The following is a 238,936-nucleotide window of genomic DNA, read 5'->3' on the forward strand; positions in this document are numbered from 1 at the left end:
CTTATCTCCCCCTGGTAACCACTAGCTTGTCGTGCTCTTTGAGTCTGTTTCTTTCTTTTTTTTTTAATATTCACTAGTTTGTTGTGTTTTTTTGCATTCCATATATAATAGTGATATTATACAGTATTTGTCTTTTTCTGTCTGACTTGTTTCACTTAGCACAGATTTTTTTCCCCTTTTCTTTTTATTTATTTATTTTAATTGGTGGCTAATTACTTTACAGTATTGTATTGGTTTTGCCATACATCCACATGAATCCACCACGGGTGTACATGTGTTCCCCATCCTGAACCCCCCTCCCTCCTCCCTCCCTGTACCATCCCTCTGGGTCATCCCAGTGCACCAGCCCCGAGCATTCTGTATCATGCATCAAACCTGGACTGGCAATTCATTTCTTACATGATATTATACATGTTTCAATGCCATTCTCCCAAATCATCCCACCCTCACCCTCTCCCACAGAGTCTAAAATACTGTTCTATACATCTGTGTCTCTTTTGCTGTCTTGCATACAGGGTTATTGTTACCATCTTTCTAAATTCCATATATATGCGTTAGTATACTGTATTGGTGTTTTTCTTTCTGGCTTACTTCACTCTGTATAATAGGCTCCAGTTTCATCCACCTCATTAGAATGGATTCAAATGTATTCTTTTTAATGGCTGAGTAATATTCCATTGTGTATATGTACCACAGCTTTCTTATCCATTCATCTGCTGATGGACATCTAGGTTGCTTCCATGTCCTGCTTATTATAAACAGTGCTTTGATGAACATTGGGGTACACATGTCTCTTTCAGTTCTGGTTTCCTTGATGTGTATGCCCACAGTGGGATAGCACAGATTTTTAAAAAGCATCTGAGGCCTCTTTCTCAGCAGCACCAGCCAGTGTCCCCCTAATGCCATTGCTTCACCTCTTCCGCATCTGTCCTTGCCCTCTTCTGACCTCCTGCCTTTATCCAAGCTCCCTTTCTTCCCTAGTGCTAAAACTAACTAGCTGAGCCTGTTACAACTCTCCCTTTAAAATTAGGCTTTCTTATGGGATTAACAGATAAAAACTACTATACATAAATTAGATAAGCAACAAAGATTTACTGTATAACAGAGAGGACAATATTTAGTATCTTGTAAAAACCTACAATGGAAAATAATCTGAAAAAATTATGCATATATAACTGAATTGCTTTGCTGCACACCTGAAACTAACACAACATTGTAAATCAAACAAAAGTGAAGTAAACGAAAGTCCATCAGTTGCGCCTGACTCTTTGTGACCTCATGGACTATACAGTCCATAATACTGGAGTGGGTTGCCTTTCCCTTCTCCAGGGGATCTTCCCAACCCAGGGATTGAACCCAGGTCTCTAGCATTGCAGGCAGATTCTTTACCAGCTGAGCCACAAGGGAAGCCCTGTAAATCAATCATGCTTCAATTAAAATACTCAGAAGGTCTAATTTTATTTATTTTATTTATCCTTCTGAGGATTTCTCAAGTCCCACGGACCAAAGTTGAATTTAGGGTTATAGTAAAAGATTTTCCCAAGATAACTGAGGATTCTCACAGATTTGTTGAAGAATTCAGTATTGCAATTCAGATTCATCAGCCTAGCTTCTCTGAACTTTGTCAGTTAGTCCACATGCTTGCTGGAGAAGGTCAAGTTCAGAATTGGATGAAAATTGCTAATTGGGAAAGCCGTGAAACAGCTCTAGAATTCCAATTAAGTCAACCACCAACTCTTGTATATGACCAAGCTTGTACCATAGCCAAAAGGTTACATCTTGACATTCTGAGGGCTTTTCTCTAAACTGGTAAATTTAAACAAAATTCAGATATGCACCCAAAAGCCTGATAAATATGTTCAGGATTACTACCGAAGACTCCAGATTGTTTTTAAACAAAATTCTGGACTCCCTATAGACACTGAATCCACCAAAGTGGCCTTTAATTTAATGCTTACAAGTCATTTAAACATCTTAGTCAAAAGAACCCAATAGAATGGGAAGCAATATTTACCTTTGACCTTGTCAATCTAAGCTGACTTGAACTTTGTTTATATGACTGTACTGGTTTTGTCTGCTCAGACAAATACAAATCGCTGCTCCAATTTTCAAAGTTGGTCTCCATTTGTTTTTTATTTTAACAGATGCTAACCGAATTCTCCCTTCTTTATGTTCTTGCCAATGAATGTCCTGAATTGGAATTCATCTGCTTGAAAAAACTCATCTTTTTGAAAATTTTTATCCTACCTCATTTTACCTTTTTATTTAGATTAACACCATTTACTCAGTGGCCTATGTTAAGTTAGTGGTAGGGCCTGAGGAGGGAGCATCAGGACTGGATTTGTCGATGAGCAGCCAGGGTCATCCTTGCACATACCAGAGGTTATGAGACAGTAGCAACCCCTGTTGTCATCAACACCTTAGAGGCAGGAGGCTAGACAAAATAAGCTCTGGATTTTGATCACAGGAGCTCTCTGTGGGGATGCTGCTTTGGTTCGGGGAGGTCGTGGAGATACCGAAACCTGGACAGTCTCACCACTATGTTCCTTTGGGCAGCTGCTACCACCTTGTGCCTCAGGTTGCTGTCTGTGAGGCGAGGCTGGACTAGTCAGTTGCTATAGCTCCTTTCAGCTCGGATGCTGTGGGACTCTGAGTTGGCTCCCTGACTCCGGAGCACGCTGGCGTCACAGATGTTTGGAGCTCAGACAGCAGACCCCTGTGCCAAGAGGAACAAGGAAGTAAAGGAGTGTTTCCAATTCAGTTTTAATCTGGGCTGTTTTGAGAACTGGGTGGGGAATGGGGTGCAAGGTGGGAATGTCACAAGCAGAGAGGAGGTGGCTGTGGGCACAGGCCCCCGGGCCAGGCAGAGGAAATGGAATTGGCAGCATGGTATCCTGGCAGTGGTGGGGGCAAAAGTGGGGGCTTCCCTGGAGAGGGGTCCTGCCAGTCTCCACAGGCCCATAAGAAGCTCCCTCTCCTCTGATAATCAGGTTGGGTCAGAACAGGACCAGGGCCGTGGCCTATGACAGGGAAGATGGAGCGTGGGAGGCTCTGGCCACTCAGTGCTGGCCATCACTCAGCACTCCAGTCAGGGCCTCGCATGCCCCTTCTCCCTAGTGAGGCTCAGAGCAGGTGCCTCCCTGCAAGAATGGCCTCTGCACTCTATCCACCCCTGGAGAACGCCATGTGGCTGTGCAGACCCACAGCCATCCCTTAGCCTTCCTGGGCTAGGACACATGTCTCCTCCTGGCTTGTTCTCCTGGCTTGAACCTGAAACTGTTCTGAAGCCCAGTTCACAGCAGTCTGGTTCTTCTGCCCTCCTGGTTCCTACACCTCTCCTCTCCCCACTGCCCTGCTGTGTTGAGCATCTACCAAATTTTCTGTCTGTGCTGATCGTGCACCTCCCTGACTCATATCTCCTCTTCTTTGCCATCCTTCCCCTTTTTCTCACTTTTCTCCTTCATATGTCTCAAGTCACTAGCTGGCCTTTTGCCCATTGCTAAGATGGCCCACCCATGTTGATTCCTAGGTCCTCAGCAAATTTAGCATTTATGAAAGAGCCACAGTTTCCAAAATCCATAGCTCTAGAGCTGGAAGGTGCTCCATGGGAAGCGACAAAGAGCCTGCTGGTCACATTGGCCCGGCCTATCTTCTCAGCTCAGTAGCCAAGGGTGAAGTCTTGTCAGTGTCCCAGCCTCTGGGGAAATGATTCCTGCTAACCACATCCGTTGGAGGACACCTGATATGTAGACCAAAATGTCAGTTAGTTAACTGATAATATAAAACTCCCAATGTGGCTAAATGCCTGACACCTATTGATTTATTCTCCCTGTTCTGATCTGCTCATCTTCAGTGGGAGCCGTCCCTTTACAAGGATTAGAACACTTGGGTCTTATGACAGGGTGTTTCCTTCATAACTTGTGGGTATCTGAAGACTCAAATTAAGTACCTTGGTGAGAATCAGAATTAGGGGAGAGGGGAGCGTAAGGTTGCATTTCCCAAAGTAGAACACTCTCACAAAAAAGGACTTGTAAAGAAACTGCATTTGGAGAAAACTGAATACTTCACACCCTTCCTGGAAACTCACAGTATGTGTTGACCTATTCCAGGCTGTGAAAAGAACAAGTTTACAATAAATTTTCCAAATTTATTTGACCATGAAACTGTTTCCCCCATACTCCCTATTAATATTTGATGGCTAATGCTGGGCTGTTGCTGGAGATGGTTTCTAGGAAGTAGAAACCTGTCCCCAGGGCCTTTCCCTTCCCATCAGTCGTGTCCAACTCTGTGCGACCCCATCAGGCTACCCCACCCCAATCAGCTTCTTGAGGTATTTATGGGAGTGCTCCCTTGTTCTCCTTATTGACCAGTTTCTGCTGGTAAATTCTTTCTTTATCTGTGTGATTTGCATTGTCAAGGCTCTGACAGCCCTTTTATACCCTGATGATAGCTTGGGAAGCCTTTTTGTGTTTTAGGTGACTTCCATATCAGACACGAGGGGTGAAAGTGCTGTTTAGAAGAACCAGATTGAAAGAATTCAAGGGAAAAAAAAACATAAACGGCACTGAGCTAATAAGGGAGCAGATGTCCTTGAGGGATTTAGCAACACAGACCTGGGCTGAGTTTGAGGATGGGGATACCAAAATCGCCCTGACTGACATAGTGAATAGAATCTGGAGTGTCAGGAGTGATCTTAGAGAGAGGAGTGAAGAGAAGCCTTGGAAAAGGAGAGGAAGCCAGATTCCACGAATAGAAATACAGAATGTCCAGTAAAATTTGAATTTCACATGAACAACAGATAACTTTTGCTATATCCCACGCAGTGCCGGGGACATACTTCTACTGCAGGTTATTTGTCATTCATATGAAATTCAAATTGAACTGAGCATCGTGTGTTTTATCTGACAACTCTGTGGAGCAAGAAGGGGAGACCTGGATGGTTGGGGCGGGGGTGCTGCAGGTCTGCGGCAGGTGACAGGAAGCTGCCTACCCCTCTGTGACAAGCAGCTATTTGCTGCACAGTGAGCCCAGCGGCCTGGAGACCACAGTCAGTGTTCCGGGGTTGGGGGGGTGCTCATGGAGAGTAGGGCATGAGGCCAGGATCAAGGACAGGAAGGCTTTGTCTCACATTTGCGTTGGTACAGGGACAGAGAAAAAAGCACAACTGTTTGGGCAGAGTAGAGCTCCAAAGGCCACCAGGCAGGAAATTGGAGCAGGGCTCAGAGGGTGGGAGGGCTGGCACAAGAGCATCTGCCCCGACCCCCCGCCGCTGAAGGGTTTTCAGTGTCTGGGTGGAGCGCCGAACTCGATGCGGGAGGCACTCAATGCGGGAGGCGTATGTGACTTGATCCAACCTCATCTCTAGACTCCAAGGAGAGGATGGCTCCAGTTGACATTCGGGGCACGTTTATTTGCATATGTACACATGTATGTGTATCTGTGAGTATGATCTTACCTATTACACGTACTTGTTATTAGTCTAACTCTCAGAATTCCAGAGATACCTTGTTGTTATCCTTAAAAGGGACCTCAAAGACCAGGTATTTCTGCACCCTTGTGGTTGACATGAAGAAACTGAGGCCCAGAGTGTGAACTGGCTTGTCCAGAGTCACACAGCTGACCTAGAACTAGAGGCCCCTGCAGTAACCACAGCTCTTTCTGCTATTCTAGGTTCTCTCTCCACATTCATAAGTTAACATCACAGTGCCTCAGTTTCCTCATCTATAAAATGGGGATAGTGATAGTATCTCATGGGATTGTTGTGAGGATTAACTAAAATAATACGTGATTAGACGTGTCCACCACTGTTACCTGCTTTTATTGTCAACAACACCTACGTTGCTTTAGTCCTGTGAAAAGCTAATGCCAAGGCAGGATTCAGTTCAGTTCAGTTCAGTCGCTCAGTCGTGTCCGACTCTTTGCGACCCCATGAATCGCAGCACGCCAGGCCTCCCTGTCCATCACCAACTCCCGGAGTTCACTCGGACTCACGTCCATCGAGTCCGTGATGCCATCCAGCCATCTCATCCTCTATTGTCCTCTTCTCCTCCTGCCCCCAATTCCTCCCAGCATCACAGTCTTTTCCAATGAGTCAACTCTTCGCATGAGGAGGCCAAAGTACTGGAGCTTCAGCTTTAGCATCATTCCTTCCAAAGAAATCCCAGGGTTGATCTCCTTCAGAATGGACTGGTTGGACCTCCTTGCAGTCTAAGGGACTCTCAAGAGTCTTCTCCAATACCACAGTTCAAAAGCATCAATTCTTTGGCGCTCAGCCTTCTTCACAGTCCAACTCTCACATCCATACATGACCACAGGAAAAAACATAGCCTTGACTAGACAGATTAGACACGCAAAAGACCAATTGGAGGAAACACCTCTGGAGGAAGGGGAGTATAATAGTTATCTATTACTGCAGATCAGATTAGTCTAATCTTCAGTGGCTTAAAACAATGAGCATGTAGTATTTCACACCATTTCTGAGGGTCAGGAATCTGGAGAGACTTAGCTGGGTGGTTCTGGCTCAGAGCCTCTTGGAAGGTTGAACTTGAACTATCAGCCCTGGCTGTAGTCAGCTGAAGGCTTCCAGGTTCACTCAGGTGGCTATTGCCTGGAAGCCTCAACTCCTCACTGCTCAGGCTAGAGCTGCTCAGTGACATGGCAGCCGGCATCCCCTGGAGTGAGTGATCTGAGAGAGAGACAGGGAGAGAACAACCAAGACAGAAACTCCAGAGCCTTTTATTGCCTTATCTCACCAATGACCTACTTGTGCTATATTCTGCTGGTCACACAGCCCGACCCTGGTACAGCGTGGGAAGGGACTGTGTTTCCTAGAGTCCTGGGAGGTGGGGATCACCGGGTGCTATCTTGGTGACTGGCCACCACCGGCAGGGAACCAGAGTGGGTGAGAACAGCCTTCAGACCATAAGGCAGGGAAAGAGGGAAGGAAGGAGGACTGAGTCGGAAGAGTCCTAGGTCACAGAAGGTTCTGATCAGGCCAATAGGGTGTCCTCCAGTCAGTCCCCCATTGGAGAAGCCCCATGCTTGCTGAAATGTGCCTGTGTTACACCCTCACCGTGCTCAGGCATCGGCTGGGTGCAGTCTAGGGCCGGGGGTGGGGGAAGGAATGGCCTCTAGGCAAAGGTGGTGCTGGACACAGAGGGGCAGAAGCTGGGTTGTGAGTCAGTTATGCTCTTGCAGCAGGAGAGCTGAGCAATGCATTTTCATGGCTATCACAAAACCAAAGTAAGAGAAACGGAGGGGACGTGAGAGGTGGTGAGTGGGGGCTGAGGCTGGGGAGCAGCAGTGGCTGGCAGGAACGTTCACCTCTCTCCCCCTGGGAGGGACCACGCACGGGAGGAGGTATGCAGAAAACAAGTGTTGACTCATCCTGGGTGCCCAGAGTGACAACCAGCAATTAAAGAAAACTTGAGAGTAGACAGGAGGGAGGGAACGAAAGATGGCTTCGAGGCTGTACCAGAGGAGGAACCCATGGAGATGGCAGAGTCTTTGAAATGGGGTGGAAGAGGCAGGAACGGGCAGGAAGAAGGGAGAAAGGACGCAGCAAAGACATGGAGTGAGAGCAGGGTGGCAACGAGTATTGGAAATGGGCTGGCTGTCAGGCGCTTCTGTGCCCACGTTCTTGTACCTTGGAGTCACATCACATCCAAGAGGGAGCAACCCCTCCCTAACCTCCCTCTTGGATCTGGGAAGGGGGCACTGGAGGGTGGGAGGCGTGGGAGCAGCTACAGGGCTTGGGGGATGTAGGCAGAGAACGGATGCCTCCTCGAGGGCCCCGCAGAGCACATGAGGAAGCTGCCCTCGGGTCTTCCCTGGTGGTCCAGTGGTTAAGACTCCTACATCTCACATGCCCTAACTTAAGACCCAGCACAGCCAAATTTATAGATAAATATTTTTAAAAGAGAGAGAGAAAGCCTCCCTTAGTTAGGGGTCTGCTCTATGCTCTCCAGGAGAACCCGCTTAACCCTCCCTCATGACAATCCTTGGGAAGAGAATTACTGTCCTATGTCACCCAAGAGGAGACTGAGGCTCAGAGAGGTCTACATGGGTGCTTCCCAAAATGTAGTCCACAAGCTCTTCCCTCTCACCGTGAGGTAAAAACAGGAATTGAGAGGAGGTGTTTGGGAACTTCTACTGACTTCCCTGGTGGCTCAGACAGTAAAGCGTCTGTCTACAATGTGGGAGACCTGGGTTCGATCCCTGGGTCGGGAAGTTCCCTGGAGAAGGAAATGGCAACCCACTCCAGTACTCTTGCCTAAAAAATCCCATGGACGGAGGAGCCTGGTGTCCATGGGGTCGCAAAGAGTCGGACACGACTGAGCAACTTCACTTTCTATAGGCTTCCCTGGTGCTTCAGATGGTAAAGAGTCCACCTGCAATGCGGGAGACTCAGATTCAATCCCTAGGTTGGGAAGATGCCCTGGAGAAGGGAATGGCTAACCATCCAGTGTTCTTGCCTGGAGAACTCCATGGAGCCTGGATGGCTACAGTCCATGGGGTCGCAAAGAGTCAGACATGACTCAGCAACTAACACGTCCACTTTTTTCACATTTTGACTGAGAAGCTGTTTGTTTTTAGATTTTTGCTGAGGTATAGTTGATATACAATGCTGTGTTAGTTTCAAATATACAACAAAGTGATTCAGTTATACATATATATAAATATTTCTTTTTTTTAACATTCTCTTCCATTATAGATTATTACAAGGTAGTGAGTATCTTGTAATTTGTTTCCTGTGCTCTACAGTGGGTCCTTGTTGGTTGTCTATTTCATATACAGTAAATGGCTTCCCAGGTGGCACTAATGGTAAAGAACCCACCTGCCAATGCAGGAGACATAAGAGATGTGGGTTCAATCCCTGGGTCGGGCAGATCCTCTGGAGGAGGGCATGGCAACCCACTCCAGTATTCTTGCCTGGAGAATCCCCATGGACAGAGGAGCCTGGTGGGCTACAGTCCATAGCGTCGCGAAGTCAGACACAACTGAAGTGACTTAGCATGCATGCATATTATACCCCTAGTACTTATTTATATTATAACTGGAAGTTTGTATCTTTTGGCTGCCTTCATTCAATTCCCCTTTTCTCCATCCCTACCCCCACCACTGGTAAACATAAATCTGATCTTTCTTTTATGAGTTTGTTTTGAAGTATAGTTGACCCACAACACTATGTCAGCTCCTAGTGCCCATGTAGCTCAATATTACTTCAAAATAATCATCACTGTAAATCTAGTTGCCATCTGTCAGCATACAAAGATGCTACATTATCATTGATCATATTCCCCATACTTTACATTTCATCCCTGTGATTCACTTAGTTTGTAGCTAGAAATGTGTGCCCCTCAATCTCCCACCCCTGCTTCTCTCATCCCCTCTCCCCCACCCTCTCCTCTGGCAGCCACCCGTTTGTTCTCTGTATTCATGACTCTGTTCTGTTTAGCTATGCTCATTTGTTTTGTTTTTAAGAGTCCACATATAAGTGAAATCATAAAGTATTTGTCTTTCTCTTTCTGACTTATTCCACTTAGTATATAATACCTTCTGGGTCCATCCATGTTGTCACAAATGACAAGATTTCATCCTTTTTATGGCAGAGTAATATTCCACCTCGTGTGTGTGTAGTCATCACGTCTTCTTTACTGATCCATCTGCTGAGGGGCATTCCCTTACTTTCTGCATTTCTACAAGATGCTCTGGTTCATCTTTTGTGTTTCTTCCCTGAGTCCTAGAATTAGTCATTTCTCCAAAGAGCCCAAGCTCCTTTTTATTGGAAGATGTCATTAGAAGCCAAGATCTTGATGCTAGATTTGCCCATTGCTACCACAGTATTTCTCAGCTGAAAGAACATGGAAACACAGGTATATACTGGCCCACATGCATACACATATACAAATATTTTGTATAGAATCACCTGTATCTATATGAAGCTAAACATGAACTTATGCTGACGTTTCCAATGCCAATCCATTTCCGCAGATCAGTCTGTCTTCTTCCTCTGCTCACCTGTAGCCTCCCATTCCTACCTCTCAACCTGGTCGCTGTCATCACTGTTTACTTTATTGCTCAATGCCAGTGTGCATCAGGGTTGTTAACCTGTACCCTCACGGGAAACAACTTGGCATACAATTTGTGTGTGTGTGTGCTAAACTCGTCTGCAGAGTCCCTCACGCCAGCACCGCTTCCTCCACCCCCTTTAGCGAGATCGTTTCACACATCTGTAATACAGTTAGATTGTTTTGCCACATTCTGCTTTCTGTCCTGGGATTCCTGACCTCCTAAATGGCTACTTTTTCATTTGCTCTTTGTGCTGCCAAGTGTGCTGCCGGGTGCTAGGGTCATGTATCCAAACCGTATCACACGAAACAGTCTCACTGCCCTGAAGAACCCCCGGGTTTCAACTACTCAACTCCTGCCCCTCCTTTCCATTCCCCTTAGCAATCACTGATCTTCGCACCACCACTCTAATTGTGCCTTTTGCAGAAAGTATTGTGTAAAAATATTGATGATGGGGACTTCCCTGGTGGCCCAGTGGTTAAGAGTTCACCTGCCAATGCAGGGGATATGTCATTTTGTGCATGCGCTTGGCCCCGTGTGAAAATAAGAAACCTACATCAAAAGAAGACTAGTGATTAACATGAAGGGTAACCTTACCTTCGTCTCCGTGGGCACAGACTGAGGACCATGAGCAGGGTCCCTAGGATGGGCCAGAAGAAGAGCATCTTGAGGCTGAAATGGCTTCTCTGTGGCTCTCTGTGTGGGTAATTCCACCTGAGACCTCTTTCCTGAGTTGAAAGCTGCATCTCTCTCCTGGGCATTTCCCCCGGATATCTTTCAGACACTCCAAATTCACCTCTCCCAAACCAAGCATTGTATCCCAAACCTGCTCTTTTTCTTTTTCTTATTGAGATAAAATTCATCATTTAAACGATTTTAAAGTGTGCAGTTTGGTGGTTTTAGTAGATTTACCGTGTTGTGCAACCATCACCACTAATTCCAAAATGTTCTATCAGCTCCCCAAACAACCCTGTACCCCTTAAGAAGTCGCTCCCCATTCCTCTCTCCCCCAACCCCCAACAATCATTCATTTCTATGGATTTGCTTATTCTCTGGCCATCTCACATAAATGGAACCACTCAATATGGGTCTTCTGTATCTGACTTCTTCCACTTAGCATAAATTTCAAGGTTCAATCACACTGTAGCATGCATCAGCGCTTCATTTCTATCTAGTATTGTTCAGCCACTCAGTCATGTCTGACTCTTTGCGACCCCACGGACTCCAGGACTCCAGGCTTCCCCGTCCTTCACCATCTCCTGGAGTTTGCTCACACTCATGTCTATTGAGTCGATGATGCCATCCAACCATCTCATCCTCTGTCATCCCCTTCTCCTCCTGCCTTCAATCTTGCCCAGAATCAGGGTCTTTTCTAATAAGTTGGTTCTTTGCATCCGGTGGCCAAAGAATTGGAGCTTCAGCATGAGTTCATCCAATGAATATTGAGGGTTGATCTCCTTTAGGCTTGACTGGTTGGATCTCCTTGCAGTCCAAGGGACTCTCAAGAGTCTTCTCGAACACCACAGTTCAAAAGCATCAATTCTTCAGCGCTCAGCTTTCTTTATAGTCCAAATCTCACATCCATATATGACTGCTGGAAAAACCATAGCCTTGACTAGATGGACCTTTATTGGCAAAGTAATGTCTCTACTTTTTAATACACTGTTTAGGTTTGTCATAGCTTTTCTTTCAAGGAGCAAGTGTCTTTTAATTTCATGGCTGCAGTCACTAACCGCAGTGATTTTGGAGCCTAAGAAAATACAGTCTGTCACTGTTTCCATTGCTTCTCCATCTATTTGCCCTGAAGTGATGGACCGGATGCCATGATCTTCATTTTTTGAATGTTGAGCTTTAGGCCAGCTCTTTCATTCTCCTCTTTCACTTTCATCCAGAGGCTCTTTAGTTATTCTTCAATTTCTGCTATAAGAGTGGTGTCATCTGCATATCTGAGGTTATTGATATTTCTCCCGTCAATCTTGATTCCATCTTGTGCTTCATCCAGCCTGGCATTTCGCATAATGTACTCTGCATGTAAGTTAAATAAGCAGGGTAACAATGTACAGCCTTGATATACTCCTTTCCCAACTTTAAACCTGTCTGTTATTCCATGTCTGGTTCTAACTGTTGCTTCTTGATGTGCATACAGGTTTCTCAGGAGAAAGGTAAGGTGGTGAGGTATCCCCATCTCGTTGAGGATTTTCCACAGTTTGTTGTGATCCACATAGTCAAAGGCTTTAGTGTAGTCAATTAAGCAAAAGGAGATGTTTTTCTGGAATTCTCTTGCTTTTTCTATGATCCAGTGGAATTTGGTAATTTGATGTTGGTTTCTCTGCCTTTTCTAAATCCAGCTTGTACATCTGGAAGTTCTCAATTCACATACTGCTGAAGCCTAGCTTGAAGAATTTTGAGTATTATCTTGCTAGCTTGTGAAATGAATGAGTGTAATTGTGTGGTAGTTTGAACATTCTTTGGCATTGCCCTTTTTTGGGATTGAAATGAAAACTGACCTTTTCCAGTCCTGTGGCCACTGCTGAATTTTCCAAATTTGCTGATCTATTTAGTGCAGCACTTTAATAGCATCCTCTTTTAGGATTTGAAATAGCTCAGCTGGAATTCCAATTCCATCACTTCAACTAACTTTGTTCATAGTAATGCTTCCTAAGGCCCGCTTGACTTCACACTCCAGGATGTCTGACTCTAGATGAGTTACCACGCCACTGTAGCTATCCAGGTCATTAAGACCTTTTTTGTATGGTTCTTCTGTGAATTCTTGCCACCTCTTCTTAATCTTTACTGCTTCTGTTAAGTCCTTGCTGTTTCTGTCCTTTATTGTGCCCATCTTTGTATAAAATGTTCCCTTGGTATCTCCAATTTTCTTGAAGAGATCTCTAGTCTTTCCCATTCTATTGTTTCCTCTATTTCTTTGCTTTGATCACTGAGGAAGGCTTTCTTATCTCTTCTTGCTATTCTTTGGAACTCTGCATTCAGTTGTATACGATGCAATTATATATGATGAGACCATTAGAAAGAATGAGATAGCTCCATATGTATTGACTTGGGACAATTTCCACAACGTGGGAAAAAAGCAAGATGTGAAACAGTGTTCTGGGCGATACTGTCCAGGAGAAAGATAACACAAGCCACACACATAATTTTAATTTCTAATAACCACATTAAAAGTAAAAAGAAACAGGTGAAATTAATTTTAACAACATAATTTATTTAACCCAATATATATCTAAAGTAATATCATTTCAACATAATATGAAAAAGTATTAACCAGATAGTTAATGTTTTTTCTCAGACCACCACTCAGTGAAATTCAGATGTGGGTGTGTGCTTAGTCGCTAAATCGTATCCAACTCTTTGTGACCCCGTGGACTATAGCCTATCATTCTCCTCTGTGCTTGGGATTCTCCACGCAAGAATACTGGAGTGGGTTGCCATGCTCTCCTCCAGGGGATCTTCCTGACCCAGGAACTTGCATCTATTTCTCCTGCATTGGCAGGCAAGTTCCTTACCACTACAGCCACCTGGAAAGCCCAAACTCCAGGTGTACTGTATATCTACTGTACTGATACATCTCAGTTGAGTCCAGCCGGGTTTCAAGTCTAGTGGCTGCCATATTGGGCCGTGCAGTGTCCCCTTTGCAGAGTATGTGCGTGGCAAGCACACAGCAGGAAGTGGCTGCACAGCACATCCCAGAGAAGCTCCCTTCCCGTCCTGTCATCCTTCCTCCTTCACTGCTGTACGGGACACTAGTGACTGGCGGACGGGGTTGCCAGATTGGCTGGAGGTCCCTCCTGGCAGTGCCCACTCTAGATCCCTCCCATGCCCCTGCTTAGATTTCTCAAAAGAACAGCCATTCTACAGAGATTCTCCCGTTAACCAGAGACCATGTCTCTCCTGAGAAGAAAACCAGCTCTTCTCATTCCAACCCCATTCTCACCATCCTTTGCACAGCCCCTCTAGATGAACTTGTCCAAAAATCAATCAAGTGATTGGTTGATCAGTCTACCAACATTAAAGCAAGTGCTTCCCTGGTAGCTCAGAGGATAAAGCGTCTGCCTGTAGTGTGGGAGACCTGGGTTCAATCCCTATGTTGGGAAGATCCCCTGGAGAAGGAAATGGCAACCCACTCCAGCACTCTCACCTGGAAAATTCCATGGACAGAGGAGCCTGGTAGGATATAGTCCATGGGGTTGCGAAGAGTCGGACATGACTGAGCGACTTCACTTTTCTTTCTACATGCCAGTTGCTTGCCAGGGGGACATGAGGCAAACCTGGTTCCTGCCCTCCTGGATCTCTCAGTCTAGCAGGAAATATCTCCTCATCTCTCCTCACGCACTCCTTCCTGCTTCTCCCTGGACCTCAGCTCTCTTTCCTGGCACCCATGGGCAGTGACAAGGGGCCGCCCAAATTGCAAACCACATGCCTTTGGTTTAGCTCCCATTTTAGAGGTCCACCTGGCCCTGCTCTTTCTGGGGAGGTTTCTGTGCATTAGTCACTTGGCTCAGAGAGCACAGGACGGCAGAGAGGCTGAAGTCACGAGGAGGACAAGAGGAAGTTTGGCACAGCGAGGACTCAGCTCTGGGTCTCACAGCCCCTGGGCTGCTCTGGAATGATCAAGGCCAGGCTGTTCTAGGGTGAATGCAGAGGCCCCAGCAGGCCTAGCTGAGGCCAGAGCTGCATGTGGGGTCCCATCGTGCACACAGCCAGAGGAGAGAAGGGCTGGCTGCCCTGGGGGGTTCCATCCTGGCTGATGCCTTCCTTCCCTTCAAATCTGTCACAAATCAGCACACTTCCTGCTCAGCAAGATGGCTAAGCCCCCAGACCTGCTTCCTGGGGCCATGCAGGGGCCTCCTCCCTAATCACTTCCCCGTCTACCTGGCTCCCTAACTCCAGTTTGCCCACCACCAGGCACCCAGTCCTGCTGAACAGCCCTGCATAGCGCACTACCCCAGCCTCAGGGTGACCACAGTCACACCTGCCCAGACGTTTCTCAAACCCACAAACAGCAGGCAAGACCACCATTCTCAGTGCACCCTGAACTCAAAGTACACCAAAGTGGGAGGCCACCAACGCTAGCAAAGGAAAGGGTTGCTGGTTTGTGGATGTGCTTTTCTGGCTGGTCAGGGGGCTTGTTTCCCTTCATTTCCTCCTCCTCCTCCTCCACACTCCTGTCATCTCCTTACCAACTCCAGGAAAAGGAAAATCTGGCAGAGTCAAGACTCTGAGTTGATGGAAACTGAAACTGTTAGTCATGTCCAATTCCTTGCCACCCCAGCTGCCACCCCACAGGTGTGTGTGTGTGTGTGTGTGTTGTAGGAGGGGTCCTTGGGGTCAGAGCAGAAAGCCCCTAATGCCCTCAACTCCCAAACAATGACTGACTGTGGCAGGGATGTTAACCCACTCCTGAGAGACGACACAGGCTGCAGGATTCCTCGATGGCTTTGTCGAACTTTCCAAGGGCTACTTGACAGGCGGTAGGTGGGAAGGGGTGGGGGATTGTCCAGGACGCCCCGTTTCACACTCTCCCTTTCTCCTTCACTCGGGTTCAGACTTGCACGGTGGCCTGGAGACTTTCTGAATCTCTAGCTCCTTCCTTATTTTCCCTCACACAATCACTTCCCCAAATAAAGACCTTGGGCGTTTGATCCCAGCCCTTGGCGATGGCTTCTTGGGGGATCTGGGACTTCCGCAACGGGGCTGTGCATTTTCTCATACAACCCCAGGTGCAGCTGAACCCAACTCACTGAAGAGGTCGACCGCGATGCCACCAGCAGGGGGCGTAGGCGCACAGAGAGCCAGTGCCCCTCCGCCCTCCTCTTCCACCAGGCCCAGGGAGCTCCTGGTTGAGAACTTGCCCCCGTGTGGGCCCCTCCGTGACTTGTCAGCTCCCACTTGTACCTGCCGAACGGTTGTTCTTCAAAGTCTTACTTAAGGTCAACTGAATTCCAAGTGAAGGGCATGGCATCCCAGCCGTACACTGCAGCGCTCTCTGCTCTTCTGGGACGAAGGCATGGAGGGAGGAGGGACTGGCAGGGACACTCTGGCACCTCCTGGATCTGGACCTGCTGGTGTCTCTGGGGGTCTGTTTGTGGTGTATGGGACAGACAGCCACATGGGGTGCTGGAAGAGGGTCTGGGTCGTGGTTGTGTCTGCACACCCAAGCTTTGAAGGCGCAGAGCAGTTCAGGGGGTTCCCTGGGGAACCTGGGCTTTGGTGACAAGCAGACTTGGGTTCAATCTTGCCTGCTCCCCAGTTACCAGTTGTGTAAACATGGACAAACTACTTAACGTCTCTGAGCTTGATTTTCTTAGCTTGCTGCTGCTGCTGCTGCTGCTGCTAAGTCACTTCAGTCGTGTCCGACTCTGTGCAACCACATAGACGGCAGCCCACCAGGCTCCCCCGTCCCTGGGATTCCCCAGGCAAGAACACTGGAGTGGGGTGGCATTTCCTTAGGAGAGGGAATAACACACTAACTTCCTAAGCTTACTGGGAGGGGTGGATGAGTAACATACATGGCAAAGTTGGGGTTTTCTCTAGGGCCTCCAGCTCCAGGGGTTCTCAGTAGGGATCGTAATGACCCCTACAGGACAGTTTGGGAAGTGCTGAGGTGTTTTCAGTGGTCACTGTACCAGAGACCCCTGAGGTAGAAGGCAAGGGGCCAGGGATTTACCCTACACGGTACAGTAACACAGTGAGGAAATGTCCCTGTTCTGTATGTGGCAAAAGAGGGGTTTTCGCATGATATTAAAACATATTGGATTTTCCAGGAATGCAACTACTGGATGAATTGAGGGAGTATTATTTCTTTTGTTTGGCACTTTACCAAGAACTGTTCACTGATTTAGAAAACCTCACCACTGACAGCACTGCCAATTGGGGTCTTTGAGCAGGCATGAGGTATTAAAACCTATGTGTCAGTGCCCGTTTGTAATCACATCACATGTCTCAATGATGTATTCTGACTCTGTGCACATACATGCCCTGTGGACCGTGCTCAGCTACAGCTTGGGATTCCAGCGGGTCTGAGGCCAGCGTGTCTCACAAGCCCTCAAGAGAGGGCTTGCTGTAAGGTCCTGGTGCAGTCATGCCGAACAGTGACATGCTTCATTATAAATCATAAATTCCACTTCCTCTTTTGTATGATGGTCAGGGCATTCATTGTCTCAGGTTAAGCTTCACAGGAAACACCCTGAGAGGAATAGTTCCATGCAGGTGGTTACCTGAGATGTGTTCTTGGAATTCCCTGTGAGGGGTGGGAAAGGCAGGCTTGGGCAGAGGACCTGAGCTGGGAAGTCAATCATAGCAGAGGGCTCAGTGGGTCCCTCAGGAAGCTCAAGGTCTGGATGGCCCTTCAGAGAGGTCTCAAATTGATGCAGGGAGCTGGGCTTTCACTCTGACCCTGAAGGATTTGAACCACTGTCTGTGCATCCTTGCATTCATTCACCCATTCAGGTAGTCATTAAATTCTTACTGAGTCCCTGAATTCACTCTGGGTAGGGTTCTTTCCCTCTGAGACACCCCCTCTACCAGGTCTCCCAGTATCCAGACCCTCACTGACTCGTTCTTGGAAGAGATGTGCAGAGACTGTGACCAAGGAATCTGCAGGTCAAGGAGGGGAGTGGAGGGGTGGGTCTCAAGCAGGAGGCCCTATGGTCCCTCCACAGTAGCCTTGTCCTAGCCTCCAAGTAGGAGAGAGCGTCCCTCCCAATCCAGCAATCTCTTCTGCACCTGATTCTCCAGTTTATCCAGCCTGAAAAATTAGACTCAGCCATTTGCGCCAAAGTGCTTTACATTCTTTTTCTCATCAAGTCCTTACAACCACCTTAACATTTATGTTTTATGATGCCCATTTTATGGATGAAGAAACAGAGGTTCAGACAGTCTAAATATTTCACCGTGGCCAGTAGAGGACGGAACTCTGGGTTCCAGAGCTCGTGCCCTTTGCACAGCAGCGTGCAGCCTGCCAGAAGCCCCCTAGGAGGGTCAGAAGGACTCTCCAGACTGGAGAAGAAGAGGTGAAGGGAAGGCACAGGAAATATCTTCTGGCCCACGTACCTGTCTGGTACCTGTCCTGTTCTGAGAACAAAGCTGAGCAGACTCAGAGGCATGGCTGAGCATCCCCCAGCGGCAGGGTGATGCTACTGTAATCTAGGGTCCACCCTGGCACACCTCTGAGAGGAAAAAGGTATGCCACTAGCAATACACAGAGGCAAGGGGTATAAACAGGGATGTGCCAGAGGTCCTGGGATGGCCACCCTGCTCAGTGCAGGCGGAGGGCAGCAGAAGTACTCTCTAGAGGATTGTCCAGGGTGGCCAGGATGCACAGACTCAGGTGGACTGTGGACATCAGGCAAAGTTCTGAGCAGTCACGTGGTTGATTCAGGTGACTCTGACTCTCATCTCGGCTGCATTCTCGGGACCCAGGTTGGCAACCAAGGGGGGTGTTTATGTAACAGGAAGCTATGTGGGTGCTGGGATCACCAGATCTGAACCTGGATTCCAGTGCCCTTGCTTTCCTGTGGCTTTAGGAAAATTACCTAACCTTTCTGAGACTCACTTTCCTTGTCTGTAAAATGGGACTAAGAAATTCCAGTTTATGGGGTAACTGTATTATATAAGCTAAGGCCAATGAAAGTGCTTAGTAGGTGCTCGATGAAGATAGGGTTTGTCTTTGAGGTGGGGTTGATCTGTGGGTGGGACTGGGGTCATCAAGGTGACATTAACTGTCAAAGCCAATTTTTCTTGGCTGGGGTAAATCCCTGATTGGCTGGTGCTTTTCTCCTGTGAGCATACACTCAGGAGCACTAGCCTGGGAGGCAGATCCCAGTCCTAGGCTGAGGTCTGCTGTTGGAGACTCTGGGAAATAAAGGGTGGCAGGTGGATGGGGAAGAAAACCAGAACCTGAAGTTCCATCAAACCAGCATGGAATTTTCCTTTTGTTTCCCTTTGGCATCTCCGGGCTTGGAGTATGACAGCTGACCTGGAGCTGTGGTCAGAAAGAGCTCCCAAGAAGCTCTCTACTACTGGTCGAAGGAGAAGAAAGGGGACTCCTGTGGATTAGAGTGAGTGGGGGACATGTACATTTTCTGTGGCTTTTTCACTCTCTTCCACCCCAGTTCCCCAGCAAACCTATAGCAGCAGTGGCAACAACTGGACAGGTACCTAAACTCCAGGGGAGAGAACGCTTCTCCCTGACCAGGGGCTCTGGCCTCCAGAGTGGGGGACCCACACTGCTTTCTCCAGTCCTTCTGTATTCTCTGTCTGCATGGTCAGAGGCAGTTGCCATCATGTGAAGTGTTAGGTAGGGCAGGGAAATTAAAGCCCTGGCTTTAGCCAGAGAACCTGGAAGGAAGGCCCCTGGGAACCAGAAAGTGCCGAGGAGTTGGTGAGGAGGGGAGGCTCCAGAAATCAACCCTGTAAAATTGTAGAGGAACTCCTGGGCTCATATGCAAACTACATATGCCTGGATCTTTCCCTAAACAGCACACCAAAGGAAATAAACAGTCTGCCACCCAGGTCCCAAACTGCCCCCGAGGTAAGGCTCACATGGTCAGATCTGAGTAGCATTACAAAGCACCAGCAAAGTCTTGAAAACTGAAGTGACGTTGGAATCGCAGCTCACAAGGCAAGTAGGAATTTCTAATTGTATATCAGTTGCCTGTTCAAACAAACAAAACCAACATCCTCCATAAGTATTAAATAAAAGTAGAGTCTCACAACATATTATCAAAACAAAAAGTTCACTGGATGGCCCCAACATGATGAATGGGCTACAGGCAACCCAAGGGCTCCTTGGTTTAAGAGACTAGGGATGGGTGGAGCAGTAAGGCCAGCACCAAAGAAGTGGCTTTGGCCCCAGAACCCTTAGTTCTGCTGCTCTGAGGTCTACATGTGTCTAAATCTGCCCAGTTCTTCCTAGACCAGCCACCCTAGCTCCCCACTCAGAACCTGGCTCTGCTGGCCCTCCCCCTCACTATCATATTTGCTTAACCAACTCCTCAATGAGCCCCCTCCAGTATAAGCTGCCTGTGGGAAGGGACTGGTGGTTTCTCTCTCTCTTTGCAGTGTTCTGCACACGGCAGGAGGCATGGAAGGAGGACTCACCTGCAACTAAGGCTGGAGAGATGGGGAAGCAAAAGTGGACAAGTAATTGATCACACAGCTGAAAGCCCTGAGGTGTGACTCCCTCACAGTAGCTCACTTCCATTTCAAGAGGGGGAAACGGATGCTCCTGAGACGTTCAAAGACAGGGACAAGGCTGCATGTGAGAAGCAGAGCTGGGATTCGAATTAGGGCTTCTGCTTATAACCTGGGGCCCTTTAGATGGAGAAGAAAGAGGGACAAGGGAGAGGAGCACAGACGGCAGCTGTGGGCAGAATTAAAGCAACTGTCTTCTCCTCCCAGGATTGGAACACTGTCTAACAGGGGCAGGGGATAAGGACCCTCTTCCAACCCTCCTCTACAGTCCATGAAACTCAGGACCAGGGAAGGCCTGGGACTTGCCTAAGGTCATACAACCAGTGGCAGAGACACTTGCTCTCCTGAACTTTCTATATTTCTGGAGAATTCAGTACTATACGGCTTCTATAAATTTCACTAATGAGTACAGGTCAAGAAAAGAAAGGTGCCTATATTTAGATATCCTTAATAAATAATTTGCTGAAGTAACATAATAGGTAATTATTACTTTTTAAAGGAATGCATCAGATGAAATGCAAAGCACTGGGAGGAGTTGGTTAAATAGTAATAGATTTAGCACAACTAGCTTGGACAGTAAGAATTATAGAAGAAAAGTGGGAACTACTTCTATATCAACCAAAGGGGAATGATTAAAAATATTTGGCACATGTACTCAGTGAAATATGTTTATGAATCTATGATGAAGTGAAGTGAATACAGTAAAAGCCAGAAAAACAAAAACACCATCAAGATGTTTAGTACTGGTTGTATTCAAGTGTCAGGCTACAAATGAGCTGAAGATTCTGTTTCCCTAGGTTCCAGAAATTCTGTAATGAAAGCATTCTTTCAGCAAAGGAAGAAAATGTTTGTTTTTTTTTTTAAGTGGGGAGGAAGCCACTATTTTGTTTTAGCAGGAGGATGATAGCTGGAACAATAGCTTATTTGACTTTGAGCAACTTCCATGCCTGGTAACCCATTTCTGCTTTGCTCATAATCAATATCTCTAGCTCCTAGTACAGTGCCTGATACACAAGAAGCATGCAGGAAATATTAGTTGGTGAGGAAATGACTGGATGGATGGATAGATGGATGAAGGACATATTTGGAAATATTTTACACTTGAAACTTAACACAATGAAAGCAAATAGGAAATCCAGTTGACAAGCTCTCCTGGAGCACAGAAGAAGAGCAAGATTCAGGTCTGCTCTCTGGAACTTAAAACCTAATCACTAGGGACTTCCCCGGTTGTCCCATGGCTAAGACTATACACTCCCATCGCAGGTAGCCTGGTCAGGGAACGATCCTGCAGCCCACTACTAAAGATCATCCAACAGCTAAGACCCAGCACAGCCAAATAAAAACATCAATAATAAAAAAAAATTTTTTTTTAATTTAAAACCTAATCACAGAGACAGAAGCATCCCTTGAGGCCCCTTGTCCAGCGTTTCCTCTGGTCTCTCCCCTGCCTCCCCACACCCCTGTCCAGCCACCATTTTTTACCACATGAGTTCTTCTGTGAGTTCACGTCTTTATTTCTCCTGACTTTCCTCTCCTGTGCTTGGCAACTGCTCATCCTTCAAGGTCCACACATTTCTTCAATTGTTTGATTGTGGTGCTAGGGCTTCTTGTCTCTGTCACATCAGAACTCTGGGCTCCATCTCCCTTCATTTACTGTGAGCCCTTAAGAGCCTGGTAACCACTCCAGAGGGCAGCTCACGCAGATAGGACCCCTGCGAATGAACCATAGGGGTGGGGCTGCGGCCATGGGCGTGCAGAAGAGGCAGCCTGGGCTGGGGGGGCCTGGAAGGACTTGGGGGAGGCAGCACGTCTGGAGGGGTGGCTGCCATCAGCTGGACTACAAGACATCTGCACACAGGGGCAGTGCCAGCCTGGCAGGGATGGCAAGAGTAACAGGCAAGGGGCTGGCTGCTCCTCCAGAAAGGGAGGATAAAGACACTCGAGAAAAGGAAGAGTCAGGACAGAAGGTGCTGGTGTGTGTGTGTGTAGGGAGAGCCAGGCCCACCTCATGTGCTTGGAGACAGGAGAAGGCAGAAAGCAGGATTCAGGTGGGAGAGGAGGTCAAGCAATAGGGCAGGTCAGACAGCAGAAAAGCAACAAACCAGTTAAAAAACGGATGACCAGCAGGCACAGGAAAAGATGCTCAGCGTCACTGATGCAAATCAAAACCACCTAGTCCTCATTAAGATGGCTACTATTTTAATAAATAAATAAATTTTGTTATGTGTATTTTACCACAGTAAAAAAAATTGGGGGGAATTCCTTGGCTGTCCAGTGGTTAGGACTCTGCTTTCACTGCCAAGGGCCGGGTTCAATCCCTGGTCAGGGAACTAAGATCCCACAGCCGTGTGGCATGGACAAAAGAAAAACCTTTATAACAGAAAACAGTTTAACAGAAAGCCATTTTCCAATAGAACAGAAGTAAAAAAAAAAAAGCCAGCTATAATCCTATCACGAAGAAGTAGTCAATTTTAATATTAATCGAATATCAATTGCACATTCTTTTAAGGATGGTTTGATAGGCTGTGTTGTACCCTGTTCTTTGGAGGAAATAAAATATGCTCAACCAATCCCTTATTATTGAACATTTTGATGGCCTCCAATTGTCAACTATTATAAATGATGTTATGATGAAATTCCTTGTATATATTTTTTAAATGAATGGTCTATTCAGAGAAGGGAGGCATTCGAATGGGTGATGGGTCATGGGGAGAGCAGGGCGGGGAGCACCGTCCATGCTGGGAGAGGACCAAGGGCTGGGGAGCCAGCAGGGCCACTCCGCTCTTTGGCGTGAGAGCGGAGCTTGCCTTACTTCAAGCCTTCAGAAGGCTGAGCATGTCCAAGGATCCCTTAGAAGTGTTGCTAGAAAGGAGATTCCGATTCAGGAGGTCAGGGTGGGCCCAGGCTCTGCATTTCTAGCAGGCTCCCAGGTGAAGCTGACACTGCTGGACCTACCGTGTGCCACCCTTGAAGTAGCAAGGATGAGGACACCCTTAGGATAAAGGGTGAACACACAGGGTACAGCCTGTAGTAATGGAGATATTTCCCTCAGCATTCGGGTTGTAAAAACTCCACCTGATCTCCATTTCATAAAGACCTGCAGGAGAAGGGGATTCTGTGCACATGACGCCAGAGCCAAAGAGGGGGAATGCACCCCAGAGGTGGCCTCAGGAACAAAGTCAGAAACCTCCAAGGGACAGCTGCAGAAAGGATAGCCGGACCCGTGGGAATGTCCCCGCCTGCAAAGTGCGTGGATTTCTGTTTAGCTTTTAATCGTGGAACGGTTCATTCACTCTCTGAAGTAGACGAGCCCTCTTATTCCAACACTAAGTTATACAATTATCAAGTCATGGCCCATTTCTCCAACCATCTGGACCATTCTCAACAGATTACCTCATTCAGAAATATTTTAAAACAAAGCTCCAAAATAGAAATCCTTTCTTTTAAAGCATATAAGCTTTTTTCCTACAATTCAAAAAGATATATGCACCCCTCTGTTCATAGCAGCACTATTAACCATAGCTAAGACATGGAAACAAACTAAATGTCCATCTACAGATGAGTGGATAAAGATGTGATATATATACACAGAGGAATAAGAAAGGACACATAAAAAAGAATGAAATAATGCCATTTGTAGAAACGTGGAGGAAGCAGAGGTTATCATACTAAGTAAGTCAGAAAAAGAAAGACAACCATATAATATCACTTATATGTGGAATCGAAAATCGGACACAAATGAACCTCTCTATGAAACAGAAACAGAGCCACAGACCCAGAGAACAGACTTGGGGTTGCCCAGGGGGAGGAAGCAAATGGGAGTTTGAGGTTAGCAGATGCAAACTATTGTGCATAAAATGGATAAACAGCAAGGTTCTACTGTACAGTGCAGAAAACGATGCTCAGTATCCTGGGATAAAGCATACTGAAAAGAACAGGAGAAAGAATGTATAGATACATATGTATAGCTGAATCACTTTGCTGTGCAGCAGAAATTAAGACATTGTAAATCAACTGTACTTCAATTTAAAAAGAAATGAAAAAACATATTTTGTTTTAATAAGGGGAACAAATCTTTCTGAAAAGCCATTTAGCAATATCTGTTAAAATAATTTGTTACAAAATGAAAATGTTAGCAAAATAATGTGTTAATAGAGAATGTCTATTTTCCATTTCCACAGAATGCAAAATATGCAGTGTTTAAATATCCTGTGAGAAGCTGCATTTAAAGATGCGGAAAACTGGTGGCGTCAAATGGCAGGTAAAAAACGTCAGGTACGTAAGAATATAAGCCAGATAACCTTATTTTTATAAAACCACAATGCAGACATATATATGCACAGAAAAAAAATATCAAAATTTCAAGTGGTTCTGGGTAATTTTAATTTTCTCATTGTGCTTTTCTGAATGTTTCAATTCAACAGTAAGTACATATACAATCATAAAAACTGTTAAAAAATACAGTGATGGAAGAGATCATAGGCAAAATATTCCCTGATATAAATCATACCAGTGTTTTCTTAGGTCACTCTTCCACGGCAATAGAAATAAAAACAAAAATAAACAAATGGGACCTAATCAAATCTTCAAGCTTTTGCGAAGGAAAAAAGGAAATCATAAACAAAACAAAAGGACAACCTACAGAATGGAAGAAAACATTTGCTATCTAACAAGGGCTTAATTTCCAAAATATACAAGCAACTCATGTAACTCAACAGCAACAAAAAAAACCCAGTTGAAAAATGGGCAGTAGATCTAAATAGACATTACTCCAAAGAAAATACACAGATCACCAACAGGCACATGAAAAGATGTTCATAATCACTATTATTCAGTTCAGTTCAGCTCAGTTGCTCAGTCCTGTCTGACTCTTTGCGACCCCATGAATTGCAGCACGCCAGGCCTCCCTGTCCATCACCAACTTCGGAGTTCACTCAGACTCATGTCCATCGAGTCAGTGATGCCATCCAGCCATCTCATCCTCGGTCGTCCCCTTCTCCTCCTGCCCCCAATCCCTCCCAGCATCAAAGCCTTTTCCAATGAGTCAACTTCACTATTATTAGGGAAATGCAAATCAAAACTACAATGAGGTATCACCTCACATCCATCAGAATGGTCATCATTAAGTTTACATATAACTAAATGCAAGACAGGATGTGAAGAAAAGGGAACCTTCTTACATTGTTGGTGGGAATTTAAGTTGGTATAGTCACTATTTAGAACAGAATGGAGGTTCCTTAGAAAACTAAAAATAGAATTACCATATGATCCAACAGTACCACTCCTGGGCATATATCTGAGCAAAACTAAAATTCAAAAAGATAGTTATCCCCTTGTGTTCATAGCAACACTATTCTCAATAGCCAAGACATGGAAACAAGCTAAATGTCCGACAGCAGACTGGATAAAGCAGATGTGGTACATATATACAATGGAATACCACCCAGCCACAAAAATAGAATGAAATAATGCCATTTGCAGCAACATGGGTGCAACTAGAGATGATCATACTACGTGAAGTATGTCGGAAAGAGAAAGACAAATACCATATGATATCACTTATATGTGGAATCTAAAATATGGCACAGATGAACCTCTCTACAAAAACAAAACAGATTCACAGACATAGAGAAGAGGCTTGTGGCTGCCAAGGCGGGTGGAGGATGGGGGAAGGATGAACTGGGAGTTTGGGATTAGCAGGTACACACTATTATGAATAAACAACAAGGTCCTACTTAACACAGGGGACTCTATGCAATATCCTGGGGTAAATCATAATGGAAAAAATATTTTAAAATATAAATAAAAAAGAATGGATGTATATGTAAAACTGAGACACTTTGCTGTACAGCGGAAATTAATACAACATTGTAAATCAACTACCCTTCAATAAAAAATAGATACAGTGGTGGTGTGGGCTTCCCAAAGGGCACCTGTGTCCTCCCAGGACTTTTTCTTCAGCCCACAGCTTCCTCCCAGTTAGCCCAGAGTTTCCTAGGTTAGGGGTGAGCTCCTTCAAAGCCTCCCACTCAGTTCCTCTGCTTGGCATTAAATCCTAGCCGGCCCCTGTTTGGCTCCAGATGATGGGTGAACCTGTTTCTTCCCCAGTAGCTTCCCTGGAATGGCCCTTTAAGCACCCATGGGCCTGGGCCTGGAGTTTTGGGACTTGTTTGTTGAGCAATGATTTCACATGATCCCTTCATCTGACATTTGGCCCAAGAGACCGCAGTGTCACATGTTGCCAATAGGTGGTGCTGCCTAACACAAAAGCACTCTTGTCCAGGCGTTCTGAAGATGGGTTTCAGAGCTTATGATGTAAAACTAATAATTGCTTGCGAGGTTGTGCAGACACAGCATTGCCATGTAAGGGCACGAGGACGACTCTACCACCTACCACGACCACTGCCATCACTGCACAAGAACAGCCACTTCAATACCAACGTAGGAAGACGAAAATCTCAGGATACAGACAATCACTGTAGCGGAGTAGCACATTTTGAGAAAAAGTTGTTTGGTTCTTATTCTTAACATTGCACCTCAGGCCAGTGAAAACTTGACCCTAGACCAGCACAGGCCCCGGACTGGCCTTCAGAACCCCTGTTCTAGCCAAGGATTTAAGGAATTGGTGGCCTCTTCATTTTCCAAGTTCAAATTTCTGTAAAAGTCAATTTGCTTCAAGAACACCTTTATTTTCCTAGTGTGCAGTGAGACACGACGCACTAGACTTTTGCTCCACTCATGGCCACAGTGAAGCGGCAAGTCACTTTAAAGCAGAGCCATCCCTCTCTTTTTAAAAAATTGTATTGAAATAAAGTACATTTACAATGCTGTATTTTATTTCTGCTGTAGAGCAAAATGACTCAATTATACATCAAGGTGAAGTTGCTCAGTCGTGTCCGACTCTTTGCGACCCCGTGGACTGTAGCCTACCAGGCTTCTCTGTCCATGGGATTTTCCAGGCAATAGTACTGGAGTGGACTGCCATTTCCTTCTCCAGGAGATCTTCCAGACCCAGGGATCGAACCCGGGTCCCCTGCATTGTAGACAGACGCTTTACCGTCTGAGCCACCATATATTATAATTTTTAAGCATTTTTGACGTGGACTATTTTTAAAGTTTTTATTGAATTTGTTACAATATAGTTTCTATTGTCTATGTTTTGGTTTTATTTCATTTTTTGGCTTTGAGGCATGTGGGATCTTAGTTCCCCGGGAAAGGATCGAGTCCATCCCCCCTGCAGGGAAGGTGACGTCCTAACCAGTGGACCAACAGAGAAGTCCCCATATACACATTTTCATACTCTTTTCCATTATGGTTTATCACAGGTTATTAGATACAGTTCCCTGTGCTATACAGTAGGACCTTGTGGTTATCCCATGTCTCTTAAAGACACAGGTCTGACCACATTATTCCTCTGCCCCCTCCCTCTGTCTGTTAGAGGACTCAGCATTTCACACCAGTGTCTTCAGTTTCCAGCCCTAGGATCCACTCACTAGGATCACACAATGAAAGTCACTTTCAACCCACCCCAGAAAGTTAACAAAAGGAGGAGTGCTAGCCTTGCCAACTGTTGTTCTCAGGGCAAGCCAGTTTGCATCCCCATAGGATATGAGTGCTGTTTCCCACACCTACCATGCTGTCCTGTCCCCTCACCTTCCTGGCGCTTACCTATTCCTCCCCATCAGGTCAGCACAATGTCTTCCTCCAGGGAGCCACCTCCTCTCTCATTCCAAGGCATGTAGCATGTAATGAGTACGCATAGTCTTGCTGCAATGCCACAGTCCCCCTGGGCACAGACTATGTCTCTTTAACTTGTATCCCCTCTTCAAGGCTTGACACAAAGAAGGTATCCAGTGATTCCTCACCGATTTACTGATGCTCCGTATTGGCAAACTTGGGTCAGCTCTTTCAGTATCTTTCCTTAAGATCTTTTCAATAAACCCAAGAGATGCTGGCAGAAGCTGGCAGCCTGACCAGAAACGAGAAAAATGGCAGGAAAACCTAGAATTCAGGGAGCTGTGTCTCTGGCAAGAAAAGTACATTGGTTCTCCTGACCCCCTGAGGAAACTCCGGATGCTTTGGTATCCCCCTTATAAAATATAATTCTGAAATGTATTAGCTCTGCCATCATTCACCAAAAAACTTTTTTTTTTTTAAGAAGTGAAGTTGCTCAGTTGCGTGTAACTCTTTGTAATCTCATGGACTGTAGTTTACCAGGCTCCTCCGTCCATGGAATTTTCCAGGCAAGAGTACTGGAGTGGGGTGCCATTTTCTTCTCCAAAAAATGACATTTTTTAATGGAGCTAAAAGTGCCCATGATCTGTAACTAGAAGTGACTTGCTAGCAAAAAACAAATTGTTTCCAGATAAGAGGGTAGGTGAAAGAAGAGATTTGTACACTTAAGAGTTGTTCAGTGTATAATGCAAGCTATCAATAGGCAGGAATATGAAGAAACAAAATGTGTTATGATTATAGTTTACCGGGTAATTCCCATGGCCAGTCACCTAGCAAAGTGTTTCACCTACCTGACTTCACTTAATCCTCACAACCGTTCTATAAAGTGGGAATTACACTCTCCCCCAGTTTAGACTCAGAAAAGTTGTCATTTTTCCAAGATTCAACAACTGAGAATGAAATCCAGGTCTAGCAGCAAGGCCCAAATACTTTTTCCTTTCCTATGACAACACGCTTTTTCCTGGTGTGCAGCAGTCTGTGGGGTCAGAGAGTCAGACATGACTAAGCAACTGAACTGACCTGATAATATATTTGATTAATTTCTTTAAATTGCAGCTAAATATAATTTAATTCCTGCCTTTGTGAATAGCATACTCAGAAAACATTTGCGTCCGAAGGCTAAAGATCTCCTAGGGGGCCTACTCCACAGCCAACCTGGAGCCCCAGACACTAAGGAGGACAACTCAGGAACATCTTGAATTGCCTATTTTTAATAAACCCAAGCCATCAGCTTACTTTATGACTTACCTCTTTTCCTTAAGTTCAGATGATAATATGATAAAGCTCAAAGGGTACACTTCTTCTTTCACTAAATTCCTTAAAACCAGTAAGAAACAGATTAATAATCTAATTTTTAATGGGTCAAAGCTATTAATAAGTAGCTCATAGAAAAGAGATATAAATGGCCCCACTTAGAGGAGTGCATTTTAAAACACACCATTTTCCACGTGTCAGACTGTCTAAAGTCAGAAAGCTCTGATAACACACGGAAAGCTCTCACACACTGGTGACTGTGACACTGGGAAGACCCTCCTCTGTGGGGAGAAAGCAGGCAGGATTCCTCAGGAGCTGTGTACTCTGGTGCAGGAGCACCGCTTCTAGGAACTCATCCTTCAGACTGCCTTGCGAGTGACGAATAACCCACATTCACCGTTTTTTGCTGCAATGACTGTAACTGTTGAGGACTGGGAACAACCAAATAGCTCACCATCCAAAAGGGCCTGGTTAAACAGAGAATGGTTCAGCTGCATCCACGCAGCCCTAGAGAATAGTTCAGCCACATCCACGCAGCCCTAGACAAGCCTGGGGAAGCTCTTTCAGTATGGCTAAGGAGCTCTTCACAACACCAAGTGAAAAAAACAAGAAACCTGGGAAACTGAGGATGAAGGCAGCCTCGGGAAGAGGGGAGGTGGCAGCTGGGGTGGGAAATCTCACCGTATATGCCTTAGTATCTTCTGCATTTTGAACCAAGTGAATTATTAGCTATCCAGAAAATTAAAATGCTTATACATATTGAGGCCTTCCATGCTTAAACAAACAAAAGGGCTTCCCAGATAGTGCTGGTGGTAAAGAACCCGCCTGCCAATGCAGGAGATACAAGAAACACGAGTTTGATCCCTGGGTCGGGAAGATCCCCTGGAGAAAACGACATGGCAACCCACTCCAATATTTTTTTTTTTTTTTCAGTATTCTTGTCCAGAGAATCCCATGGATAGAGGAGCTTGGTGGGCTATAGTCCATAGGGTTGCAAAGAGTCAGGTATGACTAAAGTGACTTAGCATGTGCCAAAAAAATTTCTGGCTTAGGTCCAGCTAATTGAGTTACTTTACTCTGTCCCACAGTATATCCTGCCTCACAGAACTCCAGAGATAAAACTTAAGGGACACTGAATTAGGTGGGTCCTGTCCTCAGCCAGCCCAGGAAAGGGAGAGACTCCTTAGGGTCAAAGAGGCCTGTACTTCCTCTTCTTCATCAACAGATGGCGCTACAGGGCCTGCTGCCTGGGATAGACGGCAGTAGCTTGGGGAGCCCTGGAACCTCAGGCAGCTGACAAAAGAAACAGGCAGACACAAATAAGTAACATAAAATAGAAACTAACTTTATTTCTCTGGAAGAAGCAGATATTCATAGCTGGGGCAGCAACTTTGGCGACAGACTGGTGGGAAAACACGGAACAGCAGAGGGGAAGAGCTGGGTCAAAGAGGAAGCACTGGTGTCCCTCCAGGGCAGCTGCCCCCTTGGTCTCCTTCCAATCCTGGGCCCTGGGGCCCTGGTCCCTGCCAGGGAATGAACTGGCACCCCAGCTCTGCTACCTGAGCCACCTCAAGCTATTTTCAGGCACAAGATCCTAAGACCGGCCAAGTCCCATAATACGTGCATGGTGAGGCCACATTCTGTTCGACAGGGCTCCCTGGAAAGGGCCTAGCCCTGTGAAGGGCCCCCACCCACTCCCTGGTCCACCTCTCTGTATGGCCAACACATCCTCCTGGCCCAAGGTCAAGTCTGGCTTTCCCGCCGGCAAGGCCTGGCCACACCCTTTAGCCACAGGCTCCACCAGGGACTAAAGCCCAGAGGCAGGTCAGCTGCAGGGCCTGCTGAGGCCGACCCCAGCCTGCCTTCAAGAGGCTCCCTCCTGCACCTTGGCTGGGGCACCACGGGCTCTAGAGCTGCAGGGGCAGCACTGGGGGAGCGAGGGACAGGCAGGGCGGGGGTCCCAGCTCCCTGCTGCCGTGGCCTCACTCTGCCACTGGGGGTCGTGGGTGCAGCAGGTCCTCCAGGCCTGGCAGGGAGTCTCCCCGGCCCCCTCAAGACGGACAAGCTTAAGTGATTCCTTCAGGGCAGATCCTCTGGCTCTTCAGGCATCTCAGCGCCTAAAGGATGGGAAACAATCAGAAAGCCTTCCATCAGAAGGGGTCAGTGCAAGAGGATGGAAGGTCCAGGGTGAGCAGGTACGAGAAGGCCTCTTGGTGCTGGCCAAAGGAGTTGAAAATGGGTGGTTCTAGGCAATAACATTGGAATTTATCATTCTGTATGCCTTCTTTAATAAGCTAACTGTGTATCAATAACTGATGCAAATGAGTAAGAATAACCACAAGGTAACGGTTAACATTCAGTGATGGACAGCGTCCTGTATGACAGAGGCATCCCTCATTAATTCTTCTAAAAATTTCTATAAGGTTGGAACTAACACTGATACACATGTTACAGATGAGTACCCTGAGAGATCAGGAAAGGAGCATAAGTTGACACCATATGTGAACAGGGCGCTGGGCTCCAATCAGGCTGTCCTGCCAGGGGACTCTTGACACCCCACACCCCGCCAGCACTTCCTCCCAGGGTAGAAGTTCACTTTTGACTCAATAAAACTTTCATTGGTATTTACACTCTACATCAAGTTTGCTATTAATATACATCTATATATTAATGTCAGATTACATATACATTTTTTATAGGAAAAGTAATGGATTTTTTTTATTAGACATTCCTTTAAAAAGGCATTAAAACTTTAGGTGTTATTTTAAACACAAATAGGAAATGAGGAGGTAAGAAGTATTTGTTTAAATTATTGGATCCTAAACTGCTGCTCGCTAGAGCCTGATTAGGAAGCAAGCCCCCTACAACCAGAGTGGCTCCGATTCCTCTCACTCATTAGTTCATCTGAACACAGAAGCTATGAAGTCAAGACAAATGTGCTTAAGAGAAACTGTTTTCCTCGAGAACTGCCTGTCTTGTGGGACTGGGACCCCCTCCCTTCTCCTGGCCTGGGGCCCTGTGTCTGGCCGTGCAATGTTGGCTACTCCCAGGGTGGCTGCTCTAGGAAGCCCGGGGACAGGAAGATGGCAGATGCAGGGTTTGCTCACTTGTGGTGGGCAGGGCCACAGGAGCCCAGCAGGTGGCAGCCGGCCTGTTCCAGGTTCCAGTCGAACATCTCCAACACGTTGTGGCACTCGCCTCGTGGCCGCAGACCCAGACCAAAGAGCTGCTCCACCTGGGGAGCAGAGGGTGCTGCCATGGGACACACTGGGGCGGAGAGGCGCTGGACCAGGGCAGGGCGCTGGACCAGGGCGGGGCAGAGGAAGGGGGTGGGGGTAGGGAGGGAGAGAGTGGGAGGAGAGCCGCAGAACAGTCCTCAGGGTCCCTGAAAGCCAGAGTGGGCAGGAGGTGATGGTACCTTCAGATACTGGGCAGCCCTCTGCACGCTCCAGCTGTGGCTCTGCAGGGCCGCCTGGCACTCCTCTGTGGTCACCCCATGCACCATGGCCTGCAGCTGGGCACACCACCCCCACCCGTCAGCACCACTCGGGCCCCTTCCTCTGGGTCCCTTGGGCCCCCACCCCTTCTCACCCTGCAGCCAGGCCCACTACTCACCATCTGGATCTTGTCTGCAGGCCGCCCAGCCTCTGGCCCGTCCCCGGGGTAGCCCCTCTGTGGCAGCCGAGCAGTGGCCCTCAGGGTGGATGGCCGGGCCCCTGGGTTGCTGTTGTTGCTGGAGAAGTTGGCCTTGGGGTCTGGGGCAGCCTGGGGCATTGGTCGAACAGTGGCAGTGGGGGCGGCTGGGGCTGGGGTGCTGGGAGGGGGCAGCAGCAGGGGCACAGGCAGGGGGTCTGGATCTTTGGGGCTCTGGGCCTCATGCAGGAAGCGCTGGTAGCGCTCCAGGTAGGGCGGCCGCTCGGGCAGCAGGTAGTAGTGGGTGCTGCTGACCTTCTTCCCATCTCGGACGATGGGCAAGATGCAGGGGCCGGCCCGTGGGCCAGGCGCCTGGATCACCTGGGGTGTGGCATACTTGGGGTCTGAGGCAAAGCTCTGGGTGGTGGGCATGGTCTTCCCAGGTGAGCTGGAGAGCCGGGGTGGCAGTGGGGAGCTGCCAGGTGGCACCAGGGGGCTGGGAGTCCTGGAGCCTTGTGGAGACAGGGGCTCCCGGGGAGGCACCCGGGGAGGGGAGGCAGGTCCGGGCCACCGGCCCATCTCCTCCTCGCCTAGGGGGGCTGGAGACAGCTCGCCACGCGAGCGCATGGGCCTCGGGGGGATAGGCACCCGGGGGGGCACCTGGGGCTTGTCGTCACCCCCGGGGCTGGGCGAGGGGACCAGAGAGCCAGCCGGGACCTGCAGCTGCCGCATGCATTCCTGCTGCAGCGCCTGGAAGATCTCTGCAGTTTGGGCTGAGTTGGGTGGCTTGCCCCCACCCTGGGGTGGGAGGAACAGGTTGTCCTCCAGCGGGGGGAGGAGCCTCGCCGGCTCAGGCACAAAGGCGTAGTTGGTCTCGCCCTGGCTGGGCTCAGCAGAGACCCCGGCGCCCACTAGGGTGTTGTTGATGGAGCAGACCTCGAAGTCATCCTCATCCTGGGCCACGTCGTCGTAGGCGGGAGGCGGGGGCAGCGGGCGTGCATCCCAGTCCACCACAGGCGTGGGATGCAGGGGCCGGGGCAGGGCCCGTGTAGGGCTCTGCGGCGGGGTCTTGTCCAGCAAGGAACAGGCGTCCATGGCCAGCTGCGCCAGTGATGGGGCACAGGGCTGTGGGGCTGGCACAACAGGCTCCTCGCCGAAGTCGATGAGCGTGACCTCGCCGCCACTGCGGCCAGCCTTGGTGCCTGGCACCCGGGCTGAGGGCTTCGCGAGCCACAGCCCACGGGGCAGTCCTGGCTTTCGCAGGCCCAGCCTCTTGAAGTCGCTGGACAGGGGGTCCTGGTCCTCACTCACGGGGTCGTAGGTTGGTTCTGTGATGGAAGGGAGAACCCCAACAGGGAGGCAGCGTCAGGCAGGTGGATGGGGAAGACAATCAAGTATCTCTACCAGCTCCCAATTCCCCGGAAGGGCAGCCCTCAGGCACCAGAATTCTCCGTGCACACAGACCCTTTCCAAACAGGAGGGGAGAACCTGCTCTGGGGGCTGGCAGCCCAGGTCAGTGAGCCCCTGCCTCCACTGCAGCTAGAACAAGCAATACCCCACATCTGCCCGCTTCTGATACCCTCCCCTTTGACGCAAGACCCCAAATCCCTGTGGGCCCTGGTTAGCAATCCCTACCCCGTTACAGCACACCATTAGTGCAGGCAGGGGCTATGGGCCATCTCCCACCGTCAAGGGCGACAAGAGTCATCCTTAGAGAGGACAGGGCTCCCAACAAATTGGCACGAGGGCCCAGACACAGCTTCTGTAGGTCCCGCAGGAAGTGAGGCAGGGCTGCACAACGGTGGGCAGAGGCAGGGGTGGGCACCAGGATCACACTCTTATTCCAGAAGCCCGGGCTTTTGGGGAGTGGGGGGAGAGGCAGGCATGCTGGGCCAGGTCAGTCGCAGAAGCTCACAGCACACGCCCACCTCCCCTCCCACCCAGCCAGCCGGCCAGGGCTCTGTACCTTCCAGAAGAAGAGGAGTGAAAGGAGAGAGGGGGCGGGGGCGGGGGCCAAGGCACCGGGAGCAGCCCCACTTACTCTGAGTGAAGATGGCAGGCTGAGGAGGGCGAGGTGGAGGCTCCCCTGCAAGAAAGGCCATGCGGAGAGTAGAGGGACAGAGCAGGAGAGGAGGACAGGGGCGGGGAGACAGAGCCAGAGGGGAGGGCAGAATGCGGGGAGAGAGAGAGAGAAAGTGAATGGGGGAGTGAACACACACACCCAGCGGTGATGGGAAGCAATGGGGCGGCGGGACGGGAAAACTGTGTTCCGGCCCCACAGGCCCAGGATCCGGGAGATGGATGAGGCTCCCGGCCAAGGTGGAGCCAGGGGGGTGGCTTTGGCTCAGGAGAGGAGAGCAGGATTAGGGGGCAGTGAGGAGAGCCAGGATCTGAGCATGGTGGGGGGGAGGAGGGGGAGGAGGAAAGCGGAGAGGGCAGGCCAGCGCTGGCCAGACTGACGATGCCCACCTCGGCGGATACCACTGCCTCTCACTGCCCGCCCCACGCCCCGCCAGAGCCAGGGACACAGCTGTCCCCTGCAGCCCTGACCCAACTGGCTCAGGGTGGCCCGAGGAGGCAGCGCCTCTTGCTCGGTAGCTGATGAGCTAGGGGACTACGGGTGTGGGGGCCCTTACTTTTCACCCTGCCCAGATGCTGGGTGGGTCTGGATGCGCTCAGTTCCACGCTCAGCAGGTCAGGAGGGTCCATAGGGTTTCCCAGATACAGTCTGTGGGGAGAAAAGTGGGTCAGAGATGGGGGCAGGTAGGGTGGTGGCAGAGAGGGCACCCTGGGGAGTTGCTGGGCCTGTGCCCTGGCCTCAGGCAGAGGACAGAAGAGTCCTGTCCAAGCCCCTGGCAGAAGTGGGTCTGGAGCACAGGACTTCTGCCTCCCAGGAGCTCCCTTCCAAAGATCCAGCAGTGACCAGGGGAGGGTGCCGTGGAGAGGGGTCAGAGGAAGAACTCCTGAGCGTAGGCTGAAAAGCCTAGGATTGTATGGGCTCCAAGTACTCCCTAAAAGGGTAGAGCTGGCCCTCTGCAACACCCGCGGCACCCCCACCCCCGCTCAGCAGCCACCTGCTGCCACTCTCTTCTCCGCTGCCAGGCCACACTGCCACGGCCGCCTCCTGCAGGGGGTCTGCAACCCAAGCTCTCTCAGGCCCTCCCAGGCTCTTGCGAGGCGAGAGCCCTGGCACCCTCCCAGGGCTCAGCATCCTGGTGTGCAGAGCAGGGGGTGAAGGGCAGGTTGAACCTCACCCCTTGGGACGAGGCCTGTCAGAAGGTGGAGGAGAAAGCACTGCTCGGAAGCCCAGTGGGGCTGGCACAGAGGCTTGGTGGCCCAGTAGGAGGAGCTCCAGGTGGCTCCCTGGGGCGGGGCCCTCAGGAAGTGACTAATCTTCCTGTGTGTCTTCCCCAGAAGCCCCTAGATGACCTCATCCTTTCGCTTAAAGGAAGCTGAACCCCCTCCCAGGTACAGAGTAACCAGGGCGAGGCAGGGTGAGGAGGGGCAGAGGGCTTCGAGCTGCTGCCTAAATTCCCTTGGAGTGTCCCTGCAGGGAGTTTTTCTGCACCTTGCCTCTCAGGCCTGAGCCAGCAGCTCCCATCTCCAGGACATGGGTGCTTCCAGCAGGAGAAAGGAAACTGCCACCAAGTACTGGGGATCAGGAGATGCTTCCTACCAACTGCTTCTAAAGGCTACTTCCAAGACCATTTTCCTAAGGTCGGTTTGCAGAGGCAACTTAAGAGGTGCAGGCCCTAGAGGCCCTTCCACCAAAGGAAGACTTGGTCCAACCTCTGAAGCTGCAACCTCAGTCCTGCCTGCAAGGAAAGGCCTAGGACAGGAGACCCTTGGCCCAGGGCTGCAATGGAGACGCTGGAGGCCTGGAGAGCCTGCGTGCCCAGGGAAGGGCTGCTGGCCCTGGAGCCCCCACGTGGAGCCCCACCAGTACTCACTCATCGATCTTGTCAGGGAAGCCCCAGCAGTGGCGGGGGTCGCTGTCGCCATGCCCCGTGTGGATGAAGCTGTTCTGCAGCGGCTGGCTGATGTCCTGGGCCGAAAGGCCAGCCACGGAGGTCACCACGTTGCGAGGGAAGGGCCCTACGCACAGCGTCCGCGTGTTCTGCCCACGCCACCAGTAATTCTCAGCCCTGCCCAACAGAGGTGACGTGGTGAACACCAGGATGTGGTGGAAGGCCCCAAGGACGGGACCCTTTTCATACCAAGCTCTCTGCACCATGGTATCTGACCATCTCAGCGGAAAGGAGTACCAGGGCAAGGGCCCCAGGATCAGAGCAGCCCGCCAGCAGCACCCCAGGATCTGCCACTCACCCAGCACAGGGCCTGGCATTAGCACAGAGCCTTACCCTAAGCGACTCAGATGGGTCAGACAGCTTTTCCTCCAGTTTAGAAATAAGGAAACACATTCAAACAAGTGACACAACTTGCCTACAGTTACCAAACAGAGTGCAGCAGATCCAGGATTCAAACCCAGTTGTCAGTCTGTGAAGCCAGCACTCTTCTCACCATACCACCTCACCTCCCTTCTCCCCTGGCAAGGCCTAAGCCCATGTCCGCCCCTGGCCACCCAATTTCACGCTTCAACCTGGTTCCAAGAGCTCTAAGCTGCAGGGGCCCAAAGGAGCACCACGGCCTTAGTGTTGGGCTTGGGGCCAAGCCCTCCAACCATATCCCTCCTGCAGGCAGGTAGTCCTTCAAAAGTTTGAAAGTACCTGGGGCAACCCAAGGTTTATGTATTTCCAGTGCCTTCCACCACTTCCTGCCAAGACTGTGGGACCCCCGCTCTCAGCCCCACCTCTTGCCTTAAACAAGAGGTCTAGGAGGGACCCCAGCCTCTCAGTGTGGCTGGACTGTGGGACCACCAGCCCCTCACTCTGACCTCAGACAGACTCTGTTGGCACAGCCTAGGTCCAGGCCTGGGGTCGGGGGTGGGAGCCGGGCCAGGTGGGCAGGAAAGAACAAAGCGCCCTCTTGGATCCTTCGAAAGCCAAAGAGTCAATAGCCCTGAGGCTCTTGCACCTGCCGCTGAGATCGCTCACACTGGGGAGAGGCCCAGATTTCGGGCAATGGCAGAGGTGATGAGGGCCTCCTGCAGCTGTGGGGGGGGTCCGTGTGGCACCGAGCTGTGTCCCTTCACTGTCAGCGCCCCACCCATACATCACCTGTCCATACCAGGGGCGCAGAGCAAGCTTTCCTCCAATCTGCAGCCCGATCGGGGGGCTGGGGGAGGTGGAGGCAGGAAGGAGGCAGTGAGGCCCATTGAGCACATCGATCTAGGGGGAGCCAGGAGGTGCAAGGGGAGGGCTGAGGGCCCAGTCTCCTTGCCAGCAAGGCTGCTTGCCCAGCCACCACAGACACAGCAACCCTGTGATTACCGCCCTGCCTCTCGGGGGTGAGGGCAGGAAGGGAAGGAAGAAGAGAGGACAACACCCGGGAAGGGACAGAGCCCATCCAAAAATAGCTGGGCCATTCCAAGGAGAGGAGCACTTCCCCTCCCCACCCCACCTCCAGGCTGGCTGAGGCCAAAGAGGCAGAGGGGGGAGGGCCTGGCACCCGGCCCCCGATGCTGCCCTCCCCCCAATACCCACAGGCCCCCAGGTCTCACGGGCCCCTCCACGGGACGTCTCAGACACCAAACCCAGCAGCTGGATGCTGGATTCTGCCCTGCACGCCTCTCCAGAGATGCTCACTAACTGAGTTGGAGAAGCAGTGCAGAGTGGAACAGACTCATATGCAAGGCCAGGCTTACACGGGAATCACGACCACTCGGGTGGGCAGGTGGGCACTCCCTCCACTCCTTTCCTTTTGCTAACACAGCCCCTCACATGGATGCCTCCTCTGGACCCACTTCTGAGAGGGGAGAGCAGAACTGGGCCTACCTTCCTTGTTACCTGTATGGCCAAGGCGAGAGCCAGGCCTAGAAGGAAGGGATCCTTTGTCACTGCTGGGAGTCCTGATACCAAGTCTCAAAAAAAGGCTTTGCTACAGGGTGGGGGCTGAGGAGAGTGCAGAGTAGGTATAGGAAACATACTTGGGAACCACATCCTAAGCACGGGAGCAGCATCCTCCCAGGGAGAGTCAAATATAACTCCCGAGGTGGCCAATGCTACGTCCCACTGTCCCCAGTCCCCTCCCCTGCCCTCCAAGGCTCAGTGGGATGGAGACACCATCAGCCCAGGAGAACCAGGTCAGCCTTTCCCACCCAGACTGCTCTGGCCACACCTCCCTTCAGCCCAGAGTCTCCATGGCAACGGGAGGGCACAGTCCCTGAAGCAGACCAGCATCTCCAGCAGGATGGCCTCAGAGCATCCTGGGACAGGCTAGATGTGAAACAGCAGCCAGGAACTGGGACTTGGGTTAGGAACCACTGAAGGCTGCCCCAGTCCTACTGGGGACCAGTCCCTGGAAACCTCAGTCCCAGCCTAGGTAGCCTAGAAATGGCTGGCAAACGTGGCCTAAACAGTGCTCAAAACACCACCTGAGCGCTTCTCTCCGGGTGATCCTGGCAGCCCCTGGCCTTGAGGGACAACACAGCCTTTGCTTCCTCCTCCCTCGCCTACCAGAGGAAGCAGAGGCCCCAGGCACCAGCCAGGCCAAGGACCAGCACAATGGATTTCAAAACCTCTGTTCCCCCATACCTCTGTTCCCCTTCTCTGGCTGGTGGAGACAGAACATCAGAGTTCTGTCAGCCATCCTAGCCTCCAAAAGACCCACTGGAGAAGAGCGGTCTTCATCCGTCCCTCTAGGTCTAGACAGAGCCTCGTGAGGTGGCCTCACAGAACATCTGGTGTCCTTCTCTGTCCACTGACTGATACCTCGAGAAGCATTGAGTCTAAAGAACTGGTCAGAGTCAGGGGCAAGGGTGCTCCCAGACTGTGGCTAGGAGATAGTATTGCCAAGAAGGAATCCAAGTCTAACAGAAAAGCACAGATGTGAGAGAACTGAGAACCAGGCTGCTGGAGGAGGAGAACATGGAACAGACTGAGACACACACACACACAAACCCAGACCCAAGGGACACTCACAGACAGACAGCCCATCCACCCGGACACAGAGAGAGAGAGCCAGGCAAACACACGCACTCGGGACCCGAGGACCCAAAGGGACACCCACAGACAGACAGCCTGTCCACCTGGAGACAGAGTGAGACAGAGCCAGGCAAACACACGCACCCGGGACCCGAGGACCCAAAGGGACACCCACAGACAGACAGCCCGTCCAAGCAGAGACAGAGCCAGGCAAACACAGGTACTCGGGACCCGAGGACCCAAGGGGACACTCACAGACAGAGAGCCCACCCAACCAGAGACGCGGAGACAGAGCCAGGCAAACACACACACTCGGGACCCGAGGACCCAAGGGGACACCCACAGACAGACAGCCCGTCCACCAAGAAACAGAACCAGGCAAACACACGCACTCGGGACCCGACGACCCAAAGGGACGCCCACAAACAGACAGCCCATCCACCCGGACACAGAGAGACAGAGCCAGGTAAACACACGCAGTCAGGACCAAGGAAACGAGGCGGCAGCTCAAGCCCTGGTACCGCGGACACAGGGCCCACTCCCCAAGCCTCACCGGCTCAACTCCCACCTCCTGCCCTCAACTCCCACCTCCTGAGCGGCTCCAGGGTGGTCAAAGAGCCCAAGGAGGCCACACCGACAGGCAGCAGCAGAGCCAGCAGCCGGGACAGGACGGAAGGGTGGGGTGGGGCGGGGCGGGGGTGGGGCCCGCCCACTGGGGCCTCCGAAGAGGAGCGGCTCCCCGGAGCCTCCTGTCCCCCACCTCGCTCCAGGGGTGACCCTGGGTGCCAGCTCCAGAGACACATGCCCCAGTACACACCAAGTCCCTGAGTTACCTCCTGGGGAACGCTGGGCCCTGGTACATGGGCCCTCACTGAGAGCAAGGGCCTTGGGGAAGTAAAGGCCTGGGGTCCACAGGGCAGAGGAGGGTGCAGGCCCAGGGTTCTGGCATCTGGAGGAGGGAACGGCTGCAGGCTCAGACTCCGGCCCAAGGTCCTGCCTGCGCCTCCAGGAGGGCCCTCACCCTCATCTTCCTATTTCCAGAGCCCAGACTGCCAAGCCGGAATGCTGACCTGGAGGGAAGATGCTGGGGGCCACAGGGGTACAGGTCACGCTCCTCCACAGACAGCCTGGGCTATGCGGCCTGTGTCATCAGTCTGACTCAGACCTAGAAGCACTCCCTTCTCAACAAACACCCATGAGGAACAAAGTTTCTCCAAAGGCCCCAAACCCCAAACGTGAAGTCCAGGTCTAGAAAGTGCTCCGTGGGAAGCCCCTGCCCCCATCCCTGCCCAGCTCTGAGTCAGAGGAGCTGGGGCGTGGGGTGTGGGGTCCAAGGGATTTCCTCGCCTGCTCCTCCACACTCAGCCCCCACCCCAAAGGCACCTCTAGCCGGCCCCACCTCAGTCAGTTCCTCAGACATCCCAGGGATCAGATAACAGAGGGTGGGGTGAGCGGTGGGTGGGGCCTCCTCCAAGGCAGGCCCACTTGAACTTCAGGGTAGGGGGGTTGGGGGGCCTGCAAGTAGAAGATGTGACTCAGGGGATGCCGCCTGCGGGCGGACACGTGCTGCCAGGGGTGAGGGGGAGGGAGGAAAGAGACCCTGCGAGGACAGCTGGGGACAAAAGGCCCAGCAGAGGATGAGAGGAGCCCTCAGAGGGAGCTATGGGCTCAGCGGAGGGCAGAGGCTGCCAGGAAGAGGTGGGGCTGCTCTGGACTACTGCAGGGTGCCCAGGTGAGAGTCCAGAGTCCTTATCCTGGCAGGAGGGGAAGAGGAGGGTGGGAGAGGGTAAAAAGGAGCCCCCGAGTCCCCAGTTGGGCCCTATGCCCTGATGCTCCTTCCTACCCACAGTGGCAGCATGGCCCTGACTCACAGAGCCACAGCTGAAGCCCAGTGGGCAAAGGGTGAAGGAGGCTCCAGGTAGGGAAAGCCCTTTGTATGCCTCGGCACCTGCATACTTCACTCCTCACACTCAGGAGGGGACCCAAGCCTGCCCTCCATCTCGCTGCAGGAGCCGGGGTGTTGCCACAAGAGCCTGAGGGGTAGAGGGGCTCTAGGGGCCCCGGATGCCTCCTGCCTGAGTCCTTTAAGGCAGTGGGATGCAGACCCCACGCTCCCTACCTCCCCTCGATGACGGTGATGACGTCATTCATCTGGATGTGCAGCTTGTCAGGTTCTTCGAAGTCCTGAAGGGCCCGCATGTCGGTGGGCTGAGCCTGGGGGAGACACAGGTCACTGCCCGCCCCTGGCTGACCTCTGCTTACATACCCCCACCCTCGTGGGCACACTTGCCTCACCTCCAGCAGAAAGTCCCGCAGAGCCACAAAGGTGGGTCTGTCCTCGGGCTTGTGAGCCCAGCACTGGACCATGACATTGTAGATGTCCTGGGGGCAGTCCTCGGGCCGGGGCAGACGCTCCCCCTCCTTGTCAATCTTATGCAGGATCTGGGGGTTGCAGGGCAGTTTAAGGACAAGCAGAACACCCGGCTCTTCACCCCCATCTTCTCTGTCCCCCAGTCATGGAACCACTAGAACCATAGTCTGCCATGCCTGTACCGCGAAGAAGACCTGTGCCTGATCCCCAGGCCTCAGACCCTGACTCCCAGGTCTGTGGGCTCCAAAGAGAGGGCCGTGGCAGAGGAGGGTGGCGAGCAAGCCAGGCTGGTCCGCTCCTCACCACTGGGGCCATGCTCCCCACTCAGCTCTCTGAGGGGTTCGGGCAGACACAGGGCATTGGACACAGTGATTCCAACAGGTGAGAGCCAGTTCCAACTGGGCCAGGCAGAGAGCCAGGGATCAAATCAACCCCCGGCCACCCAGTGGGGAGCACCACCCCAGCCCCCTCACCTGACTGCCATTGAGGCCAATCCAGGGCTCCTGGCCGTAGGTGAACATCTCCCACAGCGTGACCCCAAACATCCAGGTGTCACTGGCGTGGGAGAAGGTACGTGTCTTCAGGCTCTCTGGGGCACACCTGGCAGAGACAGGGGTCAAGCAGACGGTCTCTCAGAGAACCCTTGCCCCTGCAGCAGCCCCAGTGGACCCCAAATGCTCCTGTACAAGCATGCTGTTGCCCTGAGGGCCCAGGCACACAGCAGGCACTGGGGGCAGAGTGTGCACAGGGCAGGCCTTCTAGACTACGGGGTGCATAGTCGTGGGCCCAACTGTCTCTGCCCAGGTCTTTCGTCCACACGCAGCCTGGAGCAGGAAGAGGGGGGCATTCCCACAGGGAAGCAGGGCAAGGAGGAGGGTCAGAGGCTCCAGAAGGGGCAAAAGGGGGGCGGGGATAAGATCCCAGGCTGTTTTCTAATTGTGGTGGGAGGATGACAATTTCCAGATTTGGGGCAGGATCCTAGGATTCAGGCCATTTCAGCAGGAAGGTGTGGGTGGGAAATCTGGACAGGGTCTGAAGAAGAACCAAAAAGGGTGGGAAGAGGCACAGTGGTGTCCCCAGATGTCCCCACACGCCCTCCGGGGCGAGGAAGAAACAGGCCACTGCAGTTGAGCCAGCAAAGGGTAAGCACTCCAGAGTGTACCCGAAGTAAGGAGTGCCCTCGGGGGAGAATCAGAGATGTCTTGTGGGACTGGAGAGCTGGCCCAGCCATTCAACGGGGCGCGGGTGGGGAGGGTGGGGGGGTGGGGATGGGAGGGAGGGACCCAGGTAAATGATGATCTCTAAGACCCACATTCCTCATCTATGAAATGGTAATAACAATAGTCTGCTCACTTCATAGGGTTGTTTTAAGAGGGCTGCATAAAAAAGTGACCTTATAATTTACCAGGGTGCCTGACTATGAAAGGAGGTGCTATTAATTACTCAAGGACACTAGGCAGGATCCAGGATGTGTGATCATCCTCAATACAAGGTCAGTAATTAATTAGGGTGACCATTTATCCTGGATTAGAGGGGTTTTCTGGCAAGCAGAACTGGACCGACTCCTCCCACCCCAAAGCAAGGAGACCCCGCTCCTCCGGGCACCTCTGATATCAGAGGCCCATGATGGTCTCAGCACAGGGTAAGCTCAAGAAGGGGCCAGGGCAGGGCCAGATACCAGCCCAGTGTGCAGGTGACCATTTCTCATCAGTCTACAAGGCCCTGCCTGGAACACACCAGCCAGTCTCTGCCTGGCTGACTTCTCATATTTCAGGAGCTAAAAACTGGGTCTTCCCAAAAGCCTTCCCGCATCCCCACAGCACTTAGCCCTGTGTGTTCCAGCACCTGCTACAGGGGCCCTCAAGCATTTATGGATGGACAAGTGAACGGATGGGCACACGAGAAGGGAAGCCAGGCCCAGAAGACATAATGCCTAGTGGAGGTACAGAAGGCCCTGGAAGCTCCGAGGCCTTGGTGTATAGGGACTAGGGCATGGCGGGGTCCAGGACCTGGGAGCCAGCAGCGCCTGCCCCTCACCAGGCAAAGGGCACCTTGCGATGTTCCTGCATGACGTAGTGGTCGTCATTCTGGGGCAGTGCTCGCATCAGCCCGAAGTCCCCAATCTTGACCAGGTCGCGGGTGGCCAACAGCAGATTTCGGGCGGCCAGGTCCCGGTGAATGAAGCGCTTGGCCTCCAGGTAGCCCATGCCCTCAGCCACCTGCACAGCGTAGCGGCTCAGGGTACCCAGCAGGAAGTGGCCCTGGTGCTTGCGTAGCCGGTCCAACAATGATCCCAGAGGTGCCAGCTCTGTCACCTGAGGCCACGGGGGAGGAGGGAAGGAGGCATAAGCATGGCCGAGCCCTGCCCTTCCCCTGAAGGCCTGCCACTGCCATGCTCCTTCCTCACCTGTCCTCCAGGGACCTCGCCCTCCAGGGAACATGGGAAAATGAGGCTCAGAGAAGCCACCCAAAGGGGCTCAGGTTAGCAATGCCAAAAGCTAAACTCTGGGGCCAGGCCCACCCATAGGCACAACTCTTCGCCAGAGGACACAAGCAGAACCCGGAGAGGGAAGAGAGGTCTGGCTGTGCAGTCAGCAGGGCAGGCCTGGGAACCCCTCTGCCTCATGGGGGGACCAAAGCAGGGCCTTTGTCGGGAAGGAGTGACCGCAGCACTAGCAGGAGGGGAGGGGGGCTGGGGGCCCAAGACCACAGGCCCCTCCCTGTCCCCAGCCCCCTTCTGCCCACGGTATGCACCATCTTCATCGGCGGTGTGAGCACCACCCCGTAGAGGCGAATGAGGTTTCGGTGGTCAAGCGAGTGCATGGCGTTGACCTCCCGGATGAAGTCGTCCATGGCCTCCGGCTGGCTCAGCACATCAGGCTTCAGGCACTTCACAGCCACGCTCACCTAGCCAGAACAGGGGATTGCAGGGAGTCAGGACAGACCCCAGTCCCAACCCACTGGGCCAGCTTGCTCCTCCTCCGCCTCAGGTCTGCCCACCTGGGTGAGCCCATCCCAGGTGCCTGTGGCCTGGCAGGGGGAGGGCAGCTGGCTGACGTCCAAAGGCCACGAGCTGGGCCTCCCCTTCGTGAGGGAATGCCCAGGTTAAGTAGCAACCGTAAGGAAAGAGATGACTGGTATGATGATAGGATATTAATATTGTAAAGAAAAATGTTTTAAAATGCTTTAAATATAATGCCATAAAACTAAGCTATGGTGACAGGAGTCAGACTAGTGGCTTTTCTCTTGAAGGAAGAGCACGCCCAGCGGAAGAGGCGTGCAGGAGCCTCCTGGGGCGAGAGAGACGTCCCATACCATGACCTGGGCAGTAATCACGCGGGCCCACGTGTACGTGAAAATTCACTGAGCTGTACGCTCAAAAACTGCGTGCTTTATTGCACACGTACTATCTATCCCTCTGGGGAAATTTTTAAAGATACAATACTAAGACAAACGGGCAAGAGTTAAAAAGCTGTGTTTGAAATTTGTATCTTGAAGAAATTCAACAGAATGCCTGAGGGGGAAAACAGGTGGAAACACTAACTCGGCTTCCTCTGAGTGGTGGGAAACAGATATTTTTTAATTTTAATTTTTAAAAGACTTTCCAAACTTTTATGATAAGTAAAACAGTTTTATAACTGAAAAAGAAACCCATGTGTTGAGTAAACCCTGAGCATGGACTCCAGGGCGAGCCACTCTGGACCTGTGCCCAGCCCCCTTCACATCCGAGTGGAGAGGACCGATCCACCTTGGAGGGCAGAGCAGGGCCTCTACCCCTCCGCCATACCCCTGAGGACCCAGGGAACTCACCGTCTTCCCCGAGGGGGCGTCCCACTCGCCCCTGCGCACCACGCCAAAGGAGCCATCTCCCAGCTTCTCGAAGAGATGCAGGTCCTTCTCCCCAATGAGGCAGGTGAGACTTTGCAGGGACCCCTCCCCAGCAGAGGCCCCCGGGGTGGGCGAGGTCTTCCGGAAGGTGCTCTGAGAGTGATGAGGGGGGAACTCAGCCTCCAGCCGCTTTCCACTGAACACCTGTTTGAAGGCAGTCAGGGGCCAGATGGAGGCCTGAGGTCCCAGGGCCAGTCATTCCATCCTGCCCCACTTGGTCCTCAGTGAGGCCTCCACACAGGTACTGGCTTTGCCAAACTTCCAGGAGGCAGCCTGGCTGGAGGCCCATGTCCCCTCCTGACCACACCACCAAATGGGAGCCCATGGCCTCAGTGTGGCCTCAGGATATGTGCCAGAAATGGACTACAGGAGTGTAGCCCGCGGCTGCTGTGGCTCCACACCCAGCTGTGGGGTCAGAGACAGCCCAAAGCCACTCAGGCAGCCCCCTCTACCCCACCTGTCCCTCTCTGCACCCCTGCCCAGCACAGACTCCAGCCCCTCACCCAAGCAGATGGGCTTTAGCCTCAGGGGCCCTTACAAACACCTCCCGTCCATTTTTAGCCCTGGCCCCTTCTCTGGGTTGCCCATTTGGCGCTGTCTGTCTCCACCCTCCCCAGGGAGTCGGCTGCCCTTCATCCTGCCAGGAGAGAGGATAATTTGAGCCTGGGGTTGGACCGTGAGAGAGAGAGAGAGAGAGAGAGAGAGAGAGAGAGAGAGAGAGAGAGAGAGAGAGAGAGAGAGAGAGAGTGTGTGTGTGTGTGTGTGTGTGTGTGTGTGTAATGGGGTGGGGGGGGAGTGGGGAGAAGGGGTGAAGATGAAGCAAGGCCTTGCTAGGGAAGGGCCTGGGAAGACAGCTGGGCTTCTGGAGAGAGGCCCAGAGCTGAGAGCTCAGAAAGAAGGAAAGTTGGAGGGACTCTGTAGCCTGAGCTTGGGAGGGAAGGGGCCAAAGGTCAGGGAACAGGAGGGAAGCCCTGAGGGTCAGAGCAGCTCTGTCAGTTTGACATGGCCACTCTACCAGGGCATGCAAAGCCCTTGAGGTGGCACACTCTGCTCAGCTGGGCACCTGCCCCCAAGGCTGGCAGAGTCTTGTGTACAGGGTGAAGGGGTCTCCAATCTGAGGGCCTCTTCTGACCACTGCTCCATCTCTCCTCCCAGCAACTGGAATCTCTTCCATTTGCAAGCCATGTTCAGCTGACAAGGCCCTTCACAGCTTTCTTCTCAAGGGATCCTCCCCAAGGCTCTGAGGTGAGCTGGGCAGTGTGGCTGGCACTGTTTTACTGACCACGTCTCAAATCTGGAGAGGTCAACTGACCGGCCCAGGGACCTCCAGTGAGTCGGAGGTAGATCCAAGACCCCTGAGACCTGCACACCACACAACTCTTCTCTCCTGCCTTCACCGCCCCAACACACTTATCCTTCCTGAAAACCTGGGCAAGGGACCAGGATAGTGTCCCCAGAAAAGGCCACAGGATCCCAAGAGACAGCCCCTTTGCCAGATCACAGCCAGGAAATCTCTGCTGCCCAATCCCAGGTCCAGCTGTTTGGTACTGCCCACCCCCCACCCAACCCTGAGGCCAGAAGTGGGGTGGGAAGGCCGGGCTGGTTCATTTCCTCTCGCATTGTCTTCCAGACAATGGGCAAAGTTCCACTGAGTCAGACCTGGGACTCACCACTCCACAGACCCAAATTAGAGCAAGGGGGGTGGGGGAGGCCTTGGGGAAGGAAGCTGTCGGGGAGGCCAGTAGACCAGAGAAACCCTCCACAGACTAGGAAGGTGGGGGAGGAGGGAAGCAAAGCCATCCTGGGTCCAGACAGTCCCACCGCCCCATACTGGACACTGGCCCCAACACAGCACAAGGGCTCAAGTTACAGAGCACTTGTCAACAAGCGCCTGTTCCATGCCCGGCACCACGGCCCAGCAGGAGGACGTGGAGCCAAGGCTGCACACAGGCCACTCAGCACCGTCTCCAGCGGAGACAGACACTTAGCCAGGCAGCTCTGCAAGTACCCTGCCTGATAAGACCCCGGAGGGGGAGGTCTGTACAAAGTGTGAGATTATACCACAGGGACGGGGGAAGGCTCCCAGGTGACGTCAGAGGCGCCCCGATGAACTCCCCCTCCCGCCTCCTTCCCTGTCCACCCACCTTGCTCATCCAGGACTTGCGTTTGCACATGGCCTTCCTCCTCTTCACGGCCTCCCACAGACGTCGCTGGCCTGCGGGGCAAGGGGGAAGGGGAACCCATGCTGTTAAGGTGCTCATATCCCTACAGAGGCTGCTTCCTCAGTCCTCCTGGGGGGAGGACACTGCGCAGTACAGCGACGCCAAGGGAACAAGCCATCCCCACCAACCAGGGGCCAGCCACCATTAACCAGATGGGCGCTGCATCCCACTTCCAGGCAGTTCTTGTCCAAGTGGATGGAGGTGTTTAACCACCAAAATTCAACAGTAGTACTCTTATGTCAACTCTCTAAACTGAACAGTAGTACTCTTATGTCAACTCTCAAGCAAAAATAGTTAAGTCAAGGTAATGGACAGAATTTCTTCAATTTTGAGTTTTTCTCCCATAAAACTGTATTATGTTACTGGCATTAACTGTCAGTTCTCTAGGCTACAAGCAGCGTAAATCAGTATTTAAATTCTCACATTATCACTTATTTAGCTATTTTAGGCTGAATGCACTAAAAAGTTGCTAATGAAACAAAAAACACCATGACTTCCAGAAGCTACAGTCAGTACTTTTAGGCTAAACACATGGGGCGGGTTGGGGAAGTTAGCCTATAGAACAGATCTTTGTAGGAGAGACGAGAGAAAGGGAAAGATCAGGAGAAAGGCAGCAATCCATCTGAGGGTTTTTATCTTTCCTTCTCCATCAACCTCCAGACACTAGCCCTCCCGGTGTTAAGCACAGACTCAATTCTACATTTACAAATGAGGAGGAGACGGAAGAAATACAGCCTAGATATGTCTGCACAAACAAAACTCAGTGTGTGTTAATCCTGAGTAGCTGGAAATTTAAGTCAGACTCCTCCAACTGCAATTCACCTTCACCACTGCACATTCTTCGTGCACAGCGTCTACTGATACCCCTCGGCCCCACCTGGGGAGGTAGGGGGGCGGATCTTGGACAGGCAGTGAGAGCTCTCAGCTCTGCCGCTCCACGGAACAAAGCAGGGAGGCCTCTTCCACGAGGCTGGCAGTTCTAAGGACAAACAAGGTAACTAACTGGTCCATGGGGTGACGATGGGCGAGGCTAACACCCCCCACCTACCGGGCCGGCCCATGCCAATCTTTTCCAGGTCCTCGTTCTTGACATACTCAAAGTGGGACAGGCGGGTGACGTTGAGGTCGTCGCGGAGCCGCAGGAAATACTGCTGGAGCTGCACCTCGGACAGCAGCTCTAGCAGCCAGCCCGTGCCCTCCTCCGGCTGCATGCTGCTGCTCCCCAGCCTCTGTGGGAACAGAAGAGCTGCTTAGGGACTGCAGAAGGAAGGGAGGTAACATGGGGCCCTGCTCCTGCCCTGAGCTTACCCACATCCTACTGTGTGCTGCAGGCAAGGACTCAAACCCCCTTCCTGCTCCCCAGAACAGCTGTACGTCATAAGAGCCTACAGCCATGCCCTGCTTCCTATGGCAACAGGGGTAGAACTGGGGTGCCTGGGACATGGCCCGGGCCCTGAAGTCAGGGTCTTACTCCCCACATCTGTCACCTGTGGTCGAGTGACCTGAGATCAAATTCTGTCCTCTGGTTCCCCACTGGCTCAACTCTCCTGGCATCACAAACTCTGTAAGAATCTGATGAGAATATTGATTGTGTCTCCAGGAAAATACACACATTCTTATTCATAATGTTCTACTTAAAAAAGTTTGGGGGGGGGTGCGGTGTAGTGTCTCTTGAGACCCATCCATGAGCTCTGCAGATCTGAGGGACCCCACAGGGACTAGATGAGCTCTAGCATGTTCCTCCCAATGCCTGACACTGTAGGAGCCTCTCCTCTGGTCCAAAAAACACTCCCCAGGCACCACACAGAACCACAGGAGGTCGGAGGGAAAGAGGGGTGGAGGCCAGGGCGGGCTCGCAGCTGCAGCCCAGGGAGGCAGTGTGGCTCAGCTGCAGTCAACAGTTGTCACAACAGGCTGTGGCCCAGTGGTGTCAAAGCTTTTCAATTTTTAAAAGAAATACTGGAAATCAGAATCTACGTGTGAAATCTCACCATTAGAAAAAGTTTGAGGGACTTTGCCTGTGGTCCAGTGGTAAAGAATCCACCTTCCAAGGCAGGGGTCTCGGGGTCAAACCCTGATCAGGGAACTAAGATCCCACATGCCGTGGGGCAGCTAAGCCATAACTAGAGAGAAGCCTGTGCAGGGCAACAAAAATCCCACGTGCAGCAACTAAGACTCGACATAGCCAAGTAAATATCTTTTAAAATTTTTTGAAAAGGTAATAAAGGTACATGTGAAATACCAAAAGGCACACAGAAGCCATAAAAAAGTCTCATCCCCACCTGTTGCACGGCCACCTCACCCCCTTCCCCAAAGTCAGCTGCGTTAATGACTTTTACCCATTCTTCCAGACTTGGTTTCCCCCCACACACATACTCGCCCATTACCCACACCATTCTGTTCCTTGTTTACACTTGACATTAGATCTTTCTCCTGACTTCTGAACTATGTCAACTAATTCAAGTTTGAAATATACACACGCAAGCACGTGTGTACACTGTGCTGGCCAAACAAAACTACGTGCAGGTCACAGTCAGGCACAGGGCCACCAGGGAGTGGGCTCTGGCCTACACTCCTTGGGGCCCAGAGAATGAGGCCAGTGGCACCCACAAAGCTAGGCAGCTTGACTCATCACACATCAAACCCATCCTGGTCTGAGTAAGACCCTCTCAGAGCTGAGGGCTTGGCCCACCCCTGACCTGCGTTCAATCCCCGCTGAAGAAGACAGGCACCAGGGCAAAGGCCAGCTGCTCCGAGAACCCCTCCTCCCCACTGGGAGGCAGGCTTGTGCCCCCAACTCTCCTCCCAGGTCGCTCTGGGAGAGCAGGCGCTCACAGCCCGGGCCCAGGGCAAGCCTCCTGCCCCCACAATTCCCAGCGGAGCTGCCAGCCCAGTGCCAGGAGCTCAGACTTTCCCAGGCAGCCCTGGGCAGTACAAAGAGCCACGGACAGAAACGAGACGCCCTCAGTTCAAACCCTGGCTCCTCCACCAAGGCGGCGGCCCAGAAGGGGGTTTCCAAGCTGTAAGCCCTAACTGTTCACCCACATGGTTCTCAGGAGGGCTGGGTAGCCCCCTTAGAGAATATGTCTGGCTGTCAATATGTTGGGGACCGCTCGTGGCAGTGAATGGGTAGCTGGGATTCTCATACAGCCCCAAATCCCATACAACTTAATTTATGCAGGTGAAAAACTTAAAATCATCTGAACAGAGAATCAAATTCCATTTTACACACGAACAAGAAAATATTTTTGCAATTTTAATATAGACTGAATTTTCCTAGAATGGAACTGCTGTTTAAACTGAGGAGAAACTGGCCTTTTGCTTTGTTTGGAGCTGAGAAGTTGTCCACCATTTAGAAAGAGGTCACTGCAGACAGCCCATCCTTACTATTTCAAATGTCTCCTCTCAGTCAGCACGTGCCTGACAACATCTTTGCCTCCATGCTGGCTCTTCCTGAGGTCTTAGCATCTGACTGCTTCATAACTGTCCCATTGCACTCACATAGTAGAATATATGAGATGTTACAACTGATTTCCTTTCAGTTTTCCTTTATATTACAGGAGGCATTATGTTGACTGACTACACACATAGGCACGTGCTCCTACACACAGAATAAACAGGTTGTATTTCTATTAATTTTATTTAAGAAAAATAAAAATAACTAACACTTCAACTACAGTTAACCAGATGCTGGGCACAGTTCTAAGCACTTAGCTGATTAACTCACTTATCCTCAACAAAGCCATCCATTACAAACAAGGGGGTATGGACTTAAAGAGAACAGGGCACCACTTCTTTCCAGAAGAAAACGCCAAAGGACCCTTGTGAAAATCACTAACCCAGGCAGTGTCTCTCTGTGGAGTGACCAGAGGAGGCCAGCTTGCGCCTCCATCACCACTACCCGGTCCCTGGAGCAGAGTGATCCCACCCCCTGCATGGCTCAGCCTAAGATGAGGCTGGCCACCAGAGCAGGTGGTCTGAAGACCCCCATCACGTCCTCCCCAGTCCCCAAGTCCCAGTGCTCCAGGCCCTGCAACCCTACGCTCCTGGGGGCAGGAGGCAGCCACTCCTGAGAACAGCTCAAAGAACTGCCCTGTGTGGTCAGGGCTGGGGGAGACCCAGGGGCCCCTCCCCTGAAGAAGTCTCTGAGAAAGCACAGTCTGGCCTGTTCCTTTTTCCTGAAACACCAGCTAACAAATCTCCCTGCTCCCCAACCCTGAGAACAGGGCTGCTCTGCGTGGGGGGGCCTGTGTGGGAAGATGGAAGAGAACACTGGGATCCCGGGGAAAAGAAGAACGCAGCCAGGGTCCCAGCCCTGGCTCTACCCCCCCAGCCCAGGGTGACCCTGGACAAGTCCTCCCCGACACCCCACCACCAGCCCGTGTCTTTGCTTCCCCCAGCACAGCCCAGTCTACACACCGGTGTCTGACACGTGTAGCTCTCGTGGATGGCACACACGCTTCCCACACAACACTTTTCTGACACACTCGTCACCAAGAACGCAGCCGCCGGAGCAGAGAAGCCCTGAGCCCCTGTCGAGCCCGCCCCATGCTGCTCGCCGGCCCGCAGTGCAGGGCTGGCTCTGACGAGCTGATGCAGTCCCGGCTGTCCACTCCCGCCCCCAGCCCCCCACTCACTGTGTACAGTCTCCGCCGGAGTCTGGCTAGAAGAGGGAATGAGAGCTCGAGGCCCGGGAACCGACGAGCTGCTGGCATCTCCACGGAGGCGGACCCACCCTGACCAGGTCACCGGGGCTCTGGCCCGAGAAGTGGGGGGAATGGGGAGCAGTGGTCTCAGCTCCTGAACTGCAGGTACTGCCCAGAAGGGAAGTTAGCCAGAGGTCTGCCCCAGAGGCCCCCCAGAGCCAACACCAGGAGCGGTGAATACAGCAGAAAAATAGGGTGGTCCCCTTTGCTCTACTCTACAGCTGCTTCCACAGCTGGACAGCCTGGCAAGAGCGAGTTAGTTCTTCTCTGGGGTGGCTGTAGCCTGGGTCCTCTGTCCTGTCTCTCTGTCTTCTCTCCAGTGCAGTGGTCACAGCTCAGCCCTACTCCCGGGCTCCCCCACCCAACTGCCCGCCCTCCCTCCGCCTCCCTCCCTCCCCAGCTGAGCAGCTCTGACACTGGCTGAAAAAGGACCTTTCTGAATCACTGCCAAGAAGGCGGCGGGAATGGGGGGACTCTTCCTCCCAGCCGCCCGCGCTGCCCCCCCCACCTCCACATACACAAGGCCCCCTGTCTCTGGCTTCCACCCCAGCCCCCATAGTCACAGACAACTCCTGGGATTTTAGGGTGGGGGACATGTCAATCATGCAGCAATATACAAAGAGGCCCCCATATGTGCTTGTGTGGGGGCTCTGAGGGCTAGTGAGGGGGCCTGGACACCAGAAAGTCAATCCTGGACCTTGCATGCAGATCCTTCAGAGACCCTCCCCCATCTCCCAGCCCCAGCCTTGGCTGGGCGTCTCCTGGCTCAGGCCCTAATGTGGCCCTGTTACCCTGGTGCCCGACGGAAATAGGAGTCTGGCAGCCTGCCAGAGTGGGGCAGTCCAGCCAAGGGTGGGTAGGGGTGGGGGGGACAGTGAGGAATCTCCACCCCCTCCCCTGGGGTTCCCTTGTCTGCTATGCACATCACCCAGGATGCCGCCTCCCCAGACCAGCTGGCCAAGATCCAAAGCCCCCTCAAAAAAAACAAATACGCCCCTAAAACCTGTGATGGCTCACCCCAAAACTATAGGACTCCAGGCTATAAGATGTCTCCTGAACAGCACCTACATACAGAGACACAGCCCCAGCTAGAGGGAACTGCGTCACTCCATCAACCCCCCTGGGCCCCCCACGTTCCTAGAGCTGACAATTGATCTCTCTGGCCCTCCTCAAGGATGCCAGCTGCTCTTACACCCCCCTCACTACAGCCCCCAGACACACCTGACAGCTGCAGGAAGTTCTCTCAGGCTCCCTCAGCCCCCACCCTCAGCCGTGCCCGGGGAGCCCCTGTTTCTTGCACACTGCTCTCTTGTCCCTCTCCAGCTGGCCACCAGTTCTGGGAGCCTGAGCTGGCTGGTGGAATAGGCAGCTGGAGTGAGAGTTTTGGGGAGTCAGCATCCCAGGCTCTTTCTAGGGCCTCTCTCTCAGTGCTTGACCTTCCTGGCAAGGAGGTGCTTGAAGGCACAGACATTTCCTGATCGGACCCAAGGCAGGGGGAGGGGGAATGGGACACCCCCAGCAATCAGTCCCTCTTTCCCATCCCCCTCTCATCCCCCACTACCCAACACTTATGATGCCAGCCAGGTGCAGCCTCTCCTGGGTCCCAGTGAATCACCAGTTATAGAATGGAATCACAGCTAATGGACAAGAGGAGGTCAGGTCGCGGTCACACTAGAGCTAATTTTCCCCTAAACTCTGGCACACAATGCCCACAGCACAGAGAAACCTATTACCTTCCTCCCACCATGCACCACTCTGAAGGAGACCCAGGCACCTGACTTACAGGGGACAATTTAAGCAGGATCACTCCCTCTGTCGAAAGTTGGGGGAACTACTGGATTGGAAGGGCCGAATTAAAAATTACAACCGCCCAGAAAGATGTGTCCCAAACTCACTGGAACCCCAGACCTGATTCTCCCCTTGCAAGTCAGGTAAGAACAAGCCTCAACAACTTGCTCAGCAATCCAGCTGTAGCAGGCTGTGAAGAAAAGCAAAGCGTGGTCAGGGGTCAGAGCTCAGACCAGCTCTGGACCCCTTTCTCCCAGCCTTGGAAAACAGCACCCTTCTTCCCCAGCTTTGTCCTGTCAGTGACTGCCCTCTATTGGCCAAGAGAGAAAGTGCTTGATCTCCAAGGGTAAGGGAGGCAGACCCATAAACACCCTGATCATATTTTCCAAAGCAAACAGGGACATTTGGCTTAATATGCAGATTCATAAAGCCAGTAAGAGGGAATGTCCAGGCACATGGACTCTGTGTCCGGGTAAGACTAAATCCATATCCTGGCAGCACTTCCAGTGCTCCCATGCAGCACTAAGGCAAGCCCAAAGGACAGCTTAATTGGGTCCTAAGGACGCAAGAGACACTGAAGCAGATGTCAGCAACAGGAATTCACCACTACTGACTTTCCCATCCTAACCCACACACAAACACACCACCCTTCTTCACCCGGCCTGCTAGCCCCCAGGATCTGTCCTGGGGCCCAGAAGCAAAGACACCCCTCACTCCTCACAGGCTGCCCTTAGCTCACCAGCAGGAGACGGGGTCCCGGCTATCTGGCTGCCCCTTTACCTGCGGTTCCTCCTCGGCCCCAGTCAGGCGCTGATATGCAGATCTCTCCCCCATGAAATCCAAACTCCCGGCTTTCGGGCCAGAGAGGGGAGCAGAGCCCTCCCGCAGCCCCCCACCGCTCCAGCGCACCGGCAGCGTCACTGCCCTGCGTCCTGAGGGGCCGGGCCTCCGACATCCTTCAGAAGGAGGGCAGGGGCCGTTATAGCGCCTCAGCCAGGGGAAGGCCGGGTCCTCTGCCCCACATGCGCCCCGCATCTGCCACCTGCAGCCCGAGCAGAGCGGGTTGGTTAGCGGCCTCTCCCGCTGTGCCTGCGGCTGCCCTTCCCCCAATCCCGTGCCCAGCCTCCATTCCAAGGAGCCACCTCTCCGCAGAGCAGCGCCACCAGCTGCCTTCCCGCCCCGAGCCAGAGAGCCAGGTGGGGGCCCGCACCTTTACTGACCACAGACCCACAGCTCCCCTCAGCCCCTGGCCGCCTCCAGGACCTCAGAGCCACCGGTCAGGTCCTGGGAATTCAAGGGCCCCCATACTCCATGATAAGGAGGGGAGTCCATCCAAGAGCCCCTATCCTGACTCAACCAGAGACCCCTCCCTCCAGACCTTGGGGCCTGAAACCTCTCCTTCCAGCCCAGCTTCTACCTGGCTGCAAGAATGCGCCCACCTGGCAGGCTCCGCAGTGCACCGCCGGGGCTCCGCACTGCCGCTCCGCACTCCCAGCTAACCTGCCCAGCCCACTCCTCGCCGGCTATGGAAGCCACGCCCCCAGCATCCGCACAGGGAAGGAGACCGCAGGCCACCGCAGCCCCCGCCTCCATCTCCGGCCTTGACTTCTCCCTGCCGCCGTCCCTCCCCGACCCCACCCCAAGACTGTGCTGGCCCAGCGCCAGGGAGCGCAGAGACTTCAGGGCTGGGGAGAGTGCTGGGGCTGACCTCTGTGGCCTCAGAAGAGCGCAAGTACCCACACTTCATGCTGGAGGAGCTGCTCCAACAAGACTCCAACGGGCAGTCTCCCCGGTGCCGCGATGAGGACAGTGCCAATGGAGGAAGGCCCACTGCAGAGGCTCCCTCTCCCTCTAGCCCGGAGGGCCCCAAGGTGCCACATGCACACCCTCTCATTACGATGGCATGTGAAGCATCCACTGACTCCTCAGCACCAGCTATTTAGGGCTGAGCTCAAGGCACCCTCACCCCTTTGGGGACTGGGGCAGAGGAGGAGGCATCAACACACACCACTTCAAGACTGAGGAAAGAGACCCCAAGTGGGCACCAAGTGAGTTCCCATAAGGCTCACTGTCTTCACAAGTTCCTTCTCCACGGTGAAGCATGTTGGTACAGGGGATGACCCTGCCAGGGTACGTGTTGTTAGTCACTCAGTTGTGTCCAACTCTTTGCGACCCCATGGATGGTAGCCCACCAGGCTCCTCTGTCCATGAGATTCTCCAAGCAAAAATACTGGAATGGGTTGCCATTCCCTTCTCCAGGGGATCTTTCTGACCTAGAGATCGAACGGGGTCTCCTGCATTGCAGGCAGATTCTTTACCGCTGAGCCACCAGGGAAGCGACCCTACCAGGCAGGGTGCTTATTCTAGGCAGAAGCTCCTCTGCTCCTACTGCAGGTCTCCAGAGCTCCAGAAGGCAGAAACTGGTTTTGGGAACAGCAGCAGGAACCCAAACTCAGGAGACTGTGGAGAGAGAGAGGTTGAAAAAGATGCCCACGCATCCCTTCTCCAGGTTGGGTAAAGGGTCCGATCTAAACCATTGCCCCTTCCTGCTTTCTCCCTGCCTCTTCCCTTCCTAAATCTCTTGCCTCCTACTGCCATCCTGTTACAAGACATCCACAAGATCCAAACTGCCTCTCGGGTTTGGGGAATCCACCCCACAGGTACACCCCGTGATCAACAACTTGGCCCCTTATCTCCAAAGGGAGCCGATGATGGCCAGGAACCAGCCTGCCTCTGCTGTCCCCTCCCCTCCCCTCCCCCAGGCTCTCCTACAGCATCAGTGGAGTGACAGATCCACACTGAGGAGCAGACGTGACATGTAATTTCCGGCCAGAGGATTTTTCCAAAACAATCTACCGTATTCTCGGGAATATATGCCAACCCCACCTCCAGGCCAGCCCTCTCCCACCTCTGCCTTCCCTCTTCTCCAGGCTCTGGAGGGAAGATAACATATAGGAGAGGAGAAAGAGTGTGTGGGGTGGGCGGGGGGTAGGTTATGGCTCTTCTTCCGACCTGAGGATTATCTTGCCTCCACATGCTAGCCCCACCAAGCCCAGTCAACTTCAACTCACCCCTCTGTGTGCAGGGCCTAAGCTTCTGGACCAGGGCCAGGCTGGTTCCCCGTGGGACTTCATCCCAGAGGAACTGCATCAGGAAACCTCACTCCTTCAGGTCATCCCAGGTCTGAAATCACACTGGTCTGGGAGGAGGCTGGCCACAGGCCAAGGGAGAGAAGAGGGTGATTCAGACACACACCATGGCTGTCCACACCCTCTCCATCTCCAGGACACAGTGACCCACTCCCTTCCAGGGGAGCTTGGCAGCTGAGGTCCTGGGACAGTCAAGGCTGAGGCATATTTGCCAGCACTGCTGGGCGCACAGGCCTTGAGTCTAACTAACCCTGAAGGTTCTTCACCCTTCTCCTTTAACTGCTGGTATTTCCTAAGACTTTGAAACTCTCCCTTCCTTCTCTCTGTACCTGGGGGGTGGCGGTTGGGGGTCACCTCCTCTCCTCCCAGGGCTCCGATTAGCCCCATGTGCATTCCTGAGCTCCTGAAGCTCTAGACCTGTGTTTCCAGACATGTCCAGCTGGCTCTGCCAGGGGGATGCAGGGGTACCACACGTGTCTACACTGCGCTCAGCCTCCTCCACCTCAAACCAAGCATGTGCTCCTGTCTCCGGACTGAAAATGTCATAAGCCAACGCCAGCCACCTAGACTGGAAACCTCACCCTGGGCTCCTTGACCATAACTCCCTACTCCCCCATGGGGCAGACCATAAAATCTGCTCTCTGCCTCCTCATTCTTCTTCCCATCAATCTCACTGGGACAAGAGTTAGAAAGAACCTGAACTGAAATCTTGGTTGTATCACTCTCTAATCATTTGGGCAAATGACAACCTCTAAGCCTCAATTTCCTTATCTGTAAAATGGACATAAACAGTGCCTCCTGCATCAAGTGCAAACTCAGTGAGGTCATGAATAGCACGCTTGGCACAGCATCGGGTACATAGTTCCCTACAGACACACTGTCACCTGAACACAGGTCTGAAGTTCCTTTCCTGCTTACATCCTTCTGTAACTCCTCACTGAGCCAACTACAAGGCCCTTCACAATCCACCTCTCACACATTTGTCCACCTCCACCCCTTTTATCATTGCCTTCAAATGTCTCCATATTCCAACCAAATCAAATAGCCTTTCCTGGCTTAATGTCTTTGCGCTAAGCTTTGCGATTTACTGTCTACATCAAGAACTCCTACACATCCCTCAAGACCCAGCTAAAATATCACTTCCTTTGTAAATTCCTATTTCCTATTCCCAAATGGTTTTTTTTTTTTTTTTACAATGCTTCCTATGTTATCTTGTTAAAATATATTTGAAACCAGAGTGGCATATCACATAATAGCAGACATGGAAAATAGTTAAGAGAATGGAAAAAAATGTTTAATTATCCATCATGTTCTGATCCTTTAAGGGTCACTGTTTCTGTACCACTCTGTATTAATATAAAATTATACCGAGGGAGCCCTACATATGTACCTCTCTTGTGGTTTGTACATTGTAACATAACCATCTGTTTATGTCACCCTCCCTGAAGGAAGAATCTGGCCAGGCACAGGTGGTCAAGAGAGTTCGCTGAAAAGGACCTCAAGCCTTTGTGATGGACCTGTCTATATTCCACTGAGCTGGTGCCACCTTATGTCCAGTGAACATCAGGAATAAGCCTGGTTGCCCTCGTTGGCTCTGGCTTTGCTCCGCTCCCCCCAAACCCCTGCCCTCCGTCATTATTTCTAATCCAGAAAACCAAGTAACTCTGCGGGCTACCAATCTCGTTACACTTACCCCCATCCCAGAACTACTAAGCTATTTTGCTCCCACAGAGCTATTTCAGCCCCGGGGGAGAGCACAGCAGTCCCTCAAGGGAGAGTTTTGACTGAAGACTGCCTTCTCATCAGACTGGACGGAGATGCCGAGGGAGGGAGGGCTGGGGTACAGGATGCCGCAGGGTTGACTGACGGGAAGGAGGTCTGGGTTGTCAGGCATCCCAGCCTCAAAGAGAGAGAAAGGACAGGGACAAGGGAGTGAGAGGGTGGGAAGGCAGGGCGTGGAAGCCGGGGCACACACGCCAGGTCCAGAGACCCTCCTATGCCTCATCTCCTTTGACTCCAACAGAGAAGGAAGTGTAACTTCCAGAAAGCAAAGGGAAGAAGCTGACTAAACAGCACAACACGGGCCCAGGCTGAGCCCAGGGCCTCCCCGTATCTATCAATTCGGGCTTGAACGGATTTTGCAGCTGTTTCATTCTCCCTCAGTTGAAGACTGGTGTGCCAACCATGACACCCGGAGAGAGGACACACAGTCCTGACACATTCCTGAGGAATCCCTCCCCCGCATATAAACACCACCCGCGTGTGTCAGTGGGTGAATTGTGAGCTGTCTAGGGCTCTTGCACACACGCACCACACACGCCTGAGTACCAGGGATGGGATGCAGGGCACTGCAGCAAGCTGCCTCTCAGCACCCTCTGGCCCAAGCATCATCACGGCACCAAGGCCCAGAAGTACAGGCTCCTGGGAAGAGATGAAGGATGAGTCCGGCTCCCAGCAGCCAGCCACTCCCAGAGCTCTTCCAGGGCTGGTCCCGCTCGGGCCTCACCCCACCCCCAGCCCCTCAGCAAGAGCCTAGAGCTGAAGGGGCCCATTGTTGGGGCCTGGAGGTGGGGTGGGGAATAAAGCCAGAGCTGTGAACTGGAGAGCATTTACTCTGAGAGCAGGACTGCTCATCCCCCTGGGACCATGTCCACACCAGAACCCTAGGAACTAGGAATATCCAGCGCAGGGTGGACTGCTGAACTGGGAGAGGAGGAGTCCGAAGGTGGGAGGGAGAGAAATGTCAGGGACTACAAAATATTTTAAGGTAGCTTAAATCCCACCCATTTTAGCCATAAAGAAACTGAGACCCTGAGAGGGAAGGACCATGCCAGGCCTCAGGCGCCTTAGAAGCTGTCGTAGGGAATGGATCCCTACGAGTGAGGGGAGATCAACAGTTCAGAGCAACGGTGATTCCCTTCTAGCCATGAAGGGGCAGCCCGGCCAAGGTCAGGGGCCTGGGAGGAGAACCTGCCTCAGTGGGAGTCACAGCATCCAGGCAACAGGCAGAGACAGAGAACCTAGAGTTCTCACCTCCAGCAGAAGCCTGTGGCTCCCAGAACCTAGAGGTGCTGAAGGAGGGCCCAGACCAAACTTCTCCACACCCGCCTCCTCCAGTCACTCACCGCGTACCCACTATGTGCTCACCCTGCGCTAGGTCTGGGGGAGTGTGACGGAGAAGTCACAACCCGGGTCCTCAAAAAGACACTGTGTGCAAGTTCTTTACTAAAAGCTTTCATTTTTTATTGCCTGAATAACCTTCCCCCTTATTACCCTACATTATCCTGGTTTTACAGATGAGGAAACTGAGGCTCTGGAGACATGACCAGGGTCGTGCAGGGAGTAACAGGTGAACCAGAACTCAGTCCATATACAACCGGACACGAAACAGCTTGGTTGAAGGGCTGGGGCTCATGGAGGGCAGGACTGGAATCCTATTTGTTTATATTTAACTGAATGAATTCATGGATCCTGGGAGGAAGTTTAAAGAGGGGACAGAGGTTTCAGGAAAAGACACAAGGCACACATGCACGTAATTCCACTTCTTCCCAAAACCCTACTGAGGCGGCAACTGTCGAAAGAGACACTTTCTGAACAGCAAAAGTCCCTAAGGACAGGAAGAGGAGTAGAGGAGAAAAACCACAACAAAGCTTCAGCATCCAGAAAGCGGATGAACCAGTGGCTATGGAGAGCCGACCTGAGAAAACCCCCAATCTCAGGGTGAACAGTGCCTGACTGCCCCCCACAGAATCCCCAGAAGACCTGGGAATGAGCAGCCCCAGAAACCTCTAGAAGAAGAACAGGAGACAGAGAGAAGTGCTAAAAATACACAGGATTAGTTAAAAGCTGTTTAAGAAGCAGTAAGACCCCTCTGGACTCCCTCCCCAGTACAAAGCCACTGGGTGGCTGCCCTGGTACCACCCAGCAAAGTCGGGACTTTCCTTCAGAGGTAAACTGCCGGCCCCTGACTGGCACAGCAGGCTTGGCTGAGAGCCGGGTGCCGTGGCCCTAAAAAGGAGAGCACACACAGATGTGGCGATTCTAGTTCCCCTTCTCCCTTCCCTCCAGCAACCAGGAGCCAGGCCTCCATCTCCTACCAGAGGACAGGGGTATCCTTTCCCGGCACCCTGATCAGGCAAGAAAGATACAAAGAAACAAACCCTGGAGCCCCCCTCAAACTGTCCAGCCAGGTCATCACACGAAGAGGCCCGGTCAACAAGACTACCCAGTGCTTGTAGTCAAGAGCAGACGACAAAAAAATTTTCAGACGCCCAAGCAAAGCCTCTAACATAAAAACACGTAAAAAAGAAAGAAAAACACAGAAAAAAAGAGCTGAGAAGAAACAGACTACACAAGAAAATTTCTGACAGAAAATGCTCATTAATATCCTGAGAGAGACAAGACGTTTTATCTTGTCTTCTTATACAAAACAAGAAGAGGATATTATTTTTTTTTAAACAAGGGGAATAAAAAATTACAAACAGGACAGGAGACATAAAAAATTCAACAGACCCATCACCACCTCTCCCAGCAGTCTTGCCCTGGCAGTAGGTGCTTATAAATTTGTTCAACAGATCTATCTGCAAATCTATTTGTTGAATAAATAATTGAGGTACTATTTCAAACTTTAATGCCCATACAGATCACCTGAGGATTCTTGTTAAAATGCAGATTCAGATTCCACAGATATGGGGTAGGGCCTAAGTTCTGCATTTCTAACAAGCTCCCAGTGATAATGTGCTGGTCCTTAGTCTACACTCTGAGAAGCAAGGGTCTCTGCTAAACTCTGGAGCAGTGGTTCTCTGCACTAGCTGTGTATTAAAAAAATCACCTGGTGGGTAGGAAAGTGTCAATGTATGGGTCCCACTCACTGAGATTCTAAACTTGCTCTAAGTGAGATTTAGGTACCATGTCGATAAGTCTCTTCAGATGAATCCAGACTGGGGTTGAGAACTGCTGCTCTGGAGAAAGTCTGTAATTGTGCTAATCATTGGTCCTGGCCAGAACAGTCGTGTTTTCAAATATTCTCCCCCACTGACCCTGACCACTCTCAGAAGGCCCTTCTCATCATGGCCATGAGAACCAGTTTACGGGACTACTTACTATTCCGATGATAATTCTCAACACTAAATCCTATCAATGTCAGTTGATGGAAAAACCATTCTACTAAATTTCTAAGAAATTCATTCTGAAAATTCCTTCCTTAGATTCACAGACTTCTCTTAATTTTTCTAGTTAAAAAAAATCTGAGTCTTAAAATGTTAGCAAATTAAGTCCTTTAAAAAAAAAAGGTGTTTCTTATTTTTAGTGAAATATGGATACTTCCCTAGCCAAAAATCCTAACCCATTCTTCCAATATGTCTATTAAAACTTAAGGTGAATTTAGTAGTTTTTTGTCTATCTCATCCATGCCATGGGATAAAATAACACCAACAGAGATTTTCTGCTATCAAAATTGCTAAAATCACAACAGAAGGGATGGAGGAAAAAGTACAGGGAATTGCCACAATGGAGAGCAAAAGTTCACACCAAAGCTACATAATTAAAGAATATTGGAGATGAAGAAAAGACGCTATAAACTTCTGGGCAAGGGGACAAAACAAGGATTGGGAATGACTCTAGACATCAGTGTTAACTCTGGAACTTAACAGCAACGTTTTTAAGATTCCAGAGCAACTGCCAGCCTGAAAGTGAAAGTCACTCAGTCGTGTCCAACTCTTTGTGACCCCATGGACTGTATGCGACCCCATGGACTATACAGTCCATGGAATTCTTCAGGCCAGAATACTGGAGTGGGTAGCCTTTCCCTTCTCCAGGGGATCTTCCCAACCCAGGTCTCCCAAATTTCAGGCGTATTCTTTACCAGCTGAGCACAAGGGAAGCCCAAGAATACTGGAGTGGGTAGCCTAACCCATCTCCAGCAGATCGTCCCAACTCAGGAATCGAACCGGGGTCTCCTGCATTGCAGGCAGATTCTTTACCAACTGAGCTATCAGGGAAGCCCATTTCCAGCCTAGATCTCTATATTCAGTAATTAAATGACTTGAGTATCAGACTGGCAAGGTCTCAGAATAATCTACCACTCTATCACCCTCCTCTTGGGAAGCTATTGAACGATGTGCTATACCAAACTAGAGAATAAACCAACAAAGGGGAAGATAGGAAATGGGAAACGCAACACAGAAAGGCAGTGATGGAAATGCCCAGGATACTGAAAGGGAGAGCCCAGGAGGACAGCTAAGCATCAGGGATAGAGAGCAATTAATCCATGCTGTCAGAGCACAAGGTCTGAAAGAGACTTCATCAGAAAGGTGAATTTGATAGAATTCTTAAAAGAATTGACATCCTGAGAAATTTAGACAGCTAGTGGAGAGTCTAACTAAAAGGTACATAGCTGCTGCTGCTGCTAAGTCGCTTTAGTCATGTCTGACTCTGTGCGACACCATAGACAGCAGCCCACCAGGCTCCCCCGTCCCTGGGATTCTCCAGGCAAGAACACTGGAGTGGGTTGCCATTTCCTTCTCCAATGCATGAAAGTGAAAAGTGAAAGGGAAGTCCCTCAGTCGTGTCCGACTCTCAGCGACCCCATGGGCTGCAGCCCACCAGGCCCTCCATCCATGGGATTTGCCAGGCAAGAGTACTGGAGTGGGGTGCCATTGCCTTCTCCGGCAAGGTACATAGAAAACTAAGCAGACAAGAAAAGTCAACTCCAGGAAAAACAAAAAAGTGTGCAGGAAAGGAAAAGTCATGGTTCACTACATCATACCATAAACAATGAATAGTACAGACTGATGAAAAATGAGATACATCCAGAGGGGATGGATTGGAAGATGGGAAGAGTAGGGGGTGGTAATGAGAGAATTAAAGTAAAATCCCCATCTTTGGCCAAGACAGAACAATATAGATCAGACTTATCCTCCTGACAGAGACAACAGAAAAATGGACAAAATATACAAAACGGTTTTGAAGACACCGTATATCAAGATACAAAGACCAGTGATACCTAGGAGACAGGAAAAGAGAAGTCAGCCCTATGATTGAGTTTCCAGGCTACCGAACAGGGAACTAAAACCCACAGATTCAAGAAGCTCAGTGACTCAAACACAAGACACAAGAAGAAAACTATATCATTGCACATCATAACCAAATTGCTCAAAGTCAGTGATAACATCTCAAAAAGTAGTTGGGAAAGGCAAGGGAGACATGCTACATACAGGGAACAAAGATGACAACAAATTTCTTGCAGAAAACAATGGCAATGAGAGGACAGAGGCACTGTGTCATTAAAACTAGTGATTTAGAAATCTATTCCACTGAAAATATCATTTTAAAATAAAGACTAAATAAACTGTTTAAATATATAAAAGCTGAAAGAATTAGATACCAGCAGACCTGCACTACAATAAATGTTAAAAGAAATCCTTCAGACAGAAGAAAAATAATACCATATAGAAACGTGTGTGTGAAAGTTGCTGTCATGTTCAACTCTGTGCAAGCCCATGGACTGTTGCCCACCAGGCTCCTCTATCCACGGGATTTCCCAGGAAAGAATACTGGACTAGGCTGACACTTCCTTCTCCAGTATAGAAGCATAGATTTATGCAAAGAAATGAAGAGCACTAGAAATGGCAACTACATGGTTAAATAGTTAACATATTTTTCTTACTGTTCAAAATACTTTAAAAGATAAATTAACTGTTTAAACAAAAATTTTACCATTGCTGCGTGGGGGGTGTCACATGCATAAATAAAATTTCTGATAATAATTGCGTAAAGGAAAGAAAAAGTGAAAATGTACTATTTTATGGTTCTTACATCACTTGAAGGCAGACTATAATAAAGATGTATATCATGAATCCTGCAGACATGGAAAGAAAACTAACCTCATAAAAATAGATGCAAAAAATCTTCACAAATTCTTTAGAAAACAGAATTCAGCAACAAAAAGAATAATCATCCTGACCCAATGGAGCTTGTCTCAGGAATGCAAGATTGATTTAGTATTTGAAAAGAATTAATGCATGACAATTCCACACATTAACTAAAAAAGAAAACCCTATGATCATTTTGATAAACACAGAAAAAGACATTTGACAAAATCCAACATCCATTTCTATGGATTTTCTATTAAAAATCCCAGTAAAATAAGAATAGAAGGGAGCTTCTGCAAACTGATAAAGATCATACATGAAAAACTTAAACTACTCATAATGGTGAAATACTGAACACTCTCCCCTGAAGGTCAGGAACAATATATCCAATCTTCCACTTAATATTATACCAGAGGATTAGCCAGTGCAATCAGGCAAGAAAAAGAAATAACAGACATAAAGATCAGAAAGGAAGAAGTAAAACTGCCTGTGCTAGCAGATGACATGACAGTCTATGTCTAAAATCCAATGGAAGCTACAAAAAAGCTACCGGAACAAGTCTGTTTAGCAGGTGGGAGGATATGAGTATATAATATTCAGAAGTAAAAAACTGGAAATTGAAATTTAAAAAACAACACCATCTTACGCCAACATTGTTGGCAATAGCAAAAGGTCGTAACAATCATTGATTGATGAATAAATGACATGTAATATACTCATACAATGGATGACTATTCAGCCTTAAAAGAAAAAAATTCTGACACATGCTACAACATGGATTAACCTTGAATACATTATGATAAGTCAAAAAAGCCAGTCACAAAAGGACAAATACTGTATGAGGTATTTAGAGTAGTCAAATTCATAGGGACAGAAAGTAGAATGCGATTGCCAGGGGGTGAGGTAGAAAGAGGAATACAGGGGTTGATTAATAGGTACAGAGTTTCAGTTCTGCAAGATAAAAATAAAGTTCTGGAGATGGACGAGAGCAATGGTTGCACAACAACATAAATGTTCCTAACCGTACTGAACTAACACTTGGAAACGGTTAACATGGTAAATTTTCTGTTGCGTATATTTCACCACAGTTAAGGTAGGTACCTTTTTAAACAAAATGCTAAATTCCATTAAAAATGCCATTTATAACAACATCAAAAATATGCAATACTTAAGGATACATATGACAAAAGATTTAAAAGGTTTGTACACTGTAAACTACAAAACATTGGTGAAACTCAAAAATATAAATAAATACTGAGGTACACATTGTGCATGGGTCAGGTTCAATATTCTAAGATATCAATTCTAAGTAAACAGAAATATACATTGTTCATGGGTCAGGTTCAGTATTGCTAAGGTATCAATTCTCCCCAAATTGGTCTATAGAGTCAGTGCAATTCCAGCAGGCTATTTTGTAGAAATTAACAAATGGTTCTAAAATACAAATGTGCAACAAACCCAGAATAACTACAGCAGTTCTGAAAAGGAAGAACAAAGTTCAAGATCTTTCCGTGATTTCAAGACTTACAATAAAATCTAGTGATCAAGATAATGTGGTCCTGGGATAAAGATAGAAAAGTTAGATCAATGGAACAAAACAAAATTCACAATTAGATCTACACATACACAACTGATTTTCAATAAAGGTACAAAGACAACTCCATGGAGAAACAAGTCTATTCAAAAAATTCTGGTGAACAACTGGACCTCCACATGCAAAAAACTGAACAGCCGGCACCATATACTAATCCAAGAATTAAACCCAAATAGACCATAGACCTAAATGTAAAATCTGTAACTATAAAAGTTATAGGAGAAAACCACTGTGCTTTTGGTTAGGCAGAGTTCTTAAGACACCACTAGCAAAATTCATAAGAGAACACATTGGTAAATTGAAGTTCATTAAAATTTAAAACTTTGGCTCTTTGAAAGACAGTTAGGAGAATCAAAATGCAAACCAAAGCCCGGAAGAAAATATTTTCAAATCATATATCCCATAAAAGGCTTGAATCCAGAATACAAAAGAACGCTCAAAACTAAGAATGGAAAAAACCCACACACAATTAAAAAATGGGTAAACAATTTGAACAGACACATCACCAAAGATAAACAGATGGCAAATAAGCACATGAAAAGATGCTCAACATTAGTCATTACATAAACGCAAATTAAAACCAAAATGAGATACCATTACAGACCTATTAGTGTGTCTAAATTTAAAGAGACTGACAAATGCTGACAAAGTAGCAAACTAGAACTTTCATACACAGTTGGTGGGGATGTAAAATGGTACAACCACTGTGGAAAGCAGTCTGGCACTTTGTTAAAAAACGAAATGTACATCTACCATATGCTCCAACTATTCCAGTCCTAAGGATTTATCCAAGAGAAATAAGTGTGTGTCCATACAAATACTTATACAAATGTTCTTAACAGTTTTACTGTAATAACCAAAAACTGAAAACAACCCATCAGGAGGTTAATGGATAAAGAGACTGTGGTATGCATAAAGGAATACTACTCAGCAATAAAAAGGAATAAGCAATTGATACACACAAGAACATGAATGAATTTCAAAATAATTACACTGACTTAAAGAAAGCCAAGCCAAAACAAACAAACAAAAATACTGTATGATTCCATTTACATAAATTTTAGGTAATGTGAACTAATGTGTAGTGACAGAAAGCAGACCACTGTTACCTAGGGAAGGGGGATGGCAAAGGAGGGATAGGATGAATGGATTACCAAAGGTCACAAAAAACTTTGGGGGGGCAGTTTGAAAATAATGGGTATATTCGTTATCTTGATTGTGGTGGTAGTTTTACAGGTATATACAAATGTTAAAACTTATTAAATTATGTTTAAAATATGTTCCAATATGTTCCTCAATAAAGCTGTTATTAAAAATGAAAAACCACTTCATCTTCCAGAATATAACACAGGGCAGGGGAATAATCACGGACTTCAGGGACACAGGAAAAGGTCTGGGAGCACCAACCCCTCCTACCTAATGCCCACTCCCATGGCTCCTAGGAAGGTGGACGCTAGGTTGGCAAAGGGTCTGAGCCCTCTGCACTGAGGACGCTGTTGGGAAAACAGCAGCCCACCTCACAGAGGAGGAAACTGAAGCCCAGAGACATGACCTTGCCTCAGAGGGTTACACAGCTAGTAAACGGTTTAAACCCAGACCTGCCAAAGTCCTCTTTCTCTTCATCTACCACAAATTCAAGAATCAACCTGAAAAAGGGTAAAGGTGTGCGCTTGTGTGTCTGTGTTCAGAACAATTCTCTCCACTGAAGCCAGAGAGCCAGAACCAGTCTGGCCATCCCAAAAGAGCGAGACTCCTTGGACACAGCAGCTGAACTTCCGGTGCCTGAGTGTTTGTGGTGGCAGGATGACAGGCAGGCGTGGGATGAAGCTGACAGTCAAGTCTGGGTTTGCATGGGGAGCAGGCTAACCGGCTCCTCCAGCGGAGTCCCAGCAGCTGCCTGCTGAGGATGCCACCACCACTCCCCATGCCTGACAGAAAAGGACTATCTCCACCCAGTCCGGTTGGGACAGGGGTTCTGGGGGCCAACTGACTCAGAGCCACTCCCTGGGCTGGGGCAGAGATGGGTCTTGGCGATGGTCCTGAGATAGGCAGCAATTTTGTACCCACCTCTGCCTGAGGGCTAGAGAAGCAAGAACCCACACAGTGCCAGGTAAGAGATGAACATCCCTATGAGGATGAGGCCCACAGATGAACCACCAAGTCCCTATGGGGTAGGAATGAACAGCCTGGCACCCAGACCATGAGTCAAAAGGAAGCCAAATTTAGCCCCCACCTCTGCAAGCCCTACCTCTAAGCCGGGCTAGAAGCTGGCCCTGACTGGTACAGAACTCATGATGCCACAGCTCAGCTGCTCATCTGTCCACCTCCTTGGGGCGGGGCTGAGGTCTGGGCCACACAGGATGCCCAGAGTCTAGCGATGCAGATACCCCTCCTCTCCCTCATTTTCAGACTGCGGTCCTGAGAGCCCACACAGAGACAGGGCCTCACCAGTGGCTCTCCAACCTCCTGCCCACTATTTATCCTTGGCTCTGGGCCCTCACTATTAATCAAATGTGACAAGAAGGTGTGGCGGGAGCAGGTCAGGCTCGTGCCCAAGTCACTGGTTGCCACACTCATCTCAGCTCATGTAGCTACAGTTACAAGATAAGGTCCTGTCCTTGCAATGCTGCCCCTTCCCTTTTTTGGAATGTGATTTGAGGACGTGAGGCAGCCTGTGCTGACTGCACCACCCCAGCTAGGGCATGAAGCACCCTACCTCCACCGGTAGTTGGCTGGGGGTGGGGGGGTGGGGGGAGCTGATTACTTCCTCTGCAACCTCACCCTAGGGCTACCACTCTCTTCCTTCTGCCCAGGCCTGGCAGTCACCCAGACAGTCTCACCACCAGTCTAGACTCTAAGGAAATGTCCCATCACTCCAGTTGGCACAAACAGTGCTGGGGGGAGGGGCCCTGCCTTGCCGTTGAAAACTGCACTGCTTGGATCCTCTCCAGGTTTAAACACGGGGAATGAAAAAAAGGCAGTTCGGAGACCACGCTCTCCTGAGATAATTACAGCCCCCTCCTTCCAAACACATCAATTCCAACTGAGAACAGAACTGGGCTTCCTTACCTGCTGCCTTCCACTGGCTCACTGCAGACACTGCTTCTATGATGTCCCAGCTGAGGTGGCACAAAAGGACCCAGCAGGACTCTGCTTGCTACCGGGCAATGGTTTCCAACGCCCCCAGGTTCGCGGTGCTCTTCTGCTCCCCTCTCCCCAAGCCCCTACATTCTGCGCTCACCTCGACCCCGGCCCGGCCCGGCCCTGGTGCTGAGCAGCCAGCCCGTGGGTTACCACCTCCTCCTCCGCCTGCGCCTCCGGATCCTGTGCCCCTCAGGGGGCCCCTCCCCTCCCTGGGACCCCTTCCCGTCCAGGTATGTTTCCTGGACAGCCCGCACCACCTGTCCCTCCTGTACCCCAGGTAGCCAATTCGCTTCCTGCACCCCCAGACGTCCCTCCCCCTCAGGCCCCCGGGGCCCCACTGGCCGGGCCCTCCCCAGCAGTTCGAGTCTCTTGCGACGGGCCGGGACCGCTCCCAGGACCACCGCCTCCCGTCTGAGGTGCCCGCAGCTCTCCCAGTACTGCTCCCCGGAACTTTCGAGCTCTTCTCTGCGCTCCCAAGAGCCCTCCCCGAGCTCGGACAGCTGCTCGGGCTGCTGCAGCAGCCGGCGTGGGCTCCCCTCCCCCCGCTCCTGCACCCCGGTGCGGGCCTCCCCCCGCTCCTGCACTGCGGGGCTGCCTTCCCCTTTCTCCTGGTGCTGCTTGCGGGGCCCCAGCCCCTCCTCCTGCACCACCGGCCAGCCCGCGGAGCCAGTCCACGGCGGCGGGCGCCTCCAGTCCGCGCCGTCCGGCGGCCCCCACACCACCCCCAGGCTGGGCTCGTGGCCCCGGCCACCCCGCTCCTGCACCCCCGGGCCCACCCCGCCCTCCTCCTGCACCGCCGGACCCACGCCCCCCTGCTCCTCCACGCCGAGCTTCAGCCCGCGGAGCTGCTGCGGGCCCCAGCTGAGAACCCCGACCCGCTGCGGCTGCTGCTCCGGCAGCCCTGGGCTGAGCCCGCCGCGCTCTTCCTGCACGACTCCCCGCCTGGGGCCCCCAGCCGGCACTGCCCAACGCACTCGCCTGCCCCCCAGAGGCCGCGCGGTCCCGCCCCTCCAGATGGTGCCGTCCTCGGCGCCCGCTCACACCGCCCCCCGCCCAGCTGCTTCCGCCCCTTCCCCCGGGGGAGGGGGCTACGGGGTAGCGTCCCCTCCCTCTCCGCCCCCAAGCCCGGTCCCGGCTCCCCGCCCTCGCTCCTGGGCGTCGAGGTCCGCCCGCCGGGCGCCGCGCCCAGCGCCGGCCCCCGCAGGTGCTGCGGCCCAGCGCGCCGGCCCGAGAGCCAGGAGCGCCCGCCCTCCCGCCGGAGTTCCTGGAGCCCGCCTGCGCCTGCGCCGCCCCAGGGGGGCGGGGCCCGGCGGGATTGACCCGCCCCTTTAAGGGGCCCTGTCCCACTTACTCCTCCCTCTCCCTCTTCCTTCAAACCGGCTACCACTCCCCCTTCTTCATCCCACCGGACGAGCTGCTTGCGCCTTCTGGTGGAGCCAAAGGGAGAAGACGTGAAGCAGAAGGTAGAAAGTTCACACAGCCGGTGTAGTCAACAGGGCCCAGTGGAGGAGCATTGAAATAGGAGCCTCGAATTCTAAGCAGCAGTTCAGCCGCTCCCCCGACTTACCATGTAGTGTTTAAAAAAAAAAAAATCATCACTTCCCCCTGGCCTCAGTTCCTTCGTATCTGAAATGAAGAGACTGAATTGGGAAGTTTCCAAGGTCCCAATCCAGTGAGTGTTTGACTGCAGAGAGGGAGTCTAATCCTAATCTCTCAGCAGCAGCCCAGAGGCCAAACTGGACCACCTTGACCCTTTCCCTGGGTCTAAGGGGGAGCTGGGCTCAGGCCTATGACACTTCTTGCTAGGGGAGTACAAGCAGAAAGAGCTCCAGGCAAAGGGGGCCTTCCTCCCTCCTCCACTGCTCCCTCTTGGGCCTCCACCTCGAAAGGAGGAGCAAATTCAGAGCTCTTTCTCCCAGTGACCATTCAGCCTGCCTGACCCAGCCCCAGGCAGCCTTGCGGGGGGTGAGGCTTAGAACCCGAAGACTTGCCCTGTTACTGACCGTACTTCATCTGTAAAATGTGTATAGTAATCAAACAACTCCAGACAGAACTGTCTCAAGGATCAGACAGCAGAGAACTCTGTAAAGGTGTCTTCTCTGCGCACCTATTCTCCGGCATTGGGCCCAAAGGCTCTGGTCTGAGGACAGTGGGGCAATGAGAAGGGGTGGGTTCTAGACGGCCATGGGGGCTGGACTGGGTGGATTTGGGTCATGGCGTCTTGCTCTGTGAGGTGAGCAGGACAACTTCCTACTAAATCATTCGCTACCAGTGTCTGTAGGGTTTGCCCTTTGTCATGGAGCCAGGGCCACAGAGCAGGAAGGTGAATGCACCCAACCTGGGCCGAGACAGGGTGTAGGGCATGCAAGATGCCACAGGTGATAGAAATGAGGCTGCACACAATTAAGCAACAGCTGGTAGTAGTGAAGCCAGGATTCAAATCCAGTTTTCTGACTCCCAAGTCTGCTCTGAACCACTAAGACACAACGAAGCAACACCAAACCCAGGAACTTTGGGAAGCATCAGGTCTGACTAGGTTTGGGGGATCAGTAGATGCAAACAACTGATTTGGAGCAAGTTTTTCTGCTGATAAATCAAGCTCAAAATTAAACAAGGCAAGAGGTCAAACCACCTACATAGTGGATGGTCCTGCTGATTCTGTTAGGGGAGCCCAACTCCCCATTCTCCCATCTCCCCTCCATTGCTCTCAGGGGCCAGACCCATGCCTCTGGTGTCCCTAGCTCAGGGTTATCTGGACCGTAGGCTCATCAGGGTTATCTGGACCGTAGGCTCACAGAAAAGAGGCCTCCTGCTCCCCACACCCATCCTACCCAGGCCCAATGCTGGACTGTCCCCACCACCACGTTGAGCAGTGGGGGCTGTGATGGGAATTGTCTCAGAGGATGGCTCCTTCTCTGCATTGTCTGATGACTCTGGTACTAGTAGCCAGGGAGTCTCATCTCCCCCAAGGGGACTGACACCATAATGGAGTAAATGAGACAGGCTAGAAGCACAAGGTTCAGAAGATTCAGGAGGTGGCTGCAGAAATAACCCCAGCCCTCCTATGCGCCTGTGCCAGTCTCTTCCCAGAACTGGAACCTGAAGAGAGCTGCCCACAGCAGAGTGACTCTGCAGGGAGAAGGGCTTGTCAGGTCTAGTTCTAAGCAGAGGTGGCCCGAGCTGCTTGAGGGAGGCTTGTGGCACTGCCCTTAAGAAGGCTTGAGACAGCTGCACACAAGGTAAGCAGGAGGGCAAGGAAGGCAGCCTGTCTCATACCTGTAAGCAGATGCTCAAGAGTGGTGGATGCTGTGGAGTTATTGGGCTGAAGGTTTTTCTTTGGTTCTGTTTTGTGTTTCAAAAGAGAGCAATGTTTTTTAAACTCCTGTTACAACCTAATAGTCGCTGAACTGAATTTAGTGTTTTAATTGGCTTTTTTTTAATGAGAAGACAATAATAGAAAATATCAGAATATAATTTTTTTTGAACTTTTCACTGAGTCATAACATGCATCCAGAGAAATGCAAAGACTTGGGTTTTACAAAGTGTGTATACCCAGGACTGAGATCAAAAAACACCACAATCAGGATTCGTAAGTACCCCCAAATATGTTTTAAAAGAAACTTTGTAATATTAATCTTCAAGCATGCCCTTCATATTCATGATTTACTTTTAACTTTCTGACAACCCTATCCTGCCACCACCCCAACATAAACTCCATAATAACAGAAAGTTTTGCCTGGGAACAGACTGGCACAGGCACCTAGAACAATGTGCCAGGAATACCTACTGAATGGATTAGAGTTCATCACAGATAGCGTAAACAACCAGATAGTGTAACTCTGTGGGGCTTCCCAGGATAGACGCCCCCACCCACCCGCCCCACCATGTCTTCTGCCTGCCTCTTTTCTGTAGAAAAACTTTAGCCTCTTAGGCCCTCGCCAAGTAACAAGAAAAAATAAATTTGATCAGAGAGGTAAGAAAATGCAGAAAGAAAGCATAACAGCCAAGCAAGACGAAACAATAATACTTTAGCCGTTAAACAACGTCAAGAACCTTTTGTTCCTCCTCAAGGGCTATAGATAATATCCCGAGCCATGTCCTTTGAGCTGTTTGGCAGATACTGAAACTCCCACCAGGTGGAATAAGTTAACTGTGTGCTGCCCACAAGCATGTAGACCCCAGACCAATTGGAACCAGCAGGTTGGTGATGTTGACTCCCAATTACATCACCACCAGCCAATCAGAAGAATATCCATGAGCTGGTCATGCATCCTTCAATCTCCCCTCCCTCACTCCATCTTTAAAAGTTTTTCCTGGAATCATCAGGGAATTGGGTCTTTGGAACTCTAGCTGCCTGGACTCATTGCGTGGTGTCCTGCAATGAATGCTGCACTTTTCTTGATCACAAGAAAGTAGATTATCTGTGCGCAAGTGAACGAATCCAAGTTTGCTTCAGTAAGAATAATAGAAGTATTTTTATGATATTTTAATTTCATTATCTACACACGTGTGTGCTGTACATCCTGCTATAAAATGTGTTTCTCTCTGTAGGTCAGAGGCAAAAACTTCTGAAGGCAAGTGCTCTAACTTGAGAAAGTTGGGGAGGCCTGTGGTTCTGGCCAGGGTGATGAGCAAGGATGAAGTGGAACAGTGTGCTGACTTGACCAGTGCTTCTCAAACAGGTTCTTATTCAGCAAGCTGGGAAGGGGATGCTGAGATTCTGTATTTTTTTCAGGCTCCTACACTTGAGTAGTGCCTTGAACCCAGAGATTCTCCATAAGGCTGCAGGTAAGAATCACATGGGAAGGGCTTTTAAAAACTCTGCTGCCTAAGTTCCACCCCAGAACAATTAAATCTGAATCTCTAGGGTGGGGCTCAGCAGCCATTGGTTTTACAAGTTCACCATGTGCAAACAGAAACAGTGGGTGCTGGTTCCCTGGAGTACCTCCAGTGCCTGAGCTGAGGTGCGAGGGAAGTGAGGTGTGGGGTTAGGACAGATATCTGAGCAAACGATGCAGTATGACAAAGGGCAGAGATTTCTTAGTCAGAAATGGACCATCTGCCCCTTAGTGGAGCTTTTAGAGAGGGATTTCTAAAGGAATTATTTGGCATGGGGCTATCTGTTAACCTAGGTCACGTCTTCCCAGGACCGAGAACGGACAGTGCCTTCATCTTATCGAGCAAGTCGGAGCTCTTCAGAGCTGCTCGGGCAGCTGGGCTCACACGCCTCCAAACAGTTCAGACAGTTACTAGAGCAGTGGGAGGAGATTCTGCCAGCTGTTCCCACGTGCCTGCGCCTTCTGCCATGCTAGAGAAAGAGCCAGATGAGCCCAGAGTTTGCAAGCCCTGGATCAACATAGACCATTCAGAATGAAGCGCCATAGTCCTGGGTTCTGACGCCCCCTGGTGGACACTTTGAGTTGAAGTTGGTAACCGACAAACGGACTGCCGCTGCTGCTAAGTCGCTTGGACTAAGGTACACGTTTACTTACTATTCATTTTAATTTTTAACACAATTTTTAAAGGTTACTTTTCACTTAAAATTAAGTTACAAAATATTGGCTATATTCCCCATGTTGTACAATACATCCTTGAGCCTATCTTTACACCCAATACTTGCTACCTCCCACTCCACCACCCCTATATTGCCCCCCCATAACAACTACTTTGTTCTTTGTGTCTGTGAGTCTGCTTTTTTGCTTGTTTTATTCACTAGTTTGTTGTTTAGATTCCACATATAAACAATATCATACTGTATTTATCTTTCTTTTTTAATTAATTTATTTTAATTGGAGGATAATTACAATATTGTGATGGCTTTTGCCATATATCAGCCAACATGTATCAACCACAGGTATACATGTGTTCCCTCACCCTGAACACCCCCTCCCACCTCCCTCCCCACCCTATCCCTCTGGGTTGTCCCAGAGCACTGGCTTTGGGTGCCCTGCTTCATGCATCGAACTTGCACTGGCCATCTGTTTTACATATGGTAATATACACGTTTCAATGCTATTCTCTCAAATCCTCCCTCCCTTGCTTTCTCCCACTGGGTCCGAAAGTCTGTTCTTTACATCTGTGTCCCCGTTGCTGCCCTGCATGTAGGATTGTCATTACTGTCTTTCTAAATTCCATATATTTATGCATTAATATGTGCTATTTGTCTTCCCCTTTCTGACTTATTTCACTCTGTATAATAGGATCCAGTTTCATCCACCTCATTAGGACTGACTCAAATATGTTCCTTTTTATAGGTAAGTAATATTCCATCGTGCATATGTACCACAGCTTTCTTATCCATTTGTCTGCCGATGGGCATCTAGGTTGCTTCCATGTCCTGGCTATTGTAAACACTGCTGCAATGACCATTGGGTACATGTGTCTCTTTCAATTCTGGTTTCCTCTGGGTGTATGCCCAGCAGTGGGATTGTTGGGTCGTATGGCAGTTCTGTTCCCAGTTTTTTAAGGAATCTCCACACTGTTCTCCATAGTGGCTGTACTCGCTTGCATTCCCACCAACAGTATAAGAGGGTTCCCTTTTCTCCACACCCTCTCCAGCGTTTGTTTGTAGATTTTTGATAATAACCATTCTGACCAGCGTGAGATGATACTTCATTATGGTTTTGATTTTCATATGACCAACCTAGATAGCATATTCAAAAGCAGACATATTACTTTGACAACAGAGGTCCATCTAGTCAAGGCTATGGTTTTTCCAGTGGTCATGTATGGATGTGAGAGTTGGACTGTGAAGAAAGCTGAGTGCCGAAGAATTGATGCTTTTGAACTGTGGTGTTGGAGAAGACTCTTGAGAGTCCCTTGGACTGCAAGGAGATCCAACCAGTCCATTCTGAAGGAGATCAGTCCTGAGATTTCTTTGGAGGGAATGATGCTAAAGCTGAAACTCCAGTACTTTGGCCACCTCATGCGAAGAGCTGACTCATTGGAAAAGACTGATGCTGGGAGGGATTGGGGGCAGGAGGAGAAGGGGACGACCGAGGATGAGATGGCTGGATGGCATCACTGACTTGATGGACACGAGTCTGAGTGAACTCCGGGAGATGGTGATGGACAGGGAGGCCTGGCGTGCTGCAATTCATGGGGTCGCAAAGAGTCGGACATGACTGAGCAACTGAACTGAACTGAATAATGAGTGATGTTGAGCATCTTTTCATGTGTTTATTAGCCATCCTTATGTCTTTGAAGGAATGTCTTAGTTCTTTTGCCCACTTTTTGATTGGGTTGTTTTTTACTTCACATAACGCCCTTTAAGTCCATCTACGTTGCACAAATGGCAAAATTTCATTCTTTTTGTGGCTAAGTAGTATTCCATTGTGTGTAGGTACCACATCTTCTTTATCCATTCATCTATTGATGAACATTTAGATTGTTTCACTATATTGGCAATTGTAAAGTGTGTTGCTATGAACATTGGAGTGCATGTATCTTTCAAATAAGTGTTTGGGGTTTTTTTCATACATACCCAGGAGTGGAATTGCTGGGTCATAAAGCAGTTCTATTTTTGTTTTTTTGAGAAACCTCCATACAGTTGTCCACAGTGTTTACATCAATTTACATTCCCATCAGCAGTGTACGGGTTCCCTTTTCTCTATGTTTGCCAACGTGTCTTATTTGTGTTCTTTTTAATGATGGCCATTCTGACAGGTGTGAGGTGCTATTTCATTGTGGTTTTAATTTGCATTTCCCTGATGATTAGCAACAATGATTATCTTTCCATGTGCCTTTCCTCTTTGGAATAATGTCTACTCAGTTCTTCTGCTCACTTTTTAACCAGGTTGTTTTTTTGATGTTGAGTTGTATGAGCTGTTAATAATGTTGGATATTAATCTTATTGGTCATATCATTTGCAAGTATATTCTCCCATTCAGTAGATTGCCTTTTTGTTTTGTTGTTGGTTTTCTTTGATGGGCAAAAACTTCTAAGTTTAAGTAGGTCCCATTTATTTATTTTTGCTTTTATTTCCTTTAGGAGAGAGATCCAAAAAATATATTGTGACTTGTCAAACGGTGTTGTTCTATTTTCCTCTAGGAGTTTTATATTAATAACACCTGGTCTTATATCATTTAGGTATTTAATCCATTTCATATTTATTTTTGTATATGTTGTTGGTCAGCTTGTTTATAGTAAAAAGACAAGTTTCTGGAATATTAGTTTAGTCCTCCAGGACACCTCAATATCAAAGCCCCAAAGGAGGTGATCAGATGGTTAAACCAATAGGAATACTAGTTGGGGAGATCTAGGGCACTTGCATAAGTGTCTGAAGAATGTCTCCAAGATAAGAACAAATTAAGTCTCATCAGTAGCACATCTGAGCTATTGGATGGGTAGGAAAGGATTGTAAAGGTACCCTAAAAGGATAGAATCAAATCTGAGTTTGAGGGAGGAAGCATACATTCTCAGTGGAAGACAGATTTTATGTTAAAGTTAGAAAGGCTCCTAGAGGAACATCAGGCCTAACCCCTGCATTTAGAAGTGGGGAAACTGCGGTCTGAGAGGTATAGCAGATTACCCGAGGACATCCGGCAACTTAAGGGTAGTGACTGGATTAGAATTTCCATGACCTAGATACAAATTCAGGGCTCCTGGTCTACTAATTCCTTTTCCCAAGTCTCTTGCCTCTCTAGCATGTGCATATATACCATACCAAAGCCAGGCTGCTAAAACAGAAGAGAGTGAAATATTTAGTGAGTTCTGGGAATTTACATATAGAAATTAGATATGGGCCAGTTTCTATGTACTCGGTTGGGGGTTATGGAATTAGTTGAGGGGACCAACTGGATATCAAGGAACACTAGGGCTGAATTCTAGCATGGGAACAGGTCAGACCTTCATGCCTCCTTTCTTACCTTCCAGCTTGTACATGCATGAACATACCCTCACATACTTTTTTCCTAAGCACTAGTAGCCTGCATGAATAATAGTCAAACACACTTTGAGCTGACAAGGTTCCTGGTTCTTGGTGTGAGCACTTACAAAGAATACTTTTCAAAGCAGGGAGAATGGGAAACAGTACAGAAAAGAGAAAGGGCTGCAGGAATGATGCTACATCAAAAATGTGTTATATATCTTTAGGTATTAAGGAAGCCTTTTATGTATGAATAAAATATTTTTTTGCCAATTACCTTATAATTTGGTTATGCTTATTTTTTGCCATGCAAGAATTGGTATGAAATCAGGTGGTTTTTTTTCCATGTTACAATTCATATGAAATCATTTTATCAATGTTTTCCCACATGGCATCTCTAATTTTCATTTCACATTACAGTTGATTTACTGTGTTGCTAGTTTCAGGTATATAACAAAGTGATTGTTATACATTAAATCCACTTTCTCAGATTCTTTTCCCTTATAGGTTATTATAGACTATTGAGTGGAGTTCCCTGTGCTCTACAGTAGGTCCTTGTTTTATCTATTTTATATATAGTTGTGTGTGTTAATCCCAAACTCCTAATTTATCCCTCCCCCATCTTTCCCCCATGGATACTGTAAACTTGTTTTCTATGTCTGTGAGTCTGTTTGTTCTGTAAATAAGTTCATTTGTATCCTTTTTTTGATTCCATGTATAAGTGATATCACATATGTCTTTCTGACTTACTTCACTTAGTAAGATAATCTCCAGGTTCATCCATGTTGCTGGCATTCTCTTTCTAATGGGTGAATAATATTCCATTGTGTGTGTGTGTGTGTATATACACACACACACACCACATCTTTATCCATTCATCTGTTGATGGACATGTAGGTTGCTTCCATGTCTTGGCTACTGTAATTAGTGTGGCTGTAAACACTGGGGTGCATAGATAGATAGATAGATAGATATCTTTTTGAATTGTATTGTTTTCCTGGATATATGACTGGGAGTGGAACTGCTGTTTTGTTTTTAAAAGAACCTCTGTAGTAGTCTCCACAGTGGCTGCACCAATTTACATTCCCACCAACAGTCTAGGAGGGTTCCCTTTTCTTCATACCCTCTCCAGCATTTATTATTTGTAGACTTTTTGATGATGACCATTCTGACTGATATGAGGTGATACCCCATTGTTTTGATTTGCACTTCTCTAATAATCAGCGATGTTGACCATCATTTCATGCACCTTTTGGCCATCTGTATATCTTATTCAGAGAAATGTCTATTTAGGTCTTCTGTGCATTTTTTTGATTGGGTTGTTTGTTTGATGATTTTGAGTTGTATGAGTTGTTTGTATATATTTGAAAATTAATCTAAAACAAAAAGACAACCTACAAAATGGGAAAAAATACTTGCAAATGATGTGACCTGTTAGAGTGTTCTTAATGAAAACCAATGACCAAATGGACATCCATATGCAAAAAAATGAATAAACCATATATTCTTTACAAAAATCCTTTATATGGAAAACTATAAAACTCCAAGAAGATAACATAGGGGAAAATCTAGATGGGTTTGGTGATACATGGAAGAAATAACTGATAAACTGGATGTCATTAAAATTAAAAACTTTTGCTCTGCAAAGATACTTTCAAGAGAATAAAAAGACAACCACAAACTGGGGGAAAAATATTTGTAAAACTCATATCTGATAAAGGACTGTTATCTAAAATACACCAAAAGAAAAAAAAATCTTAAAACTCAACAATAAGAGAACAAACAACCTGCTTAAATTAGGAGCAAAAAATCTGGACACTTCACCAAAGACATACACTTGGTAAATAAAACCATGAAAAGATGCTCAACGTCTCAGCATTTGGGATATACAAATTAAAATGAAACACCACTACATACCTACTAGAATGGCCAAAATCCAAAACACTTGACACCACCAAATGCTGCCTAGGATGTGGTGTAACGGGAACTCTCATTCTCTGCTAGTGGGAATGCAAAATGGCACAGTGACTTTGGAAGACATTTTAGAAGTTTCTTACAAAAAGATACTCTTACCATATGATCCAGCAATTGCATTCCTTGGTATTTACCCAAATGAACTGAAAACTCAATGTCCACATAAACACCTGTACATGTCTTTATTCATAATGGCCCAAATTTAGAAGCAACAAAGATGTTCTTTGGTAGGTGAATGGAGAAATAAACTGTTACATCAGACAATGGAATATTATTCAGCACTAAAAATAAACAAGCTATCAAGCTATGAAAAGACAGAGGAAGCTTAAATGCATATTACTAACTGAAATAAGCCAATCTGAAAAAGCTGCATTGAATGAACCGTATGATTCCCTAAGATGTAATGGAAAAACCTGAATGAACTTTTTGGCCAACCCAATACATGCCATTCTGGAAGAGGCAAAACTATGGAAACGCTAAAAATTATCAGTGGTTGCCAGAGGTTACTGGGAAGGGAAGCTGAAGAGGTAGAACAGGATACTAAGGGCAGTAACATTATCCTGTATTGTACTGTAACGGTAAATATATCATTATACATTTGTCCAAACCCATAGAATGTAAACCACCAAGAGTGAATCTTAATGTAAACTATGGACTTTGGAGGATAATGATGTGTCAAGATAGAGTCCCTGATTATAACAAATGTATTTGGTGGGGGTGGGGCACTCTCAGAGTATTGCTAATCAAAGAAACTGGGATGGGGATGGTGTGCAGGCAGGGAGTATATGGGAACTCTGTACTTTCCGCTCAGTTTTACTGGGAACCTAAGTGAAATCTATTAAAACGACAACTCAGTGTTCAAGCATTTTATTAAATCATTTGAGGAATCTCCACATTGTTGCACATACCAGATTGTATACAATTTTAAGGGCATATCACTTGTTCACAAACATACAGCTGAGCAGTAAACTGGCTAATACACTATTTTTAGTAAACTAAAATTTCAACAACATTCCAGAGGATACACAATAAAGGTCATGCAAGTTCTAGAATAGTGAATCATGACAAAGCTCCCTCATTTTATCCTTTTATCTTCAAAATACATGTGACATCTAAAACCGAAAAAATCTGACCAGCTGGTTGGCATTAGTCAGATATCCATTTCTTCCAGGAATATTAAGCCCCTTACCACATAATGACTTGTTTGATTGCAAATAACTTAATCCTAACTACAGAAAAATTTTCTGAAGAAATTTACTGCTGTAAAATGTATACCCGTTATTCATAATATGCCTTGAAGTCACTGAACTTTCATTAAAATGACAAAGCATGATACTCAAACCAGGAATCCCAACTCTGACCTTTTCACTTACACTAAGTATCAGTTCAAGATAAAACACTGGAAGACTGAAACAGACTGAATAGTCAAACAAATCAGTGAGGCTATATTAATCTAGATCTATTTTAATTTACATAAATGACACTAAATTTAAGAATCTTAAGATTACCCTATGAATTTTTTTTTAGGTGACAGTATTGAACTGCCTTAGAACAGCTGATTATCAGGTTTATAATAAAAATGAGTGAGTAGAAAAAAAAGTCCTAACTGATGTGGTCTCAAACTTACTTGTTCATGTCTATGTTTAACTTATAACCACCAAATACTGATGGTTGGGGAGACATGATCAAAGACCTTTTAGCAAACTTTACCTCCCTCAACCCTGCAGTTGCCCCTCCCCCCAAACTCTGGTACAAGTTTCTACTGCTATAAGCTAAAAGGTTAATTCTGGATTCAAACTTGTGTGAACTACGTTTATAGGAGATAACATGCAAATAAGGGGATAAAGTTAAATTCACCTGGAAACAGCAAACATTATAAATGTATGCTACTATCCTGCCTAACAGAAGGCCTGGAGAGACCACAAATATAACAAAACACATTAGGTTTAAAAACAAAGAACCTTGAAGGAAGTAGTTTTATTTTACAGTGGTTGAAGTTAGCCACCAAATGCTAATGACCACAAAATGTTTCTGCAACTAAAACTAAAAGATAGAGAATTATAGGGAGCTGGGAATACATGTTAGATACTAACGATCTTCAAGCTTTGAAGATGTCATTGCATGAAGAAAATTATGGGAAACACTGTTCCCGATAATTATGTACACCCTTAGTGTAACATATGGAGATCACTGTCTCCGATACAGACACTGTGGTAGGCAAAAACTACCATGTTCTTTATACATTATGGAAGACACTGCTCCCGATAATGTGAGTTAGGTTTGTGAAAAGGTACTGGAAATTTTGCAAAATTCAAATTGAAGTTACATCTTAGAGAAATTGAACTGTAAAATTTTGCATGTATGAATACAACCACAGCTTTTAAGTGACATTAATTTATAACTTGGTCACAATTCACTGCATTTAGTAGAACTGCCAGTTTTATCTGGTTAGCTAAATAGAAGTTTAACTTGATTAGCAACCACTAATTAAATTTAATTCTCAAGACTGAGTTTTATAATTTTATTTGGCTTGCGGTTATTTTTTAACACCCTTAAGTGTTGACCACAAGTGCAAAACTTCCAGTATCTGTTGGGTTTTATTAGCAGATGCTGCTTTTATTAAAAAAAAAAAAAAAAAACGACAGTATAACTGTCATAATTATGGAAGGCACTGCTTCCGATAATTATCTTCTATTAAAAAAAAACCCACCATTTATAGTGAACTCTGTCACTGATAAATAAACAATAAATATCTCAGTGCCAAAATGACAGGAAGCTTTTCCAAAAAATTAACACTTTGGCCAAAATTTGGCATTGTGTTCTCTAAAGTCTGATAAATTGAGTTTGAAATTAAACACCTAAAACCTGGTTCTCTTTCAAAATACCTTGGAATAAGTGAAAACAAAAAACTAACAAAGATTTATGGGACAAGGGATAGAGGAAAATAAAATATACTAGGTCTTTGGCTTTCTGGTCTCCTCTTTTCATAGATAATCTTGAGGTTGCCACATTAAGGCCTTACTCCTGTGACAAATAGTTGAACCTCGTTTTATGCAGCTGAAGGCCCTCTATTTCAGACCTCATTGGCAAGAAAACATGTCCCATCTCTTCTGAAAGTGAACTGTTCCACTTTCAGAGGTGGAAACCAGCTAAATCCTTACAGAAGGCAGAGACCCCATGTGGAGAGTAAAGCCTTACAGCCTGGTGTCTGTCTAGCATCAAATGAAGATGGAAGATCACTCTAAGCTACCTTCCTCCTCCAACTCAAAAGATAACCAGCTCACGTCCTTAGGATTTAGACCAACAGTTCACATAACTGGTTCTGACTTTTTCAGAACTATGACAGGAAAGAGGCAGTTACCATTACAAAGCACTAAAAAGTCTAGAGATAATCACAGAAAATATTCTACTGTGAACATTTTAAAAAATTATTCAATTTAACTAGAAATGCAAGTACCTACCCTGTATTAAAAGCTGCTGCCTAAAGACCAACATCTAATAGTACCAAGACTGGGTAGATTTTTAATATTAGTTTTTTAGCCCTACTGAAAATTTAGCATAACCAATATAAGTCTAGAAACCACACTACCCTGATGTTCTCGTATTAAGTTTTGGGTGTCACATTTAAAATTCGTTGTCAATGTCCCAGATGTCTCCAGAGAGGGCATTTGCAGCTCCCTGAATAGTCCAAGTTGCCAGAGCCAACTGGTTTTCCAACAGTGTTTGATTAAAAGCACCATTAAGTTTCTTACGCAGCTTCAAGTGCTCCAGTAAAGCTGACAGAGTGTGAGAGCCAGAGCCCCAGAAGATGTGTCGGAAAGGAAACTCTCTTGGAGACACATAGGGTGAGAGGAGGTGATATTCCACCTACGGAAACAAAACATAGACCTTACACAATGCTACAGCTTTTGCCAGTGAGAAAACGACCTGATATAGTAAAACCACCATCATTCTCACTTGCATGTTTAAATTTCCCTGAATTTTAAGAATGTTGAGAACCAAGCTACTAATCTTCTAATGTTAAAACTGTAAGGAAAGCTGTCAATTCCTTTGTAAACTCTAACTGCACTGGGTTGTTTTTTGTTCCTTTTTTGGTTGGAGCCTCCATACGGAAGTTTCCACTACAATAAAACAGCTAAGGGCTGAATTAAACAGAAATACAGAGAAAATGACAGATGAAAATCATTACTGATCCTTTCTTTAAAATGATTTTAGAGCCTAAAAAAACTAATACTAGGTCAAATGTCTTCTGTATTTTCAGTTTAGATAGTTTATATAGCTTTAGTTTATAGTTTATATAGCTTTAGATCTTTTTTAAAATTTGTGCTGAATTCTAAAGCGGGAAAGGATTCCAGGCGCCTAGAATTATAAAATTTACTTTTTAGAAACACAAGATTTACCAATTAGAAATGAACAAACTGGAATTCCTCTTTTTCTAAGGATTACGTACTTTCATGATACGGTCATTGATTTCCCTCATCACAGATCTGTCTGTTTTCTCAGCATTCTTATAATCCGTAGTTAGTCTAGATGTAGCACGGAAGAAGTCTCCACGAGCAGAATACAGCCACTGCATATTCAGACCCATATCCTGAAACAGAAAGACATGAAAGTCACTATTAGACGTTATATTTCTAAGGGTGTTATTCTACATACCTTTCTAAATTTAGGTGTAGTAACTGAAATGATTCTGATAAAAGGGGGCGAGACTCAAAAACAAGCTCAAGTCAGCAAAAGCTAGATATAAACATATTGTATACAAGGTTCCAGGCTCTATAGGCTAAGTAACGTACTCATATTTAAGCTCAGCAAATAGTACTATTATCCATTCTTACCTCCCAGTTTCTGATCAGTTACAATTAGTTTCAAGTTTCAAGAAAGCCAATCCTTATAATTAAGATTCGGTTATCAGTGATTTACTTTATTTAAGGGATCTGTTGAATTGCCTTCTGGTACTACAAAAGCCACTCATTAATATTAATTTGGTTTTATCAAAACTTTGAATATTCGACAAAAAGGATCAACACTAAATAAATCCACTGGCTACGTTCCTCTCTCCACCCATGTGATCTCTGAAAAGTATTTGTGGCCCAAACTTAAAAGTTCATAGTTGAGATCTTCATATGGTTTACATCCAGCCTCTTTATGGGGTGCTAGGAATACGTGAATGAGAGAATTGTTTCAGATGAATGAGGTAACACTGTTGTAGACTCTTAAACACCTGCTGTGGTCTGTCCTATGTACTGCAGTCTCTGAGCTTCCTCTCAAGTGAATTGTGGATTCTACGCAAAATTATACTTCAGTGCACTTTAAAACATACTTTGGCTACCTGTCCTGTTCCCCAGGAATAGCTAAAGAGTATTCTTCAGACTGTTTGATACTTTGCCAGTAGGAACCTGATTTAATTAGTGCTTACCCTTATGTCTGCTCTGAATAGGTTCATTTCCTTCACAAAACGAAGTATTTCGTCATTATACATCTCATAGTTCAGGTCCAGCTCGACACCATGGGTAAGTTTCATCACAAGCTGACCAGCCACTTCTGCTGCTGCACGTGCCACTCTGTTCAGCTGAGGAACTTCTCCGTTCAATGTCTCATAGGTGTCCATGGGAGTGTCTAAATAAGGGTAATCTGTGTCCTGGGAAACAAAGGTGGGTTATAAGACGAGGAGCTTCACATTCTAGTTTCCCCCATCAAGGTAACAGTAACTATAATTCTTCCTTTGCTTCTAATATATTCCTTCTCCAACTTTATCTCCTATCCACTACTTTCAGAAGATACAGCTTTTGCTTGTTCCTCTGAACCTAACCTACTCCTGGAATGATTTTGCTTTCTCCTAAGCTGTACTGAATCCCTGTTTATCACATCACAGACCCTGAATGGATCTGTAGCCGGAACAGGTTGTATCCTTGTTCTTGTCTCCCTGAGAAGTCTGGCATGAGAGAAGAGGAGAGCATGCCTGAAAAGTACTTTCAATATAAAGTGTTACCTTTAGCCAAAAATTTACCTTCTTTCCCATCATGCATTCATGCTGCCTTTCATCCATTCATGCTACCTTTCTGAGAGACACTCACAAGAACTCTCTACTTTCACTGGACAACTTTGGTAACTATTTCTTCAACTCTACCACTGTCCTTGGTGACAATCTCATTGGCAGTCCTTTGGTTTGACCTCAGTCCTTAACTTTCAGACTGTACATGCTTATCTGTATGTGTCACATATACATCTGTATAGGTATGTATGTTATTTGTATAGGTATTACCTATACCTCTGAACAGCTTAAAAAAAAAAAAAAAAGACTTCTGGAGGTCAACAGAGATCATCCATAAATTTCCTCAACCCTGGGACCTGACACTCAGTTCCTCCTAGGGAACTAAATAGACATCATGACCTAATATTTCAATACCATTCATACAACTGATCTAGCAGAAAGTTAGGGGAAATCCAGCTATGTTAATCTCTAAATCCACACCTTTCATCACTTCCTCACTTTTTCTGTCCTAATCCCAGGCTAAAACACCCAGTGGGAAGAAGTCTAGTAAGGACCTGGCCTCTATTGGGTCAACAATTTGATGCCAAAGTCAGCAGTTTCTACCCTGAACCTCTGTTAAGAACTCTGGTATCTCTTCACACCTTGAAAGAGCCTGCTACAGAGCTAGTTTTTCAACTCCAACACAGAGGCCTTCATTTTCAGTCTGCCTGGATTTCAGTGTCTTCTAATTGGCTCTTGTACCAAGCCAATCTTGGTTTTCCAACAACTTGGTCAGTTCAAAGTTCTGTCCCTTAAAAAGCTCGACTTTTTTTTTTTTTCGTGCTTTTATCTATAATCCCTGCCTAAGAGACTAACTAACATCTCGGGACAAACATCTACAATCATATTTCAACAGGCATCAAGAACAGCATTATCCAGTAGAACTTTGTTTGAAGGAAATATTCTATACTTGCACTCTCCAATAGACAGCCTTGTTATTAAAAGTCATTCTATATAACTGAAGAAGTTTTAGCAAATAAACTCAAATGCTAACTAAGCTGAGATTAAAATTCTATGTTAAGACTGACAATAAGGAAGATTACAGTAACTGCACGTGTATAATTTCTCAATACATACTAAGCATTCTAGGAAACTTGGTCTCAAAACTGACCAAAGAAGATCTAAGATATAGTGCTGTACCATTCTTCAGACTTACCTCACAAAAACAGAAAGAGACTGCTGGGATTCCAGAATACGCAAGGAAAGGGAAAGCAGCATTATCCAAAGAAAGCTTCTTCCTACAAGAAGAGCCAAAAAGTATCTTTAGAAAGTTTTCTAAAGAATAGACTATGCTACATGCACCCCTATCCTACCCTCAAGTAAATTCTTAAACTGAATCTTTCCAGGTACAGGTAAACTCAATGCTAGGTTATGTTTAAACCTCGAATGCCCTGGAGAAGGAAATGGCAACCCACTCCAGTATTCTTGCCTGGAGAATCCCATGGATGGGGGGAGTGCAAAGTCAGACATGACAGAGCGACTTCACTTTCACAGACAGCTTATAGCCATGCCATTTGGAAGCCTCTGAGTTGGTTCTTCTTGCTATGCTTGTGTTTACCACACAGCCTGAGATTAGGTTAGGTCTTCTATAGGAAAAGACTAAGGATCTGGAATACTTCATCTTTGGGGATACTTACTTTTTCATTATAAACTAATAAAAGGGCATCCTGGTTTAAAAAAAAGAAAAACCTTGAATGGACATAGTAGGTGCTATTTATTGAGTGACCCTGCTTTCCTGTTAGCTATTCATTCACCTTTCTCAACTTACACTTTGCTGATCCAGTTGCTGTCCCGATACAGAGACAGCCCAGTAAGTGGATGTTTCACCTGTAAAATAAATTATGATTAAAATGAACCTTTCTGGATTTATTCATTCTGACTAGTCACTAACATTTTTCTCTACAAACATTTATTTAAAACATTAAATTTTTCATTATATCATCTTGAAAAAAATTTCTTTAAACAGTTAAAACAATCCATAATTTCTGAAGTTATTCCTTCTAGGCTTGTGCTGTTAGTTCTTTTAGTTATGAGAAAAAAAGTTTTCCTTTTTAACGTTTTAAAGGGGGCTTCACCCAGTTTTAACAGTGCTTATTAGCCTTTATGTTCTGCCTACTATCTTCTTCCTAGTTTCTTCCTTCCAACACATTTTATACTACTGCCAGCCTAATCTGCAGACACATTACTGCCCTGCTGGGAGACCCTATAGTAACTCCCCAGTTTCCCATGGAATCAAGGTCAAGTTCCCTGACCCTTTTTTGTCTCCAGCTTTAATCACTCCAATATGTTTTTTCCCTGCTCATTCAAAACTATAGTCATTCATATGTCTGTTTTTATTCAATGAGTATTTCATCTGGCTTTCTTATTTAAGTCTCAGGTATGGTCTAAGTTCATTTAATCCATTCTGAAGGAGACGAGCCCTGGGATTTCTTTGGAAGGAATGATGCTAAAGCTGAAACTCCAGTACTTTGGCCACCTCATGCGAAGAGTTGACTCATTGGAAAAGACTCTGATGCTGGGAGGGATTGGGGGCAGGAGGAGAAGGGGACGGCAGAGAATGAGATGGCTGGATGGCATCACTGACTCGATGGACATGAGTCTGAGTGAACTCCGGGAGTTGGTGATGGACAGGGAGGCCTGGTGTGCTGCGATTCATGGGGTCGCAAAGAGTAGGACACGACTGAGCAAGTGAACTGAACTGAACCCATCCTTAACATTCTGACTCTAGACAACTCTCACAGACACCTACAGTTCAATATAAATGTTTGTCATCCTAATATTTTGTCTAACTTTCATTACACTTTCATGATCAAGGATATACTCACATCTTTCATGATTTTCTCAATAAGTGAATACAACAGCGGACTGGCAGAAACTTTGAAATTGGTAGAACCTGCAAAGAGATTAACAGTCAAGCAGTTTGCACACTACTACTTCTACAGCTAAAACTACTTGGCAAACAGGAGGACAATAACCTAGATTGACGGCATATACAACAACTATCCCTCTTTATGAAGTAGACAAAAAGGTGGTTGAGGAGTCAAGCTCTGGAGTGACTGCTAAACACCAAATTTCATTCAACTGAAGCTCTTAGTCCTTGAGTTTGCATATTTAATGTTAAAGATTTGTATTTTTGTAACTTTTTGGCTCACCCATGTTAGGGCGGTCATCTATTAGCTACAGCAAGCTTGTTATATTTAATACATTTTGTTGCAAAGGTAAAACAGCAATAATGACTAATAAAATTTAGTTTAATTGTAACTCCTTCCTTTTTCTTCCCCAAATAGACATTTCATTACTTTCCACTTCATCCACTGGCTACATCTGTATTTTTAGTAACACCAGACTCTTTCAGAAGTTTGATTATCTTATATTTCTATCCATGAAGCCACAATCTAGCAAGTTGTGAATTAGTCTCCAGAAGTACCATTCTATTGGTATGGTTTATTTCCTCCTGGTCCAAAGTAGGTAACTAGTGGTTCTCAAACTTTAGTGCATCATAATCACCCAGAGCACTTGTTTGAACAGTTTGCTGGGTGGTACGGTCCAGATTCTGGTTCAAAAGGTCTAGGGTAGGGCTTGAAATTTTGCATTTCTCACGATCCCAAGTGATCCTGCTGCTGCTGATCTGGGACCACGTAAAGAACCACTGCTCTAGGCAAGGCATTTCACACCCATATAACTTAATGTATTATTTAAGAGAAAGCTATGTCAATCTTTTGATCTGGCTATGTCCAGTGTAGACTGTAAAAAAATAACAAGTACTGCTTTAGAAAGCTTTCTTCAATATTATAAGTAGTTTATAAATTTATCATTAAAAGATACTAAAGAAAAGACACTTACCAACAACAGCTTTATCCAGATTAATATAAGTGAAAGCCTTTAAATGCAATGAGGAAAGGTATCCCTGGAAAAGGAAAAATACGAATGTACTAGTATGTATTGATCCAGTTATCACTGACAGAGCTGTTATTAGGGATTTCTGTTTAAGTTTGGATTTTATTGAAACTAAATATACAAAGGTAAAAAATGATACAACAAATCTAAAAGAGTATGGTTTTTGGAAGATAAGCAATTACAAGTGGGAGGCCCATTCTGGGCATGGATGAGATATAGATAATACCTCTAGCCATTCGGTGGCACCAACAGCTCCAAAGTCTCCACCACTCCAGCTGGCAAAGACAATGCTTCTGCTGGGTTTAAACTGACCTAAGAGACAACAAAAAGTTAGTTCTATCTTGGGAAAGGTTACAAGTTGGTAACTGACTTAAGATGCATCAGAAATTTCAGGTTACAGACTACAGATTCAAAACTATTTCTTTTCCTTTTGAGGCCCCAAGTGAAAAGAACCAAAAGAAGAAATAGAAATAAATGTTAAAAGTAATAGGAGATCATTTGCAAATAAGACCTTAAGTATACAGTAGGGACCAGCTTACTAGACCTCACTCCTACATTCCATTCTTTGAGTCCCATAACTTCCAGACCAAGAGCTATTTGAAATCACAACCAAAGTATCTTCTTTGAAAACGATTTGCCTAGAAGTAACTTAAAATACCAGATTACTTTAAAAACAAATATTTGAGATAGAATTAAAACACACAAATTAAGTTTAGGAAAGAGTGAGTTTTCAGAGAAATTAATGATAGCTCCTTTGGGGCTTTTATGGGCCACTACCCTCCACTCCACTCCTCCCCCTCCCCCGGGTACATCTTTTTCTGCATTAACTTACTTTTGTATATGAGTTAAGCACTGCAACTTGCCCTAGGACCCAAAGATTCAAGACTGTGATGGGGGTTTGCATGTGTGGGTGGGTCGATATAAAAGAGTGGTGAGTACCAAATGACAAAGGCTTGAAAGTGAGCCTTTCTTACATACACATATACTATATAATATACTTACAAATCAAATACAGAATATTTTATTTATTTATAAAGTTATATATTATCATTCTATAATCAAACTATAAAACAGTGCAGAGGTATGACACTGCTTGCTTTCAGACAGATTCCTTAGGGACCATGTTAGATTTGTGGTATCATTCTGGATATGTCAAAGAGAATTTAGGACCCAATACAATGCTTTTCAGTGTCTCAGGGAAACTCATGATTCCCAGTGCGATGAAGACACTGCACAGAAAACTGTTTCAAAGTCAAAGGCAGATACAACAAAAGACAACCTACTTTGTACTTAAGAATTCAGGGTCTAGGGATTCCCTGTTGGCTCAGTGGTAAAGAATCCGCCTGCCAGTGCAGAAGATTCAGGTTCAATCTCTGGTCTAGGAAGCTCCCACATGCCGCAGAGCAGCTAAGCTCGTGTGCTACAACTATTGAGCCTGCGATCTAGTGCCCAGGAGCTGCAACTACTGAGCTCATTTGCTGTGGCTACTGAAGCCCCAAGTCCTAGGGCCTATGCTTTGCAACAAGAGAAGCCACGGCAATAAGAAGTCTACACACTTCAACAAAGAGTAGCCCCCACTTGTCTCAAATAGAGAAAGCCTGTGCAGCAATGAAGACCCAGCACAGCCAAAAATAAATAAATAAAATAAACTTTAAGGAATGTTTATGTAACAAAGGCTTACTTTTAAGCCTTTCTCCCATGGTACTTGCCACTCTTATATCCAGCCACCCACACATACAAACCCCCATCACATTCTTGAATCTTTGGATCCTAGGGCCCAGCACAAGTGAACCATAACAACATAGGCAAAAGTGAGCAAAGCACATTATGACATTTAGAAGCACAGTACATAGATGCTCAAGTTCTCAAAATTTGTACTCTACCTTTTAAGACCATATCGGAAAGTATCCGGGCAAGTGTCAATAGCAGACTTGTTCCTACACTGGACTTTGCAGCTCCAGGACCCCAGGCATCCCTCTGGGCCCCTACTATAATATAGCGATCTTAATTTAAAAAAAAAAAAAAGATAAATTATTCAAACAGCTTTTAAACTGTTTTCTAATAGTGAAGTCTAGAATAAGCACATTAGTAGAAGGGTAAAAAATGTAGTATATGTAGTAAGGGTAAGAGATCCTTACTTCAGATCTGACTTAGGACTCCAGGGATTAAACATTCATATGATAATACTAATCTCTTTTTTCTGCATTACTAATTAAGGTTACTCACTGCCTACTTATTTGTGCTCGCTAACTGTCTAGTAAGCACTGAAGTCCAAGGGCTTTCCTTACCAAATGATATATGACTATTTGATGGCAAACAGATAGAGTGGCAAACTACAGCCTGTGGGCCCATTCATTAATATTGTCCATGGCTGAGTTCATGCTGCAGTGGCAGAGTTGAAGAGTTGCAATGGAGACTGTTTGGCCTACAACATGTCTATCATTTGCTCCCTTAAGAAGAAATTTGCTTACCTCTGGTCTATTTAATAACTTAAAAAGAGATTTCCTAGGCACAATGGTCAGTTCAAGAAGTTCACTTTCTAGGCTGTTATTACCTCCTACTAAAGCTGGCACTTGAACTTTAGTTCACTTTAGGACAGATATGGTTTAGCATTTCAAGAAACTAAGCCCAGTCAGCCCTCCTGCCCTCGCTCCCTCTAGCCACATCTTTAGTGAGGAAAACCAAACAAAAAGTCCCCAAGGATCTTTACCTAGTTCTTCAAAGCCCTTAATAACTCCAAAGACGTTAAAAATTCTTATCTCCTTCAGCACATTGTTCACACTAAGTTTCACATTTTTATCCTGTGATGATACCAGCTTACATGAAGAGTCTGTTCCCCAAGTGCGAGGACAATCTCCTTGCATATTTCTAGAAACAGAAAGTAGAGATCAGAGTTCTGAGTTACTGTTATCTTCCTCTAGGTTTACAAAATCAGTGACTTTCGAGGTTAAGAGGACAAATAGAACACACAAAATTACTCACTAGTGACCAAACACTTGTGTTTACTCTCATCTGTACGCAGTCATTTGAAAATTATGAGTTGCTTCCTAGTTTAATGAATTTTTAAAAAATTGCCTATCCCACCTGATATATGTGTTTCTGCCAGAGAATAGCTATAATTTACATTTTAAATAGACTCCAAGATGGATTAAAAATGAAGTCTTTATCTATAAAGGTGCATTAATACATTCTCATGTTTCCTAACTCTCCACTAACAAGGCAAGTGAAAGTGAAAAGTGAAAGTAAGAGCTGCTCAGTTGTGTCCAACTCCGAGACCCCACGGACTATACATATACAGTCCATGGAACTCTCCAGGACAGAATACTGGAGTGGGTAGCCTTTCCCTTTCCAGAGGATCTTCCCAACCCAGGGATCAAACCCAGGTCTCCCACATTGCAGGCGGATCCTTTACCAGCTAAGTCACAAGGAAAGCCCAACAAGGCAAGTATACATTCTTATTTCAGTTATGAAAGAATACTCTCATGCTCTTATAGTTAGGTTAGATAGCTTCCCCCTTCTGATTCCGCATGTGTTATCCAAATAATGACTGCTCAAAAAGAGCTTACTTACATAAATAAGTCAAAACATTATTAACTCCCCAGTATGTAAGAACAAGATAAAGGGCTGGCTTCACAGATTAGGAAAGGCTTGTAGGTAGTAGGAAGAAGTAGCTGATTCTAAGTTTGGTTTTAGTCAAAAATAATCACCTATTACAAAAACCTCTTAGACACATTATTAATAGTCATATATAAAGTCCTTGCATGTAGATGGCTCTTTATTTGATATCAGTAATCCTGCTAAGTAGAATATACTTCAGCTATACAATTACGTCAAACATCACCAATGTGGTTACAGTAACTTATTCTATGTCACATAGCAAATAAATGCTCACATGAATGTTTGAAAATAGACTAACATCCCCTGCCAATATGAGGGGATATATCCAGATCAAGATAAAAATTAATGACATGTACTCTAACCAGCCTGGCTTCTATTTTTAAACAGAAATACTAGTACCCTAGGGAGGATATCCAGATGGGCTAATTATGACTATAAAGCATCTGGGAAACTGTCATGAGAACTGAGGATATTCAATCTACAGACAAGGAAACAAAGCATTCTGTTGCTAAAAAAGAAAGTCCAGAACTAATGGATATTCCAGGGAATAAGATTTCAGCCCAATACAAATTCTAAAAGATCTTCTCCAATAACTGAATGTTGCCATAGGTAACAAAATGCTTTAACCACAGGAAGTACTCAAGCAGAAGGTATGCCAACAATATTACACAAGAAATTCACTGGGTGGACTGAACAAGGTCTCTTCAAGTTTAATGAATCGAATGCCTATTAAGATCACTTTATAGAGGAAAAATTTCATTTTTACATACATCAAGTTAACAGCTAACCATCCCCCAAAGACCCAACATGTGGAAAATTACAGCCAATTGTTTTAAGATTTTATCAAATCAACAGATTATTATTTCTCCCTAATCATAAAACTTGACCCTGCAAGACGGCTTTCAAATAAGAACTTACTGAAATAGCCTTTCTGCACCGGCTCTGGAAATTGTTTGGACAGGTATGTTTGGCAATCCTGATGACTGAGATGGTGGAAATTGAGTGTGATTAAAAGAAGGGAATCCAGGTGTGTAAGGGTCACCTGTTCCCAGATGAGCCTAGTAAAACAAAAGAGTAATTAGCTCACACATTTATTCAAGAAATCCCTATAAGATTCAAATTCTGTATGAGGCTATAACCTACATTTATAGTCTGAAAGTCTGAGTATATGTACAACTATAATGGCATACGTCAAATTCTTAATTCAAGGTACTATTGGTAAAGTATTTTTAGCAATAAGTAATAATTAGGTTTCAAAGTCATGCAATTCGTCTTCTCACTTACTGCTAAAATTCTCCAAGGGCAAAAAAAGTATTTAAGGAAGGCATAGCTCTATTGCTATTAATGTAGATGGAACCCAGCATCAATCTGTAGAAGCCAGTAACTTATTTAGTCAAGAAATAAAAACTCACATGTCCAAACACTGGAAGATTTGCGTTAACAATGGGAAATTTACTATGGTCCATGTATATCAAGACACCAATTGCATTTAAACTTTCAGCATTTGCCACCTAAAGAAAAACACATAAAGCTCAGAAAATGAAGATCTAATCAACAAAAATTAAAAGAATACATACTGAACATATACTGAAAGACAAAGGGCTACAGCAGACTACACCAATACTTCCAACATTTCAATAGCTAACATGCATAGGAAAAAATACTTGCCTTAAAATTTAACTTTTTTAAAGAAATTAACTGAAATGTTTACAAGATAACTGTCGATTCATTTGTAGTTTTAAGAAATAATAGAGATCCACTGTAAACTTTGCCCAGTTTTCTTTTAGTCAAAGTCTGCAGAACTAACAGCCTGAATACTAACATTGATACCATACAATCTACATATATCATTCAGACTGCCCCAGTTTTACTTGTACTCACTCATGTGTTTGTATGTATTAAGTTCTAAACAATCAATCAAAATACCAAACAACCAGTTTTAACACCACAAAGATTCTTCCAGTTGCCATTTGTTTTCACCCTCAACTTTTGGCAACCACTAATCTCTCTTCCATTTCTAAAATGTTGTCATTTCCAAAAATGTTATATACTCCAAAAGCTAAACATAGAGTTACCATACGACCCAGCAATCTCACTCCTAGGTAGACACACATGATAATCAGAAATATCTATTCACCTAAAACATATAAATGAATGTTTATTGTAGCATTATTCATAAAACCAGCAAGTAGACACAGCCCAAATGTCTGTCAACTGACAAATAAACAAGCAAAATGTGGTATATCCTTACATCAAATACTATTCAGTCAGAAAAAGAAATGAAGTGCTGATTCATGGTACACATGGATGAACCTTGAAAACATTATGCGAAGTGAGAAGAAGCCAATCAAAAGAGGCAAAATATTGTATGATTCTGCTCATATAAAATGTCCAAAAGAGGCAAATCCATAGCAACAGAGTAGATTAGTGATTGCCAGGGACTAGGAGGAGGGAAGAATGGGAAGTAACTGAAAATGGTATAGGGCATCTTTAGGATATAATGAAAATATGCGGGAATTAGATCATGATGGTAGTTGTACAACCTGCGTATATACTAAAAACTGAACAGTATACTTTAAAGAGTAAATTTTATGGTATATGGATTATACATCAATTGAAAAAGTAACAAACACTTCCACACCAATGTGGTTGCACAATAAAGCTTAACTAACTCTTAAAGAGAATTCAAAATATAAATAATAAAAACCCTTCCAAAACAACCACTGTCTTTCCATTCTAAGCCCTTGTATAGGTGACTTTTAATTTTCCTTTTTATAAAACAGTTGTAACTGAATCATATACATTAATATATAGAGAGTGAGAGAGAATGTATGTGTGTATATACACACATAAACCTTGGTTTTATATATATATATAATTGGTTACACAATTTAAATCTCTTTCACTTAAGCATTTCTCATAACTGTATTTTTCCTGGAGAACAATTATTGCAAAGTACTCCAAGTAGATATGCCAGTTTCAGAAGTATCCTATAACTTTAGATAACAGGAACTTATTTGATTTGTAGAGTACTTTAATAAATTATATTATCAGGTATGAGAGTTTACGACTGATGGTTTTCAGAATGTAAGAAAATTAATAATATCATTTAGCTATAAAATGATTTCATATATTTAATACCTCATACTCACCTTTTCAGCAAAAGTGATTTTTCCAGCTCTTACAATCACTAAAGATCCATTCACAGGCATATTTAAATCCTCAAAGTCCTGTTTAGTGCCAAAATTAGCATGGATCAGTTTGCCCTAGGATAAAGACATTAGACTCAGTGAGCATTATGGTATTAGAACAATGACAGAGTCTGCCACCAAATATTTTACAGATCAAACTCAAGAGAGAGAGAAAAAAGAAGGCCAAGGCCTAGAAAAAGTATCAGAGTTCTAAAGTCAGAAGCGGTCAGGGACTTCCCTGGTGGTCCAGTGGCTAAGACTCTGCACTCTCAATGCAGGGGGCCTGGGTTTGATCCCTGACTGGGGAACTAGATCCCACATATCACAACTAAGACCCAGCACAACCAAATACATAAATTTCTTTTTTAAAAAAGTGTTCAGGGTTAACAGGAATGAAGTCAAGATTTCTGGTCTCCAAGAGGAGAGTGAAAAATTTGGCTTAAAGCTCAACATTCAGAAAACGAAGATCATAGCATCTGGTCCCATCACTTTATGGGAAATAGATGGGGAAACAGTGGCCGACTTTATTTTTTGGGGCTCCAAAATCACTGTAGATAGTGATTGCAGCCACAAAATTAAGACGCTTACTCCTTGGAAGAAAGTTATGACCAACCTAGACAGCATATTAAAAGGCAGAGACATCACTTTGTCAACAAAGGTCCGTCTAGTCAAGGCTATGGTTTTTCCAGTGGTCACGTATGGATGTGAGAGTTGGACTGTGAAGAAAGCTGGGGCCGAAGAATTGATGTTTTTGAACTATGGTGTTGGAGAAGACTCTTGAGAGTTCCTTGGACTGCAAGGAGATCCAACTAGTCCATCCTAAACGAGATCAGTCCTGGGTGCTCATTGGAAGGACTGATGTTGAAGATGAAACTCCAATATTTTGGCCACCTGATGTGAAGGGCTGACTCACTGGAAAAGACCCTGATGCTGGGAGAGATTGAGGGCAGGAGGAGAAGGGGACGACAGAGGATGAGATGGTTGGATGGCATCACTGACTCAATGGACATAGGTTTGGGTGGACTCCGGGAGTTGGTGATGGACAGGGATGCCTGGCGTGCTGCAGTTCACACGGTCACAAAGAGTCGGACAGGACTGAGTGACTGAACTAAACTAAATATTCATATCTTTCATTACCTTATGATACCTTTCATTTAATTAACATTGACTGTTTATGTTAATTTACATTGCTTCAGATATTTTCAGGAAACAGAAAGGATAATAAAATATGCTTAAGCAAACCGATATCTATCAATAAAAACACTGTAGACTAGACAAGGCAGAACCAATTACATAATGTTCCTACACTTGAACTGCAGATAACTGAGGACATAAGAATTAACTGAAAGTTGTGATAATAAATCCATCCAAAAGTTGTTTTAGAATAGAATAAACTTGCAGAGATCAACTTTTAGATGTTTATATAAGTTGTCATCATAATAGTCCTAAATTCTATCAGAGTTCAGATGAATAAACTGACATTAACAACCAAATATCTAAACACAGATAGCATTCAGGTGAACCAATCCTCTCCACATTCTTTAACAGAACTACGTACTGAGAGAGTTCATTCTTATGTAGGCTGATAAGGCATCCAGGGCACCCAGGGGGTCTCTTGAGGAGAAGAAAAGGACAAACTTTTTCTACATTCCTTAGTCTTAGTCACATAAAATGTTTTTCCCAGAGCTAATGATTACACAATAAACTGTGGGAAATTCTGAAAGAGACGGGAATACCAGACCACCTGACCAGCCTCTTGAGAAACCTACATGCAGGTCAGGAAGCAACAGTTAGAACTGGACATGGAACAACAGACTGGTTCCAAATAGGAAAAGGAGTATGTCAAGGCTGTATATTGTCACCCTGCTTATTTAACTTCTATGCAGAGTACATCATGAGAAACACTGGGCTGGAAGAAGCACAAGCTGGAATCAAGATTGCTGGGAGAAATATCAATAACCTCAGATATGCAGATGACACCACCCTTATGGCAGAAAGTGAAGAGGAACTAAAAAGCCTCCTGATGAAAGTGAAAGATGAGAGTGAAAAAGTTGGCTTAAAGCTCAACTTCATTGAGAAAATGAAGATCATGGTATCTAGTCCCACCACTTCATGGCAAATAGATGGGGAAACAGTGGAAACAGTGTCAGACTTTATTTGGGGGGGCTTGAAAATCACTGCAGATGGTGACTGCAGCCATGAAATTAAAAGACGCTTACTCCTTGGAAGAAAACTTATGACCAACCTAGACAGCATATTGAAAAGCAGAGACATCATTTTGCCAACGTAGGTCCATCTAGTCAAGGCTGTGGTTCTTCCAGTGGTCATGTATGGATGTGAGAGTTGGACTGTGAAGAAAGCTGAGCACCGAAGAATTGATGCTTTTGAACTGTGGTGTTGAAGATTCTTGAGAGTTCCTTGGACTGCAAGGAGATCCAACCAGTCCATTCTAAAGGAGATCAGTCCTGGGTGTTCTTTGGAAGAAATGATGCTAAAGCTGAAACTCCAGTACTTTGCTCATGCAAAGAGTTGACTCATTGGAAAAGACCCTGATGCTGGGAGGGATTGGGGGCAGGAGAAGGGGACGACAGAGGATGAGATGGCTGGATGGCATCACGGACTCAATGGACTTGAGTCTGAGTGAACTCCGGGAGTTGGTGATGGACAGGGAGGCCTGGCGTGCTGCAATTCATGGGGTCACAAAGAGACGGACAGGACTGCTCTAACTGAACTGAACTGAATGATTACACAACAAAGCTCATCTTGCTCAAGGCTATGTTTTTCCTTAAGCTCTGTATCTCGGTTATCTTGTTATATTAAGACTTATGTTATGAGAATGGGTCAGGTAAGACCTCTCTATTGTTAGTTCTAACCTTGTTAATTTAAGATGCATGTTGTGGGAGTGGGTCTGGTAAACATATATAAGGCCTTGATACCAGCAGCGAGTGCGGACGCTCTGTCCTCTTCTGATGTCTATGTCAGTAGCTTTGTCTGTCCTTTTTTACTGTCATAAAACTTCTGCCACACAAAAGGTCTTGAGTGATCAAGCCTGGTCCCTGGTCCCAAAGCTAAATCTTCTTCAGAGATCAGGAATCCGCCACTGTTCACCGTAAACTATCACTACCTACCTCCAAAACACTGGCTTGTGGGTGGCCAGTTAAAGTGATAGAGCACAGGCAATCAGGAAGACAGAGAATAACCATGAAATTTCATTTGGCTCAGAAGACAGTCTTCAGATAAGACTCTGGCATATAAATATGTGGTTTTTAACCTAAAAAACCTAGATAGATCTAGCTAGCTGTTTTTCAACTTCTATAGTAGTTTGGCCAAAGTTGCCTAAATTTTTAAAGATCAAGCATTAAAGCATCAAACTAACATTAGACTCCAGCCAAGATGGTTATTTATATCTGCCTCCACATAAGGGTGAATCTGATACATGAATTCATTCAGTAAATACCAGCATGTGTCAGGCACTGTCCGAGGCTCTGTGACATAGCAGAAAATGAAACTAACCCCTAGCCCTTTGTGTAGCTTACATTCTAGTGTGGAAACAAGTGAATAATGTCAGGCTCTGTACTTACAGGGTAAGGAGAAGGGACTGGAGGAAGGACATTTTTGATAAGATAATCAAAGAAGAATTCCCTAGGGAGGAAATGCTGGAGAAGAGACTCCAGTGCAATGGGAGGGAAGAAGCCATGCTGATATTTAAGGGAGGAGTGGGACAGACAAAGGGAAAAGCAATCTATAAAGGCCTTGAGGTGGGAGCATGTTTGAGTCAGAGTGTTTGAGGAACAGCAGGGAGGTGAGAGTGGCCACAGCAGAGTGAGTGAAGAGCAGTGCAGTAGAATTACTTAGGGCCTTGCCAACCAAGCTGAGGACTCGGGATTTTAACTGTGGCATAGGAGGGATGAGAACAAAAATATCCCATGACCAGCTACATTTTACAAGTAAACTTATACTAAGAACAGGAAAGACAGTGAGTTTGCGAGCTATTCAACAAGGGAAAAAGTCTCATGCATGGCTTTGCCTTACTCACAGTAACTGTCGCAGCCTTACTATATGCCACGTAACCCTCAGGATTCTCCACTGAGTATGCCTGACTGCCGTCACCACTTGTACTCACTATAGACACCGAGTTTTGAGAACTGCGAGAAAAAAAAAAAGGTTAAGGGAAAATGAAGCGAAGGCGTCTTTGAGAAAAAATTAAATGAATTTAATACATTTAGCATTTGACATGCATTCATTTTGAAGGTCTTTGCTATAATTGGGGCTTCCCTGGTAGCTCAGATGGTAAAAGCGTCTGCCTACAATGTGGGAGACCTGGGTTCAATCCCTAGGTCGGGAAGATGCCCTGGAGAAGGAAATGGCAACCCACTCCAGTATTCTTGCCTAGAAAAATCCCATGGACTGAGGAGCCTAGTAGGCTACAGCCCATGGGGTTGCAAAGAGTCGGACACGACAAATCGACTTCATTTTTGCTATAATTAGGGCTCCCCTGGCGGCTCAGATGGTAATGAGGCCACCTGGAATGCAGGGACCCAGGTTCAATCCCTAGGTCGGGAAGATCCTACCTGGCAAGATAGTAGGAGTGGCTGCCCACTCCAGTATTCTTGCCTGGAGAATTCCATGGACAGAGGAACCTGGTAGGCTACAGTCCATGGGGTCACAAAGAGTCAGACAATAATTAGCACACCTGAGAATAGCTAATTCTATAAAATGAGGTTACCATCTTTCAACATACCTGCCTTTGACCTGAATCTTAACAAAATGTTCATCATGCCAGACTTTGTCGAGTTTATAGTCACGTAATTGACTTTCAATATAAAAAGCCAAACTGCTATCTTTTTGAGATCCAGCCTCACGTGGGACATAAGAATTTTCATTCAGCATCCTGGAGGGGAAAAAACTCACTGTTAAATGAACTAAAGCTTAACTTAAACACTGAACTCAAGTATCAAGCAAGTTGCCTTAAAAGCATAACTCAATAAAACAACTGTGACCCAAAATTCTGGATTAACCAGATAGAGACAAGCTTAGAAGAGGAGGGGGAAAAAGGCATCTATATTTGAAGAAATTAAACCTCTTTATCTACTGTAAAGCCTCATCCCTATATATCTGCTTAGGGTAATTTTAGGGGAATGAGTAGTTTCCATAAGATCTGCTGTAAGCAAAATGAAAGACAGTGTTACTGTTGGTGAATTCAAGACATACAGCTTCAATTTCACTTCTTGAAGCATTCTGAATATCCCAGAAGCAAAACTCCTCTTCATTTTGATATCTCATGACTCTTTGTAAATACATACATCACATTAGTTATATAATCTTTTTTGAGACTATAGCCTCACCCTCACTTTATCCATAATGCCTAGTGTACAGTACACACAAAAATATTCACCAGAAGAAGTATAAAGGCCAAGATTTCTCATTTAAGACCAAAAGAATTATTGTCCCATTGAAACTATTCGGGGTTAACGAAAGGTAAAAGATGAGCAGCCTTTACTCACTCCAACTAAAGAAAGCCTGTGCACGCAGCATTGAAGACCCAGTGCAGCCAAAAAAAGAAAAGTCTAAAGACAGAAACCTAAAGGACACTTCTTAGGGTATGGGTTGAGTAAGAACCAGAAGAAATCAAGAAATACTTGAGACTTGGGCTGTCAGTTAGTCCTGAGCTAGAGGATGAAAAAAGCTGCAGACCCCTTTATGGATAGTGGCAGGACTGTGTGGATCACAATAAACTGTGGAAAACTCTGAAAGAGATGGGAATACCAGACCACCTAACCTGCCTCTTGAGAAATTTATATGCAGGTCAGGAAGCAACAGTTAGAACTGAAAAGGAGTACATCAAGGCTGTATATTGTCACCCTGCTTATTTAACTTCTATGCAGAGTACATCATGAGAAATGCCAGACTGGAAGAAGTACAAGCTGGAATCAAGATTGCCGGGAGAAATATCAATAACCTCACATATGCAGATGACACCACCCTTATGACAGAAAGTGAAGAGGAACTAAAAAGCCTCTTGATGAAAGTGAAAGAGGAGAGCAAAAAAGTTGGCTTAAAGCTCAACATTCAGAAAACGAAGATCATGGCATCTGGTCCCATCACTTCATGGGAAATAGATAGGGAAACAGTAGAAACAGTGTCAGACTTTATTTTGGGGGGCTCCAAAATCACTGCAGATGGTGACTGCAGCCATGAAATTAAAAGACGCTTACTCCTTGGAAGAAAACTTATGACTAACCTAGACAGTATATTCAAAAGCAGACATATTACTTTGCCGACTAAGGTCCGTCTAGTCAAGGCTATGGTTTTTCCAGTGGTCATGTATGGATGCAAGAGTTGGACTGTGAAGAAGGCTGAGCGCTGAAGAACTGATGCTTTTGAACTGTGGTGTTGGAGAAGACTCTTGAGAGTCCCTTGGACTGCAAGGAGATCCAACCAGTCCATTCTGAAGATCAGAGATCAACCCTGGGATTTCTTTGGAAGGAATGATGCTAAAGCTGAAACTCTAGTACTTTGGCCACCTCATGCGAAGAGTTGACTCATTGGAAAGGACTCTGATGCTGGGAGGGATTGGGGGCAGGAGGAGAAGGGGACGACCGAGGATAAGATGGCTGGATGGCATCACGGACTCGATGGACTTGAGTCTGAGTGAACTCCGGGAGATGGTGATGGACAGGGAGGCCTGGTGTGCTGCGATTCATGGGGTCGCAAAGAGTCGGACACACTGAGCGACTGAACTGAGCAGGGCTCAGCATGACTTACAGGGGGATGAGATGGAAAATCAGAGAAGAACAAAGTCTGACAGCAAGCAACAGGCTACAAAGAACCATATGGACAAAAAGCCCAAGAGCCTATGAATTTTCTTTTTTTAAAAAAAAAAAGGCGGGGGGTGGGCGGGGGAGAATCTGCCTGCAATGCGGGAGACCTGAGTTCGATCCCTGGTTTGGGAAGATCCCCTGGAGAAAGGAATGGCTACCCACTCCAGTATTCTTGCCTCGAGAATTCCACAGACAGAGAAGCCTGGTGGGCTACAACCCATGGGGTCGCAAAGAATGGACACAACTGAGCAACTAACACTTTCACTTTGACTACCCTTTAACTGAAAATGTCTTGCCTATTCTAAACAGCTTTTCCTCTAGACTATCACCCTTGTTCTATTCCATGGCACCTAATAGTATTTGTTTAGGCACTGAGGTTGAACTTGTGAAGCAGCTCAGGCTTACTTGATGGCCCCGGTAAAGTCTACTGCATCCAGTCTTTCTGACAGCGCTGATTTGAGGTCTGCCCAGAATATGCGAGGCACTCCAGGGAGCTGCTCTTCGGGTTCGAAAGCTTCTGTCTCCTCTGGGCATGAAGGCTGTGTTCCTGCCTGTTTCCCACAATCACCTTGTGGTTCCACACGTTTACAATAGCCCAAGTAGCCAATCATAAATCCTAAGGATAAAAAGTTTCAGAGCTGAACTCAAAGAATTTCATTTATACTCTGTTCCTGTAAGAACTGTTAATATTTTCAGTTATCCTTTGAAAATGCTGGCATTAATTAAACTATAAGGCATCTGAAAGTAAATAACACATCTCAGCTTTGTCTATTTTAAACCATTCAATCTATTATATAATAATTTCATTTTAAACAGTTAGCTTTTTAAAGCAAAGGTAACTTTTCTTCCCAGAAGCCTTCTGTGAATCCTCAGGTCCAGCATCTATGCTACAAATAACCTGTGCAAATTTCTAGTGTAACATTTGCACATTACCCGGAAATGATTCCTGTGTTGCTCTTCTCCCACCAAGCTAACCTCAAAGGCAGGTGTAAAATCTTAGGCATCACTGTATTCCTAGTATCTTGCACAATGCACTACATAAATGTTCGCTGAGCTGGATAAACAAACTTCCTAGAGTTGATGACAAGGAATTTTTAAAGTTTTGAATGGCTGTTCTTACCAATCAAGAAAAAGATGATTACAGCAATGATCCCGTAGCAGATATATCCATTTAACCTTTTCGGTTTTGTGATACTGGTTTGGTTACCCCTCATGTTACTGTCAACATTTTCTTCTTCATCCACAGCTAATTTCATCTCCACATGACTGTTATCACCATCTACTTGCCGAGCCAGACTAAACCTGGTATATGACAATGGTTCTCCACCAAACTGAGATTTAAAAAAGAAAGAAAGCATTATGAAGGAGAAGAAAGGGAACTGAGACATTTAAAGGAAGCTTGATCAGGTGGTATTGGGCCATTACTATGACTTGCTGTACATTCTCAAGGAAAAAGAAGTTCCCTTTTCAAGCTAGCACACTTCCCTGTGCCCAGTTCTGTCAACAGCAGAAGAGGGCTGGTTCATACACTTGCCTTCATCTCATTCAGCCTTTTCATTCAGAATTTCTGTTATCATGTCTACGGATAGACATTTTGACCAGTGCTTTCTTTAGTTTATCTGAACTACCTGACTATCTCTTCACTATGCCCTGAAACTTCTTACATGATTTTCCATAATTAACTCTACTCAAGACTGAATATAATCTTCCTTTGTGAGATCTATTACACCTCAAGACCACCACTTCAAACATAAATGAGTAACTGATGATAGCTTTGGGTATTTTTTCTTGCTTACTGGGTGAAAAGCATCCTCATATGCTTCAGACTCTTGCAAACTGGTGACAGAGAAATACATCTTAAAATCATACCAAGTTAGAGAATGCTGATCTGGCTTGATCCATCATTTTGAGCTGCAACACAGAAGAGCCTAAACACAAAACAGAGAATTAGTATGATGAGATATCTAACACAGATACCACTGTATTAGACTAGCGAGGACTTTCCATTAAGTATTATATATCAAGTTTACTTTTAAATATATTATCACTTTTCTAGAAAGGATCTTTCACCAAGATAGTTTAACATGACAACTAAATTTAGGGTGATCCTTGATTAGCTACTGAATTGAGGGAGGGATGAGGCGGGTTGAGGACAGCTTGAAGGATATTACTGGGAGAAGTAAGAAATTTGAATACAGACTATATCCTAGACAACAGTATTGTATCAATATTAGATTTAGATACGGTATTGCATTTTTTGGAGGAGTATGTCCTTGCTGGGAGATTAATGCCAACGATTTTAAGGATGAAGTATTGTGATGTCTGTCACTTACTTTCAAATAGCTCACTTTAACTGAATTTACTAGACAAAGAAAAGGGGCAAATACAAAAGACAGTAAACTGGCACCTGGAAAAAAAAAAACAAAACTAACAAAAGTAAAATTAAGCCAAAGACTGGTTATGCCACACAAACATGCCAATAGAAAAGGAGAGAAAACCCAAACCTTCTAATTAAATGAACAATTTCTAACAAATGATTTGATCAATCTTTGATGCAAAAAGAATAGATAAAAGAAAAGCACAGAGTATGCTATTTTACAGATGAAAAGGCCAATTATTTGAGCCCTTAAGCGACTTGTTCAAGGCCGAAAACTGATCACCTAAAAATGAGGTCCAACAGCTGTCTATAAAACTGGTTTTACAGACAGCATGTTCTCATCTCCAGAAATTTAAGAAATTACTTTTAACTTTTTTCAAAGCAAACTATGCCTCTGCCTCTGTAACCAAGAGTCTTAAAAGTTAAAGCACAGGTATTAACTGAAATCTAGATTTTTCTAATTAATTTGGTTTGAGTGCATCGTGATGCTTGAAAATATGTTGAGATGTATAAAAAGACATTTATTTCACACTATTTTAAAGCTTTTCCTCTAAAAGTATACTCATAGCACATTTAACACCCACACAGCAAAAAGCAAGATGTGATATATATGTAGATTGTAAAACAAAGAAACTATACAAACTGGCATTAGAAAAGTCTCCTATCAAACTCTATTAACAACAACAACAAAAAAAAACACACCAATTTTTAATCCTCAGGCTTTAAAGACCAACAATCTGACCCCATCTGGCACAAAAAGCTTATCACTATGACTGCACTCAACTGTATAAACCCAATCACTAGAGCCAGAACTGGAAGGCTCCACCCTGAACACCCTGAACCAATTTTAATCACCCTTTTCTAGGAAAAAACCAGCTTATCAGCTTGATATTCATCTGACTCAGCCACTCCTCAAGGTTTCTAGTTTTAAATGAATTTTAAGACTGACAACACATTCAAATAAGTGATCTAAATAAAAGGTGTAAATAAACAATAAGGAGATTGAGTGCAAGCCTAAAGAAACAGATGTTAATAGTACATGTCATGATTTTGCATAGTTAAAATATAAGTATATTTTTTACTGAGCAAACAGATATACTATTTCTATTTCAATCCCCAGACACAGAATTAAGACTGTAACATTAAAGAAATCAAGTCAGAGGAGGAAAAAAGTATGACCTAGGTAATTCTCATTTTTTTAATTAACTTATTTTTTATTGAACCTCAACTTGAATCAGCCATAGGTATACATATACCCCCTCCGTTTTGAAACTCCGTCCCATCTCCCTTCCCATCCCACCCCTCTAGGTTGATACAGAGCCCCTGTTTGAGTTTCGTGAGCCATACAGCAAATTCCTGTTGGCTATCTATTTTACATATGGTAATGTCAGTTTCCATGTTATTCTTCCCACACATCTCACCCTCTCCCCATGTCTAAGTTATTCTCTATGTCTGTTTCTCCATTGCTGCCCTGTAAATAAGTTCTTCAATACCATTCTTCTACATTCCATATATATGTGTTAGAATACAGTATTTATCTTTCTCTTTCTGATTCACTTCACTCTGTATAATAGGTTCTAGGTTCATTCACCTCATTAGAACTGACTCAAATGCATTCCTTTTTATGGCTAATAATATTCCATTGTGTATATGTACCACAACTTCTGTATCCATTCATCTGTCCATGGACCTCTAGGTTGCTTCCATGTTCTAGCTACTGTAAATGGTGTTGCAATGAACAATGGGACACATGCATCTTTTTCAATTTTGGGAGTGGAATTGTTGGGTCACATTGTGGTTTTATTCCTAGTGTTTTAAGGAATATCCATACTGTCTTCCATAGTGGCTGTATCAATTTACATTCTCACCAACAGGGGAAGAGTGTTCCCTTTTCTCCACACCCTTGGTAATTCTCATTTTAACTCCATCATTTAACCCCACATCTGTGAAGAACACAATTGTATCCACAATTTCATTCTATCTAAAATGATATCCACAAAGGCTCTTCCTAAAGTTTTACCCATAACAAAACTGAGTCATTCTTTCAAAATAATTTCACCCATTAGTAAAGCTTTCTATTTAAAAGAATCCCTTAATGTATTTTCTAACTGCAACAACTATGTGCTCTAAAAGCATGGGAGAAAAACTTTTCATACCAACCTATAAACAAGTAGTTCTGTTACAAGACTACATATATAAGCCAAACAACTTTTACTTAGCTTATTTCAAGATGTCATCATCAGTGCTAACAATCTATTACAAAAGACAACCCAAAAATCACCTTGATTTTTACTTATATTAGCATCTTGTGTATTTTTGGTGTTCTCAATGATAACTGGGAAAAATATTCAGTTTCTCACATTAATGAAAATTCAGGTAAGCAAAATCAGAGCCCCACATGTTTTGAACATGAAATGGAAGGAAGAAATGTTTTAAACTGAGCCTTGGGATAGAAGACAGAGGCAGGCAAAGGTAATAGCTAGACTACAGTCTCAAGCTTCTTTCAAATTCATATCATCTTATTCCTACTTTCTTGATATGTGGCATTAATTTTCTATTTAATTTTTTAATATGGTAGTTATCTTGAGGTCTTATGCTACTTTGGGATGTCTCAAAATCATAGGTCTGTACAAAATATATATAGCTAATGGGATTAGGTACCAAAATACACTTTCACCTACATAGAAAACATATTTAAAGCTACTACTCCACTTTACCTGAAATAAAAATAAGACACGTGTTTTTTAATACTGACAACCCCATTTCAATTTAGAAAACAAGCCAGTTTCAAGTCCTTGGAGCTCACATAAATGAAGTTTCTCTGTCTGCTTCTGAGGCTCTGTTCTAGAGACCTTCACCACCTAATAACTTCACTGCCCTCTACCTTCTCCAGAATGAGACAAAATCCAGCCCCCGCCTGTACCCACTAACATCCTTCCTTTGTTCTTAAAGTCCTACCCATTTCTTCCTGGATCAGCTCAAGGGCCATCTCTATGAAGCCTTCTCTGACTGATTTCTCTATCCCACAAAATTTGATGTGGAATTATGTGGTAATCAACAAAGTAAAGATAACTTTATTGTACATGAGGTTCACGTTTCATATAATTTGGAAATTATATGAAAAGGAATATAATGAAAACCTTGGATGTGGGATCTTCCCATCCTTGCTACTATTTTGGTTTATCCTGAAAACACTGGGCAAAGCTTGGATAGGTAAGAAATTTTAAAAAGTAGAAAAACCTTAACCTTTACCTGGCAGAGCTCCAAGATGTCAAGTAATTGGTTATAGATACCCATTTTCTAAACAGTTTCCCAAGACAGTTATGCATTTGCAGGTGAAAATGAAAAGATTACCGGAACTTTCAAAACTGCATGGCCCTTAGAACACATAACTTGTGTATACCCAGAATGCCTTATAAAGAGATGGCTGGTCAAGGTTTTTACTATTTAAGAGACTAACTTTATGAGCCTAAAATGAAAAAGCAGTGGGAGGAATAAAAGAAAACAAAGCAAAATGTTCATTCTTATTTAGCTTTCTGAGAAAAAGATTGCTCAAGTTGAAGGTCAGGACCACTTGAAGTCCCTGCAGTCTGTGTAGTGGTCATCTGAGAGAGCAGACAGAAGGGGCACACACACAAGAGTTCTAAAAGGCCTCGGAGAGTCATTTTCAAGAGCTTTCAATTGTTGTCTGATTCAAGGTGAACTGGGAGCTTTCTTCATTACAGATAGCTACGTAATCAAAGGACTTCCCTGGTGGCTCAGATGGTAAAGCGTCTGTCTACAATGCGGGAGACCTGGGTTCGATCCCTGGGTTGGGAAGAACCCCTGGAGAAGGAAATGGCAATCCACTCCAGCACTATTGCCTGGACTAAATCCCATGGACAGAGGAGCTTGGTAGGCTACAGTCCATAAGAGTCGGACACGACTGAGCAACTTCACTAACATAATCAAAGGCAAGTAAATACCACTCCTTTTAGGGCAGAGTTAGCTGAGTTGTTCGCTATCCAACAGTCTTCCGCACAGGCTAGTTTCACCACCACCATTACTTAACAAGAACATTCCATCAAAGACAAGTTGAATGGTACTATGCTACATATAGACTTTTGGAAAACATTTCATATCAATGACAAAATTTTTAATTCTGGATTTTGTGTAACATATTGAGTCTATTACAGTCCAAAATTGAGAAAAACAACAACAAAAACAGCCAACCCTAAAGGAAGTCAACCCTGAACGTTCATTGGAAAGACTGACGCTGAAGCTTCAATACTTTGGCCACCCAATGCGAAGAGCCAACTTGGAAAAGACCCTGATGCTGGGAAAGACTGAGGGCAGGAGAAGGGGGTGACAGAGGATGAGATGGTTGGGTGGCATCATCGACTCAATGGACATGGGTTTGCGTAAACTCCAGGAGATGGTGAAGGAAGGACAGGGAAGCCTGGGGTCCTGCAGTCCACAGAGTGGCAAAGAGTCAACATGACTTAGCAACTGTCTGAACAACAATAATCCAAAACTGAGGAAAAAAACCAAAGCAAAACAAACAAAAAACCTGGCAGGACCAGTCAGTACTTTAGGGAGCCTAACCTTAATTTTCAAAGCAGAAAAATCAGGGAGGGACTTCCCTGGCAGTCCAGTGATTAAGATTCTGGGCTTCCACAGCAAGGGACACAGGTTTCAGCCCTGGCCTGGGGAACTAAGATCCCAGTAAAAACAAAACAGAAAACCACTTCTGGAAATCACCTTAAATGTCTTGGTCAATAAGGTCAAATTGCCCAGCTCAGAGGCAACGGAATCAGCATCTAGTATTCCAGACTCCTATCTAAGCCTCAAATAAAGGTATCAGGTACCCAAATACTTCTGTAACAGGATAACTATATCCTTATTCAACCTTCTTACCAGAAAAAGCACCAGCAATCAATTTCCTTGGCATACCCAGTCACCACAATCTAGCCTATGGCAAAATGTTAACCTGGGTCAAGTCACAACTGGCCCACCCACCCCATTACTAGCCTACAAAGCTGTCCACCGCCAACAGTGATACAATAGGCTTCTAAGGCGTTTTATATCATCAAGCACAGCCCTTTGATACCATATCGCTAATTTCCTGAAGGCAAAAGCCGATTCCAATCCAAATAGCTTTTACTTGGCCCCTAGACCATAGCTTTCACAAAGTAGAAGTCTTATTCCTACGGTCTCCCATCTGTTAGAAGAGCCTAGCAATCCGAATACTCGTAAATATGAACACCTAAAGGATTCAGTCGGCTTCTTAGAAAAACTGAGAAACCACACACAAGGCCAACAGGCAGCGCGGAAAGATCAGGTTGTACTGGAGTTCAAATATACGGCTTACAGAAACCCTTGCCTACATGCCCAGGACACAGTCGTAATGCAGTTGAGGACAGCTTTGCCCCTTTCAACAATGAGACCACGGCCCCGGCGGGCCCCGAGGAATCCAAGGGCTACGAGCTCAAGGTCATCTACGCATCCCGACAGCCGTTCCCTGGGAACACTTCCTGAAAGGGCCACGTGCTCCCCGCAGAGTGGCTCAGCGCTGCGGCAGCGTGGCTGACGCCTTGCTCCCGGGCCTGCAGCCTATGGCTGTCCCAAGAGGGCCTGCATCTTCTCAGGGCGAGCTAGTGAGGACAAGGGATCCGGGTGACCTGGGAAGCCGGGAGCAAAATAGCAGGGCGTAGAACGACAGTGGAACACCCCTCATCTCGCCCTCAGGACCCTAACAGAACCTATTCGCAGGGTTGGGGGCCGAGGGGAGGGCACGGGTAAGGGAAAGGTCGGGCAGCCTGTCCCGCAGCGCCGCTGCACCTCGCTTGCACCTGCAGCCTGGCTCCGCTCCCCGCCACAGCCCCTTTCCCGCCGCCACGCGGGCTACGTTCCCGCCCGCCAACCCGGAGGCGCGGCAGCCTCCCGGCGCCGCGCGCGGCTCCCCAAGCTGCTGGACCGCACCGAGGAGGGTCGCACCCAAGCCCGCTCCGAGCAGCCCCTCGCAAGCTGAGGGGAGGGTAGGAGAGTCGGCGGGATTCTCGCAGCCGCGTGTCACTCACAGAGGCGCCTCCCCCGTCCGCTGCTTGCCGGCCCGCCACCAGTCTTTGCCGACACCCTCTGGTGCGATAACCACCCCCAACTTGCAGTTTATAGTTTGGCTCCGCCCCCTTGCGTCACTTCCTATATCACGTACACCTTCAGAGGCGCTCAGGAAAAAGACAGCCTGGGGCTAGGAGTGGGAAGGCAGTCGGATTGGGGGCCCTCCGCTGGAGCGCGGGACGCGAGGTCGGAGGGAAAAGGCGCCAGACTGCAGGTGTAGGAGGGGTTGGGCGAGTGGTGCACTAACTTCCTCCTCGCGTCCTCAGCTGGCGCGCAGCCGTAGCCCTGCCTCCCGGAGCCCGCCGTCTAACCTTGACCGATCTTCTGGCTGTGCAGTGCAAGGTCAAATGGTGTTAGCCTTTACTCCTAAATGCTGGATACCTAAACTGAAATGTTTATTTGAAAGTGTCTGTCGTTGCTGGAATATTAAGTAGGCACTAAAGCCATGTTGTGAATATATGTTTTGCAGCTTCAGAAATAGGATAAGCAAAACAGAATTAAAAGCAAAATGTAACTGTATAGCATAGGGAACTATATTCAATATCTTGTAATAATCTTTAATGGAAAAGAATCGAAGAATATAGATATGTATATATGTAAAACCAAATCACTTCGCTGTACATCTGAAACTCACATAATATTGTAAAGCAACTATATTTTAAAAAGGAAAATGCAAATTTGTATTTCGGATGTACAAAAGCTGCCCATAAATCACTAAGACGGGCATAGAACTTTGCAGAATATTTTAATGCATGAGGGAATGGAAGAGAAAATAGAAACAAGCGATTTATTAGGGTGATAGAACAGAACTTTGATGTTCTTTGTCATTGTTGTTATTATAGGATTGTGCAATGCGTAATAAAATAAAATGGACTGTTATCACTTTCTAAAGTCTTAGCAAACATTCTCACCGTTTCCCTCTCTTTGGTCGGTAATATACAGTGAGCGAGATTAGACAAATAGCCCCTAAGCGAGAAGAGTCTTGGGCCATAAAAAGGGTTACAGATAAGCACTCTCCAGGTCAGAGCCTAGGGGAGACAACAGTCCTCTGTAATGCAAATTTGTTTCCCGGCCTTGAGATTCTGCTCTTCCCCTTACTACCCGCAGGGATGTCTGTGCACCGCCCTTCTCTATACTGCCAAGACCTAAAGTCTCGCTAAGGTAAAGTATTTTAAAATCTCCTATGTAGTAATATCGCTGCACCTTAGTGGATCTGCACAGAAAAAAAGCAAGGAATGTAACAGATTCGTTTTGATGGGGCCAACTTGAAATTCTGACAGCAGGTCGACTGAGTCCCTTCTCCTTCCCAGGCTGGTGGGACTTTAAAAGAAAAGAAACAAGCAATGCTGATATCCAGGTGAAAATCTTATAACCACGTGGAGAAAATTTAATTAGGAGACTGCAGGTCAGGATATAATCTATAAAAATCCAAATTAAAATGTTTACATTGACTAGAAAGTGAAAGTGAAGTTGCTCAGTCGTGTCTGACCCTTAGCGACCCCATGGACTGCAGCCTACCAGGCTCCTAATGAAACCATAAAGAAGACACTAAAAAGCATGTCAATTATATGTTTATTTTCATGCTTTTACTAGTAACAAGGGATACAATGCAATTACATTCCCTTCACTATCCCTTTCTCCCTAGAAGCTCTGCGGGATCTCCCTCCTCTGTAATTTCAAGTAGATCAAAATTAATTTGTCATGCTTCGTTGTGGAACCATACGGAGAGGCAATTCTGCTTTGTCTAATATTCCATACATATGTTCAAAGATTTTACTTTTTTAAATCAGAGTTTTGTCGTTGTTGTTGTTGCCATTTTTGCATAGCATTAGCTCCCACTTCTGGAGACCAATAACTTGGATGTTTGCAATGAAATACGTTTTTGGTAACTTTATTTAAACTATTCATCATAACTGAAATGGATATTATTCAATTTCCAACCTTCCACGGACCTACATAAGACCTAAAATACATGCAGTTCTTCCAAAAGGCACACAAAATTTGTTTTAAAATCATGTATACTAGAAGTTTGCATAAAGGAAATTGGAGACTGGAGAGGGGTGTACAATGTGCTTAAATAATAAACAAGAAAGTAAATAAATAAAAACCCTGGAGATCTGGGGAAAGAGCACAAAAACTGAAGTTAAGCAACTGGAGTTCTCAACTTTCTTGAGCCTGGGTTGTATCAGCTCTTAAATGAGAATAAAAAAATACTTGCTTCACAGATTTTCTGTGTGTTTAAATGAGATAAGGCAGGTGCAGTCTCCTAAAACCACAGTCTACTCTGGCACAGAGAAGATCTTTGGTTGAGTCTGTCTGGGTGGAATAGAGCGGGATCAGGCAGGAAAAGTAACATGGAAGATGTCTTCAGGCCAGACTTAGATGGATGAGACCAGCTTCCTGTGGTGTGTATTAAAAAATCCTACTCTATGTAAATACCTCAGGGAAACCAGTGGTGGAAGAGAGTTACAGGAATCATTAGCTGCAAAATTCTCCCTCCCTCCCTTTTCTTCACCTTGAGATGAAAGCAGGAATCTTCCTATTTTCAGTGAGAGAGGAGTAACAGGAAAAAGTAAAGCAGAGAAATCATTGATGAAGTGACTAGTCCAGAGCTGTCCCAACTGTGCTGCAGAACGATGGGCTTAATGGCGCTCTATGCCTCAGTTTTCCCATTGGCCACATAGAGATAACATGCTTTTATTTCCTTCACCAAGAAAATAACGTTTTTTCCCCCGTAAAAAGTAGGCAAGCTCCTTAAACTACACAGTTATACAAATACGACGTGCTGCTAGTTCAGAGACCAAGCCAAATGAGTAAATGTGGCCTGGAAAATGAAAAGTTCTAAGCAACTAGCAATGATGTTATTTGTCCAGAAAAGGAAAGTTGTCTTTGATAGCTTATGGTGAACAGTGTCAGATTCTTGATCTCTGAAGAAGCAGATTTAGCTTTGGGACCAGGGACCAGGCTTGATCACTCAAAAACTTTTGTGTAGCAGTGTTATAAAAGTATGAAAAGGGACTGAGAAAGCTTCTGACATAGACATCAGAAGGGAGACGGAGAGTGCCCCCTTTGCTAGTCTTAGCAAGGGAATTAAATACTTTTTCATTAATTACTACAATAAATCAAAAGAACATCTCAAGGTTGTAAAAATTTTACCAGACCCACACCCACAATTTATAAGACCCACTCCCACAATCTATCAAAAAAACTGAGTGCCAAAGAATTGATGCTTTTGAACTGTGGTGTTGGAGAAGACTCTTGAGAGTCTCTTGGACTGCAAGGAGATCCAACCTGTCCATCCTAAAGGAAATCAGTCCTGAATATTCATTGGAAGGACTGGTGCTGAAGCTGAAACTCCAATACTTTGGCCACCTGATGGAAAGAACTGACTCATTGGAAAAGACCCTGATACTGGGAAAGATTGAAGGCAGGAGGAGAAAGGGTCAACAGAGGATGAGATGGTTGGATAGCATCACCGACTCAATGGACATGAGTTTGAGTAAACTCTGGGAGCTGGTGACGGACAGGGAGGTCTGGTGTGCTGCAGTCCATAGGGTCACAAAGAGTCTGACACAACTGAGCAACTGAACTAAACTCCCACAATTTACATTTTAAGATGACAGGATTATAGTTAACAACAGAAAGATCTTACCAGACCCACTCCCATAATATACATTCTAAGATATCAGGATTAGTCAGAAGGTTTTCAGGAAGGAGAAACAAGCAGGATACATTGTTGTTATATAATCCTTACTAAGGAATACAGGAAAAAAAGTTTGTCCTTTCCTTCTCTTTGAAAATTCCAGACCCCTATCTCCTCTTTCAGAGCCCCAGACCCCTTTCTCCTCCTTAGGGACCCCAGACTTCTTATCAACCTGCCTAGGGATTGACTCTCTCATCTTCAGTGGCACTTGACTGCTCTGAGTCCAGTCTGTCAATGACTCCGTTATTGATAATGGCTGAGAGGAAAAGGTAATTAATTACCATTTATTGCATTTATACAATAATGCTCATTGAGTAGTATTGTGGGCTTCCCTGGCGGCTCAGATGGTAAAGAATCTGCCTGCAATGTGGGAGAACCGGGTTCGATCCCTGGGTTGGGAAGATCCCCACTCCAGTATTCTTGCCCGGAGAATCCCCATGGACAGAGGAGCCTAGAGGGCTACAGCCCATGGGCTCACAAAGAGTGGGACATGACTCAGTGACTAAGCACAGCACAGAACAGCATTGTGTGTCCAGGAAAGACACGTATAGAGATAGGAAAGGAATCTGTACCCCTGAAAATGCAAACAACATGGCTGGGGAAATAGAATTTATACTTAAAGAACAAATAATAAGCATCCAAATATGAAATACAAGCAAAAATAAAAGTGAATCAAGGTCTGCGACAGCCAACTGCCCAGATCTGAAAAGGAAGGTAAGTCTGTTTATTAAGGCAGACTGTACCTCTCTACTCTTAAATCTTGTTCCAAATTATACGCCCATGCGTGCTCAGTCATGTCTAGCTCTTTGTGACCCCATGGACTCCTCTGTCCATGGGATTCTCCAGACAAGAATACTGGAGTGGGTTGCCATGCCCCCCTCCAGGGGATCTTCCCGGCCCAGGAATCGAACCTGGGTCTCCTATGGCTCCTGCGCTGGCAGGAGGATTCTTTGCCGCTGAGCCACCTGGGAAGCCCATGGATGCTTATTTATTAATACATTCTAGTTAGCTACCTGTTTTTTAATCATCTATTTTGTAATGTAAAAGTACAATCGAATATAAACACTCTCATCTCTAACTCAGGCACAAGTACAAGAGGGAACTTTTGCTACTTGCCCCACAATATCAAAATCAAAACATACACCCATTCCAGGGGATAGAGATCAAGAACCTGGGGGGATTTTAAAATTTAAAAAATAAAAAACTAAAAAAAAAAAAAAAAAAAAAGAACCTGGGGGGAAACCCAAGGAGGATGGGAGAGAGGGACAGCACTGTAATCCAAGCCTCTAAGATGATGCAGGTTGGGAGGGGGAGGTGTTTCGTTTTTAGACAAAGGCATTTAGTGCTTTTCCCCTTACCTTGTTTATGTTATGTATATTTTGTCACAATTTATAAAATACATTAATCTGCCAACTCAGAAACTGAAGATTCAAAATCATTTGCTTTTCTGGGGTCCTCTCTGTGGCCCAAATGTTAAATGAGTTCCCTGACGTCGGCATTTCTCAGACATTTTTGACTGCGCTCCACGGCTCCATGGTAAAAGGTTCACTTGACTGAACAATCCAGTATCGGTTGAGCTCAGTTCAGTCGCTCAGTCGTGTCCGACTCTTTGCGACCCCATGGACTGCAGCCAGTATATATGGGTATATGTATATGTTCACATGAAACAAGTAAAAGTTTCATTAAATAATACCCTTGCTGTGTGCAAAGCAGTCTGGAATTTTCTATTTAATTTTTTAAAATGCTGATTTCAACCTATTAAATTAATCTCTCAGGGAGCTATGACCTGTGTTTGAAAACCACCGTCCTAATCCATCTCCTTTCTCGAAGCATAAATCTTTCTAGCGAACAGGACAAACAACTTGCTCAAAGTTAAACATCAACTTGAAAGGATTCTCCCTGTTATTTTGCCCACTGTTTCAACTTTCTACCATCCTGCACTTGAGCAAATATTGACTGAGGTTTTTTGAGTGGGAAGGCACTGTTAGAGAACACAGATCAAGTCTTTTCAAATGCTTTCAAACACACTTTGGTCAATGATGGCAGAACTCTGCTGGACACACAGTATAGGTCCTCCCAGTAACTACTATAGATGCCATTCCAACCTACATTGGCTCTGCCCACAGCTCCTATTTGACAACCTGTATCCACTTTCTTTACTTTGGAATCCTAAGCTCAGGGCAATCACCTTAGACTAGAATACAAAAATAAAAATGTGGAGTTCTGCACACTGAAACAGGATTGTTCCAGAGAATGAAGGAGGATTGTCAACTAATGTATTTGAGGTTGCTACTATTTTCCACTTTATTTTTCATTTTTTCCCCTTTAAAATGTACTTGAAAACCTTCAGTTTCAAGTCCTAATACTCCTGACTAAATTATTCTGTGCTAAGAGGAAGCTCACGTGGGAGAGCATGGAGCAGGAGCAATCCAGGTTAATATGGTCGAATTTGCCCCTACTTTATAGCAAGTGGTAAAAGTTACTCAGGGCGGGAAAGCAGAATACATAATTAATTTTAACATTAATTAGAAGATTATTTATGCCAATGAATACAGTGCTCTAAGTCAGAGTTTTGAGCAGGATATAAGGTCCTATTGAGCCCTTCTAGTTTCATAACAGAATTTCAAATCTGGAAGGAACTTTAACTCATGTACCATACACAGCCTGTAACAGATGTCCACTAAACATATGGAGATTTCATCTAACAAAATGTCTCTACTTCATCTCATCAAGTGCTTGTGTAGCTTCTACTCAGCCATTCCAATGAGAGCAAATTTATCACTTCCAAAACCTTGATAGGTTTGGGAGAGCCTTGGGAAGTTCAGACTATTAGAAAGTTTTTACCTCGTGAATTCCCTAGTGGTCCAGTGGTTAGGACTCAGCTTTCACTGCCAACTGGGTTTAATTCCTGGTCAGGGAAGACCCTGCAAGCCATGCGGTGTGGCCAAAAAAAAAAGTTTTCACTCACATTATACTGAATTCTCTTTCCCTTCTACTTTTGATAAATTGGTTATTGTTTGAAGACTGCTCTTATGTCCACAGCTATCATCTTTCCTTCGGGCGAAACATCCTGATCCCTTCTAAAGGCCACCACAGGACACGATTCTACGTTTCCCCACTCACTAGTCAGTATTGGAAGCATAGTTTGACCAATCCAGATGGTCAAACAGAAGAATGGAGTGGGACTACCATTCCTCTATTCCAGGCCTTTACAAATGCCATCTGCCAGCCACCTCAGTCCCTGCCTTAACAGCCACTGCACATTGTAACCTCATGCTGAGCTCTCAGCAAGAGTTCAAAGGGGACAGGCGGGGCTTTGGAGCAGAGAAACCTGGGTTCAGAATCTAGTTTTGCATGTACTAGCTAACTGTGCTACTATTCCCTGTTTTTCTCTTTTCCGTGGGTAACATAATATCCACATACTATTGCAGTCTGATAGACTATACACAGACTCTCTTTCCCAGTTTATTGCTACTCTAATTAGCAAATGATGCAGAAGAATCTAGTCTTTGGCTGGGAACATCCTTGATATTATAGCTGAATGACAGATAATGGCTAAGATTTATTAAGCATCTACTGTGTGCTAAAAGACTTCCCTGGTGGCTCAGACGGTAAAGCATCTGCCTACAATGCGGAAGACCCTGCTTCAGTCCCTGGGTGGGGAAGAGCCTCTGGAGAAGGAAATGGCAACCCACTCCAATACTCTTGCCTGGAAAATCCCATGGACAGAGGAGCCTGGTAGGCTCTAGTCCATGGGGGAGCAAAGAGTCAGACATGGCTGAGCGGCTTCACTTCACTTCACTTCAAAGCCAAGCCAGGAGTACATGTGAAGAGAGGTAAACCTAGAAAAACCCTATGGATGTGACAGTTGGACTGTGAAAAAAGCTGAGCACCGAAGAATTAATGCGTTTGAACTGTGGTGTTGGAGAAGACTCTTGAGGGTCCCTTGGACTGCAAGGAGATCTAACCAGTCCATTCTGAAAGAGATCAACCTTGGGATTTCTTTGGAAGGAATGATGCTAAAACTGAAGCTCCAGTACTTTGGCCACCTCATGCAAAGAGTTGACTCATTGGAAAAGACTCTGATGCTGGGAGAGATTGGGGGCAGGAGGAGAAGAGGACGTCAGAGGATGAGATGGCTGGATGGCATCACTGACTCGATGGACGTGAGTCTGAGTGAACTCCGGGAGATGGTGATGGACAGGGAGGCCTGGCGTGCTGCGATTCATGGGGTCGCTAAGAGTTGGACACAACTGAGCGACTAAACTGAACTGAACTGAGTGTGCTAAAAATGATTCTAGTCGTTTATCTCACACAGGGCCCTGAGATCCAGCAGGGCTCTGTGTGACTCCCGGGCACAAAGCTTTTCTGTGTCCCCCGTTTCTGTGATTATCGGAAATAGCCTGCATTCAGCCTCCAAAGGGTCTCCCCTCATGGCTCAGTCGGTGAAGAATCTGCCTGCGATGCAAGAGACCTGGGTTCGATTCCTGGGTCGAGAAGATCCCTGGAGAAGGAAATGGCAACCCACTCCAGTGTTCCTGCCTGGAGAATCCCATGGACAAAGGAGCCTGGCAGGCTACAGTCCATGGGGTTGCAAGAGTCGGACCCAGCGTAGTGACTAAACCACCACCACCACAGCCTCCATGACCTTCCCTGAGTTCCAATGGACAGATTTAAGCAGTTGTTAATTAGGGAAAGGGCTTCCCTTGTAGCTCAGTCAGTAAAAAAATCTGCCTGCAGTGCAGGAAACCAGGGTTCAATTCCCAGGTCAGGAAGATCCCCTAGAGAAGGAAATGGCAACCCACTCCAGTATTCTCGCCGGGAAAATCCTATGAATAGAGGAGCCTGGAAAGGGAGAGAATGTGAGACAAAGGAGAAATGGTCAAGAGAAACAGTAGTCTAGCTTTGGGGCAGAGTCCTGGTTCCCATCAATGGATTGTTGTTGTTCAGTTGCTCAGTTGTGTCTGACTCTTTGCAACCCCACGGACTGTAGCATGCCAGGTTTCCCTGTCCTTCACTATCTCCACACAGGAAGAATAGCTTTGAGCTGTTTTCTAGATACTGAAGTCCCCTCAAGGTGGGAGAAATTAATGATTCCCATAAGCATGTAGGCTCCAGAACAGGCAGTACCTGAAGGTTGATGATGCTGACTCCTACTTATCTCACCACCAACCCATCAAAGAAATCTAAGTACAGGTTTAATAGAATTGCAATGCATTCATATTATCTCTACAAGACAAGCTGATTTACTAAATTCTTAGTATGTGTACTTATCCATGATGAGGAGCTTCCTTTTTTTTTTTTTTTACCATGCTGTGCACATGTGGGATCTTAGATCCCCGTGCGTGCATGTGTATGTACTCAGCCATACACATGTCATGTCTGACTCTTTGTGACCCCCATGGACTGTAGCTCACCAGGCTCCTCTGTTCAAGGGATTTTTCCAGGCAAGAATACTGAAGTGGGTTGCCATTCCCTGCTCCTGGGGATATTCCTGACCCAGGGATTGAATCCAGGTCTCCCACATTGCAGGCGGATTATTTACCATCTAAGCCACCAGAGAAGCCCAAGAATACTGGAGGGGGTTGCCATTCCCTTCTCCAAAGGATCTTCCCGACCCAGGGATCAAACCCACGTCTCCTGTGTCTCCTCCACTGGCAGGATTCTTTACCACTGAGCCACCTGGGAATCCCCCTTAGTTTCCCAACCAGGGATCAAACCCATGTCCCCTGCACTGAAAATGCAGTCTTAACTATTGGACCACCAGGGAAGTCCCATGGAGAGCAACTGAATTAAAATAAATATATTAACTTTGTTTCAAAATATCAATAAATCAGTTTCATCTTCCTCCTTTTGACATCTGTAGTTTCAGTTCAGTTCAGTCGCTCAGTCATGTCCAACTCTTTGCAACCATATGAATCGCAGCATGCCAGGCCTCTCTGTCCATCACCAACTCCCGGAGTTTAGCCAAACTCATGTCCATCGAGTTGGTGATGCCATCCAGCCATCTCATCCTCTGTTGTCCCCTTCTCCTCCTGCCCCCAATCCCTCCCAGCATCAGGGTTCTTTCCAATGAGTCAACTCTTCACATGAGGTGGCCAAAGTACTGGAGTTTCAGCTTTAGCATCAGTCCTTCCAATGAACATCCAGGACTGATTTCCGTACAGGTTGGATCTCCTTGCAGTCCAAGGGACTCTCAAGAGTCTTCTCCAACACCACAGTTCAAAGGCATCAATTCTTCGGCACTCAGCTTCCTTCATAGTCCAACTCTCACATTCATACATGACCACTGGAAAAACCATAGCCTTGACTAGATGGCCCTTTGTTGGCAAAGTAATGTCTCTGCTTTTCAATATGCTATCTAGGTTGGTCATAACTTCTCTTCCAAGGAGTAAGCGTCTTTTAATTTCATGGCTGCAATCACCATCTGCAGTGATTTTGGAGCCCCAAAAAATAAAGTCTGACACTGTTTCCACTGTTTCCCCATCTATTTGCAGTGAAGTGATGGGACCAGATGCCATGATCTTCATTTTCTGAATGTTGAGCTTTAAGCCAACTTTTTCACTCTCGTCTTTCACTTTCATCAAGAGGCTTTTTAGTTCCTCTTCACTTTCTCCCATAAGGGTGGTATCATCTGCATATTTGAGGTTATTGATATTTCTCCTGGCAATCTTGATTCCAACTTGTGCTTCTTCCAGCCCAGCGTTTCTCATGATGTACTCTGCATATAAGTTAAATAAGCAGGGTGACAATATACAGCCTTGACATATTCCTTTTCCTATTTGGAACCACTTTAAATTTGTATCTTAGTTCCCCTTCCTCTATGGTGTTAAATCTGGCATCTTTAAATAGCAACACACAGTTCTGATAAACTCTGTGCAGTATGGCCAAATTTATCATAAGTTGAGGTCTTCAAATAAGGGGGTAAAAAAAGAGGCTGTGAAGTTCTGGGTCGTTGCTAATATAAACGAGAAACATGAATAAATGTGTAAAGAAAACAGTTGCAAACAGATGATTAAATCCAAATCCTAAATCAGCAAATACAGTGTTTGGAAAAATATTGTATCATCAGAAACTTTTTGGTTTCTTCAGCTTAATACATGCAAGTAAACAAATGTTCCCTTGGTTTGGAAAAGGATCCTGCCAAAAGTTTTCTTTCTCATACACGGAAATGTGGTCAAGGAGGAGACTGAGAGTTGGCCTGGCTCCCCTGCTTCACCTCACACAGTCTCCTGAATGGTAGAGAAGCTATGTCCTAGAGCTAAGGCTCCCAGGTGTCAGTCTGAGAACCCTGTTCGCTTACACAGTATCAATTTTAGCCTCCTAACAATTCTGAAAGAGGAGAGTGAAAAAGTTGGCTTAAAGCTCAACATTCAGAAAACAAAGATTGTGGCATCTGGTCCCATCACTACATGGGAAATAGATGGGGAAACAGTAGAAACAGTGTCAGACTTTATTTTAGGGGGCTCCAAAATCACTGCAGATGGTGACTGCAGCCATGAAATTAAAAGACGCTTACTCCTTGGAAGGAAAGTTATGACCAACCTAGACAGCATATTCAAAAGCAGAGACATTACTTTGCCAACAAAGGGCCATCCAGTCCAGGCTATGGCTTTTCCAGTAGTCATGTATAGATGTGAGAGTTGGACTGTGAAGAAAGCTGAGCGCTGAAGAATTGATGCATTTGAACTGTGATGTTGGAGAAAACTCTTGACAGTCATGAACTGCAAGGAGATCTAACCAGTCCATCCTAAAGGAGATGGTGTTCAGCCCTGGGTGTTCTTTGGAAGAACTGATGCTAAAGATGAAACTCCAATACTTTGGCCACCTCATGCGAAGAGTTGACTCATTGGAAAGCACTCTGATGCTGGGAGGGATTGGGGGAAGGAGGACAAGGGGACGACAGAGGATGAGATGGCTGGATGGCATCACCGACTCGATGAACGTGAGTTTGAGTGAACTCCGGGAGTTGGTGATGGACAGGGAGGCCTGGCGTGCTGCGATTCATGGGGTTGCAAAGAGTCAGACACGACTGAGCGACTGACCTGAACTGAACTGAACAATTCTGTCAAGTAGGTACCATATTTATTTTATAGACAAATATGTGAGAGTGCAAAAAACACAGAGTAATTAATATCAAGGGACACAGTTTTTAAATGGCATAGTTTAGCTTCAGATATTTGAGATCTTTGATCTTACAACCACCCTTCACTGCATCTCAGGTACTGAAACACTGAAATACTAACCAGCAGGCAGATGGTTGAAGCCCTGGGCCCAGAGCAGAATGCATACTTCCAAGTTCCAGCCTGGACCTAGTAACCACAGCCATCTTAGGAGGGTTTGAGTCCAGTTTATAGTGGAATTCGATGCTACAGGCACAAAATTAAAGATCCCAACATATAAAGACAAGGTCACACAGATGTGTATAACGGACTTTTGGACTCAGAGGGTGAGGGAGAGGGTGGGATGATTTGGGAGAATGGCATTGTAACAGGTATACTATCATGTAAGAATCGAATCACCAGTCTATGTCGGACGCAGGATATAGCATGCTTGGGGCTGGTGCACGGTGATGACCCAGAGAGATGTTATGGGGAGGGAGGTAGGAGGGGGGTACACCCGTGGTGGATTCATGTCAATGTATGGCAAAACTAATACAGTATTGTAAAGTAAAATAAAAATTTTAAAAATAAATAAATAAATAAATAAAGACAAGGTCACGACATGCAATGTGCCTGGGATAATGATCCTCAAAATGTGTCCTAGAAGTACGCTTGTGCCAAAGTGAAATTTGAAACTTGCTTAACTGATGACATGAAAGCTCACAGCCTCCAACCAGGTAATCAGAAAGCAGCTAATCATGATAAACCATCTCTAAATGTTGTAAGATGACTGCTTCTGAGACTGAATTCAGAGAAGCATTTGAAGAGACCCACTCCTATAATAAAATCCATGCCAGGACTCAAAAGTAGGCAGTAGGAGCCGAGAGCTGTAGAAAGAGAATCCGGAATAGAAGGCAGCCCTGCTGAGCCCAGTGCCCTCCCCATTTCAGGCAGGAGACCTTGGGTCCAGCCTTGAGGGACCCTATGGACAGGAAAGATTCCCTGCGGGTGCTGAGATGAATCAAGCTAAAGTGGATTTTGAGATCCACATGGAGCCTGGATACCAAGGTAAGCTGCCTGTGCTGCACAGCAGGCTCCCATTAGCCATCCATTCTGCACATGGTGCTGCTCTCTCAATTCGTGTCCCATTTCCTTCCCTCACTGTGTCTGCAAGTCCATTCTCTGCGTCTGCATCTGTATTCCTGCCCTGCAAATAGGTTTCATCAGTACATTTTTATAGATTTCGTATAAATGAGTTCATATATGATATTTGTCTTTCTGACTTACTTCACTCTGTAAAACAGGCTCTCGGTTCATCCACCTCACTTCAACTGACTCAAATTTGTTCCTTTTTTACAGCCCAGGGCTTCTTAAACTATGAAGAGCATGAGTGTTCTGGGGTCTGTTAAAATGCAGCTTCTTACTCTAAGCAGGGGCCCATGACTCTGCATTTCTTCTGTTTTTTTAAATTTTTTATTTATTTCTTTAATTTTTGGCCATGCTGGGTCTTCGTCGCTGCACAGGGTTTCCTCTAGTTGCGTGGGACAGGGGCTACACTAGCTGCGAGCAGAGAGCAGCCCCTGTTGCGGTGGCGGCTTCTCTCGCTGCGGAGCACAGGCTCTAGGGCGCTCGGGCTTCAGCGGCTCCAGAGCTCTCGAGTACAGGCTCAACACTTGTGGCACCCAGACTTAGTTGCTCCGAGGCATGTGGGATCTTCCCCACCCAAGGATCAAACCCATGTCTCCTGCTTTGGCAGGCAGACTCTTTCCCACTGAGCCACCAGGGAAGCCCCATGACTCGGCATTTCTAACAAGCTCACTGGTGATGCCAGGCAGCTGGTCTTCCAAGCACACTTGAGTAGGTTTTAGAGGGAGGAGTGTCTCTATTAGCAGTACTCCCACAGAGAGGACACTCTGTGCCAGCTGGCACTGGAGTGGTTTCTGCAGGGCAGCTGCCTTTCTGTGGCTATAGTGGCCTCTTATCCCACCGAGCTTTTCAGTGGACAAGGGCAAAATTACCAGGGCCTTCGCAGCTTAAGTAAACAACCCTGGAGGCCACTCCACTTCTTTGTTGGCAAACCACAAATTCCAAACCACCCACTCATCCCAAGTTATGAGAGGATTTCACCCCCTGAGCAGCCCCTGGACCCTGATGTGAAGATCTGTCCCAGGTGGTAGTTGTCTTGCTCCACACAAATGAAGCAGGCCTTATGAATCAGCATTGTGTCCCCGGGTAGCAGATTACCTAATGACCCTGGGTGAACTGAAAAAAGTATCTCTGAAACTAAATGGAGAAACAACCTGGGTGCTGTGAACTTCACCCAGGACTCTGGTCCGGGAGGACCGGTGTCAGCAGACTCTGCTCCGCAGCTTCTTTCTCTTGAGACCGGGCTAGGGCGGGAACAAGCACCGTTGTTGTTGTTTACTCGCTTAGCCGTGTCCAACTCTTTTTTGACCCCATGGACTGTAGCCCACCAGGCTCCTCTGCCATGGGATTCTCCAGGCAAGAATACTGGAGTGGGTTGCCATTTCCTTCTCCAGGGGATCTTCCTGACTCAGGGATTGAACCCATGTCTCCTGCATTGGCAGGTGGATTCTTTACCACTGAGCCACCAGGGAAGCCTAGAACAAATGTAGACATTTTCAAAGACAAACACCATGACCAATTTTCTCTACCCCTTTCGACGGACGTGAATCTGAGTGAACTCCAGCAGTTGGTGATGGACAGGGAGGTCTGGTGTGCTGCGATTCATGGGGTCGCAAAGAGTCGGACACGACTGAGCAACTGAACTGAACTGAACCCCCACCCTGAACAAACAAACCCACAAAAATTCTTACTGAGGACCTAGAGTTACAGAAAAACCCAAATGAAACTTTTGGCTAACACAATACTAAATTACTATTCTGCCTCCTCCCTCAACCCACTCACACATTCACAGTATATGAAACAGATCACAGAGTCTGCATCTGGAAGGCTAGTTTTGGAGCCAAGTTAAAGGTCGGTTTGAGTGAGGCACCAGCCTTAACCTGTTTCTTTTTCTTTTCTCTGAGTTGGAGAGGGAGTGGCTTCTGGGCAAGGACACTCATGCTTGGAGCTGGGGAGGGTTGGTGCTGGCACAGTGTGGGTGACATGGTTGACTCTTACCCAGGAATGTGCTCTCAAGGTTATCCTACCCCTCCCCTGCCCTTCCCCATACCATGGGGATTGCCCTGACCTGAAGTATCTCTGGCTACCCAGGACCTCCCCTAGAAGCTGAGCTCCAGGTGACCCTCTAGTCCCTCCCCTGAGGCCCTGCCCCTCTTCACAGCGCCTGCAGACACCACTCCAGCCTGTCTGGGTAGCTCTATGTGCTTAGCTCCTGGAAGGCAAGCCCTTGCCCTGACATATTTCTTTCAGCCATTGGGCTGGGTCATGAATGGCCCTACACCAGCCTCCAGCCTGAGTGGCAGAGGGCATCTGCCCTGTACTTGTCTGCATGGCACCAGCTGCCTCTGCCAGAGACACTGCATTATCTCATCCTGTTTCTAAGCCTGAGCTTGCTCTGGGGCTACTGTTCAAGTCCCCTCTCCCTGTCTGAGGGATACCTCTGATGTTGCACATGTTCAGAGAATAGAGAAACTCTGTTCCCATTCTTGTCACCTTATTCACAGTGTAGTGGATGGATCTACCAAGGTTCTATTGTGTGTCAGGCACTATGCTGAACCTGCTGATAAAGAGCTGCCCAGAATGCTTCCCTTGGGTTCTCTCTGATGACTTACTTCCAGAAGCCCACCATTCTACTTCTATAGTATCAGAAGCCTTTGAAACATTGAGAGAAGCTTCCTTGTTTCATACTGAGACACCACTTAAAACAGACAAATGACCAACACGCAGTGCTCATAGAAGCGCTTCACTGTTCTCTACTTTTACGAATTTTTGTAAAAACAAGCTGGGCAACAGATGTGCAAATGCCATGAGTTATCAGAAAGAAGGTAAGTGATGAGCTGAAGGTCAGGTACCCACAGGCTCCCATCTGCACCTCCCTAGTGGGATTCCTTCTGCTCACTATATAAATACCAATTTGTGCTCTCTCTCAGTGCCAGATCTTTACTCCCAGGCTCTTGCTGGACATCCCCATCTGGATGACCGGCTCAAATTCAATCTGTCCCGAAGGGAAGCTGACACTTTTCCCCCACATCTGGTGCTCCTCCCTCCTGTCTGCCCTGCTCCCTGACACTGCGCTTTACAGATTCTGAGGACAGTCTCCCCACAGCCACCTGCTCAACCAATCAATGTTTACTGAACGGAGCTCCTCAGGCATCAGTTTGCTCCTGGGCTCACATGGAACCGCTCATTTATTGGATAACTGCCCCCAACTGACTGCCCTGAGTTAGACGTCATCGCACGGAGAGTGACGGCTTCTCTGCAGAGTACTGGGCTTAGCTCCAGGAGGCAGAGACACGCCTAAATGAACTGCATTTGCCAAAGTACATCAGTGGGTACGTGACTGCACAGAAAATACTGAAAGGGAGACACACCACACTAACAGATAATAAGGGATACTGAGGATGGGGGATACCCGGGAACTCTGTACTAGCGTCACAATTTTCTGTAAACCTAAAGGTGTTCTAAGAATTAGTCTATTTAAAGGGAAAAAAGACGGACTTCCCTGGTGGTCCAGTGGCTAGGACTCGTGCTCCCAGTGCAGGAGGCCTGGGTTTGATCCCTGGTCAAGGAGCTATATCCCGAATGCCACAGCAAAGATCAAGGATCCTGCGTGCTGTGGCTGAGACCCAGCACAGGCAAATAAATAAATAAATATTTAAAATTTTTAAAAACAAAGGGAAAAAAGAGTAGGAAAAAAAATGAAAAGGTAAGTTGTTAAAAGTTCAGGAATTGCAATATAAATGCAAAAGCTGAAACTCAAGGCAAGATGTGGCTCAGTTCAGTTCATTTCAGTCACTCAGTCATGTCTGACTCTTTGTGACCCCGTGGACTGCAGCATGCCAGGCCTCCCTGTCCATCACCAACTCCCAGAGTTTACTCAAACTCATGTCCATTGAGTTGAAGATGTGTCTGGGGAGTCACTAAACAAGAGCGTCTGGGAGTTCAGGGGAGGGAAGACTGTGACCAAGGCTCTTGGGGAGGCTTCTGGAAGAAACAGACCTGGGGAGTCTTGGGCAGGCTGTGAGCACTTTGATATCCCAACGCTGGAGCATGGAAGGTGTTTAAAACTTTGTTCATAGACACAAAGAAGGCAGCCTTGAACCAGACAAGCTGAAGTGGAAATCTCAACTTAAGCTCTCTAAGTATCTTACAGATACTCATCTGTAAGTACCTTAAACTCTCTAAATCTCTATGATCTCTAGTCTTCAAAATGAGAATAATAATGCTCACCTCAAAGGTTTAAGTGAGAAAATGCATGTAAAGGGCTTAGCATAGCATGGGCCCCTCAGAAAGGCTCAAAACATGTTAACTGTTGCATATGCTGTGCCCAAGTCAACACTGTATGGTATCGGTTACATGTGGAATCTACAAAACATGACAAGCTAGCAAATATAATAATAAAAGAAGCAGATTCACAAATACGGAGAACAAACTAGTGGTTACCAGTGGGGAGTAGGGGTAATATAGTGGTAGAGGAGTAAGAAGTACAAACTATTAGATGTCAAATAAGCCCACAAGGATATTTATACAATACAGGGAATATAGTCAATATTTTATAAAAACTATAAGTGGAGTATAACCTTTAAAAATTATGAATCACTACACTGTACACCGATCAGTCCAGCTGTCACTCAGTCGTGTCCAACTCTTTGCAACCCCATGGACTGCAGAACACCAGGCCTCCCTGTCCATCACCAACTCCTGGAGCTTGCTCAAACTCATGTCCATTGAATCAATGATGCCATCCAACCATCTCATCCTCTGTTGTCCCCTTCTCCTCCTACCTTCAATCTTTCCCAGCATCAGGGCCTTTTCCAATGAGTCAACTCTTCGCATGAAGTGGCCAAAGTATTGGAATTTCAGCCTCAGCATCAGTCCTTCCAATGAACACCCAGGACTGATCTCCTTTAGGATGGACTAGTTGGATCTCCTTGCAGTCCAAGGGACTCTCAAGGGTCTTCTCCAACACCACAGTTCAAAACCATCAATTCTTCGGCTCTCAGCTTTCTTTATGGTCCTACTCTCATATCCATACATGACCACTGGAAAAACCATAGCTTTGACTAGACGGACCTTTGTTGGCAAAGGAATGTCTCTGCTTTTTAAAATGCTGTCTAGGTTGGTCATAGCTTTTCTTCCAAGGAGCAAGCGGCTTTTAATTTCATGGCTGCAGTCACCATCTGCAGTGATTTTGGAGTCCAAAAAAAAAAAGTCTGTCACTGTTTCCACTGTTTCCGCATCTATTTGCCATGTACACCTATAATTTATATAATATTGTACAGCAGCTATACTGCAATTTTTTAAAATATGTGAAAATTTGCCATATTGGAATCCACATTTAAACATACTTCAGTTTTGGAAAAACAAAAATCAAAACCAACCAAACAAACATACAAAAACTTCAGGTCAGAATGACTCCTAAACTAAATTATTACCTCCCAGTTTCTTCTCTGTAAGCCTCTCGCTCTCAGCTCCCATTCAGATAAGACTGCATTTGCCCCCCATCTTGACATTATAGGCTGATTTCTTGCATCTTTCTTTCTCTCTGCCTCCTCCATTCAGGCCCATGGGGTTCTCTGCCATGGGGATTGCCCACTTCTGCCATGGACCCCTTTCCTCTTCCACAAATGGGTTCTTACTCTTTTTTGACTCTCCCCATCACTGACGTGGCTTCCTCACTCCATTTCCCCACACTTGTCCTAATACCTGTCAGTTCTTCTGGGTCTTCTTGTAGCCAGCACTCCCAATGCCATATTTATTTGTCCCATCATAGCTCTATCTCAAGGTCCATATTTAATTGGAATTCAAATTTAATAAGAAAAAGACCATCTTGGAGACTTCCATGGTGGTCCAGTGACCAAGAATCCTCCTTCCAATGCAGGGGACATGGGTTCGATCCCTGGTTGGGGAACTAAGATTCCACATGCCATGAGACAGCTAAGCCCATGCATAACAACTACCAAGAACCTGGGCCCTTCAACTAGAGAGAAGCCTGAGGGCTGCAATGAAAGATCCCACATGCTGCAGCAGAGGTCTCACATGCTACAAATAAGACCGGATGCAGCCAAAAACAAACAAACAAACAAATACATACTTTTTTAAAAGAAAAGGACCATCTTATCCTATAACACTTCAACCCAATTACACACATTTCTTACCATAAAAAACAAAATCAAAAGGGAGCAGTAAAGCATATTCTGAGAAATAAAACATCTGTAGTACCCAATGGCATGGTAGCATCTGGTTTACTGGGAGGGGTGCAAAATATATTAATATATGGCCTGAGGTTGACATTATCAGTTTAGCGAAGAAAGAATCCTTTCTCTCTATAACTATTAGCAGAATGAGACCTCCTTGGACATCCGGTGTTTATAAGATTAACCATTGACCAGGAGACTGATAAAATTAATCAAAGGGTCCATATCGCCCTTTTAGGCACTCCCTTACTTTCCTGCAGTTTCCCATGGCCTTGGATCCATCCAAGCAGTAACAGCAAGATTAGCAGAGGGCCATAAATTTAGATCTTGGGTCATTTTAGCTGAAAAGTCCTCTATCATAGTGTATAAGAACCCTCATTCATTGCTAGCGAGTATGCAAAATGGTAGAGCCACTCTGGAAGAGAGGTTGGCAGTTTATCATAAAGTTAAACACAGTTTTATAAAACAACCCAACAATTACACTCCTATGCACTCATTCAGTGAATATGAAAACTTAGGTCCACACAAAAGTCCTCACACAAATGTTTAGAGCAGTTTATTTATAATCTGCCCCCCATAATTGGAAGTAACCACAATAGTCTTCAATAGGTGAATGGATAAATACACTTTGCTACATTCATACGATGAAATACTATTCAGCAATAAAAAAGAATGAGCTGTCAATTCATGCAAGAACATGGAAAATATTGCTAAGTGAAATGCACATTGTTAAGTGAAAGAAGTTGATCTTAAAAGACTACATAATATATGATTCCATTTATATGACATTGTGGACAAAGGCAAAATTATAGAGGCTGAAAATATATCAGTGGTTGCCAGGGGCTTGGGGAGTGGGGAGGACTTAATAAATGAACTACATTTTAGAGCAGTAAAACTATTCTGTGTGATGCGTGACACTGCATTTGTCAAAATCCATTGAACTTTACAGCAAAAAGACTCAATCTTAATGTATACAAATTTTAAAAATTAATTAGTAGGACAGGGAAATCTCAGAGTGGAATACAGACTGTGATTTTTTTTAAGTATTATTAAAATGTACTATATAACCTCGCTTAAGACAGTGGAGGGTAGGTACCGACTTAAGTGACTTTGGAAATGAGTAGAGGCTGTAAGATTAAAGGAAATGTACATAAGCACTGTGCTCTAATTAACAAAGTTGATGCCCACAGGTGTATGGGTTAACAACTCTGAGACCACTATACATGTATACTGTGATTGAACAAATAAGTAAATGGATGGCAGATAGTGGGAGGTAGACCTCTCATTCTTGGAGTGTGAAATGACAGATAAGCGAGAGGGAAGTCTAGAATGAATCAAGCAATACTAGATAGTTGCAGACATCAGTATATATGTCTGCACACACATACACACATATATATGTGTGTGTGTGCTTAGCCTAATGTATTAGATATAATAGATTGTATTAGATATAATAGTAATAATCATGGTGTGTGTATATACACAGATTAGTATACATGTATAAAAAAAGAAAGTCAACAAAGCCAAAGTTGGTCCTTTGAAAAGATTAAGAAAACTGACAAAACTTTAGTTAAACAGACTGAATTTAAAAGAGAAAAAATTCACTGAAAATATGAAAATCAGGAATGAGAGGAAATCATTACCAAACCTGCAGAAACTTTAAAAGACTATAAAGTAAAACTGTGAACAACTGTATGCCAATAATTTAGAAAACATAAGATGAAACTGACAAATTCCTAGAAAGACACAAACTGCTAAAATGGACTCAAGAAGAAACAGAAAATCTACATAAATCTAGTAAAGAGATTTAATTAGTATTTAAAGTTTCCCACAGTTTAAAGCCCAGGCCCAGATTGCTTTACAGGTGAATTTTAACAAATGTTTAAAGAGGAATGAATAAAAATCTTCAACAACTCTTCCAAAACACTAAAGTATAGGGCAAACTTTCCAAATCATTCTGAGTATCTCCCTGATACCAAAGACTTTATCAAAAAAAGAGAGCAATATCTCTTCTGAATACAAATGGGAAAATTCTCAACAAGATACTAACAAACTGAAATCAATAACATATGAAAAGGATTATACACTAGTGATCAAGCAGGATTTATCCCAGAAATTCAAGGTTGGTTTAACATCTGAAAGTCAATTAACATAATATACCACACCAATAGGATAAAAGATGAAAACCACATGATCATCTCAACAGACAGCAGAATAAGCATTTGAAAAACTCCAACATCTTTCATATAAAAACACTCAACAAATGGAAAGGAATTACCTCAACCTGATAAAGAGCAATTTTGCAAGATACCCATAGCTAATATCATACTTAATGGTGAAACCCTGAATGCATTGTCCTAAGATGAGGAAAACAACAATGTCTACGCTCACCACTTCTATTCAACATTTTGCTGGAGGTTCTAGCCAAAGTAGTAAAGGAAAAAAAAAAAAGATCCAGATAGAAAGGAAGAAGCAAAACTATATTTTATAAATAATATGATTTTGCTTATAGAAAATCTTAATAAATCTACTAAAAAAACTGTTATTTTACACATGTATATTTCCTAGCTCTGCTACAGAGAGGGCACAGAAGCAGCAACATTCAGGTAAAATGAGCACATCTGGTACCCAGATCTTGGTTTCTTACATCATTCTTCAACAAAAATAAACCAGATTCCTTGGAGAAATGGCTGGGGCAGGGAATATACAAGATGAATCTGGAGCATCCTCTGGTGCCAAAAGTAAGGATATGCTCAAGGAACAAATTGATGGAAATGTGTCTCATAACACAGGAGCCAACTGAAGGAGTGCCCTGTGGCCAAAGTTAGAACAAGTAGAGAAACAAAATACATAGCCTACTCAACATTCAGAAAACAAAGATCATAGCATCTGGTCCCATCACTTCATGGCAAATAGATGGGGAAACAGTGGAAACAGTGTTAGACTTTATTTTTGGGGGCTCCAAAATCACTGCAGATGGTGATTGCAGCCATGAAATTAAAAGACGCTTACTCCTTGGAAGGAAAGTTATGACCAACCTAGATAGCATATTGAAAAGCAGAGACATTACTTTGCCAACAAAGGGCTGTCTAGTCAAGGCTATGGTTTTTCCTGTGGTCATGTATGGATGTGAGAGTTGGACTGTGAAGAAAGCTGAGCACCAAAGAATTCATGCTTTTGAACTGTGGTGTTGGAGAAGACTCTTGAGAGTCCCTTGGACTGCAAGGAGATCCAACCAGTCCATTCTGAAGGAGATCAGTCCTGGGTGTTCTTTGGAAGGAATGATGCTAAAGCTGAAACTCCAGTACTTTGGCCACTTCATGAGAAGAGTTGACTCATTGGAAAAGACTCTGATGCTGGGAGGGATTGGGGGCAGGAGGAGAAGGGGACGACAGAGGATGAGATGGCTGGATGGGATCACTGACTCAATGGACATGAGTTTGAGTGAACTCCAGGAGTTGGTGATGGACAGGGAGGCCTGGCATGCTGCAATTCATGGGGTCACAAAGAGTTGGACAGGACTGAGCGACTGAACTGAACTGAATTGAATACTAGATTATTATCCAAAGTATAAAATAAATATTGATGAGATCCTACTAATATAAATAAATGATTGACTAAGTGGGAAAGATAGACAAATCTTCTGTATAGATGAATTCCTATACAAATAATATATAGCGATATGATTCCATTAAGAAGATGGAGCCAAACCTCTTACTTTTCAAGTGTGGACTGTGAATAGTAACTTCTTTCCAAAGAGTACAGTATAAAAATGGGAGATAAAAGAAAACTTTACAAGCAGTAGTACCTCAACTAGGTAACCAAAGTCAACATCAACAGAGATGAGTAATTTTGATAGCACCTTTGATACAATGTGATGAAAATACCATTTCCGTGGTTTTGCTCCCACAAATGGTAACTCCAATGTAATCAGAAAGACACATTAGACAAACCCCAATTGAAGGACATCCTACAAAATATTTTACCAGCACACCTTAAAATTGTGAAGTTCACCAAAAAAGAAAAGTCTAAGAAACGTTTACCTTCTGGAGACGACTAAGGAAACACAACTACAGGAAATAAGGTATCCTGGATGAAATCTTATTATGGAAAAAAAAAAAGTTTATTTAAAATATATATATATGAGTGAAAGAGGTCAAAAGCTACAAACTTCCTCTTATAAAGTTATAAATTAGCAATGGGGATGTAACGTACAACATGGTGACTATATAATACTGTACTGCATATTTGAAAGTTGCTTAAAAATTAGACATACATTATACAACACATATAACCTCAAGATGGTGGAGTAGAAGGACGGGAGCTCATCTTTTCCTGAGAGAACACCAGAATTGCAACTAGCTGCTGAATAACCATCGACCAGAGAATGTTGGAACCCAACAAAGAAAGAAAAGATACCCCATGACCAAAGACAAAGGAGAAACCCCAACAGGCGGTAGGAGGGGCACGATCGCATTTAAAATCAAACCTCATACCCACCAGAGACGCTTTGGAGGCCACAAACAAAACCTGTGCACACCAGGACTGGGGGAAAGGAGCAGTGACCCCACAGGAGACTGAGCCAGACCTGCCTTTGAGTGTTGGAGTGTTTCCTGCGGAGGTATGAGTCAGCAGTGGTCTGCAATGGGGACAGAGGCTCTGGCAACAGCAGTCCTGGAAGGTGCAGCGTGTGGCATAATTTCCCTTTTTCTTAAATTAATTAATTTATTTTAATTGGAGGGTAATTTCTTCACACTGTTGTGGTGGTTTTTGCCATTCATTGACATGAATCACCCACAGGTGTGCGTGTGTCTCCCCTTCCTGAACGCCACTTCCACCTCCCTCCCTACCCCACCTCTCCGGCTGTCCCAGAGCACTGGCTTTGAGTGCCTGTTCAAGGCATAAGTCCTCTTGAAGAAAGTCATCATTAACCCCACTATAGAGTGGATGAGGATGAGATAGTTGTATAGCATCACCAACTCAATGAACATGAGTTTGAGTAAGCTTCAGGAGTTGGTGATGGACAGGGAAGCCTGGTGTGCTGCAGTCCGTGGGGTCACAAAGAGTTGGACATGACTGAGCGACTGAACTGAACTGAGCAGGGCTTTGCCAGAAGACCCAGTTTCCTGACAGTCAGTCCCTCCCACCAGGAAGTTTGCACAAGCCTCTTATCCCCATCCATCAGAGGGCAGACAGAATGAAAACCACAATCACAGAAAACTAACCAAAGTGATCACATGGATCACAATGGATCACATGCACCACACATTTCATTGCCTAATTCAATGAAACTATGAGTCATACTATGTAGGGCCACACAAAAATGATGGGTCATGGTGAAGAGTTCTGAGAAAATGGGTTCCATGGGAAAATGGAATGGCAAATGACTTCAGCATTCTTGCCTTAAGAACCTAATGAACAGTATAAAAAGGCAAAAGATGTGACACTGAGAAATGAACCACCCAGGTCAGTAGGTGTCCAATATTTTACTGGAGAAGAGTGGAGAAATAGCTCCGGAAGGAATGATGAGGCTGAGCCAAAGCAGAAACAATGCCCAGCTGTGGATGTGTCTGGCGGTGAAAGTAAAGAGCAACATTGCACAGGAACCTGGAATGCTAGGTCCATGAATCAGGGTAAATTGGAAGTGGTCAAACAGGAGATGGCAATAGTGAACATCGACATTTTAGGAATCAGGTGAACTAAAATGGACAGGAATGTGTGAGTTTAATTCAGATGACCATTATATCTACTACTGTGGGCAAGAATCCTTTAGAAGAAATGGAGTAGCCCTCATAGTCAACAAAAGAGTCCAAAATGAAGTACTTGGTTGCAATCTCAAAAACAATAGAATGGTTTCAGTTCACTTCCAAGGCAAACCATTCAGTATTACAGTAATTCAAGTCTATGCCCCAAACCACTAATGCCAAAGAAGCTGAAGTTGAATGGTTCTATGAAGACCTACAAGACCTAGAACTAACACCAAAAAAAGATATCCTTTTCTTCACAGGGGACTGGAATGCAAAAGTAGGAAGCCAAGAGATACCTGGAACAACAGGCAAATTTGGTCTTGGAGTACAAAATGAAGCAAGACAAAGGCTAACAGAGTTTTGCCAAGAGAATGCCCTCTTCCAACAACACAAGAGTACGACTCTACAGATGGACATCACCAGATGGTCTATACTGAAATTAGGTTGACTGTATTCTTTGTAACCAAAGATGGAGAAGCTCTATACAGTCAGCCAAAACAAGACCAGAGCTAACTCTGGCTCAGATCAGGAACTCCTTATTGCAAAAGCATTGTTTTCACTTTGGCGCCATCCCTTCATTCTTTCTGGAGTTATGTCTCCACTGTTCTCCAGTAGCATAGTGGGCACCTACCGACCTGGGGAGTTCATCTTTCAGTGTCCTATCCTTTTGCCTTTTCATACTGTTCATGCGGTTCTCAAGGCAAGAATACTGAAGTGGTTTGCCATTCCCTTCTCCAGTCGTCATACCTAGAGAAGCACTAAATCCTTTCATGGTGACATCAGATCCTCATGACTAACAAAAACTTTTGTAAAATGACTGCTTAATGGTATTGAACTCCCCCTTCATCAAAACCTTATATATTGACCTTCCCCCACTACCACTTTGGAGCAGACTCTCAGAGTTATATGAGATGCTGCCTCCTCGGCTACAGTCCTCATTTTGCCCCAAATAAAACTTAACTCACAACTCTCAAGTTGTGCATCTTTTTTAGCCAACACTATCATTTGTTGAGCACTAATATAGGCTGTGTACTGGGCTAATTATTTTACACAAGTAATTTTATTAATTCTCAGAACAACCCGGTCAGGTAGGTATTATTATCTTGTAGATAAGGACAACAGAGAAGGCAATGGTACCCCACTCCAGTACTCTTGCCTGGAAAATCCCATGGATGGAGGAGCCTGGAAGGCTGCAGTTCATGGGGTTGCTGAGGGTTGGACACAACTGAGCAACTTCACTTTCACTTTTCACTTTCATGCATTGGAGAAGGAAATGGCAACCCACTCCAGTGTTCTTGCCTGGAGAATCCCAGGGACGGGGGAGCCTGATGGGCTGCCATCTGTGGGGTCGCACAGAGTCGGACATGACTGAAGCAACTTAGCAGCAGCAGCAGATAAGGACACAGGCTCAAAGAGGTTAAGTATTTTGCCTAAGATCACACAGTTGATGCCCAAGGTGGGACTGACTCCAAGTCTGCTGTTTCATCCATTGGGTCCTACTGAGAATGACAGGAGAAAAGATGAAACCAGGCAGGCTGGGCCTCTGTCTGAAAAATACAGATTCTGAAGTCTTGCACAGTTGTTGGAATAGGGCCCCAGAATGGATTCTGACTTCCTAAGTCTACAGCAGATAAAGAAACACTTTAGGAACAAGATTCACAGCAGCATTTCTGTTTTGATCAGGAGGAGAAGCTCAGCCTTTTTTATACTAAAATCCTAGAAAAATTCCTAGAACCTCATAAGAGAGACCCTGGGTATGATGTGGTATTGGCCACCTTCCTTAATGGCCCCTGCGATAAGCTCAGTAGTGAGTTTCCTATGACTTTTCATGACAAAGTCTCTTAATGAAAGCAGTTAGCACGATACTAAAGAAGAATTTAGTGAAGGCTTGACATGTCAACAGCGTGGCCCCAAGTCAGAGCTCTGTGTTCTCTTTCTCATTATTGCTAAATTAGAGTTCATGGTACTAATGACAGTTCTGAGAGGAACCCTTCTCTCAGAGGTGGCTCTGTGTCTCCAGTTTGGGCCTGTTGCACAGGGAAGCTATTGGGGCATATGCACTTGGGGCACAGGGCAACTCGCTGAGAAATCTGGGTTCACTTGTCCTGCCCGAGCCTAGGTTGTGCAAGATTGTAGCCCTTTCTGCTCCCTCACTTGGGACCCCTCTGATCTCACAGACTATACCACTAGCTACCAACCCTCTGCACTGAAGCTCCAGGGAGCTCCAGAGAGCTTCAATGTCAGTGGGGAGCACCACTGACAAACACGGACGTTGTGCAATATAGTGACCCTGTTAACGATGGCCTTATCACCCCTCACTGTCTCCCGGGAAGAAGTGGGCTTCCTGTTGAGGAAGGAAGGACAGACTCCATCTCATCCCCATGGCTCCACAGTAGTTGGGCTCTGGAGAGAACCAAGAAGCCCCAAGGGGATCATGATCTGGATGTCTGCCAAGAGGAGATGCCTACTCCCCTGCCATCACTCTGAACCCTGGATATTAACCAACACCAACCAGCTCTCAGGCTGCAGGTTCCATGGTAGCACAGGCCAACATGGGCTCTGGAGTCAGTTGACCTAGATTCAAATTCTGACTGTACTCCTTACAAGTTGGGCAAGTTCCTAACCACTCTTAAGTTTTCCCAACTGGAAAATGGATATGCTGATCACATCAGTACCCACCTCACTGGGTTGTTATGAGAAAATTTCTGTTATTCACTTTTTGGTATTTTTTCCTCTATTCCTTTTCCATAACCATGCGTATATGTGTTGTATGTTGTTCCGTCACTCAGTCATGTCCAACTGAACTAGATATGAGGAGATGCAAGGACTGAGATCATCAAATCTGTTCCTAAAAACTCCCAACTATCTAAAGACCTGTCCCATCAGATCCCCTGGAGCACAGACTGCCTCACTCCACCCTGAACTCCCCCGGGGTTGTTGAAGGTCAACAGCTATAGCAGCACAGGGTTCAATCTCCATGGAGGCAGATGGCAAAGGCCTTGTTCAGTCATTGGCAATGCTCTTGGCAAGTGCCAATTTGTAGTTGAAAATACCTAATATAATAATTTTATATTATTGATCAGTTTTGATCACCTTCTATAGATTACCAAGTCTAGAGGCATCCCTGAGGGGACAGCACCTCATCAGGGGAACTAGGAGGGTCAGAGATGGGATGGGTTAATACTCAAACCTTACAACTGCCACAGGTAAGGTGTCAGGGAAACAGACCAAGAGGGAGCTTAACCCACAGGAAGTTTACTAAAGACGCCCTCCATTGCCACCTCAAACCTTTTTTTAACAACTTGTTTTATTTTTGGCTGTGCTGGATCTTCGCTGCTTTGTGAGGGCTTTCTCAAATTGCAGTGATCGGGGGTTGGGCCTTTGTTGCAGTGTGTGGGCTTTTTACTGCACTGGCTCCTCTTGCGGCAGGGCACAGGCTCCAGGTGGCTGAACTTCAGTAGTTGCAGCACTCAGGCTTGGTAGCTGCGGCTCAAGAGCTTAGTTGCCCCACAGCACGTGGAATCTTCCCAGACCGGGTATCAAACCCATTTCCCCTGCATTGCCTGGCAGATTTCCTATCCGCTGCACCACCAGGGAAGTTCTCAAATTTTCTTTTGGAATGATAGACGAGTAACAGTGGGCTTCCCTGATGGCTCAGACTGTAAAGAATCTGCCTGCAGTGCAGGAGACCAGGGGTCATTAAACAAACACAGAAGAAACCATAGTGTAATCAGAAGGGTGGTTGGTAGAATGGAATTAGGACTAGAGAAGTATCTCTCTGGAGAGTAGCCAAAGCTGAAGAGACCTGCTTCCCCAAGGTCACAGCTTTCCAATGGGAAAGGTTATCTCAGCTCCGAACTTCCTGTTTTAGGATCAGCTGAGGCCTTGGTCACACCCTCAACCCATGCCAACCTCTCCCAATCCTGCTGCATCCCCCCTTCTGTGGATGTTAATCCTGAGGGCGTCTTTAGTAAAATTCCTGTGGGTTAAGCTCCCTCTTGGTCTGTTTCCCTGACACCTTGCCTGTGACAGTTGTAAGGTTTGAGTATTAACCCATCCCATCTCTGACAGTCTACTGTGTTTATCTCCACAATGGGCATGGACCCTCCTGGTTCCCCTAATGAGGCGCTGTCCCCTCAGGGATGCCTCTAGAATTGGTAATCTATAGAAGGTGATCAAAACTGGAGACTGGGAGAAAATGCTGGAATCCGAATGCTTCTCACATACATGAAAAAGAAAATTTCACAAACCACTAAAGAGGAACAATTCAAATTATACTTCTCAGAAGTACTTGGCATTGAAGTTGCTTCACTTTGAAAGGCTCTTTAGAAACAACTGAGCTTTTTGCCCCCGCTGCCCCCACCACCCGAGCTCAAATTAAGCAAAATGGGAAAATCCATTGTTTGCTCCAGAAAGAAACTGTGCAAGAATCTTAAAGACTCATCAAGAGTTTAAATTTTAATAAAATAATGAGCTCCTTGATGGAGCTGTGACTTCCTAGGTTGGAGCAGAGAGGGAGCATACACAGAGATGTCAAATTCCAGTTTGCAAGATGAAGCGTAACCTGTGAAAACACTATATTAACTAATGCCTATTCTCCTGGGTACCTTGCAGGTCACTGATTCAACTATAGATACTAAAAATAAAGTAACTGTATACACACTACTATATTTAAAATAGATAACCAACACAGGCCTACTGTACAGCACAGGGAACTCTGCTCAATACTCTGGAATAACCTCAATGGGGAATGAATTTGAAAAAGAATAGATACTTGTATATGTATAACTGAATCACTTTGCTGTACACATGAAACTAACAACACTGTTAGTCAACGGTACTCTAATATAAAATTAAAAAACTTAAAAATGCATCTGTAGTGGTTTGGTTGAGAAGGGTGTGTGTGCGTGCTAAGTCGCTTCGGTCATGTCTGACTCTTTTTTGCATGGCTATGGGCCATAGCCTGCCAGGCTCCTCTGTCCATGGGATTCTCCAGGCAAGAATACTGGAGTGGGTTGCCATGCCCTTCTCCAGGGGATCTTCCCGACCCAGGAATTAAACCGGCCTCTCTTATGTCTCTTGCGTTGGCAGGTGGGTTCTTTACCACCAGTGACACCTGGGAAGCCCTGAGAGGGGTGAAAGTGAAAGTGAAGTCACTCAGTCGTGTCCGACTCTTTGCAACCCCATGGACACCAGGCTCCTCCAACCATGGGATTTTCTAGGCAAGAGTACTGGAGTGGGTTGCCACTTCCAGGTAGTAGTAAATCTTATGGAACTCAGGGGCAGCTATTCTAAATTTCTAAAGAGATTTCTCTAAAGAGATTGTATACCCATGAAATGTGAACATGTTTATTTTGTGTGTGAACATGTTTTTACATGTGTATTTTACCACTTTTTTTTTTTTTGGCCATCATCCTAATGACAATTATTTACCTGGGAAAAAATTTCTCCAGTATATTATTGGGGTGTAACTGCCAGAGTGGGTGCTGGCAAGTAGATGAGCTGCTGAAAGAAAATGGCTCAGAGTCCTTTGGTCCACACAGCTAGGTTTAGCTTTATTTCTTCTTAGAGGAATCTGGTCTTGGGTCAGTTGACCAAGCTCCTCATGATAACCTATTATCAGATAAGATACATTCTGGATTTCCAACTGACACAATGCTTAACAGACACTGAGTTTCACACATGAAATTTTAACCATCAAGATCACATTGTAGGTTCCCCTGGTGGTACAGTTGATAAGACTCTGCCTGCCAGTGCAGGGGACACATTCAATCCCTGGTCCGAGAGGATTCCACATGCTGCAGAGCAACTAAGCCCACGTGCCTCGACTACTGAGCCAGCGCTCTAGAGCCTGCGAGCTGCAGCCACGGAAGACGGAGAGCTCTGGGGCCCATGCTCTGCGACAAGGGAAGCCCAGGCAACACAACCAGGTGCAGCCCCTGCTCCTGCAACTGGAGGAAAGCCTGCATGGCAACAAAGACCCAGTGCAACCAAAAGTAAATGTTTAATACATAAAAAAGATCACACTGGCTTTATTTTGATATAACTTGATTTTATTATTTCCTTGGTTCATACCAGAATCACATATTTGTTCACTTTGTTAAAGTATGCTCTAGAACTTGCTTACTACTTAACTGCTGCTGCTGCTGCTGCTGCGGCTGAGTTGCTTCAGTCGTGTCCGACTCTGTGCGACCCCATAGACGGCAGCCCACCAGGCTCCCCCGTCCCTGGGATTCTCCAGGCAAGAACACTGGAGTGGGTTGCCATTTCCTTCTCCAGTGCAGAAAAGTGAAAAGTGAAAGCAGGCATCATATTAGTCATTTCTTCTCTGCACTATATACTTTATTAAATATCAAAGTAACCCTTCTTTTTCAAGTATTTATTGATCTGTAGTGCCTTTGTTCCTTTTTTTTGTCCTCATTACATGACATGCAGGATTCCTTTGACCAGGGATCAAACCCACAAACCCTGCAGCAGAAGCATGGAGTTAACCACTGCACCACCAGGGAAATTCCTATCTCAGTTCCTTTTTGTTGGTTATTTTTAAAAATATTTTAAATGTATGCCCATAATGATATTTATTCACCCATTTAGGTCCCTTGAGCATCAGAGCCTGGAAAAAAAGATCTTTAGTGGCCTTCTCAGCCTTCCCCACAGTGTACAGATGTACAAACTGAAGTCCAGTGAGCTCCTTTAAAAAGGAATCGTTTCTGGTAAATGATATCAGAGATATTGTATTTGTTGGCAAGATTAATGGTGTGATTCCATTTGTGTTATAAAAGAGGAGATTTTTTTTTGCTTATATATATTTTAAAATAATTTCTGAAAGGACACATAAGATATTATTGATTATGATTAACCCTAGAGAGTGGGCCAGGGAAAAAAAATATTTTTTATTTTATAGCCATCTGTCGTATTTAAGATGTTTTCTTCCCCTTTGTTCATATATTAATACATAATATATCATACATATTTGTGTGTGTGTGTGTGCCATTTTTGCTGCATTAGTAATCTGGCTGTAAAGGCCTTCCAGAAGCCTCTGTTTAAACATACAAATTAGTGACTGAAAGATAAAAGGAATAAGATGTATGTGTGTGTATGTGTGTGTATTTTGTTTTGGCTGTGCCATGCAGCTTATGGGATCTTAGTTCTCTGACCAGGGATCAAACCCGGGCCCTGGCAATGAGGGCACCAAGTCTTAACCACTGGACTGCCAGGGAATTCCCAGGAGTTTTTTATATTGAATGAGACAGAACTCCCCTAAAACCTCTGTTCTAAAAATGCAAACATGACAGGCCATCTGCTTTGAGTGGTTTTTCTACGGTAGCAGTAGTAGTAGGCTCATGGAGAGCCAACTGTTTTGACCTGATGAACCAAATGTGGCTCCACTGGTTTTAACCATGATTATAGCCATATATGGACGTGAGTCTGAGTGAACTCTGGGAGCTGGTGATGGACGGGGAGGCCTGGCGTGCTGCAATTCATGGGGTCGCAAAGAGTCGGACAGGGCTGAGCGCCTGCACTGGACTAAGCTGAGCTGATAGCCATTTGGGCACCATACCTGTCTGTAAATATCTGTCCTACTTGCGAAAAAGTAGAGGGTGATTTTAAGGTCTTAGGAAAGATTTCTGGACTACAGCACATCTCTGTGGAGGAAGATAAGTAAAAACGGAATGTGAACAAAATCACGGGCTCACCATGGCATAGCAGAGTTTTCCAGATACATCCCAAAGAACATGAGTTTGGGAATCCCCAACAGCCCATGGATCCTCTATAAACTGCTATAAGTAAAAACAATGAATCAGGAAGCTAGAAAATATGTGATGTTCTCCTTACCAGTAAATTCCTAATTAATGATTCAAAATTTTAGCAATCTATAGTTTCCCTTTTTGTTTCTATACAAAACCTACTTCTAGAGAGGCCCACAGTAGATACTAGATAAAATCCTATAGAATCAAAATGTATAGCTCCTGTGTGAGTTTAGAAAGCACACGCATTGTCTATAATTAATATAAACAATAAGATCTCTACCTTACATCCCACTCAAAAAAATTCTGGTCAGTTTAAAGATATAAATGTGAAAGAACAAACTCAAAATACAATATAGAAAATCCTAACTATTTTTTTTGGATCCATTTCCTAAAGCAAAGGAAATACAAGCAAAAATAAACAACTGGAACCTAAGTAAGGAGCACAGCAAAGGAGATAATTGATAAAACTAAAAGACAACCTACTGAATGGGAGAAAAGATTTGCAAATGATATGACTGATAAGGGATTAATATCCAATAACTTGATTTTAAAATGGGCAGAAGAAATGAACAGATATTTTTCCAAAGAGGACATGCAGATGGCCAACAGACACCTAAGATACTCAACATCAATAATCATGCAGGAACTGCAAATCAAAACCAGAATGAGAAACCACCTCACACCTGTCAGAATGTCCATCATCAAAAAGAACACGAATAACAAATATTGGCAAGGATGTGGCGAAAAAGGAACCTGTACTCACTATCGGTGGGAATGTAAACTGATGCAGCCACTGTAGAAAACAAAATGAAGCTTTCTCAAAAAGAACCTGAAAATAGAATACCATATGCCCCAGGAATTCCACTCCTGGGTTTACATCCAAAAAAACATAAATACTTTAGAAAAGATGCATGTACCCTGATATTCATAGCAGCATCATTTACAGTTGTCAAGACATGGAAGCAATCTAAGTGCGTATCAACAGATAAATGGATAAAGAAGACGTGATAGACACACACACAATGGAATGCTACTCGATCATTAAAAAGAACGAAATTTTGCATTTTCAGCAATATGGATGGACTTGGAGGACATTATGCTAAGTTAAATCATCAGAGAAAGACCAGTACTATATGATAGCATTCATATGTGGAATCTAAAAACTGCAACAAACTAGTGAATAAAACAAAAAAGAAGCAGACTCACAGACACAGAGAACAAGCCAGTGATTCCCAGTAGGGGAAGAGAAGGAGAAACATCAACATAGGGGAGGGGGATTAAGAGTTACAAACTAAGGTATAAAATAAGCTACAAGAATATATTGTATAACATGGGGAACATAGCTCATACTTTATAATAAATAGAGGCAGAGAATAACCTTTAAATTGTGAATCACTATATATCTGTAACTTATATAATATTGTACATCAACTACACTTCAAAAAAAGAAAAAAATACAGAAAACATCTTTGTAGGTGGTTTGGAATAGGAAATGACTTTAAAAATAAGGTATAAAAGTACAAATGGGCTTTCCAGGCGGTGTAGTTTCAAAGAATCTCCCTGCCAATGCAGAAGAGACAAGAGACACAGGTTCCATTCCTGGGTCGGGAAGATCCCCTGGAGTAGGAAATGGCAACCCACTCCAGTATTCTTGCCTGGAAAATTCCATGGACAGAGGAGCCTGGCGAGCTCTAGTCCATGGGGCTGCAAACAGTCAGACATGAGCACACACACATACATAAAACTATAAACCATAAAAGTAAATACTGATAAATTCTAGTCCATTAAAATCATGAATTTGGTTTTATTAAAAGAGTATATCTATATTTGAGAGAAATTTGTAATGTGAAAACATCAAATAAAAAGTTGAAAAATTTTTAAAAGGTTATATAAAGCAAGAAACAACAAACATTTCTAATATACATAACCAATAAATTATCTGCATATAAAATATATTACAATTTGTTAAACCACTTAGATATGCCATCTATACTATTTTGAGAATATATTTTATAGTAAAGAAAAAGAATGACAACCTGCTGATCTGCAGCTGGAGTGAACTTGGCTCTGTAACTGTTAATAATTGACTGAATCTCTCCAACCTCAGTTTTGTTCTAAGCGACTGTAATAATAGTTACTTCCCTGTAGAGCTCTCAGAGCCAAGTATGTGTAAGCAAATACCTGATACATGGCAAGATGATTATAACCATAAATAAATAATAATGTCAAAGCAAGGTCCGAATAAAATTCACCTCCTTGAATCCTCCTAATCTAAAATAGGACTATTTCCAGAACACGTGGTTGGAGTTAAATGGCCTTGGCTGTGGAGGGAAGGGGAAGCAGACATTGATGGATAGAACCTGTCCACTGAGCTGTCTCTTACGTAGACAATGGCGTTAATTTCCTTTCTTCCCATTCCTGTGCTCAAGAGCAATTTACAACAAACATTATCTACCACAAGGAGTCAGCAGCCAGCAGCCAGCATGCCTGGGGGTCAGGGTGGAGGAGGTGGATTCTCAGGCAGGACACCTGGGAGGAGACACCATCCTGATTAAGATCCAGAGAAAAGACAATCTCTTTAACAAGTGGTGCTGGGAAAACTGGTCAACCACTTGTAAAAGAATGAAACTAGTGATAGAAGCAAGATCCAATGCTGTAAAGAGCAATATTGCATAGGAACCTGGAATGTCAGGTCCATGAATCAAGGCAAATTGGAAGTGGTCAAACAAGAGATGGCAAGGGTGAACGTCGACATTCTAGGAATCAGCGAACTAAAATGGACTGGAATGGGTGAATTTAACTCAGATGACCATTATATCTAGTACTGCAGGCAGGAATCCCTCAGAAGAAATGGAGTAGCCATCATGGTCAACAAAAGAGTCCGAAATGCAGTACTTGGATGCAGTCTCAAAAAACGACAGAATGATCTCTGTTCGTCTCCAAGGCAAACCATTCAATATCACAGTTATCCAAGTCTATGCCCCAACCAGCAATGCTGAAGAAACTGAAGTTGAACAGTTCTATGAAGACCTACAAAACCTTTTAGAACTAACACCCCCCAAAAATGGCCTTTTCATTATAGGGGACTGGAATGCAAAAGTAGGAAGTCAAGAAACACCTGGAGTAACAGGCAAATTTGGCCTTGGAATGCGGAATGAAGCAGGGCAGACTAATAGAGTTTTGCCAAGAAAATGCACTGGTCATAGCAAACGCCCTCTTCCAACAACACAAGAGAAGACTCTACACATGGATATCACCAGATGGTCAACACCAAAATCAGACTGATTATATTCTTTGCAGCCAAAGATGGAGAAGCTCTATACAGTCAACAAAAACAAGACCAGGAGCTGACTGTGGCTCAGATCATAAACTCCTTATTACAAAATTCAGACTTAAATTGAAGAAAGTAAGGAAAACCGCTAGACCATTCAGGTATTACCTAAATCAAATCCCTTATGATTATACAGTGGAAGTGAGAAATAGATTTAAGGGCCTAGACCTGATAGAGTGCCTGATGAACTATGGAATGAGGTTCCTGACATTGTTCAGGAGACAGGGATCAAGACCATCCCCATGGAAAAGAAATGCAAAAAAGCAAAATGGCTGTCTGGGGAGGCCTTACAAATAGCTGTGAAAAGAAGAGAGGCGAAAAGCAAAGGGGAAAAGGAAAGATATAAGCATCTGAATGCAGAGTTCCAAAGAATAGCAAGAAGAGATAAGAAAGCCTTCTTCAGCGATCAATGCAAAGAAATAGAGGAAAACAACAGAATGGGAAAGACTAGAGCTCTCTTCAAGAAAATTAGAGATACCAAGGGAATATTTCATGCAAAGATGGACTCGATAAAGGACAGAAATGGTATGGACCTAACAGAAGCAAAAGATATAAAGAAGAGGTGGCAAGAATACACGGAACAACTGTACAAAAAAGATCTTCACGACCAAGATAGTCATGATGATGTGATCACTAATCTAGAACCAGACATCCTGGAATGTGAAGTCAAGTGGGCCTTGGAAAGCATCGCTACAATCAAAGCTAGTGGAGGGGATGGAATTCCAATTGAGCTGTTTCAAATCCTGGAAGATGATGCTGTGAAAATGCTGCATTCAATATGCCAGCAAATTTGGAAAATCCAGCAGTGGCCACAGGACTGGAAAAGGTCAGTTTTCATTCCAATTCCAAAGAAAGGCAATGCCAAAGAATGCTCAAACTACCGCACAACTGCACTCATTTCACATGCTAGTAAAGTAATGCTCAAAATTCTCCAAGCCAGGCTTCAGCAATACGTGAACCGTGAACTCCCTGACGTTCAAGCTGGTTTTAGAAAAGGCAGAGGAACCAGAGATCAAATTGCCAATATCCGGTGGATCATGGAAAAAGTAAGAGAGTTCCAGGAAAACATCTATTTCTGCTTTATTGACTATGCCAAAGCCTTTGACTGTGTGGATCACAATAAACTGTGGAAAATTCTGAAAGAGATGGGAATACCAGACAACCTGACTGGCCTCTTGAGAAATCTGTATGCAGGTCAGGAAGCAGCCGTTAGAACTGGACATGGAACAACAGACTGGTTCCAAATAGGAAAAGGAGTACGTCAAGGCTGTATATTGTCATCCTGCTTATTTAACTTCTATGCAGAGTACATCATGTGAAACGCTGGGCTAGAAGAAGCACAAGCTGGAATCAAGATTGCGGGGAGAAATATCAATAACCTCAGATATGCAGATGACACCACCCTTATGGTAGAAAGTGAAGAGGAGCTAAAAAGCCTCTTGATGAAAGTGAAAGAGGAGAGTGAAACAGTTGGCCTAAAGCTCAACATTCAGAAAACGAAGATCATAGCATCTGGTCCCATGACTTCGTGGCAAATAGATGGGGAAACAGTGGAAACAGTGTCAGACTTTATCTTGAGGGGCTCCAGAATCACTGCAGATGGTGACTGCAGCCATGAAATTAAAAGACGCTTACTCCTTGGAAGAGAAGTTATGACCAACCTAGATAGTATATTCAAAAGCAGGCACATTACTTTGCCGACTAAGGTCCATCTAGTCAAGGCTATGGTTTTTCCAGTGGTCATGTATAGATGTGAGAGTTGGACTGTGAAGAAGGTTGAGTGCCGAAGAACTGATGCTTTTGAACTGTGGTGTTGGAGAAGACTCTTGAGAGTCCCTTGGACTGCAAGGAGATCCAACCAGTCCATTCTGAAGGAGATCAGCCCTGGGATTTCTTTGGAAGGAATGATGCTGAAGCTGAAACTCCAGTACTTTGGCCGCCTCATGCGAAGAGTTGACTCATTGGAAAAGACTCTGATGGTGGGAGGGATTGGGGGCAGGAGGAGAAGGGGATGACCAAGGATGAGATGGCTGGATGGCATCACAGACTCGATGGACGTGAGTCTGAGTGAACTCCAGAAGATGGTGATGGACAGGGAGTCCTGGTGTGCTGCGATTCATGGGGTCGCAAAGAGTCGGACACGACTGAGCGACTGAACTGAACTGAACTGAACTGAGAATACTTTCTAACACCATACACAAAAATAAACTCAAAATGGTTCAAAGACCTAAACATAAGACCAGAAACTGTAAAACTCCTAGAGGAGAACACAGGCAAAACACTCTCCGACATAAATCACAGCAGGATCCTCTATGACCCACCTCCCAAATACTGGAAATAAAAGCAAAAATAAACAAATGGAACCTAATTAAAATTAAAAGCTTCTGCACAACAAAGGAAACTATAAGCAAGGTGAAAAGACAGCCTTCAAAATGGGAGAAAATAATAGCAAATGAAGCAACTGACAAAGAATTAATCTCAAAAATATACAAGCAACTCCTGCAGCTCAGTTCCAGAAAAATAAACGACCCAATCAAAAAATGGGCCAAAGAACTAAACAGACATTTCTCCAAAGAAGACATACAGATGGCTAACAAACACATGAAAAGATGCTCAACATCACTCATTATCAGGGAAATGCAAATCAAAACCAGTGAGGTACGATTTCACGCCAGTCAGAATGGCTGCTATCCAAAGTCTACAAGCAATAAATGCTGGAGAGGGTGTGGAGAAAAGGGAACCCTCTTACACTGTTGCTGGGAATGCAAACTAGTACAGCCACTATGGAGAACAGTGTGGAGATTCCTTTAAAAACTGGAAATACAACTGCCATATGACCCAGCAATCCCACTGCTGGGCATACACACCGAGGAAACCAGAATTGAAAGAGACACGTGTACCCCAATGTTCATCGCAGCCCTGTTTATAATAGCCAGGACATGGAAGCAACTTAGATGTCTATCAGCAGACAAATGGATAAGAAAGTTGTGGTACATATACACAATGGAGTATTACTCAGCCATTAAAAAAAATACATTTGAATCCGTTCTAATGAGGTGGGTGAAACTGGAGCCTATTATACAGAGTGAAGTAAGCCAGAAAGAAAAACACCAATACAGTATACTAATGCAAGTATATGGAATTTAGAAAGATGCTAACAATAATCCTGTATGCGAGACAGCAAAAGAGACACAGATGTATAGAACAGTCTTTTGGACTCTGTGGGAGAGGGAGAAGGTGGGATGATTTGGGAGAATGGCATTGAAAAATGTATAATATCATATAAGAAATGAATCGCCAGTCCAGGTTTGATGCATGATACAGAATGCTCGGGGCTGGTGCACTGGGATAACCCAGAGGGATGGTATGAGGATGGAGGTAGGAGGGGGGTTCAAGATGGGGAACACGTGTACACCCGTGGAGGATTCACGTTGATGTATGGTAAAACCAATATAATATTGTAAAGTAATTAGCCTCTAATTAAAATAAATAAATGTATATTAAAAAAAAAAGACCTGATCCAGGAAAGAATTTCCATCCCAAGGCTCTCTGTTCACCAAAAATACACATTAGGGGCAAATAATCATCTTACATTTTTAAATAGAAGAAACCAACTTCTAAAACTCAATATAGCCCAGATTCTGTAGCACTGAAGGGCTTCCTTATTTTAAAAGCCATTTCTTGGGATTCCCTGGTGGCTCAGTGGTAAAGAATCCACCTGCCAATGCAGGAGATACAGGTTCAATCCCTCGGTTGGGAAGATCCCCTGCAGGAGGAAATGGCAACCCATTCTTGTCTGGGAAATCCCATGGACAGAGAAGCCTGGTGGGCTACAAGAGTCAGACACGACTTAGCGACTAAACAACAACAATGGCACCACTGAAATTAAGAATTCTTACTCTGAACAGGTTTAGCTTCTGAGAGAAATTCCTCCAACTTCTGGGTGCATTTTTAAATTGTCTCTTGTTCATCATCACACTTAGAAATGTCAAGTAAGGGAAAAAAAAAAAAAAAGAATGGTGTGACTAAGGCTGGCTTCAATCCTGATGGCAGAGACCATCAGAGCCAGGTCAGTTGAGAAGGCCCAGGACTCCAGGGGGCATGTCTACAAGAAAAGACCAGAATTCAAAGTGCCCCTTCCTGCTGGGACCTAGGAGCCAGGAGCTGAAGCTCTGGAGCCTTGAATAGAAAGCTCAGAGCTCAGTGGCTAGGGGTGGATGGAGAGTGGTGCCCTCTGAAGGCTGAAATAAGTGAACTCCATAGGATGAGGAGAGACAGTCCCATTCACACCATAAATAAGCCCATTCTTATCTAATCCTGTGGCCAAACTTCTTTATTCCAAAAGTATAGTCAGCAGGTCCCTTTCATTTGAGGGCTTTTGAGGCACTGTTTGTTTGGGTAATGAGAGCTTAGATCAAGGAAATTTGGTTCCTCTCCAAAACACTGAGGGGGGGAAATAGGCTTTCTGTAAACGGCCTAAGCAACTCTGGCCCAAAGGGCACAGGCCATGCAGTCCTCATGCCCCATGGCCCCTGGTGGGGACAACAGCATTCTCCACATCATCCCGTTCTCACAGTTAAGGACCAAGAGAATTGGGGAGGACCAGCAGAACCTCGGATGGGGGCCACTCTGGATCTGCTGGGCTATAGCTTGGCCTGGGCTTCAGCTGGGGCAAGGGAGGCCCAGAGCTGAAGCTCAAGCAAATGCTTTCCCTCTCTTACTCTTGCAACACCTGCTCTAAAATTGCTATGTTGGCCCCCCAGACAGACCAAGGGTCAGACATGTGCCAGTGCCAGGGAGGTCTCCCAGGGTGACAGCCAGGACATTAAGAAGAGAAAGTCCCAGTTTCTCAGAATCCACACAGCAAAAGACAGTAAACAATGGCAGGGCTTCTGAAAGGAATTTCATCACAGGAAGCTGACCCAGAGAGACATGGGTCGATAGCTTCTTTCCTATGAGCCTCTGCTCTCATTTTGCAACTCTTCCAGTTCTTATCGAAAACACAAAGCTTTTCCTTAATGCCATGAGAAGTTCATTATATCAGGAAAATATATTGCAATGCCATTCCCAGCATTAACACATCTGTTTTTTCTTGATCTATATTTACCTCTCAGTCAGGTCATTAAAATAAGACCTTAAGAATTATCCTCATACTCTGCTGCAGAGACCTATCCCTGGTTCTCAACCAATTGGCTTCTTGCTGTGGGATCTAAGTTCCCAGACCGGGGATGGACCCTATGCCTCCTGCATTGGAAATGCAGAGTCTTAACCGCTGGACCTTCAGGAAAGTCCCTTCACCAACTGGCTTTAACACAAGCACCAAGTGGTGCCTTAAAAACAGAACCACAATTGACAGATTCAAACTCTGATGTTTCACGAAAGTACAGGCAAAAATCTGGAACTTCCATTAGAATGCCTGTAGAATTACTCCTCATATTTTTCCCAGAGGGGTTTCCCCTGGTGGCTCAGCAGTAAAGAATCCGCCTGCAATGCAGGAGTGAAAGTGAAAGTGAAATCGGTCAGTCGTGTCCGACTGTTTGCGACCCCATGGACTGTAGCCTACCAGGCTTCTCTGTCCGTTGGATTTTCCAGGCAAGGGTACTGGAGTGGGTTGCTATTTCCTTCTGCAGGGGATCTTCCCTATCCAGGAATCAAACCCGGGCTTCCTGCATTGCAGGAAGACGCTTTACCCTCTGAGCCACCAGGGATGCCCTGCAATGCAGGAGAGTCGGGTTCAATCCCTGGGTCAGGAAGATCCGCTAGAGAAAGAAATAGTAACCCACTCCAGTATTCTTGCCTGGTAAATCCAAGGGACACAGGAGCCTGGAGGGCTACAGTCCATGGGGTCGCAAAAGAGTCAGACACGATTTAGCAACTAAACAACGATTGTTCCCAGTGGATTCTTTTCTTGATGGTTAAGTTTGGAAGATTCCCACAGGTGCTATTCAGAGATAAAGTAATCTGTAGTTCCATCCTTCCTCACTTTGAGACATGTTTGTTGTTCAGTAGAAGTATAGTACAACTCAGTTCAGTTCAGTTCAGTCGCTCAGTCGTGTCCGACTCTTTGCGACCCCATGAATCGCAGCACACCAGGACTCCCTGTCCATCACCAACTCCCGGAGTTCACTCAGACTCAACGTCCATCGAGTCCGTGATGCCATCCAGCCATCTCATCCTTGGTCGTCCCCTTCTCCTCCTGCCCCCAATCCCTCCCAGCATCAGTCTTTTCCAATCAGTCAAATCTTCGCATGAGGCGGCCAAAGTACTGGAGTTTCAGCTTTAGCATCATTCCTTCCAAAGAAATCCCAGGGCTGATCTCCTTCAGAATGGACTGATTGGATCTCCTTGCAGTCCAAGGGACTCTCAAGAGTCTTCTCCAACACCACAGTTCAAAAGCATCAGTTCTTCGGCACTCAACCTTCTTCACAGTCCAACTCTCACATCTATACATGACCATTGGAAAAACCATAGCCTTGACTAGACGAAACTTAGTCGGCAAAGTAATGTCTCTGTTTTTGAATATGCTATCTAGGTTGGTCATAACTTTTCTTCCAAGGAGTAAGCATCTTTTAATTTCATGGCTGCAGTCACCATCTGCAGTGATTCTGGAGCCCCTCAAGATAAAGTCTGACACTGTTTCCACTGTTACCCCATCTATTTCCCATGAAGTGATGGGACCAGATGCCACCATGATCTTCGTTTTCTGAATGTTGAGCTTTAGGCCAACTGTTTCACTCTCCTCTTTCACTTTCATCAAGAGGCTTTTTAGCTCCTCTTCACTTTCTACCATAAGGGTGGTGTCATCTGCATATCTGAGGTTATTGATATTTCTCCCCGCAATCTTGATTCCAGCTTGTGCTTCTTCTAGCCCAGCATTTCTCATGATGTACTCTGCATATAAGTTAAATAAGCAGAGTGACAATATACAGCCTTGACGTACTCCTTTTCCTATTTGGAACCAGTCTGTTGTTCCATGTCCAGTTCTAACGGCTGCTTCCTGACCTGCATACAGATTTCTCAAGAGGCCAGTCAGGTTGTCTGGTATTCCCATCTCTTTCAGAATTTTCCACAGTTTATTGTGATCCACACAGTCAAAGGCTTTGGCATAGTCAATAAAGCAGAAATAGATGTTTTCCTGGAACTCTCTTACTTTTTCCATGATCCACCGGATATTGGCAATTTGATCTCTGGTTCCTCTGCCTTTTCTAAAACCAGCTTGAACGTCAGGGAGTTCACGGTTCACGTATTGCTGAAGCCTGGCTTGGAGAATTTTGAGCATTACTTTACTAGCATGTGAAATGAGTGCAGTTGTGCGGTAGTTTGAGCATTCTTTGGCATTGCCTTTCTTTGGAATTGGAATGAAAACTGACCTTTTCCAGTCCTGTGGCCACTGCTGGATTTTCCAAATTTGCTGGCATATTGAATGCAGCACCTTCACAGCATCATCTTTCAGGATTTGAAACAGCTCAGTTGGAATTCCATCCCCTCCACTAGCTTTTTTCGTAGTGATGCTTTCTAAGGCCCACTTGACTTCATATTCCAGGATGTCTGGTTCTAGATTAGTGATCACATCATCATGACTATCTGGGTCGTGAACATCTTTTTTGTACAGTTGTTCCGTGTATTCTTGCCACCTCTTCTCACATGTGTAATTTAAGATCTTCTACTAGCCACATTTAAAATTAAAAAAAGAAACGTGTGAAATAAATTTTAATAAAGAATGTTATTTCACCCAATACACCCAAAATATTATAATTTCAACAGGTAATCAACATACCAATATGCTACTTTACTTTCTTTTAAATGAAATCTCAAAATCTGATATGTATTTTATACTTGGAGCCCATCTCAAATCAGAGTAGCCAGCCACATTTCAACTGTTTAGAGCCACATGTGGCTAATAGTGATAGCTTACGGTGAACGGTGAACAATGTCAGATTTGTGATCTCCAAAGAAGATTTAGCTTTGGAACCAGGGGCCAGGCTTGATCACTCAAGAGATTTTGTATAGCAGAGTTTTAGATTAGTTGCTCAGTCGTGTTCCCACTCTTTGCGACCCCATGAATCGCAGCACACCAGGCCTCCCTGTCCATCACCAACTCCTGGAGTTCACTCAGACTCATGTCCATCGAGTCAGTGATGCCATCCACCCACTGGAGAAGGGAATGGCAAACCACTTCAGCATTCCTGCCTCAAGAACCCCATGAACAGTATGAACAGTATGAAAAGGCAACATAGCAGAGTTTTATTAAAGTATAAAAAGGGACAGAGAAAGCTTCTGACATAGACATCAGAAGGGGGACAGAGGGTGCCCCCCCACCCACATCGCTCGCATTAGCAAGGGAGCTATATACTTTTCCTATTGGTTATTAGAGTGAATCAAAAGAATGTTTCAAGGTTGTACAGGTCTTACCAGATACATTCCTACAATGTACATTTTAAGGTAACAGTATTAGAACTAACAATAGAAAGATCTTACCAGACCCACTCCCATAATAAACATTTTAAGATGACAAGATTAGTCAGAAGGTTCTCGTTAAGGAGAACCATATCCTTGAACAAGATACATTGTTATATTGACTAACACAAAACAATGTAGAAAAAAAAGTTTTTCTTTTCTCTTCCTTGAGAACCCCAGATCCCTTTCTCCTTCTCCAGGACCCCGGACTTCTTATCAACCCATCTAGGAACTGACTCAATAGTTAACCTTACTAGGCAACACAGTTTAAAGCATAAGAGCTGAATGTGGCCGTTTGATCTTCCACGTCCTTCTTAACTGGTCCTATATTTACTGATTCAGGCATATCCATCTTTACTTCTGAACAGAGAGAGAAGGGATCTTAGAGAACTCCTCTCATTTTACACCTAATCCCATATGAGTCCAGACATGGAGAGTGACCTCCTCAAGGTGATTCAAATATTTAGTGGCAACACCAAAGCTTTTCTGATTTCTAAAGCAATGGAACCATTTGTGTTAGTTAAGGAGACTACAGCTTATAACAGAGACCTAAATACAAGGCTGGATACTATAAAACTCTTGGAGAAAACGAGGCAAAACACTCTCTGACATAAATCGTAGCAATATGTTTTTGGATCCATCTCCTAGAGTGATGAAAATAAAAACAAAATTAAACTGGACCTAATAAAACTTAACACTTTTTACATAGCAAAGGAAACCATAAGCAGAAAGGAAAGAAAACCCACAACATGGGAGAAAACATTTGCAAAAGAAGAAACCAACAAGAGATTAATCTCCAAAATATACAAATAACTTGTATAGCTCAACAACAAAAAAACAAACAACCCAATCAAAAAATGGCCAGAAGATCTAAATAGACCTTTCCCCAAAGACACACAGATGGCCAAAAAGCAAATGATCACTAATTATTTGAGAAATAAAAATCAAAACTACAATGAGGTATCACCTCATACCTGTCAGAGGGACATAATAAAAAAATCTACAAACAATAAATGCTGGAAAGGGTGTGAAGAAAAGGGAACCCTCCTATACTGTTGGTGGGAATGTAAGTTGGTAAAATCATTATTAAGAACATCATTCAGTTCAATTCAGTCGCTCAGTCATGTCCGACTCTTTGCGATCCCATTAACTGTAGCACGCCAGGCCTCCCTGTCTATCACCAACTCCCGGAGTTCATTCAAACTCACGTCCATTGAGTCGGTGATGCCATCCAGCCATCTCATCCTCTGTCGTCCCCTTCTCCTCCTGCCCCCAATCCCTCCCACCATCAGAGTCTTTTCCAATGAGTCAACTCTTCGCATGAGGTGGCCAAAGTACTGGAGCTTCAGCTTTAGCATCATTCCTTCCAAAGAAATCCCAGGGCTGATCTCCTTCAGAATGGACTGGTTGGATCTCCTTGAAGTCCAAGGGACCCTCAAGAGTCTTCTCCAACACCACAGTTCAAAAGCATCAGTTCTTCGGCACTTAGCCTTATTCACAGTCCAACTCTCACATCCATACATGACCACTGGAAAAACTATAGCCTTGACTAGATGGACCTTTGTTGGCAAAGTAATCCCTCTGCTTTTCAATATGCTATCTCTAGGTTGGTCATAACTTTTCTTCCAAGGATAAGCATCTTTTAATTTCATGGCTGCAGTCACCATCTGCAGTGATTTTGGAGCCCAAAAACATAAATTCTGACACTATTTCCACTGTTTCCCCATCTATTTGCCATGAAGTCATGGGACCAGATGCTATGATCGTTTTCTGAATGTTGAGCTTTAAGCCAACTTTTTCACTCTCCTCTTTCACTTTCATCAAGAGGCTTTTTAGTTCCTCTTCACTTTCTGTCATAAGGGTGGTGTCATCTGCGTATCTGAGGTTATTGATATTTCTCCTGCCAATCTTGATTCCAGCTTGTGCTGCTTCCAGCCCAGCGTTTCTCATGATGTACTCTGCATATAAGTTAAATAAGCAGGGTGACAATATACAGCCTTGATGTACTCCTTTTCCTATTTGGAACCAGTCTGTTGTTCCATGTCCAGTTCTAACTGTTGCTTCCTGACCTGCATACAGGTTTCTCAAGAGGCCAGTCAGGTTGTCTGGTATTCCCATCTCTTTCAGAATTTTCCACAGTTTATTGTGATCTACACAGTCAAAGGCTTTGGCATAGTCAATAAAGCACAAATAGATGTCTTTCTGGAACTCTCTTGCTTTTTCCATGATCCAGTGAATGTTGGCAATTTGATCTCTGGTTCCTCTGGCTTTTCTAAAACCAGCTTGAACATCTGGAAGTTCATGGTTCACGTATTGCTGAAGCCTGGCTTGGAGAATTTTGAGCATTACTTTGCCAGCGTGATGGAGGTTACTTAAAAAACTAAACACAGAACTACCATATGATATAGCAATCCTTATCCTGGGCATACATCCAGAGAAAATCAGAATTCGAAAAGATGCATGTACCCCAAAGTTTACTGTAGCACTTTTTACAGTAGCAAGACATAGAAGCAACCTAAATGTCCAACAGAGAAGTGGATAAAGAAGATGTGGTATATATATAATGGAATATTACCTAGCCACACAAAAGAGTAAAATAATGCCATTTAGAGCAACATAGACGGATCTAGAGATTGTCGTACTGAATGAAGTAAGTCAAAGAAATACAAACATATGATATTGCTTATATTTGAACCTGAAAAAAAATGGTACAGATGAACTTATTTACAAAAACAAACATGGTTACTAAAGGAGAAACAGGTAGGGGAGGGATAAATTAGGATATTGGGACTGACACAAACATACTACTATATGTAAAATGGATAACTAATACGGACCTACTGTATAACAGGGGGAGCTCTACAAAATACTCTGCAATGATCTATACAGGAAAATAATCTAGAAAAGAGTGATGCACTTTACTGTACACCTGGAACTAATACAACATTGTAAAGTAACTATAATCCAATCAAAAATATTTTTAAAGGAAAAAATACGACCTATAAAAAGATGTTGTGAAAGTTGCCCAGTTGTGTCCAGCTCTTTGTAACCCCATGGACTGTAGTCCACCAGGCTCCTTTGTCCACTGGATTCTCCAGGCAAGAATCCTGGAGTGGGTTGCCATTTCCTTCTCCAGGGATCTTCACAACCTAGGTGTCAAACCCTAGGATTCTTTACTACTGAGCTGCCAGGGAAGCTAATAATAATAGCTATTATTAAATATGGAAGTAGTTTATAGCTGACAAAAGCCAGTCCTCTTCAGAGGTCACTTGGATTTGCCTTGCCCTTGAGAAGGTTCTGATGAGATCAGTGTAACAGTGCAGAAACAAATGTCAAGTGGCAACAATGAAGATGGTAATGCTATTTCAAGAACCTTGGGGCAGAGAAGACAGGAAGCAGGACATCTGACCCCATCACTTTTCTTTCCCCTTCTCTGTTTTTGGTAACAGAGTCAATAACACATACACTGGCTCCAAACAACGGAATCAAAACATCCCCGACAAGAGAGCTCGACAGGATTGGGTAGTGAGAACCATCCCAAAACTCCACAGAAGTCCCTGCCCACTCTTCTCTAGAAGCCACAAACTTTCCAGAGTCCTGGGCCTCCTACCACCCCCACACGGTCACCCCTGCCCACAGGGCTCACAGCAAGACTCTCAGACATGGTTTAATTTTCTTTCATTTATGCATTTACATATTCATCATCTCCCCCAGTGATTTGGATATTTGAATAGTTCATAGACACAGTTTCACAGTTTCTGGGCCTAGAGCAGATCTTGGTGGCACATATTGCAACCTTAGCACGGAGGCCATGAAGAAAAGAACCCAAGAAAGAATGTTAGTGGAGATAATTAATGGATGATGGTGTCTGCTCTGCTCTGCTGAAGCTTTTCAGTTGACACTAAGTTCTCACAATTAGTCATCCCACAGACAGCCCCATGACTGCGCGCTGAAATTTGGATGACTATTGGGAAAGCTGCCTCAAGCTCTGCATTCCACAGGGATTTGTATACAATCCTCCGCAGGCAAAGCTAGAGGCTCCAAAGAGGATGCATAGTCTGTTCCCTGCTCCAGGTAACTCAAGGCAGGGTCTAGGTCTCCCACACCCCCACCTATTAGACCCAAGCCAAAGAAAGGGAAAGGGAAGTGACATCAAGTCTTGCAGAAAGGAATAGTCAGGAGGGCGAGTGGGTGCCGGGCAACAAAGGGGCCGAGGCCCCTCCACTTTGAGGTGTCTTTAGTTCTCATTTCACTGACCAATCCCAGTGCTGACCTGACTCTCCTGGAGATCTTGTTAGAATGATGATTCTGCCTCGGTAGGTTTGGGGTAGGGCCTCAGATTCAGCCTTCCTAACCAGCTCCCAGATGAAGGTTACCACTGGTCCAAGGACCACACTTACTAGCAGGAGCCCATGCCCTCTACCTGCAGGCGAGTCTGTGACTAGGGAGGCCCAGCCAGGCTGGCTGCAACTGGGCTCTTTGTCTTAACCCAGCCTTTGGAACTCATCATGATAGCTAACATCAACAGGGTACAACCACCACTCTTCACCCTTAACACTAACTCAACAAAACTTCCCAACAGCACTATCAGCTGGTGACTAGTTACAGATGAGGAAACCAAAACAAGAGAGGTTAGGTGACTTCCCTATAGCTGGTAAATAATGAAACTGGGGGTGAACCCAGGCGCTCTGGGTAGTTCTACACATTAGGACAATGTCACCTGCAGTCTCAAAGACCCAGGCTATTGTGTGTTGCCCAGCTGGGTGGTGACAGATACATCTGTTGTCTGCTAACAAGATACCTTTCAAACTGTCGTGAACTCTCCAAAGTTTGTTTCAAAATACCTCAGCAGCTTTGGGCCATAACATAGTTTTGTTTTGTTTTGTTTTAATCTTCAAACAAGTTCAAAGCTTGTTTGTAATTTTTTGAATAAAAGTTTAGTTTCTTAGGAATTTTGAAAAGGTATTAAAAGTAATTAGTGTGGGCTGAAGGAACTGTATCTTCAACTTCCTCACTCTGGGGGACAGGCCCTATTAATATGCTTCAAACGTTGTTGATCCGTCTTCTGTTTGTTGTGCCATCCTGTCGGGCCCAGGGTTTTCGCCTTTGTTCTCTTTTGATCCATGGCCATGGGCAGTTAGGAGAGGAACTGAGGGGCACAGGGGTGAGTGCCAGTCCAAGGAGCAGGCCTGCTCTGCCTCCAGCTAGCTGTGTGGCCTGCTCAGCTGCCAACCCTGCTCAGGGCTCAGGTTCCTCATTTGTGCCGTGAAGGTTCTGGCCAGATGCTCTGAAGTGCTAGCACGTGGCAGATTCTCTTTGAAGGTTCCTGATCTTTGTCAGACTTTTGCTAGCAGCTGCTGACTTTTTCTGTGATTGACTGTCTGTCCCTAACCTCAGGGTGATTGGTTCCTGCAAAACAGAGTCCCTAGTGAAGGTCTGAGACAAAGGTGAGAATTTCTTTGCCAAAAAATCTTGGCAGTGATTCTGGCTCCCTCTCAGTGGTCTCAACTGTTTCCGACACTCACCCTTCCTCATGGAGCCCAGTCACCTGGATATTTTGTAACCTGCTTGACTTCCTCCAGCTCCTACTTCTAGCCTCTTGCTTAAATCCCCTCACTGGCTCCCTACTCCCCACTCAACCAACAACAAACTACTTATCCTGGCTCCAGGTCCCTCATGTTCTGCTTAGGTTCCTCCAGAGGCCTTCACTAACCTGCATCCTCCTTCTTCCCTCCGTGCCTTTTCACGTGCTATCCCACTGGCTGGCTCACCAGCCTTTCCCCTACTTGCCTGGCAAACTCCTATTTATCCTTCAAGACTTTCCTCAGGGGTATTCTCTGAGAAGCTTTTTCAGATCCATCCGTTTGTGCTTCTACTGCAGTGGTCCCCAGCCTTGTTGGCACCAGGGACTGGTTTTGCGGAAGACAAAGTTTTCCACGGACAAGGGGGTAGGGGCGTGGTTTCGAGATGATTCAGGCCCATTACATTTATTGTGCACTTTATTTCTATTATTATTACATCAGCTTCGCCCCAGATCCTCAGGCATTAGATGGTTCCACAGGGAACCCCTATTCTACTGTATCCCATGCCGATCACAATGAGCTCTCACTTTATCGGTTTGAATACATTCAGCTGCAAGTAACCGAATACCTGACTAATAGCAACATAAACAATAGAGACATTTGGTTGCCTCTCAGACGGCTGATGGCAGACTCTTCAAGGTTGATTCAGCAGCTCACCTCTGTCATCGAGGACCCAGGCCCCCTCCCTTCCGTCATCCTTAGCCTGTTGGGCGTATTTTGCCTCATGGCCACAAGACAGTGGCTGTAGCTCCAAGTATCACTTCATCACACCTCAGCATCCAAGGAGGGTAGGAAAAAGATGAACTCTTTACTCCCACACTCCCTCTTGGCCTACTGATACCCATCCTTTCCTATCCCTGGTCCCTGTACTCTATTAGATGCTCCAATTTTCACCACTCAAATTAACCAAACATCTTAAAATGTTCATACTCAAGACCTGACTCTCAAGTACCTGAGGTCAAATAATTCTTTTGTTCTTAAAGAAAAAAAATCAGTCTCAGTCTGAAAATCTTGAAAGGTTTGACTGAACATTTATTCACTTTTGAATAGTTTTGTAGTACATGTGGCTTTTATTCTGAGCCATCTCAAATGTGTTTCAGAAGTGGGTGTGGTATAAATAATAAATAAATGAGTGAATATCCGGAAGTGTGGCTGTTTTTATTTAATCTTGGGAAAATGTGGTTACCACTGTGATAAGCCCCTTTGGCTAACAGTAAACAGGATGGCCTGACCTCTGTCTTGAATATAAAAGCTGCAAGCTAATATAAGGTAAGAGGGCCAGCAGTGGGTGGAGGTGGGGGCATTTGAGATTTGACCTGGCTTTTTGGTCCAGCTTGTTGGATGCACAGTGTGTGAACCCTGTGGGATAAGGTCTGAGGCCTCATCACTGACTTCATAGCAACAGCCTGTGTAATGGAAGCATCCCTGTCTCTGGGTCTCAGATTTCTAAGCGTAGGATAAGGAGTTGGGGCTAGATGGCCTCACAGGGCTTCTCTAACTTGGCTGCTATATATGTATTGCGGGGGGGGGGGGCGGTTATGAGGTGCCTCCCAGGGGGTAGAATTGTCCACTGGGGAGTAGTGGGAACAGGCAGTGGGGTCCCTGACCATTTTGTCTCTCTCAACCGCAGTAGCTTTAACTCCCCACAAGAGCCGGGAAGAGGGTTCATTGCCTCCTACCTGCCTTGGAAGGATAGGGTTCCCTCTTTTTTTTTTTTAACTTCATCAGGTCTTAGTGGCAGCATGTAGGATCTAGTTCGCTGACCAGGGATTAAACCCAGGCCCCCAGCATTGGGAGCTCAGAGTCTCAGCCACTGGACCATCACGGAAGTCCCAGGGTTCCCACTCTTGAGGCTACTCTCTGTCTGGCAACAGAGTCTACAACACTCCTCTCTATACACAGCTTGGGGACTGCCCCCTCCAGGCTCCAAGCAGCTCAGGGGTCACCCCTACCCCACCGCCACCGCCACCTTCAGCCGGGACAGGGCAGGTGGAGAGACAAGGAAAGGGAGCAAAAGGCGGGCTCCAGGGGTGCTCTCAGCTGCTTGAGGGGTGAGAGGGGACTCCTGCCTTCAGAGAGAGCAGGACTGGAGCCCTGAGGGGCAGGGAGGGACTCAACACTTCCCTGAATCACTGTCTTTGCCTCTGTCTCAGGCACAGCTGAGCTGAAGCAGGAGGAGAAGGGAAGGACTGAGAGAAGCAGCCATCTTAACGGTTCCATCTCCTCACCTACAGCGCCTTGCCTCACTTCAACTTGTGCGGACCGCTCAGCAGCACAGCTTTTCAAGACAGATGGCAGGCAGCTGGGAGCGACTCCTCATGGCCTTTGGCCCTTCCCTGCAGCTCTAACTGCAGCCAGAGGAGGAACCACACCTCGGACTGACCTCTGGGAATCAGAGCCCTACACCACTGGTCTTGGGCAGCCCTGATGGCTCAGATGGTAAAGAATCTGCCTGCAATGTGGGAGACCTGGGTTTGATCCCTGGGTTGAGAAGATCCCCTGGAGAAGGAAATAGCAACACACTTAAGTATTCTTGCCTGGAGAATCCCATGGACAGAGGAGCCTGGTGGGCTACGGTCCATGGGGTCACGAAGAGTCAGACTGAACAACTAACATCATCTCATAACCTCATCTCCCCACTGGTCTTGAACTACAATTCTGATATATAGCAAGAAACAGGCAGAGTTTTCCTCTCTTTGCCTGTCTGGGCTGAGAGATGAGCTTGTGACTCCTACAGGGTGGAGTATTCAATTGTAGAATAACTTCCAGTCTTCTGCTGTAGAGTCCTTTCCAGTTTACACAGCAGCTATCTACTTACTTCATTTAGTCGCTACAGTAAGCGGGCAAGATGGATACCCTGAAACATTGTCTCCATTTTACAGCTCAGAAAATGAAGGCTCAAAGAGAATACCCAAATTCTGTTCTTGCTATGACAAATCAACACAAATTTAGCAGCTTCAGTCAGTTCAGTCACTCAGTCATGTCCGATTCTTTGCAACCCATGAACTGCAGCATGCCAGGCCTCCCTGTCCATCACCACCTCCCGGAGTTTACCCAAACCCATGTCCATTGTGTCGGTGATACCATCCAACCATCTCATCCTCTGTTGTCCCCTTCTCCTCCTGCCCTCAATCTCTCCCAGCATCAAGGTCTTTTCCAATGAGTCAGCTCTCCGCATGCGGTGGCCAAAGTATTGGAGTTTCAGCCTCAACATCAGTCCCTCCAATGAACACCCAGGACTGATCTCGTTAGGATGGACTGGTTGGATCTCCTTGCAGTCCAAGGGACTCTCAAGAGTCTTCTCCAACACCACAGTTCAAAAGCATCAATTCTTCGGCACTCAGCTTTCTTTACAGTCCAACTCTCACATCCATACATGATCACTGGAAAAACCATAGCCTTGGCTAGACGGACCTTTGTTGGCAAAGGAATGTCTCTGCTTTTTAACGTGCTATCTAGGTTGGTCATAACTTTCCTTCCAAGGAGTAAGCGTCTTTTAATTTCATGGCTGCAGTCACCATCCACAGTGATTTTGGAGCCCAGAAAAATAAAGTCAGCCACTGTTTCCACTGTTTCCCCATCTATTTGCCACGAAGTGATGGAACCAGATGCCATGATTTTAGTTTTCTGAATGTTGAGCTTTAAGCCAACTTTTTCACTCTCCTCTTTTACTTTCATCAAGAGGCTCTTTAGTTCCTCTTCACTTTCTGCCATAAGGGTGGTATCATCTGCATATCTGAGGTTATTGATATTTTTCCCGGCAATCTTGATTCCAACTTGTGCTTCTTCCAGCCCAGCATTTCCCATTATGTACTCTGCATATAAGTCAAATAAGCAGGGTGATAATATACAGCCTTGACGTACTTGGGTCATAATATACAGCCTTGACGTACTCCTTTTCCTATTTGGAACCAGCCTGTTGTTCCACGTCCAGTTCTAACTGTTGCTTCCTGACCTGCATGTAGGTTTCTCAAGAGGCCAGTCAGGTGGTCTGGTATTCCCATCTCTTTCAGAATTTTCCACAGTTTATTGTGATCTACTGGTGGCTCAGAAGGTAAAGCGTCTGTCTACAATGCGGGAGACCTGGGTTTGATCCCTGGGTTGGAAAGATCCCCTGGAGAAGGAGATGGCAATCCACTCCAGGACTATTGCTTGGAAAACTCCACAGACAGAGGAGCCTGATAGGCTACAGCCCATGGGGTCACACACAGAGAGTCGGACACGACTGAGCAACTTCACTTCACTTCATACAGTCAAAGGCTTTGGCATAGTCAATAAAGCAGAAATAGATGTTTTCCTGGAACTCTCTTGCTTTTTCCATGATCCAGCATATGCTGGTAATTTGATCTCTGGTTCCTCTGCCTTTTCTAAAACCAGCTTGAATATCAGGAAGTTCACGGTTCACGTATTGCTGAAGCCTGGCTTGGAGAATTTTGACCATTACTTTACCAGCATGTGAGATGAGCGCAATTGTGCGGTAGTTTGAGCATTCTTTGGCATTGCCTTTCTTTGGAATTGGAATGAAAACTGACCTTTTCCAGTCCTGTGGCCACTGCTGAGTTTTCCAAATTTGCTGGCATATTGAGTGCAGCACTTTCACAGCATCATCTTCCAGGATTTGAAATAGCTCAACTGGAATTCCATCCCCTCCACTAGCTTTGTTCGTAGTGATGCTTTCTAAGGCCCAGTTGACTTCACATTCCAGGATGTCTGGCTCTAGGTGAGTGATCACACCATCATGATTATCTTGGTCGTGAAGCTCTTTTTTGTACAGTTCTTCTGTGTATTCTTGCCAACTCTTCTTAATATCTTCTGCTTCTGTTAGGTCCATACCATTTCTGTCCTTTATTGAGCCCATCTTTGCATGAAATGTTCCCTTGGTATCTCTAATTTTCTTGAAGAGATCTCTAGTCTTTCCCATTCTGTTCTTCTCCTCTATTTCTTTGCACTGTTCGGTGAAGAAGGCTTTATCTCTCCTTGCTATATTCTTTGGAACTCTGCATTCAAATGGATATATCTTTCCTTTAGCAGCTTCAGTTCAGTTCAGTTCAGTTCAGTCCGACTCTTCATGACCCCATGAATCGCAGCATGCCAGGCCTCCCTGTCCATCACCAACTCCCAGAGTTCACTCAGACTCAAGTCCATTGAGTCCGTGATGCCATCCAGCCATCTCATCCTCTGTCGTCCCCTTCTCCCCCTGCCCCCAATCCCTCCCAGCATCAGAATCTTTTCCAATGAGTCAACTCTTTGCATGAGGTAGCCAAAGTACTGGAGTTTCAGCTTTAGCATCATTCCTTCCAAAGAAATCCCAAGGCTGATCTCCTTCAGAATGGACTAGTTGGATCTCCTTGCGGTCCAAGGGACTCTCAAGAGTCTTCTCCAACACCACAGTTCAAAAGCATCAATTCTTTGGTGCTCAGCCTTCTTCACAGTCCAACTCTCACATCCATACATGACCAGAGGAAAAACCATAGCCTTGACTAGACGGACCTTAGTCGGCAAAGTAATGTCTCTGCTTTTGAATATGCTATCTAGGTTGGTCATAACTTTTCTTCCAAGGAGTAAGGGTCTTTTAATTTCATGGCTGCAGTCACCATCTGCAGTGATTTTAGAGCCCCCCAAAATAAAGTCTGACACTGTTTCCACTGTTTCCCCATCTATTTCCCATGAAGTGATGCGACTGGATGCCATGATCTTCGTTTTCTGAATGTTGAGCTTTCAGCCAACTTTTTCACTCTCCACTTTCACTTTCATCAAGAGGCTTTTTAGTTCCTCTTCACTTTTAAAAATGCATCATCTCACCATTCTGTAGGTCAGAAGCCTGGCACAGCCAGGCACAGCCTGATTCAGCTGGTTCTCTGCTTTGTTTCACTGTATCAAAATCAAGGTGTCGGCAGGGCTGTGTTCCTTTCTGGAGATTTTGTGTTTGTGTGCGTGTGTGTGTGTGTGTGTGTGTGTGTGTTTTAATTTTTATTTTTACTTTATTTTACAATACTGTATTTGTTTTGCCATACATTGACATGAATCCACCACGGATGTACATGCGTTCCCAAACATGAACCCCCCTCCCACCTCTCTCCCCATAACATCTCTCTGGGTCATCACCGTGCACCAGCCCCAAGCATGCTGTATCCTGCGTCGGACATAGACTGGCGATTCGATTCTTACATGATAGTATACATGTTACAATGCTATTCTCCCAAATCATCCCACCCTCGCCCGTTTCTGGAGATTTTGAAGATGAACCTGTGTCCAAGTTCATGCAGACTGTTGACAGAACTGAATTTCAGGTAGTGTAGGATGAGGCACCAGCTGGCTGTCATCTGAGAGCCATTCTCAGCTTCTAAAGACTGCCTGCACTCCTTGGCTTGTAGTTCCCTTCTTCCATCCTCAAAGCCAGCAACGGTGGTTGAGTCCTTTCCATGCTTTGAGTCTCTGAGACCTTCCCTCATGCCTCATTTCTCTTTTGTCTCCAGACAGAGAAAGCTCTCTGCTGTTGAGGACCCATGGGGTTAGATTGGGCTTGTGGGGACAATCCAGGACCATCTCCCCACCCCAGGTCTTTAAACTTAATCCTGTCTGCCAATTCACCTTTGCCATGGGCATGTTATATAACACCGTCACAGCTCTGCACTCCATGGGGCAGGTAGCCTCAGGGACCATTATTCTGCCTACCGCAGAGAGGTGTCAAAACGTATTACTTCGCTGGGAAGTGGCAGAGGTGGAACCTGAATCCACATCCACCAGTATATGCACAATATACACTTTTTCCACATCTCAGCTGGGCTTCCCTGGTGGCTCAGATGGTAAAGAATCCGCCTGCAATGCAGAAGACCCAGGTTTGATCCCTGGGTCGGGAAGATGCACTGGAGAAGGGAATGGCTACCCACTCCAGTATTCTTGCCTGGAGAATCCCAGGGACAGAGAAGCCTCGCAAGCTACAGTCCACGGGGCCACACGGAGTCAGACACGAATGAGTGACTGACTAACACTTCCACCTTCACGTCTCTGACTCAGGACCTTCCAAGGCATTGTTTCATTCATCCCATTTCTTTCCAGCAAACCAGAGGTTGGAGCAGAGGTTCATCTCTGCCTAACGGAACCTTGGGAGAAATGTGGGAAACTGAGGAAGGCGGGCCCCGGCCTCGAGCCAGCTCAGTGGGGTGAGGGGTGGGTTCTTGGGCCTGTGTAGACCAGGCTGCTGAGGCCCCTGGAAGCACTGGCCTATCTCAAGAAGACTGGATGGGGAGGACAGACATGGGGCCTCCTCAGGGTCCCACAAGCCGACTGAGCCACACGAGTGGCCAACAACCAAGCCAGGAGGTGGGGACAGCCTTCTCCCAAGTCAGAGACTCAGTGACAGTTAAGTTCTGGAAGCCAGTTGGAACCTTGAGCTTTCTCTGTGTGAGTTACCAGCAGCAAAAGCAAGTGGCCTTGTTGGGCCTGTGAGGGAGACCTTGGGAAACCTGTGTAGAGCCAGAACAGGACAATGGAAAGGACGTGATGCCTGTCCTGTGAAACAAAGGATGTGGTAGTGTTATTGGTGTTCCTTTGTGCAGGGTGCTGTCTTTATTTTGTTAATAAACAAAACACACTGTAATAGGGCCTTTCATAGTCTTAATTCCAACTGGTTGTCCTTCCCCTCCAAGTGTCCTTCCCCATGAGAATTTAGTTTACAGCCAAGGAAGTCTCCTTCCTTGCAGGGTTTCAGGACAGCACACACAGAGCAGAAGAGGCATCTGTGCCTCTACAGGGCAGGTGCTCCAGTCAGCGGCCCACCGGCTCTGGCCAAGCCCTGCCCGGGAGCTGAGCTTGATGGTGAGGCTCCGAGGCCCTTTCCCAGGAACCTGGGGAGACTGCATGCTTATGACCCCAAAGGGGAACACAGGGTGATGCCAATTATGCCTATGCCTACGGACTGAAGTGGAAAAAGAAATCTACTAAAAAACAAAACAAGTGGTTATATTTCAGGGCATAGGCTTATCAGTGATATCTTTTTTCCTGACAATTCACATGTATTCCAAGCAAAAGCATTTTGATGTATTTTAAGGATTCTACAATGAGAACAAAACAATGAAAATATTATATTTGTAATCATAATGGCAGAAAACTCAATTTGGCGCATGGAAGAATTCCCTGAGTGGGATTGACAGAAAAGGGGTCCTCAGGGAGGAGGCTCTTCCACCTCTCCATTGGTGTGAGGGTCAGATACCCAGTGCCTAGAAGGACTGGCACTTGCTTGGGGCCCTGAGATGGAGCCGGTGACCTCTACCCCATGCTAGACCTGGACCCTGTGGTCCTGAAATCAATTTTGCATCCTAGCCACATGGTCCCTGCACCTGGCAGCCTAAGCTTTGCGTGTAGTGAACTAACACTAAGCTGATTAGAGTTAGTTGATTAGGTTTCAATACCTTCCATATTCAGGGAGGATTTTCTTTCCTCTGAAGCTAGATGAGGACTGAAGTTCCTCCCCTGGGGATACTGCACCCTAGGATTACATGTGCTTTTCCCTTCATTCAACTCATACCTGTCAGGTCATATTTCCTGATCCCTACCTCCAGAGTATAGCCTAGAGAGGATTTAGCTTTATTTTCTTTTCATTTTTATTATCCGAGTATTTATATTTATTGCAGAAATTCTAAGAAAAAAATAAGCAAGAATGTACAAAAATCACTTGCAGACCCACCAACCAGAAATAACCACCCTATGTTTGTCTCACGAAAAGAAGTGAAACTGTTAGTTGCTCAGTCGTGTCAACTCTTTGCAACCCCATGGAGCCCACCAGGCTCTCTGTCCATAGAATTCTCCAGGCAAGAATACTTGAATGGGTAGCCATTCCCTTCTCCAGGGGATCGATCTGACCCATGGATCAAACCCAGATCTCCTGCAGGCAGATTCTTTAACATCTGAGCCACTAGTTAAAATAAAATACCAAACATACCGTTTGGGAACATAATACATCTTAAATACTTTTGCAGCACTGTATATATGCAGTCCTACACATATGTTTTAATGAGTATGTACTATTCCATCATATGACCCAGTCACTATTGGGTCATTCCCAATACAGTTGGACATTCCTCTACAGTTGGACAAAGCTTTTTCAACTTTTTGCCATTATAAACAATGTGGTGATGAGTATCTTTGTACTTACCTTTGCCTTCATCTTGTCATTATTTGATTAAGCCAAATCATAGGAAATACACTGCTAGTTTGAAGGAAATGAAATCTTTTAAAAATCTCTTTAGAACTGATTCAAATGAATTCTTTTTAACTGCTGAGTAATACTCCATTGTGTATATGTACCACAGCTTTCTTATCCATTCATCTGCTGATGGACATCTAGGTTGTTTCCATGTCCTGGCTATTATAAACAGTGCTGCGATGAACATTGGGGTACATGTGTCTCTTTCAATTCTGGTTTCCTCGGTGTGTATGCCCAGAAGTGGGATTGCTGGGTCATAAGGTAGTTCTATTTGCAATTTTTTAAGGAATCTCCACACTGTTCTCCATAGTGGCTGTACTAGTTTGCATTCCCACCAACAGTTCTGATGAGATGGATGAAACTGGAGCTGATTATACAGAGTGAAGTAAGCCAGAAAGAAAAACACCAATACAGTGTACTAACACATATATATGGAATTTAGGAAGATGGCAATGACGACCCTGTATGCAAGACAGGGAAAGAGACACAGATGTGTATGGCGGACTTTTGGACTCAGAGGGAGAGGGAGAGGGTGGGATGATTTGGGAGAATGACATTCTAACATGTATACTATCATGTGAATTGAATCGCCAGTCTATGTCTGACGCAGGATGCAGCATGCTTGGGGCTGGTGCATGGGGATGACCCAGAAAGATGTTCTGGGGAGGGAGGTGGGAGGGGGGTTCATGTTTGGGAACGCATGTAAGAATTAAAGATTTTAAAATTTAAAAAATAAAAAACTAAAAATTAAAAAAAATAATAATAAAAAAAAATAAAAATCTCTTTAAAACACGTGAAATCTAAAGCCCTGAGTCTTTTTTTTCTCCCCCTGCAAAGTGCAAAAACTGGAGATATTAAGTATTGACTCGGATGACCTCTGGAGCACCGCTGGCTCAGATTGTCATTGCATAGCCTCAGTCACCTCTCTTCTGGCCTGGTAAATACAGAGGTGGACAAGGGAGGTACCTGACCTCATGGAAGTTATAAACAGAGAATTTCAGACAGCGGTAAATTATATGAAGAAATAGCAGAATGATGGGAGAATGAATGGCCACAGAGAAATGCTTTTAATCACCTGGTCTGGTAGATCCTCTCTGAGCAGGTGGTATTTGAATGGAGAGAGTATTTCATTACACTTCTCTGTTGATGTATCCTGCTTTCTCTATTAGATAGGGACCAAATTCTGTTCCAGAACTAGCACAGGGTCTGGTTCAGGGAGAGCGCCTGGTGTCCGTGCATGGAATGAATGAATAATGAATGAATGTGCAGGCAAGTTAGTGGAGATGATGGTCCCACCACCCTGGTGTCACACGCACTGTCCAGATGCATGTGGAGCTCTGAGCCCAGATCCAGGGAGGTGGGGCCCTCCCTGAGGTGGGTCTCATTACCTACAAGCGAAAGATCAGAGAGGCTGAGGAACTCACTCCACTGCACAACAAGCCATGCGGCAGAGCTGCCCAAAGAACCGAGCACAGCAGAGCAGCACAGAAGCTAAGAGCAGCAGCTTGAACTTGGCTCTGCTCCATATCCTGCGACCTCGGGCAAGTCACCAAACGCTCTATAGGTCTATGCTAAATTTAGAAAGTGGACATAGCAGCACTTACCTCACCTCTGTGAGCAGTTATGAGTAGTAAACTGAGACCAAGAGTATCGAGAGTTTGGCAGGCAGGTGGGCTCAGCACTTGGAGTAGCAGCCTGGCTGGCCCTACAGTGCCCTGGGTGCCAACATGGGCTGGAGGCTGAGATGGAGTTTACCTGACTGGCTCCCTTTAGGACTCTCCCAGGGTGTGAGCGGTGAGGGCAAGACTTCCAGAGAGGAAGAGATATCATGGGAGCCTATTTTCCACGTCATCCCACATTTTTACCCACATCTTGACCCCTCTTTAAAAAAGAATTATTTGGAGAAGGAAATGGCAACCCACTCCAGTATTCTTGCCTGGAGAATCCCATGGACAGAGGAGCCTGGCGGGCTACACTCCACGGGGTCACAAGTGTTGGATACAACTTGGCAACTAAACTACCACCCCCACCTGCTCACTGAAACTTGAAAAAAAGCCTGCACAGCAACAAACACCAAGCACAGCCAAAATAAAATGAAAATTATATTTCAAAAAAATTATTGTAAAAACAATCCAAACACTTTAAAGGAAAAATAAAACACCTAGGATCTCAGCATTCTAACCCAGTGATGTTATTTTTTTTTCTGTCTAGTCTTTCTTGTTTGTCCAAATACATACATATTTGGTATCATTGCACTTACTGTAATCTATTTTATATTTTGCATGTCACTTAAAACTTCATCATAATTGTTCCTTCATAATTCTATACTCTTCACACAAAATGTTTAATGGTAGGCTAATCATCCATCAAGTTGATGAACCATCATTAATTTGTTTATTTTCTTATTGCTGAATATTTAGTTTGCTTCATTTGCAGTTAAAGATAAATATATGTTCAATTACAGCCTTTTCGTTTTGTTTTAAATTTTTTTGCAATATAGTTGATTTACAACGTTGTGTTAGTTTTTGGTATAGAGTAAAGTGACTCAGTTATACACATATCCCCTCTTTTTCAGATGCTTTTCCCATAAAGGCCATTGCAGAGTACTGAGTAGAGTGCCCTGTGCTATAGAGTGGGTTCTTACTAGTTATCTGTTTTATTCAATATATATGGTAGTGTCTATATGTCAATCCCAGTCTCCCAATCTATCCCTCTCTTGTTTATAGCCTTCTAATCCCTTATGGCTATGGTGTTTCCCCAGTGTAACAATACTCACTTTTCTAGCAGCCTGTGAGCCAGTACTCATCAACTCTGCAGAGAGCTTGGTGTTGGTGTTAATATGTCTGAATACGGTTAATTAAATCTGCTACAGCATGGCTTTATTTACCATTAAGTTCCTCTTGGAAGAAATTTAGTTCATGTTCTTTGCTTATTATCAGCCTTGACTAGCTATTTAGGAACCTAATTTTTGTCTTATTTGTTGCAAGATTTTTCTCATTTGTCATCTATTCCTTTTATTTTCAAAATTATGTTTTAAAATTATATGTTTTAAATTATAAAAGCAATACATGCTCATGGTTGAAAATTTGAAAAATAAAATATTAAAATATATGTCATCACTTAGAATTAACCTTTATTATCCTCTTTCAAAACCAAGTGTAAAAAGATATTATTGAATCTACTGGGAAGTGAGAATATGGGCTGGTTATTAGATGACATTAGGGGATTATTTCTAATTTTGTTGGGTGTGTAAAAGCAGGATAAATATGTAATTTTTAGAATGAGCTTATCAGTTAAGATACTTGTGTGTGTGCTGTGCTAAGTCACTTCAGTTGTGTCCGATTCTTTGTGACCCTGCGGACTGTAGTTTGCCAGGTTCCTCTAGTGATGGGATTCTCCAAGCAAGAATACTGGAGTGGGTTGCCATGCCTTTCTCCAAGGGATCTTCCAGATCCAGGGATTGAACATGCGGCTCCTGAGTTTCAGCTTCAGCATCAGTCTTTCCAATGAATATTCAGGACTGATTTCCTTTAGGATGGACTAGTTGGATCTCCTTGTTGTCCAAGGGACTCTCAAGAGTCTTCTCCAACACCACAGTTGAAAAGCATCAATTCTTCAGCACTCAGCTTTCTTTATAGTTCAGCTCTCATGTGACTACTGGAAAAACCATAGCTTTGACTAGACGGCCCTTTGTTGGCAAAGTAATGTCTCTGCTTTTTAATAAGCTGTCTAGGTTGGCAGGTATTCGTTTTATCATTCTAATTTTGCATACATTTGAAATGGTCTGCAATGAAAAGTTTCGAACGCTATCTTCTCAGGAGGTCTTCCAGGGTGTCTTAACTAAAACTCAAACTCATCTCCTTGATTCTCATTTTGTATTTCTCATCCCTGATTTTTGTTTTTTTCTTCTTTGCATCATTATCTACCATACTAACCTTGCTTTTATTTCATCTGGTTAATTTGGCTTATTATCCCTCCCCAACTGGAACGCAACTCTCCCAGAATTTTCATCTGTTTTGTTTACTACTCCTACCATCAACAATGCCTGGCTACTCAGATAATCATTGATTGAAAACAAAGTCATTGTTAACATTTAAAAATTATAGATTTTCATTCTAACTTTAAATTTAACAGGGAAAAAAGAAGAAACTGTAGTAGAATGAAGGAATTGCTGAACATCAGATTATGGTTCCTGGAAGATCTTCCTAAAGTTTTTTTTTTTTAGGTATATGAAATCATTGACGTTGGAGGCATTAGATTTTTATGTTTTTTTGTTTTGTTTTGTTTTTTACTGTTCATTTCTTAATGGGCAGAAGTTTAAATTCCCAGGCAACAAAAAGCAACATCTTCATGAACATCAGAATAAATATTGCCAATATTTAAAGAAACACATCTTATTTTTTATTTATAAGCACACAAGAAGAAAAAAGTAGAAAATATACCCCTGCTTTCAGAATGATCCTCTAGACAAAACAAAGAGGGGAAGGCAGATCTGTGTGCAAAATATCCTATAAAATATCCAGAGGAGAGAAGCCACCCATCATGAAGAACTTATTAGAACTATTGTATTTCCTTTGTGGATGTTTCCCTTGTGGCTCAGGCAGCAAAGAATCTGCCTGCAATGCAGGAGACCGGGATTCAATCCCTGGGTCACTAAGATCCTCTGGAGAAGGGAATGGCAACCCACTCCAGTATTCCTGCCTGGCAGATCCCATGGACAGAGGAGCCTGGTGGGCTACAGTCCATGAGGCCACAAAGAGTCGAACACAACAAAGCAACTAACACGCTTTTCATTACTTTTTAAAAGAATCCATCATAGGCATTTCATTACTGGCCAATCTGACAACAGATGTACATGGGTAAACCTAGTCACGAGGCAGGAGAAAACGCCCTCTTGGTTCTCTGTCACCTGTTTCTTCTACACTCTTCCTTCACCATCCTCACTCTGGCCCATCTAAGTCTTCCCAACCTGGGTTCTGGCTTTGTCCTCCCTTCTCCCAGCGTACCCCACCCTCAGCTCCTCCCCTCACCAGCTCACTGGTTTCCAGGCCTGAGCGTTGGGCTCACGTAAGCAGCTGCCTCCTTGGGCCCCATCTTGGCAGACCCTGACCTGTAGGTCTGGGTGGAAGTGGGGAGTTCATCTTTTCTGCAGCTCTGCATGTGATTCTAATGAGCAGGTTCAGGGCCCACTCCATCAGTGTCTTTCCTTACATATTCCAGAACTTACCACAATGCCAGGCAATTCAAAGGTGCTAAATAAATTTGTGACAAATGAACTGAAGGGAAGGAAATGTAAGCCCCTGTATATGGGTACAGAAATCACGGTCACCTCTTTTGATTTTCACAACCATTTTGAGAAGCAGTGAATAAGGTGTATATTATTGTCCCAACTTTACAGAGGCCCAGAGAGGAGAAGGGAGTTGCCCAGTGTCACAGCTGGAGGGACCAGAGGCTGCCTCCCTCTCCAGGGACTTAGGAAGGGCACACAGTTTAAGGCGTGGGGAAAGAGATTCCCATCCTCATTACATAGTGGGTTTAGGGGAGTGGAGGAGGGAGAAAAAGAAAAAGGAAGAAGAAAAGGGACCAGAAAAGAAGCAGAGGGAGGCTGGAGGTGCTGAAAAGCATGAAAAGGGAACAAGACATCAGAAAAACAAAAAGCAAGACCCCGAAGCACACACAGGCAGAAACTGGAAGGGATTATTGAGGAGGTGGGACCAGAGCAGCTTCTCACAGGAAGAGGCAGAGGGTGACACTGTAGGCTCTAAAGGAAATTCAGGAACTTCCTTAGTGGCCCAGTGGTTAAGACTCTGCTCTTCCACTGCGGGGGGCATGGGCTCCATCTCAGTCGGGTACTAGGATTCCACATGCCGCGTGGCATGGCCAAGAGAAAGAGAACCGCTCAGAGCATGTCAAGCCACAGAATCTATCTCTGGGGAGCAGGCATGCACCACTGGTCCCCAAGTTTGATGCTTCTCTTGGTGTCAGAGCACTGGGCCCAAAGTCCCCATGGAAAATACACCCTTCTGCAGACTGGGGCCTCTGCCCACCAGCCTCCTCCTCCAGGGCTGTGTGTTTAGGCAGCTGCATTGCATTTTTAGAACAATTTTTAACTTGCAGGCTGTACCTGCCGAACCAGAATGTCTGGCCAAGAGCAGTTACATAAGATCCGCAGGCCCTGGTGCCAAAGGCAACAGCAGCTCTGGGCCAAGGCAGGTGTGGGCTGGGTCTAATCAGAGAGTGGAGGAGGGAAAAGAGGGGTCCCCTGCCTACCAGGAGGCCTGGTAGGAAGGCCTCCCTCTGGAGAGGGGACGGTGAGTGGGGCAGGACCCAGTCTGAGCCTTCTCTCCAGGAGCCCTTAGAGGGCAGTTCTATTCTCTTCTAGGGCTTCCCTGGTAGCTCAGAGGGTAAAGAATTTGCCTGCAATCTGGGAGACTCAGGTTCAGTCCCTGGGCTGGGAAGACCCCCTGGAGAAGGGAATGGCTATCCACTCTAGTATTCTTGCCTGGAGAACCCCCTGGACAGAGGAGCCTGGCGGGCTGCAGTCCATGGGGTCACAAAGACTTGGAAATGTCTGAGCGACCACACTACTACTATTACGGCTCCCTGAAGAATTTCAGCTGTCTCCATCAAAAGCCTCATCACCGAAGATCTGTAAAATACGAATGTGTTACCAGGAAGGTACGGATTTTTCTTTTGTATCAATTTAAAAATCTTTAGTAAATAAAGTACTTTAGCCTGGAGCAGGGGATGGACTATAGGACTTCTGGACGACTCTGCCAAGCTGATGGTTCATGGTGTACCGGGCAGATGTTAGGCAGAACATCCTGGTCTTAGCATGCAAATGCACCAACACCAAACCTCAGAAAAGGTTTGCAGAAGGAAGAGAAACGGAGTTCACTGCAGCCTCTCCGGGCTCCTCAGGGCAGGCCCGAGCAGAAGGAAGAAGGGAAGGAGACAATCATGAGGATGGCGGAATGCATGTTGCAGAAGCAACCTGGAGCCCACAGAGCCCAGAGAGGTGGGTGAGGGAGGGGGCCCAGCAAGTCAGTGCGGGCAGGAATGATGGGGAGCCGCTTGGTCCAACCCCCGCATTTTATAGACAAGACTGAAACATGAATCACTTGCCCACAGTCACATAGGGAAAGCGGAGGCGATAAGGCTGTTAGTTCAAAGCCTCAAGGTCTTCCATGAACCTCAGAAGGGCAAAGGTAGCCCTAACTCTGAAGGCTGATGGGCAGGCTGGAGTTCCAAGCCATGGATGGGCAGCCTTCCAAGAGGTGTGGAGAAAGAGGCATCAGCAGGACTTAAGGTGGACCTCCTGGAGCCAAACCAGGGACCCCAAGTAGCACTGACATCTCCATCCCGACCTTTCTTCCCAGCCTCCCAAGGCTATCACCCCACCCTGCCAACTTTCCTACAATGCAGGAGCAAAGACCTGTCTGCCTACCAGTCAACTGGCTTCAGACTGGACAACACCTCCCTCCATCCACACCTGCTTTCTCCTCTTTCCACCCACTCCATTCGTCTGGCTCACAGACAGGCTGAATCCCTTTTCACTGACACTGTAGAAGTTCCATTGGTCACGTTTACCTCACCCCAGATCATCATCCCCACATTCACCTGGACACCTGCCACAGCCTCCTCACTGGTGCCCTGCCTCCCACCTCTGTTCCTCCAGCCCTCCCACTCAGTCAGCACCTAGAGAGTGTCCTAAAACACAAACCTGCTCTTCTCACACCCTGGAAAGCTGGTCATGATTTCCCCGACCTCTAAGATAAAGCACGGACACCTTGGGAAAGCCTTGCATCTCAGCTCTCTGCTCCAAGCTTTGCTGTGTTGCTCCCAGAACCCATCAAGCCTTTTCACGCCTCTGGTTTTTGCAAATGTTTTTTTCTTCGCCTGCGATGCCCTTCTGCCCCCTGGTCTACCAAGGATATCTCCTATTCATCTGTCACATTTCAACCAACAGCTGCTTTCTCTGGGAAGCCTTCCTTGATCTCCTCCAGCACTCACCTCTCTAGGCACTCGTCACACGTGCTCTAAACACCCGATTGCCTGGGTGGAGGGTGGCTGCTCACAGGATGGCTCTCAGTGACCTCTGCCTCTCGGTATTTCTCCTTATCCAACACTCTCCCCTTGAGTGTGGACTGGGCTCACGGGCTCCCTTCTAATGATAAGAATATGGCAAAAGTCAGTCTCAGAAGAGTAACTTCTGAAATTGGATATGAAAAGAATGTTTGACTTGGGCCACAGATTATCTTTCGCTCCTTGTCTCTCTCTCTCTCTTTCTGTCAAAGCCCTCACCCTGGAGGAAGCACACTGCCATTCTGGAGTGGTCCTGTTGTTGTTTTCCAGTCGCTCAGTTGTGTCCGACTCTTTGCAACCCCATGGACTGCAGCATGCCAGGCTTTCCTGTCCCTCACCATCTCCCGGAGTTGGCTCAAACTTATGTCCACTGAGTCTGTGATGCCATCCAACCATCTCATCCTCTGTCACCCCCTTCTCCTCCTGCCCTCAGTTTTTCCCAGCATGGAGTGGTCCTATTGACAGGCATATGTGACAAGGAATGGATGTCTCTGGAAAATTGTCAGTAATGACTTGAGGTGGGGCTACTGCCACATGAATGGGCTGGAAGCAGATTCCCCCCTTAGGCCTCTGAGATGACAGCCACCCCAGTTGTCACTTGACTGTTTTCGTTTTTAATCTATGCACCACATGGCATTCAGGATCCTAGGTTCTCGACCAGAAATTGAACCCAAACCCACTGCAGTGAAAGTGCAGAGTCTTAATTACTGGACTGCCAGGAATCCCCGCTTGGTTGGTTCTGGAATGGAGATTCTGAGTTAGAGACGCCCGGCTAAGCTAGGCCCAGATTCCTGATCCACTGAAACCATGAGATAACAAATACTTATGATTTTAAGCCTCTAACTTTGGGGGCAATTTGTTACACAGTAATAGATAACCAATGCACCTGTGTTTTCCATTGGCCTTGGGGCTCCTTGGGAACTCATTTATCTTCAGATCTGCTGGGGCAGCTCAATGGAGACAATGAGAAGATCCTACAAGCTTTGAGGAAGCAAAACCAAACCAACAGGTTTCATAAAAAGGATCCAGAATCCGAATGGCATCACCTTCTCAACAGTTAACTCTGGAAAGCCAGAACACAAGAGAGCAAGATCTCAAAATTCTGGGGCGTGGACTTCCCTGGTGGTCCAGCGGCTAAGACTCCATGCTCCCAATTCAGGGGCTTCCCAGGTGGTGCTAGTGGTTAAGAATCCGCCTGCCAGTGCAGGAGACATAAGAGATGTGGGTTTGATCCCTGGGTCAGGAAGATCCCCTGGACAGCACAGTAATTCAGTCCAGTATTCTTACCTGGAGAATCCCATGGACAGAGAAGCCTGGTCCATGGGGTCGCAAAGGGTCGAACACAACTGAAGCAGCTTAGCACACACATGTGCTCCCAGTGCAGGGGCCCAAGTTGGATTCCTGGTCGGGGAACTGCTCCCACATGCGGCACCTAAGAGCTGAAAGTGAGAGGGAAGTCGCTCAGTCGTGTCTGCATCTCTACAACCCCGCGGACAGTAGGCTACCAGGTTTCTCTGTCCATGGGATTCTCCAGGCAAGAATACCGGAGCAGGCTGCCATTTCCTTCTCCGGGGGATCTTCCCGACCCAGGGATTGAACCAGGTCTCCAGCAATGCAGGCAAATGCCTTTACCATCTAAGTCACCAGGGAAGCTGCACCTAAGAGCTGGAATGCCGCAACTAGACATCCTCGTGCTGCAGCCAAGATCCAGCACAACCAGATAAATAAAAACATTTAAATGAAAAAAAAAGACTTCTTCTTGAAAGTAAAAGCGTGGACAAGATATACCATAAAAGTGGTAACTAATAGAGAGCTAGAGTAATTATAGTAAGATTAGAAGACAAATTAGACTTAAAAATTCTGAGGGAAAATGATATTTAAGCTACACTCACTAAATGTGAGTGTGAAACATTTTCCAAGAAGATCCCAAATCTTTAACCCCCATGAACCCCATTTCTCAGGAAACTACTTGAGGATGTGCTCTGCCAAAAAGATAGAGTAAAACTAAGGTTGTGGCCAAAGAGGGCAACCGGTCCAGACTGGAGCCCATCAGAAAGGCGACCAAGTGTATGCCACTGATTGACTACCTAGCATTCTGAACATATTGACTAGAGATCTGCACATATGGGTGTTAGGGGTTGAATCAGTAGCAAGTATACAGACAACTAAGCAAACGAAAAATGTAAGACAACTGTGAACTCTAGCAAAAACAAAATGGTGTGCAAGAAAAAGTAATCATAGTATACTAATAGGCTGTGGAGCGAGTTTACAGTCAAAATATAGACAGTGAATACTGATCGAAACATGACAACAAACCTAAACGCAAAGGAAGGAAGGAGAAACGGGAAGTGTGCTGTGTGTGGGGGTAGAGAACAAAAATACACTGAATCTCATCTTTCATCGTGAAAAGTCAATAGATAAAGAATTAGCTGAAAAGTTGAAAGTGATTGCCTCTGAAGAGTCGGAAACTGGGTCTGAGCTGCAAGAGACCATAGCTTTTCAAAAGTCTCACGGAGCTATCTAAAACTGCTGAATTATGTGGAAGTATCAATATAACTCTATTAAAAGTTAAACTTTAAATAGAAATTTACCACAATTTCTACACGTGAAAGATCCTCAATAAATGTCAACCATTGCAATTCCTTCTGTACAATATCAGACAGCTCGGTATCCTGGCAGCTCCTTGTGATATGTTAGGACACTTGGTTGCAAATTACCAAACCTCAACTCAAACTGATGAAAGCATAAAGGGGATTGTACTGTGTTATGTCACAAACAAGCTCCAGGCCTCACAAATGCGGGTCCAGGCATTCACACCCAGCGGAAATCTTCCTGTCTCCATTTCTTGGCTTTGTTTCCTGTACTGACTTCATGATCAGGTAGGCTCCTTCCCCGCCTCGGCAAGCGGGCCTCCAGTACCTCCAGGTTTCTATCCTACCAGCTTCATTATCCTAATGAAAGGAGAGGCTCTGTCCCCAGTAGTTGCACCAATATGCCTGGGATAGACACTCAGTGATGTGGCTTGGGTCACATGACCATCCCTAAGCAGGGTGGTGTGGCCAAGGGACTGAGCACTCTGGCTAAGCCTGGGTCATATGCGCACCGGGGAACCATGGACAAACAGGGGTGGAATGGTCTCACAAAGGAAATCTGGGTGCTGTTATTGGAAAAAGAGAGGACAAGTGCTGCAAAACCAACAGTTGTGCCTGTGCCTGAAAACTGGGATAGCTTCTTTTCATCGCATAAGCCACCGCTTAGGAAGCTTCTCCTAGAACACTACCCAATTGACCCATTTCCTCTGTTTCACAAGAGCAATTAGCATTTAAAGACAAGTGCCATGTCCCTACATCTTCTCGTCTCCAGAGAAAGCAAGCCTAGATGCCCTGGTTATCCTTGCATGACAGTTTCTGGTCCCCTCAGTTCCCTGGCTCTCTTTCTCTGGGTGCTGAGAAGTGTCAAAATGCTGAAACATGGTATTGAGAGCTGAATGAAGTTCTAGGTGTAGTCTAACCTGTCCAGAGGCCCACAGAGTGCTCATCTCATTTTTCCTTGGCACCTTAAAGATGCACTAACTTTTTTAATGACCATTATGCTGCACATTGTTGGCTCATACTCAGTTGTAGCCAACAACTTTTATTATATGAGCTGTCATTAAGCCAGAAGCTCCTCAGGTTACATTCACACAGTTAGTTCTTTGAACCTAAATAAAGGACTTTTTCCTTGTTAAATTTCAACTTATAAAATTTGGTCCAGGAACTTCCCTGGTGGTCCAATGGCTAAGACTCTGGGTTCCCAATGCCAGGGACCTGGTTCAATCCCTAATCAGGGAATTAGGTACCATATGCCACAACTAAGACCCTGTGCAGCCAAATAAATAAATATTTGTTAAGAACTGGTCCATTACTGCAGTTCACTGAGGTGTTTATGAATTGATATCCTCACTTCAATACTAACCACCTCTCCGGGTTTTGCATAATCCACCTATTTGATTGTCAGAAATTTTCTTTATTTTCATCCAAGAGGACAATAAAAGAAAACAGAGTAAAGGAAAAAGCCCTTTGTCCCATTACCCAAATACACATGGCATGTTGCGATTGCCCAACCTGCTATGGAGCAAGGTTATTTGAACTTCCCAAGGCTGCCAGAACACATGACCACAGGCTGAATGGCTCAGACACCAGAAATCCATTCTCTTGCAGTTCTAGAGGCTAGAATGCCAAGGTATCAGTAGGGCCATATCCCCTCCAAAGACTCCACAGGAAAACCCTTCCTTGCCTCTTCCTAACTTCTTTTGGCTACTGGCAATCCTTGACATTCCTTGACTGTGGCTGCATCACTCCACATCTGCCTCCATCTCCACATGGCCTTCTTTCCTCTACGTGTGTCTTCTTTGTATCTCTATGTCCAAATTCCCCTCTTCTCAAAAGGACACTCAGTCATTGGATTTAATGCTCACCCCAGTCCACTATGAATTCATTTAACTAGATGACATCTGCAAAGACCCTGGCTCCAAACAAGGTCATGTTCACAGGTACCAGGGTAAAGATTTCAACATATCTTTTTAGGAGACACAATTCAACCCACTATCCAAGCAGTATCAGTTTTTACCTCCCATGTTTTTTGCATGTCCTCTCATGTCTGAATATCTTCTCTATCAGAAGTTCTTGGTGCAATCCAGGTTGCCAAGGGATTCCATGCACCCACCCCCATCAACCAGTCAACCTGATCCACTAATCCAGTCTAGAGCGGTGGCTGCCACCAGAATGTGTATGTGGCTGCCCTCTCCCTTTCCACTTTTTAGAGATTTTTATAGCATCTCTCTGGAGGAAAGGCCAGAATCTCCTGCGGGTAGGGAGAGGGTAGGTATAGAAGGGAGGCCATAAAGTTGCCTGGTTAAGAGCTTGGACTTTGGCCTGAGACAGACCTATGATTCTGGGCTGGCTTATTCCACCTTTTTTACATCTCATTTTCTTCACTTATAACTTTTCTTTATGATAATTAAATGACATCACAGCATATCAGTGCCTGTTGCCACTTTTGCTGCTATTGCTCCTGCTGTTAGCTGTTCAGGATCTGGGGGAATCTAGATCTGAATCCAAATCTTTGACATCCCCCTGAGGCGAGATTCTCAACATCACCAAACGTGTTTCCGGGTCCACATCTGTAAAATGAGCTCTGACTACACCCAGCACACAGCCTGGAACATAGAAAAGCCATCAGAAATGTTTGCTTCTTTTCCTTTGCTTCTTCTGGGAGAAAAGGAGAAGAGACGGGAAGGGAAAAAGTAATGTTAGTCTCACAAGACCTACTCTTAGGAAAATCAAGTGACTCCTTCCTGATCACTCTCTTTTCCCTGTCCTTGGGGACAGAACTTGGATGCATTCTGAGCCTGTCTTCACAGGCTCTAAACTGTTTGGTTTTTTTTTAAGCTAATTATAACTAGCACATATATATCTTTTTGTCCACTGGTCCACTGAGTTCTTTAGACAACCTTCTTGAGTCACTTTTTTTATTCTGCCCACTTCACCTTTGCAGCAACTGAGGCAGGTGGTTCAATAACAGCCCCACAGGCATAGAGTAACAAGGGGTGGAGAAGGGTGTCAACCCACACCCTCCAATTCCAGACACTTTGTCTTTTTGTTGTTTTTGTTCAGTTGCTCAGTCATGTGCAACTCTTTGCAACCCCATGGACTACAGCATGCCAGGCCTTCCTGTCCCTCACCATCTCCCAGAGTTTGCCCAAGTTCATGACCATTGAGTCAGTGATGCCATCCAACCATCTCGTCCTCTGTCGCCCTCTTCTCCTTCTGTCTTCAGTCTTTCCAAGCAGCACTTTGTCTTTACACAAATAAATTTAGATGTTTTTAAAACTAGGTTTAATTACACACATAAATGAGTTTTCTTTTAAAAAGTAGAAGCTTACTGATAAATATAAAGTGTCTTTTTCCATCCCTTTCAATCTCTGTTCTCCTATTCACCTCTCCAGGGGAACTATTGTTTATGGGTTTAATAAATATGCTCCAGAACTTTAAAAAACATAGACATTCCCATTCCTTTACATACAAACCTATACAAAGTATGGGCTTCCCTGATGACTCCGTTTGAGCAAGCTCCAAAAGTTGGTGATGGACAGAGAAGCCTGGCGTCCTACAGTCCATGGGGTCACAAAGAGTTGGACACAACTGAGTGACTGAACTGACTGATAGTTCAGTGGTAAAGCTGCTGCTGCTGCTAAGTTGCTTCAGTCGTGTCCGACTCTGTGCGACCCAGAGACGGCAGCCCACCAGGCTCCCCCATCCCTGGGATTCTCCAGGCAAGAACACTGGAGTGGGTTGCCATTTCCTTCTCCAATGCATGAAAGTGAAAAGTGAAAGTGAAGTCGCTCAGTCGTGCTGGCTCTTAGCGACCCCATAGACTGTGGCCCACCGGACTCCTCAGTCCATGGGATTTTCCAGGCAAGAGTACTGGAATGGGGTGCCATTGCCTTCTCCATCAGTGGTAAAGAATCCGCCTCAATGCAGGACAGAGGAGACTCAAGTTTGATCCCTGGATCATGAAGATCCCCTGAAGAAGGAAAGAGCAACCTGCTCTAGTATTCTTGCCTGGAGAATCTCTTGGGCAGAGGAGGCTGGCAGGCTACAGTCCATCGGGTTGCAAAGAGTTGGGCACAACTGAGGACACACTCGTACAAAATATACTGTGTGTGTGGCCGTGTTTTCACATAGATAGCATACCACCTGTGGTTCGGCAGCTTGCATTTTTTGCTCCACAGCAACATGAATCTCATTTGTCCCTTTGGTCAGCTCTGCTTCACCTCCAAATGTTGACCCTGCCTCTACTGACAACCCCAAGCTCCTACCCCAGGTTCCCACTGTTTCTGAGGTCTGGTGGCTCTGTGGGGCAGGTCCTAAGAGCTGTGAGGAAGCCTCCTGGGCTCAGACTTCCTTGGCCTGGAGGGACAGAATCACGGGGAGTCTACTTTGAACGCAGAGCCACTGGCAGACCCTAAGTATCTGGGTTCAAGATCAAGGACTTCCCCCAGGCCACCTGCTGCAGGAGCAGGAAGGCCCAGCAAAGCTCTTAGAAGCTTCCTGCAGCCCTCAGTTCCTCTCTGCTGGACCAGGTCTCCTCACCTCTACTCACTGCTAACAGTGAAAAGATAAAAAGAGAAGTAAAATAAACACAATAAATAGGCTCAAAGATAGTGAAGAAAATGGCAGCAGCGAACAATAAAGACGAAACAACTGACTACAGGGCAAAACAAAAACAGTGAATAAATCCTTTTTGACTAGACTTTGATCTAAATTAGGACTCACCAAGAACAAAGCCTGAGGATGGGGGGGGGGGAGCATTTCCCTAAGGGAGCACTCTCTCTTTCCTGCAGGGATTCATTCTTCCTGGTGGAATTGAAGTGAGTCCCCTTGAGCCAGTCCCCATCTCAGTGGCCTCCCACACTTGAACTTCTTCCAGAGCAGGGGCTACACATTCGAATCACTCAGGAAGATTTAAAACAATTTCCCTTGTTGAGGGTAAATCAGCTACGAATTCACACTACACTGATTTCTAGTGTTTCTCACTTTCTAAGAATTTCCAGTATACACCACGATCCCTGAAAAACCAGCCAGTCAAAATTCAGTAAGTCATTTATAGCCAAATAATGTATAAAACAACTTTTAAAAAACTCTTTCCAAAAATTGACAGCAAAAAATATTTAATGTGGGCTGGGGGCTTGTTTGGGGGGCTTTCCAGGTGGGCTAGTAGTAAAGAACCTGCCTGCCAGTGCAGGAGACTGAGAAACACAGGTTTGATCCCTGAGTCGGGAAGATCCCCTGGAGGAGGGCATGGCAACCCCATGGACAGAAGAGCCTGGTGGGTTACAGTCCATGAGGTCCCAAAGAGTTGGACATGACTGAGCAACTTAGCATGCATGCATGCATGGGAGCTTGTTTTACTATTTGATATGACCTGTGTGAAGCTTTCACAAGGAAGTAAGTCCAGGACATACCAAAGGAATAGAAGAGGAGGGAGTTCCCACTGCGTGGAGGTGGACAAGAGAGGCCCCCGCTGACTACAGAAGTCCTTCTCTGCCAGCCCTGTGGTTCATGGAGAGCTTCCACTCAGAAGGAAACTGAGATTCCAACAGGAAAAGCAATAAGGTCACATGGTCAGTTCTTGACTCGATTCTGATATTAGAACCAGGCCTCTTTCCAAAATATACTGGAGCTCCCCTGGTGGAGTCTGAGACCTGCTTAGGCCTGTGACCTTTAACGGTGGGGTGCTCTTCCCTTCTCCTTCCTGACCTTCAGCTACGCCCTGCAGTCCACAGGCTGAGCCCGCCTAAGCCAGTAGTGCCCAAAAGGAGAGCCTGGAAGCCTACAGCCTCCTGACACCCAGGAGAAAGCCTTGATTGCCCACCCGCAACCACCTCAGCAAGGCTCCCCAGGATGGGAGAGATGCCTGCAAGAAGCTTTCAGACCATCTGCTGAGTGTCAGTGTTAGGGGAAGCACATTGACTGAAACCATCCACCCTGATCAGGCAGCACAGTAACCATCTGCATGAGTTATTTTAAGACAGGTGTTCTTGGTAAGAAACAGGAAACTAACAAGCAACCACCAAGGGGAAGAGTTCAGGAGAGGTTAAAAGGAGACACCACGTGTCCGACCACCTCTCAGAATCCCTGTCGCTGGCATCCATCTTGGGTGAGCAACGCCAGGAAGGACCCTTAGTCAGAACTACTGCCCAAAGACAACCCAGAAACTAATTACATCACCGTCAAACCCAAGACTGTGAGCCAGGTGGCAAGCAGTCCTCCTGGTTTCCCTGACCCTCCTGTTCTTCGCCCAGGAGCCCCTTCCCAATAAAGTCTCTTGCCTTGTCAGCACTTGTGTCTCCTCAGACAATTCATTTCTGAGTGTTGGACAAGAGCCCCCTTTCGGGCCCTGGAAGGGGTCCCCCTTCGTGCAACATCAGGAGGCACCGTGGTGTGGATAAGGAGACAGAGCTTGTGGTCCCCAGGGCAGGCCCACACAGCGGGAGCTGCTCCCTGCAGCCTGGGTTACATAACTCAGGAGATCAGCCAGGCAGGGTGGCAGTTCCCATTGAGAAAGCATTCCTACAAGACAAGGGGCCATTCCCTCATCCAGTGTGGTGAGTCACCCCCCTCCCCCCAGGGGCTCCTTATAGCTCACACTGTCAGTGGCAAAGCTACAGTCCCCTCTTTCCCACATGGGAGAGGGCTGAGGACTAGAACGAGTCAGGACCTTCTCAGCCAGAAGCGCAGCAAACCTAGGCAGAAAAAAATAGTTGATTCCCTCGAGCACCAACCACTCTGGCCAGCTCTGGGCCTGCTCAGGTGGGACCTGGGTAGGTAGTCCCCAAATAGCCCTCAGGGTGGCCCTGGAGTCCTGCCCTCCAAGGTCAGCACTCCACTGAGAATCCTGGAGAGTCTCTGCTCTCAGACCCTCCTCGGTATGTCCCCCGGGCTACACTAGCAGGGCACAGCTGGGGGCAGAGGAGAAAGGACAGGATCTCTGTGTGCCAATGTGGGTGTCTGGTCTCCGTGGCAGCCTCTCCTGTATCTAAAATTATATGTGGGTTAAGAGCACTCCATCTGGCAAGAGCAGATGGAATTGGGCGGAAGCATAATCAGGGCACTGCCTTTCAGATCTGTGGCTTTCCATTTATCAAGAAGACAAAAAGTCCAGGAGAGAGGCGTATGTGGAGTGTGTGTGTGTGCGTGTGTTTTTGTGTACCACATGATGTAGGGAGTAGACACTCAGTATGTGTGACAGGAAGATGATTTACGGAATTAGCCAAAGGAAATGGAAAATTGAGGTCAGAATAGATGAGGGAGATGGGCAAACTGGGTGGTCAGACCAGGATGCCCTCAAGGCTCCAAGAGCACAAAAAGGTCTGATAAAAGTCTGAATAAAGACAGGAGAGAAACCCTGCAGGATTGGGAGTTCCTCGAGGACCTTAGCCCATCTCTCCCGTGGCACACAGGAGTAAAAGCAGAAAGAAGTGCCACACTGTCAGTCAAGTATAAATATGGCCATAAGCAACAGAAACCCACCTTGCAGGCACTTGAACAAATAATGGCTTCTTTACCTCACAAAATAAAATATCTGAAAGTGGGTAGGGGCTGGTGCTTAAGGGTATCAGGGCTGGCATCTTTGTGATTCTCTTGGCCTTTTTCTATGGAAATATAGTTACTTCTGTTTCCAATATCAGAAATCTTTTCAACCTAGGAAGAAAGACTAGAAAGAACCTTTTCAACCTAGAAAGAACTGTGCCAGGCAGCCTGTCCCACTTTAATCCCATTGGCCAGAGTTGGTCACATGGTCTCTTTCAGCTGCAAGGCAGTCTGGGAAAGCAGAGCACAAGGTTGCCATGACCATGGCCTAGGCTTGCTGGCCATTCTGTTGCACCAAACAAAATGAGGGCTCTGTTAGTAAGAATGAAAGGGGAAATGGATATTGGGAAGGCAACCAAGTCCATGGGTGATACCCTCAGTGGTAAACATTTTCGGTAAAGACTAAATTAATATACCAAAGTGGAGCTGAAACAGTCTCCAGAAAAACTATTGAGGGCTCACTCTGAAAAGGCAATAATCCAAGACACCGAAGTCTGCTTCCTTGATACAATCATCTCAGTCATCTTTGTTTCAACTGATCTTCAGGGCAACCCCACGAGATAAATGTTATTATATCTCGGCTCCTATAGGCAGGAAAGGTGTGTTTTACACCCTGCACAACACGTTTTGCAGGAATACATCTTTAAGATGTTACAGGCATTACTCCAGATATTACTCTGCTATTTGGTTCTAAAGTGATTTGGTTCTAAAGTGACTGCTCCTTATAGGAAGCCACCCCCTCCTCCTTCACTCAGTTACCATCTCTTGCCCTTCCCCAGGATCAAAACACCAGTAAGGAGGCCTCTGAAGTCAGGCAGACCTACATTAATATCCCCATTCTTCTTCTGGTCAATGTGTGGCCTTGGGCAAGCTGCTCAGCTCCCTGGGCTTAGTCGACCTTGAGAGGTTGTAGGAATTAAATAGGAGATGACGCACTAGAGCACCCAGCACAGTGCCCAGAAACAGCAGGTATTTGATAGTATCAGTGCTTTTCCAGAGATGCAGCAATGTGGAAATGCAGCCACGGCCCAGCTGTGGTTTTGCATAAACCAAGATCACATTATTTCCCATATACTTTCCTTACAAAATCTAACTTTTCATAATCAGGGATCATCTGTTTTGTTCTTTGCCACTAAAAAGCTGACTTGGCTTGAAGTCATCAGAAGCTACTTCAACTGGCATTTATTGAGTATCAAGTGCCAGCTGCTTGGAGGCCTGGCCCTCACCCCAGGAGGGGACGGTCTAGTTGCAGAATGGAACATGCAGGCAAGTAAGTCTAAAATGGGGCAGGGCATAGTGACAATTATGTGTTGTGCTAGTTCCAAATGCTGGGACTTCAGAGGTAGCACAGGCTGTTGTGGGTGTGGTGTGGTCTTGTCCTTCCTGCCCTTGAGAGCAGTCTTCCAGAGCTGCCATGGAAGAGGTGCCACCAGAACCAGCTTAATTTATTAAAAATTAATTTCGGTGACAGCAGAGCCTTAAACTGAGGGTGGGGCCCTTCAGAGCACAGAGTCCTGTGTGATGACAGAGGTCTCCTGCTTGTGCGGTTGGCCCTGGGTGCCGCCACAGCAGCCCCTCAGCAGCCCCTCAGGTCCTACACGAAGAGCAGCTGCTGCCCCTGGGTGAGTCAGGACAGGACAGACCCATGGGAGATGGGTCAGCAAGCTTTCCCAAGCCAGTGACCATGTGTCATACTCCCTACTTCTGCCTGAGGAAGGTCATTTCTGTCTGATGAGAGTCACCAGGGGGACTATGGGTTTCCACAGACCACAATGGACGCGAATTTCCCCAGCATGAGACAGAGCTGCCCCCACAGTGGGGCCTGTGACAATGGCCTGTCCCTCCCTGTGCCTTTTGCCGCACCTGACCACCAGCAGAAGGTCCAGGGGCCAGGAGAAGGGGCGGGAGCCACTGATTCTAACAATCCCAAATAAAAGAAATTCCAGGGAGCCTCTGGGTCTCAGAGACAGAAACTGAAATAGGACACATAATAAACTATACTGTGGGGACTTCCCTGGTGTCCAGTGGCTGAGACATCGAGCTCCCAATGCAGGGAGCTGGGGTTCGATCCCTGGTTGGGGAACTAGATCCCGCCTGCCACAATTAAGAGTTTGCATGCTGCAACTAAAAGATTCGTGCCACAATGAAAACTGGGTGCAGCCCCCCAAAAAAGGTTTAAAAAATGAATTGTACACATAAATATTTATGATAGGCATCAGTATGAGAGTGAGATATCAAGTGACATCCTTGGGCTGGCTGGGCCCTCCAGAGGTCAGCAAGGCCATCCTTCTGCCTCCAGCAATTTCAAGGCAAAAGTTCTGTGATATGGAGCATCCGGGCACCCACCATCTTGGAGGCCATCTCGCAGGCCTGTCTGGAGATACAAGGGCTGATATGGCTGCTTCCTGCCTACTGCTCAGCTGCCCACTAATGACTTATTCTGACCCTCCACAGAGCCCAAGAACAGGTCCCCATCAATGACCAGGTTTGCCCAGGGATCTCCATTTCTCTGCACTGCCTTTGGGAGCAGCTCTGACTGGGGGCAATCTAGCCCCACCCTGCTTCAGCCCCAGAGACCAGAAGACCTAAGGACAGGCTGGCAGTGATGCCAGAAGCAAGGAAGCCATAAGTGTGCCATGGCTCAGCCTGCTGCACTTGCCAGGCCAGGCCTGGATGCACCCCTGTACAGCCATAGTCACAGGGTGGGTTACAAACCTCTGCAGCTCTGGCACGAGGTTAGCCTGAATGGCTCTGCTTTGAAATGAGTTTAGGGCATGTGACCAGATCCCTCCAGCAAGGTCCTGAGTGATAAGTTATAGCCAGAACAAGCTCCTGGCTGGCCCACAAGCTCCAGGAAGGCTTGGAGTTTGTATAAACCTCTGTGTATATATACTCTTAGCACTCAGCCCAGGAGTCATTACCTGGCACTCAGAGGGTATGGGCAAAATTCCAGCTTAGACTGTCCTCTTTTTAAAATGAGTTTTGGGGGGCGGCTACTATCAAAACAAAACAGAAAGTAACAATATTGGTCAGGAACCCTTGTGCACAGTAAAAAAAAAAAAAAAAAAGAATTATCATATGACTCAGGAACTCCACTTTTGAATATATACCCAAAAGAACGGAGTAGGGTCTTGAAGAGAATTTGTACATCCATGTATAGCAGCAATATTCACAATAGCCAAAAGGTGGAAGCAACTCAAGTATACACCGACAGACAAATGTATAAAAAAAAGTGGTATAAACATACAACAGAATACTATCTAGCCTTAAAAAGGAATGAAATTCTGACACGTGTTACTACATGGATGAACCTTAATGACATCATGTTAAGCGAAATAAGCCAATCACAAAAAGACAAAGCCATGAGGTACCTGGGGTGGTCAGCACATGGAGACAGACAGTAGGTAGGTGCTGCAGCTGTGGGTGCCTTTATTCAATGGGTAGGGCTTTGTAGGATGAAAAGAGTCCTGGAGTTTGGTTAGACAACAATGTGAAGGTAGTTAACACTACTAACTGTACACTTAAAAATGATAAATTTTATATTATGTGTCTTTTACCACTGTTAAAAATATTTACCTCTATTAAAAGTAAAAATCCTAATAATATTTTGTGGGTTTTCTACATATGAGTGAGTGAAGTCGCTCAGTCGTGTCTGACTCTTTGCGACCCCATGGACTGTAGCCTACCGAGCTCCTCTGTCCACCGGATTTTCCAGGCAATAGTACTGGAGTGGGTTGCCATTTCCTTCTCCAGGGGATCTCCCCAACCCAGGGATTGAACCAGGGTCTCCCGCACTGTAGACAAGACGCTTTACCGTCTGAGCCACCAGGGAAATCCAATAATATACTATAGTCAACTACCCCAGGCAGAAACATTTATTAAAAATCTTGTACTTACGAAGAAGTCTAAAGAAGAAAAGCTGTAATATATCTCAGATATTACATATAAAAACTCATAAAGAAATAAAAATTACCCATAGCCCTACTATCCAGAGATGATTGCTGCTGACAGTATGATATACATCCTTCTGTAGTTTGAAAATATACATGTGTGTACACCTATCTATCTATCTGCAATTTATATCATTCAATAGATATAATTATACATATCACTTTTTCACTTAATGTATTAGAAGTATCTCCAAAATCTCCCCTAACATGACTTTAATTCATTTCTGTATTTATGGCTGTGCTGGGTCTTCATTGCTGTGTGTGGGTTCTCTCTTGTTGCAGGGAGCAGGGGCTACTCTTACTGCAGCTCAGGGGCTCTAGAGCGTACAACTTCAGCAGCTGTGGTGCACAGGGTTAGTTACTCGGAGGCATGAGGAATCTTCCCAAAGCAGGGATCAAACATGATTTTTCATAGCTTCCTGGTACATGATCATATGGACACAAAATGTATTCAACTAGTCACCAATTTCTGAACATTTGAGTTGTTTATAAAGTTTTTCAATATTTTTAAACAGTACTGTGATAACACACTTATGTATATACTGTTATCTACATATCTGACTGTTTCTTTAGAATAATTCTCTAGAAGTGAAGACCCTGAGTCAGAGTATCTTGAGGCTGCTGGCACACAGCGACAGGGCTCTCCTGACACTTGTTTCTGGGCACAGGGCGCAGCTGGCCCGTGCGCTGTGCTCTGTCCCTGCTGGTGCTCAGAAGAACCCAGACCTTCCCGCCTCGGACTTCTGCTGGATTTGCTCCTGCAGGTGCTGGGGAACTGAATGCTCTGGCACTTCAGCAAAATAAAAAAGAGTCCCTGTGTCTCTATGAGCTAACTTTGTAGGTTCAAATGACATCGTACAAAACATCTAGACTCTCTGTGGCTGGAAGGGACTTAGAGATGGCCCCATCCAACTCTGTCCTTTCACAGGAGAAAACGAAGCACACAAAGGGGAACACCGTTCCCTTTTCTTGATGGATGGACTGAGCTAAAGCTGAGCTTGCCCCATCATGCCAGGGACAGCTGGGGTCACAGCAGAGCACAAATGCTCCAGCTCACTGGACCAAGCGCCAGCTTCCAGAAGAGCTGCGGGGTCATTTGGGGCTCTCTTTTGACAGCCTCAGTGCTAATGGCCTCATGACTACATTCTGGCTCTCCGGAAGAACCAGGAAAACCCTCCAGGATGGTATCTCAGACCCTGCTTCTACTGTAAACTCAGCAAAGCTGGCCTTAGGTTCACAGCGCAGGCAGCCCCTCCAGAGGCAGGCATGTAGGTGGGTGGTTTGCCCTTGGCCAGAGAGAAGAGCCAGGCACATGTCTGGAGCTGGTTTCATGTCACAGTAAGAGACAAGTGAGAGAGAGATCAGTCAAGTCAAGAGGCAGCACTGGTCCCTCCAGCTCCAAGGCTCTGGTCCTGGAATTCCCATAGGAGTAGGGGGACCACCCTGAGGGCCAGTATCCAAGGACCCTCATAATGACCACAAGAAAGAGGCAGCAGCTGTAGGGGTGGAAGGGGCACTGTGTTGGGGGCCAGGGCCTGGGAGCCACTCCCGGCTGACCCAGGCCAGCTGTGTGAGCCTCAGTGAGACACTTCATCTCTCTGAAACAAGAAAATTTCCCTCATCCCCGCAGCCTCAGCCATCACCCCGTTTTACTCCTCCCCTCAGTAGCAAAACTCCTCCAAAGTGTTATGAATACTTGCCTCCAAGTCATTTTTTCTGATCCTTTTTTAAAAAGTGTGTACTTTTTATGAATTGCTTCTTATATAAAAGTGACACATATATTATAAAGGATATGAAAACAAACCTAAGCATCTATCAGTCAGTTTAAGCAACAGGAAATCCCAAGGCATCTGAAATTCCAAGGCATCACAAACAGTCGGACAGGACTAATCAACTGAACAATGACAACAAAAGGCATCTGAAGTCCCTAATCACGTCCTTCTCTCCTCTGCCCAGGAACACCCACTATTCCAGAGTTGTCATCTATCATTCCCTTCCTTTTCACTAAACTTGTTCTTTTTTTTAATTGAAGTATAATTTACCTAAACACTATGTTAGCTCCAGGTATACAACACAGTGATTTGATATTTCTATATATTATAAAACAACCATCACAGTTGAGCCTAGTTACCATCTGTAACCATACAAAGTTATTACAATATTATTGCCTATATTCCCCATGCTGTACATCTCACCCCTATGACTCTTTTATTTTGTAACTGAAAGTTTGTACCTCTTAATCTCCCTCAACTATTCCCCTCTTCCCTCACTCCCCTCCCCTCTGGCAATCACCTATTTCTTCTCTGTATCAATGAGTCTGTTTCTATTTTGTAATGTTTGTTCATTTGTTTTGGTTTTTCGATTCCACATATAAGTGAAATCATATATTTGTCTTTATCTAACTTATTTCATTTAGGGTAATACTTTCGAGGTCCACAACAGGGGCTTAATTTCCAAAATATACAAATATTTCATACAACCCGACAACAAAAAACCAAACAACCCAGTAGAAAAATGAGCAGGAGACTTAAATAGACATTTCTCCAAAGAAGACATACGGATGGGCAAGAGGCTTGTGAAAATATGCGCAACATCACTAATTATTAGAGAAATGCAAATCAAAACTACAACGAGATATCACTGCACACCAGTCAGAATGGCCATTATCAGAAAGTATACAGACAGCAAATGCTGGAGAGGGTGCGGCACACTGTTGACGGGAACATGAGTTGGTGCAACCCCTGTGAAAAACAGTATGGAAACTCCACAAAACCTGAAAACAGAATTACCATATGATCCAGCAGTCCCACTCCTAACAAAACTATAATTCAAAAAAATACATGCACCCTATGTTCATAGCAGCACTATTCACAATAGCCGAGACATAGGAACAACATAAATGTCCACTGACGGATGGATGCACAAAGAAGATGAGGTACGTATACACGATGGAATACTACTCAGCCAGAAAAAAGAGCGAAATGATGCCGTCTGCAGCAACATGTGTGGAATTAAAGATTGTCATGCTCTGTGAAGTCAGTCAGAAAGAGGACAGCGACTTCCCTGGTGGTCCAGTGGCTAAGACTCTGCGCTCCCAATGCAGGGGGCCTGGGTTTGATCCCTAGTCGGGGAACTAGATCCCATATGCTGCAACTACAGCCAAGTAAATAAATAATAAAAATGACTATAAAAAAAAGAAAGAAAAGTACGAATCCTGAATGATATCACTTATATATGGAATCTAAAATAAGACACAAATGAATCTATCTGTGAAACAGAAAGAGACTCACAGGCTCAGAGAACAGGCTTGTGGTTGCCAAGGGGAAGGGGAGAAGGGGACGGTCTGGGAGTTTGGGTTAGCAGATGCAAACTATTAATACTACCTATAGAATGGATAAACAACAAGATCCTACTGTATAGCACAGAGAACTATATTCAATATCCTGAGATAAATAATAAAGGAAGAGAATACAAGAAAGGATTTATATATGTATAACTGAATCACTTTACTGTACAAAAGAAATTAAAAGAACATTGTAAGTCAACTATACTTCAATAACAAATTTTAAAAATTAAAAATTAAATAAAAATAATCACTAGTATTATACAGTTAAAAAATACTTTCAAGGCCCATCATGTTCACAAATGACAAGATTTCTTTTTTTTATGGCTGAGCAGTATTCTATTGCATATATATCATATCTTCTTTATCCATTCATCTACTAATGGACACTTAGGTTGCTTCCGTATCTTGGCTACTGAAAATAGCACTGAAATGAACATAAGGGTACATATATCTTTTCAAACTAGTGTTTTGTTTTCTTTGGAGAAACATCCAGAAGTGAAACTGCTGAATCAAATGGTATTTCTAATCTTTGAGGAACCTCCAAATTGTTTTCCATGGAGACTGCACAAATTTACACTCCGAGCAACAGTGTACAAGGGTTACCCTTTCACCACATCCTTGACAACACTTATTATATGTTTGTTGATAACAGCCACTCTGACAGGTACGAGGTGATATCTCATTGTGGTTTTGATTTGGATTTTCTTGGTGATTGGTGATGCTGAGCATCTTTCCATGTGTCTGTTGGTCATCTGAGTGTCTTCTTGGGAAAATATCTATTCAGGGCTTACAGGTTAGAGAACTTTTCAGCTATTGTCTATTTAAGTAAGTTCTCTGCCCCTTTCTTTCTCTCTTCTCCTTCTGGGACCCCTATAATTGTGAATGTTAGTATCCCTGATGTTGCCCCAGAGGTCTCTCTATCATCATTTTGAAAATTCTTTTTTCTGTTGAGTTTGGGTAGTTACCACTGCTCTGTCTTCCAGTTGATTGGCATGTTCCTTTGTATCATCTAATTTTGATTCCTTCTAGTGTATTTTTTTATTTCAGTTATGTATTCTTCAGCTCTGTTTGGCTCTTCTCTATATTTTCTAGTTCTTCATTAAACTTCTCATTGTGTTTATCCATTCTTCTCCCGAGTATCTATGTGATCAAAGAATTACTTTGAATTCTTTTTAAGGTAGATTATCTCCACTTTGATTAGCTCTTCTTATGGGATTTTATCTTGTTCGTTCATTTGGAACATATTCCTCTGTTGCCTCATTCTCACCAATTCTGTTTTATTTCTATGTATTATGGAGGTTGGTTATATTTCTCTTGGAGAAGTGGCCTTAGGTAGGAGACACCCTATGGGGCCAAGCAGCACATCCCTCTCTGGTCACCAGAGCTATATGCTCTTGGGGGGCCCCCCTCTGTGAGCTGTGTGAACCCTTCTGTTGTGGCAGGGCCAACCACTGAGGGTGCACTGGTAGGCAGGGCTGGCCCCTTGCCCATGGGGCAGCCCCAGGCCCTGCCCCGTGCAGAGGCTGCCAGATGCGGGCAGGCAGGGCTGCATCCCAGCGTGGTTGGCCGTGCAGCCTGAGGTGTCCCAGGCTGATGCCAGCCCATTGGTTGGCAGGGCCAGGTCTCCAAGGGTCTGGCTATATAGGTCCTGGGGGCCTGGGGTTGGTGCTGGCTCACTGGTTGGCGGGTAAGCCCCTGGTGTCAACAGGCTAAGGAGAGAACGCCACCAACCCCAGTGTCCTTGAGGTAGAGCAAGCTCCCCCGAATGGCTACTGCCCACATCTATATCCCATGCTGCTGCTGCTGCTAAGTCGCTTCAGTCCCATAAGGGTCCCAGTTACCTCCTGCCTATCCAAGAGGCTCTCCAAGATCAGCAAGTGGGTCTGACCGAGACTCCTAACAAATTACTGCCTCTGCACAGTGTCTTTGGAGTGTGTGAAATTTTGCATGAGCCCTTTAAGAGTAGAGTCTCTGTTTCCTTCAGCTCTCCTGAATGCAAGCCTGGCTGGCTTACAAAGGCAGACAATCTGGGGGTTCATCTTCAAGGTGCAAGCCCCCTAGGCTGGGGAGCCTGATATTGGGCTCAGACCCCTCACTCTTCGGGGAGACCCTTTGCAATTATAATTATCCACTGTTTGTAGATTACGCACCCACTTGAATGGGTCTTCACTATATCACATTTCCCCCTCTCCTACCCATCTCATAGGTTCCTTCTTTCTGTCTTTAGTTGTGGAAAATCTCTTCTGCCAGTCTTCAGGTTGTTCTCATAGACAGTTTCTCTATAAGGAGCTGTAGTCTGGGGGTGCCTGTAGGAGGAGATAAGTTCTGCATCTTCCTACTCAGTCATCTTGACCACTCCTCTCTCATTAAACTTTCAAGTATTTATGTATCCCAATGGCACCCCACTCCAGTGCTCTTGCCTGGAAAATACCATGGACTGAGGAGCCTGGAGGGCTACAGTCCATGGGGTCGCTAAGAGTCAGACACGACTGAGCGACTTCACTTTCACTTTTCACTTTCATGCACTGCAGAAGGAAATGGCAACCCACTCCAGTGTTCTTGCCTGGAGAATCCCAGGGATGGGGGAGCCTGGTGGGCTGCCATCTATGGGGTCACACAGAGTTGGACACGACTGAAGCGACTTAGCAGCAGCAGCAAGCTTTATGAAATTAAAAGACGCTTACTCCTTGGAAGGAAAGTTATGACCAACCTAGACAGCATATTAAAAAGCAGAGACAAAGGTCATCTATGGTTTTTCAGTGGTCATGTATGGATGTGAGAGTTGGACTGTGAAGAAGGCTAAGCGCTGAAGAATTGATGCTTTTGAACTGTGGTGTTGGAGAAGACTCTTGAGAGTCCCTTGGACTGCAAGGAGATCCAACAAGTCCATTCTGAAGGAGATCAGTCCTGGGTGTTCATTGGAAGGACTGATGCTGAAGCTGAAACTCCAATACTTTGGCCACCTCATGCGAAGACTTGACTCACTGGAAAAGACTCTGATGGTGGGAGGGATTGGGGGCAGGAGGAGAAGGGGACGACAGAGGATGAGATGGCTGCATGGCATCACCGACTCGATGGACGTGAGTTTGAGTGAACTCCAAGAGTTGGTGATGGACAGGGAGGCCTGGCGTGCTGCAATTCATGGGGTTGCAAAGAGTCGGACACGACTGAGCGACTGGACTGAACTGAAGCTTTATGTAAATGGTATCTCATTAAACGCATTCTGCCACTTTTTAAATGTGTTATGGATTGAATTGTGTCCCCCTCAGAGAAGACGGTCTCATGAGCCTTAAACTTCAGCATTACAGAATGTGACCTCTTTTGGATAGAGGATCTTCACAGAGGTAATAAGGTCATTAGACTGGGACATAAAAAAGGATGAAATAATGCCATTTGCAGCAACACGGATGGACCTAGAGATTGTCCTACTGGGTGAAGTAAGTCAGGCAGAGAAAGACAAATATCATATAATGTCACTTATATGTGGAATCTATTTTTAATAGATTTTAATCTATTTTTTAATAGACACAAACAAACTTTACAAAACAGAAACAGACACAAATGTTGAAAACAAACGTATTGTTATCAAAGAGGAAAGGTAGTGAGGAGGGATAAATCAGGAGGGGAGCTTGAGATGAACATACACACACTACTGTGTATAAGATCAATAACCAACAAGGACCTACAGCATAGCACAGGGAACTCGACTCAATATTCTGTGATAACCTATATGAGAAAAGAATCTAAAAAAGAATGAACAGGGATTTCCCTGGTGGTCCAGTGGTTAAGAATTCACCTCCCGATGCAGGGGACACGGGTTCAAACCCTGGTCAGGGAACTAAGATTTCACACACCTTGGGGCAACTAAGCCTGCATGCCGCAACCAGAGAAAAGCCCTGCACTGCAGCAAAGAGTCCACAAGACATAAACCTCCCCCCCCCAAAAAAAAACACAACAAAATAAATAAATAAAATAAAAATTAAAAATGAATGCATATATATATAATTGAATCACCCTGCTGTACATCTGAAACTAATACAACATTGTAAATCAACAATATTCCAATATTTAAGAAAATTTTTTAATTGTAATCTCTTTCTTTTCAATGCAATGTCTACTCTAACCCTGGCTCTTATCAATACTCTCGGAACTAAAAGCGACTGTATCTTTGCTGGGAAAGAAGCAAAATATAGTGGGATTTGCTTTATTTTTTTCACCGCGCTGCAGTATGCAGGATCTTTAGTTGCGGCATGCGGACTCTTACTTGTGGCATGTGGAATCTAGTCCCCTAATCAAGAATGAAACACAAGCCCCCTGCATTGGGAGCACAGAGTCTTAGCCACTGGACCACCAGGCGACTCCCAAATACAGTGGTTTTGAGAGCAGAGCCTGGTGCTTGGAGTCAGACAGACATGAAACCAAATTTCAGTTCTGCCACTTACGTGATCTTCATTTAAACCTCTGTATCCCTGAGTTTCCTCCATTGTCAAATAGTGATAATATCTACCTCAATCCCTGGTTGAAGAACTAAGATCCTGCAAACTGCAAGGCATGGCAAATCAAAAGGCCTTATTAGAGTGGGACAGCGGGCTCTTAATATAATAACTGGTGTAGTTATAAAAAGGGGGAAATTTGGACACAGAGCCACACACACATGGAGACTGCAGGAAGACTGTTGCCCTCAGTCAGGTCAGTCAAAGAACAACCAGATGCTCAGAGAAAGGCCTGGAACAGATCCATCCCCCAGCAGCTTCACAGGGAGCATGGGCCTGCCAACACCTTGATCTTGAACTTCTAGCCTCCAAACTTTGAAAGAATTTATGTGTTGTTTAAGCCACCCTGTCTGTGGTACTTTGTTATGGCAGCCCCAGGAAATGAATATGTCATTCAACAATATATTCTTGAAATTTACTTGTTAATGAATGAAGCTGAGGTTTATTCATTTCTCTGTCATGTTCTGCTACGTGACATAATACCATTTATCCATTTTACTTTGAACAGCTAAAATACTGGCAGCCCGCTCCAGTATTCTTGCCTGGAGAATCCCATGGACAACTGGCAGGCTACAGTCCACAGGGTTGCACAGAGTCAGACACGACTGACTGAAGTGACTTAGCACGCACACACATGGTTCACTTACAGGTTTTTTGATTCGACAAATGCTGCTGCCCTGAAGCTCCTGCATGTTGGACCCTTCAGGGAAGTGCTGTTTGGGTCTAGAGGGCAGATGCAAGTCTTGACTGGGCAGCAACAATCAGAGCAACAATATACTCAGTGAGATAATCCTAACTGCTATCCCCTGTGTCAGTAGGGTAGATGTAAAATGGTACTTCCTGGTGTCTTCAATTTGCATTTTCCTGATTCCTAACAAAGTTGGGCATCTTTCTGTGTTTACTGACAACGTCTCTTGTAAAACACCTGGTAGTACTTTGTCTTTTTCTTATTTATTTCTAGGAGCTTTTGATGTACTCTGGACTCTAACCCCATACTGTATCGGCTGTGTGTTCCCAGTGTCTTCTGTTTTGCACTTTTTCCCTTTATTTATATCTTTTTTTATCTTTTTTTTAATCTTTTAAGGAAGAGAAACTTTCCTTTTTTTTCCTTCTTCAGTTCAGTTCAGTTCAGTTCAGTCGCTCAGTCGTGTCCGACTCTTTGTGACCCCATGAATTGCAGCACGCTAGGCCTCCCGTCCATCACCAACTCCCGGAGTTCACTCAGACTCACGTCCATCGAGTCCGTGATGCCATCCAGCCATCACATCCTCTGTCGTCCCCTTCTCCTCCTGCCCCCAATCCCTCCCACCATCAGAGTCTTTTCCAATGAGTCAATTCTTTGCATGAGGTGGCCAAAGTACTGGAGTTTCAGCTTTAGCATCATTCCTTCCAAAGAAATCCCAGGGCTGATCTCCTTCAGAATGGACTGATTGGATCTCCTTGCAGTCCAAGGGACTCTCAAGAGTCTTCAACACCACAGTTCAAAAGCATCAATTTTTCGGCGCTCAGCCTTCTTCAAGGTCACAGAGACAGACTCTGCTATACCCTTCTTAAAGGTGTATACTCTGCCTGTCATGTCGTGACTGGACCTGGAATTGATCTTTGAGGCTGCTGTGTAGCAGGAATCTAGAGTGGGCAGCGCCTGCCCAGCTACTCTCACAAGGTTATTGTGAAGGTCAGAGGAGAAAATGTGTGCGAAAGGGCATGGAGAACCATCCAACAAGGTACAGATCTGGGTCTGGGTGCCTTGGATGCTTATTTTGATACAGGATGAGAAAGCCATTTAAGAGAAGATTGTTTCAGCTCTCGATTTGATCATAAATTTGGTTGCATGTTAGGCTGCCGATAGACCAGGCAGAAACAAAACCTCCTCTCCTCTTCTGAGGCTAAAGGCCATGTGTGGGCTTTCCAAGAAAGTGAGTTCCAGTAAAACCGCTGAGGTTGGTCTCCCCTCATCCCCCCACCCACACTGCACACTCCCTCAGTCACCTGACATTAACAAATGTGATTGCCAAGGCAGCCCTGAGTCAAAGAGAAAAGATTAAATTATACCACAAACCTGCTCAACAAAGTGCATGAGTAATGAGATTCAGAAAGATGTCTATCTAAAGCAGCAAAAAAAGTGTGGGTGCTTTCCAGAGAGCTTGCTGTACCCCCTCAAAGATGACTCCATCAGAGTTCCTGCTCCACTTTGAATGGCAAAAATTGCTAAGAAAGCACCTGTGACATCCGAGACCAGGGACCCCAGCAACTTTCCCTGACAGGAGATAATTGAGCTCCAGGAGGAGGTGGGCCAACTTCAGGGAACTGGGAGATTCAGTTCCAAGGAGGCAGGTCTGCAGGGCTGGTCAGAGGCGGAGGGCTAAGAGCCCAGGGAGGAGGGGAGTAGACCCAGTAGGAGGCCACGCTGCTAGAGGAAGCTGGCAAAATCAAAAGCACCCTTTGACCTCAGAAGGTGGCATTGTTCGTGCTCCTTGAAGCACACCAGGACTGAGAGCCAGGGTTTAGGCAAACCTGTGCCAGGCACCTGCGACCCAGGCCTGTGACACTGGACTTGCAACAGGGAAGAAAAAATCTGACTCCATAGCGGATCCTTTAATCTTTGTATTTGTCTGCTTTTGCTACAAGTTAAGAGAATGTTACCTACAGCCTGATACAGAAAAGCCCATTCTCAAGGCTCTGATTTTTAAAAGTATAACACTTTTCCATTCTTATAGAGATCAAAAGATGGAGAACAGAGGATAACTTCTGTCTTGTTGAAGGTTTATAGGAACACCGTGACCAGACCTACCTGGACAGCTGCAAGAACAAAGGATTCCTTCACCAAGAAGTTTGCAACAACCAGTCACACCCCGTCTGCTTTTTAGTAAAAACAGGAGGCCTGAATTCTAACTCATGGAGGATGCTTCTTTGAGACACTAGTCTACCGTCTCCTCTGTCTGCTGGCTTTTCGAATAAAGTTGCTATTCCTTGCCCCAGCAACTCATCTGTTTATTGGCTTGCTGTGCGGCGAGCAGTACAGCTTTGACAAAGTAACAGCCTCACAGGGAAGGGACTGAAGGAAGGAGAGATATAAATATGCCTCGGGGAATGGTTTGGGGTGACAAGCGTGTTTAGTATCTTGATTGTGGTGGCATTTCACAGATGCACACGTGTCAAAACTCATCAGACTGTACACTTTAAATACGTCCAGTTTGTGCGTGCTTAGTCCCTCAGTCTTGTCCAACTCTTTGCGACCCTTTGGACTGTAGCCCACCACGTTCCTCCGTCCATCAGCTTTCCCAGACAAGAATACTGGAGTGGGTTGCCATTTCCTTCTCCAGGGGATATTCCCAACCCAGGGATCAAACCTGTGCCTCAGGTGCCTCCTGCATTTCAGGCAGATTCTTTACCTGCTGAACCATAGGGGAAGCTATGTCTCGGTTAGTCATTTATATCTTCATAAAGCTGTTAAAAATTACCAAAGAGCATGCTGGCGATTTTTATTACATTGGTATGCTGATAAAAGAAAGACTGGAATGATGTTTCCCCCATATGTTAACAGGGTTCCAGGATGAGAGATAATTTCAATTTTCTTCTTTATGTTTTCCAGGTGATCGAACCTGGGCCCCCTTCATCAGAAGCTCAGAGTCTGAGCTACTGGTCAGGAAACTAGATCCCACATGCTGCAACTAAGAGATCTTCCACCTGTGCCCCCACCCCATCCCCCATGCCCAGCCCAAGTTTTGACTTGGCCTTCCCTTCGGTGGTCTGGATGTGTCCTTAACTGCCTTAGTCTGATTCCCTGGGCAGCTGACTCCGCTTCCCTGAACCTCCGTTTCCTCATCTGTCTACTGGCACTGCTTATTCCTCCCTCACCTGGCTTGCGAGGGAACGTGTTTTGTGACTCGGGCATGAAGCCTCACACAACACACGTGAGAGCAAATTTTCTTCGGTCACCACCAGTCCCAGGGAAGAGGAAACCCCCTCTGACATCCCACCCTCCTCCCAAGGGTGGGCTCCAGCCCTTGAGGATGTCACGTGCTTCACTGTGACCACCCTTTTATGGTCAGTCATCTTCAAGTGGCTGACAAAAAGCGTTGCCTGCCATTTCGGCTAACAACCAGTGCTGCCCACCATGAACCCATCAGTCACGGCAGCCTCTCCACCAGTATGCTCCAAGGAAAATTTAGCATGGAGACAAAAGAACACAGGCCCTAGACAGATAAGATATATATCAAAGGAATAATTTCAATGAGCCCAGATTCTTGCATCTTCCTACACACAGAAACGCACTAAAATCATTAACTCAAGGTGTCTGCTTTTTATGATTAGCAGCAATTATTTGATGTTTGACTATATATACTTTTTTTTTTTCCCAGCAAAAAGTGAAAAGAAAGTGAAGTCGCTCAGTCGTGTCTTACTCTTTGCGACTCCATGGACCGTAGCCTACCAGGCTCCTCTGTCCATGGGATTTTCCAGGCAAGAATACTGGAGTGGGTTGCCATTGCCGCCTCCAGGGGATCTTCCCAACCCAGGGATCAAACCCGGTTCTCCTGCATCGTAGGCAGACACTTATACATCCTGGCACCCTCTTTACCTCTTTGGAGAAGTTCCTCAGAGTGATCTGAGAGGCTGTGTCCTGGGCTATAGCCTTCAGCAAGGTCCCTGCATAAAACACAACTCATAACTTTTAGGTTGTGTGTTCTTCTTCAGTTGACAAGTCTTACTGGAATCTTCTGCTGGCTGGTCATTTAAGCTTCAAGCAATCTGCATTCTCTTCCCCCTTGGGTCTCAAAGTCCCTTCAGGCCAAGACCACCTCATTCATCTTTCACCTCCCCACCTTTCCTTTTCACCCAAGAAATCCACCCCTTGCATAGAGCTCACAAGGTGAGCTAGTTCTATTTGAACCACTGTTTGCATCTCTCAGAATCGCAGCCAGAGACTTTTAAGCCATTAAACTCTATGGGGACAACAGAACAAAGGCAGAGAGAGACAGATCAGCAATCATCATTCCAAAGGGGAAAGTACACCTTAGGAGTTTCACAGAAGTCACCAGGACAAAAGGCCTGCTATCAGGTTCCAACAGGAAGGGCCCCTGACCTCACTCATGGTGGATGTGCGTGTGTGTTGGAGAACAGGGGTGACTGTGGCAGGGGTGTGTGTTTGTTGGAGAGGATGGGGTAACTGGCAGGGACAGGGTCTGTGTGTCTGTGTCTCACTCATGGAGTGTGTGTGTGTGTGTGTGTGTGTGTGTGTGTGTGTGTGTAGTAGAGAAGGGGGACGGCTGTTGCAGAGACCGTTTCTGTGTGTCTGCGTGGGTGGGGATGCACTTACAGAGTTTCCACCTTTCCTCTGCCTTAAACCCTACCACCGGGTCGTGCGTTACGGGCATCCTGGAGGGCAATTCCAGCCTGAGCAGTGGTTAAGAGAGCTTCAGGAGGTGAGTCACTTAGCTCCTCCTCCATGTGCTGGGTCCCTCTGGGGCCCAGCCTGGCATGCCTCTGCCTGCCTTTTGTCTCTGCCCGGCTCTCCTTCTCAACATCCTCTCCCTGACCCCTAATCAGTCTCACTATCTGCCCCGCCACAGGCGTGAGGTCAGCCAGTCTGAAGCAACCGTCTCTGGTCCGAGGACAGGCCCCTTCCTGGCACAGTTCACCATCGGAGAGGAGAGGTGAGCTCTGAATCGCCTTCCCAGGGCTCCACTGCCCCCTGCCTCAGTGGTCTGGTGGGGAGCCCTCTCTCCAGGCCCCACCTCCCCATTGAGGATCGGCCAAGGCCATTGTTTAGCTCCTCCACTCCCTCACTGAGTGACCTCGGGCACCTCTCCTCACCTCTCTGACTGTTTCCGCCCTAAGGAAAACAATAACACCTACTCACAGGATTGCCGGGAGCACTGAATGGGAAAACAGTGTTTCCCAAACTTCAGTCATTCAACTTCCAGTCACAACTTTTACCATATGTGCCATCACCTGCTCTGTTCTTTACTTGGTGCTTGTCACTAAATCAACTTTAAATCATCTCACTTTGTAAAAATTACACTTTGCTAAAGAACACAGAGCCCATGCAGTATGTTAATAAATGCAGCCTCTCTTGTTCCTTCGATCCATTTTAAAAACTCCTATCTCCAATCCTTCAATTATTGGTCAACTTTTGAGCTAGCTGTATTCTTTTCTAATATTCACTGTCCCTTTAAAGGTTTTATTTATGTGTTATTTTTGACTGGGCTGGGTTTTGGCTGCTCTGCCTCCTGCCAGTTGGCGGCTTTCTAACAGAGGCTTGCTCTAGTGGCGGTGTGCGGGCTTCTAATTGCAGCGGCTTCTCTTTCTGCAGCGCACAGGCTCTAAGCATGTGGTCTTCAGTAGCTGGGGCTCATGGGCTTAGCTGCCCCTCGGCATATAGGATCTTCCTGAACCAAGGATCCAACCCATATTTCCTGCACTGCAAGGCGAATTCTTAACCACCAAACCAAGTCCTGTATTGTTCCAGTTTCTAATGCTGCTGAAGTGAGCACAATGCTTATTAATATACAAAGTCCCCTGGGGAAGGCACATGTAGGCTGCTCCAGCATACTTTAAGAGACCCCAAGGTAACACACGGCAGCCCCGAGTCCATACCCAAGGCAGGGTGCAGCAACTGTGGGCATGGGGAAACTTCTGCCTGGGGGAGTTCCCAGCTACCTGGAGAACCAGGACCAGGGCCCTCCATGCCCCAGGTGGGCAGTCAGAGGGGCACAGGGGATAAGGAGCCATCCTGGCAGTCCCACCTGCAGGCTGCTGTCAGAGTGCGTGCCTCCTGCCAATCGGTGCCTGAGGACCAAGTGCCAGGATGGCAGAGACCAGGCAAGAGGACGAGGGCAGATCTGGCCTTATTAAGCTCAGGTCTCTTGAGCTGTGTGGGCAGGCAGGGCCTGACTCCATGAGCTCACGGTGACCTGTCCCAATGAGGAGTCAAGAGTGTGGGGACTTCAAAAACAAGCCAGTTAAGTGGTGTACAGGGCCCGCATATAACAGCCCTGTGACTATGCCCTGAGCCATCAGTTTCAAAAGCACTTTCACCTGCTTTTCTTGGTACGTCACCCAGTGAGGCAGTCAGGACAACTTCAGGACTGTTACTCCACAGATGTGGAAATGAGGGTTCAGAGAGGCTGAGATGTGAACTCTCAAGACAGTAAAAAGGGGAAGGCAATGTGGGATATTTACTGGCACCTCTTACGTTCCCATATCTGACCTCATCTAACCTCTGGGATGGTGCTGGAGGTATGAGCTAGAAGCCAAATGAGCAAAGTTAAAAACCCTACCCAATAGAAAGATGGTAACGACTCTATATGCAAGACATCAAAAGAGACACAGATACAGAGAACAGACTTTTGGACTCTGGGAGAAGGCAAGGGTGGGATGATTTGAGAGAATAGCATTGAAACAAGTATATTACCATATGTGAAACAGATGACCAGTCCAAGTGTGATGCATGAAACAGGGCTCTCAAAGCCGTTGCACTGGGTCAACCCAGAGGGATGGGATGGGGAGGGGGGTGGGAGGGGGGTTTGGGACAGGGGGACACTTGTACACCCATGGCTGATTCATGTCAATGTATGGCAAAAACCAGCACAATATTATAAAGTAATTAGCCTCCAATTAAAAAAAAAAAAGAATCCTACCCAAGATGTGGCAGGTTTGAATTTGTTAATTACAGGCAGCCCCCAGCTTTATCTAAGTATGGTCAAGAGATATTCTCCCAGTGAAATAGGCTACAGTCCATGGGGTCGCTGAGTCGGATACGATAGAGCGACTTCACTTTCATTTTCACTTTCCACTTTCATGCATTGGAGAAGGAAATGGCAACCCACTCCAGTGTTCTTGCCTGGAGAATCCCAGGGACGGGGGAGCCTGGTGGGCTGCCGTCTATGGGGTGGCACAGAGTCGGACACGACTGAAGCGACTCAGCAGCAGCAGCAGCAGAAATAGGGCTTTTATGGTATTTAGGTACTCAGGCTAGTCCAAGGAGGGCCAGTTAACCCACAATACTCCAGAATTCTTGAACATGTACAGTGAACACTAGAAAAACATTACTGTAACACCAGTAATTGAAACAGAAAAGCATTTGATTAAAAAAGACACACACACACAATTATTCTTTATCTTGAATGTTTGCCTGAAAATTTGAGGCCAGATAGAAGAGTGGACATAATTTCCCCTGCCCTCCTATTTTAGAACTTAAAAAGAAGAAAAAACCAGGACTCAATGGACATGAATCTGAGCAAACTCCGTGAGATTGTGAAGGACAGGGAGGCCTGGCTTGCCGCAGTCCACAGGGTCACAAAGAGTTGGACACGACTGAGCGACTGAACGACAACATGTGGGAGTGGGGCAGGGGGCACACAGCAGCCCGTGGGGAGCAGGCTGGAGCAAAAAGGACAGAGTCAGCGGACCCAGTAGGGATGTTATGAAAGGAAGAAGTGGGTGCCCGGGAGCTGGCTCCACGGGAAGGGGCTGGCAGGATGGCCAGGGACCCTGAATTCTCTCCTGTTCAAGAGGCTGCTTCCCACGGGAACCAGACGTCCGGCCTCCGCAGAAATATGACAGAGGATCTGCCAACTGCTGGGGAGCCAGGGATTCAGAAGCCTGAAAACAAAGCGCGAGAGCAGTTCTGTCTTCTAGGGAAGAGGAATGTGTTTCCAATGGGTAGAACCAGAACTGGATTTAAACGCCTGCCACCACATACAAAAGTCTGGAAGTAGGGGCAGGTGTGGCGTCTAGCAGCAGCTGGGTAGCTCTGAAGCTGAGGCAGCAGGTTCCAGTCTTGGAGCCACACTCACCAGCTGTGTGACCCAGCAGGTGTGTTACTTCTCTGAGCCTCACTTCCTCCTGCATAGGCAATAAACTTGCCACCCAGGCCACTTCAGAGAATAACACCTACAGAACAACTCACACACAGAGTCAGGAACACAGCGGCAGGGGCACACACATGTAATCAACACATGTCACCTCCCACCCTGACTGGCTCCCTCACTTCCTTCCGAGCCTACTTTGAGCCAGGTCATGAGGCTGCATCTCAAGGGTTCTTGTTCAGTTGCTCCGTTGTGTGCAACTCTTTGCGACCCCAGGGACTACAGCTTGCCGGGCTTCCCTGTCCTTCACTATCTCCTAAGAGTTTGCTCAAACTCACATCCATTGAGTCGATGATGCCATCCAACCATCTGATCCTCTGGTTGCCCCCTTCTCCTTCTGCCTTCAATCTTTCCCAGCAACTGAAGGGTGGAAGAGGTCTTTCATGATTCAAAGCGGGTATAAAGAGATAAGAGGCGTGATTCTAATTTGAGATCAGAGGCTGACAGCTCATCAGGCTGTGGAGGCCATCACCTCCCATTCGTGGAGCCCTGCAGCAAAGGGGTTTGTAGTGGGCATGCACCCAGCTCCCAGGTCAAAGCAGAGCAGCCGGCCAAGCCAATGAAGGCATCTATAGCCCCCTAGTCCCCAGTGTTCTCAGGTAACGTCAGAGCTGGAAAGAGCCACATATCTGGTTCCACATTCTCATTGCACAGATGAGGGAACAGGCCCAGAGACGGGAAGGGCTTTTCCCAGTCACACAGCCCAGCAGAGGAAGTGCTGGGCTTAGGAATCAGATGTGTCAAAACCCAGAGTGGCAGCCAGAATCCCCTTTGTTAGGAAACACTTGCTCATTTACCACAAGTATCTGATGAATTTGCTTCCAGTCTTTTAAAAATACATCTGTGCTCAGTTGCTAAGTCATGTCCGACTCTGCAACACCATGGACTATAGCTGGCCACGTTCCTCTGTCCATGGCATTTCCCAGGCAAGAATACAGGAGTGGGTTGTCATTTTCTTCTCTGGGGATCTTTCTGATGCAGGGATTAACCTGCATTTCCGGCATTGGGAGGCAGGTTCTTTACCACTGAGCCACCAGGAAAGCTCCTTTTAAAAATACATAAACATAATTTAAGATATTTAAATATAGCATGATATACAATAGTATCATTTTAAATTATACATGAACACATTTTTTAATTAATTTCGTTGCCTCCTGGGTATGCTGTGATTATTGTGTTTATTGAACGAATGGATGGATTTTTATCTCCACTATCCCAGTCCAAGCCTCAGCCTTTTTATCAACTTCTTCCTGAATGACAGGAATAGGCCTTCAATTGGTCCCTTCCTCTGGATACCCCTTCACCCAGAGCCCTTCCTCCCCGTACTCACTCAGTCCTACCATGGCCTCCACAGAAGGGCCCCTAGGGGCAAGGAGGGCAAACGAGGCTGCTCAGAGAAGCCCCCTAATCCTGCTCCTCTCGATGTCAAGGCTGACCTTGGGACACCCTTTGGACTAGTCTTGGAACAGGTCTGGGACCTCCAGACACCCTCTCCCCTGGATCCACCCCCCAGCGCCCCCAGCCGGTGCTCCTCTCGCTCAACAGCTGGGTCTGCCTTTGCTTTTACTCTCCTTTCCCCCTGGTTCTGGGACTCAGAAAGACCTTGAGCCTCTGGTGGGACTTCAGGGGAATAACTCAATCCTAGACAATTAGGGCTAGGGACTTCCCTGGTGGCCCAGTGGCTACGAATCTGTGCTCCCAGTGCAGGGGGGCAGATCAATCCCAGGTATGATCCCTTGTCGGGGAAGCAGATCCCACGTGCCACAACTAAGAGTTCCCACGTGCCGCAACTAAAGATCCCACATGCTGCAACTAAGACCCAGTACAGCCAAATTAATTTTTTAAAAAGAAAATTAAGGCTAGTTTGATAGGGGAACCCTTTCATAATGTATACAGATAACAAATCATCATGTTGTATACTTTTAAAGCCTTACAATTTTACTTGTCAATTATGCCCCAATAAAACATTAAAATAATATTAAGGCCAGAGCCTGGGAAACGGGCAGGACCTGAGGAGACAGAGGCTCAGCCAGGCCCAGCACTGCTGAGGCCAGGGAATGAGTGAGTTCTCCACAGTGGGGCACACCCCAGGCATAGGACCTGGGAGATACTCTGACAGGAGGTGGGAGAGAGTCATGGGCAGAGTACCCCTGACTAGGAGGAGAGTCTGGAGTGTCTGACCCCCCCCCCCCCCCCGAATCAAGGGTAGAGAGAACTCAAGAATGAGTGTGTGGCCAGCAGGGGAAAGGCAGCTAAAGACAGACGGGCGGCGCCTTCTCTCCCTGAGACGGGTGTGCGCCGCCCCCAGGGAGCACCCTGGGGGCCTGGCTGTGACCAGAGGCCCTCTGGCTGAAGCTGGTGCTGAGCAGCTCCCAGTGAGACTGGACGGTGAGCCTGGAAGGGCGTGGACCCTCCACCAAACCCCAGGGCCCAGTGCCCGAGACCCCACTGAGCACAAACAGGGTGGGACGGAACCCAAACAAACTGCTCCTTTAAAGCCGCCTGAAATTCAGGTTTCAGGAATGTTTGATCTGGGGCTTCTCTTTCCTGCAGCAGGATATTTAAACAAAACAAATCTTTAAAGGCTTCAACTCCAAAGCTCAGAGCCCTCTGTGTGCCTACTTCTGGTCTCCGCTTCAGGAACAAACCTCCTTTACTCTTTGGTCTGGATTGTATCCAAGGCAGATGGAGCCCCTGGACCAAGGCGGGGCAGCCCACGTCCCTGCCGAGGGTTCAAACAACCAGACTTTTCGGCCTTCCAGAGGCTTCCTCGCCAGGGGCTCAGCAAGGCTGGCAGTTGGGGGTGCCAGCTAGGAGCAGAAAGGGCCGCATCCCTGCCCTAAACCCAAATCTGGCCAGTTCTTCCCTAGGGAAGAAACTTGGTGGGGAAGACAGCGAGCTGAGAAGTCACCCAGGGAACGTGACCCAGGCTGGGTCTGTCTGGGATTGAAAGAGGTGGCCCATCCTCAGTCCTGGCCACTTCCAAATGATCCAAACCCAGAGCCTGCAGAACCAGCAGAGGAAGTAGAGACCGAGGGCCGGGGCTCCCCAAGCCCAGGCCTAGCCCTCACAAGGCTCCCTTGACTGTAGCCCCACACCCGCGGGGCTGTGGCGGGTGTGAAGAAGTGAAAGCTCAGAGCGTCTTCCAAGCGCTGGAGGCAGCCGGGCTTCTGCAGATGCTGTAACAGCGGTGACGAGAGGCCAGCGGCTTCCCTGAGGCCTTATCACCAGGCAGCACAGGGCCTGCCTTCCAACCACGCTCTCCTGCCGTCCCATCCTGGCATCCCACTGCCTGGCCAGGCAAAGAGCAGGCGGGAGAGTGTTCTTTCCATGCTGTGTCTGCAGGGGCTGCAGAACAGATACCTAGGGACAACTGGGCAGAAGACTTTCCAGCCCAGATAGCCAAGGGTCCTGCCCAGGGATCGGTACTCCTGTTTGGTGACCTAATGCTCCCCCCTTCCCCTGACTAGGGGACAGAGGAGGTTCAGGCAAAGGACCCTAATGGGTCATCGAAGAAGCCCTGCCTAGGGCCCAGTCTGCCTAAGGGCTTGTACCCAGACCCACGACACTCGTGCCTGGCCACTAAGTCATAGACTCCCAGGAGGGCAGTGCAGGAATAGCCCCAGGGATCCTCCAGAAAGCTCTATCCTTGTAGATAGGGAGAGGGAGGCCCGAGGACTGTCCAGGGTCACACCCATAGAAGTTACTGCAGCATCTTCCCCACAAATCATTTTGAGGATTAAATGAGATAATACAAGCCAAGCACTAAGCCTACGGTTAGCATCAAACTGATAGTTATCACTGTCGTCACTTTTGTGAATTTTGCCTGTGGGAGCCAAGTTATTATACCAGAGCTCCAGAAGATCAGTGCCCTTCCTGTTTACAGTCCAGGCCTCTGATCCACGGGGAGTGGTGGGAAGCAGGAGACAGGGGCCCAGTCTTGCCTGGCCTCTACTTAGTTCTATCATCCCAGGACAAGCCCTGCTGAGCCTCTCTGAGTGCCAGTGTCTTGGTTTTCTTTTCACTGAGAAATAAGCTGGATATTCAGTGTGGGGATATCCCTCCTAGTGTGGGAATCTCCAATTTCAGCAGCAAAACAGTCCCAGAAGCAGCAGCAGCAGCAGCTGGGGTAGCATGTGCCTGGCTTGGAAGAGGAAGCCCCGGTCAGAGACAAAGGCACCCTGTGCAGGCCCTGTCTCTGGCCTGGCCCAGAGTTCTAGAGGTTTCCATACCCAGGCCCAAGGGCTTCCAAGAATCACATTTGAAAATTATTACTTGAAAGCCATCAGACAGTTTGCTTTCTGTTCCCAGAAACGGTCGTCCAAGAACGGTGGTGAGGGATGGAGAGAGACAGGCAGAGTCATCGTAGAGAGTGCGCAGAAGACAGTGAAAGGAGGAAGAGGGCAGAGAGAGAGGACAGAGTCGAAAGGTGAGAGGAGGTGAGGCAAAGACAGACACGGACGGACAGACCAGGAGGCTACAGGGAGAGCCAGCGGGAGCGGCGGGCAGCGGCTCTGAGTGAGGCCAGGGGAATAGGGTTCAGAGGACTACAGCCTTGACTTCCTTCAACCCAAGACACCCCCTGGCCTCGAAATAGATGCAACAAGTGCTTTCTTAACAGGAAACCCCTCAGCCTGTGGGAGAGCACAGCCGTTGGGGCGTGGGGGTGGGGGGTGATCTTGCTGTTCCCTTGAACATGCTCAGCCCACACCTCCATTCCCCTTTGGCTGGGGGATACAAACATGCTTTTACTTTCTGTAACACAAGACCACAAACCTCCTCTCCCAACACCCTTCTCTTTTGCTGCCTGGCCACCAGGAAACCCACACCCAACGGCAGCCCCAGTGTTGGTATCCCCAAGGCCCCAGCAGATCATAAAGTCCTAACTCGGGCATCACCTGGATCCTATTGTGGGGACGATCACTACCCTGATTAAGCACCTCCCACGTGCCAGTGCCAGGTTCAAGCTCTCCACGTGCACTGCATAATAAATCCTCATAAAGGCAGAATAGCGGCAATGATTCATCCCATTATACGGTGGGCCGCCCAGCTTCAGAGCCCATGCCTTAGCCGCTACTCTGAACTGAGATAAAATATAACTGCCTAGGAAGCACAGTGTCATGACAAAGACTAAATAAGCAGCTTTGGCCCCGCCACTTAGCAGCTGTGTGACCTCGGGGAAGTGATTTGTTTGCTGAATCAGTTCTGGTTGCTTCAACTTCATGGTGAGAATAACAACTCCAGAGGGTTGTTGTGAGGATTAAAGGAGATCATGTGAACCAGCTCGCCCAGGTCCTGGCCCAGTGAGGCTCAGCAAAGGCTTGTTTCCCAGGACAGGTCTGGCAAAGCGTCAGCCCAGCCCCTTCCCTCCACTGCGCTCCGCGTGCAGGAGCTGGAGGAGGATGTGGGCATGGCTGGGGCGTCACCTGGGTGCCCAGGAGCCCAGGAGGCTCAGCCAGCAAGGGGCACGCTCTCTGGGAGGTATGAGGACTCTGGCTCCCCAATTCCAGGCTTCCGCCACCTCTTCTGCCCTGTCTCTCCCTGCCCTGCCTCACCCTCAGCCACTGGCAGGGCCCCCTTGGGTGGGGCGGACAGGGCAGGGCGAAGGCAAGGCAGCAGGGTGTCATTATCACTCCAAGCAGAACTGAAGTCAGAGTTAAGCCTGCCTTCTTATCCGGTCCCCAGGCCCTGTGCTGACATGTCCTGCTGTCTCTGCAGGGCTGCCCAAGTCCCTCCTCCTCCAAAGTGGTGCCCGGAGCAGGAACAGGAGGGGCAGCCCATGAAACGGAGAACACGTTTGGACACTGAGTCATCCCATCCTTCTCTCTCTAGTGAAAATGTGTGAAATTGAGCGTGTAGCGGCAGTTGAAGTAACCCCTAAAGCCCTTCCAGCTCTAACGAGTTAGGACTCTGACCACTGTGAGCTAGCCGTGATGGTCCTCCATGTTTACAGACGAGGGCCCCGAGGCCAAGCAGAGGACAGAGGCTCACTCCCATAGCACACTAGTTGGTAGCAGAGCTGAGTGACACCCAGGTCTCCCAACTGCTGGCCCAGGGCTCTTCCCACCCCACACGCCCTGACCTTCTAGAAGGTCATGGAGGAAAGGTGTAAAGATGAAAAGGGGGTGTCTGCTTCCAGGTTCCCCCTCCTTCCTTTTGTTCCAGGAGTGGCCTGGGGACCCCACAGAGTGGCTCCAGACATGTAGGCACCTGATAGCCCCATAGGGTGGGGGTCACTCCCTGGTTCCTGTCGAAGGGGCGGTAGGGACTGCAGGGCTTCTGGGTTGTGTGTGGAGAGCTGGCCCTGTTTTCAGACCTGATAACACCCCTCCCCATATCAGTTGGCCAAAGACTGCGAGGGGTGTGTCTGAGAGTCAAGGGCAGGCTCAGCAGAAATGTGGAGAAGGTAGGAAGGAAAGGTGGGCACAGTTCAATGGAAGCCCCCAGCCTGGCAGGAAAGAATTTTTGAGGGTGCCCAAGGCTGGAGGGAGAGAGTGTAAGGGAGTCAGAGAAAGGGGTGAGCCAGCTCCATGAACACCCCCCATCCAGGCCTTGGCCCAGGTTCCTGAATCCTCTTCCTCTCTGATGGAGGCTTGGACCACCCTGAGGACTCCCATTTGGGAGGAGGACTGAGAGCCTCTCCTCACTGCTCAACAGCCTGGGCAGAGCTGTGCTCTCAGAACGCACACAAACAGGCCCCTCACACAGATCTGTGCGTCACGTACACACCTGGAGTCCGGGGCTCAAAGAGTCCTGTCCTCATCCCCACACATGCGACCATGCGCTGTGGGCTTCCCAGACAGGGACGGCTGCTTCAGCTTTACTTGTAAACACGGCCCCTGAGGATTTTTAATGTGGCCGCTGAGGCCTTTTACAACAAGGTTAAAACTGGGCTGCCTTTGCAAAAAAGACACAGATATGTATAACGGACTTTTGGACTCAGAGGGAGAGGGAGAGGGTGGGATGATTTGGGAGAATGGCATTGTAACATGTATACTATCATGTAAGAATCGAATCGCCAGTCTATGTCTGACGCAGGATACAGCATGCTTGGGGCTGGTGCACGGTGATGACCCAGAGAGATGTTATCGGAAGGGAGGTGGGAGGGGGGTTCTTGTTTGGGAACGCATGTACACCCGTGGTGGATCCATGTCAATGTATGGCAAAACCAATACAGTATTGTAAAGTAAAATAAAGTAAAAATAAAAATTAAAAAAAAAAAACAAAACTGGGCTGTCTTTTTGTAAGGTGGTGAGTACCTTGCATCCCTCCCAGAACCTAAGGTTAATTCTGAAAGCTGAGAAAACAAGAGGGCTTAGGACAGGGGAGACCCTGGGACCAAGGCAAATGGGGTGAGATAGAACTGGAGTCTCTGGGTTGAACGAGGCTGGCCAGGAGCCCAAGAGCTAGAGCCAGAGGGGTGGGTGAGGCTGGGCCTGGGGCGCAGGAAGAGGGAAGGGCAGTCTCAAAGGGGACCCAGCTTAGAGAGAACTGGAGCCAAGTCCTGTATCGTAGGTCACCCACCTCCCCAGGCTGGGCCCCAACACGCAAACAGGCACGCACACACAGGCGCATACCTTCACGGGGCCCTGGGATGCTCAGCCAACCCTTCCCTCGCATCTTCACCACACCCGCCTCACCGGATACACGGGCGGTAGGAAGCAGCGTGGTTAGTGCCCACCCTGAGGGTAACAGAGAACCCTCTTACCCCTTTACCTCCCAAGATGAGGCAGGGGGAGGGCCCACTCCCAATCGGAGGGCCAGCCCAGCCCTCACAGTAGGCTCCAGCGTGCTGGCTGAATCAGGTCCAGCTTGGCGAATTCCCAGGCGACGGGCGCCCCCTGCAGTCAGACAGGGGTGCAACAGGGCAGAGGCTGGGACTTGGGCGGCCACTCTTGCATCTCTCCCCTCATCTTCAGCCTTCTCCGTGGTTGCTAGGGTTGCCCCATTTGAAGTATGACAGCAATGTTGAGTGTCTTGCCCAAGGTCGCAGAGCCGGTCAGTGCTGGACCTCGGCTCTTCCCTCCGTGGGGCTTTGTCCCAGCCCTTCAGAGCCCGCCCCCTTCACACTCCCTCGCACAGACAGTGCAGCAGGCAGTTGTAAAAGATAGGCAAAGGGTATTTAATGCGCTTGGGGTCTCAGTACTCCCGCCAGGGGAGTAGGCAAGGGCAGGCGGCAGGGCACAGGGTCTTCCCGAGAGGCTCAAGAGGTGAGGTTCGGGGGCAGGGACTCCTGGCATCTCCCGGGGCGAAAGGGCAAGAAGTAGACGGAGCCTTGTCTGGGAGCCTCCCGCAGCTGGGGCAGCACTGGGCTGGCGTGGAGCTGAACACAGAGGGGGGCGGATGGAGGCTGTCCTCGAGCCCCGCCCCACAGCCCACCCACTGCGGAGCAAGACACTGCCCAGGCCACTGACAGGCAGAGCAAAAGGAGGGGCCAGCAGGGTCCCTGGGGGGCTGTGGGTTACCCACCCCCACTTCTCCCCTAATGCTCCACTTCCACATGATTCATAGACCCGGTTTCACAGTAGAAGATGCCTTTAAATAATGGAATCCCACACCCACCATCCCAGACCCCCACATCCGCCAATGGTAAACCACTGGACTAGTCTCAATTCTCATGAAGAGCTGAGGAAACTGAGGCCCAGAAAGGAGAAGTGACTGGCCCCAGGCCACCCAGCAAGTGAGCGGTGTGGCCTTTTCCTTTGTGAGTCCAGGGACCCCGGGGGTATTCTGGAGGCCTGTGGCTCTACTGCCAACGCTCTTCAGGCCTAAAATCCCCCTCTCTCCAGCTGAGTGTTCCAGCTTCAGGGCCAGCCCAGCACCGGGGGGCTTCTCCCCACACCCACAATCTGCAGGCGCCCTCTCCCAACACACACACATGCACACACACACACACACACACACACACTCACCTCCTGGAGGACTGCAGCCTCACCGCTCCCTGGGGGACCCTTCCCTGGTTTGTAGAGACCCAGAGGTTGAGGCTGGGGGGCAGACCCACGCCCAGGGAAGGCGGGGGGACTGGGCACGGAGGGGCACGTTGGGAAGCGCGGGATCTGTATGGGCACCCAGTCAGACCCCACCACTCTCTGCAGCCAGACAGCTTCGGCCATATACCTGGGGAGCAACAAGCCAGATGCAGGTGGTCATTGTCTCCTGGCCTGGTCCCTCTCAGTCTGGGGGGCACACAGCCTGGGCCTGGCCCTGCAGGGAACTGGCACCTGTCTCCTCCGGCCTGCAGTGCCCCTTCTAACCCCTCTTCTTGGGGCCAGAACCCACAGAGGGAAGGAAGGGGAGGCTTCAGGGGCTCCCACTAGGCCCTGGAGAAAACTCCCAAAGATAAGGAACAGTGAGCATCAGGGGCCAGGAGCTATGCTAAGGGGCCAGGGGAAACCATCCAGCTTCACCCCACCCCACCAGCCCCAGGGGCCACCACCAGGCCTCTGCTTTGCCAACTCACTTGGGTCCCAGCGGTGCACAAATTGTTAAATACCAGTTGCTGGCACAGCCATGGTCGAAGGGGTTGTACCCCTGCAGGTATCGGCACTGGAGTGGGTGAGGACAGAAAGAAGAGCTCAGATCCAGCAGGACGGGGCAGGCCACCCATACCAGCCCTCCGAGTGCTGGTCAGCTCAGCCCAGCCCGGGGCTGCGGCCAGACTCCAAGGACAAAGGAGCCGGAGGGTCAAGTAAAGTGTCCCACAACCCACTGGTGAGTAGCTCTGGCACCACACCCACATCTCCTGCCTGCCCAGGGGTCCTCCCCTATCACCTGTAGCCACTTTTGCAGTCTCCTCCCCTTCTGTCTCCCCTGGCCACATACTTCCTTCTGCTATCTCCTTCCAGATACACTTGGATCTTCCTTTTGCTGTTAAACTGCTCCAAAGACAGTTCCATCCTTGCTCCTTCAACTTCTCTACTTTCCCACGTCTCATTTTTTGCTTTTTTTTTTTCCCTAAAATTGTGCCTTCACTGAATTTCACTATCTGGAAGGGTGGTTTATAATCCAGACTGCTCCCTTTCACAGATGAGGATACTGAGGCACCAGACGGCTAAGTAACACAGCCAAGATCTCCTTGCTGGTGTGTTGTAGAACTGTGATTTGAATTTATGCAGTCTGGCTCTAGAGCCCTTGTGATATAAGCAAGTGCCAAGCAGAAGTTGGAGATAGAGAGGGAATGAAGTCGAGGTGTGTGAAGAACGCCTGAAATGGGTTCTGGTATTGGGAAAGAGGGCTTCCCAGGTGTCACTAGTGGTAAAGAACCTGCCTGCCAATGCAGGAGATGTAAGAGACTCAGGTTTGATCCCTGGGTCACGAAGATCTCGTGGAGGAGAAAATGGCAATCCACTCCAGTATTCTTGCCTGGAGAATCCCACGAAAGAGAAGCCTGGCAGGCTACAGTCCATGGGGTCACACAGAGTCGCACATGACTGAAGTGGCTTAGCACACATGCACATGAGAAAGAGCCCTGTCTGGCAAATCGGGGTGCAGACCACATTTAGGTTTCTTAAGGCTGGAGATATGGATTGAGACAGCCCCATCTGAGCAGTGCAGGGAGGGCAGGCCTATGGCCTGACTTGCGCTGTAAGAACCACAGGATGTGGGAAGGGAGAAGGTTGCCCAGGAGAGGCTGAAATGAGGGACTGAGGCTAGAGAGAGAAGACACGAAGACCACAGTGGGCTGATGAGTAACGGCTGTGCAGAGGAGTCACACAGGAGCTGAGAACCAAAAATGGGTGGGGTGGGGTGATTAAGTCTTGACTGGAAGGATAGGAAATGGTGGGTAAAGAGGTCGCCTCTGTCCTTTCAGCTGTCTCAGTGTCTCCACCTACTCCCCCTCAGTGATGCAGCCAACTACAGGCTTCCTAAAACAGGCTTTAGTAAAAAAGTATTGCCACGTGGAAGGAATCCCATGGTAAGGGATGTTCACTTTACCACTCCGTGTAAACACAGTACTGAAAGTCCAAGGTAATGCAGGAAAAGAAAAAGAAATAAAGCCATACATTGTGGAAAGGAAGAAATGAATCATGATGTGACTTTCTATGTAAAATCAACAAAAAAGCTATTAGAACTAATAAATAAGTCTAGAAAAATTGTCAGACTCAAGACTAATACACAAAAATCCATTGTATTTTCTTATAGTAATAAACAAATGGAGGGATTTCCCTTGGGCTAGTGGCTAAGACTCTGCATTCCCAATGCAGGGGACCCAGGTTCAATTCCTTGTCAGGGAACTAGATCCCACATGCCCAAACTAAGAGTTTGCATGTTGATACTAAGGATCCCATATGCTGCAACTAAGACCCAGTACAGCTTAATTATTTTAATTAAGTGAAAATGAAATTTTAAAAATTATAACACAAAAATGAAACATTTAGAAAAAGGTCTAACACAATGGAGTCAAGATCTATATGCTGAAAATTGACACTAATGAAATAAATCAAAGAAACTCTGAATAAATGGAGAGATGTACCATGTTCATGGATTCAAAAACTCAGTATTATTAAAATGTCAATTTTCAAAACTGATCTATAGGTTTAAACAAAATCCAAATGAAAATCTCAGCAAATGCTCTTATAGAAATTGACAACTTGATTCTAAAATTTATATAAATTTAGGTAAGATAAGTCAAGGTAAATAGAATAACCAACAAAACTTTGTAAAATAATAAAGTAGGAGAACTCACATTGCATGATTTCAAGACAATATAAAGCTGCTAAGCAAGACAGGGTGGTATTGATTAAAAAAAAAAAAGGTCCAGAAATACATCTTCACCTGTACAGTCCATTGTTTTTTGACAGATATTCAAAGGCAACTCAATGGAAGGATAATCTTTTCCAAAAATGGTGCCAAAATAACCCATAAGCAAAAAAAATAAATCTTGACCCCTACCTTGTATCATATACACAATTTAACCACAAATGAATCATAGTCCTAAATATAAAACCTAAAAATAAAATATCTAGAAGAAAATATAAGAGAAAATCTTTATGACTTTGGGTTAGGCAAAGATTTCTTAGTTACATACCAAAAGCACAATCCATAAAAGAAAAAACTGGTAACATAATTCATCAAAACTTAAAACTTCCGATCTTTGGAAGATACTGTTGAGAAAATGAGACAACAAGCCACAGATATGGAGAAAATATTTGCAAAACATATATCTGAATCTTGAATATAAAAATCGTGAAGTGAAAGTCGCCCAGTCAAGTCCAACTCTTTGTGACCCCATGGACTATACAGTCCATGGAATATTGGAGTAGGTAACCATTCCATTCTCCAAGGAATCTTCCCAACCCAGGGATTGAACCCAGGTTTCCCACATTGCAGGCAGATCCTTTACCACCTGACCCATAGAAATCTTAACACTCAATGTTAAGAAGGCAAACCAACTTTTAATGGTCAAATGACTGGAAAAGACTTCTAATCAAAGATAAAATGATGGCAGGACTTCCTTGGTGGTCCAGTGCTAAGACTCTGCGCTCCCAATGCAGAGGGCCCTACCAACATTACACAGACTCATCCCTGGTCAGGGAACTGGATCCCACACGCCACAACCAAGAGTTCGAACGCCGTGCAACTAAAAGATCCCACAAGCCAAAAAGAAGATCAAACGTCTCACAAACTGCAACTAAGACCCGGTGCAGTTACATAAATGAATACTTTCTTAAAAAGATGAACTGATGACAAACAAGAACATGAAAAGATGCTCAAAATCATTAGTCATTAGGAGAATGCAAATTAAGACCACAATGAGACATCACTGTGCATTTCTTAGATCGGCTCAATTTTTCGAAAAATGACAATGCCAAGTGTTAGCGATGCAGAGCAACTGGAATCCCTATACACTGCTCGTGGAAACTGCAGTGGCACAGCCATGTGGGAACACAGTGTGGCAATTTCTTATAAAGGTAAACATACAGTTACTATATACACAGCAACACCACTCTTAAGTACATATCCCTCCCCCCACAAAATGAAAACTTGTATTCACATGCCTGTCCACCAACATTTAAAACGGCCTCATTTCAGTTCACTTCAGTCGCTCAATCGTGTCCGACTCTATGTGACTCCATGGACTGCAGCACACCAGGCCTCCCTGTCCTTTTTCAACTCCTGGAGTTTACTCAAACTCATGTCCATTGAGTCAGTGATGCCATCCAACCATCTCATCCTCTGTTGTACCCTTCTCCTCCTACCTTCAATCTTTCCCAGCATCAGGGTCTTTTCCAATGAGTCAGTTCTTTGCATCAGGCGGCCAACGTACTGGAGTTTCAGCTTCAGCATCAGTTTTTCCAATGAATATTCAGGACTGATTTCCTTTAGGATGGACTGGTTGGATCTCTCTGCAGTCCAAGGGACTCTCAAGAGTCTTCTCCAACACCACAGTTCAAAAGCATCACTTCTTTGGCACTCAGCTTCCTTTATAGTCCAACTCTCACATCCATACATGACTGCTGGAAAAACCATAGCTTTGACTAGATGGACTTTTGTTGGCAAAGTAATGTCTCTGCTCTTTAATATACTGTCTAGGTTGGTCATAGTTTTTCTTCCAAGGAGCAAGTGTCTTAATTTCATAGCTGCAGTCATCATCTGCAGTGATTTTGGAGCCGAAGAAAATAAAGGCTCTCACTGTTTCCATTATTTCCCATCTATTTGCCATGAAGTGATGGGACTGGATGCCTTGATCTTAGTTTTCTGAATGTTGAGTTTTAAGCCAACTTTTTCACTCTCCTCTTTCACTTTCATCAAGAGGCTCCTTGGTTCTTCTTCGCTTTCTGCTGTAAAGGTGGTGTCATCTGCATATCTGAGTTTATTGATATTTCTCCCGGCAATCTTAATTCCAGCTTGTGCTTCATCCAGCCCAGTGTTTCTCATGATGTACTCTGCATACAAGTTAAAATAAGCAGGGTGACAGTATACCGCCTTGACATACTCCTTTTCCTATTTGGAACCAGTCTATTGTTCCACATCCAGTTCTAACTGTTGCTTCTTGACCTGCATACAGATTTCTCAGGAGGCAGGTAAGGTGGTCTGGTATTCCCATCTCTTTAAGAATTTTCCATAGTTTGTTGTGATCCACACAGTCAAAGGCCTTGGCATAGTCAATAAAGTAGATGTTTTTCTGGAACTCTTATGCTTTTTCAATGATCCAACAGATGTTGGCTATTTGATCTCTGGTTCCTCTGCCTTTTCTAAATCCAGCTTGATCATTTGGAAGTTCATGGTTCATGTACTGTTGAAGCCTGGTTTGGAGAATTTTGAGCATTACTTTGCTAGCATGTGAGATGAGTGCAATTATGTGATAGTTTGAACATTCTTTGGCATTGCCTTTCTTTGGGATTGGAATGAAAACTGACCTTTTCTACTCCTGTGGCCACTGCTGAGTTTTCCAAATTTGCTGGCATATTGAGTGCAGCACTTTCACAGCATCATCTTTCAGGATTTGAAATAGTTCAACTGGAATTCTATCACCTCCACTAGCTTTGTTTGTAGTGATGCTTCCTTAGGCCTACTTGACTTTGCATTCCAAGATGTCTGGCTCTAGGTGAGTGATCACACCACCATGGTTATCTGAGTAATGAAGATCTTTTTTGTACAGTTCTTCTGTGTATTCTTGCCACCTCTTCTTAATATCTTCTGCTTCTGTTAGGTCCATACCATTTCTGTCTTTTATTGTGCCTATCTTTGCATGAAATGTTCCCTTGGTAACTCTGATTTTCTTGAAAAGATCTCTAGTTTTCTTGAAGAGATCTCTAGTCTCTCCCATTCTATTGTCTTCCTCTATTTCTTTGCATTGGTCACTGAGGAAGGCTTTCTTATCTCTCCTTGCTATTCTTTGGAACTCTGCATTCAAATAGGTATATCTTTCCTTTTCTCCTTTGCCTTTTCCTTCTCTTCTTTTCTCAGCTATTTGTAAAGCCTTCTCAGACAATCATTTTGCCTTTTTGCATTTCTTTTTCTTGAGGATGGTCTTGATCCCTGCCTCCGGTACAATGTCACGAACCTCCGTCCATTGTTCTTCAGGCACTCTGTCTATCAGATCTAATCCCTTGAATCTATTTGTCACTTCCACCGTCTATTTGTAAGGGATTTTATTTAGGTCATACCTGAACGGTCTAGTGGTTTCTTCAATTTAAGTCTGAATTTGGCAATAAGGAGTTCATCATCTGAGCCACAGTCAACTCCCGGTCTTGTTTTTGCTGACTGTATAGAGCTGTATATTGTCACCCTGCTTATTTAACTGATATGCAGAGTACATCATGAGAAACGCTGGGCTGGATGAAGCACAAGCTAGAATTAAGATTGCCAAGTTTCCACTGCACCAACATTAAATTATCCACCTGACTTCTTTGCCTTTTAAATCTGGTCAATCCCAGACAGATCACTTAAGATTGTCAATAACCTCAGATATGCAGATGATACCACCCTTATGGCAGAAAGTGAAGAAGAACTAAAGAGCCTCTTGATGAAAGTGAAAGAGGAGAGTGAAAAAGTTGGCTTAAAACTCAACATTCAGAAAACTAAGATCATGGCATCTGGTCCCATCACTTCATGGCAAATAGGTGGGGAAACAGTGCAAACAGTGACATACTTTATTTGGGGGGGCTCAAAAATCACTGCAGATGGTGACTGCAGCTATGAAATTAAAAGATGCTTGCTCCTTGGAAGAAAAGTTATGACCAACCTAGATAGCATATTAAAAAGCAGAGACATTATTTTGCCAACAAAGTTCCGTCTAGTCAAAGCTATGGTTTTTCCAGCAGTCATGTGTGGATTAGAGCTGGACTATAAAGAAAGCTGAGTGCCAAAGAAGTGATGCTTTTTAACTGTGGTGTTGGAGAAGACTCTTGAGAGTCCCTTGGACTGCAAGGAGATCCAACCAGTCCATCCTAAAGGAAATCAGTCCTGAATATTCACTGGAAAGACTGATGCTGAAGCTGAAACTCCAATACTTTGGCCACCTGATGCAAAGAACTGACTCACTGGAAAAGACCCTGATGCTGGGAAAGACTGAAGGTAGGAGGAGAAGGGTACAACAGAGGGTGAGATGGTTGGATGGCATCACTGACTCAATGGACATGAGTTTGAGTAAACTCCAGGAGTTGGTGATGGACAGAGATGCCTGGTGTGCTGCAGTCCATGGGGTCATAAAGAGTCAGACATGACTGGGCAACTGAACTGAACTGAACTGAATGAGGATAATGGTGACCTCCTTTAAAAGGTCCCATGCATGCACTGCGGCACTGAGTGCCCCCAACCTTGCAGCAGGCCACCGTTGACCCACGCCTCTGCCAGAGGCTCCTGGACACTCACAGGCAAGTCTGGCTCAGTCTCTTGTGGGGTCACTGCTCCTTTCTCCTGGGTCCTGGTCTGCACAAGGTTTTGTCTGTGTCCTCCAAGAGTCTGTTTCCCCAGTCCTGTGTAAGTTCTGGCGACTCTATGCTGGGGTTAATGGAAACCTCCTCCAAGAGGGTTTATGCCATACCCAGGTCTACTGCACCCAGAGCCCCTGCCCTTGCGGCAGGCCACTGCTGACCCGTACCTCGGCAGAAGACACTCAAACACAGTTCTGGCTCAGCCTCTGTGAGGTCTCTGGGTCCTGGTGCACACAAGGTTTGTTTGAGCCCTCCAAGTTTCTCTGGCGAGTATTGGGTTTGATTCTAAAAGTGATTTTGCCCCTCCTACCATCTTGCTGGGGCTTCTCCTTTGCCCTTGGACATGGGTTATCTTTTTTTGGTGGGATCCAACATTCTCCTGTCCTGCCTCATTTATAATCACCAAAATCCAAAAACAATGCAGATATCCTTCAACTGGCAAAAAAGAGTAAAGAAGCTGTGACACATCTGTTTGATGAGATACTACCGAAGCAAAGAGAGGGAAACTCCTGATACGGGAAACAACCTGGATGAATCTCAAATGGATTACATTGAGTGAATGAAACCAGACTCAGAAGGCCATGATTATATTTATACGAAATTCTGAAAAAGGAGAAACTGTTGGGCTAGAAAACAATTCTGTATTTGCCAGGGGCTGCAAGTTGGGAGAGAAATGGACTACAAAAGTCCATGAGGGAATTTGGGGAGTGAGGGGAGGGTGGATGGAGCTAGTCTAAATCTTGGTTATGGCAGTGATTACAGAACTGTATGTTTGTCAAAACTCATACAACTGTGCACTAAAAAGGGTGAACTTTACTGTGTGTAAAGAAAAAAGTCCTATCAAGGTTTCCAAGTTTCCACTGCACCAAGATTAAATTATCCACCTGACTTCTTTGCCTTGTAAATCTGGTCAGTCCCAGGCAGATCACTTGACTGCTCATGCCACACCTGCGGCGATCAGCAGTGTTCCCTCACCCGCCTACCAGCATTCCACAGACTTTTAGGCTTCCGTGCTTTTTTTGCACTCTTTGCCCCTCACAGCAATGCCTCGCCTTCTGCCGTCCAAACCCGCTAAGTGGCACGTCCTACTCAACACCGCGGTCCTCACTGAACTCTCAGTGCTCTGAGTTTGTGCTACACAATGTCGGGAGGCCCCTCTCTCAGCGCGTTCGCTGGTGTCTGATGAGTTACTCTGATTTCCGTTTCCTTGTCAGCACACTCTCAGGATGCAGCCTCACTCTCCTCCACGCCCATGGCTCAAAATAATGCGCACGGGGCCTAGCCCTCACTAGTGCACCTTCGACGCAAGAAGAGTGACTGCCGAGCTCCGGAAGGAGGTGAGATCTGAGCTTGAATCTGCGTCTGGAAGGGCTCAAGAGGCACCTTCGAGAGAGCTCAGGCCATCAAAGACCAGGGCGAAGGAGAAAGCGGAAGGTGCGGAAGCCCGGAGGGGTAAGGTGACCACCCACAGCCCGATACCATCATGGCGCCCCGCTCGTCCCCACGTACCTTGCCCTCGTAGGACCGCTCCGCCGCGCTCACCGACATGACTTGGATCAGCAGCAACAGGAAGAGGGGCACCAGGAAGCCGGCGGCGGGTACAGCAACCAAGATGCTGCACAGCAGCTAAGGAGCAGCGCCTCCGGGCAGACCTCCTTGGCCCCGGCCCTAGCATAACCCCGCCCACACGAAGCCCCGCCCACACGAAGCCCCGCCCACCAGCTCCCTGCCCACCCTGCTGCCTAGGGCCCGTGCCACCTCTAGCATTCTCCATCCTTGACTCTGCCAGCTCACCCCTTCACAGTTCCTCCTATCCCCACCCATCTCTCTGACCCTACCTGTCCTCACCTCGTCTCAGATCAGTCCTGTCAGGCGGCTTCACCGTCTAACCCTGCTCACCATTAACTCTGCCCCCCCCCCGGTGACCCCGCCCCTCTGTTGACAGCTCCTCGCCACCCTCACTGTTTGGTCGTGGGTCCCCACACCCCAGCGGATACGCGATGGCCTTGTCCATGGAGAAGGATAGGTGGGTCGTACGCACCAGGAAGATCAGGCAGGTGACCAGCATGGCACCCGAGTAGAGGCATAAGGACAGGACAAGCAGCATGAAGAAGCGGAAGTTGCGGTGACCGATGCAGTTATTGACCCACTTGCAGTGGTGGTCAAAGTCCTAGGCAAGAGGGAGAAGGCTCAGGCCTTGACCCAATCTCTGATCCAGGCTCCATCGCCCCCAAATCTTATGCACTCCCTCTAAACCACCTGCCCTTGACCTCATGAAGTGGCTCCCATTCCTAGGGAAAATCTAAGTCTCAAAGTCCTTAACCCTGCTGGCATTCCCCTGTTAGAGCACCGCAGGGCTCACAGAGCTACACGTCTTGTCAAGAGGCTTTGGAGACAGGACCTGCCTGGTCTTCTCTGGGACAAATCCTGGTGTAACTTCAGACAGGACATAGAATATCTCTGGGCATCTGTTTCCTCATCCACTGAGTGGGCCTAATAATAACACGATTGCCCAGCCAGTCTCCCAGGGTTGTAAGGACCAGTCAAGACAGCACATTGCTGAACTGTTGCAGACTGTGCACTCAGAACCCAGGAGACCAGGAGACCCTCTGTTCTAGACATTCAGAAGAGGCAGGATGTTCCCCTGGCTGGTCCTGCAGCCTGCCAAGGGCATTTGGACATCCAGTGTCATTGAGCCTGGGAAGAATAGCAGTGTCTGACCAGGCCCAGCATAGATGTGGATGCCCCTCTACAATGTTAGCACCAGTGCAGAAAGGGGCCAGTCTCCCGGAAAAGGTGCAGGCACAGAGGCAGTGACCTGCCTGAGTGATCAAGAGTGGCTGGGAATTACTGCCACCTTTGGTCTTTAACAGTCCCAGAAGTCATTTCACGCCCACCACTGGCCCCCATGTAAGTAGGCTTCCTGGTCCCAGACAGGTGCCGGGAGAGTAGGTGGGCAGGAGATAGGGGCACTTACCTCCACACAGATGTTGCACCAGGGACAGTGGTAGGTCCGGGGCGGGCGGTGGAAGCAGCACTTTTGGCACCACTGCAGGCGGAAGGCCCTGTGGTTCACCCATACCACATGTACCATCAGGGGCCCCTGTTCATTGGATCCTGGCATGGGAAGAGGATTGAGCAGCAGCCCGAGGCCCTTCCATCAGTCTGCTGCAGCAGAAGGGTGGAGGCGGGCAGCCCCACGACATCCCTGGGCTCAGGAAGCGTGGGGACCAGGTGGCAGGGGAATCCTTAGTCCCCACTGAGCAAGCTGGCCAAGCTTAGAGAGGCTGGTAGTCACAGGGAAAGTGGGTTTCCAGCCCAAGGAGTTCTTCGTGAACTCAGGCCTTTGGTACTATGACCGACGCTTTACGGAATTTGTGTGGTAGGGAGGAGGAAGAGAAAAATCAGTGGTTGTGAACAGCTGGCTTCTCTCCCAAGAAACTTCTGCCCTGGCCCTACCCTCCAAGGAAACTGGAAAACCTCCAAGATTCTGTGTTTTTCACACCTCCATGGCTCAAGAAATGAAGTGGCAGATGCGGGGCCTGAGCAAATGAGGACGTGGGGCGAAGGAGCCCTAAGGCCCCAGTGGTGGTAGGGGGAGATGGGAGGAGCACTTTAGGGATCACCCCTGCAGGCAGGCGCCCCAGGGAGCCAATGTCTCACCTTGATGCAAGATGCCCGGGTCTGAGAAGTTGAGTGAAATGAGACTGAAGAAGGTGAGGATAAAGAGGAGGCCTGCGATGATGGGAAAGGCCCATTGCCCATTCTGGGCCAGCCACCTGCAGCTGAAACAAGAGCAGGACTCAGCCCTGAAGCTCCAGTTCACCTAGTCAGCACCCACAGACCATGAACCCTGCTCTAAATATCCAGGCTTGTGACAGATCCATAGAGACTCCACCAGTCACCCTGTATTACCAACCACCTGCAGCTCCCAAATGCACCAAGCCCTCTATACCTCTAATAGCATTCAGTTCCCTTTGCCTAGAACATCCTGCCTTCCTGACCCCTTTTCTGCACTCCCCCTGCCTCCGTACTATCATTATCTGCTTTCCTTTCTGTTGCTCTGTAAGAAACCAGATAGCTTGTGTGGGAGACTTACGGAAATGCGAAGAAGAGGCCACTGAAAATGACCAGCAGCACCACGTTGAAGGCGGCAAATAAGCTTGGGAGGACCCAGGGGAGCGGGGCCTGAGGTGAGGGGTGGGGCTCCTTCATGAGCGGCATGTCATCCTTCAAGAGCGGCAGGGCTGGACCTCCTGTGCCCCCAGGGGAGATGAGAGTCAGCAGGCTCCCTTCCCACTGCTGGCTCTGGGAGCCCCATGGCCACAGCAGCCTTAGAAGCCACAGCCCAGTGTGGAAGAAAAGGAGTCCCAGTGTGACATCACAGAGGCTGAGGAGAATGGGGCTAGCGGCTCTCCAGCGCAACTGTCTGCAGCCAGTGAGCATCACTCCTGACAACAAACCACATCCCTGCTTGTGCTGGGGACTGAAGGGTCCTGTCCCTGCAAGGTTGGCTTCAAGACCACGTGAGATTAGAGAAACGTGGGGAGAAGATGGGTGATGCTGCTCACCCTTTCAGGATCAGTGCTCATCAGAGGAAACAGTGTTCATCGTTCTGTCTCCATCTGTTCCTTTTTTGTTATTACAAAATCTCACTTTGGGAGAGGAGGCAGCTAAATCTTCCCTTGTTTCCAGGGTTGGCTTCATGACACAAGTCTGGTCAATGAGACAGAGTAGATGTTGCAGGGTTTCTGGAAAGGCTTTTGCTTTCCTGATTAAAGGGGGGGAAAGACACGGTGCAGTTTTGCCCCTTTCTTCCTGTTTTGAACCTAGATGTGCTGGCTGGGTCCACCTCAACCCATAAGGCAATAAGTCAACACGGGGCACAGACAGAGTGATAGTAATGACATTGAGTCACTGCCCCAAGCCTTGAACTACCTCACTTTGAGCTGCTTATTATGTGAGGAAATGTCTGGGTTTTCTGTTACATACAAGTGATACTTGCCATTTGCTTTAGCCACTGAGCATCAGAACCTGCCTGTGTTTGGAGGATTCCCTGAGCTGTAAGTCTTGATGAAGGCAAAGACTGTTTCTCCAGCCCAGCTGGACCTGAAAATGCCAGACAGCCACATTTGAAACTTTTCTTGCAGCTAGCACACAGGCCTGCGGCTTGGGTGCCTCAGATTAGCCTCAGAACCGAGGCTGCTGCTACTGCTAAGTCGTTTCAGTCGTGTCCGACTCTGTGCGACCCCATAGACAGCAGCCCACCAGGCTCCGCCGTCCCTGGGCTACCACCAACCAACTGAGGAGGCCACTGAGATGAAGTCACTGTCTTTTTAAAATTTAGACCATGACCTCTGTTTAGAACCCTCCAATTGTTCCCAGCCCCCTCAGAGTAAAGTCCAAAGTTCTTGCCAAGGCTTCCAAGGCCCTTTCTGGTCTTTCCCCACTGACTCTGACCTCGTTTCTCAACACTCAGCCCCTTACTCACTCCACACCAGCCAGGCACTCAGCACTCCTTGCTGTTCCTCAAACACACCTGGTATATTCCAGTCCTGGGTTCTTCACACTAACTCTTCTCTTTCCCTGGAATTCTCTGCCACATATATTCTCAGGGCTTGCTCCCACACTTCATTGTGTTCTTTGCTCCATAACTTGATCTTTTGTATCTCCTTAAATTACTTATGAAATTAAATATTTTATATATCCATAGATCATTTTATTGTAGCTTTGTGAATTGCCTTTGTATACCTTTTTCTTGTTTATATTTCAAATGTGGAGTATTTTTATCTGTTTTTTATTGTGGTAAATATACATATGTTATTATAAACCATCAGTACTATCCACTCCAGAACTTTTTCATCATCCCAGGAGGAAACTCTTTACCATTAAACAATAACTCCTCACTCCACCTCCCCCCAGTTCACGGTAACCACTGTTTTACTGTCTGTCTCTATGAATTCGACTATTTCTCACAAAAGTGGAATCATACATCTGTCCTTTTGACTCTTCCTTATTCCACTTAGCATAAGGTCCTCAAGATTCATCCTTGAGCTTTAGCAGTCCTAGAAGTTGGTATGTTGCAACATGTATTGGAATTTTTTTGCTTTTTAAGACTGAACAATATTTAATTGTATGCATATGCCGCATTTTGTTTATTCATTCATCTGCTGATAGACATTTAGACTGTTTCCACCTTCTGGCCATTGTGGATAATGTTGCTATGAACATGGGTGCACAAATGTTTACTCAAGTTCCTGCTTTTCAGTCTTTTGGGTATATATCCAGAAGTGGAATTTCCGGGTCATACGGTAATTCTATGTTTAGTGTTTTGAGGAACTGCTGTAGTATTTTCTATTACAGCTGCATTGTTTTACATTCCTGCTAACAATGGACAAGGACTCCAATTTCTTCACATCCATGCTAACGCTTTTTGTTTTCTTCTATTTCTGTTTGTCTTTTGTAATATCTATCCTAATAGGTATAAAATGATATCTCACTGTGATTTTGATGGAAGTGTTGGGTTTTTCTTTCAGATTTGCAGGAGCTCTTTTATCTTAAAAAGTCTAGCTGTGTTTATTACAAATATGTTCCCAATTTATTGTTTGTCTTTTAATTTTGCATGCAATGTTTAGTGTAAAGTTTTTGTTGTTTTTATGTAATCAAATCTATGGATCATTTCCTTAGCGTTATCTTACCTTATTTTCCCTTCTTCTACCTGATATTTATATTTCTTGTTTTCTTTTTCATTTAACTCTTAAGCCCATCTGAAAGTAATGTCAGGGTAAGATTCTAGGTGAAGGTCTAATCGTGTTTTTTCCCCACATCATTATAATCAATTGTTCCAGCATCATTTATGGAATAAATGTTCCTTTCCCTCTTATGACAGATACTAAGTTCTTCATACATACTAAGATGTGCAGGTAACTCTGTGAGGTGCCTCCCAGAACCCTCTCAGGAATGAAGAGCTTACTCCCCCAACACTAGAAAACTTCCTCAGCTTCGGAGATTGCCTCCCCTAAAGAAAATTGTCTCACCCAGGGTCCCACCTCTTTTCAGGGACAGCTTGCATCCACGGAGTGGTCCAACATGAGGATATAAAGGTCCAGATGCTTTTCCAGTGGAAGACAATTCTGAGGAGCCATCCTAGCCCCCGTGTGACCTTGGAGGAGGCTGAGGCCCTTACCACAGATCAGCATCTCCCTCTGCTCAGCCTTGCTTCCTTCCTTTCCTTCTTTCCCTCTCCTTTCACAGGTGTTGGTCCCCAAATCACTCCCTGATAAACACTCTATGTCTAATCTTTAGAGTTTGTGGACTTTTTGTTTCATTGATTTACTGAATTCAGCACCATGTATTTTGATGTTTGTAGTTTTAGGATCCAGGAGACTTTTTGCATTCTTAGTTGTCATCATTTGACTCTCTAAACTTATAAGTTGTATAGTAAATGAAAACATCAGAACACAGAAATATTCACTAATGAATGAGAAATGAGGCCCCACTCAAACATCACCTATCATTTAATACTAGCATCTTCCTTTTCCATCTCAGTTGTAACACAAAACAATGCCAAGTTCAAGTACAATGATAACTTATTGCAAAGTGACATTTAAAATCTTGCAAAAGAAGAATTTTATGACGTTGATTGAAGTTATATTAGAATACAACTTTTAAATTTTTAATTAAATTTATTTCATTGTGGTAACATTGGTTTTAACATTATATAGGTTTCATGCGTAGGACATTGTATTTCCACTTCTGTATACACTACAACAGGTTTCCCAGGTGGCTCAGTGGTAAAGAATCCACCTGCCAATACAGGAGACATGAGTTCAATCCCTGGGTCGGGAAGATTCCCTGGAGAAGGAAATGGCAACCCACTCCAGTATTTTTGCCTGGGAAATGCCATGGACAGAGGAGCCTGGTAGGCTGAAGTCCATGGGGTCACTAAGAGTTGGCATGACTGAGCAACTTCACTCTCGCTTTTCCCTTTCATGCATTTTAGAAGGCAATGGCACCCCACTCCAGTATTCTTGCCTGAAGAATCCCAGAGACAGAGGAGCCTAGTGGGGTCGCACAGAGTAGGACACAACTGAAGCGACTAGCAGCAGCAGCAGCATACTCCAATAAAAATATACTAATTTTAAAAAGAAAAAGCATTTGGCAAAATCCATCCATGGTTCCTTGACAGACTAGGAATAGAAGGGAACTTCGTCAGTCGGAGGAAGGACATTGTTGAAAAACCCACAGCTAGTGTCATAATCCCACTCCAGTATTCTTGCCTGGAGAATCCCCATGGACAGAGGAGCCTGGTGGGCTACATTCCATGGGGTCGCAAAGAGTTGGACACGACTGAGAGACTAAGCACAGCATCATAATAGTGAAAGACTGAAAACTTTTCTCTGTCAGATTAGGAAGAAGACAAGCACACCTGCTTTTGCCACTTCTGTTTAACCCTGTACTGGAAGTTCTATAGAGCTATTAGGCGAGAAAAAGAAAGAAAAGCATCTACGTCAGAAAAAAAGAAGTAAAACTATCTCCATTTGCAGATGACACAATATTGCATATGGAAATCCCTGAAGAACACATACACATACACACACACATTTAATTAGCGCTAATAAAAGAGTTTAGTAAAGGAGCAGCAATTTTCATAATAGCCAAATATGGAAACAAACCAAATGTCCATTAGCTCATGAATAAATGCCATTACCTGATTTTTTAAATCTGGTATATATCCATACAATGGAATATTGCTGCTACTGCTAAGTTGATTCAGTCGTGTCCGACTCTGTGCGACCCCAGAGACGGCAGCCCACCAGGCTCCCCCATCCCTGGGATTCTCCAGGCAAGAATACTGGAGTGGGTTGCCATTTCCTTCTCCAATGCATGAAAGGAAAAGTGAAAGTGAAGTCGCTCAGTCGCATCGACTCTTAGCGACCCCATGGACTGCAGCCTACCAGGCTCCTCCGCCCATGGGATTTTCCAGGGGAGAGTACTGGAGTGGGGTGCCATTGCCTTCTTCAACAATGGAATATTATTCAGCCATTAAAAGGAGTGAGCACTGATACGTGCTACAAGATGGATAAACCATGAAAACATTATGTTAGATGAAAGAATTCAAATACAGAAAGCCACATATTGCATTATTTTATTTAGATGAAATGTCCAGAACTGGCAAATTCATAGAAAGTAGACTAATGGTTGCCAAGGGGTGAGAGAAAAGAATAATTGAGAAGCATGAGGTTTCTTTGGGGAATAAAAATATTCTGCAGTTAGATTAATGGTGATGGGTGCACAAATGAATATACTACAATGCACTGAATTACTTTAAAATGACTGAGGTAGTGAATATTATGTGAATTTTATCTCATTAAGAAGTATTTTAAAAGAGAAAGACTGGCCTTTGACTATCAAATGATTTAAGAGCCCTAGGGAATAACTGATAAAATTTATGATCAGTTTGTATTTTTCAAAAATGACCCTTACACTGAGAAAGCCAGAACTGAATAGATGTCTTATGTTATCCTATGATTAATTAAACAAGAATAAATAAATAAATAAAGACTTCATTCTTCTTGATTCTAAAAATCAAGTTTCCACAGGTAGCAGTCCTTAATTAGCAAGAGAAGAATCTGACTGGCTGGCCCACCTTATCTTCTAGGCACACCTTAGCTATGGACAGACTGGCCTTAACTAATCTGTGGATCCCATTGCATAAAGATAGTCACTTAGGGACTCTGGGTGAGGCAGAAGCATCACTTGAGAGCTAAGGCCTTCCCTCTCCCCAACCACCTGCCCTTCTTCCTTGCATCACCATCCATCCTGAGGATTAGCCAGTCTCCCCTGGGCCTCCCAGCCCCTGCTCAGCGGCCTTCCCTCCTGCTCTTCAGACCTCCTCTCCTGCCTCCCCCACCTCTGCCCCACAATTCTGTCCCAAAGAAGTTTCAGAGAACATCCTCAGCATCCTGTGTTCTGCTCTGTTTTGTTGTTCAGTTGCTTCAGTCATGTTTGACCATTTGCCACCCCATGGATTACAGCACGCCAGGCTCCTCTGTCCATGTGATTTTCTAGGCAAGAATATTGGAGTGGGTAGCCACTTCCTTCTCCAGGGGATCTCCTTGACCCCGGGATCAAACTGTGTCTTCTGCATTGGCCGGTGGATTCTTTACTACCGAGCCACCAGGGAAGCCCTGTGTTCTGCTCTCAGGAAGTCTAAAGTTCAGGGCTTTGGATGATTAAGCTCAAGGCTTCTCACCAGGGTAGAGATGAATGACCCAGGGAGCGGGGAGCATTCCTGTGGAAATGGTTTGAGAAGCTGAGTCAGCCTGTGTCTTTGCTAGGGCGGGGCCCAGGCGACTGACTCTCTGGAGGTCAGTGCCCTTGTCTTATGGGTTGTGCCCTTATGTCCACTTCAGGAGGTCATTGGCCCCTAAGACTCTTGGATCACTGCCTTGTCCTGTCCAGAGAACTGTACTTTAGGAAAAGGGTAACGAAGAGAGAGGACTCCTTTTGATCCTCAGGAGATATTGTGAGGCGCTACTTTGGGACGGGAGTAGGGTGTCTTCTTGGTACGGCATCAGTAACTGCTTCCTCTGACAACATCTACCCACCCACCCAGAGCAGGGGGACTTTTCTGCCTTCCCAAAACTGACTCTCTTGACCTCCTACTGGGCTTTTGTTGCTGTTGTTGTTGTTTTACTATCAGGAACTTCATCTAAGCCTCAACAGAGCCCATAACCCAGGTCCCTTCGGCCTCTCTCCATATCACCATATATCCAGCTTAGAGTAGTGTCATAACCCCTCTGATCCTCAGTTTCTTTATCTGTAACATGAGAATAAAGATAACGTTTACCTTTAATGAACTGAGAAAGTAGCATCGACATATATACACTATCATGTGTAAAACAG

At 46.2% G+C, this 238,936-nt stretch overlaps 2 protein-coding genes across 24 annotated transcripts; both read right to left on the reverse strand.

The window, feature by feature from the left end:
• Window positions 1-30,592: 30,592 nt before the first annotated feature.
• TNK2 (tyrosine kinase non receptor 2) lies at window positions 30,593-70,839 on the reverse strand. Of its 18 annotated transcripts, none has more exons than XM_069579389.1 (16): window positions 70,603-70,692; window positions 49,474-49,654; window positions 48,348-48,418; window positions 46,126-46,347; window positions 45,070-45,222; window positions 44,353-44,630; window positions 42,789-42,915; window positions 42,240-42,386; window positions 42,064-42,158; window positions 36,852-37,046; window positions 35,538-35,629; window positions 34,868-34,987; window positions 32,884-34,229; window positions 32,687-32,782; window positions 32,376-32,503; window positions 30,593-31,385 (listed from the first exon to the last, which is right to left on the reverse strand). In XM_069579389.1, the coding sequence occupies exons 2-16, from the start codon at window positions 49,634-49,636 to the stop codon at window positions 31,379-31,381; spliced, it is 3,240 nt and encodes a 1,079-aa protein (XP_069435490.1). In that variant the 5' UTR covers window positions 49,637-49,654; window positions 70,603-70,692; the 3' UTR covers window positions 30,593-31,378. The 18 variants fall into 18 exon arrangements, 15 of the variants coding, with proteins under 15 accessions (XP_069435490.1, XP_069435474.1, XP_069435479.1 ...); XM_069579373.1 differs by lacking the exon at window positions 70,603-70,692 and adding an exon at window positions 53,063-53,457 and having other exon boundaries at window positions 46,126-46,296; XM_069579378.1 differs by lacking the exon at window positions 70,603-70,692 and adding an exon at window positions 53,063-53,457 and having other exon boundaries at window positions 34,943-34,987.
• Window positions 70,840-82,368: 11,529 nt separating this feature from the next.
• Window positions 82,369-230,102, reverse strand: TFRC (transferrin receptor). 6 transcript variants are annotated; one of them, XM_069556597.1, is made up of 20 exons: window positions 230,026-230,102; window positions 229,538-229,643; window positions 106,945-107,003; window positions 106,196-106,406; window positions 105,481-105,691; window positions 102,996-103,145; window positions 102,291-102,399; window positions 98,216-98,329; window positions 96,476-96,574; window positions 95,982-96,121; window positions 94,156-94,313; window positions 93,329-93,448; window positions 91,672-91,757; window positions 91,392-91,455; window positions 90,374-90,441; window positions 89,317-89,375; window positions 88,705-88,786; window positions 86,934-87,155; window positions 85,968-86,108; window positions 82,369-85,384 (listed from the first exon to the last, which is right to left on the reverse strand). In XM_069556597.1, the coding sequence occupies exons 3-20, from the start codon at window positions 106,978-106,980 to the stop codon at window positions 85,142-85,144; spliced, it is 2,313 nt and encodes a 770-aa protein (XP_069412698.1). In that variant the 5' UTR covers window positions 106,981-107,003; window positions 229,538-229,643; window positions 230,026-230,102; the 3' UTR covers window positions 82,369-85,141. The 6 variants fall into 6 exon arrangements, with proteins under 6 accessions (XP_069412698.1, XP_069412705.1, XP_069412712.1 ...); XM_069556604.1 differs by lacking the exon at window positions 230,026-230,102 and having other exon boundaries at window positions 229,538-229,707; XM_069556611.1 differs by lacking the exons at window positions 229,538-229,643; window positions 230,026-230,102 and adding an exon at window positions 113,512-113,611.
• Window positions 230,103-238,936: the final 8,834 nt, after the last annotated feature.

The sequence above is a fragment of the Ovis canadensis genome, chromosome 1 (assembly GCF_042477335.2).
Source record: "Ovis canadensis isolate MfBH-ARS-UI-01 breed Bighorn chromosome 1, ARS-UI_OviCan_v2, whole genome shotgun sequence".
Lineage (NCBI taxonomy): Eukaryota > Metazoa > Chordata > Mammalia > Artiodactyla > Bovidae > Ovis > Ovis canadensis.

What these genes read in the sequence shown, in the direction of transcription:
- TNK2 (XM_069579365.1), bottom strand. Translation starts at nt 53,140, where the DNA reads ATGCCAGCAGCTCGTCGGTTCCCGGGCCTCGAGCTCTCATTCCCTCTT. An exon ending in TGCGGGACTTTCTGCTGGAG is followed by an intron (nt 42,159 to 42,239) that starts GTGAGGCAAGTG and finishes TGTCTCCCCCAG; the next exon opens with GCTCAGCCCACCGACATGCG. An exon ending in ATCACCGTCATCGAGGGGAG is followed by an intron (nt 37,047 to 42,063) that starts GTAGGGAGCGTG and finishes TCTGTTGGGCAG; the next exon opens with GGCTGAGAATTACTGGTGGC.
- TFRC (XM_069556604.1), bottom strand. Translation starts at nt 229,703, where the DNA reads ATGCTAGGGCCGGGGCCAAGGAGGTCTGCCCGGAGGCGCTGCTCCTTA. An exon ending in GACTTTACCGGGGCCATCAA is followed by an intron (nt 103,146 to 105,480) that starts GTAAGCCTGAGC and finishes TTTCCCCTCCAG; the next exon opens with GATGCTGAATGAAAATTCTT. An exon ending in TATTCAGAGCAGACATAAGG is followed by an intron (nt 86,109 to 86,933) that starts GTAAGCACTAAT and finishes TTTCTGTTTCAG; the next exon opens with GATATGGGTCTGAATATGCA.